Source organism: Bufo bufo, chromosome 3 (genome assembly GCF_905171765.1).
Source record: "Bufo bufo chromosome 3, aBufBuf1.1, whole genome shotgun sequence".
NCBI lineage: Eukaryota > Metazoa > Chordata > Amphibia > Anura > Bufonidae > Bufo > Bufo bufo.
In genome coordinates, this window is record NC_053391.1 from 301,023,724 (window position 1) to 301,276,448 (window position 252,725).

Consider the following 252,725-nt stretch of genomic DNA (forward strand, 5'->3'; position numbering starts at 1 on the left):
AGCCATTATCAGTTACACCTTCATTCGCCTTCATGTGGGGACAGAACACCTGAAATGACAGAAAGAAGAGGTTTTCCATGCAAGAGGAGAGACTGCCTGCAGTTCCCAGGATGCTGATCAGCAGCTGTGTTTCCTGAGTAGCCCAGGACCTATTGATGACAGAATCAATTGCTTGAACTGGGGAGACAACCTCTTTAGGGAGCATTCACACAACCGTATTTTTGGTCTGCATTTTTTTGTGGATAGGATGCGGACTCATTCATTTCAACTGGTCCGCAAAAAATGCAGACAGCACAAGGATAGGCATTGTTACAATGGATCCGCAAAAAGAACTGATGCAACACAGACGCCACCAGTTTTTTATTTTTATTTTTTTGCGATTCCCTATTTTGTGGACAGCAAAATACATATGGTCCTGTGAATGAGCCCTTAATAAGTTAGGGAGAGTTCACATCTCCATTTCATTTTCCGTTCTTCTGATCTGTCAGAAGAACAAAAAAAAAACTAACAAAAAACAGGATCCTGTAAAAACAAATTAAAAAAAGGGACCCTGTTGCACATTTGGCATTCATTTGAGTCATTTCCGTCAGAGATCCGTTTTTTTCTCCCTAAGTCCTCATACACATGACCGTGTGCTGGCCATGCCGATGCTGTGGACCACACACTGCAGTCCGCAATGCATGGGCACCAACCGTTTGACCGCCATCTGCGGATTTGGACCCATTCACTTGAATTGGGTCTTTACTCTAGCGCACAGGAGATTAAGACTGAATAAATCTCCCATATAGTGTGGAAACAACCTCCAGGTATTTTACCTGTAGCAAAAATCCATACCATACATCTGAATAGGGTTGTTTTGCAGCATGTAAATGGATTTTTACAAACCTCATTCAGATTTGTAATAGTCTAAAAACTAGTAAAATGGAGAAAAAGTAATCAATTAGCAAATAGAGTAAATGCACGCAACGATCGAATGATAATCGTTTTATTTGTAGTTGTTGAGATTGTTCCCGTATACACCTAAATTATCATTCGTCGTCGTGAATGTGTAAACAGGTATCGTCTATAACAGAGATCTGCAACCTTTGGCACTCTAGCTGTGGTGAAACTACGACTCCCAGCATGTACACTCGATTGGCTGTTCACAGAACTGCCAAAGAAAGTGAATAGAGCATACTGGAAAGAGTAGTTTCACCACAGCTGGAGCGCCAGAGGTTGCTGACCCCTGGTCTATAAAATAGATAATTCTAAGGCTAAGTTCAAATCTCCATTTAGGCATTCTGGTAGTCTGTTCCATAGAGGAATAGACTACCTAAAATACTGTATCCGGCATGGCTGCACACAGACGGATGCCTATAGACTATAATGGGATCCAATGGGTTTCTGCCATTAATGCCGGCTTTTTGCTGGACAAATAGAGCTTCAATAAGTGGTAATTGTCCAGCAGAAAGCTGGAAATTATGCCGAAAGACCGCCAGATCCTATTACTTCGGCAGTGCCCGGCTATGCCAGATAAGGTAGTTCCGAACATACTACCGGGATGCCTAAATGGAGATGTGAATGTAGGCTAAAAGTTTGTCATTCAAATATTAATGACTCTAATAAGGACGTGCTTGTGGCTCAATTGAATCAATCATATTTACTTTTGTAAAAAGGCCCTAAAATGCTTGCAGAAATTCCTGATACGAATCTCTCGTGTGAACATACTATTAGGCCCCTTTCACATGGACGAGATTTCCACGCAGGTGCAATGCGTGAGGTGAACGCATTGCATCCGCACTGAATCAGGACCCATTCATTTCTTTGGGGCTGTGCACATGAGCAATGATTTTCACGCATCACTTGTGCGTTGCGTGAAAATCGCAGCATGCTCTATTTTGTGCGTTTTTCACTCAAAGCAGGCCCTATAGAAGTGAACGGGGCTGCGTGAAAATCGCAAGCATCCGCAAGCAAGCGGATGCGGTGCGATTTTCACGCACGGTTGCTAGGAGACGATCTGGATGGGGACCCGATCATTATAATTTTCCCTTATAACATGGTTATAAGGGAAAATAATAGCATTCTTAATACAGAATGCATAGTAAAATAGGGCTGATGGGGTTAAAAAAATAAAATAAAAATTTAACTCACCTTAATCCACTTGTTCGCGCAGCGCGGCTTCTCTTCTGTCTTCATCTTTGCTGTGCACAGGAAAAGGACCCGTGGTGACGTCACTGCGCTCATCACATGGTCCGTCACATGATCCATTACCATGGTGACAGATCATGTGATGGACCATGTGATGAGCGCAGTGACGTCATCAAAGGTCCTTTTCCTGTGCACAGCAAAGATGAAGACAGAAGAAAAGCCGGGCTGCGCGAACAAGTGGATTAAGGTGAGTTAAATTATTTTTTATTTTATTTTTAACCCCTCCAGCCCTATTGTACTATGTATTCTGTATTAAGAATGCTATTATTTTCCCTTATAACCATGTTATAAGGGAAAATAATAAAATCTACACAACACCTAACCCAAACCCGAACTTCTATGAAGAAGTCCGGGGTTCGGGTCTGGGTACCAAACATGCAGATTTTTCTCACGCGCGTGCAAAACGCATTACAATGTTTTGCACTTGCGCGGAAAAATCAAGCATTTTCCCTCAACGCACCCGCATCTTATTCAGGCCAAAAACATGACGCCCGTGTGAAAGATGCCTTAGGCCTTGTTCAAGGTGATTTTTTTTCCCACACCACCATTTTTAAGCCAAATACTGTGCAATTCTTTCCTTTATACATTTCCTCTTGATTCTAATCCACTCCTGCTTTGAATTAAAACACAGTGGCTGGAACTGTTGTATTGCAGTACTAGAATGCTGGGTTTTGAATTAGACCAAGAGCAACATCTGCATGGAGTTTGTATGTTCTCTCCATATTTGTATGGGTCTCCTCCCTGGCTCCCAATGAAATTGTGCATGTGCTGAGAGAAATTAAAGGGAACCCGTCATCAACTTTATGCTGCCCATACTAACGGCAGCATAAAGTAGAGAGAGGCGAGTTGATTTCAGCGGTCTGTCATTTAAAAGTAAGTGGTTGCCGAGAACCAATATCACAATCATTGCAGACTGGGCCTGGAAAAGCCGGAATTAGACTTACCGGTAATTCAGTTTCCACGAGATCACCACGGCGGCTACAAGGAGATTGACCTCTGACCTCTGTAGGGGCAGGAACAGAGAGAGGGTTTAAATCCCCCCCTCCCACCACCAACACCAGTGTGTCCAAAATTACAGAGACAATCAAACAAAAAAGGTGGTGAGAACAAACATAGTAAATCAAGAGGGTATTACTTCATAACCTCATAGAAAATAAGTAAGGGGTAGGGAAAATACGTGCCGTCGTGGTGATCTCGTGGAAACTGAATTACCGGTAAGTCTAATTCCGGCTTTCCACCTCATCACCACGACGGCTACAAGGAGATATACAAAATTATCGCCTAGGGGGGGACGACCGCCTGAAGGACCTTACGTCCAAAAGACAGGTCTGAACTGGATAGGTCTAACCTATAATGTTTAGTGAAGGTGTGAATGTTAGACCAAGTGGCAGCTTTACAAATATCCTCCAGGGAAGCTCCTGCTCGCTCGGCTTGGGAAGAGGACATAGCTCGAGTAGAGTGGGCTCTCAAATTTGTGGGGCAAGGAAGACCCTGAGACTCATAAGAAAAGGAAATGGAATCCCTGATCCATCGAGCTAAGGAGGACCTGGAGGCTTTTAGGCCCTTATTCTTACCGGAGAAGAGGATGAATAGGTTGTTAGATCTACGGAAACCTTTAGATACCTCAAGATAACGTAGTACTGAACGTCTCACGTCCAGGGAATGGAAGCTAGCCTCTCCATCATTAGAGGGATTACTGCAGAAGGAAGGAAGGATTATCTCCTGGTTCCGGTGGAAATCTGATACTACCTTAGGTAGAAAACCTGGATGTAATCTTAGGATAATTCGGTCATCGGTGATGCGGAGGTAGGGCTCCTGAATGGATAGGGCCTGAATCTCGCCTAACCTTCTTGCGGACGTGATGGCCACTAAAAAGGCTGTTTTTAGAGAGAGATGTTTGATAGAACAGCTATCCAAGGGCTCAAACGGGGCGAGGGTCAGGCCTGTGAGTACCGTATTGAGGTCCCAATTGGGGATCCTAGTTTTCAGGGAGGGACGAAGTCGGGAAGCGGCTCTCATAAACCTTTTGATCCGGCGATGATTGGCTAGGTCTAGATCAAAAAAACAGGCTAGGGCCGAGACCTGTACCTTCAGGGTGGAAGGCCTGAGACCCAATTCAAGTCCCTGCTGGAGGAAATCTAAGATCCTCTGGAAGTTGGGTGGCTCTAGATTTGGGGCAGGATTGCCGCTCCAAGAACAAAAACGCTTCCAAATTTTTAGGTATATCGAAAAGGTGACTTTCTTCCTACTTGCTTTAAGGGTTGAAATCACTTGATCAGAAAGTCCTTGAGATCTCAACCTCTGGACTTCAGGATCCAGGCCGATAGCTTGAGAAAACTCGAATTTGGGTGCAGTATCGGCCCCTGATGAAGAAGGTCCCTCCTGGAGGGAAGAGGCCATGGATCTTCTATCGATAGGTTCTTTAGTGAAGTGAACCAGCTCCTTTTCGGCTAATAGGGGGCTATTAGGATCAAAGTCGAGTTTTCTGAGTTGAGCTTTTGAATTACCCTGGGAAGCAGAGGCAAGGGTGGGAATGCGTAGCCGAGATCCCAGTCCCAGGGAATCGTCAGCGCGTCCAGAGCCCAAGGGTTGTCCCGAGGGTTCAAGGAGCAGAATGTTGGTACTTTTGCGTTTTTCTTGGACGCAAACAGGTCCACCTGTGGGACACCCCACTTCTCTACGAGAGTCTGGAACACGTCCTGATTCAGGGACCACTCGGTATGGTCTATCCACTGACGACTGAGATAGTCTGCCTCCACGTTCAGGATCCCTTTTAGATGGATTGCGGAGATGGACTTCACGCGGGACTCTGCCCAGTCGAAGATTTTTCTTGAGATTGACATCAGTTTCTCTGACCTTGTGCCTCCCTGATGAGAAAGGTACGCCACTGTCGTCGTATTGTCGGAGAGTATTTTTATGTGGTGACCCACAAGGAGGGCTTCTGCTGCCTTCAGGGCTTTCCGGACCGCTTCTAGCTCCCTGAAATTGGAAGATTGGGAGCGGGTTACCGAAACCCAGGAGCCTTGAAAGAAGTGATCTCCCACTTTCGCACCCCATCCTTTCTCGCTCGCGTCCGTGAGAACTTGGATGTAGGGGCTCTTCTCCCAGGCGACTCCCAAGGACAGGTTGGCTGAGTGTCTCCACCAGTTTAGGGAGACCTTCACCGCGGTGGGAATCAGAACCTTGTGGTTCAGTGAGGACTGTCGCCTGTCCCAAGATCTGAGGATCCATAGCTGAAGTGATCGAAAGCGAGACTGGCTCCAGGGAACGGATGGGATGCAGGATGAAAGAAGGCCCAGGAGGCTCATAGCCTCTCTTATGGGACAAGACCTTCTGCTCTGAAACCGACGGATCTTCAGTTGGAGGCCTTTGATTTTGTCTGGTGGAAGGAAGGTACGCTGAGCCCGGGAGTCCAGGATGACCCCCAGAAACTGGATAGTGCTGGACGGTACCAGATGTGACTTTTTCTGGTTCACCAACCATCCCAGATCTTGGATGAGAGATAGGAAGGTTAGTAAGTCCGATTTTAGATCGTCCTCTGAGTTCCCGACTAGGAGGAAGTCGTCCAGGTATGGAACGATCACTAGTCCTTTGTGTCTCAGGAAGGCTACCATCTCGACCACCAGCTTCGTAAAGATTCTGGGCGCAGACGATATCCCAAAGGGGAGGGCCGTAAACTGGAAGTGGTTGGTTATCCCCTTGTGATCCTGAATAGCAAATCTTAGGAGCCTCTGGGATTCTGGATGAATTGGGACATGATAGTAGGCATCCTGAAGATCTACTGAGCACATTAGGGCGTTCTTCCCTATTAAGGGGATCAGGGATTTTAGGGATTCCATCCTGAACTTTCGATAAGTTATAAACTTGTTTAGGGCTTTCAAGTTTATAATTGTACGGAAAGACCCCTCTTTCTTCTCCACTAGGAAAAGGCTTGAATAGAAGCCCTGCCCCAGTTGAGAAGGGGGGACCCGTACTATCACGTCCATAGCCAGAAGGCTCTGAACTCCTTGTAGAATTTTTAGACGAGTGTTGGGGGAGCCTGGATTCGTAATCACGAAGCGGTTTGGGGGAAATGAGGAAAGTTCGATCCGATAGCCGGATTTTACGATGTCCCGGACCCAAGGATTCGGGGAGATGGACTCCCACGGAGTCAGAAATCTCCTCAATCTCCCCCCTACGCTGGCGTCATTGTTTATCGGATTTATTTTGGGCAGAAGAGGGATTACCTCTACCCCTGCCCCCTTTGGAATAGCTCCAACGCCCCGACTTTCCCTTATCCCTAAAGGGTTTATTCTGGCTAGAGGGGGCCCGAAAGGGATATTTCCTTTTAAAAGATTTTTCCTCAGGAAAGCCCTTCTTATCTGCGGCCTTTTCCAGGATACGGTCCAAGACCGGGCCAAATACATATTCCCCCGAAAACGGGATAGCACACAGCTTCATCTTTGAAGTGTTGTCGCCCGACCAGCTTTTCATCCACAAGGCGCGGCGGGCAGCGTTGGAAAGCCCCGCATCCTTTGCGGCGAATCTAACAGATTCGGCCGAGGCGTCTGCCATAAAAGCTGTGGCTGATTTCAATAAGGGAAGGGACCTGAGTAGCTCTTCCCTAGGGGTATTATCCCTAATATGATTTCCTAACTCGTCTAGCCATATCCTCATGGACCTGGCTACCGAGGTGGCCGCGATGTTAGTTTTCAGATTAATCATGGCCGCCTCCCATGATTTTTTCAGGAGACTATCTGCCTTCCTATCCATAGGATCACGTAATTGTGAGGTATCTTCAAAGGGCAAGGCAGTCTTTTTATTGACCTTGGCGACCTGAATGTCCACTTTGGGAGTCTCATTGAAGATCTTCACCTCATTTGAATCAAATAATAAACGGTTCTTGAAGGATTTGGAAACCCCCAACCGTTTTTCGGGGTTGGACCATTCGTCCAAAACCATATCTCGGATATTTTCATTGATTGGAAATACACGGGTTTTCTTAACCCGGAGTCTCCCAAACATCTCATCTTGTATTGAGTGGGCTTTTGGGGTGTCTTCTATACCCATCGTAGCCCGGACAGCCCTTAGAAGGTCTGGCATCTCCTCTAGCGAAAAGCAAAACTTCCTCTCTGACTCAGCCACATCGGTATCAGAGAGAAGCTCCTCGTCTTCCCAGGCTCTAGATGTAGACGCATCTTCCCCTGTTACCTCCGGGTCAGATAAGGAGGGAGATGGTTCCCTTCGCCTTTTCGGTGGAGGCGAATCCCGGGGAGGGGGGGAAATTTGGGATAAGGAGGTCTTTACTTCATTACGAATCATGGACCTCAGTTCCTCAAGGAAGGAAGGCTGTTCTTCTGCAATGACGCTAGAGATACAGTCCTTGCAGAGCTTTTTGCGATACTCGTCCGGAAGCCGTTTGAGGCAGGACACGCATTTGGCCTGTTTCTTGATCCTTTTCTGGATCTCCTTAGGAACCTGGGGGAAATAATCCCTATCAGCCATAGGTAAAGTCGAGGAGAGAAAAAAGCCCCAAGCCTGAGAAGTGGAGGAGAAGGAGTATGCAACCTGGTACAGTGTTTTCAAAACAAGTAGCAGAGCAACGAGCGCTTCCCCACAGGGGACTTACTGTAGGCAGCACAGGAGGGTCTCCAGGGGAACGGGGTTCAGCCGACATGACCAACACAGCTCCAGGTACACCGCACAGATCGGGCGTTCAGCGCTTGCTGGCGCCGAAAATTTGAATCTGGAGACGCTTCCTGGATGACATCACTTCCCTCCGTCCACCGGAAGTGACGTCGGCCGCCCCAGAAGTGCTTTGGTGCGCACCCGGCGAACGCCCCAGACTCGGCGTCGGCGGGAGATCGCAGCCGGGAGCAGGCTCACATCTAATAATGGAGCGAGGCCTCCCTCCTCACCCCTGCCCAGCATTAGTACATCGACCGCAGGAGGGCAGGGGGAACACCGGTAGGTGCCAGGAAATTATTACCATCTTCATCTCCCCGCAGGGAGACTCTCTCTGCCCCTGTCCTCTGTAGGGACAGGAAACACTGGTGTTGGTGGTGGGAGGGGGGGATTTAAACCCTCTCTCTGTTCCTGCCCCTACAGAGGTCAGGGGTCAATCTCCTTGTAGCCGTCGTGGTGATGAGGTGGAAAGAGTCAAATCTACCTGAGAAAAGTCCTGATTATTCATAAATTCCTGCTCTCCCTGTCCACCTACTGGTGACTGACTGTCTTCTACCTAATTTTCTCCTTTTCTCTCTAGGAGAGAACTGCCAATCATCAGCAGATGGGTCGGGGAGAGCAGGAGATTATGAATAACCATGACTCTTCTCAGGTAGACTGGACTCTTCTCAAGGCCTGGGCTGCAATGATTATGATGCTGTTTCTCAGCAACCACTTACTTTTAGCTCATCATTGACAGTCACACCGCAGAAATCAGCATTTCTGTCACTATTTTATGCTGCCCTCAGTAAGGTCACCATAAAGTTGATGACAGGTTCCCTTTAAGTTGGGAGCCTAACAGGGACAAGCACTGATGTGAATGGTGGGTAACAGTCTCTGCAGTGGAGTATGTTAGCACTATATGACCAATGAAAACTTAAAAAACAAAACATTCAATCGTATCTAAAATTTATACCAAGAGTGAATCTTTCACACAGCATGAACAAAATCAATTTATTTTAGGATATACACAATATAAGTTAATTTCACGAGGTTTAAAAAACCAGGTAGGATGCACAAGTAAATATTCCTTATTATTAACCAATTAAAATTAAAAAAAAATTTCTCAAGAAATGCAAGTATGAATATCACTAAATTCATAACCGTGGAAAAAGTCACCTAAAATGCAATAAAAATATACCTACAAAAGGCTAGACGCCAGATGACTATCTTAAGAACAAACTTGCACTACTAAGTAAAGATCTACTGGGCTTAGGCTAGTTTCACACTAGCGGCAGGGGACTCCGGCAGATGAACAGCCTGTCGGATCCGTCCTACCGCTAGTTCACGCGTGCCCCCGGACTGCCGCTCCGTCCCCATAGACTATAATGGGGGTGGTGCTCCGGTGGCAGCACGGCAGCGCACGAGGGGCAGCCGGACTAAAAGTACTTTTAGTCAGGCTGCCTCTCGGCGTGCGCTGCCGCGGGAGCTCTGCATCCGCCCCCAATTATAGTCGATAGGGACAGAGCGGCAGTCCGGGGGCACACGTGAACTAGCGGCAGGACGGATCCGACAGGCTGTTCACCCGCCGGAACAGCCTGCCAGATTTCCCTGCTGCTAGTGTGAAAGTACCCTTAAGAAAAAGTGGGCTTGTTACCTAGAAAAATGACAATGGGCTGCTGTACAAGGAGCCTTTTGGGGATAGATTTGAGTAAAAAAAAGTTAATTGGGCCAGATAGACAAAGTATGGAATTACAGATGACAGTTTTAGTATAAAGTCTGCCGCCACAGAATGTACTAAATTTATTAAGAGGCACAGCCCCTCAAGTGGCCATATAACCTCTCCTGTCAGTTTTAGCAACTATTTACATCCCCCTTGTAATAACAATTCTAGAGCATCTATTCTCTTATGATAAAACTGTCTTAGCCGCCCCAGCAACAAATCACAGCACAGCTTTCATTTTTCAATAGCAGAATACACAATGAAAGCTCGGTTTTGTTTGGTTGCTGTGGGCAACAAAGACAGCTTTACTTTTAGACTGTCTTACATTTTTCACTATGTTCCTTCTAGAACTTTTGAAAGAATTGCTAACAGTTTGCATTGAAGGTTCAGCTAGATCTGTGATGGCTAACCTCCAACACTCCAGCTGTGGTAAAACTACAACTCCCAAGATGCACACTTGCTTGGCTGTTCTCAGAACTCCACAAAAATGAATGGAGCATGCTGGGATGTTGTGGTTTCACCACAGCTGGAGTGGCGGAGGTTAGCCATCACTGAGCTAGATGTTTAACGGTGGTGTGTCTGAGAGGTTTTTAAAGGTGAGTGTGACTATTTGTTACTTTTATCCATGCGCAGCTTACACTGGGCATACCAAGAAATGTTACCTTTGAAAAGCAGCACTTGGCTTTAATGCACATCATCTTGTATACAGCATTATAAAATTAGAACATGCATATTGGTAGTCTATATACTGTACATTTTCTTTGGCTAAGCTTCTATTTCTCTCACACAACTCCGTAAAATGTCTTCAAAGAAGGTCACCTCCGTGATCTTTTTCATGCCTACTGTGGGGTCCTGTAGACTGCGTACATGGCCTATTGCATTTTTGAGCATCTGATCCCGGTGTTCGGATTCGCCCTGTGTTTCTTCTCCATCCACCCCCAACTTTAGGTACTGCAGCATGTAATTCTTGATGGTGCCTCCTTCCTCTTTCAAAGCCTTATGAATGCAGGGCAGATCTTCTACAGTTGCCATGTTCAGCATGTGTATCAAAGCCTGGCAAATTTGTGCTCGTAAGCTAGAACAATATTTAAACTCCAGAAAATCTTCTGTCTCTTCACTCTTTTGCAATGCTGTAATTAATGAATTCCAGATATTGCCAAATTGTTCAACACTTCCATACTGTTCCCTACTTGAAGGTGTGGATAGTGCCATTGCTGATTTGATCCTGACTTTAAAGTTCTTACAGGATTTGACAACAGTGGTGAGGGCATTATAAGCATCAGCGCTCCATGGAGCTTTACCTGTAAATCAGATTTTTTTTTTCAAACATTTTTATTGAGCTTTCATGGTATATTCCAACAGTCTCATTCAGAAAATAAAGATACAAAACAGACCTTTTCCCCCTCCCCCCTCAACATTTCTTGCAGATAATGTGCAGTCCCCATTAATCAGGGCAAATATGTTCTTTGTGTATTTTAGTCTACCGAGAGTCCCTGACAAGTAAGGCTACTTTCACACCTGCGTTCGGGTGTCCGCTCGTGAGCTCCGTTTGAAGGGGCTCACAAGCGGCCCTGAACGCAGCCGTCCGGCCCTAATGCATTCTGAGTGGACGCGGATCCGCTCAGAATGCATCAGTCTGCCAGCGTTCAGCCTCCGCTCCGCTCAGTGAGCGGACACCTGAACGCTGCTTGCAGCGTTCGGGTGTCCGCCTGGCCGTGCGGAGGCAAGCGGATCCGTCCGACCTTACAATGGAAGTCAATGGGGACGGATCCGCTTGAAGATGACACCATATGGCTCAATCTTCAAACGGATCCGTCCCCCATTGACTTTCAATGTAAAGTCTGGACGGATCCGTTCAGGCTACTTTCACACTTAGAATTTTTTTTAAACTATAATGCAGACGGATCCGTTCTGAACGGATCCAAACGTCTGCATTATAGGAGCGGATCCGTCTGAGCAGACATCAGACGGACCCGCTCTGAACGCTAGTGTGAAAGTAGCCTTAGCTGGATTGTATTCTGTGGAACCAAGATAAGGTAACATTAGATCTAGGATTTCTTTGTCAGAGAAAAAGGCGCATATAAATGACTTCCATTTCTTGAAAAACATTTTCAATAATGATTCCTGTTGACGTTTAGCTAGTTTCTCCATATCTAAACAAAACCGAGTCAATATCTCGAAAGTAGGAGGAGTATGAGGCTTAGGCCCGTAAGTAAACATAGTTGTGCCATCAACAAGAGGATGTGTATCACTAGGGGAATAGGCTTTTCCTTGGGATAGACATGAAATAGAACAATTTCTGGAACCACAGTGACATCTATATTCAAGCTGTTTTTAATAAGAGCCCCCCACCTCTCTCCAGTACCTTACAGTGCCATGCACCAAATCTGAATCCTGTAAATGACACTGGGGGCACACCATTTTTTTTTTTTTTTTTTTTTTTAGATATTCCCGTTCTCATATATAATTCGTGACAAAGAATGTGTCCTTTCCCCCTTCCCCACAAGAAGGTCAGTGTTTAGATGGAAAATCTATACAAACTGTATGCAGATATTAATATAATTAACCCGTTCGTGATGGGCCTATTTTGGACCTCAATGGAATTCCTTTTTTTAAGTTTTTTTTCCAACATCGCATTCCAAGACCCATAACTTTTTAATTTTTCTGTCGATATAGCCTTTCTTTTTATGGATTTCAACATATGGTATAAGTAACATGATAAATGTATCTCCTGGGTTAATATGCAGAGATACCAAAGTTATATAACACATATATAAATACACTTTACCTTCCAAGAACCATAACATTTTTTATTTATCTGTTCTCTAGGACAATTTCTACATTTTGGGGTACACAGAATTTAGTTTTCACTATTTACTGTGTGGGATAAATAACATGATGAATTTGATATCATTGTAATTTAATTTACCTAGAGAATAAAAGTAATGTAGCTTTTTCAGTTTACTAATATTACAAGATACAAACGTAAATTTTTTTATTTTTTTTTAGCTTTTTGGGGTAACTGAATTCCAAGAGCCATAACAGTTTTATTTTCTGCTAAAAAACATGTCCTTGTTTTTTTGCAGGACAAGTTGTCATTGGTACCATTTTTGGGGTACAAATGGCTTTTGGGTCTTTATTTTTTATTTTTTTTAGGGGGGGGGGATGGTGGAAAAAATAAAAATATAAATAATCAACTATTTCTGCCTTTGTTTTTATTTTTCAGCAGTCACTGTGTGGTATAAATGTGAAGATTTCATAGTGTGGGTTATTACAAATTTGACAATAATAATGTTTTTTTCTGTTTGCATGAAAATGCTCTTAGAGAAAAACATGGTAACGGGACTTGAACATATGATTGATTACTTATAAGATACACTGCTCTACTTGTGTATTGCAGTGCTTTATGAATGTCAAACAACCTACAAGACCCTGCAATAGGGTTCTGTACATGGCAGACCTGGAAGCAATTGTTAGGCCTTTTGCTGCCATGGCAACCCATTTAAGAGGTTAGGGTAGTAAATCCATATAAAAATCTTGTTTACTTTTACTGTGAGATTCAGTAGGGGGATATGTACTAGAAACAGTACAGATTGGGTACCTTCTTGGCGCAAACACGACTTCAATGGATGTTGGTAAAACTCTTTTTTTAATTTTGATATTAGATAATAAGCGACAACGTGTTTCAGAGTAATTACACCCCTTTTCTCAAGTGTAAAACACATAATATTTGGTAGCCGGTGACATGTAGTGATAAAACAGTGTATTAATATCAGGAGCATGTCAGGTAACAAAATGTTCAATGCATGGGAATAAAAAATTAATTGCATAATTAAAAATATGCCAAGGATAAAGGTTGTTCAGTGCATAACTGAGCATAAAAAGTTAAAAAACACATTGCTTAGATGAATAAAATAGATAGGTTACAGTTTATACCATACATAAAATGTCATAAAAAGTACCATAAAATAAAAGTAGCAAAAATAATAATAATACTAATCTGATAATATACTCCTAAAAGTCTGGTAATATACTAGTATTGTAGTAAACTAAGGGTGTGGGAACCAATGAGTTGCACTGTCAGGGCAATGGTGATGATAATGATCAGAGGCTGGGGTGAGTATGCAGGTGGGGATACAGAGGACCGGGCTAAACTACAAATGAAATGCAATAGAAGATGATTATAATTGAGGAAGCTGTGAGGGGCTGGGAAAGGGCGACTCGATCTGATGTGTAAGGAAAAAAGGAATAGAGCTGCACGAGCGGTACCTGTGGGATCCAAACTGCTGCAGACAGCGCGGCCCTGCACGCGTGTGCAAAGGCGCGCGTTAAGAGCCGGGGAGAGGGGGCGGACACCCTGCGGAACATCCTCAACAAACATTGGTCGATTTTACAAGCAGATCCGTTTCTAAAAAAACACATCCGACCCAGACCCCAAATTACCTTTAGGAGGGCCCAAACCCTTAAGAGTCTAATTGCTCCAAGCCGGTTACGGGATAGAAAAAAGGACAGATCGCACCATACCACCTTATTTCCCCAAGTTCTCGGGAGCTACAAATGTGGACACCGCCGGTACAAATGTTGTCTTAACATTTCCTCGCAAGTCAGTATTTTTTCAGTGATCTATCTATTGGAATGCACATGTGGACTGCAGTATATAGGCCGTACTACCCTGACACTAACGGAAAGAATCAACAAACACTGCTGGAGTATAACGAACGGCTACATGAAACATGGAGTTTCCAGACTTTTTAAGTTCACAACAAGGACCCTGCCGATCTTTCTATAACACCGATCGAACACATTCCTGCCGCTCAGGCTAATCGTTACCAGAAACTAAGACGTAAAGAAATGTTCAGGATCTTTCAGTTACAAACTTTAGAACCTTACGGCCTGAACTAATCTCTTGAGAGCAATTGTTTCTAAAATAATACCTCATCCTTCACCCCAATAAGGCTCTCCGCACCAATTATTTACCCTGGGACCACCCTTATCAACAACCGGCTCCCCCGTACTTTCCGCCCTGTCCCCTAAGTTCCCCTATACTTCCATCCCATCCATATCCCCCCCCCCATGCTCCAGTGGCCCCACCCATCCCAACCGACACACTGCATGGTCCCTGCATATCTCTTGTTCCCGTCCTTCTTATAACCTATTTCCACTGGTCAGTCCCAGCGCATCTCTCATCGTTTCCCCCCCCCCCCCTTCCTTAACCAATTCCACAGGTCCATATCCAATTCCACATCACCCCACCCACTGATAGGTCCCACCATTCACTATCTCGTCTCACCCAGCTCCTCATCCTCCACTACACAGTTATATCCCCCCCCTCATTTATCAATACCAACCCCTCATTATACAACCACAACCCCCCCCCCACCCTCCACATCACTCTCCATTCAGCCCATCAATCCCTTCCCCCTCGATTCCCCTGCAGTCAGTTTATGTCCCCTTTCTATATTTCACACACTCTCCTCCCCTTCATCCCAACGTGCCGCTGCGCTCTTGGATCAAGCGCAAACACCCACCACACACAAACAGCATAAGACAGCCTCGGACCAGCCAGCTGTCACTCCGAGACCCCGTCCCCTCTCCCCGCCTCTTAACCCTCTCTGATCATTATTATCACCATTGCCCTGACAGTGCAACTCATTGGTTCCCACACCCTTTGTTTTGTACAATACTAGTATATTATCAGATTATTTTTATTTATTTTTTGTACGCGCACTATGACCTGACACTGCACACTGTCAGGTGACAATGCAGCACGGGCCGGAGAACACAGGAAGCGAGACGCCGGACCCGGAGATGAAGAGGAGCCGTGGCGCAAGAGAGGTGAGGAGTTTTTTTATTTTATTCATCTGAGGTCTGATAGGGGTTAATAAAGTTCTGATCTGAGGTCTGATAGGGGTTAATAAAGTCAGTGAACGTGGGGGGGGGATGGGGTGGAAATTGGCATCTGGCAGTAGTATATTATAAATGTAAATTATAAATTGACTACCAACTAAGGGCTTTATTAATTTATAATTGACATTTATAATATACTAGTGCCAAATGCAAATTTCCACCTCAGTGACTACAAACTAATATAATATATATTATGAGATATAAAATATCGGTATAAATTATCGGCTATCTGCCTGAAAGTTCACAGATTATTGGCTCTAAAAAATCTATATCGGTCGATCCCTAGTTTCAGAACATGGCAACACAAAGCAATCATTTTTTATTAAAAGACAAGCATTTTCTATTTTTTTTAAAATAACAAAACAAAAAACATATACATTTGCAATCTCCATAATCTACTGATCTGCAGAATACACTTAAAATGTCACTATTTCTGCACAGTGAACAATAAAAAAATTAAACCCTATAAACAAGGGTGGAATAGATTTTTTTCACACTGTTTCACTCAATCAACAGCTCTGCCAGCCAGCAGAATATTTTTTCTAACTCCCTCCCCTCCTAACATATTTCGATATATACTTTATAAAGGGCTCACTGGGCAAGGTGATCCCTTCATAAACCTGTGATCCTTTAATAAAGCTGTGTATACAGCGAAAAATGTCAGGGGGGAGGTCATTGTTATATTTTATATTTGTATATATTGTTGTATATGAAACAAGGGTAAAAATGTTTGCCTTTTGGTAATTTGTAAAGTAAGAAAGTTGCGATTTCCAGCTCACCATAGACCAGGATGCAAGAAAGAACGTCCCAGCATCCAGAGCTTCAGAAGGTTGCTTCACCTTTATTCAGATTCATAAAAGGAACACATCCAGTACACACCTCACCCACCACCGTAGTAAGCCGACATGTTTCAAACTATTCAGTTCTTAATCATAGCCTGATGGATTGGAAGCCTTTTGGATGTTTAGGCTAGATACTCGGTATCCAAAGGGTCTCAATATGCGCAGGGTAGCAGACAGAGAAGTGTCATTGTAACACATTTGAGTTATATTATGTATTACAATCTTAATTTTAGTTACTAATGGTCTAGCAAATGCTATGGTAATCAAATATATCTGATTGACAAGATCATTTTTCCATCCCAAGCCACCACACAAACAGAGGGATTAATTAACCAGCATGACATTGTGGACTCGGTTTCTGTTCACATTGACCTATCATGCGTTTTTCTTCTTCTTCCCTGTAGAAATGGTGTTGTTTTTACTTACTTCTCTGCTTATGAAGTGTCCTGATTATGTTCTGGACATTACAGTGATCTAGGGAGGAGTATTTAAATTTTGTGATGTGTTTTATATGCTGAAATTAGCAGTATCTATGACATATGGTGGTGTGTGTGGAAGACTAGCTCCCCCCGGGAGGAGCTCAGATCTTCCCATCCACCCCTATGATTGGGGGGTGGAGTATTTTTATACCCCTGGGTGCGAGCACTCCACCAGGCTATGATTAAGAACTGAATAGTTTGAAACATGTCGGCTTACTACGGTGGTGGGTGAGGTGTGTACTGGATGTGTTCCTTTTATGAATCTGAATAAAGGCGAAGCAACCTTCTGAAGCTCTGGATGCTGGGACGTTCTTACCTTTTGGTAATTTGTTTTGTTGCCATAGATGTTATACCCTCACCTATCTAGGTATTTTTTTAAGTTTTTTCAGTCACCACAATTTAAAAAAAAAGTTATACAATTCACCTGATGTACCTCAAAAAGTTATGGCTTTTAAAATACATAAATAAACAGAAGAAAAATCACCAAGCCTAAATTAGGCTACTTTCACACTAGCGTCGGGGCTCCGCTTGTGAGCTCCGTTTGAAGGCTCTCACAAGCGGCCCCGAACGCATCCGTACAGCCCCAATGCATTCTGAGTGGACGCGGATCCGCTCAGAATGCATCAGTCTGGCAGCGTTCAGCCTCCGCTCCGCTCAGCAAGCGGACACCCGAACGCCTGGCCGTGCAGAGGCAAACGGATCCGTCCAGACTTACAAAGTAAGTCAATGGGGACGGATCCGTTTGAAGTTGACGCAATATGGCTAAATTTTCAAACGGATCCGCCCCCCATTGACTTTCAATGTAAAAAGTCTGGACAGATCCGTCTGAACAACTTTCAGACTTAGAATTTTTTCTAAACTATAGTGCAGACGGATCCGTTCTGAACGGATCCAAACGTCTGCATTATAGGAGCGGATCCGTCTGTGCAGACAGCAGACTGATCCTCTCTGAACGCTAGTGTGAAAGTAGCCTTAGGTATCAAACTAGGCTGTGCCCTTAATGGGGTTGTCCCATGAAAAATATTCTACAGTTTTCAAACCAGCACCTGGATCTGAATTAGGGCTGAAACGATTACTCGACTGAATCGAGTAATTAGACACAAAAAATTCTCGATGCAAATTTTTTTGCATCAAGGATTCATTTGTGTCATGTGACCAGGGAGTTGGAGTGAAGCGGTTGCTATTACTTACCGCTCTCTGGTCACCTGCCGGCCCATACCACACTGCACTTTCAGCCCTGACACATCGTCAGGACATAGTGCACATATGCATGCACTATGATCCGACACTGTGTGACGTCAGGACGGCGGTGCAGCGTGTAGAGAAGACGACGGAGGAGGTGTTGAGTGGAGCCTCTACAGGAAAGGTAAGTACTGGCCACTCCATGTCCACAACCTCACTGCAAGAAACAGCAAAGTAGGAGTGAGGACGCTGCCATGAGCACACTACAGAGATCTGGGGTGACATGGTGCGGGCAAGGAGGATCCAGGTGGCCAGGGACTGCAGGCGATGCGCAATTGCGAGCTTCATTACTGCTTTGCTCAGGGTTTCCAGAGCCCGGACAGACAATCTATGAAAAGCATCCTGACTGGACGGCGGGATTGCGAACAAGCGGCACTAACACTCCGCAGTCAATGGGATGATTAGCAAGAAGCTGAAGAGTCTGGAGAAGGGCACAGTCAACATGGAGGGGGCGTATTTAATAAACACCGGGGTGTGAGCTGCAGGCTCAGCAATAATAGGAATGAAAACTACTATAGGGAACCCCCCATAAATCAGTGCTCAGGAGTGAAGTCACAGGCGGATTGTGACTGAACCTGAGAGAGAGTGCCTTCATGACGGCGCTGGGGGACAGTGGAGCTGACGGCGCTGGGAGACAGTGGAGCTGACGGCGCTGGGGGACAGTGGAGCTGACGGCGCTGGGGGACAGTGGAGCTGACGGCGCTGGGGGACAGTGGAGCTGACGGCGCTGGGGGACAGTGGAGCTGACGGCGCTGGGGGACAGTGGAGCTGACGGCGCTGGGGGACAGTGGAGCTGACGGCGCTGGGGGACAGTGGAGCTGACGGCGCTGGGGGACAGTGGAGCTGACGGCGCTGGGGGACAGTGGAGCTGACGGCGCTGGGGGACAGTGGAGCTGACGGCGCTGGGGGACAGTGGAGCTGACGGCGCTGGGGGACAGTGGAGCTGACGGCGCTGGGGGACAGTGGAGCTGACGGCGCTGGGGGACAGTGGAGCTGACGGCGCTGACGGACAGTGGCGCTGACGGACAGTGGCGCTGACGGACAGTGGCGCTGACGGACAGTGGCGCTGACGGACAGTGGCGCTGACGGACAGTGGCGCTGACGGACAGTGGCGCTGACGGACAGTGGCGCTGACGGACAGTGGCGCTGACGGACAGTGGCGCTGACGGACAGTGGCGCTGACGGACAGTGGCGCTGACGGACAGTGGCGCTGACGGCGCTGGGGGACAGTGGCGCTGACGGCGCTGACGGACAGTGGCGCTGACGGACAGTGGCGCTGACGGACAGTGGCGCTGACGGACAGTGGCGCTGACGGACAGTGGCGCTGACGGACAGTGGCGCTGACGGACAGTGGCGCTGACGGACAGTGGCGCTGACGGCGCTGACGGACAGTGGCGCTGACGGCGCTGGGGGACAGTGGCGCTGACGGCGCTGGGGGACAGTGGCGCTGACGGCGCTGGGGGACAGTGGCGCTGACGGCGCTGGGGGACAGTGGAGCTGACGGCGCTGGGGGACAGTGGAGCTGACGGCGCTGGGGGACAGTGGAGCTGACGGCGCTGGGGGACAGTGGAGCTGACGGCGCTGGGGGACAGTGGAGCTGACGGCGCTGGGGGACAGTGGAGCTGACGGCGCTGGGGGACAGTGGAGCTGACGGCGCTGGGGGACAGTGGAGCTGACGGCGCTGGGGGACAGTGGAGCTGACGGCGCTGGGGGACAGTGGAGCTGACGGCGCTGGGGGACAGTGGAGCTGACGGCGCTGGGGGACAGTGGAGCTGACGGCGCTGGGGGACAGTGGAGCTGACGGCGCTGGGGGACAGTGGAGCTGACGGCGCTGGGGGACAGTGGAGCTGACGGCGCTGGGGGACAGTGGAGCTGACGGCGCTGGGGGACAGTGGAGCTGACGGCGCTGGGGGACAGTGGAGCTGACGGCGCTGGGGGACAGTGGAGCTGACGGCGCTGGGGGACAGTGGAGCTGACGGCGCTGGGGGACAGTGGAGCTGACGGCGCTGGGGGACAGTGGAGCTGACGGCGCTGGGGGACAGTGGAGCTGACGGCGCTGGGGGACAGTGGAGCTGACGGCGCTGGGGGACAGTGGAGCTGACGGCGCTGGGGGACAGTGGAGCTGACGGCGCTGGGGGACAGTGGAGCTGACGGCGCTGGGGGACAGTGGAGCTGACGGCGCTGGGGGACAGTGGAGCTGACGGCGCTGGGGGACAGTGGAGCTGACGGACAGTGGCGCTGACGGACAGTGGCGCTGACGGACAGTGGCGCTGACGGACAGTGGCGCTGACGGACAGTGGCGCTGACGGACAGTGGCGCTGACGGACAGTGGCGCTGACGGACAGTGGCGCTGACGGACAGTGGCGCTGACGGACAGTGGCGCTGACGGACAGTGGCGCTGACGGACAGTGGCGCTGACGGACAGTGGCGCTGACGGCGCTGGGGGACAGTGGCGCTGACGGCGCTGGGGGACAGTGGAGCTGACGGCGCTGGGGGACAGTGGAGCTGACGGCGCTGGGGGACAGTGGAGCTGACGGCGCTGGGGGACAGTGGAGCTGACGGCGCTGGGGGACAGTGGAGCTGACGGCGCTGGGGGACAGTGGAGCTGACGGCGCTGGGGGACAGTGGAGCTGACGGCGCTGGGGGACAGTGGAGCTGACGGCGCTGGGGGACAGTGGAGCTGACGGCGCTGGGGGACAGTGGAGCTGACGGCGCTGGGGGACAGTGGAGCTGACGGCGCTGGGGGACAGTGGAGCTGACGGCGCTGGGGGACAGTGGAGCTGACGGCGCTGGGGGACAGTGGAGCTGACGGCGCTGGGGGACAGTGGAGCTGACGGCGCTGGGGGACAGTGGAGCTGACGGCGCTGGGGGACAGTGGAGCTGACGGCGCTGGGGGACAGTGGAGCTGACGGCGCTGGGGGACAGTGGAGCTGACGGCGCTGGGGGACAGTGGAGCTGACGGCGCTGGGGGACAGTGGAGCTGACGGCGCTGGGGGACAGTGGAGCTGACGGCGCTGGGGGACAGTGGAGCTGACGGCGCTGGGGGACAGTGGAGCTGACGGCGCTGGGGGACAGTGGAGCTGACGGCGCTGGGGGACAGTGGAGCTGACGGCGCTGGGGGACAGTGGAGCTGACGGCGCTGGGGGACAGTGGAGCTGACGGCGCTGGGGGACAGTGGAGCTGACGGCGCTGGGGGACAGTGGAGCTGACGGCGCTGGGGGACAGTGGAGCTGACGGCGCTGGGGGACTGTGGAGCTGACGGCGCTGGGGGACAGTGGAGCTGACGGCGCTGGGGGACAGTGGAGCTGACGGCGCTGGGGGACAGTGGAGCTGACGGCGCTGGGGGACAGTGGAGCTGATCACATGGGGGAACGAAGGGTGTTGGGGACGGATGGCAGGGGGGCTGATGAGTTTTTATAAAGGAAAACAGTCTATTAATTTGTTTTTTCTTATTAGAGTACTTGATTAATCGTAAAAATAATCGGTAGAATACTCGATTACTAAAATAATTAATCACTGCAGCCCTAATCTGAATTCTTTTGTAATTGCATGTAATTAAAACATCCGCATAGCCACCAGTTATTCAATAAAATACGGCTCACTGAGATGGCGGAACATGTTGAATTTCGTCCATTAACTGCCTCCTGAGCTGTGATAGGGTGAGCTGAGACACGCTCTCTTAGCTACAGCAGAAAGGACACTCTCCTTGAGCTGCCAGCTTGACATAAATCTAGCAGAACAATGAATGGGGAGATCTCTGGATCCATGAGAGGTACAGGGCAGGTTCTAGCTTTGTTAGAAAGAGATTGTTATCTTCTATATGATGTCTGATTTTCATTTTTTACATTAGTCATGGGATAACTCCTTTACCGGGTTTAGATGGTCGTAAAATGACATAGAAATTGGACACATAAACATTACACATAATGAGAGCTACTCACCAAGAGGAAGAGCCGTATTCTTGAACACATTTCCTAGTGCGTAGCATGCGTTCCATTTTACTTTCATAGTTCCATCCCCAAGTACTGTTGCAATTAGGGCCTGAATTGAGCTTTCAATGCTTTCGCTGAACCTTGGTTTTACAATATGGTATGGCTGCAAGAAATGGAGTAAGTTCCCCAAAGCCCGGACAGCATTGCTTTTTACCTGAAGGGAAAAAAAAGTTATACCTGATTTTTACACAATTTTGGGTGGCTCACCAGTAGTGTTGAGCAAAGCGATCTTCCAATGTAACATCCAAAGCCACTTTGTTGAAAACTTCAGATTAATACTGTACAGACATTAGTCTCCGTACAGTATTAAAATGTATGGGCTCTGATGAGCTGAAGTTAGTTATTCACAAAGTTGCGCGCGACTTCATTGAATAACTTCTGTAATTTATTTTGAATGTGGAAAAACCACTTTAAAACTTGAAATTGAACTCTGGTTCGGTTCCAACTGGTACCTCGATTGTATAATAATTATTATTATTCCAATTTGGTACATTTAAATCTTTTCATATTAGAATTAAACACTATGGTGTGTTAGTAGTCATATATGCAAGTGGTAGTCATCTTTTATTGCCCAGAATTTAGTGCTCCCGGTATTTTAGATGGCAAATCAGAATTAAAGTATTTTAAAGCATAAATAAAATAAGGTGTATCATCAGGTAAATACAGTTTACAATCATTCTCCTTGTTAAGCCACCATTTTCTGCTGATGGAAATGGCAGAGCACTTATACTTGACCATCCCCAGCAGTCCCACAGAGATGAATGGAGAGGCAGTAAGCATCCATTCTGACCACCAGATCCACCACCAATCACAAGAACTGGGCACCCAAAAATTCCTCTGTGGATAGAAGGTTACTTTTCAGAAAATAAATACCCCTTTAACCCTTTCAGGACAGGGTCAATTTTCCTTTTGTGTGTCTGTTTTTTAAAATCCTGGCCTTCCCAGAGCCATAACTTTTTATTTTTATTTTAACCATTCACATAGCCGTATGAACTTCCGGCGTACATGAACAATGGCAGTCCAGAAGAGGTTAACGTTACTGTTTCTCTTCTTGCCCGATTCGTTCATACGATACAACAAGATTCTGAAAGATTCTTAAATTCCAGAGCTCAATCCGTATTTTCAGGGAAGAGAAGGATAAGGTTGTTGGATTTCAGCTCTGTTCAGACTCTTGTCAAGAGGCCCTCATACACATTAGCTATCTAGTAATGCATTTCAGCAACTCTCCTCACAAATTAACAAAAAAGAAAATCTCTGTACATACAATCTAAATCTTCATTACATAGATTATACATTGAATTATATGCGACTGACTGAAGCTTCCCAAATGAGTTTTGCACTGGGCGGGCTACCCTTCCCAACAGTCTTATTGTACTTAGGGGCCCAAACAACATTGTTTTAATACAGAACAATGTAGAGGTACATACCTTATCTTTGTCTCTTGATGCTTCACTTGCTGACCTCAGCATTTTCAAAAGCAACAGGTCTGAAAATTCTTCCTGGAAAGTATGTCCCACAACCTCCCTGAAATGATGATAATTAATAATCCCAATCTTTATAAAACAAAAATATAAATGTTAATATAAATATTAGTAAATTAAGTACATACATATTAACGATTAATGTATCCGTCAGGTTGCCTAGTGACCAGGCTGCTTTGGCACGCACATTTGGAGATTTGTCATTGAGAGACATCAAAATTGCATTTGCTGTATCGGCCACAAACATGACGTCCTACAACAGATGAGAACTATTAATTCACTAAAGATGGGATAATATTTCCTTTATTTTATAACATGGGGCAACAATAAATGCAGATAACGGATACTCAGACTGGAAGAGTCTGTGAGCGATGAAGTACATTTCTCCATCAAATCTTGCAAAAAGTTTCAGGAAAAGGAAACTAAAATGCAAGAATGTGTTCTGCATAAACTGAAGGGTACATGTAATGATAGTTAGAAAACATATGGCACCCACTGTACCCCTACTACAAGTATCTAGAGAGCACAATAACAACGACCAACCTGTCGCAGACACGGAAACAGGATGTATACACCAAGGGCTCGTGCGGCTGCAGCTTTCACCAGGGGATTTTCACTGTGGTTCAGACCCAGCAGCAGTGTTATACACAGTATCTGACGGTCATACTGCAATCATAATAATAGAAATTCTCATCTCAATTTACTACTTACACCAGAACTGATCTTAAAATCAAAATAAATGTGTTGAAAAATATTATTTTGCCTTCCTGTATACTACATTATAGAATTTCTCCTTATAAAATGTCACTGTATATTTTTTGACATGGTTCCAAAGGTTAAAGGGGTTTCTGGGAGTTTAATGGTCTATGCTCAGGGGTTCCAGAGAAACCCTTTGCTTCGTGTCCTGCACATATTGCCGAGCTGTTAGTGTCCCTCTTATCACTACTGGGGGAGACTGACTGCCTTATGCGATGGATCCCCAGATCATCACACCAGCAGTTGTGGTAGTGTGTTGCTCCACAGCAAAGGCAGGATTGGTCTCCATGCCGGAACTCAACAGTCATGAGATCCCAAAATGAACCTGGATTTGTGGCCAAAGATGAAACCGTTCTAGTCCATGGCAGTCAAGTTTCTTGTTCACGAACCCACTGCAAGGTCACAGTGGCTGGCTGTCAATAACAGGACATATAAAGGGCGTCGTGACACCAAACTTTATTCTGCTAAGTGCTTAGAAATGGTCCAGGCAAAGACAGGGATGTATAAATGAAGATGCCACCTGTGTGGGAGCTACTCGGGCTTGTCAGCGGATGAAACGATCTTTCACCAAGAGGTATACTACCCAAAAGTAGCCTTTTTATAGGACAATGGGGGGACGCACTTTTATGCTCTTTTGTGGTAAAATCCAGTGTCTGCATAACTGCATGCAGAGTTTTGCAGCAATCCGACATTTCTATCTAGGTGCTTTAATTTTTTTTTGTTTATGAGTGTATTTCATAAAAATCAAAAAGTGAAACTAGATACTGTATATATTTATAACCAATGAAAGTAGCCATCAGTGGCCAAAGGTTTTATGCTACAGTGATTGGTGCTTCTTGTAGTTGCTTGTGGACAATAATCCATTAAGAATTTTTTTTTTTATAAATATGAAGAAAGTTTTCATGCACACGGCCGTTGGGTGGCCGTTCCGTGCATTGGGGACAGCAATTTGCGGTCCCCAATGCACGGGCAACATCCGTGTGCGGCCAGGACGGATCGAGACCCATTCAACTTGAATCGGTCCGTGATCCGTCCGCACCGTAAAAAAATAAAACATGTCCTATTTTTTTGCAAAGAGGAGGCACGGAGAGAAACACTACAGAACCACTCCGTAGTGTTTCCGTGGGCTTCCAATCCGTGCATCCGTTCCGCACCTCCAGGATTGCGGACCCATTCAAGTTGCTGGGCAACGGCCGTGTGCATGAGCCCTAACTCAGGTTTTTTTCACCTACAATTATGTTTACCCTAATAGAGTAAGTACGAAGGAGAGCTCTCTAAGGCACACTTATCAAAGGAAGTGGAAGAACATGATGCAGTTGAATTCAAACATGGCCAAACTATTTGCTCACCAAAAGCAGCTGGATACTGACACCTACTAATACCATACTCATTTGGTCAATGGGGATCTTGTGAGTGGGATATGGTCTGCTTAAATTCCTGTGCTATTTAGATTTTATATATATATATATATATATATATATATATATTTATTAAAAGACACTTAACCTAATCCCATCCCACCTCATTCTTAACCTTACCACTGGTATAGACCAGCCCTAACCCACCTCTGCTATCATCACACCCATCTGCCTTCAACACAGTCGACCACTCCCTGCTGTTACAAAATATCAACCCTTGGCATCAGAGACTTTGCTCCCTCCTAGATTTTTTCATATCTCACCAACCTAACGTCCAGTGTCTCCCACTCACACATTACTTCCTCATTATTTATTTTTCTCTGTTGGTGTCAGTCAAGGCTCTGTCCTGGGACCCCTACTCTTCCCCACTTATACCTTTGGCCTAGGACACTTCAGAGTCCCAGAGCTTTCAGTACCACTTCTATGCTGATGAGACAGATTTATCTGTCTGGCCAAGATGTCAGTTTCCCATCCAGATTCCCATCATGTCTATCAGCTATATCCTTCTCCTCTAGCTTTCTAAAACTCAACACAGAACCAGAACATACTTCATCACCTTTCCCACATGTCACTCAGGTACCATACTGAAACACCAACACCACACAGATGGCGGTCAGGAAATAAGTGGAGGAGCCCCAGTCGCGGTCTCCATTCACGTAAGAGAGAATCCAAAGATCCACCAGAAGTGACATCACTCAAGGGGAAGATAAGTAATGTGCTTCTTCCAAGATGTTTCAGCGGTATAATGTCCTCTTTCATCAGGGAAAGACAAATGGTCACTTGACACAAGAGGAAAAGGTCACTGCTACAGCAGTCACTTGACTCCATATCAATGGTTGTTGATTTAACCGTTGGCAGGAGAGAAAGAGCAGGCCGGGGAGCAACAGAGACCAAATCCAACAGCAGGGTCCACGTAAGTATGATCACCACCACTGGTTGCCTACTCTGGGAGGTCTTTATTAGTCTGGGACAATCCATTTACGTATATGAATAATTGAGGAAGCATACCTTGGTTGCACAAAATACTAACATCTTGTAGCCCAAATGGCGCTTCCAATTTTGGTAAACATCCTGATATTTTATAGCATCCAGTGGGGTTGTGACAATGTAAGACAGAGAACAACAAAAATATTTAGCACTGTCCTGTATATCTGCTTACTGCTAAACTGGTGAAAGCCTCTGGCAAAACAGATGAAAGGGCGTCACAAGCACTTGTCTGCAGTGTAGGATGCTGCTCATTCTGTAAGGCTCCAGGCAAAGGACCACTCAATATCATGTTCCAAAATGCTGCAGCCTGTTATGCAGGAAACAAAACAAAAGTTATCATTTAGAAGCCTTCTGCAACTATGCCATTTATAGTACATCTGCCCCTTATGTGGCTCTGTTCCGCACCCCACAATGTGATTCCAGGGTATTCATGTGTCATTATAGCAACCAGGGGCCTAACAGCTGATCTCAAGGCCTGCCATAATTTCCTACTTATAAGACCATGTCAGGGGCATGGCCTTATTGGGGGGCCGGCCGATGTAATACTTACAGGCTATAATACTTTGAAACACTATGGCCCAGATCTACTAATGTACCTGTGACAAAAATCTGTCTAAAAATTGATGCAATTTGGCACGTCTAGGGTTTTAGAGAGATTTTAGGCTAAAACATGCCAGTTACTAGGGACACTATAGGGAGAGACTACGGAGATATAATTGGGTAGATTTTAGAGTTTTATCAGGGAAAGCTTAGCATACAGAGAGAGGAACTGGTCCCTGGCCAGTAGTTTTATACAGCTTGCTGGCAAGGTTGTTTTTTCGTTTCTGTAATTCATAAGACTATTGCCAGCAACCAAATATTCTGCAAACACCGAGGAATTGCTCCTTCTAAAAAACAGTTTCTATTTACCATTTGTAATTGGGCATTTCAGTGCAATACACAGATGTTATTGAACACGTTGTAGATTACTAGAACCTCCAGAAATTACAACACCACACAACATATTCAAGGATAAAATGTCAATCATCTTTATTAAAGCAAATTTAAAACAAATCACAATAAACAGTTAAAATGAGACCCATACCCACACTGAATCAGAAAGCCGAACTGCAGTGTCAATGGCTCCTGAGACCCCAATACTGTTTCAAAGTCGCCTCCTTCCAGTTGTTTCTGTAGTGTAGTGGTTATCATGATCACCTAACAAGCGAAAGGTCCCTGGTGGGAAACATACTGTACCTGCCCCCTAGAAGAAGCGACTGCGAAACAGCGTTGGGGTCTCAGGAGCCATTGAGGTCAGTATCTTACTTATAAGAAGGGACTGGGCCAGTCCAAACATGAAGTGCATGTTAAACATTAAATAAACCTTGGAAATTCAACATAGACAATCCGAGAGAAATTTTCAGTAGAACCCTAAAATGTCCACCTTTCATACTCCTGTTGTGAACTGTACTTTCTGGACACCAAATGTACCCAGCTGGACGTGGGGCTGTGGCTTCTATATATTTCAAAGTTCTTAAGGACAATGCACTTCCACCACCTCATCATCTGCACTTTTCTTACATTTTTACCCAGATAATTCCCTATGTGCACCTTTTTTTGTGTCTTTTTCACTATACATGTAAACAAAAACTGGCTGGAAGGACTAGAGTGGCAGGGTAGAAGCGAAGGGGGTTTAAACTAGTAAATATAACTATGGTTTTAACTCTTTCCCTGACATTTAACATTTTTCATTTTAACTCTGAGAGCCCCCAAGATTTACACTAATTTTGTATCCACAGAATAAGTGTCTGATTAGTGGGGGTCTGACTGTGTGAACTGAGTACAGCACTGGGCACAGAGACACGGCTGCTCCACTCAAACTCTTGCTCACACTGATCATGCAGTAAGGAGGAATGGGGGGCTTGGGACTCTTTTCTAGGGGATCACTCGAAAAGAGTCCCAAGCCCCCCATTCCTCCTTACTGCATGATCGGTGTGAGAAAGAGTTTGAGTGGAGCAGCCGTGTCTCTGTGCACAGTGCTGTACTCCGTTCACACAGTCAGACCCCCACTAATCAGACACTTATTCTGTGGATACAAAATTAGTGTAAATCTTGGGGTGGGGGTGGGGCAGTCAATAGGACTCCAGTTCTCGTGATTAGATCTGACACAAATAGATTAAAATCCTGATACAACCCCAGGACAAATGCCACACTGCGACTTCTGGCCCTGTCCCTGGCAACCATAATCCATATATCCTCTGTATCAAAATAACAATTATGGAAAGGGAACACAATTTTGAAACGTTTTTTTTAGTTGCACTTCATGCATTAAACAAAGGTTGAAGAAAAAATTGAAAATGACTTTTTTTCAATATTTCCTGAGTAGAAAAAATAGAAAGATAGTAAAGTAAAAAGGACATTTAAAAAATAAATAAATAAATAAAAAATAAAAATCAGACACGTACTTAAAAAGCAGAAAATTCATCTGGTCAGAAAGGTGGTAAATGGCCTGGTCTTGAACTGGTTAATAAGAACAGTCACAGGTTTGCATATGAATTAAGCAAACTGAAGCTGTGGTGGGATTATTATGAGATTAAAATGTTGTGGTAGGACTGTTCAAATATATACAGTAAGTTTCATTCACATATATTCACACCTTATGTAAAGCCTTTCACATGTTAGTGTTCCATGTACGTGTGCTGTACTTGTTCTCCACGGACAGCACACGTACCCAATTCATCTTAATGTGTGTACCCACACACCAGTTTTTTACCATGGTCCATGTTTTTAAGAATGCGAGCATGCTCTATTTTGTCCGTGTTCACTAATCCCTAAAAAACACCTATTATAGTCTATGGGTCCGTGAAAACCACGGAAGCCATCCGTGTTTCACTGATCATTAGGAAGAGATGCTTTGAAAATTACCCAACACGGATCCATCAATGACCACTTTTTCACGGATTTAAGCATGTACATGTATGTGTGAATGAGGCTTAACCCTCACAAAAGTTCCAGGGTCTCGCACCTGTCAGATCTAGTTAAACAAGTACAAGTACTCTAACTTTCACACACCTACCAAATCAAAATCCAGATTATGAACATACCTGCACAACAGTCACCTTCTGAGAAACAGGAACTGAAGACTCTGGTTTCTGCTGTTGGACTATTCCTGTTCCCAATTCTTCTAACAACTGTGGTGAAGAAACAGAGCGGTTACATATCTGAATGGCTACCATCTACTAGTACGTTAGACCGCAGGGTAAATGCCTGGCTGGTTGTGGCTTCCCCTGGCAAAAATCAGCTGTTTTGTAAGGGGTTGTTTCTTATGAGACAAACAATTCATAAATGAAAAAAAATAAACTGTCAAAACAATTGCTTATCACACAAAAGAACAGAAGAAGAAATGTTTATATACCCATTATATAACTTTTCTGCCTTCAACTCTATATCACAGCTGAGAAGTATCTCTAATTTCATTCAAACTTATATTTTGCAACAAATATCAAGTATGTATTCAGCAACAAATAACCACGCAGGTTTCATCTTGTATTCTGCTCTTGAAATGCGCTATGACTGGTTGCTATGGGCAAAAATGCAGTTTTTTCACTTTTAGCCGGTTTTAAAATGATGCCCCAATATTTCTGATCAGACACCAGAAATTACAGCAATGTCACAGATTTGGGCTTCTCCAGAAGGCTGTAATAATGCAGAAATATTTAAAGATTTTTTCTTTACATTGGTGGCCTTATTCTTAGTATCAATGTGTCCATTCCCCAGGTCCCCACTGAGCTGCAAGATGAGGAGACATCAGCTTTGCAGCCGCTGACACGGCGACATTCCTGCTCCCGCAGCTCTGTGATATACTAAAGATCAGCCCATGCATGTGAACAGGAGTGGTCTACATACATAATGGCATGTGTGCCCATGATACACCCATCATTTATTCATCAGATATGAATGGTTTATCCTAAGGCTTGGACATTGATTCAAAATCCGCAAAAAAAAAATAAAAAAATAAAAAAAAATCTGTACAACTGTACTTTTATACAATTTAATTTGAGCAAATGTCTTCATTTAAAAAAACATGCCTGTATTCACCAGAAAAAAATAAATAAGTTATGGCCTCTAGGGGTCTCACTTCCACCTAATTTGCAGTCCACTGCTTGTTGTCAGGCAAGATCAGTCCCCGATAACAGAGACTCAGAAGATGGCTGAGAGGAAGTGGGGGAGTGTCAGAGCTAGCTGAGATTGTGAACCTGATAAAATAACTGATTCTACCCGGCTTCTGAACAACACAGGAGCCTCCCGTGTGTCTTTAAGGCCTCATGCACATGACCGTATGTATTTTGCTGTCTGCAAAAAAACGGATCCACAAACAATACGGATGCAGTCTGTGTGCATTCCGTATTATGCGGAACGAGCAGCTGGCCCCTGATAGAACAGTACTATCCTTGTCCGTAAAGCGGACAATAATAGGACATGTTCTATTTTTTTGCAGAACGGAAATACGCAAAGCACACGGAGTAACTTCCGTTTTTTTTTTTTTTTTTTTTGCGGACCCATTTAAATGAATAGTTTCGTATACTGCAAAAAAAAAATGGAACGGACACGGAAAGAATATACGTTCGTGTGCATGAGCCCTAAGTGAGATTTATCCCTCCTTATCTGTTCTTTGAGCTCTGGAGCTAAAAACAAACCTAGTGGGACGGGAAAGGGCGTCACAGCAGTTCGGTGCTGGCAGACTTCCATAGAAGGGATACTCCTCTGCTTCTGTGTGAAATGCATCTGGCTGTGCAGCTGAAGCAGGGAATAATATGGCGGAAAAAACACTAGAGAAGCCCAAACATAACCGTTCCTTCACAGTTGTTATTGTACAAAGATGCACACCCATTGTGCAAACTTTTTTTTTTTTAATCCAGGCACGCTTTATGTATTCATATTATGGACAGGTCCCCTTTCTACAAATTGAACCGATATTTTATATTGATCTAGGGTCTAGCAACCTTCAACACTCCAGCTGTTCTGAAACTACAACTCCCAGAATCCTCCTTTCACTTCTCTGGGAGTTACAAGAACAGCCAAGTAAGTTTGCAAGCTGGAAGTTGTAGTTTCACAGCAGCTAGAGTGCCGAAGGTTGCTGATTCCTGGTCTTCTAGCCTGTAGAACCATAAAGGATTTGAGTGTCGCACAGACCTTAATATGAGGTCATATTACCGCTTTCTAAATTATACCCTCTCCCGTTAATGTGTTCTCAGTTAAGATGCATATGTCAACTATGTCTTACAGATAATCAAAAGAAAACATTTGCCTATATTTAATTTTATTTATTGCTATTTGAATATATGTAATGGTTTGTTTTCCACAAAGCCTTTTTTTTTTTTACAATATTCTTCAGTGATACTTGACATAATTTACACTTACAATTTGCAAAGGTTTCTAAGTACACATATCTTTTTTTTTCAACTCGTTTTATTGAAATAGAACAAGTAAGAAATGGTACTTAATCACAAAGTATATCATCACAGTATACATGTAGACAAGTGTGAACAATATTAGAGGAGAGATGGCTATCAGATCTGTTAAGATCGTACTTTCCTATAAGCGGCATTCATAGATAAGATAGAGACATTATCATATCCCAAGAATCAAGACTGAACAAACAAATGCAGTGTTAAGCGATACCATGACTCAGGAAATACACCATTGCGTTCACTGGGCAGTATGCATGTTTGTCTGAGTCAATGTTAATGGGGAAGAACACCAAGAACCCCAAATCTTCTCAAATTTTTGAGGGCTTTTTCTATGGCCATACATAATTTTTAAGGGCAATACTTTGTTGACTAGTGCTTTCCATTGACGTAGTGTGGGTGGCCTATCCGCCATCCACCGAAGCGCAATAGCTTTCCTGGCAAGAAACAAAGTTTCCATCAAAAAGGTGCATACATATAATGTACAATTATCGTTCTCCACCACACCTAGAAGACATACCTTAGGACAGCAGGGCAGAACATCAGGTATCATAGTGCATAAAGTGTCCACGACTGCCTTCCAAACGACTGACTAAACCTGCAATCCCACAGTAGGTGTCAAAAATCCGCATTGACTTGAGCGCATCTGTGGCATCTGGTGTGGTCAATCCTGCCCATTTTATACAGTCTAGTTGGGGTTAAGTAACTCCTATGGAGTATAAAGAGCTGTACTAATCTATTATTGAGGGAAGGCTAAACGCCCATTGGAGCATTCAACGCCTCGGACTATTCTTCAGCGGTGAGATGAGGTATCTGTTCCTTCCATCTAGACTCCACTAGCAAGGGTTTGGAAAGCATTTTAAGGTCCAGAAGGTGAGTATATAAGGCCGAGATCATGCCCTTTGGACCTTGTGTCCTAAGAACACCAATCAACGGGTATTTAGAAATAGCCCTTCTGTTGTTGTGAAACTGCACGTGTAAAGCATGTCAAAACTGCAAGTATCTGTAAAAATGGGACCTTAGAACTCCTGCCTTCTCTTGAAGCTGGGTAAATGAAAACAAGATTCCATTATCATACAAATCCCTCAGGGTGAGTATGCCGTAATTTTCCCAAACAGTTCTCCCCTCGCATTGCATTAAATGTGGGAACATAGCATTGTCCCATAGTGTAACAGCATAAGGAAGGTCGTGGTATTGTTGAAGTTGGGGTGCAGGCGTGTTCCAACAAATACAGTGCTTTGGGCAAGAGGACCATCTTGATCAGGTTTAAACTACCCATAATAGATAGAGGAAGGGTAGCCCAGGCCCTGAACTTGTCCGTAGCATAAGACACAACGGGGGCGATATTTAGTTGATGGGATAAGGAGGGATCCTTGGTAATAATGAAACCTAAGTACTTAAAGTGATCCACTACCAGCAAGTTATGATACATGGAAGGCCAGCTCGGGGACCACAAGAACATGGGGGCAGACTTAGACCAATTAATTTGCAGACCTGAATAATGGCCAAAGAGTTCAATCGCCCTCAGTAAGGACACCTCTACCTCATCCATATATAATATTAGGTCGTCCGCATATAACCCCAATCTGTCCTCCCTACTCCGCACAGAAATTCCTTTGAAAATGTCATCCTGACGGACCCTGAGAGCAAGATGTTCTATGATGGCCACTGCGAATAACAGGGGTGATAAGGGGCACCCTTGTCTGGTTCCGCGGTGTAGTTGGAAGGTAGCTGACAGGGAGCCATTAATTAAGATATTAGCTGTAGGTCTTTGGTACAGTACCTGGATCCACTTAATAAAAATCGGACCGAAATCAAAACTTTCCAAGACCTGTAACAAAAATGGCCACTCAACGGAATCAAACGCCTTGGCCTTGTCTAACGCGGCCAAGGCCCACTGTTTATTTGCTGCATAGCCAAGTTGCAAGATAATCTGGGCCCTTCTAATATTACTGGAGGTAGACCGACCTGGAATGAAGCCGGATTGGTCCTCATGTATTATGGAAGTGATCACTTTATTTAGTATGAGAGCTAAAATCTTAGTCAATACTTTGTAATCAAGATTTAATAAAGATATTGGGCAGTAGGATCCACAATCTAGTGGATTTTTGTCAGGCTTCAACAATATTACGATAGAAGCTTATTATAATGAGTGAGGAAGGGAACCCCTTTCTAGGGAGGCAGAGTACACCTCATGTAACTGAGGCCCTAAAAGGTCTACATACTTAGAGTATACCTCAAGAGGTATGCCGTCCGGGCCTGGAGATTTCCCTAGATTAAGCCCCTTAATTGCGACTCTAATCTCTTCGAGCGAAATCTCCTCATCAAGAAGCCTCCAATCCAGGGGAGATAACTGAGGATGAGAAACCTCCCGAAGATATGCTGCAAGCTCAGAAGTGGTATATTGGGACTTTGAAGTATATAATTCTTGATAAAATTCTTTAAATCTATTTAAGATTCCCCTAGGTTCCTCCGCTATGACGCCACCAGAATCCTGCGCAACACCAGAGGGGTCATAGTGTTCCATCTCACGACCTGGGCCAGTACCTTCCCCTGTTTTATTACCGTGTTCAAACTCCTGCTGCCTGAGGAAGAACAGCTTACGGTCGCTCCTCTCCTGCAGACATAGCATATATTGTCTGACCTTCAGCATCCAATCTAGTCTATTCTCCTCTGTGGGAACCGAGATATATTTAAGTTCAGCAGTTTTGCAGTGTGCGCTCAACTCCTCCTCCTTAAAGGGAACCTGCCATGTGGATATTTGATTATAATCTAATTAATTATATACAATCATTAACTACTAAAAAGTGCCTTTGATGTATTCACTTACTGGTGTGACAGATTGTTATCTCATAACATACACACAAAGATGCCACATGCTAATGAGCTGATTTGAGTCCGGCGTGATGTCATTGAGTCCAGCGTATATTTAATTCAGAGCTATAGCCACTCCCCGCCCACCTGCTGCTGGTTCATATGGAAACAAACTGTCATTCAGCAGCAGGTGGGCGGGGAGAGTCAGGAGCTCATGAATATTCATGACTCATCATTATCAGCTGGAGCTTTTCAATACAAGATGTTGGCAGATTGACTGGGTCAATTAAAGAAAGTGACCCAGCATTGTGCTAAGAGAATCAGTCACTTATTTATGTTGCCCTTAGTTAGGACACCAAAAAAATGGTGACAGGTTCCCTTTAAGCCGAGCAGTTTTCTTAATATACGAAACAGAGGGCTTGATACATCCACGCAAAAAGGCTTTTAAAGGTGTCCCACAGTAGGAGAATATCGTTCTCATTCTTATTCAGGTCAAGAAACATTTGTACTTGATCTGGGATGCGATCATTCGTGGACATCAGGGAGAGCCAGAATGGGTGAATACGCATCTTATGGCAGCGCAGAGCCTCATCAGACAAGGCAAGCGTCCCAACAACCGATGCATGATCAGACGGCCCCTGAGGACCATATTGTACATCAGACACCACTGAAAAAGCATTGACATTACTGAGTAGGTAGTCAATCCTTGACAGTGCCCCTCTGGAGGGCGTGAAATACTAGAATTCCCTACTAGTCAGATTTTTCTCACTCCACACATCTAGCCACCCCAACTCCGAGATAAAGAGCTTCAGTACCGTCTCATGCAAAAGGGCAATGCCCCCATGGGATGAAGCCTGAAATCTGTCCAGAGATTGGTCTAGCACCATATTAAGGTCGCCCAAGCATAATAGGCCGGCAGATGGATATTGCGCTGCAAAGCCTGCAGCAGCCTGCAGTAAAGAAATGTTGGCAGGGGGAGTGTTAAACAGGTTCAACAAAACATAGGGAACTCCATTCACATGTGCATAAACGAAAATATACTTTCCCTCAGGGTCAGTTAACACCCGATGCAGTTCCCATCTGACAGAGCGGTGAACGAGCAATGACACCCCTCTGGAGTAAGAACTACCGAATGTGTTGGTCACCCACTGAGCCCACGGCTTATTAATCCTACCCCTTGTGTCAGCCGTAAGGTGGGTTTCCTGTAGGCCCAGAATGTGCGGGTTATATCTATGGATATGTGCAAAAACAGCCATACGCTTCCTGGGGCCTCCCAATCCACGCACATTCCAGGACATAACCGTTAAATTTGCCATGGATACGGAATCATAACACATATAGGATGGGAACCATCCAATCCATGTTCACTAAGCATAAGGGCATAGTAGTGATAAATATTATTGTGAATTATTTTTTTTTACCAAATCATAAAAACACAAAAGAAACTTGTAACTAAACAGAAATGCCCAACATCCAGAGCACAGAACACAAAATATGCAAATAGGTTTAGTGGCCAAAGAAGTGGGAGACCGGCACAGTGTAGAACGGAAACAAACATGTGCAGGTGAGAGATCCAACTCCCCAGACAAATAGAAGTGCTTGTAACACATAACGATTGAATCAGCAATATTAGCAGGACCCATAGGTTTCCGCAAGTCTCTCACACCCACGGAGTAAGATGTCCAGCAGCCACATAAGAGTAAAATAAAGCAAGTGAACCCGTAGCATAAATTTGAATGCGTCCAAAGACGAACAATTATACAGAGCGCTACTCATCAGCGGGGCACCTCATCATAAGGGGGAACTCCAGGGTCTCACAGAAAGCCAGTCTTCAGCATCCCTGGGGTTGTTGAAGAAAAGAGACTTCCCTCCATCTGGCACCTTCAAACGGGCAGGGTACGCTATAGAATATTGTAGGTTTAGGTCTCTCAGGCGTTTCTGCAATTCCGCAGAGAAATCCGGATACAGGGAGATGTTTGCAGATCCCATAGTGATGGTTTGCTTCCATCTAGCCTTGGACAATATAAGATCCTGGTCCTTCCAATTGAGCATTCGGGCCAGGAGAGGTCTCGGGGGAGCCCCAGGCGGCATACGGGCTGGAACACAGTGCGTCCTCTCCACTGCAAAGGCCATGGAAAAAAACACGTTGAGAATGTAGATTTAAAACCACCCTTCCAAGAATGTAAAGGGATCAGACCCCTCCGCTCTCTCAGGCATACCAAGAATCCGTACATTGTTTCTTCTTGCGCGGTTTTCGAGATAGTCACATTTTTGCCGCCACAATTCCACCGAGCTTTCAACAGCTGCCACTCTGGACGACAGGGACCAGGCAAGGTCTTCTAGTTCGGATACTCTCTCCTCCGTGTGCGGTACCCGCTCCCTCAATTGCTGCACATCGTGGCGTAGGAGACCGAGGTCCACTCTGACCTCCTCTATCTTGCCTGTGAGGGACGATTGGCACCCCATTATAGCCGCCATCAGCTGGCTGTTGGAGGATTGCAGGGTAAGTTCAGGTTCCCCTTCGGCTTCAGCATGCGATTGGTGCGCGGACTGACCTCTGGTTTGCGGTGCACGTGAGGAAGAGAAGACGGTGGCGCCATGTTGGGCCTCTTGCCGGGCAAACTCTTTGAGGTGGTCAGCCGCCTGCTGTGCTTTGCTAGGGCTCATGGCGTGATGTATGGCTGCCGGGAGCACTTGGGCGCTGCTGTGGTGGAAGATAGCTGGGTTACAAGTGGCAGGATGGCTCAGGATCAATGGCGTGAGCCGGAGCTGCTCCTAGACACGTCCGGCCATGTCGGCAGTTGGCCACACCCCTCTAAGTACACAGTTTGAATATGAATTTTCTAAAAATGTTGCCTTCAAGCGGTTTTCCAGTAATATATATATATATTTTTTTTAAGTGCCCATAGCCTGCTCCAGTCCTCTGTGTTGCCCCCCACTGTCTCCATCTTCCAGTCCCCCGCACTGTTTACATCCAGCTGGCTATGGTCACATGTTCAACTGCAGCCAATGACTGGCTTCAGTGGTGATATGGCCACAAGCAGCACGTCACCGTTTAAGCCAGTCATTGGCTGGAGTGGTTCATGTGACCATGCCCATGGTTAACCGGATACGAACGGCTCAGGGACCAGAAGATGGAGACAACGGAGTCAGCGCGGTGGACCGGAGCGGCATGGGGCAGACAAGTGTGAATCTTCTGTTTGAGGGGGGCAGGCTGCAGGCACTTGATAAAAAAAAAAAAATTATTACTGGAAAACTTCTTTAATGGGAATTTGCCATCTCATAAAAGTTATGGCAAATCACTAACATCGGTCAGACTCCCACCATTTCTGACAAATGAATATGCAACCTAGAAATTGTTGTGCACGATGTGCTAGTCAAACTAGCAGAAATTCATATAAGTGTATTAACAAAATATAATTTGAAAAAATATATAAAAATAATCCAGTTTCACCTTAGCACCATGTAACTGTATTGAAGCATCTGTTTCTTGCATACACTTGCAGGCCACCTCCCCCAGCTCCATGAGATAACTCTGTGCCATAATAAAGTATCCTTTAACAAGACGGGCCAGTACCTATATAGTGAATAAATCACATTTTGTAAGCAAGTCTTAATCTCATGTACTGACATAACGCACCATAACATGCAGTGTGAATAAAATTCAGAAGCCAACATAGACCTCACTGGGTAGTGTAGTAGTGGAGTAACATTCAAGTGTGTATCGTTCATTGCTCACCAACTGTGGAACTCCAAGTCGTAGGAGGTGTTGCTCTATCTGGTACTGCATTTATTGGAGCTTATTAGCAACAGAAGAAACTGGTTTACAAAATGCATCAATTATATCAATTCATACCTGCAGTGCTTCAAGTCGGACAGGAGAAGGTTCATACTGAAGAATTGCTGCAGAACTCGCATCACTATCAGAATAGGAGTCTTCTCTGGGATTAGCTACCAAGGAGATGCACAACCGTATTAGCCAGCAGGACTCAGACGGTGTCTGGACAGAAGGAGGAAGGCTTGCTTTCCCTTCTGGTTCCTGAACGGTCTCTTTCCTCCACCAGTTTGGATCACTGAGCGGACTAATGGCTGTAGGGCCAGCATTTGGCAGCAGTGAAACAACAGGTTGTTGTAAAAGAAGTTGAACTTCAGGTAAAGGTGTCTGAGCAGATACAATAGAACCCAGTAACGTAAGACTTGAGACACGAACATTCACATCTATAAAATGAAATATGACACTTTTGAATGCTCAACAGATTAAACACCAGTTGAGTTGTATATAACATTTTTCACCATAGCTCAGCTACAAAATGGACGGAGACTACCTACTATGATGTCTCTCATACACACCACACAAAAAGAAGAAGAGGAGATCCTGCTCTTCTATTACTCTGTAGCACACCCAGGGCCGTCTTTACCAAGGGGCAAAAGGGGTAGCTGCCCCAGGCCCAGTTGCTCCTGGGGGGCCCAAGGCAGCTGCCTCTTGAGCCCTGCTAGCCACTGCCCCGGGTGTCAGGCTGTCAGCTACACAGGAGGTGCTGCCATGCCATGCCTGCCAGCACTGAGTCCAGCCAGCGTACTGTGAAAGCTGTGATCTAGTCTAGGACCATAGATGACATCATCACCATGTAACCAGTAACCTAGCAATATTACTGGTCACATGGCTATGAGGTCATCACAGGTCTTACCAGGAGTGTTGCAGGAGAAGTTTGGAGCTTTTTTGTGTGAAGATTACATCAGAAAAAGGTGACAGGGGCTGTTATGCTAATATACTGTAAATTACAGTATAGTGGGGTGCTGTATACTGTGTGGGGGGCTGTATACTGTGGGGGGGGGGCCTGTATACTGTGTGGGGGGCCTGTATACTGTGTGGGGGGCCTGTATACTGTGTGGGGGGCCTGTATACTGTGTGGGGGGCCTGTATACTGTGTGGGGGGCCTGTATACTGTGTGGGGGGCCTGTATACTGTGTGGGGGGCCTGTATACTGTGTGGGGGGCCTGTATACTGAGTGGGGGGCCTGTATACTGTGTGGGGGGCCTGTATACTGTGTGGGGGGCCTGTATACTGTGTGGGGGGCCTGTATAGCAGGGATCTCAAGTCTCCCGGACGTTCAGGGAGTCTCCCGCTATTAGATAGCGGCTCGCTGACATGTGAAACAATATATCCTGGAAAGGTTTACTGATAGCAGAGCAGAGAGATAAGAGAAGTGACAGGACACAGTTTAGATCACAGGTTGAATTAACCCTTTAGGGTCAAATTGGCTTCTCAAGGAGATATATATGTTAAAGGCATCCCTTCTTCTGTCTCATTCAGTAGCTATATAACTATTGAGAGAGATGTATTTTTTTTTTTATACGTTTACACATTTAAACCTCCATTTTAATTATATTATTTACCCCCGTGTTAAATTCACCCCCCTGGATGATTGTTTTTTTCCTACAGTGGGGTAGATAATTACACACAGGGTTTTAAAGAATAAACTTCCTGACTCAGACCAAGAGCCGACTCAGCAAGTGAATCGAAGCATCCGCGCATGCGCATTGCGCAACCTAAGCTTCGGTTCACTCGCTTCTTTTCAGCTCAGCGAATGAACCGAAGATTCAATTAATGAATCTGTTCATTTGAAAGATCCGAACTTCCCATCTCTAGTTTACTCGCAGTAAACCTTTCCGGCAACCTGTAGCAGTGTCCCCTTTTCGGCGCGTGCGCAGAGTGCAAGAAGAAGCCGATGCCAGCAGTCCGCAACGGCGCATCAGGCTGAGCCTGTGCGCGGGATCCCAAAGCGGGAGGAGGGAGAGGCGGCACTGAGGAGTAGAAGGCGGCGCTGGGCACGAACGGCCGGGCACCATGCATCCGCAGACCTCCCCTGCTTGGGCACCTTAATTCAATGATTGACAGGTTAGTAAAACCTGTTTTTCCGCAGAATAAAGCCACAAATAGCTTTTATAAGGCCTCCTTAGAAATCAGAATGCTACCCTGGACATGAGCATATGTTTAGCTCACAGGGCTTATAGGTGGTGACAGAATCCCTTTAATCATATACATAAATATGATCATTTGGGGCAGGGTAATGAGCATAGAGCAAAGTGTGCAGAACACAGCATAGAGCAAAGTGTGCAGATACTGCATATGTTTGGAAAATGTAATAAAAAGTTTGTGAAAGAAAAAAAAAGAAAACCTCCCTGAAATTAGTTTTTGCAGGTTGGGATGTCTGGTATAGTGTGGGGGCCTGTATATTGTGGGGGGCCTGTATAGTGTGGGGGGGCCTGTATACCCCAAAGCAGCAGCAGATTGGAGGACATTATACAGTAGTACTGAGCAGTATTTCTGCCAATCTAACTCTGGGGTGACAAGTTAAAACACTTACTAGCCAGCATCATCTCTAAGTGTGCTTCTCTCACCCTGCAACTGCTTCATCCTCCTCCTCACCTCCACTAAAGGGGTTCTGCAGTTTGTTTAAACTGATGATCTATCCTCTGGATAGATCATCAGCATCTGATCAGCGGGGGTTCGACACCCGGGACCCTGTTGATCAGCTGTTTGAGAAGGCAGAGGCGGCTCAAGCAGCGCCGCGGCCTTCTCACTGTTTACCGCTGGCCCAGTGACGTCACGACTAGTATCAACTTGCCTGGGCACAGCTAAGCTCCGTTCAAGGGAACGGAGCTTAGCCGCGCCCAGGCCAGTGATACTAGTCGTGACGTCACTGGGCCTGCGGTAAACAGTGAGAAGGCCGTGGCGCTGCTGGAGTGCCGCTACCTTCTCAAACAGCTGATCGGCGGGGGTTCCGGGTGTCGGACCCCCACCGATCAGAAGCTGATGATCTATCCAGAGGATAAAAGGATTTAAACAAACTGCAGAACCCCTTTAATTTAAGTTTAATAGGCAGCATGTAACCGGATCACACAGTGAGCTGAGTCTGTCTTGCCTATCAAGACCATGTTTAATTGTAAATTAAGGGCAAAAGATCAGTTCAGGAGGGAAAGGCATTTTAACCGCTTCACTGCCCAGCAATTTTCAGTTTTTGTATTTTCATTTTTCACTGCCTGCCTTTCTGGAGCCATAAAGTTTTTTTTTTTTCCCTTCACATAGGTGCATAAGGGCTTGTTTTTTGCGGCATAAGTTATAATTTCTAATGGCACCATTTAATATTGCAAATGATGTAGTGAGCTGGAAAAAAAATTATGGCGTTATCATTGCAGTGTATAGGAGATTCGGTATGTTTCTAGGGACACCTGCCACACATAAGAACTACAGCCGTAATAGTCTCGGATTCTTCAGAGAAACCAAGGATATTACAGAGAAAAAACAAATGACTGATCTCTGCACAGCGCTCCCGGCGAAAGCCTCCTCAAATTTACCACAGCATCCTAGGGGTTAAGTGTTTGTGATCAGCGTTATGGACAATTTTAGACATTGCCTCCAGGTGTCTGCTGTTTAAAACATTTTTAAAGACCCTACCGCCGAGGTATAGCCGCATGGCGGTAGAGAAGTGGTTAATCTAATAGGATATATTACAAAGTTTCTAATATTTGCTTACAATATTGTTTTAGTCAAAGTTTTAAGATGCACAAACCTTTATTACGAATGTAAGGTTTAATATGGTTCCAAACTCTGGTGAGTAAGCCAGGTTTCAACCGATGATATGGTGCATTGGACACCAAATTTGCAAGGCACTGCAAATGACACGAAGAGTGATGGTTAAACATTACATGCTAGTTATAAATACAGTATTAGACTGTTGCATGTCCAGTCTTAGGCTACTTTCACACTCGCGTTTTGACTTTCCGTTTGGGAGATCCATTCAGTGCTCTCACAAGCGATCCAAAACGGATCAGTTTGCGTTCTAATGCATTCTGAATGCATCAGTTTGCATCAGTTCAGTCTCCATTCTGCTCTGGAGTGTTTTGGTGTCAGTCTGATGAAACTGAGCCAAACGGCTCTGTCCTGGCACACAATAGAAAAAGGATCTGTCCTCCATTGACTTTCAATGGTGTTCAACGCGGATCCGTCTTGGCTATGTTAAAGGGGTTATCCCATCATAATGATCACTGTTAAATCAGTTAATGATTTGACAGTGATCATTTTTGTAAATATACTTGATTAACAAATTCTCACCGATTAGGATAAATTTCATCCCCACTTACCTTATTGTTGTGACTCTGTCTCCCCTGGTTACGGCCACTGCTCTTCTCCAGAATCCCGATTGTCGCGCTTGCTCAGAAGACTCTGGCCGCTCGCTGTCCTGAACGCGCACGCCGCCGCGCATGCGCGACGGTGACTTCTTCCCGGCCAGAATAGTACAGAGCTGCGAACGCGCACGCCGGCTCTGTACTATACTGGCCAGAAATAAGTCACATGGCGCATGCGCGGCAGCGTTCAGTCTAGCGCGCGGCCCGGCCGGGAGAAGACTTCAAATCAAGATGAAGCCCGCCCCCAGCCAGAATCCAGGAAGTGAACGGCGCGGTGGCAGCAGGTAAGTATAAAAAGGCGAAGTGGGATAACCCCTTTAAAGATAATACAAACAGATACGTTCTGAACGGATGCAGACGGCTGCATTACCTGAACGGATCCATCCATGATGGATCCGCACAAAACGCGAGTGTGAAAGTAGCCTAATTGTACAAGCAAGTAAGCATATAGAGAACAATGTATAGGAACTCAAGTGCTCAATCTGATAAAGGTGGTCTGAGATTAGTTCCCTCTCTCAACAGAGCAATTCTCTATGCCATTCATTCAATTACTTAAAGGATCTTGGACACCTATATCGCACCTATACTTAGAACAGAGCTGCAAAGTGCTGGAGGGCGCATGCATGGCCACCTTCGATTCATTTCTATGGGGCTTACGGAAATAGCTGTGCCAGCACTTGACTATTTTCAGCAGTCGCATAGAATTGAAGGTAGGGCGGCTGCGCATGCGCGGTGCGCCCTCTGGCACTTTATGGGCTCCGTTCCAGAAGAGGGACCTGCACCTTTCAGACATTGGGGACATGTTATAGCAATCTGCTGGGATAGGGGTCAGAATATGGCGATGCACAAAATCTGTTTTTTGAAAGCTTTTGAAGTATTGAAACACAAGAAAAGCTATACAAATGTAGTAATGCTTATAGCATAGCATGCTTATAGCTGACCCATAAAATGAACACCACAGATTAGTTTTACCGCATAGGGAACACCATAAAAACAAAACCAATGAAATTGTGGCTGAATTGTGTTTTTTTCCAATGCAATATTAAATGGTGCTATTAGAAAGTGCACCTTGTCCCTCAAAATACAAGCTCTCAAATGACTATGTGAATGGAAAACGAAAGTTATGGGTCCAGGAAGGCTGGGAGTAAAAAAAATGGACAATAGCTGGGTCCTGAAAGGGTTAAGATTTCTGGTTTATCTAAAAAGTGTTGTTGTTTGATCTGTGAGGCAGAAGACATGTTCTCTCTTCTAAGGACATACCTTCTGTAAATGAGTGCATCTCCTGTGGCAAATCCTTAAAAGCTATGTACACCTTCGGGCTCAGGTTTTTTTTGGTTTTTTTTTTATAATTGCATTTTACGAATTTTGGCCTTCAAATTATATTTTCAATTGGTTTTTATTAAAAAATATTCAGCAGCTTTGTCATAAAGGCTTAACTTCTGCCTAGCTGTGGGAATCATCCCTCCACTTTGCACCAGTCATCTAATAACCCTTATCTCTAAATTATTAATAGTTCAAAAACACTTATTTAAGCCTATATTCATACCTTAATTATTTGTGTTAATGTTTGTGCAGAAGACTCGGCAACCACTGCTAGCAGCAGGCACCTGTGCAGCTCCCGTATACTTGAAGCAAGCAGAACGGAAAAAGCAGTGAAGGCTCTTTTATGATCATCTGCATCATCAGCAACCGAAAGGAATTGTTTTGAACCATCGAGTATAGCAGACAGCACTTGAAGAGCACATGCACGGGTCTAAAAGAAATTTGATATAAAAAATAAAACAATATCACAGACAACCAAGAGCCGCTGTTTTTGCTTTCCATAAAACTGCTCCAGATGCAGAATTATGCATACCTTTGGAGAATAATCTTTAAGCACAACAGTCATCAAAGATACAGATTGTGGACTTCCTATTCCAGGCATATCTGGAACAAACGCTGACCAGTAGCCATAAAGAACTTTCTTTTCAATTGACTTTATTGTAGACAGAAAGCAGGATAATGCTCCTTGTCGAACTTTGGCTTGGAAAGACCTAAAAAAAAAAAAAAAAAAGACGACAAAAAAACATATAGGGTAGATAATTCAGGAAAGATCACACACAGTTATGCACTTATTTTGGAAATGCTTATTATAGGGTATAGGGTATACAGGACTTATTTATAGGATTTTAACATATATTCTGGTTAAAAGTATTTGGACACCCCTCCTAATTCTTGACTTCGATAGCCTTAGCCATACCCATCGCAATCAGGTTTACAAGATCAAGCAGGCAGCCACATAGACTAAGGCCTCATTCACATTTCCGTATTACATCCGTGAAGATGTCTATGAAGCATCCATGTTTGGTCCGTGTGTCTGTTTTTACCCTCCGTGTGTCATTAGTATTCGACAGATGATGCTGAGCTGAAAATTAATTTACAGCATCTCCTATCAGTGGTCAGTTAAAAACGGACAACATTTATGTAATCTGTGTCCATGATTTTCACTGACCTATAGACTTCAGTGGACGTTTTTTGTTCACATCACGGACCGAACTAGTGCATGTCTCCGTGAACAGACACATTGAAATAAATGGGTACATCTGTTGTCCATGGCACACGTCCGTTAAAAAACAAAAATGAGAACGAGGCTTAACAGTGGTAGTAGCATCAAGAACGCAAAGTTTAAACATGGCACGGTCATAGCAGCTCACCCCAATCAAATGCAAGTGCTATTTCTGTGAAGTAGAAGTGTCTTGGCATAAGAACAGCTGAAATAAAGCAGCAGACCATGCAAACTCAGAGTTGGTACACCAAAATAGGAAGCAAGTGGTGTGTACTTGTAGCCTATCCTCTGTTTCATCATTCACTACAGTTGTAAATAGCCTATGGAAGGGACATCAGGCATGGACGGGCAGCAGAGCTTCATGATTAAATGGGTTTCCATGGTCAAAAAGTCCACAATATCAACATACAAGCTTAAAGAGGTTATCCAATTCTAAAAATGGCCCCACAGTGCCCAGGCCACTCCTATAGATCATACTCACCCCAATCCCCGGCACTCTAATCACTCTAAATCCCTGCATGGCTGCCACTGCATCTCCCCGTTGCGCGAATCAAAACATCCAGCGTTGTGGGGTTCAGCCAATAGGCTTGTCACTGTCGCGGCCTGCTATTGGCTGCACTAAGTGGGTCCGCACCGCATTAGAGGATTCACGTGGCCAGCGACCATAAGGATGTGTAAATAAGCCTTTAAGGGGGCGAGGCGCTGTGGAGGTCGCAGTGACGGGGGCGAGGCACTGTGGAGGTCACTGTTAAGGGGGCAGGGCGCTGTGGAGGTCACTGTTAAGGGGGCAGGGCGCTGTGGAGGTCACTGTTAAGGGGGCAGGGCGCTGTGGAGGTCACTGTTAAGGGGGCAGGGCGCTGTGGAGGTCACTGTTAAGGGGGCAGGGCGCTGTGGAGGTCACTGTTAAGGGGGCAGGGCGCTGTGGAGGTCAATGTTAAGGGGGCAGGGCGCTGTGGAGGTCACTGTTAAGGGGGCAGGGCGCTGTGGAGGTCACTGTTAAGGGGGCAGGGCGCTGTGGAGGTCACTGTTAAGGGGGCAGGGCGCTGTGGAGGTCACTGTTAAGGGGGCAGGGCGCTGTGGAGGTCACTGTTAAGGGGGCAGGGCGCTGTGGAGGTCAATGTTAAGGGGGCAGGGCGCTGTGGAGGTCAATGTTAAGGGGGCAGGGCGCTGAGGAGGTCACTGTTAAGGGGGCAGGGCGCTGTGGTGGTCACTGTTAAGGGGGCAGGGCGCTGTGGAGGTCACTGTTAAGGGGGCAGGGCGCTGTGGAGGTCACTGTTTAGGGGGCAGGGCGCTGTGGAGGTCACTGTTTAGGGGGCAGGGCGCTGTGGAGGTCACTGTTTAGGGGGCAGGGCGCTGTGGAGGTCACTGTTTAGGGGGAGGGTGCTTTGGCAGCCACTGTTAAAGGGGTGGGGTGTTGTGGCAGCCACTGTTAAGGGGGTAGGGTGTAGTGGCAGCCACTGTTAAGGGGGTAGGGTGTAGTGGCAGCCACTGTTAAGGGGGTAGGGTGTAGTGGCAGCCACTGTTAAGGGGGTAGGGTGTCCTGGCAGCCACTGTTAAGGGGGTGGGGTGTTCTGGCAGCCACTGTTAAGGGGGTGGGGCACTGTGAAGTTTACTGTTAAGGGGGTGGGGCGCTGTGAAGTTTACTGTTAAGGGGGTGGGGCTCTGTGGAGGTCACAGTTAAGGGGCAGGGTGCTCTGGAGGTTACTTTTAAAAGGGAAGATCACTGTTAAGTGGAAGGGGTGCTATAAAACTATATAATCAATTTGCTCAGCTCCTCCTGCTCTATGACATGCTGCCTATAGCTAACATTGTGTTTTCCTGGCGACAGGCAAGCATGATAGATAATAGCTGGACATCAGCATCAATGGTTTAATATCAGCGTTTCACTAGCTGCCTTTACGTGCTGTTGCCAGCAAACGTGTGATGCACATATCATGGCCAACCCATTTAAAGGGGTTGTCTCACTTTAGGAAATGGATCCACAGGATTTACTTTATGCTGTTAAAAACAAAGCAGGGCGTACAATAGGGTAATACCGTTGGTAGACAGATAAAATAAATGGTTCCAGTACAGGGCTCACCTTTTGTGGTTGTGCTATCTGTAGCTTGTCAATACATGTGATGGAGTCACGATTCACTGGTGGATCTGCAGCCGCGGAGGGATGACTTCTTGTCGGAGATCCCTGAAGTCTCCAAGAAGTGATAGGATACAGAGGTAAAGAGATAAAATATCCCAGGGCGCAAAAATCCAATCCAGATAGTGGTAGTAAGTAGAAAACGTATTTATTGCAGAAGTACAACGCGTTTCGGGGAGTAGTTCCCCTTCATCAGGTACATAATTATGCAGTGTTATGTACCTGATGAAGGGGAACTACTCCCCGAAACGCGTTGTACTTCTGCAATAAATACGTTTTCTATTTACTACCACTATCTGGATTGGATTCTTGCGCCCTGGGATATTTTATCTCTTTACCTATGTATCACTTTAGGAAATGGCATTGGTCATGTTGAAAAAGTTAATACAAGGCACTTACTAATGTATGGCGGCTGTGCTTGCACACTATAGAAAAGGTGCCAGCCTATGCGTACTCCCACAGTCCCGGCTTCCAGAGAGGCCAGCGCTTTTTTCTATAGTGTGCAAGCACGGGTACTGCATCCGAATTACAGGGTGGTCGTAACCATGGAAACGAGAAGTGCATAATGCGATGGAAAAATTAACCGAGCCAGCAGAGGATACAATATCGACAATCCCATTACATTAGTAAGTGCCTTGTATTAACTTTCTCTACATGATAAATGTAATTTGCTGAAGTGAGACAAACCCTTTAAGAATGATATGAAAATGTACTAATTGTAATACTGTTTGAAAATATATCAGTATAAACTAATGATAAGCTTTAAATCAATGCACTGACAAACCCAACTCTTCAAAAGTATGGTCATGCTTACATCATAATCTACTGATTTATACATTAGCGTTATTACTGGATGCTGCAGGGCTCAGCAAAAACGCTTCCGTTACTGATAATACAACCGTCTGCATCCGTTATGAAAAGATCCGGTTGTATTATCTTTAACATTGCCAAGACGGATCCGTTATGAACTACATTGAAAGTCAATGGAGGACAGATCCGTTTTCTATTGTGTCAGAGAAAACAGATCCATTCCCATTGACTTGCATTGGGGGTCATGCCAGATCTGTCTTGCTTCGCATCCCATGATGGAAAGAAAGACGCATCTTGCTGCCGTTTGCTCTCCGGTCTGGGAACGCAACTAAAACGGAACGGAATGTATTTTGGAGCATTCCGTTCTGTTTAGTTCAGTTTTGTCCCCATTGACAATAACTGGGGACAAAACTGATGCGTTTCTTTCCCGTATTGAGCCCCTTTGACGGATCTCAATACCGGAAAACTAAACTGCTAGTGTGAAAGTAGCCTGAGTGCCATATACCGTATTTTTTGCTTTATAAGACGCACCTGATGATAAGATGCACCTAGGTTTTTGAGGAGGAAAATAATAAAAAAAATATTTTGAACCAAAAGGTGTGCTTTTGGTGGGTTTTGAACTAATGGTGGTCTGTGGATGACACACTGCTATGGGGACGATATCTGTGGATGACACACTGCTATGGGGACGATATCTGTGGATGACACACTGCTATGGGGACGATATCTGTGGATGACACATACCGGTATTTATATATATCTCTCTTATGCTGGTCCCCTCTGTGTCTTCTCATGTCCCTGTGTAAATAGTGACCCCCCACTACACCGGGCCCCGCTCACAGCAGTCTTTGTATGTAAAGTCTAGTCATGTAATCCAGTGGCTAGGCTTTGTTAAACTACGGTAATCGTCTGTAGTAGTACTCACTATCAAACTATCAGGCAGGCCGGCAGCGTAACGTCACTCACTCAGTCACGCTCCTGCTCCGCCAGCTTCATTAATGAAGTGGGAGGAGCATGATGGAGTGAGTGACGTTACGCTGCCGGCCTGCCTGATAGTTTGATAGTGAGTACTACTACAGACGATTACCGTAGTTTAACAAAGCAGAGCCACTGGATTACATGACTAGACTTTACATATAAAGACTGCTGTGAGCGGGGCTAGGTGTAATGGAGTACAGTGACTGCTCCAGGCCCTGCCGCGAGTGCAACAGCAGTTGCCGGACTCCAGCCCCTCCTCCCACCCCGTGTCATAGAGCTCTGATACATCGCAGGCCGCGCTGTGCAGCATAGCGGCCAGCGATGTATCAGTGTCAGCAATGTAAAAATTGCACCATTCTGTTTATAAGACTCACAGCCATTTTCCCCCCACTTTTTTTTTTTGGGGGGGGGGGGGGGGGAGTGCGTCTTATAAAGCGAAAAATACGGTATACATGTGAATTTGTATAATGTATATTTAAATAAACTGAGGATGATATCGGATTAGGGGTGCTGATGGACTGATCTCTTTCCTACTACATGGTGCTCCCATTCATCCATGCAGGAAGAATATCCTAATGACCAAGGATCATTTCTGCAGCAGCAGGAATCATCAGTCTAGCTATTGCTTTTATTCACAAGAGATCTTACTATATCTCATTTGTTTTCAATAAAGTCAATGGGGGTCATCTACAAAGACCTACACTGGTCTTTGCTTCCTCTCTGCGCTGCCGGAGGATTCACCTAATTTATTAGGCATTAATCAGGAGAACCTCCGGCAGTCTATGTGCCTGGAGTAACGTTCACTCCTCTTGTATGCATGTTTACAGGCAGGCGTAAATGTAAATTTGTCGGGGATGAATGATTTGTCTGGTCTTACCAATGCCCCCACTACTCCCAAGTGATGAAGATGGCACAAAAACGCCTATACTACAAAATATTGTTACATGAGAATTAAAAAAGTCGCAATATGGGTTCTTACGACTATTTTTACATCAAAATCTGGCATAAAACTCTTCATTCATGACCCCCAATGTTTCTGACAATATGCATATCTAATTATACCATAGTTATTAAAATAAAATAAAAAAAAACTCCTAACCTTATTTTACTTTGCAGACCTCCTTCTGCATCTGAATATTCAGAGTCACTACTGTATAGTTTCTTAAATCTTGAAGAAGGTGAAGCAGCAGCATCTTTGCCAGTAGATTTTATCGGTGAATTTTGGGGACCCAGGTAGACACTTGAATTTGCCTCTCGTGCACCCACGGTTAGTTTGTCCAGGGCAGGTGGGAGACTATCTGCCAATTCATTCTCCATTTCATCCTTTTTTTCTTCTCCCTGCTGGCTTTTCTTCTGTTTACCTCTAGATTTCTTCTTTCTATTCTGAATTCAAAACAAACAAACAAAAAATGTAAACCAGATCACAACAAGATTATTTTTCTGTTAACCCCTTCAGGCCCTTGTTTTTTTTTACCCTATGCCTTCCTGGAGCCATAACTTTTTAAAATTTCCATTTACAAAGACGTCTGAGGGCTTGTTTTTTGCGGGACAAGTTGCACTTTTTAATATTGCATATGATTTAAAGGGAAGCTAGAAAAAAAATCCAAATGTGGCAAAATTGGAAATAAATTTTTACGGGTTTCGTTTTCACAGATGACCTGTTACCTTCATTCTCCAGGTCAGTACAATTACTGCAATATCACATTTATATAGTTTTCTTATGTTTTAATACATAAAAATTCAGAAAAAAATGATTTTGTTCTTTTCTTTTCAATTATCCTTTTATTGATTTTTTCAAGATTATAAGATTGACACATAATACAAAGATTGAATTGCAAAACAAACAAAGGTAATCACCTGGATAATTGCGACGCCTCCCCGCAAAGTCACCCCAAACTGATTTTGTTCTTTGCATCGCCATATTCTGACCATAACTTTTTTATAGTTACGTCTACGGAGCTGTATAGGACTCATTTTTTGTGTTACAGCCTTTTTTGGGACAGCGATACCCATAATCTTAATTATTATTATTTTTTAATAGGGAAAGAGGGGTGTTATTGCCTAACCGGTCCCCCTTCTGTCAATCTAGACCCACCTACAACTTTGGACCACTGAGTTTTATTTCCAGGACCACTTTACAGTACCGGGATTTTGGGTATAGAGCTGAGGACATTGGTTGCTAGATGGCCGCTAGCACATCCGCAATACCCAGTTCCCATAGCTCTGTGTGCTTTTATTGTGTAAAAAAAAAACAATTTGATACATATGCAAATTAACATAAAAGAGTCATATCTTACTTGTGTGACCAGAGAAGAGTCATATTTTCAAGCTCTGACTAATCTCAGGTTAATTTGCATATGTATCAAATCAGTTTTTTTACACAATAAAAGCACACAGAGCTATGGGGACTGGATATTGCGGATGTGCTAGCGGCCATCTAGCAACCCACGTCCTCAGCTCTACACCCAAAATCCCGGTGACAGGTTCCCTTTAAGTTCCCAGTCCACCCCTGGCCATCAATACATTTTCCATGTTTAGCATCATTACAAGGAGTGCCAGGTTTTCCAAATCATGATTATTCTGTGGCTATGTAGGGCCATAAGCAGCAAGCTATGATGCACTATATGTTGTGAAACTTTTCTATCATAGTCAACATTAACAGTTTCAACCGTTTGGGCTACAGTAAGTCATGTTTGACTGGACAAGACAGTCTAGTCTTTACTCTTACATGCATTAATGCGCCTTAGGCACCCAGAACCCAATCTTCAGTTCGCTGACTGCCCTTCCTTGGACCACATTTGATAATGACTAACCACTGCATGCTTGGATCATCCCACAACACCTTCCATTTTGGAAATGTTGAGTCATGTACCTATAACAATTCGGTCATTGTCAAAGTCACTCAGTTCCTTATCCATTTTTTCTAGCTTCTAACACATCAACTCCAACAACTGACTGTTCACTTGCTGTCTAAGATATCCTAATGTGTGCAGTTCTCTGACATGCATAGATATCCTTCTGATTATTTGAAAGCTATGCACCATTATCCACAATAAGACTAATTTACTGTATGCATCCATAATGTGGCTTCAGACAGCATTGTTAATATTATATTTGGTGGCATGTGTATTGTGTTCTACTCAGATCAGCATATTACATAATCAAAGGAGGACGTCTGTCAACAATTTTTTATTTTTCAAGGTACTGTATATGGGATAAAGTCCTCAGAAAAAATTTCTTACCCAAGTTGGACGAACTGAAGTTGATTCACTTTGGTCAGGTTTTGAAGGCGATCTTCCATCATACTGAGGCAACGGTGATGGATACAGAACTGAAGGCATTTCTATATTGAGTCCAGGAAGTCCATGAAAGATGTATTTCTATAATAAATTACCAATTAAAGTTACCTCTAGTATGACAAGGGCTATGCAACCAGAAGTCCACCCTACTACTAAACACAAGTCAGCCCTATAGAACAGAATGGTTTATCACCTACAGGAGGGAGGTCTGAGCACTGCTTATTCACTTCTATGGGACTGCCGAAGTTAGATGAGCACTGCTCCATAGTCAGTGAATGGATCAATGGTCATAAATCTGGACGACAGCTCCATTCACACAGGACTCCTCTGGCAGACCCCTATTCTTGTTATTGGTAGAACCCCCAGCTATTATACATTTATCCTTGTCCCATGGATGGGTGATAAAACTAGATTTTTGTACTTACTGTAAAATCTGTTTCTCTTCCGTTCATTGGGGGACACAGGCTTGACCAAGGGTATAGCTACTGCTGCTAGGAGGCCGACACTAAGCACACAAAGTGTAAGCTCCTCCCCTTCAGCTATACCCTTCCTACAGGGACTAAGCTAAATCAGTTTAGTGCAAAAGCAGTAAGAGAAGCAACACACACACAGAAAATAGAAAAAATTGAAAATTTAAAAAAAAAATAACACTTTGTACAAACCCTGAACCACACAAGACTGAAAAGGCCCCTAAGCAAAAGAATGGGTGGGAGCTGTGTCCCCCAATGAACAGAAGAGAAACAGATTTTACGGTAAGTACAAAAATCTAATTTTCTCATCCGTATCATTGGGGGACACATGCTTGACCATGGGACATTACAGAGCAGTCCCCAAAGGTGGGCATAACAAGCAACCATCCAGTTAATCAGAGAACTGCTGTCTGCAAAACTCTATGTCCCAGAGAAGCGTCAGCAGACGCAAAGGTGTGCACTCTATAAAACTTGGAAAAAGTATGCAAAGACGACCAGGTAGCTGCCTTGCACACCTGAAGGGACAAAGCCCCGTGATGCACCCCCCAAGAGCCCCCCACTGCGCGAGCCGAATGAGCAGTCACCCGGAAGCGTGGGGTCCGGCCATTAACGCAGTACGCTTCCACAATGGCCAGACGAATACATTGGGAAATGGAAGTCTTCAACGCTGCCAGCCCTCGTCTTGGCCCCTCTGGAATCACGAACAAGGTATCCGTCCGCCGGAAAGATGCCGTCTGGGACAGATAGACTCGAATGGCTGGTACCAAATCCAGGGTATGGAGCGACTGCTCGCGAGGATGAGACAGGCCCGGACAAAATGAAGGGAGAATAATCTCCTCATTTAGATGGAATGCCGACACGACCTTCGGAAGGAAGGACTGCACAGGGCGAAGAACCACCTTATCCTCATGGAGGATCAGGAAAGGCGACAGACATGAAAGAGCCGCGAGTTCAGACACCCTACGGATGGACGCGATTGCCACCAAAAACGCCATCTTGTAAGATAGGAAGCGAAGCGACGCCTGCTGCAAGGGCTCAAACGGAGAAGACTGGAGAGCGCTGAGCACTAGATTAAGATCCCAAGGATCCAACGGAGGACAGAAACGGGGAGCAGCACGTGCCACCCCCTGCAGAAAAGTCCGAACAGCCGAAAGTGAAGCCAAATTCCGCTGAAAAAAGAAAAGAGAGAGCAGACACTTGCCCTTTCAGGGAGCTGAGAGCCAGTCCTAAGTCCATGCCCGACTGCAGGAAAGCCAAGAGTGACGGCAGAGAGAACCAAACGGAAGGCAGCTGATGCCGCTCGCTCCAACTAAAGTAGGACTTCCAGGTCCGGTGGTAGATTCTGGAAGACGACGGCTTCCTGGCCCGAAGCATGGTCTGGATCACTGCATACGAAAAACCCTGAGTCTTCAGTACGGCGGCTTCAACAGCCATGCCGTTAAATGTAGCGACCCTAAATTCGGGTGGAAGATCGGCCCCTGAAACAGAAGGTCAGGAAGAGGAAGACGCCAGAGTTCGTCGGCGAGAAGGGTGACTAGTGCCACACACGGCGCAGCCAATCTGGGGCCACGAGAATGACGGTCAGTCCCTCGGACCTGATCTTTCGAAGGAGACGCGAAATGAGAGGAAGAGGCGGGAACACATAAGGAAATGGACCACGCGACGAAGTCCTCGATCTTGTTGTTGAAGCGGGAGGCCATGAGATCCCCAACCGCTCGCAGATGGCTCGAAAGACCTGCGGGTGAAGAGCCCACTCGCCGGGATTGAGACGCTCCCCCAGCTGAGGAAGTCTGCGATCCAGTTGTCTATGCCGGGGATGTGAACAACCGATAGTGGCGAAACATGTTTTGGCTCAATGCCGCAGAGAGAGCCGAATCGCTCTCAACTCCAGAACATTGATTGGAAGGGAGCGGTCCTTGCATGACCATACTCCTTGAACAGAGAGATTCTCCAACACTCCCCCCCAACCCCGGAGACTTGAGACCGTTGTTAACACCTTCCAACTGAGAGGAAGCAATGAGAGGCCCGACATCAACACTGGAGAGACCAACCACCATCTGAGGGTCCGGCAAACCGGGGCAGGGAGAAGCATGGGTCGATCAAAGGAGGCTGGGGAGACGTCCCATCTGGACAGAATGGCTCGCTGAAGTGCTATGGTATGAAATGGAGCATAGGAAACTGCTTCGAAGGCCGAGACCATGTGACCCAGAGCCCGCATGCAGAGACGAATGGGAACAGGACAAGGGGAGAATCTGAAGACGGAGAGCGGATAGCTTCTCCGGAGGTAAGATCACCTTGGCCTGAAATGTGTTGAGCACAATGCCCAGATAAGTCAACCGATGCGATGGATAAAGACAAGACTTCTGCCTGTTCAGGATTTATCCGAAGCACTCTAGAGTGTCCGGAACTATGCTCAGGCTGTCCGCCGTCACCCGGAATGACAGACTCTTCACCAGGATGCCATCTAAGTAAGGGATTGCTACGATCCCCCTGGCATGGAGCAGGGCCATGACTGCCGCCAGAACCTTCGTAAAGACCCTGGGAACCGTGGCCAGGCCGAACAGGAGGGCTACAAACTGGTAAAATAGACCCACTGCGAACCAGAGAAATCTCTGATGACTGACGCAGATGGGTACGTGAAGAGAAGTATCCTTGATGTCTATCGAGGGCATGTACTCCCCCGGTTCCATGGACGCAATGACCGACCTCAGGGACTCCATCCGGAAGCTGCAGATGCGAAGGAAACGATTGAGCGCCTTGAGGTCCAGAACGGGACGCACTGTCCCCTCTTTTTTGGGAATCACAAAGAGATTAGAGTAAAACCCCCGAAAACAGTCTTGCGCCGGAACCGGAACAATCACCCCCTGTCGCAGCAGCATGCGAATCGCCTGAAAAAAGTAGATTTTTGTATAACTTACCCGTGAAATCTCTTTCTCGCTCTTCATTGGGGGATACAGGAACCATGGGTATAGCTATGTCCTCTAGGACAGTGTTTCCCAACCAGTGTGCCTCCAGCTGTTGCAAAACTACAACTTCCAGCATGCCCGCACAGCCAAAGGCTGTCCGGGCATGCTGGGAGTCGTAGTTTTGCAACAGCTGGAGGCACACTGGTTGGGAAACACTGCTCTAGGAGGCGTTGACACTAGTAAAAGCTGTTAGCTCCTCCCCTGGCAGCTATACCCCCTCCAGCCTGGAGAGAGAGCTTCAGTTTGTGCACAAGCAGTAGGAGAAGCAAGCCAACCAAAGAAAAAACATGGAACACCAACCATGCCAACAGACCCAACGGGGTTCAAACCAACAACTGCCACAACTGTGGCCGAACCAACAAACTGGGTGGGTGCTGTGTCCCCCAATGAAGAGCGAGAAAGAGATTTTACTGGTAAGTTATACAAAAATATCCTTTTCTCGCCCATATTCATTGGGGGACACAGGAACCGTGGGACGTCCAAAAGCAGTCCACGGGGAGGGAAAAAACCACAGACCCATGGAAGCAAGCGTCCCTGCAGGCATGTAAGAAAATGCTGCCTGCAAGACCATGCGGCCCAAGGCAGCGTCCGCCGATGCATAAGTATGCACCTGGTAAAATTTTGTGAATGTGTGTAAGGAGGACCAAGTAGCCGCCTTACACAACTGCACGGTCGAAGCGCGATTCCTCCGAGCCCAAGATGCGCCCACCGCTCTGGTGAAGTGAGCCGTGAAATCTAAGGGCGGAACCCTGCCCCGGGCGCGGTATGCTTCAGCAATTGCACACCGAATCCAACATGCGATTGCCACCTTGGAGGCCGCCAATCCCTTGCGAGGACCCTCCGGAATGACAAAAAGGAAGTCCGTACGCCGAAAGGAACTGGAGGCTGCTAAATAGATCTTCAGAGCTCTGACAACATCCAAATGGTGTAACTCCCTTTCCTTAGGGTGTGAAGGAGAGGGACACAGAGAGGGAAGGACAATTTCCTCGTTGATATGGAAGTCAGTGACCACCTTCGGGAGAAAGGAAGGAATGGGCCGGAGAACCGCTTTATCCTTATGAAGAACCAGGAAGGGTTCTCTACAAGAGAGCGCCACCAACTCGGACACCCGTCTGATGGATGTGATAGCCACAAGAAAAACTACCTTCCAGGACAGGAGTCGGAGAGAAATCTTCCGCAAGGGCTCAAAGGGGGAAGCCTGGAGAGCTGAGAGGACTAAATTCAGATCCCAAGGCGGTAAAGAATGACAGTACGGAGGAACCGTATGTGTCTCTCCCTGAAGAAAGGTCCTTACAGGCCCCAGGGGGGGCCAGAGGACGCTGGAAAAGGATAGAAAGCGCCAACACCTGACCCTTCAAAGAACTAAGGGCTAGACCAAGGTCCACCCTGATTGTAGAAAGGACAGGACCGTGGGGAGAGAAAAACGAAGTGGTGGAATATTTCGGCTTTCACAGAAACCCAGGAAGGACCTCCAGGTTCTGTAATAGAGTAATTGTAATTGGGAGCTTGGACTCCGACTGAGACCATGTGCCTTGGACTGTCCTGGGGGAAAACACTCCTTCCTAACATAGGAGACTGGCGTCGGTGGTGACCACCGTCCAGGATATCAGAAGGATGGACCTTCCCAGAACTGAAACCGACAGCCACCAACAAAGGGACAACCTCACCTGAGGAGAGAGGCGGATGGGATAAGCCAGGCTCTCTGAAGATTTGTCCTAGGAGGACAGGATCGCTCTCTAGAACATGCGAGAATGGAACTGGGCAAAGGGAATCGCCTCGAAACAGGCGACCAACTTCCCTAACGTCCTCATGCAGAGTCGAATGGACGGATGTTTGCAGTGGAGAAGAACCCTCACGGAGCGGTGTAAGGCCAGTCACTTGTCCGGAGGAAGGCGAATCTGTGCCGCCTCCATGTCCAGAGGCATACCCAGAAAGACCAATTGTCTGGAGGGGGTCAGAGATGACTTCTGCAGATTGACCACCCACCCAAAACGTGCAAGGGCTTGCAGCGTGATCCGTACGCTGCTCGACACCTGAGCAAAGGAGGGGGCCTTGACGAGGATGTCGTCCAGATAAGGCATAAGGAAGATGCCTCTGGAACGGAGCAGGGCGAGAATAGGGGCCAGGATCTTTGTGAAGACCCGAGGTGCAGTGGCCATCCGAACTGGAGGGCGACAAACTGGTAAAGATAGTCTCCTATCGCAAACCTCAGGTGACTCGGAGGTACGATGGGTACGTGGAGGTATGCATCCTGGATATCTATGGCTGAAAGGAATTCCCCCTGCTCCAGAGAAGCAATGACGAAACGAAGGGATTCCATCCGAAACCGCTGGAGACGGAGGAACTTGTTCAGTAGTTTGAGGCGCACCGAGCCCTCCTTTTTGGGGACCACAAAAAGGTTTGAATAGAACCCGTTAAACCTTTCTGCTGGGGAAACAGGAGAGATGACTCCCTGGTCCAGGAGGGACTGAATGGCCTGGGAGAAGGCGGCCGCCCGCTCTGGGGTCCGTGGAAGACTGGATTGAAAAAATCTGTCTGGGGGAAGAGACAGGAACTTTATCAGGTATCCCGAGGATACAATCTTGAGTGCCCAAGCGTCGGAGATGTGGGCCCGTCAGATGTCCTCTTAGAGGAGGAGGCGATCTTCAGCAGACTGAAGGGAGGATCCATCGGCTATGGGAATAGCCGTATTTTTGGCTAGCCGTGCCACTGGTTGGTCCACATTAGGAGGGGATGTCCACGTGGAGACGCAGTCCGCTGGGAAAGGATATAGGATGTCCAGCTTTTTGGGGGCGGAAAAACGCATGTCTGGACTATCCCAAGCCTTGGAAACCACCGCCAAAAAATCATTATGGCGAGGAAAAAACTCTGAAGTCTGTTTTGGGCGGAAGAAGGATAGCCCTTGTTGGTCAGTGGGGGGAAGATCATCCTGCACCCAGAAGGTGTCATGTATGGCAGCTATCCACGGTGGAGGCCAACTTAGAAGGCTGCTCCGTATCCATATCCGAATTCTCAACCTCTCCGTCGGAGAGCACATCCCCAGGAGAAGAAAAACCTGAGTGAGACCGTACCCGGGGTGGAAAGGGAGATGCGTCAGAGGAAGAAACGTGGTCTACTCTGGGACGCTTTTGTGAATGCCGTGCACCGACGGAATCACCGGAGGGAAGTGAACTGGGGAAGGGGGGGGTCTTCAGAGCAAGAAGCTCTGGAGGGTGCATCAGAGGGAGGTGCAGCCTGCGTAGGTGGCGGATTCTCAACCAAGCAACCCACTATAGATAGGGTGGATTGGGAGATTTTAGCAAGGTTTTCCACCGCCTGAGAGAGAGTTCTGGCCCAGAATATCCAAATCAGAATTCTCAACCTCTCCTTCGGACGGCACGTCCCCAGGAGAAGAGAAACCTGAGTGAGACCGTACACGGGGTGGAGAGGGAGATGCGTCAGAGGAAGAAACATGTTCCACTCTGGGATGCTTTTGTGAATGCCATGAGCTGACGGAATCACCAGAGGGAAGTGACCGAGCAAGAAGCTCTGGAGGGTGCATCAGAGGGAGGTGCAGCCTGCGTAGGTGGTGGATTCTCAACCAAGCGACCCACTATAGATAGGGTGGATTGGGAGATTTTAGGAAGGTTTTCCACCGCCTGAGAGTTCTGGGCCAGTCGGGTAACTCAGCTTCCGGAGGGGGTGGCAGCAGTATGGGCTGAATGGGGGGGCCCCTGCCTGGGCGTCTGACAAGCAGAGCAGACAGAATCCGGTTGCCCGCAAGGGAATTTAGCCTGACATATAGAGCAGGCATAGTGGACAGCAATTGGCAGCCGAGGTAGAGCACCAGAGGGATCAAACATGATGGTAGGGCAATCTGAGGCTGGAGAGAGTACAGGGACCTGAGGAGAGGAGCACAGTTCCTACCAGAGCCAGGAGCAGACGCCGTCCGAGGAGGATGTCCCAGTGCAGAACTTCCTGAATAGCTGTGGCGGGAAGAGTAAGACCCGCCTCCTCAGGTCCTGCATCTCCTGCTAATTAACCCCCGCAGTGCCAGTATACTATCCCCTCCAGAATGCAGCAAAGGCAGCGCCTGGAACAGGCTGCCGCCTGATGTGAAGCGGAGAGAAGCGCCGCTGCTTCCAATAGGCCACGCCCCCTTCCTCCCAATGTGCTCTCCTGCAGCGCAGAGCACTGAACACTGATAATCACCCCCCCAGTCGGTCATGCAGGAGACCGGAGCGACTCTTTCACTGCCGCCCGATGTGAGGAGGAAGGTTTGCGCTTATGATCCGTGACCGACTTGTCGGACGCCCTCTTGGGGCTGGAAACTTTGAAAGGGACGAAAAAAAGGCTTTCGCGACCTATTAGACCGCCCCCTGTTCTGTTGTAAATGCGTGCTCTTACCACCTGAAGCTTCCGAAATGATTTCATCCAGGGGCTTACCAAAAAGTCTGCCGCCAGTAAAGGGGAGGGCCGTCAGGGTCTGCTTAGAAGCATTATGTGCCGCCCAGCAGGAGAGCCATAAGGCACGGCGAATAGCCACCAACAGGGCTGACGAGCAAGCCATAAGCCTGGCCGCGTCAAATGGCCTCACAAATATATGCACTGGCATGAGAGAGCTGCCGAGCCACATCGGCAAGTTCCCCCGAAGGGATTCCAGATTCGAGACCCTGATGTAAATTACTTGCCCACTCCCCCATAGCCTTGCTCATCCATGTAGAGGCAAATACCGGCTTCAGTGCAGTGCCCACTGCCTCAAAGGAAGATTTTGCAAATGCTTCCAGTTTCTTATCTCTGATATCAGAGAAAGAAGCCCCATCCGCCATTGGCAAGGGAGTATGCTTAGCCAAGCGGGAAACTGGCGGGTCGGGTCCACTATAGGTGAGGACGACCATTTCTTAATCAAATCCTCCGGAAACGTTTAAGCAATTTGGCACGGTAAAACGTCTATCAGGAAAATTCGACTCCTTGAAAGAGAGGAATCAAACTCCTGGTGGTCGCGGAAACACTTACCGTATTTTTCGCCCCATAAGACGCACTTTCCCCCCCCCAAAAGTGGGGGAAAAGTGCCCCTGCGACTTATGGGGCGAATGCTGCAGACTGCGATGTATTAGTGAGGAGGGACTGAAGTAGGTGGGGAGAGCGGCGGGGCCGTGCAGGCACTGTACTCTGGCCCCGCAGCTCAGTATGTACTGTATTATACGTAGTGTTAATCATCAGATCTAAACTGAATAATGATGCACTCCCCCTGCGTACCGTACTTACCGGTACATGTCACGCTCCTGTAGTAAGCACTAGCAGCTAGCAGGCAGGCCGGGCGGCCATAACTCAGTGAGGTCACGTGCCTGCTCAGCCTACCTCATTCATAAAGTAGGCGGCGCAGGCACGTGACCTCCGTGAGTTACGGCCGCCCCAGCCTGCCTGCCTGCTAGTGCTTACTACAGGAGCGTGACATGTGTACCGGTAAGCACATCATTATTCAGTTTAGATCTGATGATTAACACTACGTATAATACAGTACATACTGAGCTGCGGGGCCAGAGTACAGTGCCTGCACGGCCCTGCCGCTCTCCCCACCTACTACAGTCCCTCCCTAGGAATCTGTGAATGGGATAATGATGGGGGGGGGGGGGGGGGGGGTCTGTGGATGGCATTATGATGGGGGGGGGGGGGGGAATCTGTGGATGGCATTATGATGAGGGGGATGTATGGATGGGACTGTTATGGGGGGGGATCTGTGGATGACACATATAGCAGTGCCATCCACAGATCCCCCCCATCATAATGCCATCCACAGATCCCCCCCACCATCATAATGCCATCCACAGATCCCCCCCCCCATCATAATGCCATCCACAGATCCCCCCCCATCATAATGCCATCCACAGCTCCCCCCTAACAGTGCCATACACAGATCCCCCACCCCATAACAGTGCATAATCCACAGATCCCCCATAATAGTGTCATGCACAGACCGCCATTAGTTCAAACCCACCAAAAGCACATCTTTTGGTTAAAAATATTTTTTTCCTTATTTTCCTCCTCAAAAACTAGGTGCGTCTTATAGGCCGGTGCGTCTTATAGGGCGAAAAATACGGTATACGAGCGACAGGACTTTCTAAAAGGAAAAACTCGAGCTGTAAGACGACGGTGCAGGATCCTCAACCTGCAACGTCTCGATAACCGCTGTGATAAGATTGTCCACCACGGAGGACAGTTTGGACGATTGACCCTCTGGCAAGACCACATCCTCGTCTGACCTCACCTCCTCAGAACATGCCTCTTCCACTGAGGACACGTCGGAGTGAGACTCTCTAGCAGGAGGAGGAGAGGCCGAGGAAACGGGAGACACAGACACCCTTTTGGGGGAGGATGTTCTGGCCAGTTTTGTGGGATGGCCGCCCCATGATCCCCAGAGTCGGACCGGCCAGAGGACTGCTTTGCCAACAAAACGCCCCAATATTTCCACAATGGCCTTGGTGGTATTGCAGACATCCTGTACCATCCTAAACAGGGAACGCTCCCATTCCGGTTCTACCATAGACTGGGCAGCAGGAACCATTGGGCCCGGGGCTGAGCCGCTTGATGGCGGAGCAGCACACGCCAAGCAGAGGGAGTCTGACTGAGGGGGATGAAAATTTTGCACGATACGACGCACAGGCAAACTGACACACCAAAGAGACCGCCTGCTTCGTGACCTGGAGCCTGGGCTCAGACATAAGGACAACCCTGCCACCTAAATGAGGAAGAGGGGAAGGTTAGGCCCTGTAAGAAGGGACAAACAGCACTTACCCAACCCGTGTCCCTCCAAGCAGAAAGACCAGCTGGTCAGCGTCCCGCCAGGTGCCTTAAATCCCGGAAGTGGGCGGAGCCCACTCTTCCCCTGCTCAGCTGCCAAAATGACATTGGCCCTCAGTGCCAGCCCTTCGTCTCTGGCCCCCCACCCCCCCACTCACCAGAACACCTGTCCGCATCCCCAGCCGTGGTGATCCGAATGCTGGCAGGATACAGAGGTTTAGTAGGAACCTCTGGTCCTCCTTTGCTTCTGGAGAACGGGAAGGAGCAGGGGCTTTGGGGGACCCCCTGGTCTCCCGTCTCCTGGGTGGGAGTGCAGGCAGTTTTAAAGACTGCCTGAAACTCCCACTAGAAAAAATATATAAATTAAAAAAAAACGGAAAAAAAAACCAGAAGACCTGCAACGCAGGGAGGTCTGCCCCATACAGACACTAAGCTTAAACTGATTTAGCTTAGTCCTGTAGGAAGGGTATAGCTGAAGGGGAGGAGCTTACATTTTGTGTGTTAGCGGCAACAGCTATACCCATGGTGAAGCCATGCTGATTCTAAAAAAAAAGGACTCAATATGTAACTGAAGACACAGGTGACTTGCTTATTGACATACAGTGTTGTCACTTGAGGAGAAGGGCTGGTGGCACAAATTCATAAGTACCATCAGCAAAGCTGGCAGGGAGAGGGATGGTCAAGACCAAGTACACCCATTATCCAGGATAGGTAATCAATATTTGCAGCCGATTTATACAAAGCAAGAAGGTGTACCCTTTGTCTGGTAGTTATAGGGTTAAGTGACATTTCTTATAAATCAGCAGGCTAGGCTTGTGTGCATTATCTGGGGATGAAATTGCCCATATGACCTTATAGCACAAGAGCGAGAGGAAGCACATAAAACACACTATATACAGTATAGTTATAATATTTGACCATAAAAAATGTAATACCTTTAACACAGCAAGCAGCGATCCAAGTTTATCGGTTTCCATTAAAATCATTTTGCTACCATTCAAAATAGACTGGACGCCTTTCAAAGCATTTTGTAACAACTGGAAAAGATACCAAGAAATGTTTCACTGTAACTGCACAACAATCATATATCAAGTAGCTGCTACTTAACCACCTCAGCCCCCAGTGCTTAAACACCCTGAAAGACCAGGCCACTTTTTACACTTCTGACCTACACTACTTTCACCGTTTATTGCTCGGTCATGCAACTTACCACCCAAATGAATTTTACCTCCTTTTCTTCTCACTAATAGAGCTTTCATTTGGTGGTATTTCATTGCTGCTGACATTTTTACTTTTTTTGTTATTAATCGAAATTTAACGATTTTTTTGCAAAAAAATGACATTTTTCACTTTCAGTTGTAAAATTTTGCAAAAAAAACCACATCCATATATAAATTTTTCTCAAAATGTATTGTTCTACATGTCTTTGATAAAAAAAAAAAAAATGTTTGGGTAAAAAAAAAAATGGTTTGGGTAAAAGTTATAGCGTTTACAAACTATGGTACAAAAATGTGAATTTCCGCTTTTTGAAGCAGCTCTGACTTTCTGAGCACCTGTCATGTTTCCTGAGGTTCTACAATGGCCAGACAGTACAAACACCCCACAAATGACCCCATTTCGGAAAGTAGACACCCTAAGGTATTCGCTGATGGGCATAGTGAGTTCATAGAACTTTTTATTTTTTGTCACAAGTTAGCGGAAAATGATGATTTTTTTTTTCTTTTTTTTTCTTACAAAGTCTCATATTCCACTAACTTGTGACAAAAAATAAAAACTTCCCTGAACTCACTATGCCCATCAGCGAATACCTTGGGGTGTATTCTTTCCAAAATGGGGTCACTTGTGGGGTAGTTATACTGCCCCGGCATTCTAGGGGCCCAAATGTGTGGTAAGGAGTTTGAAATCAAATTCTGTAAAAAATGTCCGGTGAAATCCGAAAGGTGCTCTTTGGAATGTGGGCCCCTTTGCCCACCTAGGCTGCAAAAAAGTGTCACACATGTGGTATCTCCGTATTCAGGAGAAGTTGGGGAATGTGTTTTGGGGTGTGTCATTTTACATATACCCATGCTGGGTGAGAGAAATATCTTGGCAAAAGACAACTTTGTATAAAAAAATGGGAAAAGTTGTCTTTTGCCAAGATATTTCTCTCACCCAGCATGGGTATATGTAAAATGACACCCCAAAACACATTCCCCAACTTCTCCTGAATACGGAGATACCAGATATTTTTTGTCACAAGTTAGTGGAATATGAGACTTTGTAAGAAAAAAAAAAGAAAAAATAAATCATCATTTTTCACTAACTTGTGACAAAAAATAAAAAATTCTAGGAACTCGCCATGCCCCTCACGGAATACCTTGGGGTGTCTTCTTTCCAAAATGGGGTCACTTGTGGGGTAGTTATACTGCCCTGGCATTTTCCAGGGGCCCTAATGTGTGGTAAGTAGGTAAATGACCTGTGAAATCCTAAAGGTGCTCTTTGGAATGTGGGCCCCTTTGCCCACCTGTGGTATCGCCTTATTCAGGAGAAGTTGGGCAATGTGTTTTGGGGTGTCTTTTTACATATACTCATGCTGGGTGAGAGAAATATCTCGGCAAAAGACAACTTTTCCCATTTTTTTATACAAAGTTGGCATTTGACCAAGATATTTATCTCACCCAGCATGGGTATATGTAAAATGACACCCCAAAACACATTGCCCAACTTCTCCTGAGTACGACGATACCACATGTGTGACACTTTTTTGCAGCCTAGATGCGCAAAGGGGCCCACATTCATTTTATGAGGGCATTTTTAGACATTTGGATCCCAGACTTCTTCTCACGCTTTAGGGCCCCTAGAATGCCAGGGCAGTATAAATACCCCACATGTGACCCCATTTTGGAAAGAAGACACCCCAAGGTATTCAATAAGGGGCATGGCGAGTTCATCATGCGGACGTCTGAATGGAGCTTTACAGGGGGGTGATCAATGACAGGGGGGTAATCAATGACAGGGGGGTGATCAGGGAGTCTATATGGGGTGATCACCACAGTCATTGATCACGCCCCTGTAAGGCTCCATTCAGACGTCCGTATGCGTTTTGCGGATCCGATCCATCTATCAGTGGATCCGTAAAAATCATGCGGACGTCTAAATGGAGCCTTACAGGGGGGTGATCAATGACAGGGGGGTGATCAATGACAGGGGGGTAATCAGGGAGTCTATATGGGGTGATCACCACAGTCATTGATCACGCCCCTGTAAGGCTCCATTCAGACGTCCGTATGCGTTTTGCGGATCCGATCCATCTATCAGTGGATCCGTAAAAATCATGCGGACGTCTAAATGGAGCTTTACAGGGGGGTGATCAATGACAGGGGGGTAATCAATGACAGGGGGGTGATCAGGGAGTCTATATGGGGTGATCAGGGGCTAATAAGGGGTTAATAAGTGACAGGGGGGGGTGTAGTGTAGTGTGGTGCTTGGTGCTACATATTGCTGAGCTATCTGTTTCCTCTGGTGGTCGATCCAAACAAAAGGGACCACCAGAGGACCAGGTAGCAGGTATATTAGACGCTGTTATCAAAACAGCGCCTAATATACCTGTTAGGGGTTAAAAAAATCACATCTCCAGCCTGCCAGCGAACGATCGCCGCTGGCAGGCTGGAGATCCACTCGCTTACCTTCCGATCCTGTGAACGCGCGCGCCTGTGTGCGCCCGTTCACAGGAAATCTCGCGTCTCGCGAGAGGACGCGCCGGCGCGTCCAGGCGGAATCAATCAACCACCTCCAGGACGCGTCGCTGCGTACGGCGGTCCGGAGGTGGTTAAAGGGTTTTTCCAGGAAAGATAAAAATGAAAATACTGAAAAAACATGTTCCTATAAATAAACTCTTAAATGCCTTAAATTATTTATAATGGCTCCTTTAGTCTAGGGAACAATCTGTTGAGGAGTTAAAATGGCGGCTCTTGGAATTATGATCATAAAATCTGTCCTTCTGGTGACACTGCAGGACAGCAGATGTGACAAAGCAGAGCACAGAGCCCTATGTAAAGTCTGCCGGTCTCAGCATTGTGAAGCTGTATATTATGTGCAGATGGCAGCTGAGATAACTACTCCGCTGTGTCCCTGTGCTTCAGAAAGGAGTTACCTCATTCCGTACTCAGAGACTGAAGGGTAGGAATGAGGACCAAAAGAGCTGCTGTGGGGGAGGAGCGTCATTAGAAAACACTTCTACCGGCGAGTACAGAATGAGGTAACTCCTTTCTGAAGCACAGGGACACAGCGGAGCAGTTATTTCAGCTGCCATCTGCACATAATATACAGCTTCACAGTGCTGAGACCGGCAGACTTTACATAGGGCTCTGTGCTCTGCTTTCTCACAACGGCCGTCCTGCAATGCCATGGGAAGGACGGATTTTCGGATCATAAATCCAAGAGCCGCCATTTTAGCTACTTGACTGATTGTTCCCTAGACTAAAGGAGCCATTACAAATAATTAAAAACATTTAAGAGTTTATTTATAAGAACATGTTTTTTAGTATTTTCATTTTTATCTTTCCTGGAGAACCCCTTTAAAGAGCACTGTCAACAGCATCTAACCCCAAATCCAAGTATACTGCCCCGCACTGTAAAACATAGTAAATTAGCCCATGTACCTGCTCAGTACTTTTCTAGTATTCTCCACTTTATGCAAATCAGCAGAGTCTGCTGGCAAAGAAAAGTCCAGCATATTCATGAGCTGTCAAGCGAATCGCTCCTCTTATATTGTCCAGGATCTATAATGTCATTTGTTAATGATTTTTTTATGTGTTTATTATGCACTTTGTAATGAAGGAAAGTGGCCATCGGTTAATCTAGGTTCCTGTCAAACATAGCCTCTAACGCTGTTCCAGGTGCTGCTTGATAATAATGATAATGATAATAATAATAATAATAATAATAATAATAATAATAATAATAATAAATAAGCACTTTACCTTACTAGACAGGAAAACTGTCTTTACTTACAGGGGTGGTCCCACCATTAAATGTCACATTCAATGTATCATTAAAGGGGCTCTCCAGGTATTAAAATAAAATTACTGGAAGTACCCAAGTATTACCTTATTATAAACACACTAAAATAACATTTATTATTTATAATGGCTCATTTTCTCTAGGGGCAATTATCAGGGGAAAGAAAATGGCCACTGTCCTATTAGCACATACAAAACCCATCCTAATCTAACAGCAGGATGGGTTACTTCAGAGCAGCAAACCAATGAGCTGTCTCAGGTCTCCTCAATGTTCTGCCTGTCATGAATTACGTTCCCACACATAGCTGATAACATCTTCAGCTCTGGGTGTAGGAATGAAGTGAAAGCGCTGAAAGGAGGGACTGGTGAGGAGCAGTGATGGCCAGTTCGCAGTGTTTGCCAGCGAACACATGCGATCTGCCATCTTAACTGACAAGTCCGGCGAGGCACAGGTAAGTCCTTACCTGTGCCTGTGCGCGAGCCGGTCTGAAATGAAATGCGGTCTAGGGGAGCAGGCAGTTCCGAGAACAGCCTCCGGGGGCCAGAACGGCCTGCTTTTAAAGGGTTTCTATCACTTGGTATGACATAATTAGCTCTCAGACACTAGCGATCCGCTAGTGTCTGCTCTGGCCAACCATCCTAATATAACTGTTTATTGGGCAGCCGTTTTGCTAAAAAAATAACTTTTATAAATATGCTAATGAGCCTCTAGGTGCTATGTGGGCGTCATTAGCACCTAGAGGCTCCGTCTACCTTCATACACAGCCACCGCCCAGCGCGTCCCTCCAGCCCGCCCATCTCCTGCTGAATGCGATCCTCCGTGTGACGCAACGGACGAATTCTCGCGCATGCGCCGTGCGCGGCTGTATTCGGCGCATGCGCAGTGAATGTCTGACGCTTCCCTGCTCTCCACTGCGCCTGCGCCGATGACGTCATAGTGCTCCAAAGAACAGGCGCAGTGGAGATGTCTGAGCAGGGAAGCGGTCAGACATTCACTGCGCATGCGCCGAATACAGCTGCGCACGGCGCATGCGCGAGAATTCGTCCGTTGCGTCACACGGAGGATCGCATTCAGCAGGAGATGGGCGGGCTGGAGAGACGCGCTGGGCGGTGGCTGTGTATGAAGGTAGACGGAGCCTCTAGGTGCTAATGACGCCCACATAGCACCTAGAGGCTCATTAGCATATTTATAAAAGTTATTTTTTTAGCAAAACGGCTGCCCAATAAACAGTTATATTAGGATGGTTGGCCAGAGCAGACACTAGCGGATCGCTAGTGTCTGAGAGCTAAATATGTCATACCAAGTGATAGAAACCCTTTAATTTCAGACCGGCTCGCGCACAGGCACAGGTAAGGACTTACCTGGGCCTCGCCGGACTTGTCAGTCAGTTAAGATGGCAGATCGCATGTGTTCGCTGGCGAACACTGCGAACTGGCCGTCTCTAGTGAGGAGTGTGGTAATGTAGCAGAGTGCAGACAAGCACCGCTGCTCATTAGCCAAACAAACGGATGCTATTGAATGAAATCAGCTCAACTGATCCTCCCATCACTTTCAATTGACTTTTATACCTAATTGTAATTGAAAGCGTTGCATCGGTTTTATCAGAGCTTTCCCATCTAGTAAAATAAATAAAAAATGTTAATCTACTGAAATATGAGCTAGTGGACACGCATGCGCACAAACTCTCATCATAACCAGGTGTCTGCATAATGAACCTCTGCTTACTTCAGAACAACTAATAGAAATAGCTTTCTGCAGTGAACAGTCATTTTTATTAGTCCCTTTGCAGTAAACACAAGAAAGAAAACTATTCCTATTAGCTGTAAATAAAAATATAGTAGATATAGGTAGACGTCCCTGTTTGAATTTACTAACCAAGCCCAAGTAGAACGGTAAAAAAGAAAAACAAAAAATGAGATTTTTGTCAAACTTACCAGTAAAATCTCTTTCTCGCTCTTCATCGGGGGACACAGGAACCGTGGGTATAGCTATGTCCTCTAGAAGGCGTTGACGCTAGACAAAGCTGTTAGCTCCTCCCCTGGCAGCTATACCCCCTCCAGCCTGGAGAGAAAGCTTCAGTTTGTGCACAAGCAGTAGGAGAAGCAAGCCAACCAAAGAAAAAACATGAAACACCCATCATGTCAAAAGACCCAACGGGGTTCAAACCAGCAACTGCCACAACTGTGGTCGAACAATAATACTGGGTGGGTGCTGTCTCCCCCAATGAAGAGCGAGAAAGATTTTACAAAAATTTCATTTTCTCGCCCATATTCATTGGGGGACACAGGAACTGTGGGACGTCCAAAAGCAGTCCACAGGGAGGGGGAAAAAAAAAACACAGAGCCATGGAAGCAAGCGTCCCTACAGGCACCTAAGAAACTGCTGCTTGCAAGACCATACGGCCCAAGGCAGTGTCCGCCGATGCATAAGTATGCACCTGGTAAAATTTTGTGAATGTTTGTAAGGAGGACCAAGTAGCCGCCTTACACAACTGTGCAGCCGAAGCGCGATTCCTCGGAGTCCAAGATGCGCCCACCGCTCTGGTGGAGTGAGCCGTGACACCTAAGGGCGGAACCCTGCCCCGGCGCGGTATGCTTCCGCAATTGCACACCGAATCCAACACGCGATTGCCACCTTGGAGGCCGCCAATCCCTTGCGAGGACCCTCCGGAATGACAAAAAGGGAGTCTGTACTGTGGAAGGGACCGGAGGCTGCTAAATAGATCTTCAGAGATCTGACAACGTCCAAATGGTGTAACTCCCCTTCCTTAGGGTGTGAAGGAGATGGACATAGTGAGGGAAGGACAATTTCCTCGTTAATATGGAAGTCAGTGACCACCTTCGGAAGAAAAGAAGGGACGGGCCGGAGAACAACTTTGTCCTTATGAATAAACAGGAAGGGTTCTCTGCAAGAGAGCGCCGCCAACTCGGACACCCGTCTGATGGAAGTGATAGCGACAATGAACCAGGAGCCGGAGAGAGATCACCCGCAGGGGCTCAAAGGGGGAAGCCTGGAGCACTGAGAGAACTAAATTCAGATCCCAAGGCAGTAAAGGAGGACGGTACGGAGGAACCGTATGTGCCACTCCCTGAAGAAAAGTCCTTACAGGCCCCAGGGGGGCCAGAGGGCGCTGGAAAAGGATAGAAAGCGCTGACACCTGACCCTTCAAAGAACTAAGGGCCAGACCAAGGTCCAACCCAGATTCAAGAAAGGACAGGACCGTGGGGAGAGAAAAACGAAGTGGTGGAATATTTCGGCTTTCACAGAAACCCAGGAAGGACTTCCAGGTCCTGTAATAGATCCTGGACGACACAGGCTTCCTGGCCTGAATCATAGTGCGGATGAAATCCGCCAAAAACCCTCTGCGCGTTAGAATAGCGGTTTCAATGGCCACGCCGTCAAACGAAGAGACCTTAAATACTAATGTAAGACCACTCCCTGTGAAAGAAGGTTGTCTCTGAGAGGTAGTGACCAAGGGATGTCTCCTAGAAGGAGAACGAGATCGGCGTACCACGCGTGATGGGGCCAATCCGAGGCAACCAGGATCGTCGGAATGCCCTCCATCCTGATTTTCCGTAGGAGGAAAACACGTAAAGGAGGGAGAACCCCTGCCAAGGGGAGAGCAGGGCGTCCACGCCGCAAGCTTCCGGATCCCTTGCTCGGGAAAGGAAGGTGGGAAGTTCCCGATTGAGCCTTGAGGCCATCAAGTCCACGTCGGGGCGAGCCCAACGTAGACAGATCGCCTCGAATACCTCCGGGTGGAGGGACCACTCGCCCGAATCTATTGTCGTCCTGCTGAGGAAGTCCGCAGTCCAGTTCTCCACACCCAGGATGTAGATTGCTGAAATTGCCGGTAGTGGGCCTCCGCCCACCGCAAGATCTTGTCAGATTCCTGCATCACCGCGAGGCTGCGTGTTCCCCCCTGGTGGTTGATGTACGCCACCGCCGTGGCGTTGTCCGACTGGACACTGACGGGGCGACCCTTCAGAAAGTGGGTCCAGTGCCGGATGGATAGAAGAATCGCCCTGAGCTCCAGGACATTGATAGGAAGCTTGGACTCCGACCGAGACCATGTGCCTTGAACTGTCCTGGGAGGGAACACTCCTCCCCAACCTTGCAGACTGGCGTCGGTGGTAACGACCGTCCAGGATATCGGAAGGAAGGACCTTCTGAGAACTGGAACCGACAGCCACCAACAAAGGGACGACCTCACCTGGGGAGAGAGGCGGATGGGATAGTCCAGGTTCTCGGACGATTTTTCCCAGGAGGACAAGATCGCTCTCTGGAACGTAAGAGAGTAAAACTGGGCAAAGGGAATCGCCTCGAAACAGGCGACCAACTTCCCTAACGTCCTCATGCAGAGGCGAATGGACGGAAGCCTGCAACCGAGAAGAACAGTCACCGAAAAGTGCAAGGCTAGTCGCTTGTCCGGAGGAAGGCAAATCTGTGCTGCTTCCGTGTCCAGAAGCATAACCAGCAAGACCAGTTGTCTGGATGGAGTCAGAGAGGACTTCTGCAGATTGACCAGCCACCCGAAACGTGCAAGGGCTTCCAGTGTGATCTTTACGCTGCTCGACGCCTGAGCGAAAGAGGGAGCCTTGATGAGGATGTCGTTCAGATAAGGCATAAGGAAGATGCCTTATGGAACGGAGCAGGGCGAGAAGAGGGGCCAGAATTTTTCTGAAGACCCAAGGCGCAGTTGCCAGCCCGAACGGGAGGGCGACAAACTGGTAATGATAGTCTCCTATTCCAAACCTCAGGAAGCGCTAGTGACTTCACGCGATGGGGACGTGGAGGTATGCGTCCTGGATATCTACGGCCGAAAGGAATTCCCCCTGCTTCAGAGAAGCAATTACGGAACAAAGGGATTCCATCCGAAACCGCTGGAAACAGAGGAACTTGTTCAGTAGTTTGAGGTCCAGGATTCGGCGCACAGAACCCTCCTTTTTGGGGACCACAAAAAAGGTTCGAATAGAACCCCTGGAACCTCTCTGCTGGGGTAACAGGGAAGATGACTCCCCGGTCCAGGAGGGACTGAATGGCCTGGGAGAAGGCGGCCGCCCGCTCGGGGTCCTGTGGAGGACGGGATTGAAAAAAACCTGTCTGGGGGATAAGACAGGAACTCAATCACGTATCCCGAGAATACAATCTCGAGTGCCCAAGCGTCAAAGATGTGGGCCTGCCAGACGTCCTGGAAGAGGAGGAGGAGGCCCCCCCGCACCTTCAGGCTGAGGACTGCTTAGCCGCAGAAGGTCGAGTGGCCTGAGGTCTGGGACGCCAGGAGGGCTGTGCCCGAAAGGATGTTTTTTTGCATCGATCTTGGGAAGTAAACCCACCCAACCCCCCCTACCCCCCGCGAAAGAGCTCGTCGCAGGGCAGGAACTAGCGAATCGACGAAAAGGCCTACCACGTGAGGGACCTGACCTAACGCGAGAGGTTCACTTGGCTCTAGGCTGTAAAAGATGGGTGCTCTTGCCTCCCGTGGCCTCAGAAATAATTTCATCCAGCCGAGAACCAAAGAGATGGGCGCCGGCGAAGGGAAATCCGACTAAAGAACGCTTGGAAGTCACGTCGGCTGCCCACACCTTCAGCCAAAGTTCGCAGCGTAAGGTGACTGCGAGCGTCGAAGAGCGCGCGATGAGGGCGCCAGCCACCAAGGACGCCTCACAGAGGAACTTCCCCGCCTGTGTGATCAGCTGCGTCATGGATCAAAGGTTCTGAGCAGGCATCTCAGATACCAAGTCCTGGTCCAGCTGGCTGTCCCACTCAGAGATCGCCTTTGCCACCCACGCGGAGAGGGCTTCGTCAAGGATTCCATCCGACGATCTTCAACGGAATGGAGGGAGGATCCATCGGCTATAGGAATAGCTGTATTTTTGGCCAGCCGTGCCACTGGTGGGTCAACCTTAGGAGGGGATGCCCACGTGGACAAACAATCCGCTGGGAAAGGATATAGGACATCCAGCTTTTTAGGGATGGAAAAACGCATGTCTCGATGATCCCAAGCCTTGGAAACCACCGCCAAAAAATCAGTATTGTGAGGAAACACCTCCGAGGTCTGTTTTGGACGGAAGGATACCCCCTGTTGGTCAGTGGGGGGGGGGATCATCCTGCAGCCGGAAGTTGTTGCGGATGGTAGCAATGAGGCTATCCACAGTGGAGGCCAACTTAGAAGGCTGCTCCGTATCCATATCCAAATCAGAATTCTCAACCTGTCCTTCGGACGGCACGTCCCCAGGAGAAGAAAAACCTGAGTGAGACCGTACACGGGGTGGAGAGGGAGATGCGTCAGAGGAAGAAACATGTTCCACTCTGGGACGCTTTTGTGAATGCCATGCGCTGACGGAATCACCAGAGGGAAGTGACCTGGGGGGGTTGCCCGAGCAAGACGTTCTGGAGGGTGTATCCGAGGGAGGTGAAGCCTGCGCTGGTGGCGGATTCTCAACCAAGCGACCTACTATAGATAGGGTAGATTGAGAGAATTTAGCAAGGTTTTCCACTGCCTGAGAGAGAGTTCTGGCCCAATTGGGTAACTCAGGTGCCGGAGCGGGAGGCACCAGTACGGGCTGAAGGGGGGGCCCCTGCCTGGGCGTCTGACAAGCAGTGCAGACAGAATCCAGTTGCCTGCAAGGGAATTTTGCCTGACACATAGAGGAGGCATAGTGGACAGCTATTGGCAGCCGAGGGAGAGCACCAGAGGGATCAGACATGATGGTAGGGACACACCTGAGGCTGGAGAGAGTACAGCGACCTGTGGAGAGGAGCGACAGTTCCTACCAGAGCCAGGAGCAGACGCCATCCGGGTGAGGATGTCCCAGAGAAGAACTTCCTGAGCGCTGTGGCGGGAAGAAAAGGCCCCACCCCATCAGGTCCTGCTCAGTTGCCGCGGCCGTGCGCGCGCCGGTAACCATAGCAGTGCCAGACGAAAGTAATCCCCGCAGTGCCTGGAACGGCTGCCGCCTGTTCTGTAAGCAGAGGGAAGATAGAAGCCACCGCCTCTCCCTAAGCTGTGCCGCTTCCGTCCCGCCGAGTGCCGAGATAGGCCCCGCCGGCCGGGAGCAGGCATCCCTCCCTTATCTGTCCAGCCGCCATCTTCACCCTTCCTCTTCTCCAGCAGAGTCACCCCTTCAGCTACTGGCACCGTAGTGGCAGGACGCTGGAAAAGGGACTTGGATGGGTGACCCTTCTGCTGGCGGAATGCAGGGGAGCGAGGCTGCCCTGGTCCACCTTGTCTTCTTGTAGGGGAGGAGGAAGCGTGGCGGACCAGCGCTGGCGTGCTCCCCCGGGAGAACAGGGAGGCTAGGCGACCACTGTTTCCCACCTAAAAAGAAAAAGGGAAAAAAAAATTAAAAAAAATCTTCAGGAGCTACTCTTGACACTAGAAAAAACTGAAGCTTTCTCTCCAGGCTGGAGAGGGTATAGCTGCCAGGGGAGGAGCAAACAGCTTTGTCTAGTGTCTGGATCAGATTGCAGTATACACCAATTTTCTGCAAGGATCTCCCGTACCTCACGGTGGGCCTTTTCAATGGTCCCAATGATCCTAATAGTGTTATCCTGTTCATCCCTATTTTTGGGACATAGTAGAGGTTCCCGATTCTGACTTAGGTCTTGATGATATGCCTGTTTAATGACATATTTTGGATACCCTGAAATCGGTCATGTAGCTCCTGGGCAGCCATTTTAAAATCTGTTATTTCAGAGCAATTTCTGAATGCTCTGAGGTACTGCACCTTGGGAATACCTTTTTTCAAGGCCTTGGGATGCCCGCTATCCCACCTTAGCAGGCTGTTTGTTGCTGTGCTTTTCCTCTAGATGTTAGTGACAATCTTTCCAGACTGACATATGGTAATTGACAGGTATAGAAAGGCAATCCGGGTGGCATTTATCAGTTTTCTCTTTTAACGTCCCATTCAGACTTGGTTAGTGTTTGTATTAGCTCCCTTGCAGTGGATACATGATTCACTGCAGTGCATGACTGCTGGTTAATAGACCTGGCTAAGAAATAGTGCCTCACAATCTTTTCCAAATTTTAATTTTCAGAATTGCTTCATTTATTTTACTTTTCCAGTCTAATCCTAACAGGTATATATGGTAAACAAATGTACTGAAATCAAAAGTAGAGTCCTGTATACACTAATATGCTGGTTCCCTCCCTTTGTCATTCAGCATCTCCATTTTGCTAGTATGATTAATTAAGCTGCTCTTTAACTTACAGTGCATATTGAAATTTCATCCACTACGTTAAGTTTTGAGGCTTGAAGGACAGCAAGAAAAATTTTAAAACAGGTCAGTCGGTATGGTTCTTCCAAGTAAGCTTCTCCAGGAACACTACAAGGACAAAGAAAGAAGAAAAAAAAAAGAAAGACTCAGTCTGAGAGTTTAAGATTTTTTATGCAGTTTTTTTCCTGGCCAAAGACATGAAAGGATTCAAAAAGAGAAGATAGCTTAGGCTTCAAAAACTGCATAAAAAAACAAAAAAACAAAAACAAAACATAAACACAGAAAACCAGCCTAACCCTGTGTACAAATCTAATGCCATTATAAAGAAAATGAATTTTTTAATACTTTGTTTTTTCTAAGGTATGAAAAAGAACATTGTAATTTAATTATTCACATATATAAAAACTAAAGAACTGGTAGTGTACATTAATTCTACTGGTGAGGTTTCTCTAAATTGACACATTACACATTGAAATAACCTCAACAATTTGACAGTTCTTCTATTAAAAAAGTTAAATAACAAACACTTTATTTTCTATCTTTATTTTCCAATAAGAAATCTGACTCACCAGAGACATAAGTTGGCCATGCTATGAACAGCAGCTCTCAATAACTCAGGATCTGACTTGACAGGATCACTTAATTGTACCAGGATTCCAGATGGCCCCAGTAAATCTGGAAGATACTGATTTAGCAAAAATACTAAATATTTTTGTAAAACTATAATATTAACAAAACCTACACAGCATCGCAAAGCTCACATTGTAAAACACTTTCACATACAGCAGTAAATACTTATTACTTTTCTTTTACTAAACTAAACCAAATAACGATTTTTTTTTTTTTCTGTAATCTGTTTTCATTTTCTGATGGCATGTTTTTCTTTATAAAATTGTATGTACAGTTATGGGGGTAGTTGTCTTGTCTGATGTGCTGTTAAAGGCTCACTGAGTTTTCATAAAACTTTTGATATGTCACAGAGACATATCAAAAGTTTTGATCGGTGGGGGTATGAGGGCTGAGACTCCCCCACTATTGTTAGAATGTGGAAAGAGAAGCGTGCGCATATCACACTATCCTCACTGCAGAAGGGGAAGTGAGACAGACTCAACAAAGTCTTTGGGCCAGTCTTGATTTCGTTCTGCAGCGGACGGAGTCAAGAGAGTGCGAAATGCACAAGCTTCTGTCACTGCCTGCCCTGTGAGAGATCTGAGAAGATCGGATAGACTTGCAGCACGTGAGTCTATCTGATAGAAAGGAAACACAGAAAGACCTGTTTGTTGTTGTGCGCAGGATCCCACCTCTCCACAGGTTCTGCTCGTTAGCCGTTTAAGAGGATCTATTTAACAGGGCTCTAGATGGCGAACAAAACGGTTAGAATTGCTAAATGGCGACAAGACCTTGTAGTCTTGTCGCAATTTGTGCCTAGACCCTCCGCTGCTCTGCCTCTCACACACGAGGAACTGACAGACGTGGCACGTGCTGCTGTCAGCGTGTGCCATGTTCTTCTCAACAGCACAGGGGACAAGGAGGCAGTCCCTCCCCCCTGTGCCGCTCTACCAATGGGCTGATAGAACAGAGGAGGAGGGGAGGGGCTGTGGCCACTGCACCACTAATGAATATAGTTGATGCCTGAGGGGTTAATAGCGGCGGATCGCAGTGTGCAGTCATAGAGGCTGGGTGCCAGGTATGGGATATGGCCGGCACCCGCAGCGCAGCCTGCGTTTGTATTCAGGCATAAACTATATTCATAAGTGGTACAGAGATCTATCAGGGTGAATAGGACAAGGGATAAAATATCCCAGGTTCTAGCCCCTAAGGGGGGAAATAGTTATTAAATATAAAAAATATAGACAATAAAAAAAAAAATACATATCTAAATTTTTCAGGTTAGGAGCCAATGGCTCCTTGATATTTTTTTTTTAGTCTGGAGCCCTGTTTAAGTCCGCCTCTTACTGCTGACTTTGCGGTTGATATTTTCCTTCTGGAGTTCTATACAGGTTGTTTGTGGATCCTCTACTTTCCGCTCGTCTCAAGCTAAGTCCTCCTGTTTTCTTATTTGTGCGTGTGTTGCTGCTAGGTCTCAGGGAGATGCTGGTCCCTTCACGGTGGAAGGTACCGGCTGTCTCATTCCCCTCTCCCTAAGTTAAGGTTTGCTACAGTGTCAGCAGGGCTTAGGTTCCAGCGTATGAGTTCATTCACCATCAGGACTTGCTCATACTGTCAGCAGTCAGGGATTGTTAGGAGGTTACCATTACCTCCTCCCTAGCTTTGGGGCCTAGTCAGTTTACCTGTTGTTGTTTACTTGGTGTTCCTCTAATCCCCACTTGCCGTGACAGCTTCTCTCTCCTCTTTTATCAATTGGTGGGAGTCTCAGTGCTCAGACCCCCACTGATCAAACCTTTTGTGGGAAATCTATTTTTATTGATTTTATAAAACAAACTGAAAGGGGCCAATTACATAATGAGTAAAAGCTATAAACAAGTGTGATAAAAATCAGTCTGCAGTAGAAGGCATCTACAATAAAGTATGCCATGTGGGGGAAACAATGTAAACAAATTAACTATATGAATGAATATACATATAGGGATGTAGAGATGTACTAGGATGGAAGCAGGTGGAATGGCCAAAAGACAAGTCAGACACGTCCAAAATGAGAGAACCGATCAAAACGTATATATTACACATATTAAAAGTTTTATAACAACTCAGTGATCCTTTAACACCATTAGAGATAAGCTTTAAAGGGAATCTGTCACCTGCTTTTACCATTTTAAGCTGTCACCATCGCCATGTTCACTAAAGTACCTTATTTCCTGCAGTCTTCTTACTTTATTTCGTTTTGTCCTTTTGATAAAAAAGCCCTTTTTATGATATGCTAATGAAGCTCCAAGGTGCCCAGAGGGGCGTTTTTTTCACTCTCCGGAGCCCAGTGACGCCCCCCCTGCAGTGCCCAGCCCGCCTTAATTTGAATCCCAAGAACGCCTCCTGATCCTCAAATAACCTCCCACAGCCCCGGCAAACGGTTCCGCCCCCTCCCCACGTCATCGTCTACCTTCTAGAAATGCCCCGTCCTTCTTCCTGTCGGCGGCCAGAAATCTCGCGCAGGTGCAGTACCGCCTGCGGCCTGCGCGATCATCAACCTCCTCAGGGCAACAGCGCTTAGATTAAGTCACTGGGCTCGGCGCATGCCCAGTGAGACTTTTGAGGCTGTTGCCCTCAGGAGCTTGATGATCGCGCAGGCGCAGTCCGCAGGCAGTACTGCGCCTGCGCAAGATTTCTGGAAGAAGGACGGGGCATTTCTAGAAGGTAGATGATGACGTGGGGAGGGGGCGGAACCGTTTGCCGGGGCTGTGGGAGGTTATTTGAGGATCAGGAGGCGTTCTTGGGATTCAAATTAAGGCGGGCTGGGCACTGCAGGGGGGGTGTCACTGGGCACCAGAGAGGGAAAAAAACGCCCTCTGGGCACCTTGGAGCTTCATTAGCCTATCATAAAAAGGGCTTTTTTTGATCAAAAGGACAAAACGAAATAAAGTAAGAAGACGACTGCAGGAAATAAGGTACTTTAGTGAACATGGCGATGGTGACAGCTTAAAATGGTAAAAGCAGGTGACAGATTTCCTTTAAAGCTGCCACATGGACCACAGGATTGACCACATTGATTTCTATAAGAAAGTGCTGTGGGTATGCGCTGTGATCTATGCAGAAGTCCTTGTGCAGGATGAAATGACTCCTGAGAAATTATCTTTAAGTATAAGCCTATTATGAGGCAGTGCAAAAGCTGCAATATTTTTTAATTTTTTAATGGATACTAAGTAAAATAAAATAAAAATTCTTAAAAATGTTTAACATTAAAAACTTGATTTACACAAAAGGCGATTTTCTGATCACACATTCTTTTTACTCAAAATACCATTAAATCATGTGCCTGAAAAAGAAGGCTTTTTACTGATAGGGCCAAATGATCCTGCTGTATAACCCCTTTTCGTATTCAACATTTAATCTCATTTCAACATGTCACCTGGGGACCACATGTACTAAATGACATTAAGTATACAATGCACTTTAAGAGGCCACTAAATTAAGCAAGTTAAAGAAACTTTGGAGGTTGTTATTCATTTAGTGAACTTAACAAATTTTAACTCTGAAAATGTCCTAATAAGCAGCTATAAAGAAAGTTTAAGAGAATGGCTCATATAGTACACCTCCTCCCTCCAAGTAAAGCTGCAGGCATTTGAGTACACAGACTGCTGCCTAGGGGTTGACACTCACCTTCAGTTGATTCTCCATCCCAAACACATAGGGCCAGATTTATCATTAGCTCAAGTCAGAATAATGGAGTGAAAAAGTCGCAAATTTTTGAGCAATCGCTTAAACTGCACAAAAATTTGCGACTTTTATTGGCTCTGCACTATGCTCGCCAGTTTTCTGAAAGTGCGCGTTTTTTCTTATGTAAATGAATCTCTAGACAGATCTACTATTGCGACTATTTAAAAAGTTGCAAAAAAATTTGCAATTTCACTCGAATGAGGATCATGCTTATCTTATGCGACTTTTTAATAGAACATGCGACTTTTTTGTAAAGACGTGCGACTTTTGTAAAGCTGCTTACTGATGGATAAACTGCTACCGTCAAACCACATTTATTACAGTCTTAAAGGGCCGATCATAAATCTGACTTGGCTAAAACTGACTTTAGCCATATGTGAAAGTGGAGTGAGAGTAATGATAAATCTGGCCCATAGGGCTTATGGACAACTAAGGCTACTTTCACACCTGCGTTAGGTGCGGATCCGTCTATGATCTGCACAGACGGATCCGCACCTATAATGCAAACGCTTGTATCCGTTCAGAAGGGAACATACATTTTTTCATGTTAATGCAAACGGATCCGTTTTGACTTACACTGAAAGTCAATGGGAGGCGGATCCGTTTTCAATTGCACCATATTGTGTCAGTGAAAACTGATCCATCCCCATTGACATACAATGTAAGTCAGGACGGATCCGTTTGGCTCTGCATCGTCAGGCAGACATCAAAAGGCTGCAAGCAGCGTTTTGGTGTCCGCCTCGGGAGCGGAATGAAGGCTGAACGGAGGCAAACTGATGTATTCTGAACAGATCCTTATCCTTTTAGAATGCATTGGGGCCAAACTGATCCGTTTTGGGCCACTTGGGAGAGCCCTGAAACGGATGTCACAAGCGGACCCAGAAACGCCAGTGTGAAAGTAGCCTAAGACAGTTTTGATAAATCTACTCCATAATTAAAGAGGACCTTTCACCTCTCCTGACATGCCCGTTTTAATATCTTCATGCATTACAATACTATTTCTGGAGCATCTATTCTTATGGCTCTATGTTGTGCCATTCCTTTATTATTTCTACTCGAAAGTTATGAATGAATTGCTAGCAGTCTGTAGTAAGGTTACAGAGGGGTGGTAACAAGGCATTTCAGGAGTGGTGAAAGGTCATCTTTAACTCATACATCCACATATAGTTAAAGGGAACCTGTCACCTGGATTTTGTGTATAGAGCTGAGGACATGGGTTGCTAGATGGCCACTAGCAAATCCGCAATACCCAGTCCCCATAGCTCTGTGTGCTTTTATTGTGTAAAAAACAAACAAACAACGATTTGATACATATGCAAATTAACCTGAGATGAGTCAGAGCTTGAAAATATGACTCTTCTCTGGTCACACAAGTAAGATAAGACTCTTATGTTAATTTGCATAGAAAGACGGGAAGTACAAAAAAAAACGATGATTACACTTACCGGTAATCAGATTTTTCCTGACCCCACGACAGTACCTTAGAGAGATGGCTCCACCTCCCAGGACAGGAAACCTGCAGCATAAAAAAGGTGGAGCCCCAAGGTTGTGTGTGTTGTGGCTTCACAAATGCTTTTCTGCATACCTCGGTTGTAACGAGTGGTTATTTCAGTCAACGTTGCTCTTCTATCTGACCTCTAGCATCCACAAGGCATTTTTGCCCACAGGACTGCCGCATACTGGATGTTTTTCCCTTTTCACACCATTCTTTGTAAACCCTAGAAATGGTTGTGCGTGAAAATCCCAGTAACTGAGCAGATTGTGAAATACTCAGACCGGCCTGTCTGACACTGTCGTGCATTTTCATAAATGTACAATCTTATCTAAAGATATTATAGTCTAAATAGCAATGCCCATTGCCTTTAAGTGTAATCACAGATTGAAACAGAGTCTGATATTTCTCTATAGGATTGAAACAGGCCGAGATGAGGTTATGCTGAGTTCAGTTTGGGAACATGTTTGTGGGGACATAGAGTATATTGTCTTTTAAAATTATAGTGAGCAGATGTAGTATATCCGTTAATACTATAATGGGCCCTACAGACATGTATCTGTGAGAAACAACCATTTGAATAGCAATGTATTATTTTACTTCATTACAAAATCATTAGGGAGGTCTACTTTGTAGAAAGCATTGGGTGTATGAATGTCCCATTCATGTCTTCATAATTATATTCTATATATTCCTGTGTGGTGTATTTAAATTTGCAACATATCTTAACCAATGACTTATATAATATGTCATCTATGTATAACAGTGTATCGATGTGTGTATATATATATATATATATATATATATATATATATATATAATTTAGAATATATATTTTATGCCGTATATATCCCACTGACCATATAGACTTTTAAGGTTTAGAAAAGTATTGGAGTTGCCTTCCTACTAATTGGTTTTCATGAGGAGAGCTAAATATTATTAGCCAGCCATGTAGGCAAGTTAATGAATCCGGATGTTAAGTAAAAGGAACCATTGTCCATTGTCCCTAAGAAGACAGTAGGAGATGGTGACTCCAACATGTCTAGATTAGGGGTAATTAAAATGTCGGGAAGAAACCCTTAATACTGATGTATGTTCAAGAGGTTAATAAGGTCATTATTAGATATTTAGAATTAATGTTGGAATTGTTATGTAGTACAACAGTGCCATCTAGAGGTAAATTGATAATAGTATGGCATTTTCACCAGTGTTCCAAGGGTTAAAATGACATCATTGGTATCTGCATACGAACACACCCATCTTGTCTGATTGGAGATCCCTAATCTAGAAGGGGAGGAATTCTTAGATAACATGGGGTATAAACTATGCATGTAAGAGGTTAGGAGATCTATCTATCTAGCTATCTATCCAGCTATCTACACTCTTCAACTGAAACAACTGCAACTAACAATTTACTTCAACAACAAAAAGAAACTTGGATTAATTTTTGTCCACTGGAAGAGTTTTAAGAACTGATCACACCCGAAATCTGTCCATCCTTGACTTGGTAACGTATGTTATATATTTTTGCTTGTGATATTATTAAGATATTCCTCTCAGCGTATAGTCAAGTGTTTCCATATTGTGGGAACGTATAGTGTTAATCACCTCCCTAATGCTAGTTGTCCTCTTAGCAAAGATGCATATTGCTAATGGGAGATTAGACATTATCTGAGTAGAGGAAAACTCTGGGAAATTATATTTCCATAGTCTGGTTGCTGAGTGGGATATAATATCATATTAATATCATTTATATTTTTGATTGTCATAGGCTGAGACAGAGTCAAGGGACAACATTTATTGTTCTTGTATTAATCTGTATTTTGTCATGTTACAACCTATTGGTAAACAGAAAATCCTGAGCTTGTCTTGATGTATTAAGTATTGGTCTGTTTGATAAAGAAATTATTATTTATTTCTTATCATATGTTACTTTTAATAATTCTGTGCTGGTGAGAAAGTGATAGTGGATTATACCACCATCTGATGTAATTGATTGCCCCTTTGTTTTCATTAATTGCATAAATTAAATTTAGAGTCTCAAGATAAAAGAAAGGCGTTTTATGTCCGCCTAGCGGATTTCCTGACTGATTTCCATTTTTTATTATTTTATTAATTTTTATATTTTTATATAAAATATTTATATTTTATATAAAAGATATACCTTGACATATATGGAGGCCCCAGCGAGATCTTGAGATATTTCTATAAATTATTTATGCAAATAGTGAAAAATTCTACACTTCTTCTTAGCTTGTTATTATTATCTGTATTGATTATTGATTATTGATCAGAATCATGAATGTAACAGGCAGCGACCCAGGTAATAGCCAGGCTATAGCAGATAGTCCATCTGACCCAGGAAAGATAATATCTAAGGTTATCGGATATGTTTATTCCCGTTTGAAATTAGATAAAAATATAGATGAATGGACTAATGAGCTGCAGGCAAGAGCCTATGAAGAACGTGGGGATATATGGAAGTTAGGTGGCATGGTTGATAGTTACCTGACATATATGGATTTGGCAAATGATAATTCCAAGAGGGACCAACACCTCTTATCTGCATTGCCACCTGTTTTGTATGCATTGTTTGAGGTCAGTACTCTTTCTAAAGATAGGTATGAGTCTATAATGGGTACAAAAAGATACGTATCCAAGATGGAATCAGAACTAAAATCCGCAGAAGCGATGATCAAAGACTTAGAGTACAACCTTAGTCACAGCCATGATGCATACCAAAAGGCAAAAAATGATTTAGAGGATTTATATCGTCAGTATTCCAAAACTAAACAGACAGATGGATCAGCCCATAATATAGTCAATGCTGAAAGGGATCCATCTAACGCTGTGGGATCTCCTGACCCTCCATGTCTTACGCCCCAACATCCAGACATGTCATCACATGCTCCTAAAGCAGGCCCCATCCAAGACACTCAGCAACCTGAAAGTGTTGGTGTGATAACACAGGAGGCATTAACCCAATTGAACCAGGCATTGCAAACTGTAACCACCTTACTAGGTGCCAGTAATATGGAAGCCCCTAGAAGTGTCTCTCCTCATATTCCCTTGGATAGACATGTTAGGGTTAGGGTTAAATCACCTGTGCAATATGTGTCTCATGAGAGTGGGGAAAGCGCATGTGAGTCTGATAGTGATGTGGGAAAGCATGTATCTTACTCCCTGCCAAGCAGACAGATGTTTGCCCACAAAGAGGATCAGGGTCCCAGGCGACCATCATATGCTGAGGTGGTCTCTAGGAAGAAAAATTACCAGTATTCAGAAAAGGATCAAAATTCATCCAGCATAATTAAGTTTTTAAATACCACTGTGTCCAAGTTCTCTAAGAAAGGTTCTTCTCAGATAGCGAATCACTTAGAACTGTATGAATCCACTATGGATTCTTTAAAATTATACTCTGATGCTGACAGAATCAGATTCCTTCCATGGGCATTTGATGATAAATATCGTCATTACTTTACCTCTTTTAGGGAGAGAGGAATTCAAGATTGGCCAAGTGTTTTGCATGAAGTTAAACTGGAATTCGGACCTTACCGAACCATTACTGCTGCAAAACGGGACATATATAAGCTTACATGTAGGCCCAATCAAAGTCCCCGTGAATTCCTCTCTATCCTTAAAAATGCCTATGGGTTAGCATATAGATCCCCAAACTGGGAATCTGAAGAGTTTAAGCAGCTGTTCTATGACGCTATGCCAACCCAGATCAAACTTAGCCTAGCCAGAGATCTGGATATTGAAGCTCCCTTGGATAGGTTGGTGACGGCTGCCACCACGCTGTATAATATCAGTGAATGCCATGAAACAGGTGAGAGAAGATTTAAAAAATCCCCAGAGCAAAATATAGCTGAAGCTAAGGTAAACCCTAGCTTGGGATTTGAAACACAGCCACGTAAGTATTCTCAGTCTACAGGTCCTGTCCAACAAACCCAGCAACAACAGGTAAGACCCAAGCAAACCAAGCCCCAAAATCCCAACGGGTCAGAGGGGGATAATTCTGGTGCTGGGAGGTCTAACTACCGTCCATATTACAATAATGGTCCCCAATATAGGTCCTATTACAATAGGGATTCCCAGGGTTACAGACGCTGGAATAACAGGCCCAGACAACAGAGGGAAGATAGGCAGGAACCCTTAAACTCACCTAGGAGTAGGTCACCCACCAATAATCAGGGCGCCTCACAAAACCAAAATATGCGCAAACCAAACAGGTTTGATCAGCTGGCAGAAAAAGTGGCCCAGTTGAATGACATTGTGAGAAAGTTGTCCCAGGTATCCCCAGGAAAACAGCCTGAACCTTTTTTAGGGGCAACTCCAGGTCCCAGCTCAACATCATAAAGCAGTTTGGGCCGGGTCAGAACCCAGGCCACTGCAAGGCTATTAAGATGGATGTGAAAGAATCTGATGTGATTACTAATACCATTTCTCCTTGCAGTACCCCTGACCCTAAGATTGGGGCCAGGGAGGAGGTGTCTAATGTTTTATTTGTCTTACAGTCTAATCGTGTCGATCCCTGCGACCATGCGTCTATTCCAGAGTGTGATCCCATCATTCCAGCCTCTAGTCATGAATCAGCTGTAAACTGTGATATAATCCAGTTTTCCCCAAGGGTGGGGGCCGATGCTGCTCCTCCAACTTCTCCTGTGAGACACAGGAATGCAGAGGTCACGAAGCTGCAGAGAGGTCAAACCCTACAGAGGAATCATATGAGTAAACATTCTAATTTCTTGTGTGATTTATTCCAGGTTGACGGCCGATATTTTGTGGAATCATATCTCCAAAATGAACTTATCGGACCAATCAAAAGTTTACTCGACACCGGATCACAAGCCACCATCTTATCATATAGTTATTTCCAAAAGATTCTGGATCTGACGACAAAGAAGCCGAGATTAAGATCATTTGATGGCTCTTTGATAAGTGTAGGTGGAGATGCTTTACAGGTAAAAGGTACATCATGGTTGACATTTAGAATTGGCAAAAAGACCATTAGACACCCCACATTGATTGTGGATCTTCCATATGATCGGCTGATCATAGGAATTGACCTTATGAAAAGGTTGAGTACCATAATAGACTTCATTAATGAAGCAGTCTGGACTCAGGTGAAGACACCCATTGCATATGAACTCTCTTGCAATGCACAAACACAACGCAGTTGTCACGTGATTGAAGAGAGGCCTAACTCGATTGAAGTTCATTTCAGGAACAATCAAATGCCGGATGTCACAATCCTAAACAATGGTAAGCCCGAGGAAGCTGTCAACGGTGCCGCTCACATCATTACCATCCAGAGGGACAGAATCGAAAAGGTAACCTTGGATGATGATGTATTAACTATTTCTCTTGAAGGAGGAAATCACAAAGTCGCGGACCTGACCAAACATACTCAATCCATGGTACGGATTGAAAAGGTCAATGACAATTTATTGATTCCCATACAAGTGAACAATATAACCCGGGTGAAATATGCCAAACTGGATCTGAAATCCGAAGCCAGCTACATAAGCTTAGGACTCTTAAAACAGGTCCCCAATCCTAAAATGATTAAAAGTTTCTCTCCACAGGAACAATGGGTTCATGATCTGGATGGAAATTCCCAGAGTCATAATGTGGTTGCAAGATGTCTTTTGTCTATCTCCATAGGAAATAAGACCACGGAACACGTTTTCATCGTGATAAATGGACCACGATACCAAATGTATATAGGTAACGACCTTCTACACAGATTTGCTGTACAGATTGATCTGGTGAATAAAACCTTATGGTCCAGATTACCAGGAGACCCAGAGGGATTCCAGGATGTAGAGCAAGCTTTGAGAGGGGGACAACAGATGCCCTACGCCGTAAGTATTGAGGTTGCTGAAGAGGTTGAAATCCCTGAAGGATGCAAACCGTTTCTTCTCCCCATTCAAGTGAAGAAGGGACAGAAACTGAAGAATGCAGATGCCTTGATCTGTTTATCCAACCGGATGCAACAACTCGGCCTAAAGTTAAAGCCTACTCCTATGATAAACGTCCATCAGGTTCCATTACAGATGGTAGTCCATAATATGATTCCCCATAGCATATCTTTGCAAAAGGACACCGTAATTGGTTTAGCTATGGAATCAGAATACTACACTTTTGGATTCCAGAATAATGTTATTGGACTTATTCCTGATGAATACCTGACGGAAGAACAGGTAGTAGAACAAAGTTTTTCCTCAACCCCTGAGGGGTTATTCAATATACACTCTGTTTATCCTTTCAGCTCTGAAGAAGGTACATGCCACATCGAAGAAACATCATTGGTTTTCAACCATGAGATCGATGAGAGGGAATACGAATCCTGCCAGCAAGGAAAGGATAAGGTACACTACACCCAAAATGACTTAACCAGTGAGCTTGAAGAAGCTTACGAGTTAAGTCAGCCGGAAATCTTTTCAGAATTTCAGGAGCGGGTGGAGGAACAAGTCTCTATAGCTGATGCATGCTCCGATGAGTCAGAGCGTCAACAGCTAAAGGAGCTCTTCACAGAGTTCCAGGACATGTTCGCCAAGGATTCTTATGACTGTGGAGAAACAGACATACATGTTGCAAGGATCCAGACAGATCCAGATGCACCCCCTGTCTTTGTCAAACAATACCGACTTCCGCTGGCGGCTTACGAGTCACTATCGGAAATCGTTAAAAACCTGGAGAGGAGGGGCATTATCCGTCCAATACACAGCTCGTTCAATCATCCGATACTTGGGGTCCTCAAACCCAATGGTCAATTTCGTCTCTGCTCGGACCTAAGACAATTAAACAAACGTGTTTACATGTCCGGATGGCCCGTGCCGTATATTGACCAATGTTTGGCACAAATTCAAGGATCAAAAATCTTCACCGCCCTTGACTGTGCACAAGGATACTGGACGATTAAAATTGACGAGAGGGATCAGTACAAATTGGCCTTCACATTTGGAAAGCAACAATATGCATGGACCCGACTGCCCTTCGGGTACATAAATGCGGGCCATGAATTTGCTGTGTTCATGCATAAGGCAATGCCTGATGCCACTGAACGAGGTACCTTATCCTATGTGGATGACATCCTAATCAAAAGCACAACTTTTGAGGAACACATTGTAGAACTGAGGCATGTACTAACCCAGCTGAGGAAAGCTGGTGTGAAACTTTCTTTTCAGAAGGCTCAATGGTGTCGTGCCAAGGTCAATTTCCTAGGTCACGAAATCACTGCTGATGGAATCAACCCACAGAAGAAGAAGGTGGAAGCAGTGATCAACACCAAGTCACCTACAAATCTCAAGGAGTTGAGATCATTCTTGGGCATGATGAACTATTCACGTAAGTTTATAGATAATTATGCCGAAATTACAAAACCTCTTTTGCAGTTACTGAAGAAAGGAGTAAAATGGGAATGGAGTGAGCGTCATGAGCAAGCTGTGAATGAACTCAAGGCCAAACTTATCCAGGCTCCATGCCTTGCCTATCCAGAAGGGGGAAAACCTTTCTTCGTGGAAACAGGTTTCACTGACAAAAGCGTGAGTGCAGTCCTTTTCCAAAAACAGGAAAACTGGAACAGAATCATTGCCTATGCCAGCAAATCCTTGTCACCAGTAGAGGTAAAATTCAATAGCTGTGAGAAAGCCTTACTGTCAACTGTGTGGGCTTTACAATATTTCAGGAGTTTTATCCAAGGTGAAAGAATCATTGTGGAGACTTCACACCAACCGCTGCAATACTTGCAGAGTGATCGGATAAGGGATGGAAATCTGTCAAATAGCAGGATAACCGCCTGGACGATGTCCTTAATGGGATGGCCGTTGGAGATCAGGTATAAACAAAATAATAAGAACCCAGTTGCTCAAGGATTAGCTGAACTCCATGATTGTACCAATGCGGAACATCAAGGTGAGTCGCAGGAGAATGACTTCCTGGAGGAACAATCATCATCCCCATATAAATCTTACGAAGAGGAGTACTGCAAATCATTACCGTGTGTATATGTAGACGGCTGTTCCTTCCATACCGATGTAGGATCCGAACACACGCTGGTTGCAGGTGTCGGAATCGTGTGGAATAATATGTTCCCAGAGATATCCGTTGGATACAAAATTGGTTCCAAAAGCAGCCAGGTTGCAGAGCTTACTGCTGTGTACAAAGCCGTACAAATGGCTATCAAATATGATGTTAAGGAGTTTGTAATCATCACAGATTCTGATTATATTCGTAATAGCTTTGTGGAATATTTCCCCGGATGGAAAAGATCCAACATGATGAGAAGCAACAACAAGCCAGTCAAGCATGGTAAGATGTTTTGTAAGATTGACGAGATGGTTACCACCCACGGTCTTACAATTTACTGGAAAAAGGTAAAGGGTCATTCAAAGTATCCAGGTATGGATAAAGAAGGGAATGACCTAGCAGATTCCCTCGCCAAACAAGCAGCCATTGACGGAGAAGTCTTTGACGTTGATGACCTCATGGGAACTATGCAAGTGGATGCAACGACAAGAAGTCAGGCCCAAAAGGGAACTGAAGCTAATGTGTTGCAATGGAGCCAAGATTCCCCTAGTGAGGATCTCATTGCAGGCCAAAAGGGGGATCCAGTTATTGGTCTCTTTTATAACCACATTCTGGATCCACAGAATTGTCCCATAAATACAGAAGACTGTGATGGTAAGGAGGAGTTACGGATTTTGATGAAGGGTAAGTCCCAATTCTCATTACAGGATGGATTGCTGATAAGGACCTCAAAGAACGGTATCACGCAATGGGTAGTACCCGCAGCGTATCGAGGTCTGATGCTACAACATGCCCATGATGCCCCAACAGCTGGACATCGAGGTGAGAAACTAACATACGAGTTATTACGGGACTACGCTTACTGGCCGCATATGTTACAAGACGTGCGAACATATTGTCAAGGATGTCTAATATGCCCTCAATTCCAGCCACAAGGACCCACTCATCGGGCACCGCTGATGAAAAGGGGGATGTCCATGCCATGGTCAGACATCCAAATTGATTTCATTGGACCAGTAATCACATCATCAAAAGGCAACAGATACATGTTAACCGTAACTTGTTTGTTCACAAAATGGGTAGAATGTTTGCCGTGCAAAACATGCAGTTCAAGCGTATGTGCATCTCTGCTCATTAACCACATATTCTCCAGGTTTGGTCTTCCCCAACGCATCGAGTCCGATCGTGGAAGTCATTTTACTAGTGAAGTGATGACAAAGATGTGGGAAATACTGGGGGTAAAAAGGAAGCTGCATATAGCTTATCGGCCAGCCTCTAGTGGTGGAGTGGAGCGCTACAACCAATCCATCGTGAACGTTCTAAAAAAATTTGTCAATTAATCTGGTAAGGACTGGGATGTCAAACTGCCTTTGGTTCTTATGGCCATCAGGGCCACCCCAAGCGCAGCAACCAAACTTTCTCCCTTCGAGATGATCACAGGAAGGAAGATGGTGTTACCCCAGCATTTATTATACAGGACAACAGATCATAATTTGATAAATGCTACAACATCGCATCAATATGTGGAAAATTTACGCAAGCACTTTCAGCATGCTTTTGCGTTTGCCCAGAAGAATATAGAGAAAGCCGCAGTGAGTGCTAAAACATACTACGATCTGAAAACTACTCAGAAGGAGTATCAAATTTCCGATCAGGTTTATCTCTATAACTTCGCTCGGGATCAAGTGAAGGAGAGAAAATTCCTACCTTCATGAAAAGGACCTTATGTCATTATTGAAAAGTTGTCACCAGTGGTATACAAGATAAAAATCCCTAAGGGGGATGAATTTGTGGAAAAATGGGTGCACATTAATCAATTACGTGTTTGTCATCCTAGCTCACGACTTCGAGAGATAGGAGTCTGAGGAGGAGAGGTAAAGAGATTTTACAGTTCCAGCTAAAGACGGAAATTAGGATTGGTATTGTATGAACAAACGTGTATACTAACCCATTCTCACATGTGTTTCCTCTATAACTAAACATCTCTTAACTAACCTCTAAAACAAGGAACTTGCCCTGTTCAAGAAAAGAACCTATGCCAATCAAAAATATATGATAGCATTAACTCTTTTCTTACAGGATAAAAAGTGAAAGATGCATATACTCATATTTTGTCATACAATATTTTAGGCGCAAGATGCCGACTAAGATCATTGCCATCATCTATGTCATCCTAATCTTGGGGAAAGAATTCCACGCCGAACCGATTGTTGTGCCAGGTCCTTCATCCGGAATCATGCTGCAGGACACCGCGGGATTCATTCTGACGAACAAGAGGATTTTGTCCCAGAAGATTTACATCAGCCTGGATCCACGCGTCTTCATCGAAAAACAATTCAACGTGTCTGAGATCCTGTCACCGGAGATCCAAACCTGGTACCAAACGCATATCGGATATTCCCAAGAACGGATTACGCAAATACTGGAACAAGCGAGAAAGACCTTGACCAGAGAGCAGCTTTCTACGAGTCAAAGACCGAGACGGTTTATTTCTGTCATTGTTGCCGCTATAATCTTTAGCGTAGTGGGCGCTGTCATTGCCACAGGTGTAACCGTTGCCAATTCCATCTCCATTAAAACATTGGAACTGGAGATCGGTTCACTGAAAAGTAACTTACTAAGTATACATGCGGAGATGAAGAATCAAAACAAACATTCATCGAACTTATATCCTGTTTTGCAGGATCTATGGAATGGTTGAGTTTGCGGACCATCCAAAACAGTGCGTTGGATAAGATTATTCAAAAAGACTTTAGGTAAACTATGGCTAAAACACCATAGACAAAGTCTACGCGCCGTGACCCATGAAGAAGACATATGAAAAGTTTTTGACATTCCAAATATATTCTCACTTTGTGGAATATTTTGGAATGAAGGGGGATTTGTCGTGCATTTTCATAAATGTACAATCTTATCTAAAGATATTATAGTCTAAATAGCAATGCCCATTGCCTTTAAGTGTAATCACAGATTGAACCAGAGTCTGATATTTCTCTATAGGATTGAAACAGGCCGAGATGAGGTTATGCTGAGTTCAGTTTGGGAACATGTTTGTGGGGACATAGAGTATATTGTCTTTTAAAATTATAGTGAGCAGATGTAGTATATCCGTTAATACTATAATGGGCCCTACAGACATGTATCTGTGAGAAACAACCATTTGAATAGCAATGTATTATTTTACTTCATTACAAAATCATTAGGGAGGTCTACTTTGTAGAAAGCATTGGGTGTATGAATGTCCCATTCATGTCTTCATAATTATATTCTATATATTCCTGTGTGGTGTATTTAAATTTGCAACATATCTTAACCAATGACTTATATAATATGTCATCTATGTATAACAGTGTATCGATGTGTGTATATATATATATATATATATATATATATATATATATATAATTTAGAATATATATTTTATGCCGTATATATCCCACTGACCATATAGACTTTTAAGGTTTAGAAAAGTATTGGAGTTGCCTTCCTACTAATTGGTTTTCATGAGGAGAGCTAAATATTATTAGCCAGCCATGTAGGCAAGTTAATGAATCCGGATGTTAAGTAAAAGGAACCATTGTCCATTGTCCCTAAGAAGACAGTAGGAGATGGTGACTCCAACATGTCTAGATTAGGGGTAATTAAAATGTCGGGAAGAAACCCTTAATACTGATGTATGTTCAAGAGGTTAATAAGGTCATTATTAGATATTTAGAATTAATGTTGGAATTGTTATGTAGTACAACAGTGCCATCTAGAGGTAAATTGATAATAGTATGGCATTTTCACCAGTGTTCCAAGGGTTAAAATGACATCATTGGTATCTGCATACGAACACACCCATCTTGTCTGATTGGAGATCCCTAATCTAGAAGGGGAGGAATTCTTAGATAACATGGGGTATAAACTATGCATGTAAGAGGTTAGGAGATCTATCTATCTAGCTATCTATCCAGCTATCTACACTCTTCAACTGAAACAACTGCAACTAACAATTTACTTCAACAACAAAAAGAAACTTGGATTAATTTTTGTCCACTGGAAGAGTTTTAAGAACTGATCACACCCGAAATCTGTCCATCCTTGACTTGGTAACGTATGTTATATATTTTTGCTTGTGATATTATTAAGATATTCCTCTCAGCGTATAGTCAAGTGTTTCCATATTGTGGGAACGTATAGTGTTAATCACCTCCCTAATGCTAGTTGTCCTCTTAGCAAAGATGCATATTGCTAATGGGAGATTAGACATTATCTGAGTAGAGGAAAACTCTGGGAAATTATATTTCCATAGTCTGGTTGCTGAGTGGGATATAATATCATATTAATATCATTTATATTTTTGATTGTCATAGGCTGAGACAGAGTCAAGGGACAACATTTATTGTTCTTGTATTAATCTGTATTTTGTCATGTTACAACCTATTGGTAAACAGAAAATCCTGAGCTTGTCTTGATGTATTAAGTATTGGTCTGTTTGATAAAGAAATTATTATTTATTTCTTATCATATGTTACTTTTAATAATTCTGTGCTGGTGAGAAAGTGATAGTGGATTATACCACCATCTAGTGGTGGTTTATTGGTACTGCGTCAATTTGTCTATCCATTGATCTTATGTCAGTTTTATATTGGAATTTTACTCATTTATAAATAAATTGTTACATATATTTGGTATAATTGATTGCCCCTTTGTTTTCATTAATTGCATAAATTAAATTTAGAGTCTCAAGATAAAAGAAAGGCGTTTTATGTCCGCCTAGCGGATTTCCTGACTGATTTCCATTTTTTATTATTTTATTAATTTTTATATTTTTATATAAAATATTTATATTTTATATAAAAGATATACCTTGACAACACCAACAACCATGCCACGCTCAAAATTGCTTAAATCCCCTTTCTTTCCCATTCTGACATTCAGTTTGGAGTTCAGGAGATTGTCTGGACCAGGACCACCCCCCTAAATGCATTGAAGCAACTGCCATGTGATTGGTTGACTAGATAATAGCATTAATGAGAAATAGAACAGGTGTTCCTAATAATTCTTTAGGTGAGTGTATATAATTTATTTTTAATTTAATTTTTTGCAACACCCGTGAATACACAGAACCAACACCATAGGGAGGGAATAAGGAACGGTGCTGTCATGGGGTCAGGAAAATCTGATTACCGGTAAGTGTAATCATCGTTTTTCCCCTCCCCACGACAGCACCTTAGAGAGAGATTAGAGAGATAAATCAAGGGTGGGAAACAGCTCCCAAAACCTTAGTACCGAATAATAAGTCAGAGATGGAATCAAAGTTGAAGCCTGTAGAGCTTATAAAAAGTAGAGGGAGAAGACCAGGTAGCAGCCCGGCAAATTTGTTCAATAGATACACTGGCCCTCTCTCCGCCCAAGAAGTTAACACCGCTCTAGTGGAAAGAGCTCTCAAAGAGATAGGTTGAGGAACTCCGGACACAGAATATGCCATAGGGAGGACTTCTCTGATCCATCTAGCAATCGAAGCAGTTTTACCTTTCTTAGCCCCACCAAAAAGAATGAACAAGGCTGATGACTTTCTCCAGACTTAGTGACCTCTAGGTATTGTATGATACACCTTCTGACATCGATAGAATGCAATTCTTTTTCTTTGTCATCCTTGTGATCTGAAAAAAAAGCTGGGAGAACTATCTCCTGCGATCTATTTGCTCTAGATCAGGGATCTCAAACTGCGGCCCTCCAGCTGTTGCAAAACTACAACTCCCACAATGCCCGGACAGCCTACAGGTATCAGCCTACAGCAGGGAATTGTGGGAGTTGTAGTTTTGCAACAGCTGGAGGGCCGGAGTTTGAGATGCCTGCTCTAGATGGAACCTAGAAAAACCTGGGTCTGGTCTTAACACTACTCTGTCTACCCTGATTGACATGAAAGGGGGGTTGATGGAAATATCCCTCGAAGGGATATTTAGTTAAGGCATTTAAGACTAAATTCAGATCCCATGGCGGGAACCTGGGGCCTTTCACTGGTACCATCCTGTCAACTGCCTTAAAAATCTCACTACCCACAAATCCATTGCTAAATTTCTCCTACCCAATACCGAAAGTGCAGAAACTTGAACTCGCAGAGTGCTTTTTGCAAATCCCAAGGATAAACCTTTTTGGAGGAATTCAAGCACCTGTGACACCGAGAATTCCAAGGGCCACGAAACTCTCTCCATACCTAGGAAGGACAAAAAGTTTTGCCACACTCTAGCATAAATTACATTAGTTACTTCCTTCCTGCTCTTCATTAGAGTAGAGACTAATTTCCTTTGAGAACCCCTGACTGGCTAGAAATGACCTCTCAAATTCCACGCCGAAAGATGTAGAGACCCCACCTTTGGGTGGAACACAGGACCCTGTGATAATCGGTCCGGGATTTCTGGCAGAATCCAGGGGTCCGAGATTGACATGGCTCTCAGTAGCGAAAATCATGCCCTTCTCGGCCAAAAAGGTGCTATCAGGATTACTCTTGCCCTTTCGTACCTGATCTTTTTCAGAACCAACGGTATTAGCTGTAGGGGAGGGAATGCATATCCCAGAGGAAAATCCCACCTCTGGAGAAAGGCATCAACTCCAGATGGGCAGTCTTTTGGACTGAGGGAAAAAAAGCTCTTGACCTTCCTGTCCTCCCTTTTAGCAAACATGTCTACAGATGGACGACCCCACAGATCTATCTGCGCAAAAACAGCTGGATTTAGCATCCACTCTCCCTGCCGCAACCTGTGTCGGCTCAAAAAATCTGCTTGGATATTTTCTACTCCTCTTATGTGGAAGGCAGAAAGATGAACTACCTTCCATCTCCCTGAATATCCATTCTGTCTCTTTTAGCAACGTTTCTGACCTGGTTCCCCCTTGGCGATTCAGGTACGAAACCACTGTCTAATTGTGGGGCATTACCCTGATATGCTCGTTCTGGATTTCCGGCAAAACCGCCCTTAGTGGCAGAAGAACAGCTCGTAACTCTTTTCGGTTGGAAGAGAAAAACCTCTGACCCTGGGACCACTCTCCCTGAAACAACTGGTCCTTGACGTGAGCCCCCCAACCCCAGGGACTGGCGTCCGTTGTCACTACAACTGGGTCCGGATAGGACCAAGGCACCCCCTGGATTAGATTTCTCGAATCTATCCACTAATCTAGGGATATCAAGGTTTGTCTTGACACGGTCAAGATTGACTCCAAGGATATTCCTCTCTGCCTCATTGTGGTCAAAATATCTCTTTGTAGCTGGCGAGAATGCCACTGGGCCCACTGTACTGCCGGAATGCAAGACATTAGGACTCCTAGTGGTGACATGGCTTTTCTTATGGTTAAGGGTTCTTCTGTTTGGACTCTCTGCACTCCCTGCTGAACACGGACTATATTCTCCTCCGGTCCTTTCTCGTACGGAGTACAGAAGTAGGCCTAAGAACACCTGATTTGTAGACGGCTACATTCTGGATTTCTGCATGTTCAACATCCACCCTAGACTTTTCAGAATCCTCACCACCTGCTCTACCCCTCCTATGCCCGCATCTTGTGATTGAGCTACCACCAGGAAATCGTCCAAATAAGGTAGGAACGTGATGTTCTCCTTTCGAATTAAAGAGGCCATCTCCGCCAACAACTTGGTAAAAATTTGCTGTGCCATAGAGAGGCCAAACGGTAATGCTTGAAACTGAAAGTGAAGGATCTGGAGCTCTGTCCTTATCGCTATCCTGAGAAATTTTTTATGGTCTGGGTGGATGGGAGTATGGTGATAAGCATCTTTCAAATACAGAACCGCCATATGACAGCCCGGAAACAAAAGATGAATCGCTGATCTGATTGTCTCCATTTTGAATTTCCTGACCTTCAAAAATTTGTTCTGATGTTTTAAATTTATGATTGCCCGAAATGAACCATCCAGTTTCTTTACTAGGAACCCCTTGACCTCTCTAGCACCGGAACTGGAACCACACACTTTTGCTTATCAACTTGTTTATTTCTTCCATCAATGCCTGTGAGGATTTTGTAATCCTAAAACTTTCTGGCGGATTGCTTTTGAATTCTAGCTTTAATCCGTGTCATAAGAGATCTATCAGCCATGTTCCTGCAATTTTTTCCCAAGCAGGTAGGAAGAATTTCAATCTTCCTCCTACTGGGAACATGGCGTCATTGTTTGGATTGCTTATCCGAACAAGTGGAGGCTGATCCGAACAAGAAGCCTTTATTCCCCGAAGGCCTGGTTCTCGTTCCCTGTTCTCCAGCCTGTCTTTTCCTCTGAAATCTGGACGATGTCCGAAAGGGCCGTTTATTGCTCTTAAATTGAGCAAAAGACTCCTGTGGGAACTTTTTCTTCCTATCCGCCGCTTTCTCAAGCAGAGCGTCCAGTTCTGGCCCAAACAAAAACTGACCTTTACAAGGAATAACACATAATCTCAATTTGGAGGGCATGTCTCCACCCTTCCAATTCTTCAGCCATAGCGCACGGCGTGCAGAATTAGAGAGGGAGGCCGCTCTGGCCTCCAATCTCACAGCGTCCATATCATCCTCCGAAAAGAAATCTACTGCTTTTTGGAAGGTAGGAATGGAGGCCAACAATTGCTCCCTTGGACATTTGTCCCTGATCTGACTTTCTAGCCTATTCAACCAAACTGACATAAATCTAGCCGTTATAGTGGCGGCTATGCTAGGTCTGAAAGAAGCAGCCGAAGCCTCCCATGTATTTTTAAGGGACGAGTCAATCCTCTTGTCCAAAGGATCTTTTAGCAAACCCATAGCCTCAAAGGGCAATGATGACTTTTTGGATATTTTAAAAATCGCCACATCCAGTTTTGAGGCTTTATCCCAAGAAGTTGACATTTCTTCCTCAAATGGATATTTTCTCTTAAAAGGTCTTAGATATAAAGGGCTTTTTATCGGGTTTTTTCCACTTTTTTTCAATTGCCGCCGTAATACTTTAATGCAATGGGGAAACATCTTCGTTTTTTCTCCCTAAGATTTCCAAAGACAGTCTGCCACCAACTTATCTTCCTTGATATCTTCTAACTCTAGCATGAATCTAATTACTTTAAGCAATTTATCCATATCCTCCGCCGGGAACAAAAAATGTTCTCCTCTTACTTCCCCTGAGGAGGAGGAATTGTCTGAATCCTCGTCTCCAAAAGGAGTCTCACTGTCTTCTGATGAGTCAATCTCTGACTCCACCTGCTCTATTGATTTCTTATGTTTTTTTACAGGCTTTTAAGGAGACTTTTACTTCTGATCTGATAAGAGACTTCAAGTCTTTCAAGAAACTTGGTGTCTCATCTGCCACCGTCTTCTCGATACATTGTTGGCAAAGCTTCTTTGAATATGAAGATGACAGCGGACATTTACATATAGCACACTTTATTTTTTCTCTTGGCCACCACCTTCTTAAGCGCCATCTATAGAGAAAAAAAATATATCCATATCTAAGGAAACAACCTTAACCCTTTAAGGAACAATCCATTAGATCTCACAATACCGGTGGCTGAATTTCAATATCCGTATTTTCAGACCTCTTTTCTTCTCCCATAGCTGCAGTTATACCTGCATACAATCCAATATAACACCAATTATCATTTGCTAAACATAGCATACCTCTCGCCTGAGAACTTGCCTCCATCTTTGCAGACCCACCATGCACCGGATGCCACTTGGAGCAAACAGATATGCCAGCCAAATCCCCAGAGCCTCTCTATCTGAGATCCGCCTGGACGCCGAACAACATGTTGCCGGAATTTTAAAAGCCGCGCTGAATGCCGAACTTCCGGTCACCTGACCGGAAGAGCTCGGTCGTGGAACACAAGGACATCCTGCTGACGTCAACACTCTGCCTTACCTACGACTCGGCTGCTGGCGTCCCGGTGCTTCTGTGATATGGTAGGCCTTCTTGCCACGCTTGCTACCTGGTGTGGCCACACTCGCCTGAGGGATCCACAACCGCCTGCCCCCTTGGAGAAACAGACGGCCTCCTGGACTACCGCCGATCTCCTGGCCCCTCCAACCCAAGCCTATGGGTGATGGACCTCTGGCAGGTAACTTTATCCTGCCCATGACCCTCTGGTAGCTAACAGGGCTTCCTAGTCATGGACACCTGAAAAACAAACTGCAGGCCTCCCGCTCCAGGACAGGAAACCTCACTGAGGTGGGAGAGTGGCTCCACCTTTTTTATGCTGCAGGTTTCCTGTTCTGGGAGGCGGAGCCATCTCTGTAAGGTGCTGTCGTGGGGAGGGGAAAATGCATAATACTTATTGAATTCGTCTGCAAATGAAATTAAAAGTGTAATTCATGTGTTTAGGGTAACACAATGAACATTTAGAAACGCTCAGTGAGGGTAGCATAGTAGAGGTGACAGGTTCCCTTTAAGAAGGATTACAAATCGAACATTAGCTACAAATATACAAACCATCATATTATATAAAACACTGGATTTACATATATTTATCTTTTTTTTTTAGCTATGAAATAATGCTATGTTATTAATGAAGCCAATGAGCCGAATAAGTTATATACAATCTACAATGCTTACCTTCTGGCATTTGTGCCCGTTGGTGTACACCAATGCTGCCAATGCATGCAGAATCTCCACATGTGTCCAAGAGCTACATTGTTTCAAGGCAGAAATAGAAAACCCGAGGAGAAAATCCAAATTCTTCTCATCGACAATCACCTGTCACCAAAGGCAGAAATCATCAAAATTTACTGTGGATCAAACAGATCCTGATGAAAAAAATACATATAATTATACAGCTCATAAAATAGTCAAGGAGTAAATTATTCATGTTAGCGCACGCTGCAGAGTGCGATCTTCTTAGCTTCTTTTATTTATTAGGCATGTTCTACATAACACGGCTTCACAAAATGATAAACATGTTGGCCCAAAAAAGACAGATTAAGGCATGCATTAGCTCTTCATCTATCTATCCAGATATATTGTTCACCTAAGCAACTAGTAAATCTGGTTAGGGCCTCATTCACACCTGCCTATTTGTCCAGATCTTCTGTCCGTATGGAGCAGATCCTACATACATAAGGATGTACATGTTTCATTGGATATAGACACATTCAGTACAATTAACTATGCAGCATGCTTCATCGGATGATACATGATGGTCCTATGTTTCTCAGTGGAGAAAAGTACATATCCGCAGTGTGGGTCCCTATTTTACAAGTGTATAGTATCCCTATTTGTATCTTCAACATGGGCAACATGCTGATAACTAAACAGATACAAACATGGTTAAAAACAAAAACCACTGAGTGTAAACTAAAATACTGAGCTAAAACTAGCTTCAGGCTGCCTTAAGGGGGTTATCCCATGCCGAATGTAAAAATGAAAACCAGACATCATATAGCACACGACTGTCTCTTTCTGACAAAGCTAGAACCAGCCCTGTACCTCTCATGGATCTAGAGATCTCCCCATTCATTGCTCTAGATTTATATCAAGCTGACAGCTCGAGGAGAGTGTCTTTTCTGCTGTAACTAAGGGGGCGTGTCTCAGCTCACCCTATCACAGCTCAGGAGGCAGTTGCAGGATGAAACTGAGCATGTGCGGCCTTCTCAGTGAGCTGGCAAAGAATTAGGAAAAAAAATACAGCAGGTGGCGCTATACAGATACATTATATTGAATAACTCAGTGGCTATGCTAAATTTTTTATTACATGCAATTACAAAAGTATTCAGATCCAGATGCTGGTTTGAAAACTATAGAATATTTTTTGTGGGACAACCCCTTTAACCACCTCAGCCCCCAGTGCTTAAACACCCTGAAAGACCAGGCCACTTTTTACACTTCTGACCTACACTACTTTCACCGTTTATTGCTCGGTCATGCAACTTACCACCCAAATGAATTTTACCTCCTTTTCTTCTCACTAATAGAGCTTTCATTTGGTGGTATTTCATTGCTGCTGACATTTTAACTTTTTTTGTTATTAATCGAAATTTAACGATTTTTTTGCAAAAAAATGACATTTTTCACTTTCAGTTGTAAAATTTTGCAAAATAAACGACATCCATATAGAAATTTTGCTCTAAATTTATTGTTCTACATGTCTTTGATAAAAAAAAAATGTTTGGGTAAAAAAAAAATGGTTTGGGTAAAAGTTAAAGCGTTTACAAACTATGGTACAAAAATGTGAATTTCCGCTTTTTGAAGCAGCTCTGACTTTCTGAGCACCTGTCATGTTTCCTGAGGTTCTACAATGCCCAGACAGTACAAACACCCCACAAATGACCCCATTTCGGAAAGTACACACCCTAAGGTATTCGCTGATGGGCATAGTGAGTTCATAGAACTTTTTATTTTTTGTCACAAGTTAGCGGAAAATGATGATTTTTTTTTTTTTTTTTTTTTTTTCTTACAAAGTCTCATATTCCACTAACTTGTGACAAAAAATAAAAAGTTCTATGAACTCACTATGCCCATCACGAAATATCTTGGGGTCTCTTCTTTCCAAAAAGGGGTCACTTGTGGGGTAGTTATACTGCCCTGGCATTCTAGGGGCCCAAATGTGTGGTAAGGAGTTTGAAATCAAATTCTGTAAAAAATGACCTGTGAAATCCGAAAGGTGCTCTTTGGAATATGGGCCCCTTTGCCCACCTAGGCTGCAAAAAAGTGTCACACATCTGGTATCTCCGTACTCAGGAGAAGGTGGGGAATGTGTTTTGGGGTGTCATTTTACATATACCCATGCTGGGTGAGAGAAATATCTTGGCAAAAGACAACTTTTCCCATTTTTTTTATACAAAGTTGGCATTTGACCAAGATATTTATCTCACCCAGCATGGGTATATGTAAAAAGACACCCCAAAACACATTCCTCAACTTCTCCTGAATACAGAGATACCAGATGTGTGACACTTTTTTGCAGCCTAGGTGGGCAAAGGGGCCCATATTCCAAAGAGCACCTTTCGGATTTCACAGGTCATTTTTTACTGAATTTGATTTCAAACTCCTTACCACACATTTGGGCCCCTAGAATGCCAGGGCAGTATAACTACCCCACAAGTGACCCCATTTTGGAAAGAAGAGACCCCAAGGTATTCGCTGATGGGCATAGTGAGTTCATGGAAGTTTTTATTTTTTGTCACAAGTTAGTGGAATATGAGACTTTGTATGAATGAAAAAAAAATAAAATAAAATAAAAAATCAATCATTTTCCACTAACTTGTGACAAAAAATAAAAAATTCTAGGAACTCGCCATGCCCCTCACGGAATACCTTGGGGTCTCTACTTTCCAAAATGGGGTCACTTGTGGGGTAGTTATACTGCCCTGGCATTTTCCAGGGGCCCTAATGTGTGGTAAGTAGGTAAATGACCTGTGAAATCCGAAAGGTGCTCTTTGGAATGTGGGCCCCTTTGCCCACCTAGGCTGCAAAAAAGTGTCACACATCTGGTATCTCCGTACTCAGGAGAAGGTTGGGAATGTGTTTTGTGGTGTCATTTTACATATACCCATGCTAGGTAAGAGAAATATCTTGGCAAAAGACAACTTTTCCCATTTTTTTATACAAAGTTGGCATTTGACCAAGATATTTATCTCACCCAGCATGGGTATATGTAAAAAGACACCCCAAAACACATTCCTCAACTTCTCCTGAATACAGAGATACCACATGTGTGACACTTTTTTGCAGCCTAGGTGGGCAAAGGTGCCCAAATTCCTTTTAGGAGGGCATTTTTAGACATTTGGATACCAGACTTCTTCTCACACTTTGGGGCCCCTAAAATGCCAGGGCAGTATAAATACCCCACATGTGACCCCATTTTGGAAAGAAGACACCCCAAGGTATTCAATGAGGGGCATGGCGAGTTCATAGAAAAAAAAAAATTTTGGCACAAGTTAGCGGAAATTGATTTTTTTGATTTTGTTCTCACAAAGTCTCCCTTTCCGCTAACTTGGGACAAAAATTTCAATCTTTCATGGACTCAATATGCCCCTCAGCGAATACCTTGGGGTGTCTTCTTTCCAAAATGGGGTCATTTGTGGGGTGTTTGTACTGCCCTGGCATTTGAGGGTCTCCGCAATCATTACATGTATGCCCAGCATTAGGAGTTTCTGCTATTCTCCTTATATTGAGCATACAGGTAATGAGATTTTTTTTTTCCGTTCAGCCTCTGGGCTGAAAGAAAAAAATGAACGGCACAGATTTCTTCATTCGCATCGATCAATGTGGATGAAAAAATCGCTGCCAAAAAAAGAAAAAGGAGGGGAAAGGCGTCTGCCAGGACATAGGAGCTCCGCCCAACATCCATACCCACTTCAGCTCGTATGCCCTGGCAAACCCGATTTCTCCATTCACATCAATCGATGTGGATGAATAAATCATTGCCGGGATTTTTTTTTTTATATATACAAAGTGTTTGCCAAAGTATATGAACACCGCCACCTCCTCAGCTCATATGCCTCGGCAAACATATCTTTTACTGAAGAGGAGAAATCTCGTCTTGCAGCGCCGCATACACTGACTTGCGTGTAATCTGACAGCAGCGCAATGCTTCTGTCCGAATGCACATCAGTGCTGCAGCTAGTCGATCGGTTAGTCCACCTGGAAGGTAAAAAAAAAAAAAAAAAAAAACCAGGCCGCAAAGCAATAACTTTATTAACTTTAGAACAGAACATATTAACTTTTTTTAAACTTTTTAAACTTTACTTACCGGTAATTTTTTTTTTGTTTAGTTTTTTTTTACCTTTATAGAACAAACCTCTCCTTCCCCATGGGACAATGTGCAAAGCGCAAATCGCCCAAAGATGTGGCGAAGTACGTTATGCACTTTATCCCAGGTGAAAGGAGAGGTTTGCAGCAGCTGTGAGTAAAAGGGCCCTAATAGCCCTGTGTGCCTGTCCTGTGAGATGCAATCCCTATGCTAGGTGTACCTCTGTGTGGTACTTCCGGAAACACTCACCTAAGCATAGGGCAGGGTGGTCAGGGCAGTCAGGACAGAAATAGCGGGTGTCACGCCTTATTCCACTCCTGCTACAGACACGACATTTTTTTCGGGGTGGCGGTTGGGTTGAGGTACCAGCAACGACACTGGGGAAATGTCGCTCGTGTAGACGGCTAACTACACTGGTGGATGGGGCCACGGAACCTCCTGGGTAAAGGAGGTTCGCGATGATCTCTTCCTGGAATTTGAGGAAGGATCCTGTTCTCCCAGCCTTACTGTAGAGAACAAAACTATTGTACAGCGCCAATTGAATTAAATATACAGACACCTTCTTATACCAGCGTCTGGTTCTGCGGGAAACTAAATAGGGAGCCAACATCTGGTCACTGAAGTCCACCCCTCCCATGAGCGCATTATAGTCGTGGACTGAGAGGGGCTTTTCAATGACACGGGTTGCCCTTTCAATTTGGATTGTCGTGTCTGCGTGAATGGAGGAGAGCATGTAAACTTCACGCTTGTCTCTCCATTTCACCGCGAGCAGTTCTTCGTTACACAAGGCAGCCCTCTCCCCCCTTGCAAGACGGGTGGTTACAAGCCGTTGGGGGAAGCCCACGCGACTAGTTCGCGCGGTGCCACAGGCGCAAATCCGTTCTAGAAACAAATGCCTAAAGAGGGCCACACTTGTGTAAAAATTGTCCACATAAAGATGGTACCCCTTGCCGAATAACGGTGACACCAAGTCCCAGACTGTCTTCCCACTGCTCCCCAGGTAGTCAGGGCAACCGACCGGCTCCAGGGTCTGATCTTTTCCCTCATAGATCCGAAATTTGTGGGTATAGCCTGTGGCCCTTTCACAGAGCTTATACAATTTGACCCCATACCGGGCACGCTTGCTTGGGATGTATTGTTTGAAGCCAAGGCGCCCGGTAAAATGTATTAGGGACTCGTCTACGCAGATGTTTTGCTCAGGGGTATACAAATCTGCAAATTTCTGGTTGAAATGGTCTATGAGGGGCCGAATTTTGTGGAGCCGGTCAAAAGCTGGGTGGCCTCTGGGACGGGAGGTGGTGTTGTCGCTAAAATGCAGAAAACGCAGGATGGTCTCAAATCGTGTCCTGGACATAGCAGCAGAGAACATGGGCATGTGATGAATTGGGTTCATGGACCAATATGACCGCAATTCATGGTTTTTTGTCAGGCCCATGTTGAGGAGAAGGCCCAGAAAAATTTTAAGTTCGCAAACTTGGACTGGTTTCCACCGGAAAGGCTGGGCATAATAGCTTTCCGGGTTTGCGGTTATAAATTGTGTGGCATACTGGTTGGTCTCTGCCACGACTAAGTCCAAGAGCTCCGCAGTCAAGAACAGCTCAAAAAATCCCAGGGCCGAACCGATTTGAGCCGTCTCAACCCGAACTCCAGACTGGGCGGTGAAAGGGGGAACTACAGGTGCGGCTGAAGTTGGTGACTGCCAATCAGGGTTTGCCAGCACCTCAGGGACTCTAGGGGGTCTACGGGCCTGTCTGCGCGGTGGCTGCGAAGGGGTAACTACTGCACGTGCCACCGTACCAGCTTCAACTGCCCTTCTGGTGCTCGCTACTTCACCATGTTGTACGGCAGTGCTGGTACTAGGTCCAGGAAGGGCTGCGCTGCTGGTGTATGCCTCACCACGTGATCCGGCAGCGACAGCCCCACTCTGCTGCTCTTGAAGCGGATCCTGCGTAACCTGTGGTCTAGCGACACGGGGCCGGGTACGCCTGGTGCTGCCAGGGACCTCCACCTCCTCGTCCGAACTTTGGGTCAGAGAGCCACTGCTTTCCACAGGTTCATATTCTGACCCGCTAGATTCGTCAGATGAGGGTTCCCACTCCTCATCCGACTGGGTCAGAATCCTGTAGGCCTCTTCAGAAGAATACCCCCTGTTTGACATTTTGGACTACTAAATTTAGGGGTATTCCCTGAGACTACCAAAAAAAAAAAAGCAAACCTGTCTTACAAAGGGGAGGCTAGCGAAGTACCGGAGGCCGCTGCGGTTGATAAAAAATATCAAAACTGATTTTTTTATCGCCGCAGTGCATGTAAAGTGAATGTGCAGTGATCAAAAAATAATAATTTTTTGTCACTGCGGTGGGGCGGGTGTGGGTGAACGCACGTGTGGGCGACCGATCAGGCCTGATCGGGCAAACACTGCGTTTTGGGTGGAGGGCGAACTAAAGTGACACTAATACTATTATAGATCTGACCGTGATCAGTTTTGATCACTTACAGATACTATAAAAGTACAAATGCTGATTAGCGATACGCTAATCAGCGAATAAAAGTGACTGCGGTGGGGTGGGCGCTAACTGACGCTAACTACCTAACCAAGGGGCCTAAACTATCCCTAAAACCTAACAGTCAATACCAGTGGAAAAAAAAAAGTGACAGTTTACACTGATCACTTTTTTTCCTTTCACTAGTGATTGACAGGGGCGATCAAAGGGGTGATCAAAGGGTTAATTGGGGTGCAGGGGGGTGATCTGGGGCTAAGGTGTAGTGTTTGGTGTACTCACAGTTCAGTCTGCTCCTGTGCTGGATCCAACCGACGAAAAGGACCAGCACAGGAGCAGAGAAGCCATATAACAGATCATATTTACTAATATGATCTGTTATCTGGCTTGTGATTCGATTTTTTAAAAATCAGCGACGATCATTGGCTGGCAGGTTGCTGATGCAATTCTCCTCGGAATGAAACAACCACCTCCAGGACGCGTCTGTGCGTACAGCAGTCCGGAGGTGGTTAAGACAGTCATACTTTAGCCTCTGTATTCAAAGTTACGTCACCATAGAGTTCTAGTAGTGATAAGAATTAGGTGGAAAAAAAAATGTGGGAGATATAGGTATTGCAGCTGTAATATGAATTCTAAAATGTGTCTGCACTGTAACCATCTGACACCAGTCTTACTCTGTATCTTAACATGTCATTCAGGATGCATGATGCAGTAACTGGGCTATATCAGGTGCACTCAAGTATCTTAAGTAATTCTCAAAATTCAAGAACACCACACCTTGTATTGTATGGTGAATAACTAAAGCTGTGATTAACTGTTCATCATGAGCATCTGTAAAAAGCCTGTTGTACAGGACGTCCTCTACGTTTAACTCAAGTGCCTTGGGATTACCTTCTGCTACATGATCAGTCTTTTATAAGCAGCATAATTATTCCTGGGGGCACCATTCTTGAAAGGACTAGAAATGAATGCTTCTTAGACCAAGTGAACCTGCAGCTCTGGGACGACGATGTTGCGTCTAGTAATATCAGTACAGAGATTTTCTTTGTGTATATACTGTAATGTATAAAGTATTACCCAGGCTACAACTGTGAATACAATGAGGATGAACAAGTAAAGGAGTCAATAGATACATTTTATGAAAACAGTTTAAGGATCCATCATAAGTATACTACAGGGTTGATGCTTTAACTCCTTAAGGACCAGGCCATTTTTTGCAAATCTGACCAGTGTCACTTTAAGTGCTGATAACTTTAAAAAGCTTTGACTTATCCAGGCCATTCTGAGATTGTTTTTTCGTCACATATTGTACTTCATGACACTGGTAAAATGGAGTCAAATAAATTTTTATTTATAAAAAAAAATCCCAAATTTGCAAATTTCTATTTTTCTACTTCTATAATACACATAGTAATACCTACAAAAATAGTTATTACTTTACATTCCCCATATGTCTACTTCATGTTTGGATCATTTTGGGAATGACATTTTAGTTTTTGGGGACATTACAGGGCTTAGAAGTTTAGAAGCAAATCTTGAAATTTTTCTGAAATTTTCAAAAACCCAATTTTTAGGGACCAGTTCAGTATAAAACTGAGTCTACTTCTACAGGGCCTACCAGTAGCCATTTGGCTCCAGAAGCATATAGTGGGGCTCAGCATGCATGTTGGTACTTGCATCCCTGGATCCGATGAAAGCTGTATCGGCACCGGATGGGGTTAAAAGCAGAGTGTGCCTGGCATGCATGCTGTGCCTGCGATCCCTGGACTTTGTATGGCTATCATGGCCCATAAACAGGTAGGAACTAGTGTTAGGGACCACTCAATAGAGGCGACCTTGACGTGGTGAGTGGCTTATTACACTTTGGCCAAAATGTACACCAATGCCTCATTCAACATCCACCATGGAGGCAGGGCGGAGTGCTGGTTGCAGAGTGCTATTGCATTTGTGTTCTTTTCTTTGTATATGTATTTCGCCATAGCGATGTGCACCTGCATACAGGGTTGTGCTGACTGAATCCCCCACATTACATAATAGAAACCACCAAAAAATGACCCCATTCTAGAAACTACACCCTTCAAGGTATTCAAAACTGATTTTACAAACGTCGTTAACCCTTTATGTGTTGCACAAGAGTTAATGGCAAATGGAGCTAAATTTCTAAATTTCAATTTTTTGGCAAATTTTCCATTTTACTAATTTTTTTGCAGTAACAAAGCAAGGGTTAACAGCCAAACAAAATGCTATATTAATTGCCCCAAATCTGTAGTTTGCAGAAACACCCCATATGTGGCCATAAACTACTGTACGGGCACACAGTACGGCGTAGATGGAAAGGTGCGCCGTGTGGTTTTTGGAAGGCAGATTTTGCTGGACTGGTTTATTTACACCACGTCCCATTTGAAGCCCCCCTGATACACCCCTAGAGTAGAAACTTCATAAAAGTGACCCCATTTTGGAAACTACAGGATAAGGTGGCAGTTTTGTTGGGACTATTTTTAGGGTACATATGATTTTTTATAACACAGAAAATCCGCAGCACTCCTTGAAGTAAAAAATGTGCAGTTTATTCACACGTCGAAAAATGACAACGTTTCGGTTCTCTCACAGAACCTTTCTCAAGTCAGGTGAGACTTGAGAAAGGTTCTGTGAGAGAACCGAAACGTTGTCATTTTTCGACATGTGTGAATAAACTGCACATTTTTTACTTCAAGGAGTGCTGCGGATTTTCTGTGTTGTTTATCCGTCCTGCATCAAGGGACTACCGCGGGCACCACACAGCTACAGCTGCATATTAAGGAGTGCTGCCTGACCTTTTCTATGGATATAGAGATATAGATATATATATATATATATATATATATTCTGAGTGGGAATATCCGAGCAGTCATGGTGGATTCAAGGAAACAAAATTACCGGTAAGTCCAATTATGGTTTTCCTTATCATCCACCATGACGGCTACCATACAGAACTACCAGATTACGGGGGGGGAAATAGCAGCTTGCAGAATTTTTGCACCAGCCAAAACATTAATACGATAGTGTTTTATGAACGTATTTATACTTGACCAGGTAGCAGCTTTGCAGATGGTATCTAGGGAAACGCCAGCCTTCTCTGCCCAAGAGGATGCCATTGCCCTAGTGGAATGGGCTCTAATGTTGGTCGGGCTAGACAGACCTTCCATGGAGTAACAGCACGAGATAGTAGATTTAATCCAGCGCCCGATAAAGGCCTTGGAACTTTTTTCCCTTTGTTCTGCCCTGCAAACTGAACTAGGAGGTTATCATCTTTCCTAAAATCTTTGGTGGCTGTCAGATACAGGATAATGGCATCTCTTACGTCCAGGAGATGGAATTGTGTCTCGTCTAGGCTAAGAGCGTCTGTAGGGAAGGATGGCAGAATGATTTCCTGATCTCTGTGGAAGTTTGACACCACCTTGGGGAGGAAACCCGGATCTAATTTTAGTACTATTCTGTCTGGAAACACCGAAAGGTAGGGTTCTCGGCGGGAGAGGGCCTGGATTTCCCCTAAGCGTTTGGCCGATGTAATGGCGATTAGAAATGCCGTTTTGTACGACAGGTGTTTGATAGAGATGTCTGACAAAGACGTGAATGGGGGCTTCATTAGTCCTCTCAATACTAGATTTAAGTCCCATTGTGGGACCCTCGGGGTAAGGGACGGTCTTATTCTGGACGCCGCTCGTATGAACCTCCTAATCCATCGGTGGCTGGATAGGTCAGAGTCATAGAAGGCTCCCAATGCGGATATTTGTACTTTTAACGTACTCTGTTTAAGTCCCATGTCCAGGCCCCTTTGGAGAAAATCTAAAATTTTCTGAATGCAAGGGAGAGATTTATTAGGAGAGGCATCCCCTAGCCAGGAGCAGTATTTTTTCCATATTTTAAGATAAATAGCCGTGGTGACTTTTTTACGGCTAGATTTCAGAGTGTTGACAACCTTTCCTGAAAGGCCCTTGCTTTTTAACATTTCGCCCTCAGGATCCATGCCGATTGTCTGAACAGGCTGGAGTTCTGATGTATGATTGGACCTTGTGATAAAAGGTTCGCTTGGGATGGTATTTCCCATGGATCCTCCATGGCCAGCTCCTTTAGGATGGAGAACCAGCTTCTCTTGGGCCAGTATGGGACTACCAGTATCACTGTTACGGGATCCCTCGATATGTTTTCAAGACTCTGGGAATTAGAGCCCAGGGAGGAAAACCGTACACTAGATCCCACGTCCACTTAACGGAGAAAGCGTTGATTGCCCAAGGATGGTCTCTGGGATTTAGGGAGCAGAACCGATCTACTTTTGCATTTTGTTTTGACGCAAACAGATCTATTTGGGGGGTTCCCCATTTCCTGCAGATTCTCAGAAAGGCTTTCTGGCACAAAGACTACTCTCCGGGGTCTAGAGTCTTCCTGCTGAGGTAGTAGGCTTCTATATTTTCTGAGCCATTCAAATTGACGGCTGTAATAGAAAGAACGTTTTCTTCCGCCCATCGAAAGATTTGTTCTGCTAGCTTCCTTAGACCTAGAGATTTCGTGCCCCCCTGGCGTTTTAGGTAGGCTACCGTTGTTGTATTGTCTGAAAATACTTTCAGGTGTTTTTTGAGTAGTAGGTTGTGAGATACTTTTATGGTTTCCCACACAGCTCTCAGCTCTTTGTAATTTGACGGTCTGGATTTTACTTCGTCTGACCATTTGCCTTGTCAGTTTGAGGAGTCCACTTTCGCACCCCATCCCTGACCGCTTTCGTCTGTTATGATTTGGACCTCTGGGACTGTCTCCCAGGTTACGCAATTTAATAGGTTTTTTCTTTCCTTCCACAAATTTAGGTCTAGTTTAACATGGTGAGGAATTTATCATTTTCTGTCCAAGGAGGATTGCTCTCCGTCCTAATTCCATAGTATCCAGGTTTGTGTCGTTCTGGAGTGGGCTTGGGCCCAAGCTACGGTGGTAATGCACGATGTCATTAACCCCAGTATGCTCATGGCTTCTCTTATCGAGCCCTTTTTCCGAGCCTGGAATTTTTGTATCCTTACCCTGAAAGCTTCTAGCTTTTCTACTGGGAGCGATGACGACTGGGAAGTTGAGTCTAACAATACTCCCAGAAATTTTCTTTTTGTGTCTGGTATTAAACAATACTTTTTTGTGTTTATTAACCAGCCCTGTTTTGACATCTCCTGTATGACATAGTCGGTCAACCTGGATGTTGTTAGCGAAGACTCTCCTACAATGAGGAAGTCGTCTAAATAAGGGAAATTTTTTAGACCCTCTAGTCTGAAATATGCTATCATTTCTATTATAATTTTCGTAAATACCCTTGGGGCAGATGAAATGCCGAAAGGGCAACGCTGTGAATTGGAAATGATTTATTACGCCTTTCTGATCTTTTAGTGCGAACCTGAGGTAGGTTTGCGATTTTTTATGTATGGGGACATGATAGTATGCATCCTTGAGGTCGATGGATGTCATGTATGCCCCTTTTTTGATTAGGGGAATTATGGACGCAATCGACTTTATCTTGAATTTTCGGTAAGTTATGTGCTTGTTTAATTCTTTGAGGTTTATGATGGTACGGGAGGATCCGTCAGGTTTTTGGACCAGGAATAGTCTTGAGTAAAACCCCATCCCCCTTTCTGGATTGGGGATTTCTGTTATGACGCCTGAAGTTTTTAAGTCTAGGACTCCCTGCCAGATCTTTTGTAACACGCTTGGGCTGTGGGATGTCACCTGGAATCTTTTTGGGGGTATTGAGGAAAATTCTATGCAATATCCGCTTTGGATTATATTTAGGGCCCAGGGATTTTGGGTCACTTTCTGCCATGGTAATAGAAAATTCCTCAATCTTCCCCCGACGCTGGCGTCATTGCTTATCGGTCTGTTTATTTTGGGGATTGAGGAGGAAACCCCTGCCTTTGCCTCCTTTCGGATAACTCCATCGACCCGTCTTCCCTTTACCTCTATAGGATTTTGACTGGGAGGAGTAGGGACGAAAAGGTTTTTTCTTTTTCTCTTCTGGGAACCCCTTTTTTGTGTCCGCTGCCTTTTCCAAGATTGTGTCGAGAACAGGCCCGAACACATACTCTCCAGAGAAGGCAATGGAACATAGTTTGGCTTTCGATGTTCTGTCGCCTCCCCAGGACTTAACCCATAGCGCCCTTCTCGCAGCGTTTGATAGAGCTGCGTCCTTCGCGGCGAATCTGACAGATTCCGCTGAGGCGTCAGCTAAAAAAGCAGTGGCGGATCTAAGAAGGGGGATGGAACCCAAGATTTCTTCCCTGGGAGTCTTGTTTTTTAAGTGATTCTCAAGCTCATTAAGCCAGATATACATAGTATATAGTATGGCAACTGATGTGGCTGCTATGTTGGTCTTAATACTAAACATGGAAGTCTCCCAGCATTTACGTAGCAGAGAATCGGATTTCCTCTCCATTGGGTCAGATAATTGTGAAGAGACCTCAAATGGGAGGGAAGTCTTTTTTACCACCTCTGCGGCCTGAACGTCGAATTTTGGTGTTTCGTTAAAGATTTTTTTTTCAGCCTGGTCAAAAAACAATCTTTGTTTAAATTCTCTAGAGACTCCCAGCCTCTCTTCAGGATCACTCCATTCGTCTAGGATCATGTGCCTTAGATTTTCGTTTACGGGAAAGACTTTAGATTTCTTTGTTCTTAGTCCCACAAACATTTCGTCCTGAACCGATTTGGGTTTTTGGACATTCTCGATGCCCATAGTAGCCTGTACGGCTCCCAATAGGTCGTCAATGTCTTCAGATGAAAAGTAAAATTTCCTCCACAATTTTGCCCTCAGACAAGTTGTCGTCATCATTAATTTGTCTGGAGTCGGAGGCATCCAAGTCCATGTCTTCAGCATCAGAGGAGGATGGAATAGATATTAAATTTTTTTTGGGCGGAGGTAAGGATTTTATTCTGTATCATGGACTTAACCTGCATGAGGATAGACGGCTGCTCCTCTTTTACCAGATCATTAATACAAGGCTGACAGAGTTTTTTAATATAACCTTCCTGTAGCCTTTTAGCACAAGTAGCACATCTTGCGTTTCTGGCCTTGATCATAGCCTTTGCTCCCTATAAGAGGGGAGCAACTATGCATTAGACAGGCACGAGGCACATTGAAAGAAACATTAGTTTCTTATTCCCCACAGGGTAACTCACTGTTGGAGTGGCCGAGGGAGGATCAGCCGATTCCATGTGGCTTGCTGGGGTATCTGGAGCAAACATGTCTCCTGTAGCTGAAGAGGACTCACAGTGGAGCCAGGAGCAGTTCGAGCATGCCGCTCTTTCATGCTCCGTGCGGCATCTGACGTCATCCGTAGGCGCACTCTCCACTGCTGCCTAGCTCAGCCCCCACCCGCAAGTGCCTGAGCGCCGGACCTGCGGCAGGTATCGATGCCGGCGTGCTGCGCTTATGGTGGTCTGCTTCCTCACAGAAGGGAAGGGAGACCCCGGGTCATGGAGGGAAAGCAAGCCCCTGATAACAGGGACGAGTTCCCTCGTGTGCTACACCTCTGCCCAGCGATGGAATCTACCGCAGGAGGGCAGAGGGAGATAGGAACGATACCTTCCATCCGAACCAGGTACCGAACAATCCACTAAAAAACGATACCTCCCACAGGAGGTGCTCTGAGTAGGTGCTCCATAGGGACAGGAAACACTGAGGGTGAGAGTGGATGGTGGCCTTTTAAATTTTGTTCCTGTCCCTATAGAGGACAAGGGTCAATCTCTCTGTGGTAGCAGTCATGGTGGATGATAAGGAAATATAAATTCTGAAATTTCATCTCCATTTGCCATAAACTGTTGAGGAACACCTAAAGGGTTAATAAAGTTTGTAAAATCTGTTTTGAATACCTTGAGGGGTGTAGTTTCTTAGATGGGGTCGCTTTTATGAAGTTTCTACTCTAGGGGTGCATCAGGGGGGCTTCAAATGGGACATGGTGCCCCAAAAAAAAAGGCCATCAAAATCTGCCTTCCAAAAACCATACGGCATTGCTTTCCTTCTGCGCCCTGCCATTTGGTCATACAGCAGTTTACAACCACATATGGGGTGTTTCTGAAAACTGCAGAATCAGGGTAATAAATATTAAGTTTTGTTTGGCTGTTAACCCTTGCTTTGTTACTGGAAAAAAATCAGATTAAAATGGAAAATTTGGCCAAAAATTGCTGTTTTGCACCGTTTTTATTTTATTTTTTTGACCGTGTTCATCTGAGGGGTTAGGTCATGGGGTATTTTTATAGAGTAAATTCTTACAGACGCGGCGATACCTAATATTTTTTCAATTTATTTTAGTTTTACTGAATAATATTCTTCTTTTTTTTTTTTTTTTTTTTATCGTTTTAGTGTCTCAAGTCTGAGAACCATAGTTTTTTTTATCCGATTGTCCGTGGCTAAATTGGGATATAAATTTAGTACTCCATGGAAGTGTGGTACTCCCTGAAGCAACCAATAATGCAGAGGCCCGGATGATCGGGGCACGTCTCACACTGAGTAGTGGTGTCCTTCTGTATCCCCCTCCTGTGACACACTCTGCACCTTTTTTGGGTCCGTCCCTTCTTTCCAGTATGGGGGACCACACCTGGAAAGTGTTGGCCAGGGACGATCCGGGCGCCTCGAGTTCAAGAGGTACTCCGGCCTGCTCTTTCCCCGTCAGAAAAGATCAGGGCCTTGAGGACTGCCTCATAGAACTGGAGGAATTTCCCTGTGTTGCCAGCGCTCCGGGACAGCACAAAAGAGTTGTACAAGGCAACCTGTACCAAGTAGACCGCAAATTTTTTGACCCATGCCCAGGTTTTGCGCACGGCATTATATGTCTTGAGGACTTGATCAGAGAGATCAACTCCTCCCATATACCGATTGTAGTCGAAGATACAATCGGGCTTGAGGACCGTTGCTGTGGTACCTCGCACAGGGACAGGGGTGATGCCGTTACCGTGAATTGTGGACAGTACAAGGACATCCCTCTTGTCCTTATATCTGACCAGCAACAGGTTTCCACTGGTAAGGGCACGGGTCGCACCCCTGGGGATAGGTACCTGGAGGGGGTGGGTAGGGAGGCCGCATTGATTTTTCCGCACGGTCCCACAAGCAGACGTGGATCTGGCGGCGAGGGACTGGAACAAGGGGATACTAGTATAAAAGTTATCCACGTACAGGTGTTAACCCTTATCTAGCAGTGAGTGACTAAGGTCCCACACAAGTTTCCCGTTAACACCCAGAGTGCAGGGACATTCTGTGGGTTGAATACGGGAATCTCGCCCCTCGTACACACAAAACTTGTAAGTGTAACCAGAGGTACTCTCACAAAGTTTGTACAGCTTCACGCCATACCTCGCCCGCTTTGAGGGAACATACTGGCGGAAAAAGAGTCTCCCCTTGAATGCAATTAGAGACTCATCCACCGCGACCTCCCTTCCAGGTACAGAGCCCTGTACAAATTTGGCCCCAAAGTGATCGATGACCGGCCTGATTTTGTACAGGCGGTCATAGGCAGGATCACCTTATGGGGGGACGGACATGCTGCATTATCTGAATAATGCAGGCATTTCCGGATGGCCTCAAACCGGGAGCGTGTTATGGCCGTACTGTAAAGTGGGGTCTGGTAGAGGACGTCCCCACTCCAGTAATGCCTGACACTAGGTTTCTTGACTGGGCCCATGTACATCACGAGGCCCCAAAACATCCTCATCTTGGCTGCACTGACCGGAGTCCAGCCACCGGTCCTAGCCAAAAATGAGCCCGGGTGTTGAGCAACAAACTGTTGGGTGTACAGGTTTGTTTCCTCCACCATTAGATTTACAAAGTGGTCACTGAAAAAAAGACTAAAAGTAGTCGTACTCAGTGAAGCCCACTGTGGAAATCTGGATTCCTGGTTGGCCTACAATATCAGGCATCACGGGCTCAAAACGCTCTGGGGTATACCAGACAAGTTCACCAGCAGGGGGCTCCGGTAGACTTAACTGGTGGGCTGGAAAACTAGTACGAGCCCCAGAGCTGCTCGTACTAGTGTGGGCCACAGGGTCCCTAGCATGGCGGTCCCCTTGCTCCGCCTGGCGGCGTCTCCGCAGCCTTGGGGGCTCATCATCGCTAGATGAGGAGGAGGACGCGGATGACAAAATGAAAGTGCGGTCATCCTCGTCCTCACTGGGGCTCTCAGACTCGGAGGCAAGCTGGGCGTATGTGTGCATGTGTGTGTGTGATAAACTTTATTTGGTGTGTGTGTGCACGGGTGTTTGCGAACTTACCCTAAACCTAACAGAGAAAAAAATATATAATAATAACTTAAAAAAGTGAAAAAAAAATGAAATAAAAAAAAAATAATTGCTGAACAACCGTCCGAAGTTGATCAGCGGTGGGGTGTGCGATGCGCTAACAGTGGCCGGACGCTAAGAGTGCCGGCCACAGTCAGCGTACACAGAAAAAAATAAAAACTAACTTTCCCTGAATATCCCTGCCTAACCTAACCTTTCCCTAAATACCTTGGTGGTGCTGGGGCACAGATGGGGTGCTGGATGATGATCTCTGAACAGATGGGGGTGCTGGCTCTGAGATCCGACGTGCAGCGCTCCTCTCTCCTCGGCTCCCGGACTGAAAAGGAGGAAGAGAGGAGCGCTGCAGTCATTTGAACTGCCCGCCCCTGCAACCGACCGATGAGAGGCGATCCTGAGAGGTGATGTCACATCACCTCTGAGGATGGTGATTGGTGGTGTATTATCAGACCACCGATCACCATCCTGTTCCGGGTTATCGGGTCCCCAGAGACTCGAATAACCCGGAAACCCAAGGTGCCTGCTCAATGATTTGAGTAGGCACCCAGTTCCAATCACCGCCCGGCGGTGATCGGAACTATACATGACGTACCGGTACATCATGTGTCCTTAAGTACCGGGACAACATGCCGTACCGGTACGTCATGTGTCCGGAACAGGTTAAAAAAATATATATATATTTTTTTTTTTTAAAGAGCACTTATTTATAGTTTCCATTTCCAGATTGTGTCACACAATACATTTGATATAGGGGCGGACATATACTCTAGACTGCTGGGAAAAAGAGTCTGCTATTATCTTCCTTCTGTCTGAAATGTCTGGAAAGCATTCTTCTGTACCAGAATAAAGTGACATGCTGATTTAAGAGGTCTGTCACTTAAAGGGGTTGTTCACCTTCGGGGGACCTTTCTGCCAGACTCTCCCACGTGACCAGACCTGTGGTAGGAAGCATACTTACCTGTTCGCCATCGCTGGGTTCATGCTCCTTTGCCCCCTTCCCCTTGCATCCCTCCAGTCTCTGCATGTGAACTTCCTATTTGACACGGGTCATGTGGCCACTGCAGCCTGTGATTAGCCACAGAGGTGACACATCCCCTGTGCATCAAGTGACCCAGTGACGTATAGATGGGGGCATGTCACTGCTGCAGTGTCCACGTGACCCGTGTCATACAGGAAGTTTACATGTGGAGACTAGAGGGAGGCAGCAGTGGCAGGGGAACGAAGGAGCAAAGGGCAGGTAAGTAGGCTTCCTCCTGCAGGTCCGGCCACATGGGAAGAGGTCTGACAGAAAGGCTCCCTGAAAATGAGCAACCCCTTTCAGAGTTAACATGAAGAACATACAATTTGAATTGTGCAGTACACAGCTAGCACTGCAGCAAGGAGTACAAGGAATATGCTGACTGATGTGTTTCTATGTGTTCTCCGTATTACTGCGCATAGTCAGTGGCAGGATGGTGGAGTTAAGCCCACATATAATGAATACACGACTCCTTCCTTCACAGCAGACTCCTCTGTGGCCGCATCCTGTGAACTTTTAAGGGGTTGTGCAGGATCCGACAAAATGTCATTTAATTGTGTAAACCTCATCTAGTCACCTACACAGCATAATAGTGTACCTGTCAACTTTTCGCCATGCTCCTATTGTGCTCCATTGTGTACAACCTGAACTTCCAGGTGTGGGTGTAGATGAGCAACAGCCGCAACACTTCCCATAATGCTGTGCTCTGCAAGACTAGGCAAAAATGTAAACGCCCACTACACCGTTACTGGCCCAAAAACTCCGCCCACTACACTTTATCATCCCTTTGCTACCTCCTCGTTTTGTTTCATCCCACAAAGCCTTGGATTCTGGCTACCCTGCTTGTGGATCAAGACAACATGGGTCTGACACCACGACCATTCGAGTGGGAATTCTAACAAAGGGCATCATGGGAGACCTGGTCATGACATCAGGGGAAATACAAGCTCCGCACATGGCCACTATCCCAATCACTGGAGCGAGACAGAAAAAGTAGCCAAAGTACATTAGTAAGTCGCAAGGCCTGGCAGGGGAAGCACAGGGAAAGGGAAAAATGTACACCTGGATAACCCCTTTAACTGGTGAGTTTTGAAAAACTACTTAATGCTACTTCCAAAATGACAGACTATTTAAATCAGCATGTCTGTCATTACATTAAAAGAAAAAGGTAAAGGTCTGGTCCCGTGTTACTACCCTATGCACAGCCATGTGTGAAAATGTGTGTGGGGGAGGGGGGCGCAGAGCGTCACAGCCAGGGAGTTTTTTTCTGCGCTGTGAATGGACAGCGCTAGAGCCAGGGAGAAGGAAACGCCCATTGAGAAACCCTGGCGTCTCCTCCTCCCTGTTCCGATGCTCAGTATCAAGCAGGCTGGCAGCATCAGTGGGGGGGTACCCCGCAAGTACAGGTATATATCTCCCTTAATAAAATCGCACGAAAGGTCCTCTTTAACACTTTTACAATTGAAATGTATTTACAATGTCCAGCACCTTAGGCTACTTTCACACTTGTGGTAGCAGGGTCCGGCAGAGGAACTGCCTGCTGGATCCGAGCTACCGCTAGCCCACTGTGCCTCCGGACGTCCGCTCCGGCCCCTGCTCTCGGCTTGTTTGCCGAGGTCCATTATAGTGAATGGGGCCGGAGCGGACTTTCTGGCGGCACGGTGGGCTAGCGTTAGCACAGATCCGGCAGGCTGCTCCCCCGCTGGAACAGCCTGCCGGACCCTGCTGCCGCAAGTGTGAAACTAGCCTTTGCGTGTCTTTTCCTCCACTTGCATGCAAAGTCAAATCCCTAATCCTCCTGGTTGGGTAGCAGAGCAGTGCATTGGGAGAACTCCGATGAAAGGAATAAGGACTTGTGCACAAAGGCAGAACGGCGCCACACAACCTCCATGCATTGCCTTAGAGGCTCCGTCAAACTTGTCAGCACATGTAGAGGAGAATACCTTCCCAGGAACGGAGTACAATGGCACATATTAGAATTCAATGTATTTATTAATACACAATCCAACAGTAAAAAGGCTCTACGCAAATACTGCAGCCGTTCTACAGCAGCCTGCAGGAGCCCTGAGCGGTCACTGATCTGACAAGCAGAATGGAACGAGGCATCTGAAAACAGGCAGCAATAAGTACATTTACTGTAAGATAACTCTCTCACCTGAAGCCTGTTCAGCAAATAATGTATAAGCTGGCAAACTTTACTGACAAGGTGTTCTTGGTTCAGTTGGACAAGACGACAAGCTTGAACGAGTAAGGAACAGACCTCCTAGAGGGGAAAGGAAAAAGAAGACAATCACATTTTGGAAATTTGATGCTGTGATTTTCCCGTAATGCTGTTAGATTATGAATGGTCTGTGGTTTCAGGATGATATATGCTGGATTATATCCTTCAGATAATTATCACGGGATGTGTGTGAATCTAAAAGAGGTACCCAGTGCGATGTAGGGGAGATTTCTGTAGGGTTCTGCGTGGATGTAATTTGTACAACATGAAATGAAATGTCACGTCCGTGAAATTGGTGGAGCTTTCAGTCTAAAGGCCCCATCACCATGCTGTTCCTTCCCGACAATCACCTGCTTGTCAGTGGAGGAGACCGCTGCTATTACATGCAGTGATCTCCTCCACAGTATGGGGAGGAAAGATCACTAATACCATCGCTCGTCCCCATGCAGAATCATTGTAGGGTAATCGGCAGCACCTTTACATTGGCAGATTATTACTATAAACAGTGCCATCGTCTACCCGAACATCGGGCAGTGTAAAGGGACCCTGCTTTCACCTGTCAGTGTTTAGTCAGTGATTGTGAGAGGCCACGCAGAGATACGTTATAATGGAAAGATTTGTATCTTGGACCGACTTCTGGTTTTGGCTCACAATCACTTATGAAAATCACAGGTCAAACACTGACTGTGTGAAAGCGGCCTAATATTTCTGTCTTCTGGGACTGCTGCTCCCATTCACTTCAACGGGAGCAGCGCAGCAATGCAGCACGTGCTCTGCGCCCTACACAGACTAAAACAGCTGAGCAAGGTATTGGACCGCCGCCAACCAGACATGAATAGCCTAAAGATAGGCCATCAATATTAAAGTTATTGTGCACTGGAGTAATACTGTAATATTCCTTAGGATAGCGTTATCAATATGGCCAGGCACCCCACCGATATAGTTTCGGACCGCTTCATGTGTTAAATGTTCAGATGGCTAAAATCTGCCACTGATTCAGCAGTGGAAAATGGGCGTTTTCAAAACTCCACTAACAGTTTCCCCATTGACTTTAAAGAGGACCTGTCACCGCTCCTGACAGGACTGTTTTTAATAGCTCCATGCATTGCCTGTGTAATAACAATTCTGGAGCATCTATTCTTACGGCTCTATGCTGTGCCGTTCCTTTATTATTTCTACTAGTTATGAATGAATAGCTATTAGCCTTCAGTAAGGGTACAGAGGGGTGTTACCAGTTGGGGGTGTACCTGCATAGTCTGACAGTGGCAGCACTGATTGGATAGAGTCAGTCTGTGCAGGTACACCCCTCCAACTTGTTACCTCCCCTCTGTACCCTTACTGCAGACTGCTAGCAATTCATTCAGAACTTCTAGTAGAAATAATAAAGGAACGGCACAACATACAGACGTAAGAATAGAGGCTCCAGAATTATTACATGGGGAATGCATGAAGCTAAATAATACAGGAATGTCTGGAGTAGTGACAGGTCCTCTCTAATGTAAAAAAAATTTCAGTTGCTGATTTGAAAAACGTTTCAGAAGTGCCATGTTACGTTTTTTAAGCAGATTCAATTGTATTTGTCATAGAAGTCAATGGCAGGGAAGCAGAGAAACCTCAACCCAATACTCTTGTAAAAACACCTCCCCGAAATTACAAATCTGCCACCAAAAAACGCCCTGTTTTCAGCTACTGCTTACTCTAACATATGCGTGTATTTTTTAAATGGGTATTCTGGTTTTGCAGATAACAACCCGTTATTACTTATCATATAAGTACCTAATAGTTTATGACTGGTCCTATATGGCACATACATAAAGCCTGCCAGGAGCCAGCGCCCCAGACAACCTTCCTGTGGATCTACATCTCTCTCCGCTATACCGTTGCACCACACAATCTGGAGGCCATCAGGGTGAACTCCAGAGCTGCCTTAAAGCTCTCTCTAAAAGGATATTCTGACAATGGAAAAAGGGGTGTGATTTGACTTTTTAAAACCCTTTTTTTCCCACATATTAAATTGGATGTCTCACCTTGCTAAACGGTATTTATCATGTAGAGAAAGTTAATACAAGCCACTTACTAATGTATTGTGATTGTTCATATTGTATGCTCTGCTGGTTTGATTCATTTTTTTCATCACAGCATACACTTCTCGTATCCAGGGCTCACAGCCGCCGTTGCAGCACAGAAATGCGGTAGTCAGGGCACACTTCCATAGTCCCTACAGTGTGCATGCATAACCACCACTGCTGGACTGCAGGAAAGCAGTGTATAATGTGGTGGGAAAATGATTCTGGCCAGCAAAAGAGGCAATATGGACAATCACAATCCATTAGTAAGTGCCTTGTATTAACTTTCTCTACATGATAAATGCCACTTACTGAAGTGAGACAACCCCTTTAAAGTGGTTGTCTGGGTTCAGAGCTGAACCCGGACAAACCCTTATTTTCAGCCAGGCAGCCCCCCTGAGGCTAGCATCAGAGCATCTCATGCTCCAATGCGCTCCCTTGCCATGCGCTAGATCGCGCAGGGCACTGGCTCTTTTGTTTTCAATAACACACTGCCGGGGCGGAAACTTCCGCCCGGCAGTGTGTTCGGTGACGTCACCGGCTCTGATGGGCGGGCTTTAGTGCTGCCCTAGCCGTTTTACTGGCTAGGGCAGCGTTAAATCCCGGCCATCAGTGCCAGTGACGTCACCAGGCTTCCTGGCAGCCCCATGGAGACCCCCGTACGTCACCGGATCTCCGAAAAATGCCTTTGCCCTGCGCGATTTAGCGCAGGGCAAAGGAGAGCATCGGAGCATGAACTGCTCTGATGCTTAAAGGGAGTCTGTCACCAGATTTTGCCCTTATAGACCGCTTACATAGCGCTCTAGCATAGCAGTCTATGATTCTAATGGTACCTTTGATGTTTGCTTGTGAAGTTCCCCCAAGGCAAAAACGGACTTTTATTCATATGTAAATTAGGACTCGCAAGTGCCCAGGGCGGCGCTCACCTCATTGGTGCCCAGGCTATTCTGCCTCTTTTCATCATATCCCCGCCCCAGCCTCTTCCTCTGCCCGCCCCCGCTCTTCCTTTGCGTCCTCCTTCTCAAGTTCTCTGCAGCGAGATCCCGTGCCTGCGCTCTCCATTGCTTGGCCGGGGCATGCGTACTGCGATGCCCATTGTGGGTGTCTCTGGTCCACCTCCTCACCGCTATTTCTCACAGTTGGCCGCCACATGCGCAGTAGCTACCGCAGTGCACATGCCCCGGCAAAGCTATGGATATCGCAGGCGCGGGATCTCGCTACAGTGAAGGAGGACGCAATGGAAGAGCGGGGCGCGCAGAGGAAGAGGCTGGGGCAAGGATATGACGAAAAGAGGCAGAACAGCCGGGGATCCAACGAGGTGAGCGCCGCCCTGGGCACTTGCGAGCCCTAATTTACATATGAATAAAAGTCTGTTTTTGCCTTGGGGGAACTTCACAAGAAAACATCAAAGGTACCATTAGAATCATAGACTGCTATGCTAGAGCGCTATGTAAGCGGTCTATAAGGGCAAAATCTGGTGACAGACTCCCTTTAAGTCAGGGGGGCTGCCGGGGTGAAAATAGAGGTATGTCTGAACCCGGACAACCCCTTTAAGAACAGACTGTTCATTGCTGCCTAATCTATCCTTCCCCTTAACAGGAGCCATTGTAATCAGATTATCAATGTTATCCACATCACCTGTCAGTAGAAAAGTACATCTCTACTGTTACATACTCACTGGCGTCTATTATGTCAAAGTTAAATTAAAACCCCAGCAACAGTAGTTGTGCTAAAAAATAATCCATATCATTTATCTTCCCTGCTGCTTCCATCAATGCCCCCCAAACCCGCAGAGCCAATGTCATCTTCCTGGCTGCAGCAGTGACATCTCTGCCCTCAGCAGTGTAAGGCACATGACTTAGGCCAGTGACTGGCTGCAGCGGTGATGTGGAGTGTAGCGGAAGTCCCTGGTGCAGCCAGGAAAACAAAGGCGAGTGGGAAGGACAAGACAGGGGAGCAGGAGGAAGAATATTACTTGCTATTTTAGCATATTTACTGTTCTAGGCAGAGAAGGGAGTCCCTTAAAGAGGTTATCCCACCTTCCCATTTCTATGCCGTGGCTGCTCTCTCATGTTCGAGAAACTGCTCAGTCAGGGGGCGTTTACTGACTCCGCCGCCTTGTTTGGCGTGCACGCTCCCGTGTGAGCAGGAAATCATTCGCTCAGCCGCCGCAGCTACAAGCGCAGAAGAACTAACAAGCGCGCAGGCGCAGAGAGTTCTCTGCAAAAAAAAAACAACACAGGATGAACTAAAGGAATCCACCGCACAGGCACAAAAATGCGCAAGCCCGAGAGTCAGGTCGGACTGCGTAAAAAAAGAGAAGAGGATAGCGCGCAAGCGCTCCGATGTTGCTGGGGTGGCCGTAACCTATAACGACCGGCAGTGAACAAGGCTACAAAAGAAGGTCAAATATATAAGAAGGGAGGACGAATCTCTAATAACTTCTATTGGGTAAGTTGATACTGGTGTCAAAAACTACACAATTAGGCAGACTTCAAAAGATGGGATAATCCCTTTAAAGGGACTCTGTCACCACTTTCTAACCCCCCCTTTTAAAAGTATTGTTCTCTCCATGGCGCCCTTGTGATTACAAAGGTGTTGTTATAACATAAATTCGCCGTCTCGTTTTGATAAAAATACCTTTTATCTAACCTGTCAATCTTGTGGATAAGGTGCCCAGGGCGTTTCTGAAGGTCTGAAGCTGCCGCCCGCCACCGCCGCCGTTGTTGCCCAGCTCCTCCCCTGATCCTTTCAGCGCCGCCTGAATGTAAAGAAATCCGCCTCCGGCTCTCGCTCAGTGCCCCCTCCTCCTTTTCAAAGATCCCGCGCGTGCGCACAGGCCTGTGCCTGATGCGCCCGTGCGGACATTTAGAATCAGCCTCATTGAGCGAAGTGCGCATGCGCGCACTTCGCTCAACCTCCTCATAAGACGAGCACTGCAGCCAGCCACTCAGAGCCTGCGGCTCCATACAGCGCTTGGCAGGTTCTGAGTGGCTGGCTGCAGTGCTCGTCTTATGAGGAGGTTGAGCGAAGTGCGCGCATGCGCACTTCGCTCAATGAGGCTGATTCTAAATGTCCGCACGGGCGCACCAGGCACAGGCCTGTGCGCACGCGCGGGATCTTTGAAAAGGAGGCGGGGGCACTGAGCGAGAGCCGGAGGCGGATTTCTTTACATTCAGGCGGCGCTGAAAGGATCAGGGGAGGAGCTGGGCACCAACGGCGGCGGGCGGCAGCTTCAGACCTTCAGAAACGCCCTGGGCACCTTATCCACAAGATTGACAGGTTAGATAAAAGGTATTTTCATCAAAACGAGACGGCGAATTTATGTTATAACAACACCTTTGTAATCACAAGGGCGCCATGGAGAGAACAATACTTTTAAAAGGGGGGTTAGAAAGTGGTGACAGAGTCCCTTTAAGCAAACAGGTCAAAGTGTCCTTTTTTCATAGTCTAAAAATGGTGGCTTATTGTTATGTCATTATGTGTGATCAAAGGTAGCCCAAGGACTGGGACTGCCACCAAGGTAGGGCCGGAGGTCACAAATAGACAGCAGGAATTCGGTCTGGCGTGTGCCACGTGTGCCCCCACCTCCGCCCTGATGCCCGGGCCTCCCGCAGTGTACTCCTGGGAGATCAGCTGGTCCAGCAGCAGGTTAAGCTCAGTGCGGAAGCTCTCACAGTCAGATGGCTGCAGCCCGGACAGTTTGTTCAGATGCCGGTGGAAATCTTGCACAGCATCCGGTGGAGCGTAGGAATCCATCCCGCCCATGGGTAACGAGTGTGAAACACCAAGTGCCCGTCTTCCATGCGGCATTCCTACAGAGTGCCCAACACTTTCATGGGACGCCATGTTTCCCGACAGTCGGCAATTTGCTATGGCAACCAACAGTCACTTCCGCCATCGCCGGGGTCAGAGTCAATTAGCGTCATCACTGTGCGCAGTCAGCGGGCGGGACGTGGAAACCGTCACATGGGAGGTGACGTCACACCAAGGACCTCTGCTGGGACCGACTACAATGAGGAGGAGGAGCCTGTGGACGGCTGGAGGCGGCAGAGCTGTACTTGGCGCAACTGTGCCCATGCTCCACCTCTGCTCCATTGACCCGTGTGATTAAAGTAGTCCTAGAGGTGGGACCCCCTACAGGTTAGACACCAGAGCAGAGAAAGAGCTGGTAAAAATGTACAGAAGTCCAACTCTGGTGTAACAATACAAAACGGGACCGGCATTCTGTTACATGGCACCCTGTGCCAGAGGTCTTTTTTGGCTTCCCATCCTACCCAACACACGCACCCCTCCGCAACCATTATAACTACACTAAATGCAGTTTTAAAGGGCTTCTGTCACTCCACTAAACTCTTTTTTTTTTTTTTTGTCTCCTTAACCGCCTCCGGACCGCCTAACGCAGGATCGCGTTCCGGAGGCGGCAGCCCTGCCTTGAGTCACGCATATATGCGTCCTCTCGCGAGATGCGAGATTTCCTGTGAACGCGCGCACACAGGCGCGCGCGTTCACAGGATCGGAAGGTAAGCGAGTGGATCTCCAGCCTGCCAGCGGCGATCGTTCGCTGGCAGGCTGGAGATGCGATTTTTTTAACCCCTAACAGGTATATTAGACGCTGTTTTGATAACAGCGTCTAATATACCTGCTACCTGGTCCTCTGGTGGTCCCTTTTGTTTGGATCGACCACCAGAGGACACAGGCAGCTCAGTAATATGTAACACCACTACACTACACCCCCCCCCCCCCTGTCACTTATTAATCCCTGATCACCCCATATAGACTCCCTGATCACCCCCCTGTCATTGATCACCCCCTTGTAAGGCTCCATTCAGACATCCGTATGATTTTTACGGATCCACTGATACATGGATCGGATCCGCGAAACACATACGGACGTCTGAATGGAGCCTTACAGGGGGGTGATCACCCCATATAGACTCCCTGATCACCCCCCTGTCATTGATCACCCCCCTGTAAGGCTCCATTCAGACGTCCGTATGTTTTTTACGGATACATGGATCGGATCCGCAAAACACATACAGACGTCTGAATGGAGCCTTATACAGGGAGAGCAGAATTATTAGGCAAGTTGTATTTTTGAGGATTAATTTTATTATTGAACAACAACCATGTTCTCAATGAACCCGAAAAACTCATTAATATCAAAGCTGAATATTTTTGGAAGTAGTTTTTAGTTTGTTTTTAGTTTTAGCTATTTTAGGGGGATATCTGTGTGTGCAGGTGACTATTACTGTGCATAATTATTAGGCAACTTAACAAAAAACAAATATATACCCATTTCAATTATTTATTTTTACCAGTGAAACCAATATAACATCTTAACATTCACAAATATACATTTCTGACATTCAAAAACAAAACAAAAACAAATCAGTGACCAATATAGCCACCTTTCTTTGCATGGACACTCAAAAGCCTGCCATCCATGGATTATGTCAGTGTTTTGATCTGTTCACCATCAACATTGCGTGCGGCAGCAACCACAGCCTCCCAGACACTGTTCAGAGAGGTGTACTGTTTTCCCTCCTTGTAAATCTCACATTTGATGATGGACCACAGGTTCTCAATGGGGTTCAGATCAGGTGAACAAGGAGGCCACGTCATTAGATTTTCTTCTTTTATACCCTTTCTTGCCAGCCACGCTGTGGAGTACTTGGACGCGTGTGATGGAGCATTGTCCTGCATGAAAATCATGTTTTTCTTGAAGGATGCAGACTTCTTCCTGTACCACTGCTTGAAGAAGGTGTCTTCCAGAAACTGGCAGTAGGACTGGGAGTTGAGCTTGACTCCATCCTCAACCCGAAAAGGCCCCACAAGCTCATCTTTGATGATACCAGCCCAAACCAGTACTCCACCTTGCTGGCGTCTGAGTCGGACTGGAGCTCTCTGCCCTTTACCAATCCAGCCACGGGCCCATCCATCTGGCCCATCAAGACTCACTCTCATTTCATCAGTCCATAAAACCTTAGAAAAATCAATCTTGAGATATTTCTTGGCCCAGTCTTGACGTTTCAGCTTGTGTGTCTTGTTCAGTGGTGGTCGTCTTTCAGCCTTTCTTACCTTGGCCATGTCTCTGAGTATTGCACAGTATTGAAATATGGCCAAACTGGTGGCAAGTGGCATCTTGGCAGCTGCACGCTTGACTTTTCTCAGTTCATGGGCAGTTATTTTGCGCCTTGGTTTTTCCACACGCTTCTTGCGACCCTGTTGACTATTTTGAATGAAACGCTTGATTGTTCGATGATCACGCTTCAGAAGCTTTGCAATTTTAAGAGTGCTGCATCCCTCTGCAAGATATCTCACTATTTTTGACTTTTCTGAGCCTGTCAAGTCTTTCTTTCTACCCATTTTGCCAAAGGAAAGGAAGTTGCCTAATAATTATGCACACCTAATATAGGGTGTTGATGTCATTAGACCACACCCCTTCTCATTACAGAGATGCACATCACCTAATATGCTTAATTGGTAGTAGGCTTTCGAGCCTATACAGCTTGGAGTAAGACAACATGCATAAAGAGGATGATGTGGTCAAAATACTCATTTGCCTATGAAATTCTGCACGCAGTGTAGGGGGGTGATCAATGACAGGGGGGTGATCACCCCATATAGACTCCCTGATCACCCCCCTGTCATTGATCACCCCCCTGTCATTGATCACCCCCCTGTAAGGCTGCATTCAGATGTCCGTATGTTTTTTACGGATACATGGATCGGATCCGCAAAACACATACGGACATCTGAATGGAGCCTTACAGGGGGGTGATCAATGACAGGGGGGTGATCAGGGAGTCTATATGGGGTGATCACCCCCCTGTCATTGATCACCCCCCTATAAGGCTCTATTCAGATGTCCGTATGTGTTTTGCGGATCTGATCCATGTATCCATGGATCCGTAAAAAACATACGGACGTCTCAATGGAGCCTTACAAGGGGGTGATCAATGACAGGGGGGTGATCAGGGAGTCTATATGGGGTGATCAGGGGTTAATAAGTGACGGGGGGGTGTAGTGTAGTGGTGTTTGGTGCTACTTATTACTGAGCTGCCTGTGTCCTCTGGTGGTCGATCCAAGCAAAAGGGACCACCAGAGGACCAGGTAGCAGGTATATTAGACGCTGTTATCAAAACAGCGTCTAATATACCTGTTAGGGGTTAAAAAAATCGCATCTCCAGCCTGCCAGCGAACGATCGCCGCTGGCAGGCTGGAGATCCACTCGCTTACCTTCCGATCCTGTGAACGCGCGTGCCTGTGTGCGCGCGTTCACAGGAAATCTCGCGTCTCGCGAGATGACGCATAGATGCGTGACTCTGCCTGGAGCTGCCGCCTCCGGAACGCGATCCTGCGTTAGGCGGTCTGGAGGCGGTTAAATCAGGTCTTCCATTTCCTAACCTCATTGATCCTGAAGGACAAAACTGTATAATATTCATCTTTTGAATGGCTCTGTCAGTACAGATCATTGCATAAGGGATCTCTTTTCTTTATCTACTACACTGTCAATTCCCCTGACCCGCAAAGGGAGTTGGCAGGTAACGCTGATGGGGACATCCCTGAAAGTACTTTATAGAATATACACTACTCACAAAAAGTTTGGATTATTTGGCTTTTGGGTAAAATTTATGGAAAACATAAAAAGCTCACACTACAGTGATATTATATCATAAAAGTAGGGCATTTAAGAAACATGCAATGGTGATTTCATCATCTCAAACTATTTATTGAAATAAAAGTCGACAACGGTGGTGGGTATAACCCCACAAAAAATGTCAATGTCTCAATAACTTGTCATGTGGCCTTGAGCATTAATTACAGCTTGACAATGACATCTCATGCTGTTCACAAGTCGACTTATTGTTTGCTGAGGCATGTCATCCCACTTTTCTTGAAGGGGCGTCCCTCAGGTCATTGAGGTTCTGGGGTACAGAGTTACAAGCCTCTACATGGCGACTCAGCTGATCCCATAGGTTTTCAATGGGCTTTAGGTGTGGAGAAAGTGCATGCCACTCAATTTGAGGTACCCCAGTCCAGCAGCCATTTCCTAATGATGCGACCTCGATGAGCTGGCACATTGTCGTTAATGAAGATGAAATTAGGCCTGTGTTGTGCATGCAGATTAATTATGTTATTCAAGTAGTATGGGCTTGTCACTGTACCATTCACAAAGTGATGGAAGATCTATATTGACTAGACACACCTGCCCACACTGTAACACCACCACCACCACCACCAAAGGCCCATCTGGTGACAACAGTAGCTGATGCATAGCACTCTCCTTGATGTCTCCGACATCGTTGGTGGCCATCAGTTCTGCTCAGTCTGAATTGATTTTCATCAGTGAACAGCACTGAGGTCCACTGGTCCCTCATCCAGCGTAGATGCTCACTGGCCCATGCAAGACACCTGTGCCTGGTAGTGTGGTCAGGTCGTCTAGCACGCAGACCATCTGATGTAAATGGTTTCTAATGGTCTGACATGACACTTGGGTGCCTCTCACCTCGCCTAAATGTGCCTGGAGTGGTGTGGCATTTATCATCCGGTTCCGCAGGGCATTATTTACAATGACAACTTGAGGAGAGGAAAGGAAATAAAGTTGCGGCACTCACCGAAATGTATCAAAGGTGTCTTTTATTGTGGCTTCCTCAGCAGGTAGCAAAAAGGATCCGGGGCGGACACATAATTGCAAGCAGCGACGGCCGTTTCGCGCGCTAAGACGCGCTTCCTCAGGCCACTGATTGCGTCATTGCGCATACGTGCGCTTTATATGAAGTGGGTGGGGGACGGCCGACGTCGTCAGCAAGTATCTCACTCCCACGGATGTGACGTGATAAAAATACATACAAAACAACAGGTGAGATTTCAATCCAGTGGTTAGTTGAGTCAGAAACGAAGAAAATAAAGAGAGCATACAGAAAAAGGACAAGTATTACATAATACATATAAGGCATGCGGTAAAGTCACAACTCTGTGACGAGATTAAGATGGACTAACCGGTCTGGGCTACGGTAATAAATTGGGATTCCTTGATATAGGCCAAGGTCCCTGATATATATATAAGGCCTAAATATACAGGAGGCATCAGGTCCACCTTCCTTCCTCCCATGCCGGCCGGCTCACCAATTGACCTTTTTCACAAACAAGTTTTAAAAGAAATACGTGCGCTGATGTACCCAGCAGCACCTCCCAACCTTACGGTGGAAGAATCTCATGCTTTATTGTGGCTAGAGAAGCAGAAAAATATGGTGATTAAGCCGGCCGACAAGGGAGGGAACGTGGTCCTGATGTCGAGGGAGTATTATATGGAGGAGGCCAATAGACAGCTGGGAGATAGTACGGTTTATAAGAAGTTAAGGGGGAACCCGATACCGGAAATATCTTCCAAACTTTACCGGTTTATTGATCAGCACATATATAATGGGTTTTTACCAAAAAATTTTAGGGACAAACTCGTGCCCGCCTTCCCAAAAATTCCGACTTGGTATTTCGTACCAAAAATCCATAAGTCCCTCACCCGACCCCCGGGACGCCCCATCGTGGCAGGCATCGGTTCAGTGCTGGAACCTCTATCCGGCTATATTGATTGGCTCCTTAGACCGTTACTAAGGAGCACTCCGACATATCTCAAGGACACGGGAGACTTCCTCCGGGCACTCCGTGCCTTGGAGTGGCGGGAGGAATTCAGTCTCGTGTCCTTGGATGTCGAGAGCCTTTATACCCGAATACCGCATGATCTCGGTTTGAGGGCCGTTGATACGGTCCTGAGTAGAAGCAATAAGAGTGCGGTTTTCATTGACTTTGTCCACAGGGCATTAGACCTTGTTTTGTTAAACAATGTCTTCCAATTTGATGGACAGTGGTACCGCCAGGTACTAGGTACGGCTATGGGCACACCCGTCTCGTGCACATTCGCCAACCTGTACCTGGCGGTATTTGAGGAGACGTATATTTTCGCGGTGGATAACCCCTATGTGAGCCATATTAGCTTATTCTTAAGATATGTGGACGACATCTTTCTGGTCTGGTCGGGGAGCGAGGAGTCGTGTCGTGCATTTGTCGACCATCTTAACGCATGCAACCATATGAACATGAAGTTCACCATCAATTTTGGTGGTGAAATTTTGGATTTTCTAGATGTACATGTCACGGTAAAAGATGGAGCGATACACACTTGTGGCTATCGTAAACCGACAGCGACAAACTCGCTCCTCCACCAGACCAGCTTCCACCCAGCTTCAGTCATACGCGCAGTTCCATACGAGCAGTTTGTCCGTCTGCGAAGAATAAACGACACGGACGAAGGTTTTCTTCGCCAAGCTGGAGAACTTAGAACTAGGCTCATTAGTAGGGGTTACCCGCCGCGGGAAGTCTCCGCAGCCCTTTCAAAAGCGTCTGCACTTGAACGCAATTCTTTGCTCACTGAACGGAGCGACAGTATTAAACCGCCTCGTTTTGCTTTTGCTTTTCAGTATAGTCCGGTTGCCGAAATGGTTCGGCAGATCATCAATCGTAACTGGGACCTTCTTAAGGGAGACCCCACTCTTAACAGCTTCACTGAAAACAGACCATTGGTCACGTTTAAAAGGTGCCCCACAATTAAAGACAAATTAGTTAGAAGTGTCTTTTCCTCACCTAGAGATGGAATTTGGTTGAAAAAACCGACGGGCAATTTTAAATGTGGCCATTGTTCCTTCTGCGCACTTAATGTCTGCTCCAGGCATCTACAAATAGGCAGTGTATCACACACAGTACGGGACTTCATTAACTGCCGTACGTCTTATGTAGTATATGTGGTTTTTTGTCCCTGTAGACGCTTCTACATTGGAAAGACAATTCGCCCCCTCTTCGAGCGCATTCGCGAACACATCGGTTCTATTCGATCAGGCAAAGGCAGTCCACGCCTCATTGAACATGTCCGCACGGCCCACGACGCGTATCCACGTTGCCTCTCCTTTGCAGGCATAGAGCATGTCCGCCCCATCCCTCGAGGTGGTGATCGGCATCGCCTGCTCCTGCAGAGGGAGGCAAGGTGGATCATGCGCACGGAGGCCATGCATGCGGTAGGAATGAATGATAGAAACGATATGTCTGTATTTTTGTGAAATTACACGCGCTCATACTTGGCGAATTTCTTGCGATTTGTCTTTCCCATGTGGAAACAGAGTTCCTCCCTCTGCCTTTTTCAAGACATTTTGCCTGCTTGATTAGGCCTTATATATATATCAGGGACCTTGGCCTATATCAAGGAATCCCAATTTATTACCGTAGCCCAGACCGGTTAGTCCATCTTAATCTCGTCACAGAGTTGTGACTTTACCGCATGCCTTATATGTATTATGTAATACTTGTCCTTTTTCTGTATGCTCTCTTTATTTTCTTCGTTTCTGACTCAACTAACCACTGGATTGAAATCTCACCTGTTGTTTTGTATGTATTTTTATCACGTCACATCCGTGGGAGTGAGATACTTGCTGACGACGTCGGCCGTCCCCCACCCACTTCATATAAAGCGCACGTATGCGCAATGACGCAATCAGTGGCCTGAGGAAGCGCGTCTTAGCGCGCGAAACGGCCGTCGCTGCTTGCAATTATGTGTCCGCCCCGGATCCTTTTTGCTACCTGCTGAGGAAGCCACAATAAAAGACACCTTTGATACATTTCGGTGAGTGCCGCAACTTTATTTCCTTTCCTCTCCTCAAGTTGCCATTTGTTTACTACATATCATTTTCTGCTGAGCACCACGTTGAGAAGTGTTTTTCTACTGCATCTGGTTCGGTCTAAACACGGCATGATCAGTGTATGCAGTGCCGCCTGATTACTATCCACGTCTCCCTCTATCCAATATTTATCTGTATCATGATGGCAGAGCACGCTATATCGAACACTGAAGCCACCACTTCTGACATGGAAACCGCACCTGAAACCACATGCAGTTTAATTCAGGGTCGTTTAGGGGCGGACACATTTTTTGTTACCTGCAATCAACAGGATTATGTGCAGACTTCCAGTACTAAAAGTTTGGAAGCAAAAATATTTCAACTGGCTGATAAAGAAGTCAGGTTATTCTGGACTATTGAGTCATTGAAGTCCTACAAGGAAAGTGGACGTGTACCTAGAGGCCTACGCCTCTTTAAAGAGATCGTACAGTACGAGGATGACCCCCTTTTTACAGGGGAATGGAAAGCGGCACACCAGAGATTCTCCTTAGAGATCATGGAATTGGTACTGGCACGGGACCAGCAAGAGTATACCAATGTCACAGAGGAATTGACCAAGGCAAGGGGAGAGTTACCAAAACGACTCATGGAGTCCCAATTTCATGGCTTTGAGAAAAGGCTAAATAAAAAATTACTTGCCACACAGGCGGACATTAAAGATCGTAAGAGGGATAAATTCATCAGAGACAAAAATGACTATGAGGCTGATCGTGTCTTTGATTGGGGCAAAAAGCAAAACCGCCCCAAACGAGCCCCACGGAGAGGACGCCATAATTTTTGGGCCACTGATTCGGAATCAAGTGCCTCCGAGGGGAACGGAGCCAATCCAACTGAAGATTTGACAATCCCTTTAGAAAAGGCACGAGAAGGGGGCGTGGCAGACGCGGAACAGCAAACAAGAGGAATCAGAAAATCGACAAGACGAAGACGTCAGGTCTCCTGGAGACAGTAGTTCCTGACGAACTCCTTTCCCAAACACCCCCTGAAAATGTGGTCCTCAATCTCACGGGCTCTGAACTGCCCCAGGGCTGTATCCCACTCCTCAATCGAGGGCTGGGATACAGCCTACCTGGACAGTTCAACCTGGTTGATTTCGAGATAGATCTGTTTTTGTCTATCCGCAAGCTATACCTCAAGAGATTGTTCTCTGAAACTACCTCTCAGGTCCTCGACCCCTTACAGGGGGAGGTTCCTGCTACAATGTCTATTGCCGACTTTCATCTGTCTGGTAAATTCAGTGATGAAGAAATTTCCTGCATCCATTTCCTTTCCAGCACTGAACCCGATGAAGCCGCAGAGAGAGTAGAATATCCCAGTAAATATACAGGAGGCATCAGGTCCACCTTCCTTCCTCCCATGCCGGCCGGCTCACCAATTGACCTTTTTCACAAACAAGTTTTAAAAGAAATACGTGCGCTGATGTACCCAGCAGCACCTCCCAACCTTACGGTGGAAGAATCTCATGCTTTATTGTGGCTAGAGAAGCAGAAAAATATGGTGATTAAGCCGGCCGACAAGGGAGGGAACGTGGTCCTGATGTCGAGGGAGTATTATATGGAGGAGGCCAATAGACAGCTGGGAGATAGTACGGTTTATAAGAAGTTAAGGGGGAACCCGATACCGGAAATATCTTCCAAACTTTACCGGTTTATTGATCAGCACATATATAATGGGTTTTTACCAAAAAATTTTAGGGACAAACTCGTGCCCGCCTTCCCAAAAATTCCGACTTGGTATTTCGTACCAAAAATCCATAAGTCCCTCACCCGACCCCCGGGACGCCCCATCGTGGCAGGCATCGGTTCAGTGCTGGAACCTCTATCCGGCTATATTGATTGGCTCCTTAGACCGTTACTAAGGAGCACTCCGACATATCTCAAGGACACGGGAGACTTCCTCCGGGCACTCCGTGCCTTGGAGTGGCGGGAGGAATTCAGTCTCGTGTCCTTGGATGTCGAGAGCCTTTATACCCGAATACCGCATGATCTCGGTTTGAGGGCCGTTGATACGGTCCTGAGTAGAAGCAATAAGAGTGCGGTTTTCATTGACTTTGTCCACAGGGCATTAGACCTTGTTTTGTCAAACAATGTCTTCCAATTTGATGGACAGTGGTACCGCCAGGTACTAGGTACGGCTATGGGCACACCCGTCTCGTGCACATTCGCCAACCTGTACCTGGCGGTATTTGAGGAGACGTATATTTTCGCGGTGGATAACCCCTATGTGAGCCATATTAGCTTATTCTTAAGATATGTGGACGACATCTTTCTGGTCTGGTCGGGGAGCGAGGAGTCGTGTCGTGCATTTGTCGACCATCTTAACGCATGCAACCATATGAACATGAAGTTCACCATCAATTTTGGTGGTGAAATTTTGGATTTTCTAGATGTACATGTCACGGTAAAAGATGGAGCGATACACACTTGTGGCTATCGTAAACCGACAGCGACAAACTCGCTCCTCCACCAGACCAGCTTCCACCCAGCTTCAGTCATACGCGCAGTTCCATACGGGCAGTTTGTCCGTCTGCGAAGAATAAACGACACGGACGAAGGTTTTCTTCGCCAAGCTGGAGAACTTAGAACTAGGCTCATTAGTAGGGGTTACCCGCCGCGGGAAGTCTCCGCAGCCCTTTCAAAAGCGTCTGCACTTGAACGCAATTCTTTGCTCACTGAACGGAGCGACAGTATTAAACCGCCTCGTTTTGCTTTTGCTTTTCAGTATAGTCCGGTTGCTGAAATGGTTCGGCAGATCATCAATCGTAACTGGGACCTTCTTAAGGGAGACCCCACTCTTAACAGCTTCACTGAAAACAGACCATTGGTCACGTTTAAAAGGTGCCCCACAATTAAAGACAAATTAGTTAGAAGTGTCTTTTCCTCACCTAGAGATGGAATTTGGTTGAAAAAACCGACGGGCAATTTTAAATGTGGCCATTGTTCCTTCTGCGCACTTAATGTCTGCTCCAGGCATCTACAAATAGGCAGTGTATCACACACAGTACGGGACTTCATTAACTGCCGTACGTCTTATGTAGTATATGTGGTTTTTTGTCCCTGTAGACGCTTCTACATTGGAAAGACAATTCGCCCCCTCTTCGAGCGCATTCGCGAACACATCGGTTCTATTCGATCAGGCAAAGGCAGTCCACGCCTCATTGAACATGTCCGCACGGCCCACGACGCGTATCCACGTTGACTCTCCTTTGCAGGCATAGAGCATGTCCGCCCCATCCCTCGAGGTGGTGATCGGCATCGCCTGCTCCTGCAGAGGGAGGCAAGGTGGATCATGCGCACGGAGGCCATGCATGCGGTAGGAATGAATGATAGAAACGATATGTCTGTATTTTTGTGAAATTACACGCGCTCATACTTGGCGAATTTCTTGCGATTTGTCTTTCCCATGTGGAAACAGAGTTCCTCCCTCTGCCTTTTTCAAGACATTTTGCCTGCTTGATTAGGCCTTATATATATATCAGGGACCTTGGCCTATATCAAGGAATCCCAATTTATTACCGTAGCCCAGACCGGTTAGTCCATCTTAATCTCGTCACAGAGTTGTGACTTTACCGCATGCCTTATATGTATTATGTAATACTTGTCCTTTTTCTGTATGCTCTCTTTATTTTCTTCGTTTCTGACTCAACTAACCACTGGATTGAAATCTCACCTGTTGTTTTGTATGTATTTTTATCACGTCACATCCGTGGGAGTGAGATACTTGCTGACGACGTCGGCCGTCCCCCACCCACTTCATATAAAGCGCACGTATGCGCAATGACGCAATCAGTGGCCTGAGGAAGCGCGTCTTAGCGCGCGAAACGGCCGTCGCTGCTTGCAATTATGTGTCCGCCCCGGATCCTTTTTGCTACCTGCTGAGGAAGCCACAATAAAAGACACCTTTGATACATTTCGGTGAGTGCCGCAACTTTATTTCCTTTCCTCTCCTCAAGTTGCCATTTGTTTACTACATATCATTTTCTGCTGAGCACCACGTTGAGAAGTGTTTTTCTACTGCATCTGGTTCGGTCTAAACACGGCATGATCAGTGTATGCAGTGCCGCCTGATTACTATCCACGTCTCCCTCTATCCATTATTTACAATGAAGCAGTCATCAGTGTGGGATATGGCCAAAGGACATCCACTTTTATGCTTTTCTGTGACTCTTCCTGTATCTCTGTTGCAACCTGCTGATGACACTTTGTAACACTAAGCTTAGTGGCCACTTCTGTCTGAGAACATCCTGCTTGAAGCCTCGCACTGGTGAGATACTGTTGATCAATTGTTAGGAGTCGTCTTGGTCTCATGATGTCATGCTTCATCCCCTAAACTAACTACCTTTTGTCTTTGTGACCATGTGAAGGTGGTATATAACAACCCAGCTTTGTTTCTTCTTTCTCCCCATTTTCTTCCCATATGCCTGATTGGCTGGGAGAGTCATGGGGGTTCACTGATGATGTGCTGCTACGCAGTTAAAATCTACAAAGTTTAATTCATATGATATTGTATATTTGGTTATATGCTCCCATCTAGTGGTTGTTTTTGGTAATGCACTTGTTTTTCTTGTTCTTGATATCTGTGATTCATTTCCTTTCATTGCTCCACCCCTTCTTCTGTGTACTTCACTTCCTGTATCTTTATACTGCTTCAGCCATATGTACAGGTACACATGTATTTTCATGTACGCTTATGAAAGCATCATCTTTTGACCGCACAATACCGGAAACCATCTGTTCTGCTGTACTCTGTTATCTGGCTTACAGAATAAAGCAACTTACACGGATAAACTTGGTGTTGGTGAGTTCAAGCTATCTGATAAGGATTCTCTGCAGTGATTATATCTGCTTATACAGGCCAGGCATAGAGGTCTCACTAGGGATATTGCAACAATCGGTGCCAGAATAGATGATCTATCCTTATCCTGTAACAGTTTCTCTGTTCTACTGAATATCGAATGGTTTGTATTTTAGCTTGGAAGTATGCTATTTCTTTTGCATGACATTTTCCGGTATAGAGCCCCTGTGACGGAACTCAGGATTTCACCAATAAATACTTTTTGAAACACAAAATGCTCACTCTACCCGATAATACCTTAAGAGGCAGAGTTTCAAAAAAAGGCAACTTCACCGCAAAGTCTCTACAGTTGTCAGCACAACTGGTGTAAATCACTATATTTGGCCTTAAATACGCATGGTGCTTTTTAACTTCTGAGCCCTGGTGTATGATGTGCAGGTAAAAGATTAGGGCCACATGTAGAGTGTTTATAAAACCAGGACACACAACATAGTAATAAAAAGGCTTACTTTTCACATTGGCTCAAGATGGGCACAGCATATTGGTCATTGAAATGGCATATCTCTGTAAAATAGGCAATTTTTACAGTGCACCATCTGCTGTGAATTACTTTTTACAAAACAGATTAGGAAAAATGCTTACTGGGTCCCTCGGTAAATCCTGTGGAGGATGTGGTTTCTAAAATGGGATGAATTCTCGGGGTTTCTTTTTTATTTAACCTCAGAGCCTCTGCAGTTGTGCAGTGCTGTATAAATTACCAAACTAGACCTCAAATGTACATTATAAACTTTCTCTTCAAAACCCTGCAGTGTGCCCATGCAACAGTTTACGAAAACATATGGGGTGTTGACATTTTAGGAGAAAATGGGTAAAAAATTGTGGGATACTTTTTTTCATGTTACTCCTTGTGAAAATGAAAAATCTAGGGCTAAAGCAACATAAAAAAAAAAAAAAAAAAGTAATTTTCCATTTTCACAGCCGTGTTTATAAATTCTATGAAATGCCTTTGGGGTCAAAGCACTCACTACACGCAGATGACACTAAACTGTGTAAAGTAATTAACACTGAAGAGGACAGTATACTACTACAGAGGGCAGATAAGTGGCAGATGAGGTTTAACACTGACAAATGTAAGGTTATGCACATGGGAAGGAATAATGCAAGTCACCCGTACATACTAAATAGTAAAACACTCGGTAACACTGACATGAAAAAGGATCTAGGAATTTTAATAAACAGCAAACTAAGCTGCAAAAAGCAGTGTCAGGCAGTTGCTGCCAAGGCCAATAAGAAAATGGGTTGGTTGCATCAAAAGGGGCATAGATGCCCGTGATAAGAACATACCGTATATGCCGGCGTATAAGACGACTTTCTAACACTAAAAATTATTTTCAAAAGTCGGGGGTCGTCTTATACGCCGGGTATACTCAGATCCGATGGTATATTCTAACCCCCATTTATTAACTGTAATCTGTAACTTTAACTTTAAATGAGCGCTCATGTCTTTACTAGGGTACCTTACTCTCAGCTCCGCTAACAGGCAGTGCGGGCGGCGCTCACTCACTGACGTCACGTGCCTGCTCCTCCCACTAGGTGGCGCAGGCGCGTGACGTCAGTGAGTGAGCGCCGCCCGCACTGCCTATTACCAGAGCTGAGAGTAAGGTACCCTAGTAAAGACATGAGCGCTCATTTAAAGTTACAGATTACAGTTAATAAATGGGGGATCTGTGGATGGCACTGTCATGGGGGTGGGATCTGTGGATGGCACTGTTATGGGTGGGGGGGATCTGTGGATGGCACTGTTATGGGAGGGAGATCTGTGGATGGCAGTGTTTAGGGGGGGGTTTGTGGATGGCACTATTTGGAGGGGGGTCTGTGGATGGCACTGTTATGGGGAGGGGGATCTGTGGATGGCACTGTCATGGGGGGATCTGTGGATGACACTGTTATGGGGAGGGGGATCTGTGTATGGCACTGTTTAGGGGGGATCTGTGGATGGCACTGTTTAGGGGGGATCTGTGGATGGCACTATTTGGAGGGGGATCTGTGGATCGCACTGTTATGGGGAGGGGGATCTGTGGATGACACTGTCATGGGGTGGATCTGTGGATGACACATATAGCATAAGATGCTATATAGTGTCATCCATAGATCCCCCCATAGCAGTGTCATCCACTGATCCCCCTCCCTATAGCAGTGTCATCCACTGATCCCCCTCCCATAGCAGTGTCATCCACAGATCCCAGTCAGTTCCCTGGACTGGAGAAGATCGTCTTGAAGACAGGGAGGGCTGGGCATTCAGGGGTAGTCTTATACGGCGAGTATAGCCCAAACCCTATATTTTAAATGGAAAAATTGGGGGTCGTCTTATACGCCCAGTCGTCTTATACGCCGGCATATACGGTAGTCCTACCACTTTACAAATCGCTAGTCAGACGACACATGGAGTACTGTGTAAAGTTCTGGGCTCCTGTAAACAAGGCAGACATAGCAGAGCTGGAGAGGGTCCAGAGCAGGGCAACTAAAGTAATAACTGGAATGGGGCAACTACAGTACCCTGAAAGATTATCAAAATTATGGTTATTCACTTTAGAAAAAAGACGACTGAGGGGAGATCTAATTACTATGTATAAATATATCAGGGGTCAGTACAGAGATCTATCCCATCATCTATTTATCCCCAGGACTGTGACTGTGATGAGGGGACATCCTCTGCGTCTGGAGGAAAGAAGGTTTGTACACAAACATAGAAGAGGATTCTTTACGGTAAGAGCAGTGAGACTATGGAACTCTCTGCCCGAGGAGGTGGTGATGGTGAGTACAATAAAGGAATTCAAGAGGGGCCTGGATGTATTTCTGGAGCGTAATAATATTACAGGCTATAGCTACTAGAGAGGGGTCGTTGATCCAGGGAGTTATTCTGATTGCCTGATTGGAGTCGGGAAGGAATTTTTTATTCCCCTAAAGTGGGGAAAATTGGCTTCTACCTCACAGTTTTTTTTTTTTGCCTTCCTCTGGATCAACTTGCAGGATGACAGGCCGAACTGGATAAACAAATGTCTTTTTTCAGCCTTTAGTACTATGTTACACTCCTTGAAAAATTCCTTGAGGGGTTTAATTTCCAAAACAGGGTCACTTTGTGAAGTTTTCACTGCAGGGGTACCTCAGGGTCTCTTCAAATGAGACAAGACAACCGAAAACCATTCCAGCAATATCTACCCTCAAAAATAATATGGTGCTCCTTCCCTTCTGAGCCCGGCGGTGTGCCCAATATAGCAGGTTACGACCACATATATGGTGCTTCTGGAAACTGCAGAATAAATATTAAGGTTTGTTTTGCTCTTAACGCTTGATGTAACAAAAACAGTGGATTAAAATGGAAAATCTGAAAAGAATTGGATTTTTTTTATTTCACTACCATTTTCTTTAATTTTTGAGGAACATCTAGAGGGTTAACAAAGGTGGTAAAATCAGTTTTGACAAATTTGGGGGTGTGGTTTCTAAAATGTGGTCATTTATGCAAGCCTCTTAAAGTGACTTCATATCTAAACTAGTCCTTAAACGCTATGTACACCTTCAGGGGCAAATTATTTTATGATTGAATTTTACTTATTTGGGGCTAAAAACCTTTATTAACACTTAGGATACCGGAGGTTTTTTTGTTTTTGCGTCTTCATTTTTGTTCCCTATTTTCCTTGAGCCATAACTTTTTTATATTTCTGGTCACATAACTGTATGAGGGCTTATTTTTTGCGGGACAAGTTGTACAGGGTGGGCCATTTATATGGATACACCTTAATAAAATGGGAATGGTTGGTGATATTAACTTCCTGTTTGTGGCACATTAGTATATGTGAGAAGGGAAACTTTTCAAGATGGGTGGTGACTATGGCGGCCATTTTGAAGTCGGCCATTTTGAATCCAACTTTTGTTTTTTCAATAGGAAGAGGGTCATGTGACACATCAAACTTATTGGGAATTTCACAAGAAAAACAACGGTGTGCTTGGTTTTAACGTAACTTTATTCTTTCATGAGTTATTTACAAGTTTCTGACCACTTATAAAATGTGTTCAATGTGCTGCCCATTGTGTTGGATTGTCAATGCAACCCTCTTCTCCCACTCTTCACACACTGATAGCAACACCGCAGGAGAAATGCTAGCACAGGCTTCCAGTATCCGTAGTTTCAGGTGCTGCACATCTCGTATCTTCACAGCATAGACAATTGCCTTCAGATGACCCCAAAGATAAAAGTCTAAGGGGGTCAGATCGGGAGACCTTGGGGGCCATTCAACTGGCCCACGATGACCAATCCACTGGCCCACGATGACCAATCCACTTTCCAGGAAACTGTTCATCTAGGAATGCTCGGACCTGACACCCATAATGTGGTGGTGCACCATCTTGCTGGAAAAACTCAGGGAACGTGCCAGCTTCAGTGCATAAAGAGGAAAACACATCATCATGTAGCAATTTCGCATATCCAGTGGCCTTGAGGTTTCCATTGATGAAGAATGGCCCCACTATCTTTGTACCCCATATACCACACCATACCATCAATTTTACTTTCTAATGCCACCATTAATTGTGGCATAAAATGTAGTGGGAAGCGGAAAAAGATTTCAAATGGGGTGGAATTGGAAAAAAATACGCAATTCCTCCACCGTTTTATGGGTTTTGTTCCCACTGCGTTTTGTTTGTGGAAAAACTGACCCATGCCCTTCATTGTCTGGGTCAGTACGATTAGAACGATACTCCATATGTATAGGTTTTTTATGTCTAAATAGTGTAAAAATTAATTTAAACTTTAATAAAATATATATATATTTTTTACATCACCATATTCTGACCCCCATAACTTTTTTATACTTGTGTTTACTAGCTGTTTAGGGGCTAATTTTTGGCTGAACAATCAGTTGTTTTTATTGATACCATTTTGGAGTGTGCGTCACTTTTTGATCCCATTTTATAAAAAATGGGGTAAGAGAAGCAATGAAAAAATGGCAAATTGGCCTTTTTTCCGTTACGCCATTCGCCGTATTGGAAATGTTTTTTATACTTTAAGGCCTCTTTCACACGGGCGTTGTGGGAAAATGTGCGGGTGCGTTGCGGGAACGCGCGAGTGCAAAACATTGTAATGCGTTTTGCACTCGCCTGTGAAAAATCACGCATGTTTGGTACCCAAACCTGAACTTCTTCACAGAAGTTCGGGCTTGGGTTAGGTGTTGTGTAGATGTTATTATTTTCCCTTATAACATGGTTATAAGGGAAAATAATAGCATTCTGAATACAGAATGCTTAGTAGGTGATCAATTGAGGGTTAAAAAAAAATTAAAAAATTAACTCACCTTCTCCTCTTGTTCGCGTAGTTCCCGGTCTCTTCTTTACTTCTTTAATGATGAGCTGTGGGCTAAAGGACCTTTGGTGATGTCAGATCACATGCTCTAATCACATTCACTTTTATGGGGCCTGCGTTGCGTGAAAACGCTGAATATAGAGCATGCTGCGATTTTCACGCAACGCACAAGTGATGCGTGAAAATCACCGCTCATGTGAACAGCCCCGTAGAAATGAATGGGTCGGTATTCAGTGCGGGTGCAATGCGTTCAACTCACGCATCGCATCCGCTCGGAATACTCACCCGTGTGAAAGGGGCCTAATAGTATGGAAGTTTTTGGTCGAGATGATACCCATGATGTTTATATTTATTGTTATTTAGGTATTTCTTTTTTTAATTATACGGAAAGAGGGGTGATTTAAACTTTTATATTTTTTATATAATTTTTAAAAACTTTTGTGATGATTTTGAAGCTCATATATGAGCCTGTAAATAATGTTTTTTAATTTTTTATTTTGTTCTATCAGGGATTTTTAAAATGAGATTTATACTAGAAGTTGCTCATTTCTTATCCTGGCCTGCCATCTGGTGGCCAAAATAAGAAAGAACACTTAAAGCCTGGTCAGCGAGGCTTACAGTGTACAGAGCAACTACCGATGCCCACATTGGCCGCACGGGGCATCAGGGTTTTTGCGCATTTAGATGCCGTGATCTCACTTGATCACGGCATCTAAACCCTTTAATTACTGCCGGTCACAGTAATTAGCCACAGGTCTCTACTGTATGAAACAGCAGAGAGTTGCCGGCCATGGTGCCTGCTGCACGTGCGAGGGGGCGCCATGTTTACACATCCCTCCAGGTAGCAAACGGGTTAAAAATATTAAAAAGGTTAACAGTTTTTCTAGCTGTGTGCATCCTACTTTCACTTTCATTATGCGGTGGTCATCTAATAACCCTTATATCTTAGGAGGTCATAAACACTTATTTAAGCCACATTCTTATCAGTAAAATAAGGTTTGAGCTTTGATGAGTGTTTATAAGGTCTGAGAGCAGGGGTAAGGAGCCTGTCAGCTAGCTATCTGATGGAGCAGAGAGAAAATTCTGATTCTGCTAGTAGAACATCTCAGCTCTGTACAAAGAAACTGACTCCATATTTTAAATAAAGACCAACTGAAAAATGATTTTTAACTCATAATGAGTACAATGCACCAATAAAAAAAAATTCAATCCAAAGGTGTACCTAGTCTTTAAAGGGTATCTGTCAGCAGCTTTGTACTTATGAAACTGGCTGACTGATTGCATGTGCACTTGGCTGTCACCGGTGAAGTTTGCAGATAGCTGGAACTTATGAATAAACGAGCGACTGGCTTGATCCCAAACTAAGGAGCTTATAGGCGAGCCCTATAAAACCCTAAGAGCTCTCCCTGACTGCTATGCACATGCAAGGGTCTCGATGGTAGACGATTGCATGCCCACGTACCTAAGTCTGTGTGACACCTGAAAACCCTATAATAGTGAGGGGACACGACCACCGGCTCCCTGCACTTATTACGGACGGAGTCAGGGTCACCTAGAATTAAGCCAGCAAGGAAACAAAATAAAGTAAAGGACTTATCTGAGCAAACAGCAGAAGCAGCCTCCAGCAGTGAACACTTCCTCTAGGAAGTAGTATAAACCGCAAAGTGAGGCAGTATGGGAGGGAATATAAAGGAAGACTATTAGTCTAAATAAGTGACACCTGGCAGAAGGAAAGGAGATGAGAAAGTGAAACCAAAACAAAGAACATCATACAAGAGGTAGAGAAGAACGTCTGCCAGACCTTCTCACAGAACTTAATATGACAGGCCGAGTAAAACTGTAAAAAAAACAGATGTGCGCACCATAGGGTAATTCTGTGAGTAAGAAAGTAGGAAGGAAATAACTTGCAAGGCTCACCTTACGTGGTTGTGCAAATGTAGGCACAACGCTAATGAAAGTTAGTATGGTAAGTCTGGACACCTGATTGTGATGGTCTGCAGCCACGGGATCACGGAGAGTCTTCTAAATGGAGATGCCCGAAGTCCCCAAGAAGATTGGCACAGGAAAATACAAATACGTCCCACGGCACGAATTACCATCAGCCAGTCGCCAGGATCAGAATAAGAATCTTTTATTGCAGCGATACAACGCGTTTCGGGGAATCACTCCCCTCATTATTAGGTACAAAAAAGCTGCACCGAAAGCAAGTGCAGCTTTTTTGTACCTGATGAAGGGGAGTGATTCCCCGAAACGCGTTGTATCGCTGCAATAAAAGATTCTTATTCTGATCCTGGCGACTGGCTGATGGTAATTCGCGCCGTGGGACGTATTTGTATTTTCCTTCTCACAGAACTGGCGGTGACATTGGCAGCTGAAGGAATTAGTGTTGATTCCATGTTCATATGTCCCTGCATTCCTGAGAAAACATAATAATTATTGTAATTTCCTTTTAACGAGTCCTCCAACACTGCACTACGATGTGATTGACCAACCTCCCTATTTATTTTCTATCACCGATATAAAAAAAAAAATATTATTATGATTATTATGGTCCGTGGGATCATGGCGGCATTGGCGGATAAGTGTAATTATGTCTTTTTCATTTATCCTTCATGATAGCACTACAATGAGATCTCCAAGATAAGTACATTTTACGATGGGACCACTGCTTTTAGGACTTTCCTACCAAACGACACATGTATTTGCCTCAATTCATTAGTGTCTGATAAAAGTATTCGAAGTAGACCATGTGGCTGCTTTACATATACAGTATGTGCAATTGTAGCCCGCTATGTTCCATCCATGACAGTGACATAGCCCTAGTGTGAGCCTTCAGTTTAATTGGAGTAGCCACACTACTGCTGGATTACAGGGTGGTTGTAACCATGGAAACTGGCAGTGTATAATATGTGTAGGGATTTGCGCCTTCCTACATGTGATGGAAAAATGAATCAAGCCAGCAAAGGAAGCAATATGGACAATAACAATACATTAGTAAGTGCCTTGTATTAACTTTCTCTACATTATAAATGCCATTTGCTGAATGAGACAACTACTTTAAGAATCAGCCTTTCAGAATCCAGGCAGCTGACCGAAGATTATCTACCTGGGGATGGAAAATTGGACCTTGTGACGACGGACTCTTTTATCATGGAAGAGGTCATGGCCCTTCCAGGGATAGTTTCTTTAGCAAGGAGAAACATGAGTTTTTTGGGCAATGCTAAAGGTATTAGGATTATGTTGTCCTTCCTTCTATGACCTCATTTAAAACTCTTGGAATGAGCGATAGAGGGGGAATGCATAGCGCAACTGAAAATTCCATTTTTTACTTAGCCTATCTACTCCCACTCCCCTATCAACCACAGGGAAAGGGAATTAAACTTCAGTTTTGTGTTTGTTTTTGATGCCAAGTCTATCTGCAGATTCCCCCATCTCTGGGTTATCTGGAGAAAGCATTCCGGATCTAGATTCCACTCTTTTGCATTTAGCCTTACTCTGCTTAGAAAATCTGCTCTTATGTTCAGATTTCCTTATTTATGAACTGACGATAGGGAATGAAGATGACCTTCTGCCCAACCAAGAATTTGATTTGCCACCACCTGTAGGGCTATGCTCCTTGTTCTTCTTTAATGATTCAGATAGGATTTAACAGTTATGTTGTGTGATCTTATTTGAAAATATGTCTCTGTTAGATGACTGGACAGGGCCTATAATGCCATCTAAACTGCAGAAAATTCCCTGAGGTTGAATGATATCCTTGCCTGATTCTGAGTCCACTTCCCCTGTAGTTACTATTTCATTGGGACTTTATTTTCAAAATTTTCGGGAATCTCCCACCAAGCTAAAGATAGACTCACATCTGGGGTAATCAGGAACAGATCCTCCAGAGATTCCTGATTTTTCCTCCAGGAGTCCAGGATAGCTCTCAAAAATTCAGGAGTGGAACTGGGCCCAACATACTGCAGGAATGCATGCTGTGAGAGATCCCAGAAAAGGCATTTTGTGTTTTAATGGTGACGCGTTCCCTTTAACAAACAATTGAATTTCAGTTGTTTTATCTAACGGTTAAGCACGTTATTGGCAGTCTAGAGCCGACACATTATCTTTTAGTCACCTTTTCTGATCTTGGTGGTGGGAGATTTACCTACTATTACGGTTAGACAGCAGGATTGATTGTGATCATGATGAATGAGAGATTGGACTTCTAACATCAGTATGGGGTACCCCTTCATTTCCAGGGGTCGCTTGTTTGATATATACGAGTATAAGTCCAATCCTGGTATTGTTGTGCATTTTCATACGTATACCATATTATCTAATGATAATATAGCCAAAATGAATGCTCATTGCCTTTAAGAATAAAATCATCTTGAACCAAAGTTCTGTTATGTGGCTGGAGAGGCCAAGATGAGTTCATGACAAGTTCAGTTTATAAAAACAAATAATTGTGAATCTGAACGGACATTATATTTTAAAAGTTATTGCTAAAGATATGGGTTTATCTATGGGGAGTACACTAGCTTCCTCAGACATGTTTGTTGTTTCATGGATAAGCCATGATGCGATAAGAATTCATATCCTTGAGGCACAATCTGCTGTATGAGGTTCAATTCATATATTCATAATTATATTACCGTATTTTTCGCCCTATAAGATGCACCGGCCCATAAGACGCACCTAGGTTTTTGAGGAGGAAAATAAGAAAAAAAAATATTTTGAACCAAAAGGTGTGCTTTTGGTGGGTTTTGAACTAATTGTGGTCTGTGGATGGCACTGTTATGAGGGATCTGTGGATGGCGCACTGTTATGGGGGATCTGTGGGTGACGCACTGTTATGGGGGATCTGTGGGTGACACTTATGGGGGATCTGTGGGTGACACTTATGGGGGATCTGTGGGTGACGCACTGTTATGGGGGATCTGTGGGTGACACATATGGGGGATCTGTGGGTGACACTTATGGGGGATCTGTGGGTGAAACTTATGGGGGATCTGTGGGTGAAACTTATGGGGGATCTGTGGGTGACACTTATGGGGGATCTGTGGGTAGCTCTTATTGGGCTCTCTGGATGGCACTGTTATGAGGATCTGTGTATGACAGTTATGGGGGGGATCTGTGGATGACACATATATAGCATCTTATGCTATGTGTCATCCACAGATCCCCTCCATAAGTGTCCCTGTAGTGAATGACCCTCAATACACGCTGGGGGCCGGAATCTGCTTTTATAATGACAGCGGGGCCCGTGCAGTGACTGTATTCTACTACACGGGCCCCGCTCACTGTATAATCCTATGTCTAATAGTTAATTGTAATTGTATGTAATCACATAAGGAGCGCTGTGTATTACCGGTACTTACAACTACAAGCGCTCGCCGCTCGGTAGGTAGCAGAGAGGAGGGAGGAGGCAGGCCGGGAGGACAGGTGCTGGCAGCGTGAGTCATACGTCATGCGCCCACGCCGCCTGCTTCATTCATAAAGTGGGCGGCGCAGGCGCATGGCGTATGACTCACGCTGCCAGCGTCCGTCCTCCCGGCCTGCCTCCTCCCTCCTCTCTGCTACCTACCTAGCGGCGAGCGCTTGTAGTTGTAAGTACCGGTAATACACAGCGCTCCTTATGCGATTACATACAATTAACTATTAGACATAGGATTATACAGTGAGCGGGGCCGGTGTAGTAGAATACAGTCACTGCACGGGCCCCGCTGTCATTATAAAAGCAGATGCCGGCCCCCAGTCCCGCCTCCCTCACAGCTGATACACCCGCCGCACGGCATCGCGGCGGGTGTATAATTGAAAACTCAGCAAAATCAGCAGCATTCACCGTATAAGACGCACTGCTATTTTCCCCCCACTTTTGGGGGGGGGGGGGGAAAGTGCGTCTTATACGGCAAAAAATACGGTATATATATTTCTGTATGGTATATTTAGTTTACAACATATTTTAACCAATAATTCATATAATGTGTTGTCTATGTGTAACAATGTATCTATATATATATATATATACATATACATATACCTTGAGGCCCAATGGGCTGAATGTCGATTTCAGGGTTGACTAGTGTTGTCCCTCTTGTGTCATACATGGGTCCTCACCCTCCTCTGTGGGATAAATGTATATGTGTCAATAACAACCAAGTTATACATTTGTTTTGATTTTTTTTGTAAAAAATCTCTCTTTGTTTTTAGATTTATACACTGATCATGATCAAGACTGGTGCGCTGTGCAGCGGGGGAGACATCGCTGACCCGGGTGGTTATCTACTGTTCTCACGACCTTACCTACGGGCGGGGTGACCTGACTGTCATGCCGGTGCAGCTGTGATACATGATCCATGGTAGTTCGGCGCTTTACCCAGACATTTCCATGTGGTTCCCTTTATATTATGTTATGTTTTTCCTTACTTTATTAATTTTGCTCTGGCACTTACACCCTGTGCGCTTATACTTCCTGGGGGGTAGCGGCCACCTGTTAGGTGGGCGACGGTTCACAGGGGGACCCTTGTTACGTCGCCATTGCCTTAGATTGACAATGAGTGGTCCGCTGCAGCGGACAGTCGCTGTCACCAGTTGCCTGACCCCCCCAGTATGCGCATGTGAGGGTATTATTTTGGCCAGTTACTAGGTTGATAGGACGCTGGGTCCTGGATTCCCACATTTGCTTTTGTGGGATCGAGGATGCACAGCAGTCTTGACCTGGATTCTCATTTATAAATTCCTTATGCAAGGTTATTTACCTGGTTTCCCGATCATGTGATTTGTCCCATGTGACCATTTATGGGAGGCCGTTACTTACACATGGACATGCGCACATCGGCCGGAGGACAAGTTTGGCCATCTTGGTTGTGGTGCTGGGTTTGTCTCTCTGCGCACGTAGCGTCGCGAGACTTGTGTTTCTGACGCATGCGCATAGAGGGAACGGGGACGCCGCCGGGACCGTGGGGCCGGCGCGACATGGCGCACCAGCTGATCGTGATTTTTAACCTGGTGATCAGGGACAACACACCTGCACTAATGAAGGGTATTTAGGGTTTTTGCCCCATATTATACACAGTATGAATTATTTTATGTATTGAATGGATGCACTGTATTTTGCAACACTGCGGTATAATGTATGTATTTTGCTAAATATAAGGAATCACGTATTATATGAATTTTCTTGTACATGGATTAATTGATGTAAATTGAATTGTGTAATTGATGCACCTTTAAATTGTATGTTTGCAACACATATGCACATAGCTTGAGAAAGACAGCAACAAGCTGTTGAAACGTCGCTGCTGACTCTGGAGGAATAAACTTCACATTTCGTTGAAAACCTTGGTGTGCTGCTGGCCTTCCTTTTGTCTGTATACTACATTGGATCTCGGTGCTGATTCACACTGGCCTGACCTTGCACCCGCCATTGACAGAGTGCTGCATCCTCATTTTTTCCATACATATACATATACATATATATATTATACCATGTATGTATAATTTAGAATGTATCCTGTAGAAGATACAGAAACACTGAAGTAAGTTTCTGTTAATTGGATTTCTGAGAAGAGTTAAATGTTATTTCAAAACGATAGTTAGTCATGGATGTAGATAAGTAAAATATACAAGTCCCAATGCCGAGTATCAAGGCTGTTATATAAATTGTTACCAAGTTAACATATATTCAAAAAGATAGGAGAAGACAGTGACTCCAACAAGTCTAGGTTATAGGTAATTAAAAGTGTCAAGAAAAGACCTTCCTCAATGATGTGTATTAAAAAGGTAAGAAGGCCATGTGAATGTGTTATTTGGTATTTAGAATTAATGTTTACGTTTGTGATATTCATCTGCAGTACCACAGTGCCATCTGGAGGCAGATGGACAATATTATATTATTTTATCATTTGTTTTATACCATGTCAAGGGTTAATATGACATCATTGTGTTATTAGCATGCGAATACACCCACCTTACCTGATTGTAAATCCCTAATCTAAAGGGGATTATTCTTAGATAAGGTGGGAAATAATTACTCGTGTGCAGAACATCAAGGGAGATCCATCCATTCATTCAAGACCAAAAGAAAAACTCAAAAAGAATACTATACCAGAAGAAACTTGGATTATTATTTTTTTGGATTACCAGGAAAGTTCTTGAGAACTGGTCCCATCTGAACTCTGTCTACCTTTGACCCGGTAACGTATATTGTGTTTACTGCTTGTGATATTAACCACCTGCCATCCGGGCCATTTGCCCCCTTCCTGACCAGGCCAAATTTTGCAAAACTGACATATCTCACTTTATGTGGTAATAACTTTGGAACGCCTTTATTTATCCAAGTCATTCAGAGATTGTTTTCTCGTGACACATTGTACTTCATGATAGTCATAAATTTGAGTCAAAATATTTCACCTTTATTTATGAAAAAAAACAAATTTACCCAAAAATTAGAAAAATTCGCAATTTTCTAAATTTCAATTTCTCTGCTTTTAAAACAGAAAGTGATACCTCATAAAATATTTATTATTTAACATTCCCCATATGTCTACTTTATGTTGGCATCATTTTGGAAATGCCATTTTATTTTTTTAGGACGTTAGAAGGCTTAGAAGTTTAGAAGCAATTCTTCAAATTTATAAGAAAATTGCCAAAACCCACTTTTTAAGGACCAGTTCAGGTCTGAAGTCACTTTGTGGGGCCTACATAGTGGATACCCCCATAAATGACCCCATTGTAGAAACTACACCCCTCAAGGTATTCAAAACCGATTTTACAAACTTTGTTAACCCTTTAGGCGTTCCACAAGAATTAAAGGAAAATGGAGATCAAATTTTTAAATTTCACTTTTTTGGCAGATTTTCCATTTTAATACATTTTTTTCTTTAACACATCGATGGTTAACAGCCAAACAAAACTCAATATTTATTACCCAGATTCTGCGGTTTACAGAAACACCCCACATGTGGTCATAAACTGCTGTATGGGCACACGGCAGGGCGCAGAAGAAAAGGAACTCCACATGGTTTTTAGATGCCATGTCCCATTTGAAGCCCCCTGATGCACCCTTACAGTAGAAACTCCCAAGAAGTGACCCCCATTTTGGAAACTAGGGGATAAGGTGCCAGTTTTATTAGTACTATTTTTGGGTACATATGATTTTTTGATCATTCATTATAACACTTTATGGGGCAAGGTGACCAAAAAATTGGTTGTTTTAGCACAGTTTCTATTTATTTATTTTTACAGCGTTCACCTGAGGGGTTCAGTCAAGTGACATTTTTATAGAGCAGATTGTTACGGACGTGGCGATACCTAATATGTATACTTTTTCTCATTTATTAAAGTTTTACACAATAATAGCATTTTTGAAACAAAAAAATTATGTTTTAATGTGTCCATGTTCTGAGAGCTATAGTTTTTTTATTTTTTGAGAGATTTTCTTATGTAGGGGCTCATTTTTTGCAGGATGAGGTGACGGTTTTATTGGTACTATTTTGTAGGACATACGCGTTTTTGATCACTTAGTGTTGCACCTTTTGTGATGCAAGGTGACAAAAATTGCTTGTTTTGACACAGTTTTTTTTTTGTTTTTTTTACGGTGTTCACCCGAGGGGTTAGGTCATGTGATATTTTTATAGAGCTGGTTTTTACGGACGCAGCAATACCTAATATGTATACTTTTTTTTATTTGTTTCACTTTAACACAATAATAGCATTTTTGAAACCAAAAAAATTATGTTTTAGTGTCTCCATGTTCTAAGAGCTATAGTTTTTTTATTTTTTGAGAGATTTTCTTATGTAGGGGCTCATTTTTTGCGGGATGAGGTTACGGTTTTATTGGTACTATTTTGTGGGACATACGCGTTTTTGATCACTTGGTGTTGCACCTATTGTGATGCAAGGTGACAAAAATTGCTTGTTTTGACAGTTTTTTTTTGTTTTTTTTTACGGTGTTCACCCGAGGGGTTAGGTCATGTGATATTTTTATAGAGCTGTTTTTTACGGACGCGGCAATATCAAATATGTCTATTTTATTTTATTTTTTCTATTTTTAATTTTTTTTTTTTTATTCCTTACTTGGGAACTTTTTTTTTTTTACATGTGAAACTTTTTTTATTTTATTTTTTCAACCCTTTATTTTTTTTTATTTTTTTTTACACTTTTCGTCCCCCATAAGGTCATACAAGACCTCTGGGGGACATTTGCTTCACTTTTTCTTTTTTTTTTCACTGTTGATTTCTCCTGTAACTGGGGCTGACATAGTAGCCCCAGTTACAGGACAAATGCACCCCTAGAGAGGCTGTACAGCAGCAATCCAGCGCTGTACAGCCTCAGAGCAGGGCTGATCGAGGTCTCTGAGAGACCTCACACAGCTCCTGCACACTCCGGTCACGGCGGTCACATGACCGCCGGGCCGGAACAGGAAGCGCACAGCGCTTCCTTCTCTGCAGACACAGCGCTCGGTGAGCGCTGTGTCTGCAGCGATCTAGAAGGCAGGGACACCTGGGAACTGTCCCTGCCTTGTCTTAGGGTTGCCCTGCTGTCACTGACAGCGGGCAACCCGATCAGCAGCTGCACGATTAGCGTGCAGCTGCACTTTCTGAAAAGACGTTCTGGAACGTCCGTTCAGAAATAGACGTCCACCCATAGGACGTTTATATCCTATGGGCGGACGGAAAGCGGTTAAGAAGATATTGTTCTCGGTATATAGCCAAGAGTCCCCATACTGTGGGAATATATAGTGTTAGGTGCCTCCATAATGCTGATTATTCTCTTAGCAAAGATGCATATTGTTAATGGAAGATCTGACATTATTTGAAAAGAGGACTAAACCCTTGGAAAGTTATTTTCCATAGTCTGATTGCTGAGCTGAATATTTTATCATATTAATATCATATATTTTTGATTGGTCATAGGAAAACAGAGTCAAGGGATAACGTTTATTTTCCTGTATAATCCGTGCTTTATTGTTATAGCCTGTTTCATAAACAGAAGATCCTAAGTTTCTCTTGGTATATAAATTATTAGTCTGTTTGTTAAAGGTGTGACACTGGTTGTCATAAATCACTAAGTTATACTGTGCTGGTGAGATAGGGGTGTGTTAGCACCACTGTGTGGTATATTTTGGGTATTATTTTGTAACTTCATAGTTTGTTTTGCAATTGTATTGATTTTATATTCTTTGTTTTATAATAAACAATATATATACTTTGCATATACAATTGTCCCTTTGTTTCACTGCTTGCACAAATCAAATTAAGATACTCGATAAAAAGAACTTAGAGGTGTTTATGTTCGCCCGAAGGATCAAATAATATCTTTTTTATATATAAATATTTTTTTTTTTTGATCCTCTCTTTGATATGAAGATTCTTTTTATATAGAAGATATATGACAGTATAGCTCTACACTCTAGAGCAGGGGTACTCAACTAGTTTTATTAAAGGTCCACATACCTGGGTCTGCAGTCAGGTGAAGGTCCGAGCTGAACGCCAACAGTAAAGATGCCATGCGATCATGTGATCCATGCGCGTGGGGCGCTCTGAAGTTATAGTGGAGCGCCCCAGGTAAGTCCCAGAATTAGTAATGGCCACATTAGTGGCCAGTAATAATAATGCCCCCAGTAAGAATAATGTCCCCATTAGTGCCCCCAGTAAGAGTAATGCCACCATTAGTGCCCCCCTTCTCTGCTTTTGCAAAAAAAAAAAAATTAGCATTCACCTGGCTGCGGTGAACATTCGCTGCTGACTGCAAGCTCAGGACCGGTGCTCCAACGTGATGACGTCTTGTACAGGGCCGGATTAACGTAGGGGCTGATGGAGCTGCAGCTCCAGGCCCCTACCATAAAATAGGCCCATCTGCCAGCCAAAAGGCCGTCGGGAGGGTTAAAAGTCCTGTGTTGTACACAGCGCAGCGTCACACAGCACACAGACAATGCAGAGACGCTCACCTCACGCTGGCAGCAGGGAGCCTGAGGGAGGGACTCGGGAGGAGCGTAATATGATCCTAGAGTGGAAGCTGCTTCTGCCAGCCCCGCCCCTCCCCGCCCACCAACCAATCAGAGCTGAGGCAAGGCAGGCACTAGCAGCTCTGAGTCGTCTCAGGTCCTGTAAGGGAACTGCACAGTGTAAAGTGTAGTTCCCAGGTTAGAACAGTGCATCTGCCAGGACCTGTGATGACATCATCTTCAGCATCACAGGTCCTGCAGAATCTAGCAAAGGAACTGCACCAAAAATGGTGTAGTTCCTAGGTTTGAAAGGTACATCTGCCAGGACCTGTGATGACATCATCACAGGTCCTTCAACCCCTAACAGCAAGTATTAGAAGTTCACAATCAGCTCTGCATTGATCCATACAGACTGGAATGGAGTGGTAAGAGGAGGTCCTCCACTTCTCATCATTTACCCCCCCTCCATGCCCTGTTTTTACTCATTGCTCACTCATGTATCATACTTCAGACAGGTACAGTGACCACTACCTCATGTACTTCACACACACAGTGACTATAATGCATAACTGACCACATATTTCTATAAACACTGCATCTACAGTATTATACCTTGTATGCCTCACATCTATATATATATATATATATATATATATATATACACACACACACACTGCATATATTAAACAGTATTATAGATGCAATATGTACAGATATATAATATATATTGCAGTGTACTGATATGTGAGGTACAAGGTATAATATATGCAGTGTGTATAGATATATTGTATATACAGCAGTGTACTGATATGTTAGGTACGAGGTATAATAGATGAAGTGTGTACAGGTATATTGTATATACAGTATTGGATTGATATGTGAGGTACGAGCTGTAATTTATACCTCATATATCAGTACACTGCTGTATATACTATATACCTGAACACACTGCATCTATTATACCTCATATATCAGTACACTGCTGTATATACTATATACCTGTACACACTGCATCTATTATACCTCATATATCAGTACACTGCTGTATATACTATATACCTGTACACACTGCATATATTATACCACGTTCCTCACATATCAGTACACTACTGTATACACTATACATCTGTACACACTGTATCTATTATGCCTCTTTTGTGTGCCAGGCCTGTTTTGTAATCCCAATCCGGCCCTGATGGCATAAATTATAAAACAGCAGCGAACATAGTTCATGGAACAAAGAGAGAGGCCTGGAATGGGTAGTGGGAGGGGCTATAAAAGGGGAATGGGGGCCCAATTTAGATTCTTGCTATGGGGCCCAGAGAGATAAGAGAAGTGACAGATGACACAGAGTTTAGATTACAGGTTGAATTAACCCTTTAGGATCAAATTGGCTTCTCAGGAGATATATATGTTAAAGGCATCTCATTCAGTAGCTATATAACTAAGGGTGGGTTCACATCTCCTTTATGGATTCCGTTAAGTGGGGACTGTGGGGACTATTTTATTATCAGCCAGTGACTGTGTTACTGTAATACTGTTATCAATTCAGCACATAGTTTTCCCTGTGCGTGCATTCACATTTCACTTCACTTGGTTCGTTGTACTACTGTCAGTGTCAGACTGTTGTCACTGTGGGTAACAATGCACAACAGACAACAATGCACACCACAGTGAAGGCTCCTGAGTCCTCCTGTCCGGCGTCAGCCTCAGCTTCCCTTCACTATCACTATAATCAATCACTCTTCCTGATCCTGACTCACTCATTAGCGAGCTGAAGAGCCGACTGAGTCAGCAGCAGCAAGTGAATCGGATGGATAGCATCTGCGCATGCGCACCGGCACCTAGAGTTTTCGGTTCACTTGCGAGTCAGCTCAGCAGTCAGTGACTCAGCAATGAACCGAAGATCCGATTCATGAACCGATTCATCTGAAAGATCCGAACTTCCCATCACTACTGAGGTCATATCCGGCTGGCCGCGGCATTACAGGAACAGCACCAGCTGCTCTGACGTCCTGCCGCCGGATATACGTCACAGGATATCCGGCGGCAGGACGTCAGAGCAGCTGGTGCGGTTCCTGTAATGCCGGCCCGCCGGATATGACCTCAGTGCGCCCGCGGTTATCCCTCCTGCACGCTGTGCTGTGTACAACCTACTCAGCAGTTTCGACCAGCACACGGCCCACAGCGCTCAGCCACACCAGCCCGTGAGACAGCAGGAGCTTCTGGAGCAGGGCAGGTATCAAATAAACTCATCCAGTTGGAAGGGAGGGCAATCATAGTGCTGTTATGATTTATGGACACAGCTCTCAGCATGCTTAGCCAGCCTTCTATCTGGCTGTTTCTGAGCCTGTGGACTGTGACTCTCAAGAAGCACAGCCAGATAGAAGGCTGGCTAAGCATGCTGAGAGCTGTGTCCATAAATCATAACAGCACTATGAAAATTACTGACTGGCTAAGCATGCTGAGAGCTCAGTCTCTATAACATAACACATTAAAGAAATTACTGTTTCTAGCTGCGAGTCCACAGCAGCTAGAAACAGTAATTTCTTTAAAGGGATTCTGTCACCAGGTTTGACCCCTGTCAGCTAAAAATATGCTGATGTTCAGGGCGTCTTCACGATTCCTAATGTGGGCTTATAAATGTCATCTGTGGGCTTATTTAGCTAAAAAAACAGCTTTTACTAACCTGTCAGTCAAACAAATAAGGTGCCTAAGGGGATGTTAATGGGTGCAAGATGCCCGCCGCACCCACCGCCGTTCGTGCCCAGCGCCGCCTTTCCGGACTTCTGCACCGCCTCCTAATCCTCTGTGCCGCCTTTCGCTCTCCCTCCCTCCCTCCCCCTCCTTCTGCTGTAAGATCTCGCGCTTGCGCACAGGGCTCTGCCTGATGCGCCCGTGCAGACCTCTCCATTTGGCTTCTTACAGCGAAGTGTGCATGCGCCGGCACTTCGCTCAACCCCTGTATGCGCGAGATCTTACAGCAGGAGGAGGGGGAGGGAGGGAGAGCGAGAGGCAGCACAGAGGATTAGGAGGCGCCGCAGAAGTCCAGAAAGGCGGCGCTGGGCACGAACGGCGGCGGGTGCGGCCGACACCTTGCATCCATTAACATCCCCTTGGGCACCTTATTTGTTTGACTGACAGGTTAGTAAAAGCTGTTTTTTAGCTAAATAAGCCCACAGATGACATTTATAAGCCCACATTAGGAATCGTGAAGACGCCCTGAACATCAGCATATTTTTAGCTGACAGGGGTGAAACCTGGTGACAGAATCCCTTTAATGTGTTATGTTATTTAGACACAGCTCTCAGCATGCTTAGCCAGCCTTCTATCTGACTGGCTAAGCATGCTGAGTGCTGTGTCCATAAATCATAACACAGCTCTATGAAAATTACTGTTTCTAGCTGCTGTTGTCCACAGTCCACAGCAGCTAGAAAACAGTAATCTTCATAGTCATGTTAAATGATCACTATAGTGTCAAGAAAACAAAGCGGTTTTCCTGACACTATAGTGCCCTGAGGGTGCCCCCACCCTCAGGGTCCCCCTCCCGTGGTCCCCCTCCATGTTGCCAAGATAGACGCCAAATGAAGGGGTAGTTGCAAGAACAAAATACTTTAATGGTATCGATAAAATATATATGTAATTAAGACACTGAGTGCAGTTCCATAAAAAGGCCCAGCAAAATCCTCAGCACCAGGCCCATGATGCTCTTAATCCGGCCCTGGTCTTGTAGGTCCTGTCCTGAGCTTCTAGTCAGTAGGGAGTGTTCTCCACAGCGTCAGCAAATGGAGGTGGAGGTACCGTATTTTTATTTATTTTTTTACTAGCACAAGTAGCGGTGGAGGTAAAGGCTGTACTAATGGGCATTCCATGATGGAAGCGCTCATTAGTAAGGGTACTTTCACACTTGCAGCAGGACAGATCCGACAGGCTGCTCACCCCGTCAGATCCATCTTGCCACTACTTCGCCGTGCCGCTGCTCTGTGCCCATCGACTATAATGGGGATGAGGACAGAGCTACGGCGCAGCACGGTGAGAGGCCGCCAGACTAAAAGTACTACATGTCCGACTTTTTCATCTGGCGGCCTCACGCCGTGCACTGCCATGCTGCGCTGTAGCTCCACTCCCGCTATAGTCAATGGGGAGTGGCAGTCTGGCGAAATAGTGGCAGGATGGATCTGACAGGGTGAACAGCCTGTCGGATCCGTCCTGCCGCAAGTGTGAAAGTCGCCTAACAGTCCTTACAGGAAAATTCTGGCACCGGCAAGGGAACTAAAATACCAGCCTTGCTGGTGAACTACTGGCCGGGTGGCAACCCAAGCCACAGAGCAGACATATGATAGTTTTGTTCCGCATCCAATTACCATTATTGGGGGATTGGATGCGGCCCCTTAATTACAATGGGGCCCCAAGAGATGCAGACAGCACACTGTGTGCTGTCTGCATCTTTTTCCGCTCCATTGAAACTAAGGGGTCCGCATCCAATGCCCCAATAATGGGAATTGGATGCGGAACAAAACTATCATGGTTTGATGGGGCTTTATCACTTTATTTAATCAGGTTACTTTTAATTTTAAAGAAGATGGCCCAGGAGAGATGGGAACACGACACTGACTGGAGTCCTTTCCTGCAGTCAGTGACGTGTTCCCGCCTCTCTGTAGCCCTCTCTACGCCCCCCTTCCTTCCCAAATGTGACATTTATTTCATTGGTGGCAGTGTTGATGTCCCTCCCCTCTCCAGCAGCACGTAAGTGTCCTTTAGAGCTTGAAGCTCCCTTACGTGCTGCCTAGGGTGGCCACTGGCTTCACCCTAGAAAGCCGGCCCGGCCCAAACCACACCCACAACGGCCCAAACCACTCCCACAATGACCCAAACCACAAAGCCACGCCCCCATGCCAGTGAAGCCATGCCCCCACCATCGGCTGGGGAAAAAAAAAACACGGGGGAGGAGAGGAAAGAACTTTCGGAATGGAAGGTAAGCTGGGGGCAGCCGGGGTGCTTCTCTTCCCCTCAGTCAGCCACAGGGAGGCCTAAAACAGGACATCTGGCCACCCACTGCTGCCGCTGCTGCAGGGGAGGAGGGACCTGTGAGCGCACTGAGGTAGAAAGCTCCCTCCACGTGCAGGTGCCGGATGAAAGCGCTGGTGCCTGCATGTGGAGTGAGCCGTCTCTCACTGCGCCCCTGGGAAGGAGGAAGTGCGCCGGTAAACTCCTCCTCCTGCACGGTACAGTGTGCAGGAGGAGGAGCGCTCTGAAGGATGGCCGGGGTCCGGACAACTGGCGGTCCGCCAGTTGAGTACCCCTGCTCTAGAGGTTACCTGGTTTAGGGTTATTTAAAAGTGTCCCCCTTTTCCTGCGGGATACACCCATGCATTAATAAAACCCACACTACACAGCAATGTCATATGTGTATCGCTGTTCTACGAGCCTGTCAATAGTATCATGCCACAAGTATTTTGAGATCTAGCCATACTGTTCAATATATCCTACTATATATGCCATGTTTTTTAAGAAGTTTAATTAAACTGCAGCCATAGAAGCCTATTTTTTCATTGAATAGCAAGGACATCATCCGATCCTTGCCTTTTGAGATTTGCAGGCAGCATTCCTAGCTGTTGCTAAGCAGCAGGGATGCTGTAAGGCACTCTCGCCATAACCCGCTTTCCTTCCTGTCCATTGGTCTGTTGCATGCTATGCATTTACTCTGTATGGAACACAATACTGTCAGGTTCTCCCGGCTGCCACTGCTCCAACCAGCATCAGTGTTCTGTTGCCCAGACCAGACCAAGTGGGAGTATTTCCCTGGCCGCCACTAGGGGGGAAATCTGGTTGGCACTGACTGATTCACGCGCATAACAAAACACAAGGTACATATTAAAATATATAACACTATGTATGAGGCGGCTGGGGCGAAGGTGACATTTTACTGTATGAGGCCACGAGGTGACATTATGTTGCATGGGGCCACAAAGACATTATACTGTACGAGGCGGCAGGGCACAAGGTGACATTATACTGCATGGGGTGGGCCAGATGGTGACATTATACTGCATGGGGTGGGCCAGATGGTGACATTATACTGCATGGGGTGGGCCAGATGGTGACATTATACTGCATGGGGTGGGCCAAATGATGACATTATACTGCATGGGGTGGGCCAAATGGTGACATCATACTGCACAGGGTGGGTCAAATGGTGACATTATACTGCATGGGGCAAAAATCCCCCCCTCCCCCCATACAATATCTATTCAGTGTCTGCATGGGATAAATAGCTGAGGGCTTGCTGGGCTTCGTAGTGCACTTAAGGCCATAGGTTGCTTCTTTAACTAACCTATTGTATGATGCAAACACAAAGCATCACCTACCTCAGGCAGTAACAGTGACAACCCCATGACAGCAGCTAGGGCCCACACAGCACACAGGGTAATGTACAGCAAGCCACACTAACATGAAAACACTACATTTACGACTGTGCTAAGCCCCGCCCCCAATCGATTTATAGCCAATCAGCATTTGTCTTACCACTAACCAATCAGCGGACCTGTTATAACTGCTCTCACATCAGTTGTACATGAAAGAAGCACTGGCATTGGCTGGGAGCAGCTGCCTGAGGAATTGTCATACTGGTATGGAGATTGCCGGCTCCTGCATTTCTCCTTGTCTGTATTGCCGCGGCCCGGGAAACAATCATCCAGGGCCCGGTCCTGGGCCGCGGACCGGTGGTTGAGGACCATTGCTTTAGACAACTTGGCTGGGGAAACATCAACTTTAGGGCAAGACACTAAAAGTTCCTGCCGCCACGCCCCCTTTTTTAGACTCGGTGTGAGCACGGTAAAGTCTTTGCACCATAATCTGCACCAGAAATACACCTAATATTGGGGTATTTGTGATCGTAAATGACCCCCAATGTCTTTAGCGATATTAGAAGCACACTCAGAGCACTGCCTTTTAGAGGACTCAACTAGTTTCACAGCACACATTACACAATTGCGGGGTTTAGGTGTAGATTTAGCTTTAAATGAACTCTATCACTCTGGATAGTCATTCACACAAAGGAGGAGGAAATAAGAAGTAATGATCTATGGTGGCCCAATTCAGATATTATAAAAACTGCAAATATTTCCCAGCCACTTACAGCCCCAGGACATGATGTCTCCTGCTTCTGACATGGTTGCAGGACAACATCTAAACACAGAATGACCCCACTTTATATTTCCTACCTTCAGTCCCCAGATCAGAGGGCAAACTTCCACCTTGAATATGGTGCCAAACTAGCCCATCACCACCTGCATCTGCTGGAGCCCGACACCAGAAGTAGGCATTCTTTCTAGCGACCTCTGTCAGGCCCCCACATAACGTCACACACTGGAGCTGAAAGATATCGGAACATCGGTTGCTGCGCCGCGTGGAGAAACTGATCAACATACAAACCCCACACCCCCTTGTGCAAGAAGAAGCCGGAATGCGATGGAGATAAGCAGTACATACTACGATACTCTCCACATGATCCACCTGGCTTGTTCCAGGAGTCTTCAGTTAGACTTGCTTTGCCCTACACAGGTCCAGTACATACAGTAAATACTGCAGTGCTGCTGCAACCTCTCCCCTCCTGGAAGGGACAGGAAGACACTAAGGTGAAGCTGGAGGAGGATCCTTTTTGCTTCCTGTCCCTACCTGGAGGTAGACACCTGGAGGTTAGGGTTCGGCAGGTTCGGCCGAACTTGAAAAAAAAGTTCAGGTTCGGGACCTGAACTTCACCCGAACTTGACCCCGAACCCGAACCCCATTAAAGTCAATGGGGACCCGAACTTTTGGGCACTAAAATGGCTCTAAAATAGTCCTGGAAAGGGCTAGAGGGCTGCAAAAGGCATCAAAATGTGCTTAAGAGCATGACAACTGTTCACAAATGTGGATAGGGAAATGACTTAAAATAACATAAAATACAGAAAAATGAAAAATAACAATCTGGATCTAGGAGTAGGAGGTTGAGGAGGTGGTGGATGGGTGGATGTGGCGGTGTAGGTTGACGTGGCCGTGTAGGTGGAAGCTTGTCCACATTGGCTGCGGCCTGTGATAATGCTCTCTGCCGTGCTAAACACACGTTCACACTATACACTGGTTGCAGGGCAGGTCAGCACCTCCAAGGCTGACAAAGCTTTTCCACATTTTGGCCATGCTAACCTTGCCTTCTCACAGGTACTGGTGGTGCCCCAGCTGCGTTGGCGACCTCTTCCTCCTCCTCTGCCTTCGCTTTGTGCTTCCACTGTGCCCCCGCTGTCAGGTGGGAATGCCATCAGCAGCGTGCGCTTGTAGTCGTGCATCTTCCGATCAGTAACAGATGTTGTCACTAAATTTAGTTCCCTGTCAGCAATGCAGAGCAGGGGTTCATTCACGGCAAAAGGGGGTTCATGTCACCCAGCAATAGAACAGAGAATTTTGAGAGATTTAGGCCCCTGTCACCCAGGTACAGCAGGGGTTCATTCACGGCAAAAGGGGGTTCATGTCACCCAGCAATAGAACAGAGGATTTTGAGAGATTTAGGCCCCTGTCACCCAGGCACAACAGGGGTTCATTCACGGCAAAAGGGGGTTCATGTCACCCAGCAATAGAACAGACGATTTTGAGAGATTTAGGCCCCTGTCACCCAGATACAGCAGGGGTTCATTCACGGCAAAAGGGGGTTCATGTCACCCAGCAATAGAACAGAGGATTTTGATATATTTAGGCCCCTGTCATCCAGACACAGCAGGGGTTCATTCACGGCAAAAGGGGGTTCTTGTCACCCAGCAATACAACAGAGGATTTTGAGAGATTTAAGCCCCTCTCACCCAGGTACAGCAGGGGTTCATTCACGGCAAAAGAGGGTTCATGTCACCCAGCAATAGAACAGACGATTTTGAGAGATTTAGGCCCCTGTCATCCAGGCACAGCAGGGGTTCATTCACGGCAAAAGGGGGTTCTTGTCACCCAGCAATACAACAGAGGATTTTGAGAGATTTAAGCCCCTCTCACCCAGGTACAGCAGGGGTTCATTCACGGCAAAAGAGGGTTCATGTCACCCAGCAATAGAACAGACGATTTTGAGAGATTTAGGCCCCTGTCACCCAGATACAGCAGGGGTTCATTCACGGCAAAAGGGGGTACATGTCACCCAACAATAGAACAGAGGATTTTGAGAGATTTAGGCCCCTGTCACCCAGGCACAGCAGGGGTTCATTCACGGCAAAAGGGGGTTCATGTCACCCAGCAATAGAACAGAGGATTTTGAGAGATTTAGGCCCCTGTCACCCAGGCACAGCAGGGGTTCATTCACGGCAAAAGAGGGTTCATGTCACCCAGCAATAGAACAGACGATTTTGAGAGATTTAGGCCCCTGTCACCCAGATACAGCAGGGGTTCATTCACAGCAAAAGGGGGTTCATGTCACCCAGCAATAGAACAGAGGATTTTGATATATTTAGGCCCCTGTCATCCAGGCACAGCAGGGGTTCATTCACGGCAAAAGGGGGTTCTTGTCACCCAGCAATACAACAGAGGATTTTGAGAGATTTAAGCCCCTCTCACCCAGGTACAGCAGGGGTTCATTCACGGCAAAAGGGGGTTCATGTCACCCAGCAATAGAACAGACGATTTTGAGAGATTTAGGCCCCTGTCACCCAGGCACAGCAGGGGTTCATTCACAGCAAAAGGGGGTTCTTGTCACCCAGCAATAGAACAGAGGATTTTGAGAGATTTAGGCCCCTGTCACCCAGGCACAGCAGGGGTTTGTATACACCAAAAATGGTAAAATGTCACCCGACAATTGAAAATAAGATTTTTTTTCAATTTAGGGCACTAAAATTGGCACTTTTTTAAATTAAAATGGCTCTAAAATAGTCCTTGAAAAGGCTAGAGGGATGTAAAAGGCAGTAAAATGTGCTTAAGAGCATGGCAACTGCTCTGCAAACAAATGTGGATAGGGAAATAACAAAATGAAATAAAATAACAAAAAATTACAAATTATTAACCTGCAACTCAGAGAAGGAGGTGGATATGGAGTCGGAGGAGAGGATGCGGTGAATGTGGTGTTGTAGGTGGAGGCAGCAATGGAGGAGGAGGAGGTAATTTTTTATTGGGGTAGGTAGCCCCCAAAATATTGGGACAAATAAAAAATAAATAAATCAAAGAATCATTGCACTTCACTTGAGTACAAGAATGTATGTTTGATGGTGGTATAAATGTCTATTCTGCACAAGGTACAGACAAGTCTTGTGGGATCCAAGCCTGGTTCATTTTAATGAACGTGAGCTTGTCCACGTTAGCTGTGGATGGGCGGCTGCGTCTGTCTGTAATGACGCCTCCTGCCGTGCTAAATACACGTTCAGAGAATACACTGGCTGCAGGGCAGGCCAGCACCTCCAAGGCATACAGGGCAAGCTCTGGCCATGTGGACAATTTGGAGACCCAGAAGTTGAATGGGGCAGAACCATCATTCAGTACGTGTAGTCGTGTGCACAGGTACTGTTCCACCATGTTGTTCAAATGCTGCCTCCTGCTATCACACTCCATATCAGCAGTTGGGGTCGGTTGTTGCGGCGAGGTGACAAAGCTTTTCCACATGTAGGCCATGCTAACCCTGCCTTCTGAGGTGCTGGCGCTGACACAGCTGCGTTGGCGACCTCTTCCTCCTCCCCTGCCTTTGCCTTGTGCTTCCACTTGTCCCCCGGCGTCAGTCGGGAATGCTCTCAGGAGCGCGTCTACCAGCGTGCGCCTGTAGTCGCGCATCTTCCGATCACGCTCCAGTGAGGGAATTACGGACGGCACATTGTCTTTGTAACGGGGATCCAGCAGAGTCGCCACCCAGTAGTCATCACACGTTAAAATGTGGGCAACTCTGCAGTCGTTGCGCAGGCACTGCAGCATGTAGTCGCTCATGTGTGCCAGGGTGCCCAGAGGTAAGGACAAGCTGTCCTCTGTGGGAGGCGTATCGTCTGCGTCCTCCCTATCCCCCCAGCCACGCACCAGTGATGGGACCGAGCTGCGCTGGATGCCACCCCGCTGTGATCATGCTTCATCCCCATCCTCCTCCAGTAGTGGACCCTGGCTGGCCAAATTTGTACCTGGCCTCTGCTGTTGCAAAAGTCCTCTTTCTGAGCCACTTCTAAAAGACTGGCCTGAAAGTGTTAGAGATGACCACTCTTCCTCCTCCTCGTCCTGGGCCACATCCTCTTCCATCATCGCCCTAAGTGTTTTCTCAAGGAGACATAGAAGTGGTATTGTAACGCTGATAATGGCGTCATCGCCACTGGCCATGTTGGTGGAGTACTCAAAACAGCACAACAGGGCACACAGGTCTCGCATGGAGGCCCAGTCATTGGTGGTGAAGTGGTGCTGTTCCATGCGTGCTGTAGCTGAAACTCCACTATGGCCTGCTGCTGCTTGCACAGTCTCTCCAGCATGTGCAAGGTGGAGTTCCACCTGGTGGGCACGTCGCATATGAGGCGGTGAGCGGGAAGGCCGAAGTTACGCTGTAGAGCAGACAGCCGAGCGGCGGCAGGATGAGAACGCCAGAAGCGCGCACAGACGGCCCGCACTTTATGCAGCAGCTCTGACATGTTGGGGTAGTTGTGAATGAATTTCTGCACCACCATATTCAGCACATGCGCCAGGCAAAGGATGTGCATCAAACCGGCTAGTCCCAGAGCTGCAACGAGATTTCGCCCATTATCGCACACCACCAGGCCGGGCTTGAGGCCCACTGGCAGCAACCACTCGTCGGTCTGTTGTTCTATACCCCGCCACAACTCCTGCGCGGTGTGGGGCCTGTCCCCCAAACACATCAGTTTCAGAACGGCCTGCTGACGTTTACCCCTGGCTGTGCTGAAGTTGGTGGTGAAGGTCTGTCGCTGACCGGATGAGGAGGTGGCAACAGGAGGCAAAGAATGATGCCCTGCGATCCTTGGCGGCGGAAGGACGTGCGCCAAACAGCTCTCCGCCTGGGGCCTGTAAGGAAAATTTACTCTCTTCCCTAACGGTGTGTCCCTGACACATGATTTCAGTGGCCAGCTTGAATTAAGTCTTACCGGTACCGGGAGAATGAAGAAGATAGACCACATGAACACATGTCTATTTCCAATCCATTCTGGTTTATTCACAGCTGGCAAACAGTTTTAATAGAGGGGGTTGAGCTTCCTTTACATCCAATCATATGTTAGCATTAGTATTTGACCAATAGTATGGTCACACATAAGCTCTGCATTAACATCATAGCTGACTCATAGTAACAGCATTTGACCAATCAGGTATATACACATAGGCTAGCATACAGTTGAACGAGATGTCCTTTTATGGCTAGAAGGCTGTTCATACTTTCAAACTGTATGGATTCCATGAAACAGTTTAAGGAAGTGTCTCACATTCCATAGGGGGGAGGGAGGTTTTGTAGTGCACTAACCAAATGTAATACACGTGGCTAAATGAGACAAAATGGAGTCACATATATCCCATCAAATCCCCTCTTAGAACCTTATATATATACCTTATACTATATGGTTCTTTCTCTGCTCTTCCTTGGTTTGCTTATAAGCCTTTAGGTATTCCATATACCCTTCAGCAGTATAATCCTCAGGCTTTGTTGAGGTTGTGTTTGCCTCTTCTACCTCTACCGGAGTATAGAGGAATGTTAAGTGTACCCCTCTTTCGGCCACCTTTTTGACATATGGCTAGAAGGGAGGGCACACACTACAGACAACAGCAGAGACCCACTATTGCAGCGACCACGGCGAGTACCACTCCTAAAACATATCTTATTTGACGAAAGTCAGGTATTCAGCCAAAAAGCCAGTCCCACCAACCTTGGTCAACATCCTGTTTTATATGTTTCCTCATCTCCTCTAATTGGCCTATTTTATCTTTTATTCCACGGGAGTGATCTAATAAATTGAAACAACACATCCCTGCGAACGCTGAGCATCCTGTACCATGCTGGAGCAATAAATAGTCAATAGTTGCCCTATTCTGCAAGATAGCCTTTTCATACGATTGTATATCCAGCAGCATATCTTGCAGAACTGCACTAGTGACATTTATCTGTTTTATCATAAAACAGGCAAGTTTTGATATTGTCCTGTGGTTATATATGGCCAACCCTGGTACTCCTATCAAAGATACCCCTAAACTCATATATTCTAATCTAGAGAGGAGATTCACATTATAATCACAATTTTCTGGTAGCTGTAGGAAAGTGTCTCTCATGTGTCGTGTCTGCATTGCTGGAAATACACTGCGTGCAGAATTATTAGGCAAATGAGTATTTTGACCACATCATCCCCTTTATGCATGTTGTCTTACTCCAAGCTGTATAGGCTCGAAAGCCTACTACCAATTAAGCATATTAGGTGATGTGCATCTCTGTAATGAGAAGGGGTGTGGTCTAATGACATCAACACCCTATAATAGGTGTGCATAATTATTAGGCAACTTCCTTTCCTTTGGCAAAATGGGTCAAAATAAGGACTTGACAGGCTCAGAAAAGTCATAAATAGTGAGATATCTTGCAGAGGGATGCAGCACTCTTAAAATTGCAAAGCTTCTGAAGCGTTATCATCGAACAATCAAGCGTTTCATTCAAAATAGTCAACAGGGTCGCAAGAAGCGTGTGGAAAAACCAAGGCGCAAAATAACTGCCCATGAACTGAGAAAAGTCAAGCGTGCAGCTGCCAAGATGCCACTTGCCACCAGTTTGGCCATATTTCAGAGCTGCAACATCACTGGAGTGCCCAAAAGCACAAGGTGTGCAATACTCAGAGACATGGCCAAGGTAAGAAAGGCTGAAAGACGACCACCACTGAACAAGACACACAAGCTGAAACGTCAAGACTGGGCCAAGAAATATCTCAAGACTGATTTTTCTAAGGTTTTATGGACTAATGAAATGAGAGTGAGTCTTGATGGGCCAGATGGATAGGCCCGTGGCTGGATTGGTAAAGGGCAGAGAGCTCCAGTCCGACTCAGACGCCAGCAAGGTGGAGGTGGAGTACTGGTTTGGGCTGGTATCATCAAAGATGAGCTTGTGGGGCCTTTTCGGGTTGAGGATGGAGTCAAGCTCAACTCCCAGTCCTACTGCCAGTTTCTGGAAGACACCTTCTTCAAGCAGTGGTACAGGAAGAAGTCTGCATCCTTCAAGAAAAACATGATTTTCATGCAGGACAATGCTCCATCACACGCGTCCAAGTACTCCACAGCGTGGCTGGCAAGAAAGGGTATAAAAGAAGAAAATCTAATGACATGGCCTCCTTGTTCACCTGATCTGAACCCCATTGAGAACCTGTGGTCCATCATCAAATGTGAGATTTACAAGGAGGGAAAACAGTACACCTCTCTGAACAGTGTCTGGGAGGCTGTGGTTGCTGCTGCACGCAATGTTGATGGTGAACAGATCAAGACACTGACAGAATCCATGGATGGCAGGCTTTTGAGTGTCCTTGCAAAGAAAGGTAGCTATATTGGTCACTGATTTGTTTTTGTTTTGTTTTTGAATGTCAGAAATGTATATTTGTGAATGTTGAGATGTTATATTGGTTTCACTGGTAAAAATAAATAATTGAAATGGGTATATATTTGTTTTTTGTTAAGTTGCCTAATAATTATGCACAGTAATAGTCACCTGCACACACAGATATCCCCCTAAAATAGCTAAAACTAAAAACAAACTAAAAACTACTTCCAAAAATATTCAGCTTTGATATTAATGAGTTTTTTGGGTTCATTGAGAACATGGTTGTTGTTCAATAATAAAATTAATCCTCAAAAATACAACTTGCCTAATAATTCTGCACTCCCTGTAGTGGTAACATTGCTAATGTCAGCCTGGCTATTGTACAGGGTCCCTCTGTAATATTGGCCGGTATGTATGTGTAACTAGTATTCCCACAGGCCAATACCCATCCTGTTGGTAGAGGTACATGTTTGTCTAGGGATGGTACTGTTTTTGTAATATTACATTGCATATTCTTTCCTGATATTATCTTTTTACAACTACCTAAATCTCTTTCACAAATATTTGGCTTAATCTTATTCTGCATTTTTGCTTGTATGCAGGGAGGCAATAGTGTCTCATCACAGGTGAAGTTATAACATATTCCTGCTGCTGTGACAAGACCTATAATTACTTCTATCATATTACTCTGCAGATTCTCATATGTAGGACAGTCATAACAAGCATGATAAGGATTTACATATCCATATTTAACATCATGATCCTCCAAGTCTGTGTCGTTCCATTGGGAACGTAGGAGCTCCGTCCATACGTCTAGTGGGGTGGGGACTGCTACCAGAAATGTCTCCAAAATGTTAGATGCCGATAAAGTGGTTTGGAGACAAAAGTCAGTTAAGTTCAGAGTTTTGGCCAGGTACAGCCATAAGTTCTCCTTTGTCTTGCATAGACTGTCTTCCCCTCTGCATTCTGTTTCCAGGTATATCTGTCTGTTCCACAGCCATGGGACAGTAAGTAGGAGACACAAAATTACAATTATTAAGGCACTACATCTCAGCCATCTCGAGGAATTTCCCGACTGCGTCATCTTGTTGGGGGTCAAGGCTGTCTGCCTCCGTTAGTACCCCTTCTGTATCTTCTTCGAGGTCAAGGCTGTCTGCCTCCGTTAGTACCTCTGGGCCTCGTTGGAGGTCAGGGATGTCTGCCCCCGTTAGTACCTCTCTTTTCTTCACCAACTTAATCCTTGTGGCGTGGATCCACGTGGGCGATTGTTCAGTGAGGACCGCTGTTCTGGTGATCGCGACTACCTCGGTGGGTTGTCCGTAGGTGAAACTTCCTGGTTCCTTTCCCTTCTTTAAGATCTTGATCATCACCTGGTTGCCTATCCGGAATGGACGGGTTGATTCCTGTGAAAGAGAAGGAGACTTACAAGCCACTTTTTCTTCAGTTTTACTGAGGACTTTGATCAGATTAGTACTTCTCTCTGATCAGGTCCAAGTCCCCTTCCTGCACCACCAGGGGGCGTCTTGCCCATGGTGTGGGGAAAGGCCTACCCATGAGTATCTCAATGCTGTTTATGTCCTACTCTGTGGAATGTCCTACTCTGTGGAAATGTGCTACTTAAGATGGAAGCACTGTGTTGGGGAATGCATAACTTCCCCTCTTCGCAGACTAATCCTATCTCAGGATTTTTCTGCAATACTGGATAACACCAGTCCTGCTGTTCCTGTTCAGTGACATACCACTGAAGATCAGTAAGTATTTGCAGCATCTCAGGGGTTGGAGATGCCAAACATGGCATCTCCCAATGGTTATACAAACCTGTGAGGTTGCTTTTGGCAACTCATTTCGCCATCTGAACTGCCAGCGCATTGCCCTGTGAGACATGATCCTTACCATCTGCTGCCGTAAATCCTCTCCTCTGCCAGATCATACCATGGTCCCACACTACCCCATGTGTGTACCTACTCTCAGTATGAATGGTGACAGGTCTATCAGCATGTAGAATACATGTCCTAGTGAGTGCAATAAGCTCAGCTGCCTGCTGTGTTGAGTGCGGATGTCCTTGAGTAGGCCTACAACATCATGAGTGGTGTGCAAAATGGTGTAATGTCACATTGTGAAAGAATTTGCCGACTCTACCATCATAGCACAGGCTGCAAGAGAACGCAGACATGCCGGCATCCCCTGGACAGAGGTGGGCATTACCTTTGAGAAAAACACACAAGGACGCAACTTGCCTCCGTTTTCTTGTGTCAGTACACCCGCCATGGTTTTACAATTTTGGCGTGCAAACATGTGGAAGGGCATATTATAGTCAGGGAGGCCCAGCCCTGGACTCGACATGAGCGAACATTTCAGATAATCAAATGCATTGTACATTTCAGAAGACCATTTAATCAAATCTGGATTTCCATCCAGAGTGGCTTGCCTCAAAACATTGTCAATAGTGGGAGCAATCAGTAATCCATTGTCTACCGTTTATCATACCAAGGAAAGATAACATTTCTTTCTTGGTGTGCGGGGCGACCAAACCCGCAATAGACTGGACTCTTTCTGCGCTGATTCTCCGTTCACCTTTTGTGAGGACAAAGCCCAAGTATTCAACCTGCATTTTACACCATTGCATTTGCTTAAGTGTCACTTTGTGACCACATCCTGACAACCATTATAACAGTGATAAACCATCCTGAATGCTGGCCTCCGCTGACATGCTACACAGTAATAAATCATCGACATATTGCAGCAGCACAGAACCTTGGGGGGATGTACCATGACTCTAACATCGCTCGGAGGACTATGCTGTACACTACAGGTGAATCAGCATATCCCTGGGGCATCTCTGCACCAGGTCAGTTGGCGTCTGTCAAAGGAAAAAGCAAAAAGTAGTCTGGTTATCTTATCAACTGGGATAGAAAAGAAAGCATTTTTCAGATCTATCACACTGAACCAAACAGCGTCTGCTGGAATGGCAGATAATAATTAAGTGACATCAGGTACAACAGGGGCTATAGGCACAATGATGTTGTTGATGGCCCTTAAATCCTGTACAAAGCGGGCAGCACCATCTGCCTTTGTCACTGGATTCACGGGCGTGCTGTAGGGTGAAATCACCTCTTCCAGGATTCCCTTTTGTAGGAATTCTTCTATCATTGGCCTAAGCCCATCAAGTTTCTCTTTTAACAGCAGGTATTGTCTCTGGAACACTGAGATGACACCTGGTTTCACAGTAGCTTTGTAAGGTGTGCAATCTATGAATCCTGTGTCATATTCATTTGAGGACCATAATGCAGGGTTAATGTTATTCTGGGTGGTCCTGTATGTTTGCAAGAATCAGTGGCACTGGTGTAGAGACTGGAATGAGACCTGAGTGTACTCTTATGTCCTGATTCTTTGCTGATACCTGCAAGTTAAGCCTAATGAACAAATCTCTCCCTAATAGGCTGACTGGGCAATCTAGTATAATGCTAAATACATGACATGATGTATTCCCTGTCCATGGTTTCTACTGGTAAGGAATCTGTTCTGTATGTCCTTGTCAGTACCCCATTTATTCCCATAGAGGGCTCACATTTCCTTCCTGACACTCTGAGTCACCTAAGTCCGCCCCTTTTGGTGGACGCTTTGGTCTGTCTTCTGTTCTGCCATTAGTATCTTAGCTGTCCATACGAGCAGAGCTCTGATGTTAAGCACAACACTGAACATGTAACATGTAACTGCAAACATTGAAACAAACAGATCTGACAATACAGACATGAACACACAAAGGGCCCATAAAAACTTTTCATTGAAATAAAAATGTACAGCTTGATCAATGCTGTTGGTACCAATAAAAAACCCAAAAACTTCCAATAAAATAAAATAAAATTCTTAATGCGCATATTTAAAAACAAATACCGTATTCCATACGCATTCATATACATTTTCATGTACTCATCTTCACAAACCAGCTCATAACCACGCCCTTATACATAAAATATGAATTACACACACAGCTCTGCTACGTACATATAACTCAGAGCCACACCCATTCACATTCCACTGAATCATGTATCTTTCACCCAATCACACAATCTCTTTGTTACATCCCAAAACTTGCAGCACAGACAAACACAGCAATTGCTGATGGTCTGTCGCTGTAAAACAATATACATGTTAATCATACAGTCATTTTGTTAAAATTAACAAATCATCTTATATGCCATGTCGTTTTTTTTGTTTTTTTTTTAGTGTTACACACATCGCCACTTATTGTATATAACTAACCCTTCCCCCATTTCCTCTGCCTTGCGTCTCCTATTTCAGGAGTGTTCGAACAGGGGAAGTAAAGCAATACATCAAGACGTTCAGCTGTACCACATGTTCCTCAAACTTTTACTCACATCTGAATAAGAACTTATTGGGTGCAACCTTAGATTGATACGAGTGGACACTTCTAATTAGCATCATCACTGCAGGCACATTTTAAACCATCGGAACATACAATTTGGAAAGATACAATCAATACTGGAGCCCTGTCTGGAATATCTTATAGATAACACAGGTTAGTATCTTCACATTGCTGCTTATGCATTACCAATTAGCAGCCCCCCTCCCCCCTCAACCCCCATATGAAATTCCTGAGCAGAGAAGGGGGGTGAGATGGGAGGGGGCTCTCTCTGAAAACACATCTCAAACAGGACAGGAAGAAGTTTTTTTTTTGTAGTACTACAAGTGACATTTTGGAATGTGGTGGGGGGGAGGGATGCCTCATGGCAACCTTTGTTCTCTATAGGATTCAAAATCCTCCATCTTGAAATAAGAAATGCTGCTCATTTCATTTCTCTAACTTCAAGTTCTCTCAGTCACTTCCCTATACACTTTTTCACCATTACTCAGCTTGCACCAGGCTATTATTATCCTTTAACAACTTCTCTCTTCAACTATCAATACACTTATGCATTAACTGTCCATCTTTTAGTGCTGTAATCTCTAATTCCAGGGACTATAAATCGTCACTATTTAAACACACAAAGATCATTAGGGCAACAAAACTTAACCAGTTCATTTCTGAACGTTTAACACAAGCCCTTTCTAATTGCAAACACTGAGACACTTTTTCCCTTGCCATGAATTAACTTCCTGACTCTGCTGTGTCTTCTCACTCACAATAGCCCCCCTTCACAATCACGGGAGTTCTGATGTAACTGATTTTCATCCCTGCCAGCCTGGCATAACAAAATGTTTCACATTTTAACTGTCAATTCTCACATCTTGCCCAATTGTCTACTAGAAAATAATTTGTGGGACTAGACCGTGCAACAAAGTTTACATGTTGGCAGTGATAGAAACAGAATGATTTCAAAGCGGGATGCGACCGTAAACTTACCACCCGGCCAACATCTCACACAGACAGATAATCTTAATACCTCTAAAATACTTATACTATATATACATAAGAGTTAATTCAAGCTTGTATCCTTCTGTTCCCGGAACAGATATCCTTATATAGTGCACTATCTCTTAACGATATGGACTTACTAAGCCTCTTATAATCAACATTTTTACCTAACGATATGGACCCTATGATATGAGCCGCTTAAAATCAACAAGCTCCCTGAGCTTTTGCGCGTGTCCCAGACATCGCAATCCACTGAAATCATAAATAGATGGTTCGACTTACTTGAATGGGATTTTTGGTCATTGCTCCCAGGTCCAAGGCGGACAAAAATTGATGTCTTTCACGGTAGACCTGAAGAGTTGACCCTCCCAATCCCGGAAACTGAGCCCCCAAATCTGTAAGGAAAATTTACTCTCTTCCCTAACGGTGTGTCCCTGACACATGATTTCAGTGGCCAGCTTGAATTAAGTCTTACCGGTACCGGGAGAATGAAGAAGATAGACCACATGAACACATGTCTATTTCCAATCCATTCTGGTTTATTCACAGCTGGCAAACAGTTTTAATAGAGGGGGTTGAGCTTCCTTTACATCCAATCATATGTTAGCATTAGTATTTGACCAATAGTATGGTCACACATAAGCTCTGCATTAACATCATAGCTGACTCATAGTAACAGCATTTGACCAATCAGGTATATACACATAGGCTAGCATACAGTTGAACGAGATGTCCTTTTATGGCTAGAAGGCTGTTCATACTTTCAAACTGTATGGATTCCATGAAACAGTTTAAGGAAGTGTCTCACATTCCATAGGGGGGAGGGAGGTTTTGTAGTGCACTAACCAAATGTAATACACGTGGCTAAATGAGACAAAATGGAGTCACATATATCCCATCAGGGCCCAGCCGCCACTACATTTACCCAGTGTGCAGTTAGGGAGATATAGCGTCCCTGGCCGTGCTTACTGGTCCACGTATCTGTGGTTAGGTGGACCTTGCCACAGATGGCGTTGCGCAGTGCACACTTGATTTTATTCGATACTTGGTTGTGCAGGGAGGGCACGGCTCTCCTGGAGAAGTAGTGGTGGCTGGGAATGACGTACTGTGGGACAGCAAGCGACATGAGCTGTTTGAAGCTGTCCGTCTCCACCAGCCGGAATGACAGCATTTCAAAGGTCAGCAGTTTAGAAATGCTGGCATTCAGGGCCAGGGATCGAGGGTGGCTAGGTGGGAATTTATGCTTTCTATCAAAGGTTTGTGAGATGGAGAGCTGAACGCTTCAGTGTGACATGGTGGAGATGCTTGGTGACGGAGGTGGTGTTGGTGGCACATCCTCTGTTTGCTGGGCAGCAGGTGCCAACGTTCCTCCAGAGGCGGAGGATGAGGCCGAGGCAGCAGCAGAAGAGGGAGCAGGAGGTGCCTGAGCCCTTTCTTGGTTTTGAAGGTGCTTACTCCACTGCAGTCCGTGTCTCGCATGTAGATGCCTGGTCATGCAGGTTGTGCTAAGGTTCAGAACGTTAATGCCTCGCTTCAGGCTCTGATGGCACAGTATGCAAACCACTCGGGTCTTGTCGTCAGCACATTGTGTGAAGAAGTGCCATGCCAGGGAACTCCTTTAAGCTGCCTTTGGTGTGCTCGGTCCCTGTTGACGGTGGCCAGTAGCAGGCGAACTGTTTTGGCGACGGCTGCTCTGCTTTTGCACCCTGCTCCCGCTTTTGCTACGCTGTTGGCTTGGTCTCACCACTGCCTCTTCCTCTGAACTCTGAAAGTCAGTGGCACAACCTTCATTCTATGTGGGGTCTAGGACCTCATCGTCCCCTGCATCGTCTTCCATCCAGTCTTCCTCCCTGACCTCCTTTTCGGTCTGCACACTGCAGAAAGACGCAGCAGTTGGACCTGAGTCGTCATCAGAGACGTGTGGGGTGGTATTCCCATGTCCTCATCAGGAAACATAAGTGGTTGTGCGTCAGTGCATTCTATGTCTTCCACCCCAGGGGAAGGGCTAGGTGGATGCCCTTGGGAAACCCTGCCAGCAGAGTCTTCAAACAGCATAAGAGACTGCTGCATAACTTGAGGCTCAGACAGGTTCCCCGATATGCACGGGGGTGATGTGACAGACTGATGGGCATGGGTTTCAGGCGCCACCTGTGCGCTTTCTGCAGAAGACTAGGTGGGAGATAATGTGAACGTGCTGGATCCACTGTCGGCCACCCAATTGACTAGCGCCTGTACTTGCTAAGGCCTTACCATCCTTAGAACAGCATTAGGCCCGACCAAATATCGCTGTAGATTCTGGCGGCTACTGGGAACTGAGGTAGTAGGTTCAGTAGGATGTGTAGCTGTGGCAGAACGGCCACGTCCTCTCCCTGCACCAGAGGCTTCACTAACACCACCACCACAACCATGACCGCGTCCCTTATTAGAATTTTGCCTCATAGTTAGCATTTACAAAGCAAAGTAAAAAGTGGTTAAGTCTGTTAAAAATAATTAACTGCCAATAAAAACCCTGATGTAGGGTATTGCACTCAAATTTTTTTTTTTTAAACTCTATATGACAGCAGTATTTGTGGCCTAAATGTGACAGTCACTTATACACGTCTTATCCCAGATGTGCAGTATATTAGAGGGTTTTTTCACCCCAGTAACCAAAAAGCCGTATTTCTGGCCTAAATGTGACAGTCACTTATGCACGTGTAATCCCAGATGTGCAGTATATCAGAGGCTTTTTTCACCCCAGTAACCAAAAAGCCATATTTCTGGCCTAAATGTGACAGTCACTTATGCACGTGTAATCCCAGATGTGCAATATATTAGAGGCTTTTTGCACCGCAGTAACCAAAAAGCCGTATTTCTGGCCTAAATGTGACAGTCACTTATGCACGTCTAATCCCAGATGTGCAGAATATTAGAGGGTTTTTTCACCCCAGTAACCAAAAAGCCGTATTTATGGCCTAAATGTGACAGTCACTTATGCTTGTCTAATCCCAGATGTGCAGTATATTAGAGGGTTTTTTCACCCCAGTAACCAAAAAGCCGTATTTCGGGCTTAAATGTGACAGTCACTTATGCACGTGTAATCCCAGATGTGCAGTATATCAGAGGCTTTTTTCACCCCAGTAACCAAAAAGCCGTATTTCTGGCCTAAATGTGACAGTCACTTATGCACGTCTAATCCTAGATGTGCAGTATATCAGAGGGTTTTTTCACCCCAGTAAGCACAAAGCCGTATTTCTGGCCTAAATGTGACAGTCACTTATGCACGTGTAATCCCAGATGTGCAGTATATCAGAGGCTTTTTTCACCCCAGTATGCCAAAGCCGTATTTATGGCCTAAATCTGACAGTCACTTATGCTTGTCTAATCCCAGATGTGCAGTATATCAGAGGCTTTTTTCACCCCAGTAACCAAAAAGCCGTATTTCTGGCCTAAATGTGACAGTCACTTTTGCACATCTAATCCTAGATGTGCAGTATATCAGAGGTTTTTTTCACCCAGTAAGCACAAAGCCGTATTTCTGGCCTAAATGTGACAGTCACTTATGCACGTGTAATCCCAGATGTGCAGTATATCAGAGGCTTTTTTCACCCCAGTATGCCAAAGCCGTATTTATGGCCTAAATGTGACAGTCACTTATGCTTGTCTAATCCCAAATGTGTAGTATATTAGAGGGGTTTTTCACCCCAGTAACCAAAAAGCCATATTTCTGGCCTAAATGTGACAGTCACTTATGCACGTGTAATCCCAGATGTGCAGTATATCAGAGGCTTTTTTCACCCCAGTATGCCAAAGCCGTATTTATGGCCTAAATGTGACAGTCACTTATGCACGTGTAATCCCAGATGTGCAATATATTAGAGGCTTTTTTCACCCCAGTAACCAAAAAGCTGTATTTCTGGCCTAAATGTGACAGTCACTTATGCACGTGTAATCCCAGATGTGCAATATATTAGAGGCTTTTTTCACCCCAGTAACCAAAAAGCCGTATTTCTGGCCTAAATGTGACAGTCACTTATGCACGTGTAATCCCAGATGTGCAGTATATCAGAGGCTTTTTTCACCCCAGTATGCCAAAGCCGTATTTATGGCCTAAATGTGACAGTCACTTATGCTTGTCTAATCCCAGATGTGCAGTATATTAGAGCCTTTTTTCACCCCAGTAACCAAAAAGCCGTATTTCTGGCCTAAATGTGACAGTCACTTATGCACGTCTAATCCTAGATGTGCAGTATATCAGAGGGTTTTTTCACCCCAGTAAGCACAAAGCCGTATTTCTGGCCTAAATGTGACAGTCACTTATGCACGTGTAATCCCAGATGTGCAGTATATCAGAGGCTTTTTTCACCCCAGTATGCCAAAGCCATATTTATGGCCTAAATCTGACAGTCACTTATGCTTGTCTAATCCCAGATGTGCAGTATATCAGAGGCTTTTTTCACCCCAGTAACCAAAAAGCCGTATTTCTGGCCTAAATGTGACAGTCACTTTTGCACATCTAATCCTAGATGTGCAGTATATCAGAGTTTTTTTTCACCCAGTAAGCACAAAGCCGTATTTCTGGCCTAAATGTGACAGTCACTTATGCACGTGTAATCCCAGATGTGCAGTATATCAGAGGCTTTTTTCACCCCAGTATGCCAAAGCCGTATTTATGGCCTAAATGTGACAGTCACTTATGCTTGTCTAATCCCAAATGTGTAGTATATTAGAGGGGTTTTTCACCCCAGTAACCAAAAAGCCATATTTCTGGCCTAAATGTGACAGTCACTTATGCACGTGTAATCCCAGATGTGCAGTATATCAGAGGCTTTTTTCACCCCAGTATGCCAAAGCCGTATTTATGGCCTAAATGTGACAGTCACTTATGCGCGTGTAATCCCAGATGTGCAATATATTAGAGGCTTTTTTCACCCCAGTAACCAAAAAGCTGTATTTCTGGCCTAAATGTGACAGTCACTTATGCACGTGTAATCCCAGATGTGCAATATATTAGAGGCGTTTTTCACCCCAGTAACCAAAAAGCCGTATTTCTGGCCTAAATGTGACAGTCACTTATGCACGTGTAATCCCAGATGTGCAGTATATCAGAGGCTTTTTTCACCCCAGTATGCCAAAGCCGTATTTATGGCCTAAATGTGACAGTCACTTATGCATGTGTAATCCCAGATGTGCAGTATATCAGAGGCTTTTTTCACCCCAGTATGCCAAAGCCGTATTTATGGCCTAAATGTGACAGTCACTTATGCTTGTCTAATCCCAGATGTGCAGTATATTAGAGGGTTTTTTCACCCCAGTAACCAAAAAGCTGTATTTCTGTCCTAAATGTGACAATCACTTATGCACATGTAATCCCAGATGTGCACTATATTTAACAGATGTATTTTTTTAACCCCAGTAAGCAAAAAGCTGTATTTCTGGACTTGCAGCTATGCAGATAGCCTGTGCTGGTGCACTGTCGTTGCATAAAATGGCTGCCGATCATGTATTGATATTGACTAACTGAAGAAAAAAAAGTTAGTTTTCAGCAGTAGTTGGCTCAGGGCAGGCTTAAAAAAATTGTGCACTGCACCCACAAAACACATTTGCTGTAGATCGCTGAGTACAAAAAACAGCTCTTGATAAAATTTCTCCCTGATCTCTCCCTCACAGCAGCTGCAGCCTCTCCCTACACTAATCCGAGCAGAGTGACGGGCGGCGCTACGTGACTCCAGCTTAAATAGAGGCTGGGTCACATGCTGCAGTTGGCTAATCAAAGCCATGCCAATAGTAGGCATGGCTGTGATGGCCTTTTGGGGCAAGTAGTATGACGCTTGTTGATTGGCTGCTGTGCAGCCTTTCAAAAAGCGCCAAGAAATCACCGAACCCGAACCCGAACTTTTACGTAAATGTTCGGGTTCGGGTGCCGAAAAAACTAAAGTTCGGTACGAACCCGAACTTTACAGTTCGGGTTCGCGCAACTCTACTTATAGGATAGCTGCCTTACAACTGGTGGCATTAGAGGCAGAGCTTCTTAAGAGCTCATTTGCATATTTTCTTCTGTAAAATGTTTTAATGTAATACAGCCCTAACTTCATTGTTCACAGAGGAGCTGCTATCAGTGACTGACAGCTATCTCTGTATACACACTAAGGGCTCATGCACACAAACATATTTACTTTGCAGTCCGCAAAACCCAGACCCGCAAAAAATATGGATGACGTCCTTGTGACATCCGTATTGCATCAGTTTTTTTTGGCAGATCCATTGTAACAATGCCTATCCTTGTCCGCAAAATGGACAAGAAAAATACATCTTTTTTGCAGAACGGCCATGCGGAAACAATGCACATGGAGTCGTTTCCATTTTTTGCGGACCCATTGAGGTGAATGATTCCGCATATGGGCTGCAAAAAAAAATGGAACAGACACTGGAAAAAAAAGCGGTATTAGACTTATCGGTAATTCTGTTTCCATGTATTCACCATGAAGGCATACATACGGAGATTGACCCCTGACCTCTGTAGGGGCAGGAACAGAGAAAGGTTAAAGGGGTTTTGCCAGCTCAGACAATGGAGGCATATCACTAGGATTGTCCCAGAGGTTGGACAATGAGAACGGAGCTGGCTCGGCTATTTCCGTCTGCCCCATAGAAATGAATAGGAGAAGGGGCCACGCATGCGCTCCCATTCATTTCTATGGGAGCAGCGCTTGGTGGTGGACGGACCCCGAGAAATCCGGGGTCCTTCAGCCACAGCTCTCCCCGCTCTGTTCTCGTTGTAGGTGTGGGTCCCAGAGGTGGGACCCGCACCTATCAGACAATGGGGGCATATATCACTGTATGTGATGGGAATACCCCTTTAAATTGCCCTCTCCCACCACCATTCCCCAATGTTTCTAAATTATTAAAGAGCTAATGACAAATTGCTGTATCTTAATGCTTTTTTTTTTTTGTATTTCTTCATACCGAAAGGAGATAAATCAATCTGGCCATCTAATAAAATTTGGGAAGGGTTTAACGTGCCATCACGGTGGATTCATGGGACCAGAATTACCGGTAAGTCTAATTCCGATTTTCCATATTATTCACCACCGTGACGGCATATAGATGGAGACCTAACAGATAACCAATTAATGCAAAAGATATAGAAAAAAGGGGAGCGTAAATAAGAAAATGGAGTGGGTTAATAGGTTAGGGAAGATAGTGGGGGTGGAAAGGAATGGACATAGAGGGTAGGGAGATGTAGGAAATGGGTAGATAGAGGGATTGGGGGGGGGGAGTGTTAAGGGGTGGGTAAAGAGAAGAAGATAGAAGTAGAAAGAGAGGCGCCAGGGAATACCAAAGCTAAGACTGAGAGGAAGGACAAAGTGATGAGGCTGCTCCCACTAAAGGACTCTGGCTGGTAGATCGTGGCAAATGATAAGGAAAAAAAGATCAGTGGAGCGCCAAGTGGTGAACAGTGGTATGGATAACCAATTAAGGGGGAGCTACTGCCTGAAGGACCCTACGTCCATAGGACAGATCCGTAGTACTCGATAAGTCTAACCTATAGTGTTTTATAAAGGTATGCAAATAGGACCAGTTTGCAGCTTTGCATATCTGCTCCAATGAAGCACCTGCTTTTTCTACTTATGAAGAGGACATGACCCTGGTGAAATGGGCCTTGATATTTTCTGGGCATACTAGACCCTGGGAATCATAGAAGCAGGTAGTTGTATTCCTTATCCACCTGCCTATGGAAGATTTGGACACTTTTTCACCTCTATTCTTGCCTGCAAACTGAACTAAGAGATCGTCCACCTTCCTGAATTCTTTAGTAACCTCCAAGTAGCTCAACACAGCTCTCCTAACATCTAAGGAATGAAACTCATATTGTATCTTACTCTTGGGGTCACTACAAAAAGAAGGAAGGATAATTTCCTGATTCCAGTGGAAGTCTGTCACCATCTTACATAGGAATCCCGGGTCTAGTTTGAGGACTATTCTGTCTTCAGAAATGGTTAGGTAAGGTTCCCTAATGGAAATAGCCTGGATTTCCCCTAGCCTCTTTGCTGAAGTAATCGCTATAAGGAAGGCAGTTTTAAAGGAAAGAAGTTTGATACAGTAATCTTCTATGGGTTCAAATGGTCCTCTCATTAAGAACCGTGTTTAGGTCCCATATAGAAGTTCGGGATCTCAATAAGGGCCTTAGTCTTGTAGCTGCTCTAATGAATCTTTTAATCTAACTATGGCTAGCACGATCCATATCAAAGAATGCACTGAGAGCTGAAACCTGAAACTTCAAAGAAGATGATCTGAGACCTTAATCCAAACCTTGCTGTAGAAATTCTAATATCTTTTTAAATTCTCGGCTTTTCCTGGTTAGGGGATGTTACACCTGACCAGGAGCAGATTTTTTTTCCAAATCTTTAGATATATTGCTGAAGTGACCTACTTCCTACTGGATCTAAGATTTGAAATCAATTTATCTGATAACCCTGATGTTTTAAAAGTCGACCTCAGGATCCATACCATCAGTTTGAAGAAGTCTGGATGTAAAATGGGACCCTGATATAAGAATGTCTCTCCTGTTGGGGAGAATCCAAGGATCTAAGAGAAAGAGTATTGGCCAAAATGGGGTTATCTGTATGAGAGTAGTACTCTCTTGAAGAGTCTTTTGTATTACTATGCCCAAGGATGCCTATGTCTATTGCTCAAGGATCGTCCCTGGGGTCTAAGGAGCAGAACATTTCTACTTTTGCATTTTACCTTGAAGTAAACAGATCCACAGCAGGAGAGCCCCTTTTCCCCTGAATATTTCTGGATTCAGAGACCATTCCGTCTGATCCAATCTCTGTCTGCTGAGATAGTCCGCTACCTGATTTAGAAAACATCTGAGGTGAACTGCTGATATTGACTTCACTTCAACTTGAAGGATAACAGGAGCCTTTTAAACTATGTTAGTACATATGTATGTTACTTTCTTTTCCACTCAGGAGAAGATTTTCCCCGATAAGCCTAGTACAGGTATCCACAACCTCTGGCACTCCGGCTGTTCAGAAACTTCAACTCCCAGAATGCCCCATTCACGTCCGTGGGAGTTAGAACAGCCAAGCATGTTTGCATGCTGGGAGTTGTAGTTTCACAGCAGCTGGAGTGCCGAAGGTTGCTGATCCCTGGCCTAGTAGCTTCTCTGACCTTGTTACCCCTTGATGTCTGAGGTATGCCACTGTCATCATGTTATCTGTTAAGATCTTTATATGCTGACCCTCCAGGATTCCTGAGGCTGATTTTAGGGTTTCCTAAACTGCTGTTAATTCTCGGGAATTTGAGGAGTGGCCACTTACAACCGAGGACTAACTGCCCTGGTATAGCCTTTCTCCAATTCTGGCTCCCCAATCTGACTTGCTTGCATCCCTCTGTATCTGTATGGACAGAGATTTCTTCCATACTACCCCCTTGGACAGGTTTTTTGAATTTGTCCACCAAGAGAGGAATGTTTTTACTAGCCCAGAAATGGATACTTTTAAATCTAAGGATTTTGTTTTTTGTTTTTTTAGGTCTGTCCCATTTCTATCGGATCCGTCCTGCCTCCATAACTGGAGGGTGCGGAAGTGCAATTGACTCCATGTTACAGAGGGTATGCATGAGGTTAGAAGACCCAAAGGGCTCATAGCTTCTCTGATGGAACACTTCCCCCTTCTTTGAAATATCCAGATCTTTTGTCTGAGTGATTTTATCTTGTCCTGAGGTAGGAAGGTGGTCTGTCTGTCCAAAACTATCGCAAGGAATCTCACTCTTGTTGACGGCTGGAGAGAAGACTTATCCAGATTCACCACTCAACCTAGATCTGACATCAGGGACAAGAATATGTTCAAATTGTCTGTTATCTGATTTCATATATCGCCTATGATTAGAAAGTTGGGAACTATTATTAACCCTTCCTTCCTCAGATATGCCACCATCTCTACACCTAGTTTGGTGAAAACCCTGGGAGCACCACAAACTGGAAAGGAAATATTTTTCCCATAGGATCTCTGAGGGCGAATCTTAAGAATTTTTGAGAGCTTTGGTGAATAGGAACATGGTAATACGTGTCTTTTAAGTCAACTGCACACATTAATGCATTCTTGTTTATCAGAGGAATTATGGAATATAGCAACTCCATTCTGAACTTCCTTTATGTTATGCATTTGTTCAGATATTTCAGCTTTATTATGGTGGGGTAGGAACCCTCAGTTTTCTTTACCAGAAAGAGACTTGACGCCATACATCACCTTCTGCCTGTGTACTTCCAGGTACACGCGATTATCCCTTCCGGTAACTGATGACATCAGCCTATCACAACGACAGCTGTGCTAATCCATCTTGACAAAACGGCAAGCAGGGGATTCTACTAGGAAGCAGATAAATGCCATGGAGACTATTGTCCCCAATCCGGAGGTTAAAGATAAAGGGGTGAGGGGGGGATCTTCCACTCCCCGACATGAAGGGAGACCTCTCTCTGCAGGGATAGGAAACACTGGAAAATGGTGGTGGGAGGGGGCAATTTAACCTCTCTGTTCCTGCCCCTACAGAATTTGTTGGCAACAAAGAGAGAAAGGTGCTCATAGGGTGAATAAGTAAAGTACTATTTTTTCTCACCCAGGGGAGGTAATACGCTCACCTGTTGGGGTTGCACCTAATTGGGTGCAACTACAATGAAGGATGAGAAATAGTGGGGATTGGTCGGTGCAGCCGGTCTTGTCCAATCACCCTTAGGTCGGGGCCAAACCGCCAATCGGGTGAGTGTGCGTACTGTAGAATTACTGGACCAGGGAAGTCCAATAAATGAGCGGATAAAATGAAGGGCGCAAAACCACAACCAATGGTCAAAGATACTTAAGTTTAATCCGAGACAACGCGTTTCGTGGTACATGACCCCTAAAAAAAAAAAGATAATATCAAAATCACAGTGAAACGTCTATAAAAATAGAAATTTCCAAAGTGGAACCTAATTACATAAAAGTATATATATATATATATATATATCATTTGTGGTAACATCATGAAGGGGACATACTTCACTAGTCAAGTGACTGAGGAAAGATTTTCCATCATTAGATGTACATCAGTGGGAGTTGTGTATCTATTCACTTGCCAATGCGGTGTACAGTATGTGGGTAAGACCAGAAGTGAATTACGGAGACGTATTGGTGAACACCTACTTGACATCAAAAATAAGCGTGATACATCTGTGGCACGCCATGTTTGTGATCATCATGGTGGCAATCCAGATGTGCTGAGGGTCCAGGGGATTGAACACATTGTGACATCCATTCGCGGAGGGGACATTGATGTGCCATTGCTCCGCAAAGAAACCAAATGGATCTTTAAGTTGGGCACGGTATACCCCAAGGGATTAAATGAGGCAGTTTCTTTTTCCTGCTTCATCTAAGAGACTGCGTGCCAGTAGACATGGTCCATCACTTTGTTACCACCAGATGTTCTGGTCGTCACATATGCAGAGTGTGTCTTGAATTATGTCATCATCCAGCATAATGTACGGGATGGTAATTGTCATTATAGATGCTTTTCCCAATTTACATGGCTATCTGTGTTGCTAATTGTTGCATTAAATGGTGTCACTTCTCCTATATAGGTTTCCTTTATACATCCTGACCAATTCTTTCTAGCGATGACACTCGATTATATATACCGCATTCAAGTGTTCCCCCATATAATCGTGCATACTTGTGCTCCTCCCCTTGAGTGTATTACGCTGTACTGTGCGACGGTCAAGTCACGGAGCGTGTCAGAGTACGCGCCTCCGTCCCTGATTGGAGACTTATGCCGACACACACTCTCGGGGGGCGGGTCTTAGATTATTTATGGTTCAATAAGATTTTATTATTATTATTATCAAATACAATCATAAGAGAACATCCCAAATTGCAGTATACATACCGCATACAAAGATACATTGCGACATGCAATCATGAACAGCAGTACAGCATAAAGGACAAGGTATAAGCATGTATCTGTATCTGTATAACAAACAGTCAGCTGACAAAAAGTCAGAGGAAACAAAGGCCCTAAAGGGCTTAATAAGGCCTCAAACAAATGATGTATAGGCCAATAATTCTAGACAAACTTGACATAAAAGGGGGGAAGACAGGGTGACACACAAGAGGAGGGGAGGGGGGGGGGGGGAGAAATCATAGGTCATATCTAGAGAATAGCTAGGTACTATTAAGGAGGAGAATCAGGGAGAACCCCAGATGCCAACCAAACCGAAAACGACATAGATGATCTAAACCTGGACCATGGCTCCCAACTCCTAAGAAACGCCGGAATCTTGTTGTGATCAGAGGCATACATCTCTTCCCTGTGTAACAGCTCATCCAGTGCAGAGGCCCAAGTGATCCTTTTCAAACTCTCGGTTGACTTCCAATTGCGTGGGATAATTTGCCTCATGGCCAGCATAAAGAGCCGCAATGAACCTTTCTTAACATGTGAGATTCGCCCCGGGAAAATAGAAAGCAGAGCGATGGAAGGGGAAAATGCAATGGAGGCCCGGAATAGAAAATTATAAAGCTTGAAGACATCTTTCCATAATGGGTTAAGCCTCGGACAATCCCACCATATATGGGTCATAGTCCCCCTAGCACCATGGCATCGCCAACATAGTTCAGAAACCGAGGGGTAGAACCGATGCAGTTTCTCCGGTGTCCGATACCATCTGGTAAGTATTTTATAGTTGAGTTCTTGTAAATTACACGATATAGAGATCTTATGCGTGAAAAGCAAAGAGCGTTTCCATTGATCCCCAGTAAAAGTATCACCTAATTCCGTCTCCCAATCAAGCATAAACTTAAGTTTGGGGTAGGAATCTCCAGATTGGCTGCCCTCAGTGACCTCGGTGTTCAGCATGATGTAAAGCAAGGAAATAGCATGGCCAGGGGCAGCCTGAGCAACACATAGCTTTTCAAAATCTGTTAGAGATGTATGGGACCGCGTCTTAGATTATTTATATCCGGCGTGTGTTTGGCCGCATACGGCCATCACAGCGCCGATGTATGCACGCTACAGTGCGGCAGCTTCACTTTATCTGACACTGTGACGAATTAAGTTCGCTCCTGATGACACATGATACATACCAGTCATGTTGAAAAGCGTAGAGCTGATTGCTGTGTCATTCATCGCTCATTAAATAGAGCAGCTTCAGCAAGTGATAATCCATTCACATTGGCTGCCTGATTTTGAGTGCATCGAAGCATTACACATCACTCATCTATCAGGGTAGCGCTGTTAGGGTGCACCAGGACCCATTATAGCTGCTATAACTGCACTGACTATCCACCGTATTGCTCAAATATATAGAGCAACAGAAATTACGAAGTGGATTAGATCAATATTGTCAGTCCCTGCATTGAGTGAAGTGTTAATATTTTCCTGTTGGTACAGGCTAATCGCTTACCAGTGTGGTCCAACATTGAGTGTTAGCCTGACATACAGGTTACCAGTCAGGCTATCAGAGTGTGGATGGTCTATTACCTGATCCCTCTCCGCACTTCTGATTTCCTGTATGCCTGATTTTATCTATACCCCTTTGATTGAGTTTAATAAAGAGTTTATTATTTTCATATTTAACGTTCTATCAGGCTGAGAATCAATACTTCAATTGAACGTGTACCGCCATCATTACCCTTTACTGTGAATTGATAGAGAGAGAGAGAAAAATAATGAATGAGAAGTAATGAAGAAACAGTTCATAAAATACAATAAATGCTAGGCAATATTCATATGCCGTTTTTTTTTTTTTTTTTTTTTATAACATATATATATATATATATATATATGTTATGTTTTTTTTTCCTTTTTTTTTTTTTTTTAAACCGGCATATGAATATTGCCTAGCATTTATTGTATTTTATGAACTGTTTCTTCATAATTTCTCATTCATTATATATATACAGTACAGACCAAAGGTTTGGACACACCTTCTCATTCAAAGATTTTTCTTTATTTTCATGACTATGAAGGCATCAAAACTATGAATTAACACATGTGGAATTATATACATAAACAAGTGTGAAACAACTGAAAATATGTCATATTCTAGGTTCTTCAAAGTAGCCACCTTTTGCTTTGATTACTGCTTTGCACACTCTTGGCATTCTCTTGATGAGCTTCAAGAGGTAGTCTTGAAGGAGTTCCCAGAGATGCTTAGCACTTGTTGGCCCTTTTGCCTTCACTCTGCAGTCCAGCTCACCCCAAACCATCTCGATTGGGTTCAGGTCCGGTGACTGTGGAGGCCAAGTCATCTGGCGCAGCACCCCATCACTCTCCTTCATGGTCAAATAGCCCTTACTTTCAAAGTTTTCCCAATTTTTTGGCTGACTGACTGGCCTTCATTTCTTAAAGTAATGATGGCCACTCGTTTTTCTTTACTTAGCTGCTTTTTTATTGCCATAATACAAATTCTAACTGTCTATTCAGTAGGACTATCAGCTGTGTATCCACCTGACTTCTCCTCAACGCCACTGATGGTCCCAACCCCATTTATAAGGCAAGAAATCCCACATGTGTTAATTCATAGTTTTGATGCCTTCAGTGTGAATCTACAATTTTCATAGTCATGAAAATAAAGAAAACTCTTTGAATGAGAAGGTGTGTCCAAACTTTTGGTCTGTACTGTATATAGCGCTTGAGAAAGGCTTCATGTTGGAGCCGAAACGTCGCGTCACCACTGGGTGAATAAACAGCTTCCTTTTTTTCACCATACTGGAGTGCTGCTCTTTTTTTCATTGATATTATATATATATATATATATATATATATACAGTACAGACCAAAAGTTTGGACACACCTTCTCATTCAAAGAGTTTTCTTTATTTTCATGGCTATGAAGGCATCAAAACTATGAATTATTACACTCACCGGTAATTCGGTTTCCTAGAAGTCTCCATGACAGCACTACCTGAGATTGACTTCCTCTGATAGGACAGGAAAAAACACAGAGAGGTTAGGAACCCCACCCCTTCCCCTCATCACCAGTGTATTTTTAACAGAACCAGGAAAGGGGAAAGGAACTATTAAAAGAATCTGAAACCAATAAAGAAAAAAGGGTGGGATATATATGTGCTGTCATGGAGACTTCCAGGAAACCGGATTACCGGTGAGTGTAATACTCATTTCCCCAGTCGTCTCCATGACAGCCCAACCTGAGAACTAACAAAGTAACCTTATTTGGGGGGGACAACAGCACCCAGGACCTTGCGTCCAAAGGTCATGTCCTCATTAACAAAAACATCTACTCTGTAATGTTTAGTAAAGGTATGGGCCCTCTTCCACGTGGCTGCTCTGCAAATCTTCTCTAGTGATGCAGAGGCCCTCTCAGCCCAAGAGGTGGAAACAGATCTTACAGAATGGGCTTTGAGAGACTGAGGAGGCTCCCTGCCGGAAGCTATGTTGGCCTCAGAGATGGCACACCTGATCCAACGCGATATAGAGCTCCTTGCTGCCTTTTTTCCCTTCTTGGGGCCACAGAACTGCACAAATAAATTTTTATCAATTCGCCAACTTTTTGTGACCTCCATATAATGAAGAACACATCTTCTAACGTCTAGGTTATGATACTTTACTTCCTGATCATTCCTAGGATTGGGAAAAAAAGGAGGGAATAACAATATCCTGAGACCTGTGGAAGGTGGACACCACCTTGGGGAGGAACCCAGAGTCTAATTTAAAGATGAGTTTGTCCTCTAAAATGGAAAGAAAGGGTTCTTGAATCAACAGGGCCTGAAGCTCACATACTCTTCTTGCAGAAGAAATGGCCACTAGAAAAATGGTCTTGAGGGTGAGCCATTTAATGGATAGGGAATCCAAAGGTTCAAAAGGGAGTATCTGATAGGCCTGATAGTACAGTATTCAGGTTCCAGGGAGCGACCAGGTTTTTAACTGTGGGTCTCAACCTATCAGCTGCCTTTAAAAATCTAGACACCCAGGCACTCTCATAAAGACTGGTGTTGTAAAGGGCTCCTAAGGCAAAAACCTGTACTTTAAGAGTATTAGAGGAGAGGCCCATATCCAACCCATCCTGGAGGAACTCCAAGATGAGAGCTATATCTGGTGAGGATTGGTTAAACCTTGAATTCGCCCAGGCAGCAAACTTCTTCCAGACTTTAAGGTAGGACCTACAGGTATTTGTTTTCCTACTAAGTAGGAGAGTATCCACTACCCTTTGAGAGAGGCCTCGGCCTAAGAGGATGGATTTCTCAGTAACCAAGCTGATAGACTGAGGAGTCTGGGATTCCGGTGAGGGATTGGACCCTGCATCAGAATATTTTTTTCCAGGGGAAATAGGATTGGGTCCTCCTGACTGAGGAATCTGAGGAGACCGAACCAGCCTCTCCTGGGCCAGAAGGGAACGACTAGGATCAGGACACATCTGTTTGCTTGGAATTTTTGGAGGACTTTAGGGATCATCGGAATTAGGGGGGGGAAGGCATACACCAGCCCCGACGTCCAATCCTGGGTGAAGGCATCCACTGCCACACACGGATCCCTCGGGTTTAGAGAAAAGTAATGTGGTACTTTGTGATTTCTTTTTGAGGCAAATAGGTCTAGAGATGGAATGCCCCACTGATTTTGTATTTTCTGGAAGGCTGGTTGTGACCATTCGCCTGGATCCAGCCTCTGCCAGCTTAGGAAATCTGCTTGAGTATTGAGTGAGCCTTTCAGATGTACCGCCCCTAATGATTTCACATTCCTTTCTGCCCAGAGGAATATCTGTCTTGCGAGGTTCTGAAGATGACCGTGCCTCGTCCCTCCTTGATGTTGTATGAACGCTACCGCTGTGGAGTTGTCTGAATGTATTAGAACATGAAGGTTTTTGGCCTGAATCTGGATTGCTTTGAGGCCTTCCCATATGGCATAGAGCTCCCTGTAGTTGGATGACATTCTCTTCCGAGTTTCTGACCAGGCACCTGAAAGGAACCGGTGGCAGCAAGGGCACCCCAACCCCAGGAACCGGTATCCGTCGTCAGTGATAGTACCTTTTCTTGGCTCCAGGGAACCCCCATCTTCAGGTTCCTGTCTGAGAGCCACCATATTAAGGAGGCCTTCATGTCTCTGGTTACCGGCATCCTCTCTTCTAGGGTCAACTGGGATCTGTTCCACCTTTTGAGGACAAGGCTCTGGAGAGGCTTCATGTGAAATTGGGCCCAGGCAACGGCTGGGATGCAGGAGGATAGGAGACCTAGAACCCTCATGGCCTGCCGGATAGAACAAGAATGCATCTTTAGGAATTGTTGGATTCTTACTTTTAAATCCTGGATTTTTGTAGGAGGAAGAAAAGATCTCTGGAGTGTCGATATGGCAATTCCGAAAGGTAGACAGGTGAACTGATAGTGGCGGATCTTTCCCTTCAGCTTCACTGCAAACCTCAGATACTTTCTGGAGAGGGGATGTATTGGAATGTGGAAATAAGCATCTTTGAGATCTATTGTAATAATTTGAGCCCCCTTCTTGATAAGTTTTACTGCCGTCTTGACAGTTTCCATCTTGAATTTGTGATATGAAATATGTTTGTTTAGTGGTTTTAGGTTTATGATGGTTCAGAATCTCCCGTTTGGTTTCCGGACCATGAATAGAGGCAAGTAGTGACTATTCCCCCAATTTCTCCCTGGGGACGTCTTCTATTGCCCCTAGGGACAGGGAGGACCTTAGAGATCCCTGGAGTTGGGTTATTACAAACTTTTGCGGGGGAAGGGAATCCAACTCTAAAGAATACCCGTTTTTTATGATGCTGATAATATACGGGTCTGTGATGGTCTGTTCCCAGAAACTTAAAAAGGAACTGAGCCTTCCCCCGACTCTGATGACGTCATTGTTTGGAAGAGGAGGCGGAGGGACCACCCTTGTTGGGATTAAAGAGAAAGCTTTTCCGTCTATTCCCCCTGGTATAATTCCATCCTCCCGACCTTCCACGGTCAGGTCTGGAATCCTGCTGCTGCTTGCAAAAAAGTGTTTTCTATTTCCAGATTTATCTTCGGGGAAGCCTCTTTTACAGTCAGTAGCCTGCTCTAAAATTTTGTCCAAATCAGGGCCAAACATTGTCCATGGAATGGTAAAGATATCCGCTTATTCTTAGAAGCCATATCTCCTGATGGTATTGGAGAGCACTGCAGTGCAAGCCGACAGTCTGACCGACTCAGCAGAAGCATCCGCTAGGAAATTTGTGGCCTTCCTTAGTAAAGGGAGACTATCTAGGATTTGCTCCCTAGAGGTCTTGTTAATTAGGTGTAGCTCCAACTGTTCTAACCATACGCCTAAGGTGCCGGCTACACAGGTCGCAGCAACCCCTGGTTTTAATAGGGCTGCAGTGGCTTCCCAGGTTTTCTTGAGTAAGCTCTCTGCCTTTCTGTCCATGGGATCTTTTAATTGGGCTGCATCCTCAAAGGCCAGGACCGTACATTTAGCGACCTTGGCCACTGGAGCATCGACTTTGGGGATGGACTCCCAGTCCGTGCAATCCACCTCTTCAAAGGGGTACTGTCTTTTTATGCCACGAGGAATAAATGAACCTTTTTCAGGTTTATCCCTTTCTGCCTTTGAGTTTCTGTACAGTATCAGGAACAGAAAAAAAGATCTCTGCCTCTCCTCCAGCCCCCCAAAAATTTCTTCTTGAACAAACCTAGATTTCCTGGGAATTTCCATCCTGATCGTGGCTCTTATGGCCTTAATTAGATCATCAATATCTTCAGGATTGAAGAGAAACTTTTTGTATTCATTATCATCAGACTCTTGAGATTTTTCCAATATCTCAGAGTCTGAGAATTCCGGATTAAGAGAGTCGGAATCACTACCAACATTCATAATATCCTTAGAAGAACTCTGTATATGTGTGTGTGGGGGGGGGGGGGGGGGGGCTCCCAGGCAGCCATGGCAGACTGGACTTCCACTCTAACTATGGATTTTATTTCCTCAAGCAAGCTGGATGACTCATCACTCTATACATAGAAGTTTAGACCCAGAGGAAGGTAAGAGCTTAGCACAGGAGGCCACACTTCCTGGGTTTAACTTTAGTGGAAGAGGACTCCTCTTCTCCCTGCAATACAAGAGAGAAGGGTCAACCACTACAGGGCAAACAAACAAGGGGCACCTGAAACAGGCTACACACAGAACCCAAAGTAGTGGGGGGCTCTAATCCAGAGTTGGCAGTGGTAGGGGCACTCAGTCGGTCCCGTCCACAGCAGGTAAGGAGAGGTCATGACGCTAAGCCACGCCCCCTGTGTCTGACATCATCACCCGGCGGCTGGAGGGAAGAGCGTCTTAGCCTCGCTCCGGCCGCCTATCCACTCCGCATCAAGCCCCACTGGACCGCCGCAGGAGGGAGCGTCCCCGGAGCCACCAGAGGGGCCCGGGCACAGGCCGCATATAGAGGAGGGAAGAGCCGGACCTCCGGAACCGACCTCAGGCCTGAACAACCATCCGGTAAAGGAGGAAAAAAAACAAACAAAAAAAAACCTGTAGAGTCAAGCTAAGGAACCCAGACGAGCTCCCAGCACACCTCTCTGGTATTCCTTCCTTGACGGGACAAAACACTGGTGATCAGGGAAAGGGGTGGAGTTTTTAACCTGTCCTATCAGAGGAAGTCTCTCAGGTTGTGCTGTCATGGAGAGATAGAGATTTTATATATATATATATATATATATACACACACACACACACACACATACACATAATTAGGTTCCATTTAGAAATTTCTATTTATTTATTTTTATAAACATTTGACTGATATTATCCTTTTTTAGACTTGAGAAAGGGGTCATGTACCCCGAAACACGTTGTCTCAGATTACACTGAAGTATCTTTGATCATTGGTTGTGGTTTTGCGCCCTTCATTTTGTCCACTCATTTATTCGACTTCCCTGGTCCAATAATTCTATAGTATGCCCCTACAGAAGTCAGGGGGGTTCAATCTCCATATGTATGCCATCATGGTGGCGATATGGAAAATACATTTGTGTGCATGATTCCTTACACAGAATGCCATCACTGAACACCTCCCACGTGAACAATGAAGTTAGAAGAAGCAGCACTGACTAGCCTGAAGGGGGGGCTGCCACAAGCCCACTATATATGCAACAGGTGCCAGCTGTATAATACAGCAGGCACCCAGCCACAATGACAGGGAATGGTGATCACGCTGAACCTAGTCATTTAACCCCTCAGATGCTGCATTCAACATTGATTGTGGCATCTGAGAGATTAGGCAGAGGGTGTAGCAAGGCACTGATCCGTTACTATGATAGCTTCATTAGCTCCCAGGCTTCGCCTGTCATAGTAAGCTTCCCACTGAGTGTAAAAAAATAAATTAAAAAAAGTCAAACCACTGCTTTGGTATTGAGCATAAGCTCATAATGCACACTTTATTTAGCCTATTCACGGAAATAAAAATAAAGTCACAATAAGAGTTTTCACAATGAAATACAATTTATTCTCAAAATATAAAGCACAACTTTGTGGCAAATATGGACAGGGGAACATTTTGCCAAACAAAATACGAACAGTATACCAACACCTGTCGGTTAACATACACTGCAGGTACTAATGGTATGTAAGGTGCACAAGTTAAGCCTTTTCAAAATAGAACAGTGGATCAATTTTATAAAAAAACTCAACTGGAAAGAAAGCGGGCAAAGAAAGTGAAAAGCATGCACCTTACAGTTCCTCATTAGACAAAGGAAGGACTCCCACAGCTCAGCATAATGAAGCTCTGAATAAGTATGTATATACAGAGGAAAGAAAATCCAGCTTCTAAACATTCAGCTGCAGAGACTTCTATTAGGACACCTCATAGATCACAGGTGGAGCCTGCTTTACAGGCCTGTGCGCTGTCCCAGAATTTACCAATGTTCCCATTAAAGAATAGTAGGCTTTAGCCATCAAAAACCTTGAAATAAAAACAAACTGGCCAATGTTGGCCTCAGCACATCATTTATCCAGTGCAGTTTACGAAATGAAAGCAGAGCTCTGACTGGTTGATATAAAGTTTCTTCTATAATTAAGGACACAATGTGCTTTACCTCAAATCACATAATTTCATCGCCAACCCCAAATGGACATGGAGTAGTCATTCTGAAACTGCTTCTCCCCATCCTTCAATCACCTACAGAAAAGTAAAGAGGTAGGCTTTTAAAATTATGCTAGTTCTCAGCCAGCCAAAGGGACCCAACAATTTAGTGCTGGGGTTGCCACGAGTTCCAATGCACTTTCATGAGGGAAAACCAGAAGCACTGAACAGTTTACGCCCAAGTGATGGAGAAATAAAAATTGTTGTTTAAGGGCCCCTACATACCAGTCTGCTCTGGCACTTGACCTCTACAGAACAAATTAAGCCATAGAACACTAGTTTTTTCCCCCCTATACTGTATGCATTTTTCAAGCAGCGTTTCTCTAGCAAAACAAGTGTGGATGGTGGTTTTTGTCAAGTCAAATGCCTGACTCATATGGGCAGGGTTGCAGCCATCTGTAGCATCCAGTCTATTCATACTCCAAGAGTAGCCAGTCTGATTTTTCCAATCTGGTTCCCTATGCATTGGCAAGCTTCTGGTGTCCAAGTCCTCACTATCACTATTTCCAGTCTGTTAGAAAATTTTTATGCCACGAGCATTAATGGTGGACATGAACCCTGCTGATTGCAGGGCAGCAGACAAAATAAAAATCCCTCAACACCATAGACCACATCATGACAGCGTGCAACCATTTTAGATTTTAAAGCCATATAGTGAACACCTACCATCCTTGGAATCTGTAAAGTTAATCTGGGCTACAGACAAAACTGAGCCTTAGATTATGGGTGAACATTTGTGATATACAGCTGGAAAAAAACAAAAATCTATTTTCAGGCTTATTGTAATTTACACCTAGTGTTTCCACCACATTGCAGCATGTAGACGTTCCACATAATCCAACCCCTCAACAAATGACTTTCCTGTGCCCAATATTCCCGTGTTTTGCAGTTGTCCAGGGAACTACAAGCGGTAACTCCAAGCACTGTTGAGCCAGTGTGGCCCTCCTGAAACCAAGCCATACTGGTAACCCCGAATGCAGTTTCTTTCAAACACAAGGCCTTAAAGGGGTTGTGCAGTGACATATTGATCACTCATCCTCAGGACAGGTCATCACATTGGCAGGGATCCAACTCTTGACATCCCCAATTGGCTGTTTGAAAGTGCTATGACATTCATGCAAGTGCTGCGTCCTCTTCAGCGTTTACCTGAATAGCATCTAAATTATAGCGACTGCACAGTAATTACATCTTCCTTGCCCATTCAAGTGAATGGGAGGGGAAGCTTCTATACTATGTGGAAGTATTCCCTTCAGTCCACATGCCTTAAGAAGCAATTGTATATCTCAAGGTGCTTATGCTGTCACATTTTAACTTTGTCCCCCATATTGTAGTGAAGGTGGCAACAAGCCTGCTATGAGAACACAGGAACGAGTCCACCTCAATACAGGCCTAATACAATCTCCTCACTACAAACAGCTTTTTTAGTAGTGTTACCGATGCAGTTTGACTTCATTTAAAGGATGGAGATAACACAAGGTGGCTATACACCTTACCAAGCCAGGCAGTTCTCTTAATAGAGAAAATCTTGGCGATTTTACACAAAACCTCATGAAGCTGATAAGATGGTCATGTGCGAGTCAACACTTGGACAATTCACAGCAATTTACTCAGCTATTGTGCCAAGTCCCAAAGCCTGCCATAAAAGAAAGATCCATACATATTGACACTTCAGGCCATCATACCAGCCAAATGCAACTGACAAGTTATTGTGATGGGAAAAATATGCGTCACTGGCATAGTGTTTAATGTAGAATAGTTTATTTTCTTCCTGTTTAAAGGCCATTGAAAAGCATTTACAGTTTCCCCAAGTGCAATACAACAAAAAGGGGAAAAAAGAAAAAGCAGTAACAAAATAAAGCCGCCTTGTCTCCAGGCAACTAAACAAAAGTCATTTTACTGCAACATATACACATTAAATATAGTATACAGTCCATGCAGCTGCACAGCCATGTTAGAGGGGATCCTGGCTCCAGCCATCAGTGCATTACAGTCCATGATTTTCCATCTTTCTAGCCCGACTTAAAGAGGAGAATTGCAACCTGGCCCAAGTAAAAATAGATGAAATGCTTTGTCTCATGTGTTACATAGCTGCCAAAGTTTCTGCCGACAATGCAGTGCCAAGTCGGGTTGTACTTCTTGTCAAATTCCTGCAATTTAAAAAATAAAGATTTTAGCATTTACATGACCAGATCTTAGTTGTCAAGATTCAGCTTATGCACAAGAGTATTCCGGCCCATATTCATCATGGGTGACCAGGTCCAACGTACCTTCTTTATGTAAGCTGCGATATCCTTCTCAATGTTATACTTCTCCATGGCTTGTGTGGCACAGTCCACTGCATCCTGCTGCATGTCCTCAGACATGTCAGCGTTCTTTATCACAGCCTTTCTGTCAGACATGATGCACCTACAAGACAAGTACTGGTAAGTTCTCCATCCAGAAATAATGCCAAGTTCTAAGACATCAGTGCACTTTGGAGTATTACAGGAGGACATGAATGAGCTCTGTAAAGGTGAGGAAAACCCTGTGCACAGGAGCAGCCCTGGCCCCTGAAAATAAATGGATTTGCGCGAGAAATGAAAGTCATCCAGATGTAGTTTTTTTTTTTTTTTACACAATTGCTAGATGTAAATGGTTATTAGTTCTCATCACATGTGAAAATGCAACAAAAACTTATATCGATGCAGAAAAACAAAAAAAGAATCAAACTTGCCTGCAGAACCATCACTGACAGATTCCATATCGCTCTTCCTGAAGGAGCCATAACCATTCCCAATTACAGGCTTACAACAGCCTGCATTCTGCAGCGCACAATGTGGATGGGGATACGTTTCTCCCTTTGCATGACCCCCAGAAACACATTTCTAAGGCTACAGCCACATAACCATAGTGTTTTCTGCAAAACACAGATACCGGCCCGTGTGGGTTCTGCAATCTGTGGACTGCACATGGCCACCATAGAAAATGCCTATTCTTGTATTGCAGACAAACTATTTTTGCAGGACCATGGTGTGCTGTCCGCACCTTTTGCGGCACAATTGAAAATGAGTGGGTCTGCACATTTGCAGACTCGTTCATATGGTCGCGTGAATGTAGTCCTGATGCATGAGACAAAGTTTCTAGACAAGTCAAATTACTGTACCACAAATATAAAAAGGATATCAAAACTCCTGACAAGTAGCTGGAGATGTCTCAGGCCACGCTTTGCATTTCCAGCATGATCATCTAAGGGTACTTTCACACTAGCGTTATTCTTTTCCGGCACCGAGTTCCATCCTAGGGGCTCAATACCGGAAAAGAACAGGTACATCCTAATGAATTCTGAATGGAGAGCAATCCGTTCAGGATGCATGAGTTCAGTCTTTGACGGTTTAGGACAGAGATAATACCGCAGCATGCTACAGTTTTATCTCTGGCCAAAAAGACTGATCACTTACCCGAATGCCAGATCCAGCATTTTTTTCTTCATAGGAATGTATTAGTGGCGGATCCGGCATTCAAAATACCAGATCTGTCCTTTCGGTGAAAAAAAAAAAAAAAAAAGCCAGACCCGCTTTCTAGATGACATCGGAAAGACGGATCCGGCATTTCAGTGCATTTTTCTGATTCGGGCATCTTTCAGACTGATCAGTCTTACAAATGCCATCAGTTGGCATACGTTTTGCCGGATCCGGCGACTGAACTGCTTGCCAGATCACTCTGCCGCAAGTGTGAAAGTAGCTTTACAAGGATTTCACCCCTTGCAAAGCAAATCATGACATGTTGCCATCTGTTTGTAACATGTGAAACCAATTTAAAGGGTTTCTACCACTTCGTTTCACATATTTAGCTGTCAGACACTAGCGATCCGCTAGTGTCTGCTCTACCAAACCATCCTAATATAACTGTTTATTGGGCAGCCGTTTCGCAAAAAAAAAAAAAAAAAACTTATTGATATGCTAATGAGCCTCTAGGTGCTATGGGGGCGTCATTAGCACCTAGAGGCTCCGTCTACCTTCACAAACTGCCGCCGCCCAGCGCGTCCCTCCAGCCCGCCCATCTCCTCCGGAATGCGATCCTCTCTGTGAGCGTATGTATTCGGCGCATGCGCAGTGAATGTCTGACCGCTTTCTGCACAGACATCTCCACTGCGCCTGTTCCTCGGAGCGCTATGACGTCATCGGCGCAGGCGAGATGTCTGAGCAGGGAAGCGGTCAGACATTCACTGCGCATGCGCCGAATACAGACGCGCACGGGGAGGATCGCATTCCGGAGGAGATGGGTGGGCTGGAGGGACGTGCTGGGCGGCGGCAGTTTGTGAAGGTAGACCGAGCCTCTAGGTGCTAATGACGCCCCCATAGCACCTAGAGGCTCATTAGCATATCAATAAAAGTTCTGCCCAATAAAACAGTTATATTAGGATGGTTTGGTAGAGCAGACACTAGCGGATCGCTAGTGTCTGACAGCTAAATATGTAAAAACGAAGTGGTAGAAACCCTTTAAAGGGAATCTGAAAGTGACCTATTTACATCATTTTATGTTAACTTTTTTTAGAATTAGTTTTATCTTCTATGTCACCATTTAAAAAAATAAAAAAAATCCAGTTCTTGCAATGGCCACTAGGCCTAAAATATGTTAAGACTTCCTGTGCTTTAAAGGCAGCCATGTGGTCCATAGACGGCACATTGGACAGGAGGGGACCTCTAGGCCTGCTGTGTGACCTGTGCAGAGGTCAGGAGGGAGTTAATAAGCTGTGATATCCTATTGTGGATGGTGGGAGTTTTACTTGTCCTCCAATTCTGCCTGTGGTGAATGGCTACGGAAAAGTTAACTTCACATTTGCGGTAACCTGATCCGGCAGAACACAACCTGCTCACAAGAACCGGCATTGCCATCTGTGCCACCAGCCTAATGGGATCTGGCCAGAGGAAAAATATCATCATTTTTCACCTGGTTCATTCATTCCAGAAAGATCCCATTATAGTCTATTCCCGTGATGGCTAACCTCCGGCTGTGGCAAGACTTACTCCCAAGATGTGCACTTGCTTGACTGTTCTCAGAACTCCATAGAAATAAATGGCGCATGCTAGGAGTCGTAGTATTACCACAGCTGGAGTACCAGAGGTTAGCCATCACTGGTATAGGGTCTGGCAGTGATTCCAGGGAGCCATATGCATATTATTTTGCATGTATATGGCTTAATGATATCACCCACTTTGTGTCTAAATACGATTTTCCCTGATGGAACACAATAATTAATAAATAGATATCACCGCCGGTCTGTGGAACGTATTGAGGTATTACTTCCGGTTTCTGAGCCCGGCGTTGACCCAACATCCACTCAGTGGAACACAAACGTTCCAGAGCGGTTTCCGGAACTGAACTGCTCCAGCGATTGACGTCATATCCGTTCTGGGACGCTGGCGTATTGCATCACTTGAGACAAAAAATAAAAGCGGCGTGTTATTGGCGTTGGTTTAATCAAAGGTACTCTTCGATTTTAAGAATGGGCCTATTTGATGTACATAAGATGAACTGTGGATAGGTAGGCATAAGCTCCATAAGGAGTGAGGCTGAATGAGTGGGAGGGACTAGTTATGGGAGGACATGTTATAAGGCGCCAGTTTCTGAACTGGCATTGAGACACCGGTCATCTTTAGCCTGCATCCTGGGCTTATTTCTCCTAGAGGGTCTCAATTGAGGGACATCGAATGATAGTCTCCACTGTGAGACTTTTGGTTGAAGTATCATCTTCCCCTGACAAACCAGTCGAGATTTATACCGACTGGGGAAACGTAGCGTTGGGAAATCTTTGTTATTTGTCATTCTGTTTGTCCATGTCTGTATGTCTATGTACTCAGTTCTTATCCATAGGATAGGGGTATCTAGATTAGGTACGACAGGGAACCCCTACCTTCAAGGGGTGTCCTTGGGCTTAGATCAGTTAGGGATATACAGGGAATCTTTAGGTCTCCATCTTTTGATTTACCAAAGATTTTGTTTGTGGCTCTCCATTTCTCTATACCACCTACAAGATCCTGTTTATTATCCTAGTTCCTGGACAATATCTGTGGACTGATCCCCACCCTACCTACTGTGATTTCAACTAACCGTGAGTAACCATGGAGTATCTTTGGTACTGAGCGAAATGGCATACTTGGTATTTTCTATATATGTATTTGTTACCCTGATCCTTAGGATTCAAGCCCGGCCTGAGGCTATTTTTTATATAATTTATTAAAAAGGTATATTTTAGAATGATGGGAAGGTGTTCCTGATTAATAGTGAACGGAAGTATCCAACAGTGTCCAATCCGGTGAAGGCCGGCAGGTAGCCTACCTAAACAGAACAGGAAATCGTGACCCATTAGGCTTAATGGATACTGTCAAAATTGCAGGATTATAGAAGTTTTACATTAGACATTGAAATTTGAAAAAATAATTATATATTTACCATAAGTCATTTTCTGATTACACATTCCCTCTTGTTTGTTCTAGTAAGGCTACTTTCACACTTGCGGCAGAGAGATCCGGCAAGCAGTTCCGTCGCCGGATCCGGCAAAACGTATGCCAACTGATGGCATTTGTAAGACTGATCAGTCTGAAAGATGCCCGAATCAGAAAAATGCACTGAAATGCCGGATCCGTCTTTCCGATGTCATCTAGAAAGCGGGTCTGGCTTTTTTTTTTTTTTTTCACCGAAAGGACAGATCTGGTATTTTGAATGCCGGATCCGCCACTAATACATTCCTATGAAGAAAAAAATGCTGGATCTGGCATTCGGGTAAGTGATCAGTCTTTTTGGCCAGAGATAAAACTGTAGCATGCTGCGGTATTATCTCTGTCCTAAACCGTCAAAGACTGAACTGATGCATCCTGAACGGATTGCTCTCCATTCAGAATTCATTAGGATGTACCTGTTCTTTTCCGGTATTGAGCCCCTAGGATGGAACTCGGTGCCGGAAAAGAATAACGCTAGTGTGAAAGTACCCTTAGATGATCATGCTGGAAATGCAAAGCGTGGCCTGAGACATCTCCAGCTACTTGTCAGGAGTTTTGATATCCTTTTTATATTTGTGGTACAGTAATTTGACTTGTCTAGAAACTTTGTCTCATGCATCAGGACTACATTCACGCGACCATATGAACGAGTCTGCAAATGTGCAGACCCACTCATTTTCAATTGTGCCGCAAAAGGTGCGGACAGCACACCATGGTCCTGCAAAAATAGTTTAGGATCCTGATCAGTCTTAAAAATGCCTGATCAGTCGAAAAAATGCATTGAAATGCCGGATCCGTCTTTCCGGTGTCATCCGGCAAAAACGGATCCGGCATTTATTTTTTCACCTTTTTTTCAGTCTGCGCATACCGGAAGGACGGATCCGGCATTCTGAATGCCGGATCAGGCACTAATACATTCCTATGGGAAAAAATGCCGGATCCGGCGTTCAGGCAAGTCTTCAGTTTTTTTAGCCGGAGATAAAACCGTAGCATGCTACGGTTTTCTCTTTTGCCTGATCAGTCAAAACGACTGAACTGAAGACATCCTGATGCAAACTGAACGGATTACTCTCCATTCAGAATGCATGGGGACATACCTGATCAGTTCTTTTCCGGTATAGAGCCCCTGTGACGGAACTCTATGCCGGAAATGAAAAACGCAAGTGTGAAAGTAGCCTAAGGGTGCTTTCACACTAGCGTTATTCTTTTCCGGCACAGAGTTCCATCCTAAGGGCTCAATACCGGAAAAGAACTGATCAGGCATATCCCCATGCATTCTGAATGGAGAGCAATCCGGTCAGGATGCATCAGGTGGTCTTCAGTTCAGTCATTTTGACTGATCAGGACAAACCTAAAACCACAGCATGCTACGGTATTATCCCTGCCCAAAATGCCTGATCAGTTGCCGGAATCGGCATTACATTGACATGTATTAGTGCCAGATCCGTTCTTGCAATGCATTTGAGAGACGAATGCACATCAGTCTCAGCTAGATCAGCAGATCCGACAACAGAACTGCCTGCCGGATGGGATAATAAAGTGTCCGTACAATAATGAATTGTGGTGGGTGGGCAGTAGTAACATAAGACCCTTTATGAACTTCCTGCATGCAACCTACTGGACAACTTTAGTTTTTATTCCCACATATGAAACAATATCTTTTGCTCCGTTAACTATACATTTCATCAGAGCCTTCAGGACACATGTCCATGTGAACAGTTTTATATTTTGGGAGGGGGGCTTGAAAGAGACTCAAACTAGAATTTTGCTAAAAATAAATAATAAAATATATAAATTATTATTTCTAAAAAGCCGCTAGCGGCCTAATACATTTGCTGGTCCAGCGACAATGAGATGTGGGTCACATTAGAAATGCAGCAGGGCACATGGCCTCTGGCACTACATTAACGTAGCCACGCTGCGCACCAGCCTATACACTGGTTCCCACTTAGCCAACTGGAGTGGCATTCTTCAGAAAACATGGCCATCCTATAGACTGGGCAGGGGACTCATGGGATGGGAGGAGGACCATGCTCTTCATCAGCAGGTCTTCAGGATGCACCTGAAAAAGCCCCCTCTTTTCACAGGACACACCAGGCCCTGAGCTTCCATGCTAGATGATGCAGCTACACGGAGGAGACCCACCCAAACAGGTCACAATAGACCCGCCATATCAGGGCCCCTGCTGCTCCGCCAGTTACATAACAGGGCCACACTACACAGCCTGAGGGGGGAGCAGCCGTGTGGGCGCCTCTGAGGCAGCGGCACAGGCCTCATCGCGCAATCTAACAGCGAGAAGCAGGGCTCAGCGAGGACCCCCACCCTCCTGCCCACCAGCACCATACACGTTACCGGTCCCCGGGATGGCGGGCGGGCGCCCTTACCTCGCCTGTCACAGTGTAGAGCAGCCCTCTCCGCAAGCTGTACGTCTCTGTAGACTTGACTAGCGCTCTGACTCCAGCAGCCCCTCTGAAATAGCGGCGCCTCCCCCTGCAGTGGCTCAGCCAACCGCTCCGGCCATTGGTGGAGGCCGCGCCTCCCCCAGCACTGCGGGCATTTTCCTCCCGCTCTTCTCTGCCTACATCTTGTTTCATCCCACAATGCTGTGAGAAAATTGCAGAGCTCCCGACGCCCAACGCTCATTTTCTGTATAAATGAATACATAGGTGTATGTGCGTGCATGGATTAGAAATGACGTGTATAGATACAGTGCACATTATAGATAGCCGCAAATAAACATACTTGTGGGTGAGATTTATCAAATCTGGTGTGAAGGAAAATTGGCTTAGTTGCCCATAGCAACCAATCACATCCCACCTTTCATTTTTCAAAAGTAGCTCTGGAAGATGAAAGGTGGAATCTGATTGGTTGCTATGGGCAACAAAGACCGGTTTCCTTCATACCTGTTTTGATAAATCTCCCCCATTGACTGAAAGTTGTGTAAAACATGGCACAGTGGGGGAGACTTATAAAACTGGTGTAAAGGAGAACTGGCTTAGGCTACTTTCACACTGGCGTTTGTGATATCTGTTCAGGGCTCTCACAAGCGGTCCAAAACGGATCAGTTTTGCCCTTAATGCATTCTGAATGGATAAGGATCCGCTAAGAATGCATCAGTTTGGCTCCATTCCGCTTTGGAGGCGGACACCAAAACGCTGCTTGGTGTCCGTCTGATGAAACGAAGCCAAACTGACACAATCTGGCACAATAGAAAACGGATCCATCCCCTATTGACTTTCAATGGTGTTGAAGACGGATCCATCTTGGCTATGTTACAGATAATACAAACGGATCCGTTTTGAACGGATGCAGACGGTTGTATTATCTGAATCGATCCGTCTGTACGGATCCGCACTAAACGCGATTGTGAAAGTAGCCTTAGTTGCTCCTAGCAACCAATCAGATTCCATCTTTCATTTTCCAAAGGAGCTCTCAAAAATGTGAGGTGGAATCTGATTGGTTGCTATGGGTAAATAAGCCAGTGTGTTTTTATGAATTCTTCAAAGGCAAAACTGAATTGCCTAGCCCAGGCATGGCCAACCTGAGGTTCTCCAGCTGTTGTAAAACTACAACTCCCACCATGCCCTGCTGTAGGCTGATAGCTGTAGGTAGCCTGGGCATGCTGGGAGTTGTAGTTTTGCAACAGCTGGAGAGCCTCAGGTTGGCCATCCCTGGCCCTAGCCCCTTAACAGGATTATAAAGTAGGCCCACATTGTACCAGGCAATTAGGAACAGTTAGGCTCCATTCACACGTCCGCAATTTCGCTATGCATTTTGCGGAACGGAATTGCGGACCCATTCATTCCTATGGGGCAGCACGATGTGCTGCCCGGACACTGAATTGCGGATCCGCACTTCCGGGACCGCACTTCCGTTTCGCAAAAAAATAGAACATGTCCTATTCTTGTCCGCAATTGCGGACAAGAACAGGCATATTCTATTAGTGCCGGCAATGTGCGGTCCGCGAAATGCGGAACGCACATTGCCGATTTGCGGCTCTGTGTATCCGCAAAACACGTTGCGGACGTGTGAATGGAGCCTTATGAATGACCCGCACTTCCTGCTTCGAGCAGGATAGCCAACCCTTTCTCGAGTGAGTGTGAAAAAAATAGGAGAGAACCTATTTGTGCCAGATTGCACCATTTTTTTGGGTACAGCCAAACGGGTTGTGCCAGTCAGGTTTCTGCATGTAGTTTTGGAAGCCAAAATCAGGAGTGAATTCAAGAAAAAGTTTTTTGTCATGTTATATCTGCCCTTAACACTTTCACTCCTTTTATGATCCTTTTATAATTTTGGCTTCAAAAACTGACCATGTGGCCTTACCCGCCACATATCTCACCGCAGAAACCGCTACACAGTGCTGCTGTTTCTGCCTTGGGTTTTCATGGCTACCCACTCTAGGTTGAGCTCCATTGAATGCAGGTAAACTGTGAGCAGGATCCCTCTAAGTCCTCATGCACACGACCGTGTGCATCCGTGTCCGTTGTTCCGTTTTCCGTGATTTTCTGCGGACCCATTGACTTCCAATGGGTCTGTTGAAAACTCGGAAAATGCACCGTTGTTCATCCTCGTCTGTGATCCGTGTTTCCTGTCCGTCAAAAAAATAAGACCTGTCCTATTCTTTGACGGACAACGGTTCGCGGACCCATTCAAGTCAATGGGTCCGTGAAAAAGCACGGAGGCACACAAGCTTGTCTTCCGCGTCCGTGATCCGTGTCCGTAGGCTACTTTCACAGATCCGTCTGCATAAAAGCTTTTTCAGATCTGAGTTTTCACTTTGTGAAAACTCAGATCCGACAGTATATTCTAACACAGAGGCGTTCCCATAGTGATGGGGACGCTTCAAGTTAGAATATACTAAGAACTGTGTACATGACTGCCCCCTGCTGCCTAGCAGCACCCGATCTCTTACAGGGGGCTGTGATCAGCACAATTAACCCCTCAGGTGCCGCACCTGAGGGGTTAATTGTGCGTATCATAGCCCCCTGTAAGAGATCAGGTTCTGCCAGGCAGGAGGGGGCAGATCCCCCTCCCTCCACAGTTTTAAATTCATTGGTGGCCAGTGCGGCCCCCCTCCCTCCCCTGTATTACATTCATTGGTGGCCAGTGCTGCCCCCCCTCCCTCCCCTGTATTTAATTCATTGGTGGCCAGTGCGGCCCCCCTCCCTCCCCTGTATTACATTCATTGGTGGCCAGTGCGGCCCCCCCCTCCCTCCCCTGTATTTAATTAATTGGTGGCCAGTGCGGCCCCCCTCCCTCCCCTGTATTTAATTCATTGGTGGCCAGTGCGGCCCCCCTCCCTCCCTCCCCAGTATTTAATTCATTGGTGGCTAGTGCGGCCTCCCCTCTCCCCCCCCTCCTAATTAAAATCCCCCCCCCCCATCATTGGTGGCAGCGGAGAGTTCCGATCGGAGTCCCAGTTTAATCGCTGGGACTCCGATCGGTAACCATGGCAACCAGGACGCTACTGCAGTCCTGGCTGCCATGGTTACTTAGCAATTTTAGAAGCATTATACTTACCTGCGCTGTCTGTGACCGGCCGGGCGCTCCTCCTTCTGGTAAGTGACAGGTCTGTGCTATAAGCAATGCGCCACACAGACCTTTCACTTACCAGTAGGAGGAGCGCCCGGCCGGTCACAGACAGCGCAGGTAAGTATAATGCTTCTAAAATTGCTAAGTAACCATGGCAGCCAGGACTGCAGTAGCGTCCTGGTTGCCATGGTTACCAATCGGAGTCCCAGCGATTAAACTGGGACTCCGATCGGAACTCTCCGCTGCCACCAATGATGGGGGGGATTTTAATTAGGAGGGGGGGAGAGGGGAGGCCGCACTAGCCACCAATGAATTAAATACTGGGGAGGGGGGGCCGCACTGGCCACCAATGAATTAAATACAGGGGAGGGAGGGGGGCCGCACTGGCCACCAATGAATTAAATACAGGGGAGGGAGGGAGGGGGGCCGCACTGGCCACCAATTAATGTAATACAGGGGAGGGAGGGGGGCCGCACTGGCCACCAATGAATGTAATACAGGGGAGAGAGGGGGGGCCGCACTGGCCACCAATGAATTTAAAACTGGGGAGGGAGGGGGGTCTGCCCCCTCCTGCCTGGCAGAACCTGATCTCTTACAGAGGGCTATGATACGCACAATTAACCCCTCAGGTGCGGCACCTGAGGGGTTAATTGTGCTGATCACAGCCCCCTGTAAGAGATCAGGTGCTGCCAGGCAGCAGGGGGCAGTCATGTACACAGTTCTTAGTATATTCTAACTTGAAGCGTCCCCATCACTATGGGAACGCCTCTGTGTTAGAATATACTGTCGGATCTGAGTTTTCACGATATAACTCAAATCCGATGGCATATTTTAACATAGAGGCGTTCCCATGGTGATGGGGACGCTTCAAGTTAAAATATACCGTCGGATTGGAGAAAACTCAGATCCGATGGTATAATAGGGACTCCTGACTTTACATTGAAAGTCAATGGGGGACGAATCCGTTTGCAATTGCACCAATATTGTGTCAACGTCAAACGGATCCGTCCCCATTGACTTGCATTGTAAGTCAGGACGGATCCGTTTGGCTCCGCACAGCCAGGCGGACACCAAAACGACTTTTTTTTTACTTTCCTTCATGTCCGTGGATCCTCCAAAAATCAAGGAAGACCCACGGAAGAATAAACGGACACGGATCACGGAACTACGGAACCCGTTTTTGCGGACCACAAAAAAAAATGGTCGTGTGCATGAGGCCTAAGGCAGGCATGCTCAACCTTCGGCCCTCCAGGTGTTGCAAAACTACAACTCCCACAATGCCCTGCTGTAGGCTGATAGCTGTAGGCTGTTCAGGCATGCTGGGAGTTGTAGTTTTGCAACGGCTGGAGGGCCGCAGGTTGAGCATCCCTGCTCTAAGGCTTTGTGGGGGTCAGCACAGTAACTGCACCAAGAATGGACCTGTTCATTTTTTGGCACAGCCTTGAAAACCACACGGTAAAAATCCTTTGCCGCATGAAACGGTGTGAACTTCCTTTGAAAACAATGGGAGGCGATTTTAGAGATTTGGCTCGTTTTCCGCACAGGATCTGCACTGAAGCCCGCACCCATAATCCTCCGTCTGAACATATCCTAAGAGAAGGTTGACCCTGAGTTTTTGAGGATTTGTGGCAGATTTTACTGCAGGTTTTTCAGCCAAAGCCAGATATGGATGTGAATGGAATTGTAAGGCCGGATTAGGTCCGGATGCGTTCAGGGTGTGTTCAGTGAAACTAGCACCATTTTGCAAACAAGTTCAGTCAGGCCCCTTGCAGACAAGCGTGTCCAGATTAGGTCCGGATGGGTTCAGTGAAAACTACACGATTTCGCAAGCAAGTCCATTCAGTTTTGTTTGCGATCGCGTTCAGTTGTTCAGTTTTTATCGCGCGGGTGCAATGCAATTTAATGCGTTTTGCGCGCGTGTGATAAAAAACTAAATGTTTACAAACAACATCTCTTAGCAACCATCCGTAAAAAACGCATCGCATCCGCACTTGCTTGCAGATGCGATTTTCCCGCAGCCCCATTCACTTCTATGGTGCCAGCGTTGCGTAAAAAACGCAGAATATAGAACATGCTGCGATTTTCACGCAACGCACAAGTGATGCGTGGAAACCAACGCTTATGTACACAGACCCATTGAAATGAATAGGTCCGGATTCCGTGCGGAATCACGCATTGCACCCGCGGGGAATACTCGCTCGTGTGAAAGGGGCCTCGGTTTTGTCTGCGATTGTGTTACATTATTCAGTTTTTTTCGCGCGAGTGCAATGCATTTTGATGCGTTTTTTACGCGCGTGATAAAAAACAGAAGGCTTATAAACAACCATCAGTGAAAAACGCATTGCATCTGCACTTGCTTCCGGATGCAATGCGTTTTTCACTGAAGCCCCTTTCACTTCTATGGGGCCAGGGCTGTGTGAAAAACACAGAATATAGAACAGGGTGCGAATTTTCACGCATCGCAGAACTGAGGCGTGAAAAAAACGCTCATGTACACAGACCCATTGAAATGAATGGGTCAGGATTCAGTGCGGGTGCTATGCGTTCACGTCATGCATTGCACCCGTGCGGAAAACTCGCTTGTGTGAAAGGGGCCTAAATGTACTTCTCCTTCCTGCTGGATCCACTTCGGGCTTTAGCTGAAAAGCAGGACATAGGTGCTGGTAGGCAGTGATGGCCAGTTCGCTGTTTTAGCCCGCGAACACATGCAGGCTGCCATCTTAAATCACAAGTCCGGCGATGCACAGGTAAGTCCTTACCTGTGCCTGCGCCGCGAGCCGGTCTGAAACAAATGCGGTCACCGGGAGCAGACAGTTCCGAGAACAGCCCGATGAAGGCCCCCTGGCGGGAACTGCCTGCTCCCGGTGACCGCATTTGTTTCAGACCTGCTCGCGGCGCAGGCACAGGTAAGGAATTACCTGTGCATCGCCGGACTTGATTTAAGATAGCAGCCCGCATGTGTTCCCGCGCGAACGCGGCGAACTGGCCATCACTGCTGGTAAGCATCCAGAAGATTTGCATGGATTTCTGTGCGTTTCTGCACCCGAACCACACCAGAAATCTCCATTTTCTAATTGCAGTTTTTGGTACAGGTTTGATGAGGTTTTGGTGCAGATCTTACCCTTCATTTGAAAAAGGGGAAATCCACAGCTAAAACCGCAAATATAATTGGCAGGTTAATTTCCACAAATAAAAAATCCACAAAGTGTACCTGAGAATTTTCTATTCTCATACATTTTGGTGTTACTGTATTACGATGCAATGCGCGTAATCTGCAATGTGTGCAGATACCCTCAGAGAAAACAGACTTAGACCTCTTGCACACCAGTGCCGTGTTTTGCGGATCCGCAAAACATGGATGCCGCCCGTGTGCCTTCCACAATTTGCGAAACGGAACAGACGGTCCATTATAGAAATGCCTATTTTTGTCCGCAAAAACTGACAAGAATAGGATATGATCTATAATTTTTGTGGAGACACGGTACGGAGCAACAGATGCGGACAGCACACGGAGTGCTGTCCGCATCTTTTGCGGCCCCATTGAAGTCAATGGGTCCACACCCGAGCCGCAAATAATGCGGCTCGGATGCGGAACCAAACCACGGTCGTGTGCAAGAGGTCTTATAAAATCTAACATGAAATTGTGGGATTACCAAAAAATAACTGTTAATAGTCAATGATAAAATAATTGGCCCATAGATAGTTGCCAAATTAAAACATGCATGCATCCATGATCACGCACCACCGAATAGTGAAGGTATAGGCAAATGTAGGATGTACACAATTGCTAGGAGGGAGACAGATGCTGGGTCTCTTCCCCTATATCTCCATATATTCTAACTCAAATTAGAACCCTCACTGTATGTCCCTGGGTGTCCCTTAATTGCAGTAGCGATGACTGCCCAGCTTCGTCAGAAAGCAGCACACATAAAGTACTTATTCAAACTCGTCCCGACGCGTTTCGACGATGTAGGGAGATTCGAGTAAGCCCATCTCTATATCTCCCATCTTCCCATAGTTCCGCCCCCTCTAGCTGTCCGGCCTGTCTCTGCTGCCTCCTGATTGGGGGGAGGGTTCATAACTGTAAACTTGAACATCTGGCTTTGTCTGTTGGAACGAGCATCACTGTATATCATTTTCTTTACTGGTTTATTGCCTATGTAACCTGCCGTTTTAATACCCTGGTTGCGTCTCCTTTGACACATAGAAGTGACGCACCTTCTGTTTATTAGCCCCATAAGGACACAGGGCGTACAGGTACGCCCTGATGTAAGGACACAGGGCGTCCTGTGTAGTTCCGATCACCTCTGCGCGGCGAGCGGTGATCGGAACTGAGTGCCTGCAGGCACTCTGGCACAATGCCTAGGGGGCTCCTGTGACCCCCCCCCCCCCCCCCCCCCCGCATCGGCGATCGCAGCAAACCACAGATCAATTCAGACCTGCGGTTTGCTGCATTTCCGGGTTATTCGGGTCTCTGGTGACCCGATAACCCGGAACAGGATGGTGATCGGTGGTGTGATAATACACCACCAATCACCATCCTTAGATCCTGTGAGATGATGGTGACATCACCTCACAGGATCTCTTCTGATTGGCTGCACGGGTGGGCGGGTGTTAACTCCCCCTTTCTCTCCTCTCCTCCTCCATTCGGCCGTTGGAGTACGCAGATAGAGCAGCCTGCTGCCCGATCTCCAGATTGCACCCCCTGATTTGTGCCCAGCACCCCCTCTTTCGATCCTCCACAGTGCCATCTGGCACTGAAAAGTAGGTTAGGGACAGGGTAGGGAAAGGTTTAGTTCAGGCAGGGAGACTTTAGGGAAAGTTGGGGTTTTTAGTGTTGCATCATCCTCTTAGGGTGTCTGGGGTCCACAGCACAGCTGTGTGACCCTAGACCCCCCAGGGGTGCTGCAGCTTGCCCCCTTCCCCCCCCCCTCCTTCACCCTTTTTTTTGGGGCGCAAGCTTTTTTATTTTATTTTTGCGTACGCTGAAAGTGGCCGGCACTCTTTAGCGTCTGGCCACTGTTAGTGCATCGCCCTCTGCACCGCTGATCAGCTTCGGACGGCTGATCAGCAAGTTAGAATTTTTTTTTTCTTTTTCATATTTTTTTGGGCTCTTTTTTTTTTTTGTTAGTTTTTTTAGTTGTTTTTCCCTGTTAGGTTTAGGGAAAAGTCCGGGAACACCCGTGCCCCCACACACACGCAAACCTAATAAAGATTTACACGCACACACACACGCAGACACACACTCCCCTATGGCCCGCCGGACGTTCTCGGCCGAGGAGGCATACGCCCTCCTTGCCTCTGAGTCCGAGAGCCCCAGTGAGGACGAGGATGACCCCACGTTCCTTTTGTCATCCGCGTCCTCCTCATCATCAAGCGATGATGAGCCTCCAAGGCGGCGGAGACCAGTGGAAACCTGCTGCTGGTCAGATATAAGGACAAGAGGGATGTCCTTGTACTGTCCACAATTCACAGTAACGGTATCACCCCTGTCCCTCTGCGAGGTACCGCGGCAACGGTCCTCAAGCCCGATTGTATCATCGACTACAATCGGTATATGGGAGGAGTTGATCTCTCTGTTCAAGTCAAGCCATATAACGCCATGCGCAAAACGCGGACATGGTACAAAAAAGTTGCGGTCTACTTGGTGCAGGTTGCCATGTACAACTCTTTTGTACTGGTCCAGTGTTCTGGCAACACAGGGAAATTCCTGCAGTACTATGAGGCAGTCCTCAAAGCCCTGATCTTTTCTGACCGGGAAAGAGCAGGCCAGAGTACCTCGGGAACTGTAGGCGCCCGGATCGTCCCTGGCCAATACTTTCCAGGTGTGATCCCCCATACTGGAAAGAAGGGACGGACCCCAAAAAAGTGCAGAGTGTGTCACAGGAGGGGGATACGGAAGGACACCACCACTCAGTGTGACATGAGCCCCGATCATCCGGGCTTCTGCATTGACGGTTGCTTCAGGGAGTACCACACTTCCATGGAGTACTAAATTTATAATCCCCTTTTCCATTTAGCCACTGACAATCAATAAAAACTATGGTTCTCAGACTTGAGACACCCAAAAAAATTTAGGTATCGCCGCATCGGTAATAATCCCCTCTATAAAAATACCCCATGACCTAACCCCCCCCCCCCCAGATTAACACGGTCCAAAAAAAAAAAACGGTGCAAAAAAAGATTTTTTTTGTCACCTTATAACAAAGAGTTTAATAGCAAGCGATCAAAAAGTCATATAGCCCCCAAAATAAAGCCATTAAAACCGTCCCCTCATCCCGCAAAAAATGAGACCCTACCTAATACAATCGGCTAAAAATCTATTAAAAAAAATGACTTTGACTTTAGAGATAAAAAAAAATTGTATCAAAAAGGATAATATAGTCTAAAAAAGTTGACTTATTAGGTATCGCCGCATCCGTAAGAATCTCCTCTATAAAAATACCCCATGACCTAACCCCCCAGATTAACACGGTCCAAAAAATTTTTTTCAACGGTGCCAAAACAGCTATTTTGGGCACTTTTCCATTTTAATCCGTTTTTTCCGGTAACAAAGCAAGGGTTAACAACCAAACAAAACTTAATATTTATTACCCTGATACTGCAGTTTACAGAAACACCACATTTGTGGTCGTAAACTGCTGTATCACTAAAAGGCAGGGCGCAAAAGGAAAGGACCGACATGGTTTCTGGAAGGGCGATTTTGATGGCCTTTTTTATTGACACCATGTCCCTTTTGAAGCCCCCCTGATGCACCCCTAGAGTAGAAACTCCCTAAAAGTGACCCCATCTAAGAAACTACACCCCTCAAGGTATTCAAAACTGATTTTACAAACTTTATTCCTCAACAGCTAATGGCAAATGGAGATGAAATTTCAGAATTTCAATTTTTGGTAACTTCACAAAAATGTAATATAGAGCAACCAAAAATCATATGTACCCTAAAAATAGTCCCAACCGCCACCTTATCCCGTAGTTTCCAAAATGGGGTCACTTTTAAGGAGTTTCTACTCCAGGGGTGCATCAGGGGGGCTTGAAACAGGACACGGTGTAAATAAACAGGTCCATAAAAATCAGCCTTCCAAAAACCACACGGCACTCCTTTCCCTCTACGCCCCGCCGTGTGGCCGTACAGTAGTGTACGACCACATATGGGGTGTTTCTGTAAACGGCAGAGTCAGGGCAATAAAGATACAGTCTTGTTTGGCTGTTAACCCTTGCTTTGTTAGTGGAAAAAATGGGTTAAAATTGAAAATGTGGCAAAAAAATGAAATTCTGAAATTTCATCTCCATTTGCCAATAACTCTTGTGGAGCACCTAAAGGGTTAATATAGCTTGTAAGATCAGTTTTGAATACCTTGAGGGGTGTAGTTTCTTAGATGGGGTCACTTTTAGGGAATTTCTATAGAGCCAGTATATTCCACAACAAACAGGGTACAAGCAAAATCAGACATTTCACACGTCCATGTCTGTGATGTGTGACACAGTGAGAGGTTTGGTCTGGAAAAACAGGTATTTTCCTCCCAGTATGTGCTGCTGGACTGATTTACAGCCAGGTGAGGTCAAATACCTGACCGGATTTTAAGTGCCGTTCCGGGTTTTGGCAGCACGTGGCTGTCCTTAAATAGGCAGCTGGGCTTAGAAGCGAGGTCTCTGTGTTGGGATCTGGGAGCCTTGTGTCTGGATGAAGGCTTGCTACCATTTTGGCGTAAAAACAGGTTGGTGCTGCTATGCTCAAGGACTCTTCGAGGCAGAATTGCCGCATGGAGTGAATTACTACCAACACCGCAAGGTGACTTTTTGCTTGTTTATGACTGCTTGTTTTGTCACTTGCCTAAAGTGTGAATAAAACACTGAACTGTTTGATCCAAAGAACTTGTTGTTGCCTTTATACTGCGTCCGCTAATCCTGTCTACCAGAGCGAAACCCCACAATTGGTGGAGGATGCGGGCAAGAGCAGTGAGGCTGGTGTAAACGCCAATATTTTTGGTTTCTGCATTTTTCAGGCACGGTTGTATTTCGTACATTAAACCAGCTGTATTACAACCAGTGCCCCACGACAAAATGGAGGCTGTTGTGAAGGCCCTCATGGAGGCTAATCTGCAGCAGCGAGAGACAAACCTGCAGCAACGCGAGGCTAATAAGCAGCAGCAGGAGACTAACCAGTAGTGATGGACGAACATCAGCCGGGACGATCAAATGTTTGCGAACCGCAAGATGGCGGCGGTCCCCATTCAGTATATATCAATCACCCACCCTATTTACCCCCCAATGCCTGTTGCTCCCCTGAAGGGAAAAAAAAAAAAGATAGTTTTTCCTCCTCCGTTACCCAACACCCCTCCCCGAGGTCCCAAACATTAGGCATTCACTGGACAGAAAAAAACAAGTAATTATGTGGCTGGAGGTATGTTAGAAGGTCATTCAATATCAATTTTACTGCAGGCCAGTGTAGTACAGGCCCCAAACATTAGGCATTCACGGAACAAAAAAGAACAATTGATAATGTGGCTGGAGGTAAATTAGGCCGTCACCGTATAATAATTTTACTGTTTACAGATTAAAGGCCCAAAAAATTATGCATTCAACGTACATAAATGATCAAGTGATTATGTGGCTGGAGGTATATTAGACGGCCATTCAATATCAATTTTACTGCAGGCCATTGTAGTACAGGCCCCAAACAGTAGGCATTCACCGGACAGAAAAGAACAAGTGATTATCTGGCTGGAGGTACAGTACAGACCAAAAGTTTGGACACACCTTCTCATTCAAAGAGTTTTCTTTATTTTCATGACTATGAAGGCATCAAAACATAACATAACATAAGGCCACGGGAGTACAGGCCCCAAAAATTAGGCATTCACCTGACAGAAAACATCAAGTGACTATGTGGCTGGAGGTATATTAGACGGTCATTGGATATCAATTTTACTGCAGGCCAGTACAAATAGATGTCAAATACATATGTTTAAAAGAACAAAAAATATAAAATTGGATTAAAAACATGGCTAACGAAATCCCCCCTCTTGAAAAAAAACCAAATGATAATAGTTGAAATTCGATAACACGTGGTCGTCACAGGTGTTGAATTCCTCAAAGGTCCCAAACATTAGGCATTCACCAGACAGAAAAGGCCCTTTATGCCGCTGTATTTACCTAATACTAGAGTTGAGCGGACACCTGGATGTTCGGGTTCGACGGGTTCGGCCGTACTTCACAAAAAAGTTCAAGTTCGGAACCCGAACTTGACCCCGAACCCCATTGAAGTCAATAAGGACCCAAACTTTGGAGCACTAAAATGGCTCTAAAAAAGTCATGGAAAGGGCTAGAGGGATGCAAATGGCAGCAAAATGTGGTTAAGAGCATGTCAAGTGCTCTGCAAACAAATGTGGATAGGTAAATGACTTCAACTATGGAACTCTCTGCCTGAGGAGGTGGTGATGGTGAGTACAATAAAGGAATTCAAGAGGGGCCTGGATGTATTTCTGGAGTGTAATAATATTACAGGCTATAGCTACTAGAGAGGGGTCGTTGATCCAGGGAGTTATTCTGATTGCCTGATTGGAGTCGGGAAGGAATTTTTTATTCCCCTAAAGTGAGGAAAATTGGCTTCTACCTCACAGGGTTTTTTTGCCTTCCTCTGGATCAACTTGCAGGATGACAGGCCGAACTGGATGGACAAATGTATTTTTTCGGCCTTATGTACTATGTTACTAAATAACATAAAATACATAAAAATAAAAAATAATAATCTTGATCTAGGAGAAGGAGGTCCATATGGAGTAGGAGGTTTATGTGTAGGTGGAAGCGGCAGTGGAGGAGGAGGAGGTAGCCAACACTGGTTTTTGTTTTTTATTTTATTTTATTTATTTTTTCGTTTAACCCCTTAAGGACACATGACGTACTGGTACGGCATATTTCCAGAGTCCTTAAGGACACATGGCGTACCGGTACGTCATGTGTTGTTCCGATCACCGCCGCCCAGCGGGCGGTGATCGGAACAAGGTGCCTGCTCAAATCATTGAGCAGGCACCTCGGCTAAATGCGCGGGGGGGTACCATGACCCCCCTCGTGTCAGCGATCGCAGCAAACCGCAGGTCAATTCAGACCTGCGGTTTGCTGTGCTTTCTGCAGTTTCTGATCCCCGCGGTCCCTGACCGCGGCATCAGAAACTATAATATGCCAAAAATATAGATTTTTCACCCCCCCCTGCACCCCTGAATGATTTTATGCCGGCGGGTGGTGCAGGGGGAGGTTGCAGGCGGTGCGGGAGGCGGGCGGTGCGGCAGGCGGGATCGCGATCCCCCGCCCGCCTCCTCTTGAATATTCATTGGCGTCCAGTGGTTATACAAGAGTGTCAGCACATTGCTGACACTGTGGTATAAACAGCTGACATCTGTGCTGTGATGTCAGCCGTTTAACCCTTTCCATACTGCGGTCAGTACGGACCGCTGTATGGAAAAGGTTAACAGTCAGGGAGCTCCCTCCCTCTCCCATCGGGGGGGCTGCTGTTCCTTTGCAGCCCCCAGACTGGATGGGGTCACAGAGGGAGGGAGCTCCCCTCCTTCCCCGTCTGCTCAGTTGTGGCAGACGGGGAAGGTTCCCATGCAACAGGACGCCTTCTCAGGCATCCTGCTGTCCATGGTGCTGAACAGATCTGTGCTAAAGGCATAGATCTGTTCAGACAAAGTGTAAGTAAAATACAGTACAGTACACTATATAGTGTACTGTACTGTATTATACAGACATCAGACACACTGGATCTTCAAGAACCAAGTGGGTCTGGGTCAAAAAAATGTAAAAAAAAGTGAAAAAAGTAAAGATAAACAAAATATCACTGAATAAAAATAAAAAAAATTAAATACACTACACATATTAGGTATCGCCACGTCCGTAACGACCTGATCTATAAAACGGTCATGTTACTTTCCCCGCACGGTGAACGCCATAAAAATAAAAAAATAAAAACTATGAGGAAATTGAAATTTTGCCCACCTTACTTCACAAAAAAGGTAATAAAAGTGATCAAAAAAGTCGCATGTACGCCAAAATAGTACCAATCAAACCGTCATCTCATCCCACAAAAAATGAGACTCTAGCTAAGATAATCGCCCAAAAACTGAAAAAACTATAGCTCTCAGACTATGGAGACACTAAAACATGTTTGTTTTTTTTCAAAAATGAAATCATTGTGTAAAACTTACATAAATAAAAAAATTGTATACATATTAGGTATCGCCGCGTCCGTGACAACCTGCTCTATAAAAATACCACATGATCTAACCTGTCAAATGAATGTTATAAATAACAAAAAAAAACGGTGCCAAAAAAGCTATTTCTTGTTACCTTGCCTCACAAAAAGTGTAATATAGAGCAACTAAAAATCATATGTACCCTAAACTAGTACCAACAAAACTGCCACCCTATCCCGTAGTTTCTAAAATGGGGTCACTTTTTTGGAGTTTCTACTCTAGGGGTGCATCAGGGGGGCTTAAATGGGACATGGTGTCAAAAAAAACAGTCCAGCAAAATCTGCCTTCCAAAAACCGTATGGCATTCCTTTCCTTCTGCGCCCTGCCGTGTGCCCGTACAGCAGTTTACGACCACATATGGGGTGTTTCTGTAAACTACAGAATCAGGGCCATAAATAATGAGTTTTGTTTGGCTGTTAACCCTTGCTTTGTAACTGGAAAAAAAATATTAAAATGGAAAATCTGCCAAAAAAGTGAAATTTTGAAATTGTATCTCTATTTTCCATTAAATCTTGTGCAACACCTAAAGAGTTAACAAAGTTTGTAAAATCAGTTTTGAATACCTTGAGGGGTGTAGTTTCTTAGATGGGGTCACTTTTATGGAGTTTCTACTCTAGGGGTGCATCAGGGGGGCTTCAAATGGGACATGGTGTAAATAAACCAGTCCAGCAAAATCTGCCTTCCAAAAACCATACGGTGCACCTTTCCCTCTACGCCCTACTGTGTGCCAGTACAGTAGTTTACGGCCACATATGGGGTGTTTTTGCAAACTACAGAATCGAGGCAATAAATATAACATTTTGTTTGGCTGTTAACCCTTGCTTTGTTACTGGAAAAAAAAATTACAAATTTTTGGTAAATTTGGTATTTTTTTATAAATAAAAATGAATTTTTTTTACTTCATTTTACCAGTGTCATGAAGTACAATATGTGACGAAAAAACTATCTCAGAATGGCCTGGATAAGTCAAAGTGTTTTAAAGTTATCACCACTTAAAGTGACACTGGTCAGATTTGCAAAAAAATGGCTTGGTCCTTAATGTAAAATAAGGCTGTGTCCTTAAGGGGTTAAATTTGGGTAGACCCCAAAACATTGGGAAATATAAAAAATAAAACAAAGAGAAAGTGCACTTGAGTACAACAATGGCTGGGTAAGGCTGGTATACATGTCTATTCTGCACAAGGTACGGACAAGTCCTGTGGGATCCCTGCCTGGTTCATTCTTATGAATGTGAGCTTGTCCAGCCAGCATTGGCTGTGGACAGGTGGCTGCGCTTCTCTTTGATAACCCCCTCCTGCCGTGCTAAACAAACGTTCAGACAATACACGGGCTGCAGGGCAGGCCAGCACCTCCAAGGCGTAAAGGGCAAGCTCAGGCCATGTGCCCAATTTGGAGACCCAGAAGTTGAGGGGGGCAGACCCATCAGTCGGTACATGTAAGTGTGTGCACACATACTGCTCCACCAGGTTGCACGTCCCCGTGATGTCCATGATCCAATTGGATATCTTCTTTATCAACATTCGATGTTCTTTTATGCGCCCACCATGGTGATCACGGGTAACGGGGAATAAGGGTTCAATGCCAAAGAGGGAGTGTGAGAAAGGGATACCACACCCAAGGCAGGTCAATGGCTGCAATGTGATCGAGCGGAAATGTGGGACAAGTTGTTAAAGCGGAAGCATTAAAGTAAAGAAGGGGGCGCGTGGCAATTACCCACTGCGGGGAGGTAGTGACGATAAATAACAATACATGACTCCTAAGATGCCCTGTTATTGGAATGATTAATAAAAAATTACAGGGAATGTCACTGGGGTATTTTGGATTTGGAAACGTTAGACAGGAGAGGCCCTTCTGCCGCTTTGTTGACTCTAGATAACTTCTGCCTGATCGTGACGTCCACAATCCAATTGGATATCTTCTCTATCAACTTCCGATGTTCTTTTCTGCGCCTACCATGGTGATCACGGGTAGCGGGGAATCCGGGTTCCATGCCGGAGAGGGAATGTGAGAAAGGGATACCACATCCAAGGGAGGTCAATGGCCGAAATGTGATCGAGCGGAAATGTGGGACAAGTTATTAAAGCGGAAGGATCGAATGAAAGGAGGGGGCGCGCGTCAATTAAAGACGAATTTTAGAAATTTAAGTCCCTGTCACCTGTGCAGAGCAGGGGCTGTTCATCGGCAAAAATGGGTTAATGTCACCCACCAATGGAACAGACCATTTTTTTAAAATTTCGGTCCCTGTCAACTATGCAGAGCAGGGGTTTATTCACGGCAAAACTGTGTTCATGTCACCCACCAACTGAACAGATGATTTTACAAAAATTAGTTCCCTGTCACCTATGTAGAGCAGGGGTTTGTATAAATATGGTAATAAAATTGGTAAAATGTCACCTGACAATCTAACAGATGATTTTTTTAAAAATTAGGTCCCTGTCACCTATGCAGAGCAGGGGTTTATTAATGGAAAAATTTTAAAATGTCACCCAAGAATGTAACAGACGCTTTTGCAACCTGCTCGCTCTTTTGCTGTGCTGGTGCCTCTGTGCGAACACCGCCTCTTCCTCCGAACTAGACAGGTCACTCGCATGACCTTGATTCCATGTGGGGTCTAGTATCCTCCACATAATCTTTCACCCACTCTTTACCCCTGCACATAAGTGGTTGGGCATCAGTGCACTCAATCTCTTCCACTTCTGGTGCAGGGCTGTGTGGATGGCCCACGGAAACCCTGCCAGCAGAGTCATCAAAAAGCATAACAGACTGCTGCATGACTTGGGGATCAGACTGTTTGCCTGATTTGCAAGGGGGTGAGTTGAAAGACAGATGGCCATGGGCTGTAGGTGCCAACTCTGATCTTTCAGCAGGGGACTGGGTGGGAGACAATGTGAAGGAACTGTAGGCCCCCCAATCTACTATAGTCTGTACTTGTTCTGGCCTCACTATTCGTACTGTCCTAAATGCAGTGTAGGCCGCAAATTTACTTTCTAGCGCAAAAGATGAGCATTTGTCACCCAACAATGTAACAGATGAATTAGTGAAATGTATGTCCTTGTCCACTAGGTAGAGCAGGGGTATATCGCAGCCAAAAATCAGTGAATGTCACCCAACAATGTAACAGACAAATTTGTGAAATGTATTTCCCTGTCCACTATGTAGAGCAGGGGTATATCACAGCCGAAAATTGGTAAATTTCACCCAACAATGTAACAGACGAATTAGTGAAATGTATTTCCTTGTCCACTAGGTAGAGCAGGGGTATATCGCAGCCAAGAATTGGTGAATGTCACCCAACAATGTAACAGACAAATTAGTGAAATGTATTTCCCTGTCCACTATGTAGAGCAGGGGTATATCACAGCCAAAAATTGGTGAATTTCACCCAACAATGTAACAGACGAATTAGTGAAATGTATTTCCTTGTCCACTAGGTAGAGCAGGGGTATATCACAGCCAACAATTGGTGAATGTCACCCAACAATGTAATAGACAAATTAGTGAAATTTATTTCCCTGTCTACTAGGTAGAGCAGGGGTATATCACAGCCAAAAATTCGTGAATTTCACCCGACATTGTAACAGACAAATTAGTGAAATGTATTTCCCTGTCTACTAGGAAGAGCAGGGGTATATCACAGCCAGAAATTGGTGAATTTCACCCGACAATGTAACAGACAAATTAGTGAAATGTATTTCCCTGTCCACAATGTTGAGCAGGGGTATATCACAGCCAAAAATTTGGGATATGTCACCCAACAATGTATCAGACAAATTAGTGAAATGACTTAAAATAAAATAAAATACGTAGAAATTAAAAATAATAATCTTGATCTATGAGGTGGAGGTCCATATGGAGTAGGAGGTTGAGGATGGCATAAGACACAGAAAAATCTGGCGTACATGCAGTACATGAGATAATTCAATGATAATGAGCTATCAATACAAGAAACATATAATGAACTACAGTAAATGTCACAAGATAGTGTCCTTACCAACTATGCTTAAAAACAGGCTGAATAACAGATCATGGGGCAGGAAAACCAGTGTGAGAGTGTGGCTCTTGAGACATAAGATGGCTACTGCTTGCAATACAAGCACAAGACTAGAAAGAACCAGGAACTACCCACAATGCCCTGAGACACCCATAATGCATAGGAAACAGGCTGGATGAAATACGTGAACTCATCAGTAGATGGTGCTGTTACCATACAATTTAATGCACATGAATTACAACACAGGTAGATGCAATGTCAAACTGATAAACACACAGAAACAACTGGATCTGCATCTGAGGACAGATCACTCCCCGCTTGACGTCAGCCAACATCACTATTGTATTTGTTGGGTGCAAACAGTAGAACGAGTTCCCTTACTGGTCTGAGGAACAATTTGGTCTCTCCCTGTCTCTGTATTTTCAATTCTACCTTGCGAATAATTCCGTCTTTACTTGGGAATGTCTTAGTAACAAGACCTAACAGCCACTAGTTTCTTCATGACTGGCAGTCTTTCATTAGGACTACATCGCCGGCCTGAAGGTTAGGCTTGCTGGCTTGCCACTTTCTCCTCGGTTGCAGAGTGGGAATATATAGGTTTTTCCACTTGTCCTAGAACGAGTTTGAGAGACTCTGTACTTGTCTCCATCAATTCCTGTAAAGATCTTTGGAATTAGATTGTCCAGGTGGAGCACAAATTTGTTCAGTCTTTTGGGTAAGCAGTGTGGTGGGTGTGAGAACTGTTGGGTCATCAGGATCGCTAGAAATCAGAGTTAGCGGTCTGGCATTTATGATAGCCGATACTTCCACCATGAAGGTAGTCAGACTTTCATGAGTCAGCTTTGAAGATCCTTCTTGTAAGTAGATTGAGTCAAGGATTCTATGTGCCATGCCTATCATCCTCTCCCAGGCACCTCACATGTGTGAAGAGTGTGGTAGGTTGAAGGTCCAAGTGCATCCTCGTTCACCGAGGTATCTTTCTATATTGTTAACGTCTGAGTTGGAAGAGAGTTGGAGATCTCTCGCTGCTCCGATGAAGTTTGTGCCTCGGTCAGAACGAATGTGTTTGACAGGTCCTTTAATGGCAATGAAATATAGGAAAGCATTAATGAAACATGAAGTATCCATAGATTCAATTACTTCAATATGGACAGCTCTGATGGACAGACAAGTGAACATAATTGCCCAATGTTTCCAATGCGCGCGACCTCCCCTGGTTTGCCGCACAACCACAGGCCAAGGGCCGAACACGTCTAGGCCAACATTGGTGAAGGGTGGATCCATACTTAGTCGGTCATACGGGTGGTTCGCCATCTTTGCTGCCTGTGACATACCACGAAGTTTCCGACAGGTAATACATTTAAATATGAATATGCATACAGGGAGTGCAGAATTATTAGGCAAGTTGTATTTTTGAGGATTCATTTTATTATTGAACAACAACCATGTTCTCAATGAACCCAAAAAACTCATTAATATCAAAGCTGAATATTTTTGGAAGTAGTTTTTAGTTTGTTTTTAGTTTTAGCTATTTTAGGGGGATATCTGTGTGTGCAGGTGACTATTACTGTGCATAATTATTAGGCAACTTAACAAAAAACAAATATATACCCATTTCAATTATTTATTTTTACCAGTGAAACCAATATAACATCTCAACATTCACAAATATACATTTCTGACATTCAAAAACAAAACAAAAACAAATCAGTGACCAATATAGCCACCTTTCTTTGCAAGGACACTCAAAAGTCTGCCATCCATGGATTCTGTCAGTGTTTTGATCTGTTCACCATCAACATTGCGTGCAGCAGCAACCACAGCCTCCCAGACACTGTTCAGAGAGGTGTACTGTTTTCCCTCCTTGTAAATCTCACATTTGATGATGGACCACAGGTTCTCAATGGGGTTCAGATCAGGTGAACAAGGAGGCCATGTCATTAGATTTTCTTCTTTTATACCCTTTCTTGCCAGCCACGCTGTGGAGTACTTGGACGCGTGTGATGGAGCATTGTCCTGCATGAAAATCATGTTTTTCTTGAAGGATGCAGACTTCTTCCTGTACCACTGCTTGAAGAAGGTGTCTTCCAGAAACTGGCAGTAGGACTGGGAGTTGAGCTTGACTCCATCCTCAACCCGAAAAGGCCCCACAAGCTCATCTTTGATGATACCAGCCCAAACCAGTACTCCACCTCCACCTTGCTGGCGTCTGAGTCGGACTGGAGCTCTCTGCCCTTTACCAATCCAGCCACGGGCCCATCCATCTGGCCCATCAAGACTCACTCTCATTTCATCAGTCCATAAAACCTTATAAAAATCAGTCTTGAGATATTTCTTGGCCCAGTCTTGACGTTTCAGCTTGTGTGTATTGTTCAGTGGTGGTCGTCTTTCAGCCTTTCTTACCTTGGCCATGTCTCTGAGTATTGCACACCTTGTGCTTTTGGGCACTCCAGTGATGTTGCAGCTCTGAAATATGGCCAAACTAGTGGCAAGTGGCATCTTGGCAGCTGCACGCTTGACTTTTCTCAGTTCATGGGCAGTTATTTTGCGCCTTGGTTTTTCCACACGCTTCTTGCGACCCTGTTGACTATTTTGAATGAAACGCTTGATTGTTCGATGATCACGCTTCAGAAGCTTTGCAATTTTAAGAGTGCTGCATCCCTCTGCAAGATATCTCACTATTTTTGACTTTTCTGAGCCTGTCAAGTCCTTCTTTTGACCCATTTTGCCAAAGGAAAGGAAGTTGCCTAATAATTATGCACACCTGATATAGGGTGTTGATGTCATTAGACCACACCCCTTCTCATAACAGAGATGCACATCACCTAATATGCTTAATTGGTAGTAGGCTTTCGAGCCTATACAGCTTGGAGTAAGACAACATGCATAAAGAGGATGATGTGGTCAAAATACTCATTTGCCTAATAATTCTGCACTCCCTGTAGACATGTTTTAGCTCTAACTATCCACAGCCCAGCTGCTCTTAGAGCTCCTTCAGTGAACAAACGACCTTGGTGCTTTGTCTGTTCATGGTAATGTTGCACAAGCAGAGTAGCTATATGATGCTGTCCAGGAACTATCACAGGATGCTTCTTTGCCAGGCCTACATTGGCTTCCATAAGGCATCCACCTACTCGTAAGAGCCCATCTGGGTCAAGTTTCCTTAAAACACTACCTTTGGGCACGGGTCTTTGGCTGACTACACAGTTGATTTCCGTTGCATACTGTTCATGCTGTACGGCTTGGATAATTAAATTTTTTGACCGCTCTAGATCCAGAGCTGTGTAAACATGTTTTAAATGATGCCAACCTCTACAGATATTTTTATCTACCGATGAGGTTGCTTTGTACGACCGAGCAATGTGAGTCAAGTGCTGGCACGGACAAGAGATCTCCAAGTAGAGAACCTACTGAATCTATGGGATTTCAGGTGGTGGTCCAGAGTCTCTGTATGTAACACAGATACTTGAGGACATATCTCAACATCAATATGTGGGTCTACTAGATCGAACATGCCAGTTTCTGCTGTGTTGGGCGTCGGCCTATACAAAAAGGTGGGGCCTGTAAACAAAATTGTATCCTTGAGACGGTCAGCAGCGACGGATCTAGTTGCTTGTTCCGCAGGGTTGAGATGCGTAGGCACATATTTCCATTGTTCAGGAGAGGTATATCTTCTAATTCTTAGAACTCTGTTGTTGACGTAGACATAGAAGCGTCTAGCTTCATTACAGATATATCCTAGTACTATCTTGTTATCAGTATAGAACTCAGAGTCTTTAATCTCCAGGTCTATTTCTGTAGTAATGAGTTTGGCTAACTCCACCGCTAACACCGTGGCACCTAGTTCCAGGCGTGGTATTGTGTGTTCATACAGTGGCGTTAGTTTCCCTTTACTCATGACGAATCCTACATGGAATTGTCCACTGGTATCTAACGTCTTCAAGTAAGCTACAGCCGCAAGTGCTTTGACTGAATCATCGCAGAAAACACAAAGTTTTTGCGTCTAAATCCTGGTAGTTGGTACAGAAACATATGGACGAGCTATGTGAAGATCAGATAAGGCTGTAAGGGAATTCTTACAGGCCATCCACGTGGTTCTTTCCTTCATGGGAAGGGGAGTATCCCAGTTCGACCCTTCTCTGGTGAGGTCTCTTAACATAGCTTTACCTTTGATGAGTATAGGAGCTGAAAATCCCAGTTGGTCATATAAACTGCTTATGGCCGACAGTACTCCTCTGCGAGTAAACGGTTTTTCTTCTCTGTTAACCTGGAAGGTGAAGATATCAGCTTTTAGGTCCCAGAGTAGGCCAAGGCTCCATTGCATCGGAGGTAAGTCAAAGCCTAGCTCTAAGTCCTTCAAGTCTTCTGAATGGTCCTGAGAAGGAAAGGCTTCCATCAATTTCTGGCTGTTAGAAGCGATCTTGTGTAGCCTCAGGTTAGACAGAGAGAGCATCTCCTGGGTTCTTTTAAAAAGACTGATTGCAGTCTTATCTGAGGGCATTGATTTCAGAGTCATCCACATAGAAGTCCTTCTCTACAAAGAGTCTGAAATCTGCTCCGTACTTTTCTTCTACTTTCTGAGCTGCGCGTCTTAATCCATAGATGGCAACTGCAAGAGAAGGACTATTGCCGAATATGTGAACTTTCATACGATACTCTGTAACATCATTAGAGGGATCGTTGTCCTTGAACCATAGGAAACTCAAGAAATTTCTATGTTCCTTTTTAACTAGGAAGCAATGGAACATCTGTTGGATATCAGCCGTGAATGCAACAGGGTCTCTGCGAAAACGGAGAAGCACTCCTATGAGCTTGTTGTTTATATCCGGGCCTGACAGCAAAATGTCGTTCAATGATATGCCTTCATACTTGGCACTTGAGTGAAACACTACTCTGATCTGACCTGGCTTCTTCGGGTGATACACCCCAAACATGGGCAGGTACCAGTGCTCTTCCGAGTCTCGAAGTACAGGTGCTAGCTCTGCATGACGGTTCCGGAATATCTTTTCCATGAAGGTAAAGAAGTGATCTTTTATCTCAGGTTTACTACGTAGGCTCTGCCTGAGAGAGACAAAACGTTTGAAAACTTGTTCTCTATTGTTGGGTAAGCGTTGTCTTTGAGGCTTAAAGGGTAGAGGTGCAACCCAGCTTTTTGTTTTGTCCTGCACCATTCCCTGCTCCATTATATCTAGGAACAATCTATCTTCGAATGACATCGCCATACGATTGTCCTCTTTAGTCTTGCGGAAGACTGTGGATCCCAGATGGTCTTGATTGCCATCCCAGATGAAGTTATCGTAGGCAGGACCTGCAAGGGTACCTGGTGATGAAGCGCTTTGAGGCAGTTCCTTTATGAATAAGTGATTTTCGCATGGTTGGAGAAGAGATGGGCGCCCATTCTCAAGTGTACTGGTAAGCATGCTGTTGACAGTTGTTGGTTTGTGTACACCTCCCAAACAGACTTCTCCTACAATGACCCATTGCAGGTCAAGTGTCTGGGTGTATGGAGTGCTGTGAGGTCCATTGATCTGCTGTCTAACCTTGTGGACCTTTAGGATATCCCTCCCGTGGAGTAAGACTATCTGAGCTTCAGGATCAAGGTTCGGGATCAGGTGTCTGTCACGCCTTGCCCTGTGAATGTGCGGAGATCTGCCAGGCTGACTGCACATGTCTGACTCTTCTCTTTGTTTTGGTTTGGGTTTGAGCTGGATCCACCTTCCCTCAGGTGTACTGGGTTGATTGTTAGCAAGGCTATTTATTGCTCCTTCTCCCAGTGGCCTGTGCGGGTTATAGTTCATTCCTGTGGGCTTTGGATGTGTTGTGGATCGTCTGCTCCAGCTCAGCTCAAGATAAGTCCTCTCTGTTTCTTCCCTTGGTGTCTTTTATCTAGGCCTCTAGGGAGACGCTTGCTTCCTCCAGTTTGAAGAAGCAGGTCGCCTCTTTCCCTTTCCCTACTGCTCAGTGTTTTCCCAGGGTATATAGACTTAGGCACGAGGGAATGTGCATATCCACCATAAAGGTATGCACATGTGCACAGCAGTATAGCGAAAGCCTTAGGGATCGCTAGGAGGTGACCCTTTTCTCCCTAGCTTTTGGGCCTAGTCTATTATGTTTGTTTTCCCTGTGTTTGGTTATTTCCCTGCTCACCTACCTTCCGTGACAGTGTCTTATACACTTCAGGTGAGGCTGATGCGCTGCTACTTCTGGCGTGGGTATCTCAGACCTGTTGTCAGGAATCTGGTTACATTCCAGTATAGTTGGTAAAGGCAGATGCACTTGACCATCGCTGGACTCAACTATGTAGCCGCTTGCCCTCCTTCCGGCTGTTTCCACAGTACCTGCACAAGTTCTCAGAGAGTAGGGGGCACCAGGTCCTCTGATGTCGAAGCTATCAAAGAAGGCAGAATTCGCTAACGACTTGTTACTTTGATCATCCATTGCATACACTTTGATGGCTTTGCTTTGGTCATCTGCTGGGTAAACCCTCACTAGGGAGATTTTGGAGCAGGATCTGCCTCCTCTGAGGTCTCTGCAAACCTCTGTACATTTAGAAGTAACTGCCAAAGTGTCAGTATTTGTGTCCTTCAGCTCCCCGCTATGCTCTTGGGTTTTGGGTGAAGCCCACGATGGTGGCCCAGGGTGTAGAGCTGTGTTATGATCTGTGCTGTCAGATTCGGCACACTTTGTACTAACCTCACAGTCCCTGGCGAAGTGCGAAGTTAAAGAGCAGCATTTAAAACAGATGTTGTTCTCCTTGAGGAAGATCTTGCGGTCTTCTAATGACTTTTACCTGAAGGTTCTGCACTTAAGTAGGAAATGAGGCTTCCTGTGTAAGGGACACTGTCTGCCCGGGTCTTTGGGTTTGTCTCCTGAACTGACCTCTTTATGGACTGAACCTGTGGAAGAAACATTAATTTTGTGGAACTCCACCGTTGCCCTACAAGGTTTTATGACTGAGGTGGTGGCACATGACATCATGAAATCAAAGCTAGGATCATTTCTAATTTTTGCTTGTTCAGAGACAAAATCTACAAACACATTAAATGGAGGAAATGGTACATTGTAAGTCTGTTTATACCGAGAACCATACATGACCCACTTCTCTTGCAGGTTGTATGGCAGCTTCTTAACTATGGGATTCACACCTCTCGCAGTGTCAAGGAATGTCAATCCCACCAGATCCCCTTCTGCCTTTGCTACACTCAGCTCCATTAACAGGTCACTTAACTCTCTAAGCTTTGAATAGCCTTTGTTCGCTAATTTTGGAAAGTCCTCAATTCTCTTAAATAAGGCGCTTTCTATGACCTCTGCTTCGCCATAAACCTCATCAAGTCTATCCCAGACCCTTTTTAGACCAACGTCTGGATAATTTACATTGATGTCTCTAATCCTTTTAGCGTGTTCGGCGGACTCACTTCCCACCCATTTTACCAGGAGATCCAGTTCCTCACTACATGACAGACCTAAGTCTCTGGTGGCATTTTGGAAGGAAGCTCGCCAAGCTCTATAGTTTTCAGCGCGGTCACTGAACTTTACAAGTCCCTTGGTGACCAGCTCTTATCGAACAAGGAACCTGGCAAAGTCCATTGTGGCTTGATTGGCAATGGAACCGGCTGGTGTTGTGTTGTCAGAGTGAATGTGTGGTGCACGGCCATATATGGAAGTCTCTGGTTTAATCCAGTCTGTGTAATACCGTTCTGAAGTGAATGGCATCTCTCTTAGCAGGGGCAGATTTCTGATTCTCTGTTCTGGAGAGAAGTTGTTGTAGCCGGTTTCACTCTGATGTGTATTCTCTAGTGTCTTTTACCTTACTCCCTTGCAAATCAGCCAAGCAGTCTAAGCCCCAAGTCATGCAGCAGTCTCTTCTGCTTTTTGATGACTCTGCTAGCAGGGTTTCCCAGGGCCATCCACATAGCCCTGCCCCAGAAGTGGAAGAGATTGACTGCACCAATGCCCAACCACTTATGTTTCAAGATGATTACATGGGAGGACCACCGCAGCACGTCTCGGATGATGACGAAACACAGGTGCCAACTGCTGTGGCTTTCGAAAGTGTGCAGACCGACAAGGAGGGCAGGGGTGAAGACTGGGTGGAAGATGATGTGGAGGACGATGAGGTCCTCGACCCCACATGGAATCAAGGTCATGCGAGTGACCTATGTAGTTCGGAGGAAGAGGCGGTGGTCGCACAGAGCCACCAGCACAGCAGAACAGGGAGCAGGGTGCAAAAGCGGAGTGGCCATCCCCTAGACAGTACACCTGCTACTGCCCACCTCAGCAAGGGACCGAGCATACCAAAGCCAGCTCCAAGGAGTTCCCTGGCATGGCAGTTCTTCAGACAATGTACTGACGACAAGACACGAGTGGTTTGCACACTGTGTAATCAGAGCCTGAAGCAAGGCATAAACGTTCTCAACCTGAGCACAACCTGCATGACCAGGCATCTAAGTACAAAGCATGAGCTGCAGTGGAGTAGACACTTCAAAAACAAAGAAAGGTCTCTGGCTCCTCCTGCTTCCTCTTCTGCTGCAGTCTCAGCCTCTTCATCCACCTCTCGAGTGACAGTGGCACCTGTCATCCCGCAAACAGAGAATCTGCCAGCAACACCACCACCTGGGTCACCAAGCATCTTCACAATATCCCACGGATGCGTTCAGCTTTCCATCTCCCTAACACTGGAGCGGAAGAAGAAGTACCCCCTACCCACCCATGATCCCTGGCCCTGAATGCCAGTATTTCAAAATGACTGGCCTTTGAAATGCTGTCATTCCGTCTGGTGGAGATGGAGAGTTTTAAAAGCCTTATGGCGGTGGCTGTCTCACACTACATTGTGCCCAGATGCCACTAATTTTCCAGGCGAGCCATCCCTTCCCTGCACAACCAAGTGGGGGACAAAATCAGGTGTGCACTGCGCAACGCCATCTGTGGCAAGGTCCACCTAACTACGAATACGTGGACCAGTAAGCACGGTCAGGGATGTTATATCTCCCTAACAGCACACTGGGTAAATGAAGTGGCGGCTGGGCCTGAGGCGGATAGCAGTTTGGCGCATGTCCTTCCACCACCGAAGATTGCAGGGCGCTTCGGTTTGCCTCCTGTTGCTTCCTCCTCCTACTCCGCTTCCTTATCCTCTACCGCCTCCTCATCCGGTCAGCGTAACACCTTCACCACCAACTTCAGCACAGCCAAGGGTAAATGACAGCAGGCAGTTTTAAAACGTATCTGTTTGGGGGAAAAAACCCACACCGCGCAGGAGCTGTGGACGGGCATGGAACAAAAGACCGATGAGTGGTTGGTGCCAGTGAGCCTCAAGCCCGGCCTGGTGGTGTGCGATAATGGGCGAAATCTCGTAGCAGCTCTGGGACTAGCCGGTTTGACGCACATCACTTGCCTGGCGCATGTGCTGAATTTGGTGGTGCAGAAGTTCCTTAAAAATTACCCTGATATGTCAGAACTGCTGCAGAAAGTGCGGGCCATCTGTGCGCGCTTTTGGCGTTCTCACCCTGCTGCTGCTCGCCTGTCAGTGCTGCAGCGTAACTTCGCCCTTCCCGCTCACTGCCTCATATGCGACGTGCCCACAAGGTGAAACTCCACCTTGCACATGCTGGCCAGACTGTGCGAGCAGCAGCAGGCGATAGTGGAGTTTCAGCTGCAGCACGGGTGAGTCGCTCTGCGGAACAGCACCACTTCACCACCAATGACTGGGCCTCCATACGAGACCTGTGTTCCTTGTTGCGCTGTTTAGAGTACTCCACCAACATGGCCAGTGCCGAAAACGCTGTTCTCAGCGTTACTATCCCACTTCTATGCCTCCTTGAAAAAACGCTTCTGGCGATGATGGAAGAGGATGTGGCACAGGAAGAGGATGTGGCACAAGTGGCTCCGAGGGTGGGCTCCTGCACCCACAAACGCCAGGTACACAATTGTCCAGCCAGGCACAGTTCTGGAGCATGATGAGGTGGAGGATGAGGAGGAGGAGATGGAGGAGGAGGAACAGTGTTCACAACAGGGTGGCACCCAAACCTAGCTCATTGTCATCACTTGTGCGTGGCTGGGGGGATACAGAGACGATACACCTCCCACAGAGGACAGCTTGTCGTTGCCTCTGGGCAGCCTGGCACACATGACCGATTAAATGCTGCAGTGTCTCCGCAACGACCGCTGAGTTGCCCACATTCTAACTTGTGCTGATTACTGGGTGGCCACGCTGCTGGATCCCCATTACAAGGACAACATACCGTTCTTAATTCCGTCACTGGAGGGTGATCGTAAGATGCGCGAATACAAGCACACGCTGGTAGACACACTGCTGGTGGCATTTCTCACCTGACAGCGGGGGCACGGGGGAAGCACAAGGCAAAGGCAGAGGAGGAGGAAGAGGTCGCCAACGCAGCTGGGGCACCACCAGCACCTCAGAAAGCAGGGTTAGCATGGCTAAAATGTGGAAAAGCTTTGTCAGCACGCCACAACAACCAGCACCACCAGCTGATATGGAACGTCTTAGCAGGAGGCAGCATTTCAGCAACATGGTGGAGCAGTATGTGTGCACACGCCTACACGTACTGAATGATGGGTCTGCCCCCTTCAACTTTCAAATTGGGCACATGGCCTGAGCTTGCCCTTTATGCCTTGGAGGTGCTGGCCTGCCCTGCAGCCAGTGTATTGTCTGAACGTGTGTTTTGCACGGCAGGGGGTGTTCTGTCCCCAGATGCAGATCCAGTTGTTTCTGTGTGTTTATCAGTTTGACATTGCATCTACCTGTGTTGTAATTCATGTGCATTAAATTGTATGGTAACAGCACCATCTACTGATGAGTTCACGTATTTCATCCAGCCTGTTTCCTATGCATTATGGGTGTCTCAGGGCATTGTGGGTAGTTCCTGGTTCTTTCTAGTCTTGTGCTTGTATTGCAAGCAGTAGTCATCTTATGTCTCAGGAGCCACACTCTCTCACTGGTTTTCCTGCCCCATGATCTGTTATTCAGCCTGTTTTTAAGCATAGTCGGTAAGGACACTATCTTGTGACATTTACTGTAGTTCATAATATGTTTCTTGTATTGATAGATCATTATCATTGAATTATCTCATGTACTGCATGTATAGCAGATTTTTCTGTGTCTTATGCCATGTACCATGGATATTTATGTTCTAAAATACTACAGTTATATTCTGTAGTTTCACTTTTCCTATCAATCTACTATCAATAAAGAGAAGGTTAAAGCAGTACAGTTTTCTCTTCTTATCAAGACAGAAGGTTTAGTTACATGTCAGATTACACACCGTGCTAATGTGTATGAGGACAGTATAGTGAAATGACTGGTGAGAACAAGCTCAGAAGATCAGACTAGACAGAGCCCGCCATTATCCACGCAGAGCATGCATACGGATATCACAGCAGTCTCCTAACAGTCGCACCGAATATCCGACTATACGGAGCCCGCCATTATCCACGCAGAGCCTACTTACGGATATCACAGCAGTCTCCTAACAGTCGCACCGAATATCCGACTATACGGAGCCCGCCATTATCCACGCAGAGCCTACTTACGGATATTGCAGCAGTCTCCTAACAGTCACAACATGTCTAATAATCGAGCATCTTCAGTCAAGACAAGGTCTCTAACAGGACATCGATCAGAGAAGCTGCCGCCATTGCCCACACAAAAGCGGAAGCTGCAAAGGCAAAATCCAGCTTCACAGAACAAGAGATGCAGATAAAGCTGGAGAAAGCGCAACTTGAATCAACTCTAGTAAAACTCGCCGCAGATAAAGAGATAGCAGCTGCCATAGCAGAAGCAGAATTTCTAGAAGCCACGGAACTTCAGGAAACCAAGAGTCATCGCAGCATTGTTCAGCGAGAGCTTGAATACCAAGATCCAGAACAGCATACCTTACAATATGTCTACCAACATTCCAAGTCAGACGACGACCCAGATCCACAGCTTCATACAAAGCTGTTTGTTAACAAGCCAAGTCAACATGCTTATTTGGATCATCAGAAAGTCGGCTATCAGTCTCCTTGCAGCAAACTAGAGAATACACATCAGAGTGAAACCGGCTAAGACAACTTCTCTCCAGAACAGAGAATCAGAAATCTGCCCCTGCTAAGAGAGATGCCATCCACTTCAGAACGGTATTACACAGACTGGATTAAACCAGAGACTTCCATATATGGCCGTGCACCACACATTCACTCTGACAACACAACACCAGCTGGTTCCATTGCCAATCAAGCCACAATGAACTTTGCCAGGTTCCTTGTTCGATAAGAGCTGGTCACCAAGGGACTTGTAAAGTTCAGTGACCGCGCTGAAAACTATAGAGCTTGGCGGGCTTCCTTCAAAAATGCCACCAGAGACTTAGGTCTGTCATGTAGTGAGGAACTGGATCTCCTGGTAAAATGGGTGGGAAGTGAGTCCGCCGAACACGCTAAAAGGATTAGAGACATCAATGTAAATTATCCAGACGTTGGTCTAAAAAGGGTCTGGGATAGACTTGATGAGGTTTATGGCGAAGCAGAGGTCATAGAAAGCGCCTTATTTAAGAGAATTGAGGACTTTCCAAAATTAGCGAACAAAGGCTATTCAAAGCTTAGAGAGTTAAGTGACCTGTTAATGGAGCTGAGTGTAGCAAAGGCAGAAGGGGATCTGGTGGGATTGACATTCCTTGACACTGCGAGAGGTGTGAATCCCATAGTTAAGAAGCTGCCATACAACCTGCAAGAGAAGTGGGTCATGTATGGTTCTCGGTATAAACAGACTTACAATGTACCATTTCCTCCATTTAATGTGTTTGTAGATTTTGTCTCTGAACAAGCAAAAATTAGAAATGATCCTAGCTTTGATTTCATGATGTCATGTGCCACCACCTCAGTCATAAAACCTTGTAGGGCAACGGTGGCGGTCCACAAAATTAATGTTTCTTCCACAGGTTCAGTCCATAAAGAGGTCAGTTCAGGAGACAAACCCAAGGACCCGAGCAGACAGTGTCCCTTACACAGGAAGCCTCATTCCCTACTTAAGTGCAGAACCTTCAGGTAAAAGTCATTAGAAGACCGCAAGATCTTCCTCAAGGAGAACAACATCTGTTTTAAATGCTGCTCTTTAACTTCGCACTTCGCCAGGGACTGTGAGGTTAGTACAAAGTGTGCCGAATCTGACAGCACAGATCATAACACAGCTCTACACTCTGGGCCACCATCGTGGGCTTCACCCAAAACCCAAGAGCATAGCGGGGAGCTGAAGGACACAAATACTGACACTTTGGCAGTTACTTCTAAATGTACAGAGGTTTGCAGAGACCTCAGAGGAGGCAGATCCTGCTCCAAAATCTCCCTAGTGAGGGTTTACCCAGCAGATGACCAAAGCAAAGCCATCAAAGTGTATGCAATGTATGCTGTCTCTGTCTAACCCGCCTATCTACTAACTTGTTGTTTCGCTGAGATCCCGCGCCTGCGCACTCAGTCCGTCGGCCGGCGCATGTGCACTGCGATGCCCATTCCTTGTACGGCATCACAGTAATTAATGTGCATGCGCCGGCTAAAGGCGCGAAGCCGGCGCATGCACATTAATTACTGTAATGCCGTACAAGGAAAGGGCATTGCAGTGCGCATGCGCCGGCCGATGAACTGAGTGCGCAGGCGCAGGATTTCGGCAAAACAAAAAGTTAGTAGATAGGCGGTCAGAGGGAAAGGATGGGCAGGCGGAGGGAAGGAAGGGGCGGGGGGAAGCGAAGAAAAGGCTGAGCTAGCAGGGCACCTACGAGGGTAACGCCGCCCCTGGGCACTTGCGAGCCCTCATTTGCATATGCTACAAAGATGTTTTTTGCCAGTTTTATAAGTCCAGGATTGATGCTAAAGGTAACGTTTTTATTAACTGTAAGGATGCTAGAAACCTATGGGAAGGGTTACAAAGGTGAAATGTTGATGACAGACTCCCTTTAACAATGACAGATGCAGCAAACGCTGCAAAATTAGGATTTTGCCCAAAATGGGTGTTTTTTTTATAACAGAATATGACAGCAGTATCTAACGCTTGTATTTCACACTGACAGATGCAGCAAAGGCCGCAAATTTAGTATTTTGGCCAAAATGGGTGTTTTTTAAAACCCAGAAAATTATTGCAGTCTTTCAAGCTTGTATTTAAAGTATAACTGTCGTATATTTTTTTTTTTTTGGAGTATTGGATTGTGGTGATTAATATCTCCTTGGTGGCCCTATTTCAACTTTTCACTGTGTATTCAATTACCCCTTATTTCCACATTTTTTTCCCCTGTACTGCCTACTTTTACCTGTGCTTAAAATAGCGTTGCTAGGCATGGTCCGTCTATCTGTTGAAGGACGGAGGACGCAGAAGCAGACTGCGTGCAAGGTCAGATTACTGACAGCCAGGGACTGTAAGTAAATGATTAAAGCCAGGTCCTCCCCAGCAGCTGATAACAGTGCCTGGGCTGTGTGCACTTCTCCCTGTCCCTGCGCTTGGCAGACGCTCCCTCACTCAGCAGAGCTGGAGAAGTAGAGTTGAATCAGCGCAGACCAGGGAAGGGAGATCTGCCATCTGCTCAGTGTATAAATAAAAGCAACATGTGGTAAGAGGACCCCTTTGTGCTGCAGGAGATTAACCCTTTGGGGGAGGGCTCTGGTTACGGACACTTTTGGGGGGCTATTGTTACTGGCTAGTGAGGGCAGGCGGGATTAGCCTCAGGGTGAGGGCAGTGGCGGCCATCTTAACTGAATAGTGAAATTGCAGTTTTATGCAGACTGGTTGCTAAGGGCTGAATCTTATTAAATATGGGGTAAGTCAGTCTAATAGTAACTGATTCTGGAATATCATGTTATTAGTAACTACATATATGAAAATTGAAATTAGGGTCTAAGTGTGACAGTTATCCTTTAACAATGACAGATGCAGCAAACGCTGCAAAATTAGGATTTTGCCCAAAATGTGTGTTTTTTTAATAACAGAATATGACAGCAGTATCTAACGCTTGTTTTTCACACTGACAGATGCAGCAAGGGCTGTAAAATTTAGTATTTTGCCCAAAAAGGGTGTTTTTTAAAACCCAGAAACTTATTGCAGTCTTTCAAGCTTGTATTTAACAATGACAAATGCTGCAAAGGCACCAGATGTAGGATATTGCCAATAATGGGTGATTTTTTTAAACCCAGAATATAATTGCAGTATTTCAAGTTTCTATTTGACTGTCACAAATGCACATATGCTGTGCTGGTGCACTGAACTTGCATAAAATGGCCGCCTGTCACGAGTTGGAGGTCCCAGGAGAGACCACCGCGTCGTCAAGCAATAAACGAAAATCAGGTACAGACACATAAGAGTTTATTGCACAAACGGAAACATGGAAAGCAGCACAGATAAAACATGAGCTCTATGTACCGTCAGCACAGTGGGAGAAAACCCCCACTGTGCCACTGTCTAGTAATACTCCAGAGGGGCGTAACTAAGCAACTCCTGGTTTTCACTAGAGCCCTAGATGGTAGGGTTAGACTTAGCCGCAGGAAGTTGCCAGGGTCCACTCTGGAGCGTGACCTAGACAGAGACAGCAGGAGCGAATGGACAACAGGTACCAGAAGGTACCGACGGCACATAGGCAAACATAACAGACAGGTAAATACAAAACAGAGCAAATAATAACACAAGCAGGAGTTCATGCAAGGGAGCAGGAGTGGCAATGAGCAGAGAAGGACTTGCTCCACTAGTAGTAAACTGCATGGCCTTGTCATGCCACTCTGCTGCAAAGGCTTGCTGAACACAGACATATGAATACAAAACAGGGGAACTAATAATACGAGCAGGAGTTCACGCAAGGGAGCAGGAGTGGCAATGAGCAGAGAAGGACTTGCTCCACTAGTAGTAAACTGCATGGCCTTGTCATGCCACTCTGCTGCAAAGGCTTGCTGAACACAGACATATGAATACAAAACAGGGGAACTAATAATACGAGCAGGAGTTCACGCAAGGGAGCAGGAGTGGCAATGAGCAGAGAAGGACTTGCTCCACCAGTAGTAAACTGCATGGCCTTGTCATGCCACTCTGCTACAAAGGCTTGCTGAACACAGACATCAGAATAAACACAAAGTAACTAAAACATAACAGGCAGAACAGATAACAGACAGACGACGTTAGTAGGGAAACCCACAGAGCACAGACAGACACGGATCCCATGGGTCAGCAGCATGGGAGAGAGAGTACAAACCAGGAGCAGGACAATACAACACACACCAGGAGAGCTGACCAAGAACTGAGGAAACCTCAGCCTTATATACAGGTTCCATGGGTGCAGCAGAGAGACCACACCCATGGAGCAGACAGAGGATTAACTCCTAATAGGAACACAGGGGAGTTAACCCATACAGAACCACAAATAATACACAGGAACAGAACTTCAGCGAGGAGCGCCGAACGAGCAAGAACGGAAGGTCACAGCCAGAGATAGTGGCTGTGACACCGCCGCCGCCCACCTAACTAACAGACGGATAAAAGTATTTTTCTGTGTCACTGGGCTCAGGGCAGGGTAAAAAGTTGTGCACTGCACCCACAAAACAAAATCTTGGTAGATCGCTGAGTTACCAAGCACTTCAGATTAAAGATTCTTTCCTATTCTCTCCCTCACAGCAGCAGCATCCTATCCCTACACTAATCAGTGACATAAATAATAAAAAAACAACTTTTCTTTTAAAGAAGCATCTACGCCTCCTGTGTTCAGCGCCGAAAAAAGGTTCAGAAAATTTTCCTTTTATCTCTTACACTAATCAGAGCAGAGTGACGTGCAGCGCTATGTGACTCCAGCTTATATAGAGGCTGGGTCACATGCTTCACTGGCCAATCACAGCCATGCCATTAGTAGGCATGGCTGTGATGGCTTCTAAGGGCACACAAGTTAAACGCTTGTTGATTGGCTACTCTGCAAATTGCGGATCCGCAAAACATGGATGCCGCCCGTGTGCCTTGCGCAATTTGTGGAACAGAACAGGAGGCCATTATAAAGATGCCTATTCTTGTTAGCAAAACGGACAAGAATAGGACATGGCTCATAATTTTTGCGGGGCCACGGAACGGAGCAACGGAATCTTTTGCGGACCCATTAAAATGAATGGTTCCATATACGGACCGTATGCAGAATGCAGAAAACTGCCCGTATATGGAACGCAAAATACGTTCGTGTGAACGAATCCTTAGGGTGAGCTGTGCAAAACGCTTTAGTTTTTTTCTTCATATGAGGGCTTATTTTTTGTAGGACAAGATGCATTTTTTAATGGCGTCATTTAATTTATCATTTCTTGTATTGTGGTTTCAAATGTAAAATTTCTTTGTGGGGTAAAATTGAAAAAAAAAAATATTGTGACAAAGTTTTTGGGATTTTAATATTACAGCGTTCAATGTCATAAATGACATAACGTTCATATTCTGCGGCTAAATATGATTTTGGCAATACCAAACATAGTTTTTTTTTAATTTAGTACTTAAAGGGATTCTGTCACCTCTTTTTCCCCTATAGAGTTGTGGACATGTACGGCTAGATCGCCGCTAGCATGTCCGCAATATACCTGTCCCATAGCTCTGTGTGGTTTTATTAAGTGTAAAAAATGATTTTATATATATGTAAATCAGCCTGGTAAGGAGCCCAAGGGGCTGTACTAATCGTTCTGGAGCCAAGCCCCACACCCCTGTGAAGGAGCCCAGCACCGCCTGTATCCACGAATCTCTTCCTTGCTCAGAAAGTCAGATCACCGTAATCTCGCGATGCGCGAGCTCGTGCATGGGCAGTGCCAGCATAGTGTTCCTTCCCTGTGCTGGCATCAGCCTCAAGGAAGAAACTGCGCATGTGCGAGCTCGCACATCGCAAGATTACGGCGATCTGACTTTCTGAGCAAGGAGGAGATTTGTGGATACAGGCGGTGCTGGGCTCCTTCACAGGGGGGGCGTGGCTGGGCTCCAGATCAGTTAGTACAGCCCCTTGGGCTCCTTACCAGGCTGATTTACATATATAAATAAATAATTTTTTACACTCAATAAAACCAGACAAAGCTATGGGACAGGTATATTGCGGACATGCTAGCAGTGATCTAGCCGTGCATGTCCGCATCTCTATAGGGTAAAAAGAGGTGACAGAATCCCTTTAAAAAAAAATTCTTTTTTTATTTATTTATTTTATTTTCATCCACAGAGCTTGATGGGCTTGTTTTTTGTGGGACTAACTGTAGATTTTATTCGTATAATTTTTGGGTTGCATACAATAAAGTGACCAAAAAATGACTGAAAGGTTTAAGAGCTGTTCCCAGGGGCAGGATGGCCCTAGACCCTACTGGAAAAATTACCGGTGGGCCGATGCCCAGGGGGGATGCCTGAGCCCTCCTCACACCGCGTACATTGCAGTTGGATACTCTCAGCATAAATTAATGCACAGAATATCAGGAACCACAGGTCCCCCTCCTTAATTCAACTGTATCGTTGTCTTTAGGATAGCAATATAGTTAAATACTGCAGTATCGTATGCTACACTGTAATATTTGGTTCTGCTGGGGCAGTATTTTGTGCTGCACTATGGTATTGCTGGCCCTGCCTATTTCTGTTGTCCGTGTCTACTTGTGTTGACCCGCCTTCTTTCAATTTGGACCCACCTACAACATGTGGCCACTTTAGGCCCCTTTCAAATTGGCGAGTTTTCCCGCACGCATGCAATGCGTGAGGTGAACGCATTGCACCCGCACTGAATCCGGACCCATTCATTTCCATGGGGCTGTGCACATGAGCGGTGATATTCACGCATCACTTGTGCGTTGTGTGAAAATCGCAGCATGCTCTATATTGTGTGTTTTTCATGCAACACAGGCCCCATAGAAGTGAATGGGGCTGCGTGAAAATCGCGGTGCGGTTTTCACGCATGGTTTCTAGGTGACAATCTGGATGGCGATCATTATTATTTTCCCTTATAACATGGTTATAAGGGAAAATAATAGCATTCTTAATACAGAATACTAAGTAAATTAGGGATGGAGGGGTTAAAAAATAAAAATGAAACTCACCTCATCCACTTGTTCGCGCTGCCCGGCTCGTCTTCTTTCTTCTTCTTTGATGACCTGGGAGGAAAAGGACCTTTGGTGACGTCACTGCGCTCATCACATGGTCCGTCACATGGTCCATCACCATGGTGATGGGCCATGTGATGAGCGCAGTGACGTCACCAAAGGTCCTTTTCCTCCCAGGTCATCAAAGAAGAAGAAAGAAGACGAGTCGGGCAGCGCGAACATGTTCCATTTTTTTCGGGAGCCGTGGACCGGAAGATCGGGGCCGCGCTCCGGAAATGCGGATGTGGACAGCAGACTGTGTGCTGTCCGCATCTCTTCCGGCCCCATAGAGAATGAATGGGTCCGGATTCGCTCCGCAATGTTGCGGAATGGATCCGGACCCCTCCTACGGACGTGTGAACGGACCCTTAACCGCTTAAGGACTTAGGACGTATCGGTACGGCATGGGTCCCGAATCCTTAAGGACCCATGACGTACCGGTACGTCATGACTTTAATTTGCGATTCCGGCGCCGCGGGGGTTAATCAGAACGGGATGCCGGCTGAAATCATTCAGCCGGGATCCCGTAACAACGCAGGGGGGGTCATTTGACCCCCCCGTATCGACGATCGCAGAAAACCGCAGGTCAATTCAGACCTGCGGTTTGCTGCACTTTTAGCCGATTCTGATCCCCGTGGTCTCTGACCGCGGGGATCAAACTTTAAAATGCCCCAAATAAAGTTTTATTAACCCCCCCTGCACCCCTAAATGATATTATGTGGGCGGGTGGTGCAGGGGGGTGTCGCAGGCGGTGCGGGAGGTGCGGGAGGCGGGCGGTGCGGCAGGTGGGATCGCGATCCCCCGCCCGCCTCCCCTTGAATAATCGTTGGCGTCTAGTGGGTATGCACATTGCTGACACCCTGGTATAAACGGCTGACATCGGTGATGCGATGTCAGCCGTTTAACCCTTTCCATACAGCGGTCCGTACGGACCGCTGTATGGAAAAGGTTAACAGCTCAGGGAGCTCCCTCCCTCTCCCATCAGGGGGCTGCTGTGCCTTTGCAGCCCCCCGATGGGAGAGGGAAAGAGCCCCCCGACAGCCCCGTCCTTACCCTTCCCCGTCTGCGAAGTTCTGACCAGGACTGAGCAGACGGGGAAGGTTCCCATGGCAACAGGACGCCGTCTCAGGCATCCTGCTGTTTATGGTGCTGAACAGATCTGTGCTAAAGGCAGAGATCTGTTCAGACAAAGTGTAAGTAAAATACAGTACAGTACAGTATATATTGTACTGTACTGTATTATACAGACATCAGACCCACTGGATCTTCAAGAACCAAGTGGGTCTGGGTCAAAAAAAATTGAAAAGAATGTGAAAAAATTAAGATAAAAAAAAACACATTTATCACTGAATACAAAAAATAAAAATAAAATACACTACACATATTAGGTATCGCCGCGTCCGTAAAGACCTGATCTATAAAATGGTCATGTTACTTTCCCCGCACGGTGAACGCCATAAAAATAAAAAATATAAAAACTATGAGAAAATTGAAATTTTGCCCACCTTACTTCCCAAAAAAGGTAATAAAAGTGATCAAAAAAGTCGCATGTACGCCAAAATAGTACCAATCAGAAACATTGTCGACCTTTATGTTCAGATTCTGTGTTAAAAACTAATAAAAACAATTTTAAAACAAAATAGTACCAATCAAACCGTCATCTCATCCCGCACAAATCATACCCTACCCAAGATAATCGCCCAAAAACTGAAAAAACTATGGCTCTTAGACTATGGAAACACTAAAACATGATTTTTTTTGTTTCAAAAATGAAATCATTGAGTAAAACTTCAATAAATAAAACAAAAGTATACATATTAGGTATTGCCGCGTCCGTATCGACCGGCTCTATAAAAATATCACATGACCTAACCCCTTAGGTGACCACCGTAAAAAAATTAAAATAAAAACGGTGTAAAAAAAGCAATTTTTTTGCCATCTTACGTCACAAAAAGTGTAATAGCAAGCAATCAAAAAGTCATATGCACCCCAAAATAGTGCCAATCAAACTATCAAGATAATCGCACAAAAACTGAAAAAACTATGGCTCTTAGACTATGGAGACACTAAAACATTTTTTTTGTTTTAAAAATGAAATCATTGTGTAAAACGTACATAAATAAAAAAAATTGTATACATATTAGGTATCGCTGCGTCCGTGACAACCTGCTCTATAAAATTACCACATGATCTAACCTGTCAGATAAATGTTGTAAATAACAAAAAAAAAAACGGTGCCAAAAAAGCTATTTCTTGTTACCTTGCCGCACAAAAAGTGTAATATAGAGCAACCAGTGGCGTAGGGATCGCCATAGCAGCCATAGCAGCCATAGCAATGGCTATGGGGCCCTACGCCACTGGGGGCCCGCCGCCGACGGAGGATTAAAAAAAATATATATATAAATGTGGCGAGTGGGCCAGGCGTGGCGCTGTGATAGGGGCAGGGCTCCAGATGGTCTCTCCCTCCCCCCTGTGCTGCTGCCGCCGCGGCCAATAAGTGGCCTGTTAATACAAATACAGGAGGCGGGTGCCGGAATCAAATAGCCGGCACCTGACGTCTATGACAGGGAGCGGCACCTGAGGGGTTAACTGCCGCTGATCGCAGCTCCCTGTCATAGAGGTCGGGTGCCGGCTATTTGATTCCGGCACCCGCCTCCTGTATTTGTATTAACAGGTCAGTCATCTTCATTGGTGGCGCAGTGCGGCCCCCCCCAGTATAATAAACATTGAGTGTGGCCCCCCCAGTATAATAAACATTGAGTGCGGCCCCCCCAGTATAATAAACATTGAGTGCGGCCCCCCCCCAGTATAATAAGCATTGAGTGCGCCCCCCCCAGTATAATAAACTCTGAGTGCGGCCCCCCCCCCCAGTATAATAAACATATAAACATTGGTGGGCAGTGGGAAGTGCCAATGAGGGTTAAAAAAAAAATATACAAAAATTAACTCACCTCCTCCAATTGATCGCGTAGCTGTCGGTCTCCTGTTCTTTCTTCAGGACCTGTGGTGACGTCACTGAGCTCCAGCCTCCATCACATGGTCCATTACCATGGTGATGTATCATGTGATGAGCTCAGTGACATCACCACAGGTCCTGCGTCCTGAAGAAAGTACAGGAGACCGGCTGCTACGCGATCAATTGGAGGAGGTGAGTTAATTTTTATTTATTTTTTTAACCCTCATTGGCACTGCCCACCAATGTTTATATGTTTATTATACTAGGGAGGGGGCGCACTGCGCCACCAATGTTTATTATGTTGGGGGGGGCGCACTGCGCCACCAATGTTTATTATACTGGGGTGTTAGGGGGGGGCGCACTGCGCCACCAATGTTTATATGTTTATTATACTAGGGAGGGGGGGCGCACTGCGCCACCAATGTTTATATGTTTATTATACTAGGGAGGGGGGGCGCACTGCGCCACCAATGTTTATTATGTTGGGGGGGCGCACTGCGCCACCAATGTTTATTATACTGGGGTGTTGGGGGGGCACACTGCGCCACCAATGTTTATTATATTGGGGTGTATATAATGTTTATTATATTGACCTTCTACTTAGCATTCTGCATTAAAGAATGCTATTATTTTCCCTTATAACCATGTTGTTATAAGGGAAAGTAATACAGTGAATAGACTTTCATCCTAGCAACCATGCGTGAAAATCGCACAGTTGAACCGGAAGGATGGATCCGGTATTTTGAATGCCGGATACGGCACTAATACATTCCTATGGGGAAAAATGCTGAATCCGGCATTCAGGCAAATCTTCAATCAGTTTTTTTCGCAAGATAAAACCATAGAATGCTGCGGTTTTATCTTTTGCCTGATTAGTCAAAAAGACTGACCTGAAGACATCTTTTCCGGTATTGAGCCCCTGTGACGGAACTCTATGCCGGAAATGAAAAACGCTAGTGTGAAAGTACCCTAAAATATTAAGTTTAAATCCCCCCTTTCCCAATTTTACATATAAAATATATAAACAATAAATAAACATATTACATAGCGCTGTGTCCGAAAAGTCCAAACTATTAAATTTTTTAAAAATTTCTCCTATGCGGTGAGCATTCGGCATTTTTAGTCACCTTGTCACCCCAAAAAATAGGATAGGACTGTTCTATTATGGGCCGAACGCTTCATAAAATGCAAAATGCACGCGGCTTTTTTTGGTGTTTTTTTTTGTGCACGGTATTGAGTATCGCAATACTTTTTTATGGTGACGAAAGCGAATCAAAACTTTCGTATCGAAACAACCCTACGCCAATCTGATCGCCGTAGCGTTGTCATGATACCAAAATTTTCATTCGGTTTTGATTTGGCGACTAAAAATGTAATTTGGCTCCTAAATTTTTCAGTTCAATAGTCAATGGCTACTAGGTATTTTTTTTAGTCTGGAGCACTGGATAGGGGGCGGTCGGACTCGGACCCGGCAGAGGTAGAGAGGCAGTCGCCGGAAGTGGAGGAGGCGGGGTCGCAGACTAGGAGCGGCACGTACTGGGAAGCTGCGAGTTGAGCTGCTGGAGTGTCGGTGGCTGGCTGGCTGGGCGGGCGGCGCATGCGCAGTACGGGGTACAGTTCGGTTGGTTCAACTTCAAGTGGCTGAGGTGAGGGCTGGCTGGGGAGTGGGACTGAGTCTGACTGAGTCTCCAACCGAAGCGGCAGGCGGCAGCGTCAGTCAGTGGAGACTGGAGTACTGTAACTGGAGTCACTCTGGAGACTAGTGTAGTGGACAAGTGGAGGAGACTGGAGTTATTTCATCTGTGTGTGTGAGCTGCCGCCAGATCTCAGCATCTTCCCTATTCACACATATACCTGCTCAATCCTGGCAGGCGCAACTGCGCCCGCATTATTTAATAGTGTGGTGTGGTAATGGTTAATGGCATTGGCGAAGACACAGCCACCTAATCCTATCTGAGGGGTCTGTGATTAGGTGGCTGTGTCTTCGCCAAAATGCCATTAACCATTACCACACCACACTATTAAATAATGCAGCTGCGCCTGCCAGGCTTCAGCAGGTATATGTGTGAATAGGGAAGATGCTGAGATCCGGCTGTACCTCACAGTGAGGTACAGCCAGATCTCAGCATCTTCCCTAATCCATATTCACACATATACCTGCTCAAGCCTGGGAGCCGCAGCTGCATTATTTAAAGGGATTCTGTCAGATTTAACCCCTCTAACCTAAGCATATGCTCATGTCCAGACTAATAAAAAGAATCCTAAGCTGGCCTTATTAAACCTCACTGGAGGTCCGTTAATACAGGGTGCCCGGCCGCACCCCTTGCTGTCCGTTGCCCAGCGCCGCCTTCCCTGTCTTCAGCGCCGCCTTCTACAGCTCACCGCCGCCTCCGCAATCCTCCCCGTCCCTCTGCCAGATCCCGGCGCTAAGCTGTAGAAGGCGGCACTGAAGACAGGGAAGGCGGCGCTGGGCAACGGACAGCAAGGGGTGCGGCCGGGCACCCTGTATTAACGGACCTCCTCTTGGGCACCTTAAGTAAGTGATTGACAGGTTATAAAAACCTGTTTTTTGGGCAAATAGAGCCACAGTGAGGTTTAATAAGGCCAGCTTAGGATTCTTCTTATTAGTCTGGACATGAGGATATGTTTAGGTTAGAGGGGTTAAATCTGATGACAGAATCCCTTTAATAGTGTGGTGTGGGGATGTTGGGGTGGGAGGTCTGAGAGGTATGTGTGGGTGGGAGATCCGGGAGGGGGCAGCCCATAATTTTTTTTTGCTATGGGGCCCAGTCATTTCTAGCTACGCCCCTGAGAGCAACCAAAAGTCATATGTACCCTAAACTAGTACCAACAAAACTGCCACCCTATCCCGTAGTTTCTAAAATGGGGTCACTTTTTTGGCGTTTCTACTCTAGGGGTGCATCAGGGGGGCTTCAAATGGGACATGGTGTCAAAAAAAACAGTCCAGCAAAATCTGCTTTCCAAAAACCATATGGCATTCCTTTCCTTCTGCGCCCTGCCGTGTGCCCGTACAGCGGTTTATGACCACATATGGGGTGTTTCTGTAAACTACAGAATCAGGGCCATAAATAATGAGTTTTGTTTGGCTGTTAACCCTTGCTTTGTAACTGGAAAAAAATTATTAAAATGGAAAATCTGCCAAAAAAGTTAAATTTTGAAATTGTATCTCTATTTTCCATTAAATCTTGTGCAACACCTAAAGGGTTAACAAAGTTAGTAAAATCAGTTTTGAATACCTTGAGGGGTGTAGTTTCTTAGATGGGGTCACTTTTATGGAGTTTCTACTCTAGGGGTGCATAAGGGGGGCATGGTGTCAAAACATGGTGTCAAAAAACCAGTCCAGCAAAATCTGGCTTCCAAAAACCATACGGCGCACCTTTCCCTCTACGCCCTAATGTGTGCCCGTACAGTAGTTTACGGCCACATATGGGGTGTTTCTGTAAACGGCAGAGTCAGGGCAATAAAGATACAGTCTTGTTTGGCTGTTAACCCTTGCTTTGTTAGTGGAAAAAATGGGTTAAAATGGAAAATTAGGCAAAAAAATGAAATTCTCAAATTTCATCCCCATTTGCCAATAACTCTTGTGCAACACCTAAAGGGTTACAAAGTTTGTAAAATCTGTTTTGAATACCTTGAGGGGTGTAGTTTATAGAATAGGGTCATTTTTGGGCGGTTTCTATTATGTAAGCCTCGCAAAGTGACTTCAGACCTGTAGTGGTCCCTAAAAATTGGGTTTTTGTAAATTTCTGAAAAATTTCAAGATTTGCTTCTAAACTTCTAAGCCTTGTAACATCCCCAAAAAATAAAATATCATTCCCAAAATGCTACAAACATGAAGTAGACATATGGGGAATGTAAAGTCATCAAAATTTTGGGGGGTATTACTATGTATTACAGAAGTAGAGAAACTGAAACTTTGAAATTTGCAAATTTTTCTAAATTTTTGGTAAATATGGTATTTTTTTATGCTAAAAAATTCAATTTTTTGACCCAATTTTAGCAGCGTCATGAAGTACAATATGTGACGAAAAAACTATCTCAGAACGGCCTGGATAAGTCAAAGCGTTTTAAAGTTATCAGCACTTAAAGTGACACTGGTCATATTTGCAAAAAATGGCCAAGTCCTTAAGGTGAAATAGGGCTGAGTCCTTAAGGGGTTAATAACTGACTCCCTTAGTATTCGGCAGTCCCTATTACAGCTCCATATGCTGCGTTACCCAGTTTGGTCTCCACAATTGTTATTAAGCAGCTTTTCAAAGATCCTGAAATTCAAAAGTGCCTAACTTGCACAGCAATATTAGAAACATGAATTATAATGGTACTAGCAGAATTACCTGGCTTTGCACAGGTCTATTTTGTTTGCCGTGTGTGGTTAAAAGATATCCACAGTGCCCCATAAGTGCCATCCACAGTGCACTCATAATAGTGAGATCTAGAGATGAGCGAATTTATGAAAAGCTGCGATAGCGCCGTCCCCGTCATTGTACCACTCAGATGCCGCGTTCATACATGATCGCGGCATCGCAGTGTAAAAACTGTGTAAAATTAAGATTAAAAAAAAATAATTCAATCAAACTTACCCCCTCCATTTGCTAGCGACAGGCCGGCCGCCGCCATCTTGCTTGAAGAACTGGCGCGAAATCTCACGTGGTGTGAGGCTACGTCATCACGCTGGCTGGCATGGTGACGTCATATGTCACCGCGCACGGGATTTCGGCCGAGATCCTCAATCAAGTTGGCGGCTGGTGGCCCGTCGCGAGCAAATGGAGCAGGTAAGTAAAATTTTTGTGTTTTTTACACTATTTCAAGTTAAATCGATTCACTAACGTGAAACACGAGGAAATTCGACTTTGAGGCAAATCGAATTTATCCTGAAATTCGTGGGATTCGATTAGCTCATCTCTAGTAACATCCACAGTGCCCCCCATAACAGTGACATCCACAGTGTTCCCATAACAGCAACCTCTACAGTGCCCCAATAACAGTGACATCCCCAGTGCTCTCATAACAGTGACATCCACACTGCCTCCATAACAGTGACATCCACAGTGCCCCCCATAATATTGATATCCACAGTGATCCCATAACAGTGCCCTCCACAGTGTCCCCATAACAGTGACATCCACAAAGGCCTCATAACAGCGATATCCACAGTTCCCCCATAACAGTGACATCCGCAGTGCCCTCATAACAGTGACGTCCACAGAGTCCCCATAACAGTAAAATATACAGTGCCCTCATAACAGTCACACTCACAGTGTCCCTATAACTAGGGTTGCCACCATTCTCAACAAAAAATACACAGGTAAAAAGGGTGTGTGGTTTGGGGACACTAGCCGTGATTGCATCATATTTAGAGTTTTACACTTTTTTTTTTTTTTTTATAAAACTCATTTTTTTGCCTATTGGGGACACCCCTGTTTTTCATTTTTATTTAGTCACTATTTTTAAATTGGCTCCCGGGTTTCAAACCCACCACCATCTGCATTGAAAACAAAGACTCTAAAAACTAAGCTATAGTTCAATGCTTATAGATGTATGATTATCTCTGGTTGAAAACCTCATTAGTTTTTTCCCATGTAATACGTATTCATATATAGCAGATGTATCATTTTATATTTTTGAGTAATTGCAAAAAAAAAGTTTGGCACAAAATTAATTACAACGCACACGGTGGTGGATTCGAAACCCATACATAGGACCTGCTAGCTTCTATTGGCCAATAGGGGTCACGTGACTGTGT

At 45.3% G+C, this 252,725-nt stretch overlaps 2 protein-coding genes and 1 long non-coding RNA gene across 3 annotated transcripts; 1 reads left to right on the forward strand and 2 right to left on the reverse strand.

The window, feature by feature from the left end:
- Positions 1 to 9,287: 9,287 nt before the first annotated feature.
- HEATR6 (HEAT repeat containing 6) lies at positions 9,288 to 126,826 on the reverse strand. The gene is made up of 20 exons (XM_040424214.1): positions 126,517 to 126,826; positions 120,797 to 120,904; positions 100,704 to 100,844; positions 76,881 to 76,996; positions 76,305 to 76,419; positions 64,026 to 64,127; positions 52,818 to 52,955; positions 50,675 to 50,958; positions 44,964 to 45,141; positions 44,655 to 44,861; positions 42,493 to 42,592; positions 38,775 to 39,136; positions 38,373 to 38,495; positions 29,741 to 29,827; positions 26,830 to 26,964; positions 24,040 to 24,162; positions 23,625 to 23,749; positions 23,443 to 23,539; positions 21,965 to 22,169; positions 9,288 to 10,854 (listed from the first exon to the last, which is right to left on the reverse strand). Exons 1-20 carry the CDS (start codon positions 126,775 to 126,777, stop codon positions 10,319 to 10,321), a joined length of 3,543 nt encoding a protein of 1,180 aa, XP_040280148.1. The 5' UTR covers positions 126,778 to 126,826; the 3' UTR covers positions 9,288 to 10,318.
- Positions 126,827 to 197,564: 70,738 nt separating this feature from the next.
- Positions 197,565 to 199,478, forward strand: LOC120995187. Its single transcript, XR_005777548.1, has 3 exons — positions 197,565 to 197,575; positions 198,100 to 198,102; positions 199,280 to 199,478. It is a non-coding gene; the product is annotated as an uncharacterized LOC120995187 (long non-coding RNA).
- DYNLL2 (dynein light chain LC8-type 2) lies at positions 199,405 to 206,677 on the reverse strand. Its single transcript, XM_040424215.1, has 3 exons — positions 206,532 to 206,677; positions 199,936 to 200,074; positions 199,405 to 199,815 (listed from the first exon to the last, which is right to left on the reverse strand). The coding sequence occupies exons 2-3, from the start codon at positions 200,065 to 200,067 to the stop codon at positions 199,678 to 199,680; spliced, it is 270 nt and encodes an 89-aa protein (XP_040280149.1). The 5' UTR covers positions 200,068 to 200,074; positions 206,532 to 206,677; the 3' UTR covers positions 199,405 to 199,677.
- Positions 206,678 to 252,725: the final 46,048 nt, after the last annotated feature.

What these genes read in the sequence shown, in the direction of transcription:
- HEATR6 (XM_040424214.1), bottom strand. Translation starts at nt 126,777, where the DNA reads ATGGCGTCCCATGAAAGTGTTGGGCACTCTGTAGGAATGCCGCATGGA. An exon ending in CATTAACACAAATAATTAAG is followed by an intron (nt 42,593 to 44,654) that starts GTATGAATATAG and finishes TGTCATTTGCAG; the next exon opens with TGCCTTGCAAATTTGGTGTC. An exon ending in TCCGACTTGAAGCACTGCAG is followed by an intron (nt 38,496 to 38,774) that starts GTATGAATTGAT and finishes TTCACTATATAG; the next exon opens with GTACTGGCCCGTCTTGTTAA.
- DYNLL2 (XM_040424215.1), bottom strand. Translation starts at nt 200,067, where the DNA reads ATGTCTGACAGAAAGGCTGTGATAAAGAACGCTGACATGTCTGAGGAC. An exon ending in TCGCAGCTTACATAAAGAAG is followed by an intron (nt 199,816 to 199,935) that starts GTACGTTGGACC and finishes TTTAAATTGCAG; the next exon opens with GAATTTGACAAGAAGTACAA.